The following is a 262,015-nucleotide window of genomic DNA, read 5'->3' on the forward strand; positions in this document are numbered from 1 at the left end:
TTTCTTTGCCTTAGACAGGTTCTGAGGACAGGGCAAGAGCCTCCATCTTGGTTTCTCTTCTTAGCCTGGCAGTAGTGAAATGGCTTAAATTTTCCCCTACCCTAAACTGAGCAGAAGAGAGAAATTATGGTTGATCGAATTATCACATTAAAGTTTAGAGGTACAACTGAGAGGACTGAAATAAAGACACGATTTTGGTACCAGAGATTGACCCAAAGGTGTTTTTGCTATAGCTGCTTTTTTAAATTGTGCATTTTTTTCTCACTGTTGATCAATGAGGGAGCACCTTTGGTGTCATGAGCAAATTTTTGAGGTATTTGTATTTATGTACAGTAATTCTCTGGGTTGAAATCTATATGTATCTGGTTTGGGGGCTTTTTTATTTTAATAATTTAAAATATTGGGCGAACCAAGAGTTAATTGTGGAGTAGAATGCCCAAGGCTCTATTTCAATTTTCTGAGCTTTGTTTGGCTGGTCTTAACCTTAAGCCTGCTTTGATATTTTATGTAACTGAGTCATCTGGATAACTAAATATTGAAATCCACCCAAGGTATTTATTTAGGCAAAGGTGAGGATTATCATTTTTATACATCTGTCATGTTTCTTTAAAAGTAATATATTAAAAAAAAGTAATACATACCATTAAATACGAGGGAACACGTTTAATTTACTCTTACGGATATGCAAATATTGTTTTAGGACTATTCCCATTCTGGCTGTAGTCATTTCCTTCAGTTGAATTACATAATTTAAAAAATATGTTACTTAGTAGGTCACTTCTTTGTAACTCTAAGCATATTGAAATCACAAAGTATTTTGTGATGTCCTAAGAATACACAAAATAGTACTTATAAAACATTTATTGACATTTGTTTCTTTGTATCTATTATGTGCCCCTCCCCATCCCACCAAACAAGCAACTGCTTTTTGGTTAAAATGTATATGCCTAATATATAAAATACGTGGTAAAATAACATGATTTACTGAATTCTCCTCATTTTCACTACTATCTAACGATCAAAATGTTAATGAAAAGTAAATAATCACTGGGAACATATTTCATTTTACACTGGAAAATATTTACAAAAAATTCGTTCAAGTAACCTCTCCTCCTGCATTGTCTGAGCCTTATGCAAATAAGATTAGGCTCCTTCCAATCCCGACTCTTAAGTCCTGATAGAGACCAGTGCAATTCATTTGCATTGACTTTCTATTGTAGAGCTTTGGAACCGAGGGAAGGATCCAAACATAGCTCCATTTTATCCAATCAGAAGAGCCGTTTAGTGCTAAGCTCTGATTCGTCCATTCCTTTCTGCATTCATCCAATCATTAGGCCACTTTAACAGCCAATCAGTGGTCTAGATATTCACCAATCAGGGAACGGGGCCGAAGCACGGCCTTTGTGTCGGGGGATGTCAGCGCGTCTGCGACAGCGTCAGCCAATAGAAAAAGTCGTTGGTGTATGCAAATTAGGGCCCTATGACGCAGAGACGCAGCGTGAAGCGTGGGTATAAAAACGGAGTCATCGGGGGGGCTTGGAGCGCAGAGCGGTTTGGTCGTTCGTTGGAGGAGCTGCTTTTCTTAGCTCAACGACTGCGGCTCTTCATTGGGCAGTAGAAGCGGCGCGGCGGAAGAAGGGGCCTAAAACTTCGGCATTGAGTAAGCGTCCTCGGATTTACCGGGCGACTTGGGGTCCTGCCAGCCTTTGGTGCCGCGGCAGTTGAGAGCTGAGTGTCGGCTGGTGCGGGCTGCTCTGGCCGCTCGCGTCGGCTGTGGGGTCGGGTGGTTTTCCCCTGGGACTTTGTTCCGGAACCGCGTCTCCGCCTCTTCCCTGCTGGTGATTCAGAGATCCCAACGCGGGGTTCCGGCCAGCCCGGCCTCCGCCCGTCGAGGAAGGGAAGTGACTCCTCCCCGCGCCCCCCCCCCCTAGGGAGGTTGCTGCTACTCGCAGCCTGAGTCATTAGGGGAGGGGGAGGAGGCGGGCGGCGGCCCTCGGCCGTCTGCCGCCCGCGGTGGGGCTCGAGGACGCGGTAGGACAGGGACGCCAGGTGTCCCCCTGTATACTCTCCGTCTGACCCCCGGGAGGCGAGTCCCACGGCCCGGGACTCACGGATGTCTTATGCAGGTAAAAGAAAATGGCCCGAACCAAGCAGACTGCTCGTAAGTCCACGGGTGGGAAAGCGCCCCGCAAACAGCTGGCCACTAAAGCTGCCAGAAAAAGCGCTCCCTCTACCGGCGGGGTGAAAAAGCCTCATCGCTACAGGTAGGCAGTGCGGAAGGAAAACAATGACTCGGCGGCGCGTTGCGAGCGGGACGCTTCGTAGTGCTTGCTCGGCGATGTCAGTTAACCGGTGTCCCTTTACGCCTCGCTCCCTGCTCGCTCCAGGCCCGGGACCGTTGCGCTTCGAGAAATCCGTCGTTACCAGAAATCGACCGAGCTTCTGATCCGGAAGCTTCCTTTCCAGAGGTTGGTGAGGGAAATCGCCCAGGATTTCAAAACTGACTTGAGGTTCCAGAGTGCCGCCATTGGTGCGCTCCAGGTAAGGAAGCCAGGGCTGTAGCAGGGGTGGAGGGCTTGTGTGTGGTTCTCCAAAGAGAGTTTAATAGTGTGGCTCTTGTCCTCAACAGGAGGCTAGTGAAGCGTACCTGGTGGGTTTATTTGAAGATACTAATCTGTGTGCCATCCACGCTAAGAGAGTCACCATCATGCCCAAAGACATCCAGTTGGCTCGTCGGATACGGGGAGAGAGAGCTTAAGTGAAGGCAGTTTTTATGGTGTTTTGTAGTAAATTCTGTAAAATACTTTGGTTTAATTTGTGACTTTTTTTTGTAAGAAATTGTTTATAATATGTTGCATTTGTACTTAAGTCATTCCATCTTTCACTCAGGATGAATGCGAAAAGTGACTGTTCACAGACCTCAGCGATGTGAGCACTGTTGCTCAGGAGTGACAAGTTGCTAATATGCAGAAGGGATGGGTGATATTTCTTGCTTCTCATGATGCATGTTTCTGTATGTTAATGACTTGTTGGGTAGCTATTAAGGTACTAGAATTGATAAATGTGTACAGGGTCCTTTTGCAATAAAACTGGTTATGACTTGATCCAAGTGTTTAACAATTGGGGCTGTTAAGTCTGACCATACATCACTGTGATAGAATGTGGGCTTTTTCAAGGGTGAAGATACAAGTCTTAACCACAGTGTAACTTACAGTTTCCTTAAAAAAAAAAAAAAAGTAAACCTGGCAGCTATAGAATACACTATGTGCATTTATAATAGCTATTTTATATATTGTAGTGTCAACATTTTTAAATTAAATGTTTTACATTCACATGTGGTGGGGAGTCTTGTCATTAAGATGTGTGTATTAGAGTCCAGTTGGTTTTCTCCTAACTTGACTGCACTTGTTTTCATAGTAGTAAAATGCTTTGCGCATTGTACCTTGCATAAGTCCTCATTCTACCACGTTAATTAACCCTCTAGCTGATAATGCAAACACTAACAGGGGATTTTATTTATAAGGGCTCTAGAATATAATACGAGTTATTCACACCAGCATCATCTGTTACTAATACAGTAGTTCAGCTTTGTGTTGTGATTGGTTTCATAACTAGGTTGAGTTTTTTTCTGTTAGGAGGGAAATTATACCGAAGTTCTTTTCTTGTGGAGTTTGTATTATAACCCTTAGGGTAAACTTGCTGTGGGGGAGGGACACACAGCTCCAGTTTATGGAACCTCTGCCAGTTAAGATAGTGTCATCTGGTATAAGGTCCTGGGAAAATCACTTCATAGGGATGGCTTTCCAAGTGGTTTTAAACTTTAATCCTTCTATTGAAGTTTTTAGGTCAATTATGTGTGTTGACTAAATTTACAAATAAACTTGTTTATTCAACTAAGTGTGAAAAACCTAAATTGAGTGTGCAAAGCTTTAGTATATTCATCATCTAGGTTCTTGAAGTTTGAGTTTAGCTCATTTCAGATTTTGCTTGGTAGTCAAAGGAAACTTTTATTTACAAAAATACATAACAAAGCATGTAAACAGCCTTCTGCTCTGAAAAAGTCATTACTGCCATATTTGCATTGTAGGTTTAAGACAATTGTATGGTTCACTCCCCCATACTGTCCACGAATAAAAATACTTTTATTCAAGGTGCAGTGTAGGCCAAGGAAAGTAAATTTCTTTTGAAATTCTAAGACTCATACTTGCCAGCTGTTTTCGGACCTTGTTTGTGAGGCACGTTTATAGATCTCTCTATACAGCAAGTTGTTTAAACTCAAGCCCACAGATGTAGAATTCATTGTTAGTCTGAGCCACTTTTTAAGTATGTAACTAGTTTTCTTCACAAGTGTTGGCCACCAGTGAAGCATAGTGTGTGATGTTAGCAAGACAAAGGCACAGGAACCACACCCATCATCAGACCTATCTTCAGACAAAAGTGTTCTGTGTGATGTGAAGTCAGTAGCTGTAGAAAGACATTTATGTTGTAATACTTTTTAATTTGGATTAGTTTCAAACATAAGGGTCAAGGGGCTTACTATTGAGAAGTAAATTAGAAACTGCTTGGGAATCTTGGTAACTTAATGAGCTTTTATGAGGTGTCAAAGGTAGAAACCAGTACAATATAATGAACTGGTTTTCTGCAAGGTCCATCATAACCAGCTCTGGAACAGTCCCCAGTTCTGACAGTTTACTCACACTGCTTGTGAAGGACATTGAAATCCTAGATCGTGAAATAATGTGATGTGCTGTGGAGTCTGGCAGTGTCCGAGCACAAGTGGCGGAACAGCTATGGTGATGAGTCTCCAGTTATCATTCCAGTGGCTGACACTTAAACAACTTTCCCCAGTCAGCCTCCCCAATATAGGAATTTTATTGGGCAGCTTGGAATCTGCTGCTTAAAAACTGCAACTTGAGCTTCCACACTTCGAGCATACTTTTAACCCAGGAGGCAGAAGTATTTTTTAGTTTAGGAAACTGTCCATATATGTGTTGGTGTAGGTGGTGAGACTGTAAGGAGAAAAGCGAAAGTTGGAGCTGATGGAGGTCCGAGCCCTTGATGGATGAGACAAATAAAGTCTTTGAAGTTTAGACTTTCTTGTTAATGGTCTTCATTTGATAATATCATTTAATAATGATGATAACGTATTTTTCATTAAATTTTCTATGGGGAAATGTCAGGAAAGTCTTGCCTTATGACTCGGCTGGGGTTGGGGGAGTGCATTCCTCAGGTCTCCACTGGGGCTCCCCCTGCCTGGCTCCCTGCAAGCAACTGCTTGCCTAGTGTCAGGTGTTGAGGCTGGAGACTGCAGCAGGTGGAAAGCAGACCCCTTCTGGATCACCTTCAGGTAGGGCAGCAGGGGATGGACACAGTCTAGTCTGCCACACGGTCAGCAGGAATCCCCTGGGCTTGGTCTTAAGTTTCTGCAGGAAAGGAAGCCTGTGGTGGGAGCGGTGGCAGCAGGCCAGGGATCCACGCTTCAGGCCCACGGTCAGCCTAGCCTGCCACAGAGAAAGATGCGGTGTAGTTTTCATCGCACCCTTCTGCCACTGTGGTCCACTGGGTACCAGAACTGTGAGCCCCCACCCTGGACATCCTGTCCCCACCCCTATGTCTCCATCCCTTGGGTTGGGAGCACTTAACAATCAGCTCATCCAGGTAATCACAGTGCACTTCCGTCAGCCCCACCCCAGGCACTGATAGGAGAGCTCAGCTGAGCTGGGGGCGCCTTCCCTGAGCTCAACAGCCTCCTCTTTCCCTCACCCCAGTGGTGGTCTCATCTTCCTCGAGGTATTCCTCAGGGATGTCACCAGCCTCAACAGCTCCATCCTGCTGGGCCTGGCTTCTGGCCAGCAACTTCAGCACAAGCAGCCAGGCTTCCAGCTACCTTCCTGAGGGCAAAGCTTGAGGAAGGAAGGAAGGAGGAGCAGGCACTTGCACAGGTTGCTAACCCAAATCCTACAGCACCCCCAGGGAAAAGGCTGATGACCTTCTCGGGCCAGGTGGCTGAACTTTCGGCTCCCTGACCCCTTTGTCAGCAGGCCTGGGAAATGAGCAAGGCTCAGTGAGAGGACCCTCTACCCCTATTCCCCTGCCCCATTGCCCTTCTCATGGAAGAAGCTAAGAGGTTCTGCTGTCATCTCAGCTTCAGTGAGAAGCAAGCGGAGGGGCTTAAGTGAGGCTGCTGGAGGGGCTCTAAGGCCACGTGTAACCTGGAAAAGAGCACAGAAGGGTGTGGTTGGGCAGTCAGAGTCTGGGGTCCTCTCTCTGGAAGCTTCCAGCTCCCTTTCAGGAAGCTGTGGTTCTCGGACTAGACAGTGGAAGGGAGAGTGGGCTGAATGGGAAAAAGGCCATCTTGGGACTCATCGGTACCAGCGACAAGAAGGCCTCTGGGAAAGGGAGGCTGGTGGGCTGCAGGCTTAGGACGAGCTGCCTTTCGCTGAGGGGTGTGTGAGGGACTGCACACGTCCCCACGGAGGTGCTCAGTCTCCATTAACCTCCACTCCCTTCCCATGCCCTCTGTTGGACATACTGGGCCCCGGGACCTTTCCTATAAGCTCTTCACTGCCTAGCACTGAGTCAAGGGGACAGGATAGGGTTGGGTCCAAGGCCCAGGCATCATGTAGTTGAGGATCCTGCTGCAGCCTAAGGGCTTCTCCCTCCCCAGTGCCCTGCCTTTGGCCAGTCTCCTGCCCATCCCCAGTGACCTGGAGGCCTGGGCCAGCTGCAGTGCCTAGTGTGAGATGCAGGAATAGAGCCGCAGCTGCATTCCTGAGTCTGGATTTGCTCCCTGCCTGGCCATCAACAGGGTGGTGGTCAGCCTACAGGGCAGGAACTTCAGGGACACAGTGGGGGTACCAAATAAAGACAAGGCCTACAGCTGGCCCCTCTTAGCAGGGACAAGAAGCTCCTGGCGCTCCGAAGGCAGGGCCTCAGTCTACCTCTGGAGTTGTGCCTGGCCCACAGCAGAGACTCCAGGCAGTGTTTGCTGGCCAACCCAAATGGCCCTGGCAGCCCCACAGCACAGCTGGCTGGATCTGCTCCCAGCACAAGTGGCAAAGAGTCAGTCAGGTTCCCAAGAGCATTGGTTACTAGCCTGGCTTCCAAATTGGGAGCATTCCAGGTAGGAACTGGGGCTCCAGGGGTCTAGGAGAGCAGCTGCCCCTCCTGTTCCCTACTCAGAGGCTGAGCTTTGGATCTTAATACTTTAGTAAGCCGAGGCTGGCAGACTAGAGGCTGAAGCAGGTCAGGGTGCTCCTCGGGTGGTTGCTAAGAGAACAGGCTCAGGGTTAGACAAACCCAGGTTCAAGGCCCAGCTGTCCTACTTGGATGAGTTCCCTAAACCATCTGTGCTGCTTTTCCTCATCTGTAAAATGGGAATAAAACCAGTACCTACCCGATAGGCTTATAAGGATTTAATGAAACAATCTGTGCAATGTCTGGTGCCTTTAAAAATATTTGACAACAGAAGTGAAGAGCAGTGACCAATCAGAATAGGCACTGATAGTAAGCAGGCAGTACTGCCCTACGGGCCGCATCTCAGCTCTGATCCCAGGGCTGCCCACAACCTCAATACTAGTATTATCAGTATTACAGAAGCTATTATCAGCAATGTTACAGAAAGGCCAAGAGGGCCCAAATCAGGAGATAGGCTAACTCTCTGGGACAACAAAAAGATCCTCTCAGGATGCGGGAGAGGTTGGGCCATCTGCTGAGAGCAATCATTGTCAGACACTGTGTCTGTAGATATTAGCCTGGGAGGTGTGGGACCAAGTCCATCTGCAGTGGAGGTGCCAGAGCTGCGTGAAGCACACAGACCTTCATCCTGTGAAGAAAGCCCGGGTCTAGCAGGGACAGCCCAAGGGCTAAGAACTGGGCAGGGAGACAGCTGTGGAGTCTGGAAGAGAAGAGGCGCCTCTGGAACACCTGTCCTCAGTGGTGGGCCAGGTCTTGCCATGGCCTGGACAAACATGCCTTCGTGACTTCTAGGCTTGCCTGGGTCACCGGGCACTCAGCTGGCACAGGTAGTATTCTTGCCACTGGACATTTATCCCTGGGGGTGGATATTACCGGGAATTCTATCATGACAACTCAGTCCTGTGTGAGACTTGGCTCTGGCTACTCTGATACAAGTATTTTGGGCAGCAAAGCAGAGGACAGACCTTGGGTGGCAGTGTCCCCTTTAAGGTGCCACCTTCCCCCTAATCTTGTGACATCTGGCCAGGAAATGGGAGGCAGGGTCAAAAGTCACAGACAGACTTCCTTTCCAACAAATTTCATGTAACATGCTAAATGAGATTCAAACACTGAGAGTAAACAGGTCTCCCAAGTGCAATCAATGTTTCAGAGTCCGGGTGAACGAACAGGAGCATTTGTTCTTGGGTCAAATTAAGTTTCTCAGAGAACAACGGAAACAATACAAAGCATAAAGACAGGTCAAAGGGATGGTCAAAACCAGTATTTTCAATCAAAATAAAACAATGGAAATAAAACACAAGGGCGTGGGCTGCCCAGTGGTCAGAATTCCTCCTCTTTAATCTTATTCTGAAAGCTCTTTACTATTACACTATCATAGCATTTATCTCAGTCGGGGATGGGGAGTCAGATCATGACTGCCTCCCAATCAAAGCTTGAAAGCCCGAGGCTTTTCTCTGGCCAGTTGCCTGCAGGAGAGTCCGGTAATGTTTGTTGTATTAATGAATGATTGATAGTAATAGCAAATATTTATTCTGTGCTTACTGAGTGCCAGGGCTGGGCTGAGCACTCTGAAGATTACCTCATTTGGTTCCTTTTATAATAGTCTGTTGGGAAGGAAACACTAGCCTCATTTTACAGATGAGAAACTGAGGCACAGAGAGGTCTAATCATCTGACTGAGCTCACACAATAGTAGGGGCAGAGATTTGGGCTCAGGGCTGCTGGACACCAAGGCTGAGGAGGGTAAAGGATTCTCAGAGCAAGGGATGCTTCCCACATCACTACCTCATGGGGAGGCATGGTTTGTGAGTTTAATTCCATTTCAGCCAGCCCCAAGGGCCGCTCATTGTTTTGTCCTGAGGAATGCTCAAAAGGAGCAGGGGGGGAGGGTACAGCTCAGTGGTAGAGTGCATGCCTAGCAAGCACAAGGTCCTCAATTCAATCCCCAATATCTCCATCAAAAATAAATAAGCCTAATTGTCTCCCCTCCAAGAAAAAATTAAAAAAAAAAAAAGAAAAAGATCAAAAGGAGCAGTCCATCAATGAAATCTGGAATTGTTTTCATTCCCAGTTTAAAAAAAAAAAAAAAGCTTATTGAGACATAATACACATACCACACAATTCACCCATTTAAAGTGTACAATTCAGTGGTTTTAGTATATTCACATATATGTTTATTTAGAATATTTTCATCACCACAAAGAGAACTTGGTACTCAGCTATCATTTCCCTCAGTCCCAAGTAACCACTAATCTACTTTCTGTCTGTATAGATTTGCCTATTGTGGACATTTCATATGGATGGAATCATACAATTTGTAGTCTTTTGTAACTGCCTTCTTTCATTTACCGTAATGTTTTCAAGGCTCATCCATGTTGTAGCAGGTATCACTATCATTCTCTTTATGGCTGAATAATATTCCACTGTATAAGCCACATTTTGTTTGTCCATTTATCCCTTTGGGTTGTTTCCACCTTTTGGCTAATGCAAATAGTGCTGCTATGAATATTAATATACAAGTTTTTGTGTGGACATATCTTTTCAATTCTCGTGAGTGTATATTTAGAGTGAAATTGCTGGATCCTATGATAACTCTATGGTTAGCATTTTGTGGAACTGCTTAATTGTTTTACATTCCCACCAGAAGTAGATGAGGGTTCTGACTTCATTGCATCTTCACCAACACTTATTTTCTGTTTTGGTTTTTTTTGAACCATCCCAGTGGGTGTGAAGTAGTATCTCACTGTGATTTTGATTTGCATACTGCTAATGACTAATGATGCTGAGCATCTTTTCATGTGCTTATTGGCAATTTGTACATCTTCTTTGGAAAAAAAGTCTGTTCAAATCTTTTGCCTATTTTTTTTCAAGCTTTTAAACCTTTTCTTTATTGATCCCCAGTCCTCAGACTTAGTCTCTCTCTTTTTTTTTTTTTTGCCCATTTAAAATTTTTTTTTTACTGTTGGGTTGTAAGAGTTCTTCATACATCCTTGACACAAGTTCCTTAAATATATGATTTTGCAAATATTTTCTTCCATTCTGTGGCTTGTCTTTTCACCTTGATGGTGTCCTTAGGTGCACAAAAGTATTTTATTTTGATGAAGTACAAGGTCACAGAGGCACACCCCTATGTTTACTTCTAGGAGTTTTCAGAGGTAACTTGATTGCAGTTCTCCACTCTTGGGGCAAACCCCTGAGCAGACCTCAAGCTACAGCTGTGGCCACAAACCTCGACAAAGCCTTCACTCTAAATCCCAGATAGTCTGCTTACATTTCAGCCTTTCTGCTCCAAGGTTTCATATGGGGTGACCAACTGTGAACAGGAATCCAGGCAGGAGTTGAAGGTTTAGGATGCAGGCTGGTGAGAGAGGAAGTGGCTGGTGTCAGACTCTGGACACCAGAATCTGGGACAAAGGCTCTGGGCTGAGAAGGCACCTTGGCAGCTGCAGGAGATCCTCCCAGGAGGGGCTGGACCCACTGCTGTCCATTGTCACCCTCCTTCACTTCATTGCCAGGATCTGGGACAGTGGGTCCACTCTAGAAAAGCCTAAGGAAAGTGACTCCTTGGTCACCACCAAACTTGGTTTTCCTTATCTCTATTTATACTGAGTGCCAGGTCACCCACTGAGAGATCCAAGATCAGGGGCTGGTGATCTCTGATCATACAGGACTTCAGGACACAGGAGATCCCTTTGGGAAACCCAGGTGTGCTGGATGCCCGCTCTACTGCTCTGGCTGTGAGTAGATGGCTGGGTTGGTGGGTGTGGGCACAGAGAGGGGCATGAGGGTCAAGGAAGGCAGCAGATCTTACAGTCCGGGCCAATACCACGCAGGGACACACAGCCCGGTGGGCGCCCAGCCGTCTTTCCCAAAGCCCGCCGGAGCCCGCCCCGCGCGCGCAGCTCGGGGATTGGGCCGAGAGCGTCGTCCGGGGCGGGGCCAGCGCGGCCGGGGCGGGGGCTGCGCGTGCAGCTATGTGAGCCGACGCCGCGCGGCCCCGCCCCCAGCATCCCGCGCCGACCCGTCTGCGCCCGGCGGAGCCGCAGGGTGAGCGTCATGGCCGCTTCGGAACAGCCCCGGGCTGAGGAGCTGCTGGCCAAGGCTCGAAGAGCCTTCCTGGAGGAGTTCGGGGCCGAGCCCAAGCTGGCCGTGTCGGCACCGGGCCGCGTCAACCTCATCGGGGAGCACACGGACTACAACCAGGGCCTGGTGCTGCCCATGGTGAGGGGCTGGGCGGGAGGCGCCATCTCCCCGCGTGCACTGTTGGGCGGGCCGCGCCGAACTTTTACCCTCGCTGGGCTTGGGGGCGAGCACGTGGGAGAGACCCTAGGACTGGGCATTTCCCACGTTGGAAGGGAGGACTCCGGGAATCCGCGAGGAAGTAGGCTGTGGACCCCTGAACCTTGCCATTGCCCTGCGAGTCACCTCAGATTGTGGAGGAATGCGGAAGGTGGCCCAAACGTAGACCGGGGCGAAGTAGCCCTAAGCCTCCTGGTCCAGCCCTTTTAAATTTCCAGAGGAGGGGATTAAGGCTCAGAGAGGGCTAGTGATCTGTTCAGGGTCACACAGCTGGTTCTCTGTGTGGCTCCCTCAGCCTGAGGCTCTTTCCATCCAACCTTGAAGCTTGGCTTGCGAGTGAATACGGTCCCTCTGAGGTCACACCGTAATGAGAAGGCATCAGACGAGCTCCTTTGATTCTGTTTTCCTACTGAGCCCTCTCTCCCCCTCGCCCCACAGTCGGGAGCTCGTGGTCAGGGCAGAGTCCAAATCTGCACTCCTGCTGCACTAGCCCTGCCCCTGAAGACCCGTGGGGGCAGGACCCAAAGCCCTTAAGGCCAGATGAGCCCTGAGGCTCTTCCCTGAGACACTCCCCATTTCCTGGAGGCTACCTCCTTGTCTCTGAGGCCTGCCATCCCTCAGAACCTTGGTATTGGAAGTTTTGCAGACTTTATGTTTCTCCTGCCAGGCTCTGGAGCTTGTGACCGTGCTGGTGGGCAGCCCCCGGGCGGATGGGCTTGTCTCCCTCCTTACCACCTCTGAGGATGCCGATGAGCCTCGGCGGTTGCAGTTTCCACTGCCCACAACCCAGCGGCCACTGGAGCCAGGGACCCCCCACTGGGTCAACTATGTCAAGGGGGTGATTCAGCACTACCCAGGTATGGGGCCCAGGCCTGGGTCAAGTTCGCCCTAGTACCAGGAGTACCAGGCTTTCTCAGCCACAAAGCTCATTAGCTCATCTGATCCACTGTAGGGTAGCCATGCAGGGTGGAGCATCCTTGTTCTACAGGTGAGAAAACTGATGCCCCGAGAGGTTCTAGAACCTTCCTTGGGTTGCCCATTACATGATTGGAGGAGCCGGGATTTGAGCCCCAGCCTGCTGACCCCCAGGGCCCTAAACCAGGAGGACAGCTAGGAGACTGTGTCCCAGGAATCTTGGTAGGAGGATGGAGGGCGGTAGACCCCTTGACCTAGTAGGTTGGTGGCCTCTGACAATTGAAACTCCTGTGCAAGGAGCTGCCAGGCAGCTGTCTCCCTTCATAGCAGAACACATACCCTTCCTGCGCTCATGCTCCCAGATGATCCATCTTACCATCATTCTTTCCCCTGCAGCTGCCCCCCTCCCTGGCTTCAGTGCAGTGGTGGTCAGCTCAGTGCCCCTGGGGGGTGGGCTGTCCAGCTCAGCATCCCTGGAAGTGGCCACGTATACCTTCCTGCAGCAGCTCTGCCCAGGTACCTCCTAGACCCTGGCCCCTAACCCAGCCCTCCTTCCCTGAGGTCTCTTTGTGATCAGAGCTTCCTCCCTCTACTGTGGCTTCCGGGGGTGGGTGGGGAATCTCCCTGGAGGGTCGTTGGAGCTAATGCTGCTCCCACCAGCCTACCCCTACTGCCCCATCTTGGGCCCTAGCCTCCCACCTCACCCTGTGCTGCAGACTCGGGGGCAATAGCTGCCCGGGCCCAGGTGTGTCAGCGGGCCGAGCACAGCTTCGCAGGGGTGCCCTGTGGCATCATGGACCAGCTCATCGCACTGCTGGGGCAGAAAGGCCACGCGCTGCTCATTGACTGCAGGTCAGGGGTTCCCTTCGTATCCTCCCACCTTGGAATCAGGAGCTCCTGGCTGAAGCATGCCCCCTGCCTGGCGCGGCAAGCAGGTGCTTAGCCTTGTCATCTCCCCCATCTCCATCCCAGGTCCCTGGAGACAAGCCTGGTGCCGCTGTCGGACCCCAAGCTGGCTGTGCTCATCACCAACTCCAATGTCCGCCACTCACTGGGCTCCAGTGAATACCCACTGCGGCGACGCCAGTGTGAGGAAGTGGCCCGGGCGCTGGGCAAGGAGAGCCTTCGGGAGGTGCAGCTGGAGGAGCTGGAGGGTGAGAGCTGGCTGAGTGCGTGCTGTCCAGGAGATGGCTGGGCACCCCACGGGGGCTGCCGGGGCCTTGGTGTGGCTTCAACCCTGCTGTACACCCCTCACCTCCAGGGACCTCTGCCAGGCTTTGCCTGCTCCCCCTGACTCTGCTACTCCAGAGCTGCTTGAAGTCTCAATATCGCTTTTTCTAATATGAGAATTAAGTTTCCACCGTGGACAATCTAGAAAAGTACAAAAAGGAAAATAACAAACTCTAAGAGCACTCCCCAGAGGTAGCCACTGCCAGCATTGTAGCTTATGTCCTTCCATGTTTTTCTACGTCTGTGTTTTCAAAGTTGAGTATATACAATTTTGTCACCTGCCCTTTTCTTAACATTATCTCAGAACCTTTCCTGTGCCATGTCATCATGCCTTTCCTATGCCTGTCATCAGCATGACTTTTTTTGTTAAGCAGCAAAAATTAGTTTTTTCACAGTTCTGGAGACTGGCTTCTTAAAGCTACGTAGCATTTCAGCAAACACATGCACTGTGATTTACTTAACCATTTTTGATAATCACACCTAACACTGTGATGAATTTTTTTGTTTTCTCTCTTTTTTTATTGTGATGGGTGTTTTTATACATGTCTTTCTCTGCATTTTCTTAGGAGTAGAAGCACAGAGTTAAAAGATAACATGTATTTTGAAGTATCTTGATACACATGGCCTGGAAGGTAGTTTAACAGTTTAAAGGTCATATAAATATCAACTCATTTAATTCTCTTATAACTCTGTAGAGCAGATATTATTATTACTATTCCCATTTTCTTGATGGGGAATGTCCAGTAAGTGGCAGTGCTGAGACTTGAACACAGGCAGAGGAGTACTCTTAACTGTGGGGCTGCGCTGCTGCAGCCGTGCCCTCCCGGGCAGTGTGCAGGTGCCCATTTCAGGGACTGTCTTGTCCTTTTTGGTGAACCATCACCTTCAGACCTGCCCTGTGCAGGTGACCTTGGCTGAGGTTTTCACACTTGAGCACTTTTGCTGTCCCTCCTCCCCACCTCAGTCCTTCTGTCCCACTCCTGGGGGCCTCCCTGTACCTCAGGGACTCTTGACTTCTAGTCCTGCTCTAGCCACCCCCACCCACTCTCCCGCACTTTCCTTCCTGTTCTCTGCCTGGCTCCTCCCCTTCTGCTTTGAAACAGGCCTGGTTTTCTTACCTCCTAAAATGGAGTCTCCTTCCCATTGCCAACCCTCTTGGAATAATCCCTAATGCTCATGGCTCCCAGTTTCTCATCTCTACTCATATCTTTTTTTTTATTCGCAATACTAAGAGTTGAACCCAGGACCTCATTCATGCTAAGCATCCGCTCTGCCACTCAGCTATACCCTCCCCCTACTCATTTCTTAACCCTCTGAATCTGCCTGCCCATCTACTATGACAGCTCTCCCAGGGGTTCCCCACGGAACCCTCCCCTCCCCCTTGTTCATCATCCTGTTTCTCGGCCCTTGCCTGCCCCAGGCTGTCCCCAGTGCTTAGTGCCGACCGCCACTACCCCACTGAGTTCTCAGACGGGAGCCTGTAGCCCCCTATTTCCTGGAGCCTTCTCCTGACCCCCGATGGACCTCGGCACCCTTCTTCCCCTTGTCTGTTACTTCCTCACCCTTGTCACTCCTGTTGAAACTTCAGAGTCACCTGAGTTCTCTGTTCCATTTCCTACCCTTGCCTCTGGTCTCTTTCCCCTCCTTTCATTCCTCCCCCATCAGGCCCCTCGTGGGCTCTGACTGTTTAGTAGCCGCCGGCTGGGCTCCTGGCACCCGCTTCTCCCAGCATGGCCTGCTGCTCAAGGCAGTCACTTGTCAGCTAGAGCTCAGCTCCGTCCCTCCCCTGCTCCCATACCTCTCTGGCACCCGGCATTAAGTTTCAAAGTCCCTGGGGCTCAGGGCTGTCGTTAGTGACTCAGCTTGCTCTTGCTCTGCCCTCTTCAGCGTTAGCCGGTGGGATAGCCCACTGGGTCCCTGGCATGCCCTGGACACACCTGGGGTGGAGCCCTGGCCCTCAGAGGCTCCACTGTTACTCCAGCATAAACCCCAGCAGAACTTTTCTTCCCTCCTGTGCTGTCTTGGCCTCTTGAAGACAGCATTGTGTCCCACTCAGTGGATCTCCTGACCCCTTTTCCCCCTCAGCTGGCAGAGAGCTGATGAGCAAGGAGGCCTTCCGGCGGGCACGGCACGTGGTGGGTGAGATCCAGCGCACGGCCCAGGCAGCGGCCGCCCTGAGCCGTGGGGACTACAGGGCCTTCGGCCGCCTCATGGTGGAGAGTCACCACTCGCTCAGGTGAGACCCCCTCCTCCGGTGTGCCCAGCACAAGCTGTGTCCCCTGTGCTGGATGGGGCCGGTTCAAGGCCCCCAACTTCCTCTGCAGGGACGACTATGAGGTGAGCTGCTCTGAGCTGGATCAGCTGGTAGAGGCTGCGCTGTCTGCACCCGGGGTTTATGGCAGCCGCATGACGGGTGGTGGCTTCGGTGGCTGCACGGTGACCCTGCTGGAGGCCTCTGCTGCTTCCGCGGTGATGCGGCACATCCAGGTGGGCAGGTGCCGGAGGTGGGGGTTGTGGGGGAGAGATGGGTTCCTAGGACCCTGCTGTGCTTGGATCCCACCCCATCCCTCCCTCCTTCCCACAGGAGCAGTACAGCGGTACTGCCACCTTCTACCTCTCCCAGGCTGCTGATGGCGCCAAGGCTCTGCGCTTGTGAGGCCCTTGCCCAGGACAGCACACAGCAGGCCTGCCCTTCAGTCTGGGTGTTCAATAAACTTGTACCTCTGACTATGATACCTGCCTGCCTCTGGAGGTGGGTGTGTGCTGGCATCAGAAGTGGGTGTCAGAACTGCTCCTCTGCTCTGGGTGGGCCCCAGAAGCATGGGCAGGACAGAGCCAATGGTAGCAAAATCTTTTATTAAGTGCAGAACGAAGCTGGGTCCTTGTCATGCTGGCTCCAGCTCTTTGGTTACAAACGGGCTCGGGTCTGGGGCAGGAGAGCAGCCAGAAGGGCCTTCCAGGACCTCTGCCCACTTCATGCCTCCCAGAGGACACATACCCCTGCTCTGTGGCCAGAGGCACCAGCCCTGCAATCAGCATGTGGGTGGGCTGGGCCACCGGGGGCCCAAGGATGGTGTAGCTGAGGCAGCGCCAAGGAGAGAAGGGGGGCGGGGAGCTCAGGTCTGGAAGAACTGTTGGTCCACCTGGGTGCTGAGGGTTCCACTGGTGGTCAGTGTCCGGCTCACGAACTCCTGAGTCACATGGCGGGTGAGAGAGCCAGTTGCTTCTAGGTGCTGGGACCCCAGGGTCAGTCCATCTGCAAGGGAAGAGGTGTTGAAGGACCCTTCCTGTTTCCCACCCCCTTCCTCAGTTAGCTCTGCTCCCCGGCACAGCCAGGAGCCCCACCCACGGCTCACCCAGCAGGAAGGGCTCGGCGGTGCTGGTGTGGGTGCTGGTGATGGTGCTGTACTCCCCCGGCAGCAGGTGCTGGAAGGGCCCCGCGTGGCTGCCCAGCTGCGGGCAGGGGCCTGGAGTGGGCAGAGGGGGCAGTCAGGATGGTGCCAGGAGAAGGTGGGGGTGGGGGTGGGGTGGGGGTGTAGCAGCCTACCTCCATCCTGGGACTCGATGGTGATGATACCCTCACGCTCCGGCCCGAAGCCTTGGGTGGTCTTGGCCTGGACCTTGAACTTGTAGGGCACGTTCTCGCTGAGGCCCGGCACAGTCAGCCGGCTCTCGGGGCTGTCACCATCCACTAGGAACGTGGTGGCTGGCTCTGGGCAGGGAAGATGCCTTTAGCCTCTGTGGCTCCCTCTCCAACCCTTCCCTGGCCCCCTGACCCTGAGGCGGGCAGCACCTCCTCCGTGGGCCATCTCACAAGTCACCAGGTAGCCGAGGATATCCCCATCAGGCCTGCGAGGCCGCTCCCAGCTCAACTGCAGTGAGTCCGGGCTCAGGGCCGTGAACACCAGTGGGCCAGGGGCACTGGGCGTGCTCAGAGTGAAGGCAGAGCCTGGGGGCAGCAGAGGAAGAGTGTCAGCGGGTGTGCAGGTGGGGTGGGGGCACCTGTCGGGGCAGAGGAGGCAGCTCACCTGGCAGGGGGCAGAGTGGACTCTGCGGGTGCACCTGTGACTCGATGGTGATGACACCCTCACGCTCTGGGCCCCAGCCTTCCTGGCTCTGGGCCCGCACGCGGAACACGTAGGAGTGGTTGGGCAGAAGGTCTTCCACCACCACTGCAGTCTGGCTGGGGCTGGGGATGCTGAGCCGATGCAGCTCACCTGGGGTGCGGGTGGAGGCAGACACCCAACAGCATTATTCCTACCCCTGGCCTGTTTTCGCCCCTTCCCTAAGCTGCTGCCCAGACCTAGTCACCCCTCCCCTCCAGGATGAGCTGTGGTTCGGGTACAGGTGGTATGGCATGGTTGGTCAGGATGTACGCTATACAAGGGATGAGTAGAACCTAAAATCCCAACTGTGTTTGGGTTCTTTATGGGCCTGGGTCGTGCTGCCACAAGTGTGTCTGTTCAAAGAAGTGCTGCTTCCTGGAAAGGCACCTCAGGCCAGCAGAGGCCCTGGGGCCCTCAGCCGACAAGGCCTTGTTAGGTGAAACCTAGCAGTGGGAATGATCTGGAGAGGCTCAGGGAGATGGATGAGGACTCAGAAGAGGGAAGGCAATGAAGGGCAGTGGGGGGCGTGGAAGGGAGGGAGAGACCTTCAGAAAGCGGGGGTGTACATTAGTGTTCAAGGGACTTGGGTGGATTCCTGCCAGCCGGGTGCCCCTGGGTGTCAGCATGGGGCCAGGCTGCACCCGCAGTGCCCAACAGCAGCCGTGCCTCACCGCCGTTCAGCAGTTGGTACTCCACGCTGTAGCCCTGCAGCACCCGATCGCACTGCGGCTCCTGCCAGCTCACTTTCAGAGACGTGGGTCCCAGAGCTGAGAACACCAGGCGGGTGGGTGTGTTGGGCACACCTGCAGCCAAGCGGGAGTCTGGAGACAGGAGACCACAGTCAGCCTGTGTCAGAGGTGTCTGGGCAGAAGTCCTGGTTCTACCCCTGACCTCCCTCAGCTGTAGTAACTGCACTGACTGCTTGCTGGCCAGGTGGCCCACTCACCCTGCAACACCCTGTCCAGGCCACCCAGCACCTCCCGAATGTCCTCAGAGTGGGTATGGGCCCTGCCTGTGCCAAAAGAGGGTGAGCCTGTGAGTCAGCTGGTCCCCCACCCTCCTCAGCTGGCCTCGCCCCTCTCCTGCCCCAGCCCGGCACCCCTGGGATGAGGATGGAGGCTGCGTTAGGCACCAGCACTGATGTAGATGGAATGGAGGGTAAGGTGGCATGGGCAGTGGCTGCGGTGGGTGGATGGGTGACAGATGGAGCAGGACAGCTGTGGAAACAGGATGACCACCCTGTACTACCTGGGCCCCAGGAGGGCGCTGCTGGCTGCCCAGCCAGGATTATAGAGTCTCGTGAGTCCCCAGAGCGAGGGAACCCCTTCATCTGAGCCCGACTCCGGGACCCCAGGGCCCAGGACAGCGGAAGCCTGCTCCTCCCGTCTTCCCAGATGGGAGGGAGGCCTAGGGCAGGACAAAACAAGAGTGAGGGGACGGGAAATGTGTGTGTGTTGGAGGATGGGCAGTAGAGGGCTAGCAGGCCATATCCCGAGTCTTTAGGAGCTGGAAGAGAGGCCGGGTCAGTGGGAGAGGCTGGCTACGTGCAGGCACTCACTCTGGGAGGAGAGGGAGGTGAGGGTGGAATAGTCCCTGGGCAGCGTGGTCGAGTGCGAGTGTTCCGTGCGGGTCAGTGAGTGGTAGTCCCGAGTGAGGGTGGAGGATGTGCTCAGCACGCGGTGGGGCAGATGCGGGCTCAGGTGGGTGCCGTAGGCAGCGTTGCTCACGGTCATCCTGTGCAGGGAGTTGGCACTGCCCGGGAAGGCGAAGTCCATCCGCCCATTCACCAGGTGCTCTGCAGGGGAGAGCAGGGTCAGCTGGATCAGACCCGGAGTCCCTTGGGACAGGCTGCGGCCCTGGGAATTCCCAGGATTACCTACTCTCTGGGGCCCTTGGCATAAATACAACCAGCCTCCCTCAGCCCACCAGGAACAAAGGCCCATGTCCCTGGAGGAGTCCAAGGGCCCTCCTAGGCTTCCACAGCCCAGGTCCTCTGGCCTGGCAGGATGCCACTGTGGATAGTCTGAGCGCTGCTAAGCCCTGCTGGGGGACTCACTGCCCCCGCAGTTAGCTCTGCCCTGGGGAGAGCCCAAATGCCTGCCCTGAGGTCCCTTGGCTCTGGGGTCTGCCCCCAGTTCATGGACAGCCTGGCTGCACAGGCTCCAGCTGGGGCCCCGACGCAGCAAAGGAGTGAGCCTAGGCGGGTGCGGGTTGGGGCGTGCCGGTCACCTCCCTCCCCGCCAGCGCCCCGCGCGCCCCCGGTGCCGTCATTCGGGGGCGCGCGGGGTGGCTCGGCCGCGTCGGAGGAGCCCCGGCTGCTGGCGGAGAGGCGCGGGATGAGCTCCGGGGGCAGCCGCCACGTGATGCGCCGCAGGTCCAGCTCCTCCCCCAGCAGGGGCTCGAACTTCCAGCCGCTGCCTTGGGAACAACGAAGGGCCGCGTTGGCACCGCCAGTGGGCACGGGTGGCTGTGTGGAGGGGCCCCAGGGGGGAGGCTGGCGGCGCTGCGACGACGTGAGCCTGTCCTCCGGCTCTCTGGGATCCGGGTGTGTGTGGGGGGAGCCCAGAGGCAGGCGAGACCCTCAGCCCATGAGGTGGAAGAGCTCTCCAGATGAGCGAGGGCAGGGAGCTGCAGCCAGCGAGGAAGGCCCTCTGGAGCCGAGCCCTGGCTCTGTCTCCAGCTGTGAGGTCCTCCTGCTCTGGGCCTCAGTTTCCCATCTGTATAATGGAGCGTGATCTCTCCCTGCCTGCTTCTCAGGGACAGTTCCAGAAGCCAGAGTGCTTCGCAGGTAGCTGAGTGCAGTGTAGCTGAGCTGGGGCACCTGATTCCTATCAGCTGCTTTCACCTCAGACCCTAAAAACCCTCAAGACCCTTGGCCTTGGGTTCCTTGTAGCCAAGTTCAGCCCGGTGGAGGCAGCAGTATGTTCACGGGAGGCCTGGTATAGGTAAGGATGGAAGAAAATTCAAATCCTGGAGGACTTCCATTCCTATGTGATTGGCATCTCATTTTACAGATCAGAAAACAGGCACAGGGAGGGTAAGTGATTCCTCTGAATTCCTGCCGTGAAGCCAGAGCTAAAACTGAGGACCCAAGAGTCCCCGTTGAGGGCTCTTTGCATGATGACACTGTACAGGAATCGAGGATGGAGGAGGAGCAGGACCAGTGTAGACAGACTGCTCTGTGAGACTGGTCAGGTGGCTACTCTGGGACTCCTGGGCCTGGCCTGCCTCCTCCCTCACAGCCGTGTCCCTGGGAAGTGGCCTGACTCCAGGGCACAGCTGGTGAGCCTTCCAGTCTGAGAACTGTGTTTCCCGTCCCATGTGCACGAGCTTGTGTGCATCTGCTCCCAAGCACGTGTCTGTCTGCCTGTCCCACACACGGACATGCACATGCTTAATGGGGCCACATCAGCTCTGTCCCCTCTGTACCCAGAGCAGCACGGTGCCTGCCAAGTTGTCAGCTTTGCAGATACTTGTCTGGGCCTGAGAGGGGACTTTTAGTCTAGATCTTCATGCCCAGTGGTCACTGACTCCTTTGCTCTCTCTGGACACCAGTGACAGCCCCACCCATTACCCAGGACTCCCACCTTCCTTGCAGGAATCCCAGGCTCACTCACCAGTGTCATCAGAGACGCTGGGCCTCTGGCTGCTGGCCGGGGAGCGGAGCACATCATCACTGTACATGAGGAAGCTTTCGTAGTCTTCCCCACTCTGGGCGTCCACGATGGGGATGTCCGGGATGATGGGGACTGCAGGGTGGGAGTGGGTGAGCCAGGGCCCCAGCCTCGGCCTCCTGTCCTCCCCTGTCTGCCCTGTGCCTCCCCGCCCACCACTCACTGGACATGGGCCGCTTGGGCTGGGTGGCCAGGTTGATGATGGCCTCCCGCTCAGGCCCCCAGCCTGCCCCGTTGCGAGCCTTGACCGTGTAGCGGTATGGCTGTGACTCCCGCAAGTTCTCAATGAGCAGTGTCCGCCTCTTGGGGCCGTCCACCAGCACCTTCTTCATGGGCCCGATGGGTCCTGGGGCAGGGAGAGTGCTTCAGAGGGGTTCTCAAGGTTCTGGCCTGGTCCCTGCCTCTGATGCAGCAGGACCACTGCACAGCCTCTCACCTATACCCAGAAGGTTTGGGGAAGGAGGCCGAGAGCAAGCAGCTACTTAACCCCAGGTGCATGCCAAGCCCTGAGAACCTGGACACGGCTGGCTCAGAGAAGTGTCCCACCAAATCTCCACAGGGCTCATCACTAAGTGTCAGAGACAGACGAGACTCAAGTTGACCCCACGGTCACCTCTACCAATTGGTTAAGGGTCCTGTGTCCAGGCTGACTCCAGAGGTGAGGGCGCCCTTACCACCCGGGCCTCCCTGTCCACAACAAAACCCCAAATGCTCTGTTGAGGAATCAAAGCTGGAGACATTCAGACACCCGCCGCAGCTGTCCATGGTCACATGGGCCAGGACGGGAGAAGAGAGGCAGGCCTGAACCTGCACCTGAGGACAGGCTGAGGCTTGTGGGAGCTAAGGGCACCAAGGCAGAATGGAGGTTACACAAGAGGGCCACTGGGTGTCCCTTAGCAGAGAGCAGAGAGGAAGCAGCTCTCCTCCCCAACACTTAGAAGGGTGGACACACAGCCCTGGGAGAGAGGAGGAAGGGACCCCAGGCTGCTCTGAGTCCTAAGAGAAAGGTGTAAAATTGAGCCACTCTAGTTACCTGGACGGGCAGGTAACCCCATAACACACATAATCTCAGGCCTTCCATCGCCACCTGCTCTGGGGGCTCCTGGGCTTGGCTTGAGAATGCAACTCAAACCTGACCACAAACCTAAGGATGTCTCCGGCAACCAGGCATATGGGGCTATTCCACTGATCCTGGACACCGTGACCTCCCTCCCACCCTCTGCCCCCTCTCCTTCCACAGCTGCCACCCCTGGGGACAGAAGGAGAGATCCAGGTCCTTACGATTGTCCTCGTTGACCAGGCCGTAGCAGACCTCATAGGCTGTGATCTCGCCATTAGTCTCGGCTGGCTCAGCCCAGCTCAGCTGGGTCACGGTGGAGGAGACGACATTGAAGGCCAGACGCCCGGGCTCACTGGGTACTGGGTGGGGGGTGGGTGCAGGAAGAGAGCTGTCAGCAGCGGCGGTGGGGGTAGGGCTGGGCGCGCTGGCTTCAGGGGAGCTGGGGTCAGAAGGCCTCACCTTCCTGGTGGGTGCGGCAGGACACCAGGGAGCTGTAGGGACCCTCGCCCTGTGCCCCGTAGGCACACACCTTCATCTCGTAGTCACAGTACGGGTAGAGGTTGGTGAGCTCCACCGAGGGCACCTTGCTGTCGAGCAGGTGGGCTTCGGACTCTGAATCACCCTGGATCCAGTATTTCACCTGCTCCCAGGGTGGGACTGGTCAGTGGAGAGCCGGGGCCAATTATCCCTCCACTGACCCCTGCTCTCATTGTCCCTTTTGTACACAGACACTGATGTGTTCAGTGACCTGCCAGGTTCACACAGCAGGACTGAGCAGAGCAGGGGTGTCTCCGGGCTGGTGGGGCCACATTCCAGGAACTGGTCTTCCCTCCCCTTGGCACAGATGGGGTCCCCCATCCACTCATGCTAGGCCCACTGAGACCAAGCATACCCTCTCCTGTCCCACAAGGGCCCTCTGGCCTCCAGCAGCCCAACTTCCCAGTGGGTGCCAGACCTCCCTACCCCCTCCATCATCACTTCACCTTACCCTGTACCCTGTCGGCTTGCCAGGAGGGGGCAGCCAGTTGAAGTGGATCTTCCGGGACCCAGTGGCCTTGGCATTGGGGTTCTGGGGGGCACCCAGTTCACCCCGAGGGGGAGGGGGTGATGACAGGGTCTGGCTCATGAAGTTCAGGTCCAGTTCGTCTGTAGTGAGTCAAGCCAGGGCGGGGCAGCCAGCTCAAAGGCCCCTGCTTTGAGGCGGCAGGAACCCACCTTCACCACCAGGGGGCGCCAGAAGCCCAGTTAAATACCAAGACTCCCTCTCCCACAGCGCTCAACTGAGACCTGCCAAAGGGGGTGACTAGCAGGCTAGTGTCCCCATTGGTGAGGCACAGGGCATCTTGCCAAACTCGGTGGAGGGCCCGGGTGGGTCTATGGAGGGATGAGAAGGAGGAGGGAGTTTGCCCCTCCTTCTCCCTTGGCAGCCATGGGAACGTCCCAAGTGAAAACATTTGCTCCGCCCCACCCCCTTCCTCCCTCCCCTACCCCAAGAATCCTCCTCCCCCTCCCATCTCCCTGCAAATCTCCTCTCCGGGTGGGCTCCCAGACACAACCGTACCAGAGGCTAAGGACCCATAAGAACTGTTTCACCCATTCTGGGAACACCTGCATTTTAGCTGGAACTCAGGCTGAAGTCAAAGGGCTAAGGCCTAACAGTGGGATTCACGGCCAGCAGCAGGCTGGTGCCACGTGACCCCAGCCTCTCTGACTGAGAGTAGGATTGCCAGACAAATTCAGGATGCCTAGTTAAACTGGAATTTCTGAGAAACAACAAATAGTTTTTAAGGATAAGTATATCCCAAATAGTGCATGGACGTACTTATACTACTAACATGGGCATTATTGATCTGAGATTCAAATTTAACTGAGTGTCCAGTATTTTTACTTGCTAAGGCTGTCAGCCTTAGTCAAGAGGCCCCCAGCCCTGCCTGCTTAAGCTGACTCCAGGCTTTGCCCACCTCGGTTTCCAATGATGACAGTGGCTGACTGGGGCTGGCCCAGGCGGGCCCCGAACTTGGGATTGCTGAGTTGGATGTAGAAGCGGCGGGTCTGGCGGCCTCGCAGGAGGGAGTCCATCTCCTGCAGCTCCAGGAGCTTCACGTGCAGCTCCTTCTTGGTCTCCCCAGGTTGGAATAGCAGCTCACCCTCTGCGGGTATGTAGTCCTGGGAGTGGGAAGGGGTCCAGGTCAGCTCAGGACTGGGGGATGAGTTGTGGCCACATGCTCCCCCCCAGTCTCACAGATACTGCAGAGACCCTCACACAGACCATCCCACAGGAACACAAAATGGCTCACGTTTACACAGCACCTCTTGTACATCAAGCACTTTACAAATATTAGCTAATTTAATCCTCATGGCAGTGTGAGGTAGAGATATTGTCCCCATTTCACAGGTGAGCAAACAGAGGCAAACAGGTGAAAAATCCTGTCCAAGTTAACACAGACAGTTGTGGTGGATCTGGGATTTGAACCAAGGCACAGAGAGAGAGAGACAGGATGTAGATACGGAGGGTCGCACACAGGCAGGCACTCAGCCCAAGGAGCTAAGACTTGCAGACCCCAACCAGGGAGGGAAGAACTATTCCCTACCCTGTGGCTCTGAAGTCTGGGATCCTGCCGGCCCCCAGCCCTGCCTCCTGGGTGGGGCACTCCCACCAGCTCCAATTTTCTTTTTTCAATGCCCCAGAGCTTTCTTGAGCATCCTGGAATGAGTGTGTACCTGTGGGCACTAGACCAACTGCAACCAGGGTGTGTGTGTGGGAAACCCTTCTCACATGACACCACTAGGTGGCGCTTCAAGCTAACATTCAATTCCAGGCACCGCTAGCCAGGGCTGCTGGGCAGAGGACAAACTAACTCAAAGGCTACAAAACCCAGACAGTGAGAGAGCAACTGTAGGAAAAGCAGGAGTCGCCTGCAAGACCACTGACCTGGGGGGACACTTCAAAAACGTCAAAGGCACAAAAGACAAAGCTGAGGAATTATTTTAAAGGAGCCTAAAGACACATGACAAGTGCACTAGACTCTTCAGTGGTTCCTGGATTGAGGGGGGAGGCTATGAAGGACATTACTGGAACATGTGAATGTGGGAGATCTGAATATAGACCAATTATTAGTTACGAGGACAATGTGACATTTCTTAAGTTTGGTAATTATGTCATAGTTATTATGTAGAATGACCTTGTTAGCAGGTGCCTGTTTAGGGTCTACATGAAGTCTACAACTTACTTTGAATAGTTCAGCAAACAAAAGTAAACATAGCACAATTCTCTCCCCCTCTCTCACTGCAGTTAAGGACACAGGTCTACAGATACATGGATGTGTATATACATGCATGCATGCAGACAATTGCATAGAAGGAGAGAGAGAGCAAGCAACTAGTAGCAATGGGTGAATCTGTGTGAAGGGTAGACAGGTGTTAACTTTTATCAGTCTTTCCATTTTTCTGTAGGCTTGAAGTTTTTTCAAATTAAAAAGTTGGGAAATAATAAAAATGTTTTTAAAACTAGTTCAATACCAAAGCATCCTTATAAAAGCGTAACAGGATAGCCAGGATCTCTATAGTATGATATATTCAGTGAACGTTATGGACATACAAATTCCTCTTTGGAAGTTTTATTGGGAGCATTGGAGCAGTAAGGTGGGTGTAGCTCAGGTGAAGAGTGAGTGCTTAGCATGCATGAGGTCCTTGGTTCAATCCCCAGCACTGCCGTTTAAAAAAAAAAATACTAAAAAAAAAAACCCAAAAATAAATGTTGATAATAAATGCAGAAAAACAAATCTGTAAGCCAAGCCAAGCATGTCCAGCACCTGTATCTGGCTGCTCCCTGGGACTGGGGCTCAGCGATAAGGAAACGCTGGCCCACCACCTGGCCTTCCCTGCCCTGAAGGGCTGCTCCTGCGGTCTGGACCCAGGAGTGACAGCCCTTGGGGATTCTGCCCGGGGACATGGGTACTTCGATCCCACATCACGACGCCCGAAGTTCCTGGACTAGAGTAGACAGGGGAGTCTATTTCTCTGTGAAGGGCCTGGCTGTCCTGGTGGATCCTGGGTTGTTGGAAGGGGGACACGGATGGTCTGGACATGATGGGGCCTCACCCAAGGCACCGCAGGCACTTTTGGTGACCTGGGTGGCAGGAGTGGGTGGACATGTCCCTGGGAGGCCAGCCAGGCCACCACCAGCATCCAGGGACTCAGGCAGCTGCCATGTTCTGCCCCACTAGGCCCCTGGGATGCGCCCATGACCCCGTAGCGGAGCCTTACCCGGTTGCCCTGCGCTGTGTTGTCCTGTGTGCGGTAGGAGACCTGGGACTTGCCATTGTCCTGGATGCGCCGGACCACGGGGATGCGGGCCACGTGCTCCCCGCCGCTGACCAAGTACTCGGGCTGCTCAAAGGACACGATCCCGCTGGCTGCAAGGAGCCAGGCATCGGTCAGGGATCCTGGCCTCAGTCCCTTCTCAGCTCCCACCCTCCCTCTGGCCCAACCCGGCCCAGACTCCAGGAGTCTGCTTGTCACCCCTCTTCCCAGCGCTCTCTGGGAACGGCAGAAAAAGGGGGTGGAAAAGTCTTCCAGAAAAACCTGAGGAGGCTGGAACAGTGTCCAACTGACATACTGGAAGGGTCAGGGCAGAGAAAGGCCAGGCAGGAGCAAGACCAGAGATGAGGTCCTGAGACTGAGGGCTGGGGCAGAGCAGGACTAAGTCCTGGGGTCCATTCCCTTCCTGCTCTGATGTCCTGGCATCCTAGGGAGACTCGCTCAATCTCCTAAATTTAAAGGCCATAGGGAGAGAAGAGCTTGGGGGGGTGCTGTGGGACGGCTCCAGGAGGACACAGCACCCTCTGTGATCCTAAGAGAACTCCCCACACTGAGAGCTTCCTACCAGGCACTGTGCAGAGAGGTTCAGCCACACATCCCTCACAAGAGCCAGAAACCCATTTTACAGATGGGGAAACCAAGCCTCAGAGGTTCAGTGACTTGCCTAGGCCACACGGCTGGGTCCCACTTCCACTGGGCTGCCCGGAGGAACAAGGGGCCCCGGAGCCCCCTTTCTGCCCCCTGCTCCCCAACCCTGACCGACCTTGCTCCTTGATGATGGTGATGTTCACCAGGCGGCGGCCGAGGGTGGCAGTGCCCACAGGCACGTCGATGGCCTCCACCAGCAGCTGCTTCTCATCGTCGTCCTCTGGCCGGATGAAGAGAGGCACCCGCACGTCCACCAGCTCCACACGCTCCTGGAACTCCACCATGCCCCGGGCGTCTGCGCGGGTGTTGGGGAGCATTCAGATGGGGGTCAGGGGGCCGCATGGGGATGGGAGGTGGCAGGGAGCCCTCACACCTACCCTGGTCTGCAGTGAGGGTGTAGTAGCCGGGGGCCACCTTGAGCTCATGGAAGGCCCCCTGCTCCACATGCTTCTCTGTCAGCTTCAGCAGAGCCTGCTTGGCTGAGCGGGGTGCCGTCAGCACCGTGTCCACAATGGTGTGATCCTGCCTGGGGGAGTCAGGTGGGGAGGTGTCAGGCGGGCCAGGAGGATGGCCCTAGTCCCACCCGCCCCTCCTCCCTGTCCTCTTCCCATCTGGGGACAAGATTCCAGGCAGCAAAAAGCAGTCTTTAGAACCAGGCAGTCCTGGAGGCCCACTCTGGCCCCACCACCTCACCCTGAAGCCTTAGTGTCCTCCTCTGTGAAATGAGGCTGCTACCCCTGCCCACCTCACTGGGTGAAGGGCTGGTGATGCAAAGATGCTAAGGGTGTAGACCCTGCAACCAGACGGCCTGGGTTCAAATCCTGGCTCTAGATCTTCATAGCTAGGGAACTTGGGGCATTACTTAGCCTCTCTGGTCCTCAGTTTCCACAACCATAAATGGGAACAGCAACGGTACCTACCTCACCCGGCTGATGAGAGAGGTGGATAAGATAACCACACACACACAGCCCATAGGACGAGGCCTGGCCCACTGGAGGCACTCAGAGTGCTCGTCTAAATGGCTCTTGTTGATGGGTGATGTGCTCAGTGAGAGCTGTATTCTGTCCTGTCCCCTCTGCGTTGAGCCCCTATGCCCTGACTCTTCCCCTGAGGGGCCAGGACTTGGGGTAGGAACTGGGAAAGAGGCGTGTGACCCGCTGGACCACCTTCTCGGCACCCAGTGGGGCCTCTGGGGTCAGGGCCTTTGGCCGTGGAGGAGGGCTGGGGCTGGGGGCTGGGCTATCCCTGGCACTTGGTTGGGGCCTGTCCGCAGTATGGGGGCAGGGCCCGGGTCCACTTGGTTCCCCGCGGTTCGCCTACTCTAGAACAGGGGCTGGATCTTGGTGAGGGCTTCGCGTTGCTATTTGGCCCATGAGGGTCCTACCCGAGGACTGACACAAACAGCCCCACCTTCCTATGGGATGGAGATGGACATGGAGATGAGGCAGGGGGCAGAGAAGGCAGGCACCTAGCGCCGCCCCACCTGTGTCTTCCACTTACTTTTTCCCGGCGTTGGGCTGCTGCCTGTGGGTGACAAAGTGGGGACCATGAGCCCAATGGTCCCTGGGGTGGAGGCACAATCTGCTTGAGGGAAACCCCCCACAGCCGGCTATGTGGGCAGCTCCCCTACCCCATCCCGGGCACCCAGGACCCACCGGAACTTGGTCTGCTGGAGCTTGTGCACGCCTGTGATTTGTCTGTACACCTCGTTCAGCTGCCAGGCAAGGGAGGGCTGTGAGGCTCGGGCCCCGGAGGAGCCTCTCCACCCAGAGCCATCCAGGCCCAGAGGACCTGGCAGGCTTGGCTCGGGGCGTGGTCACAGGCATGCACACTGCCTCTACCCTTCTGGAAGCATTCACAGGGAGCAGATCCCAGGACGATCCCAGGCCAGGCATATGTCCAAGGAAGCCCCTCTTTCCTGCCCAGAAGAATCCAGGTTCCCTCTGCTTTCCTGCCACCTGACTCACACCCAGCCCAAAGATGCCAGTGGCCCAGGATTGGCTCCTTTGGCCCTTACATTCTCTTCCACCTCCTGGCGCAGCTGGTCACATTCTCGGGTGTCAGGCTTCAGCAGGTTCTCAGTGCAAAGGCGGGCAAGGCGCAGGGACAGCCCATAGGGCACTATGGGCAGGCAGGGATGGGGCTGGTCAGCCCCTGCACGTGGCACTGCAGAAATCCCCTCCAGGAGCCATGCTAGGGTGAGGGGCACCTGAAGCCTGCAGCACCATCAGGAAGGGTAGGAGGTGACCAGGCCAGTGCCTCCACCCAACACCCAGAGAAGACAGCAATGATGTGACCCCAGACCCGGGAATAGCGGTCAGCATGCTCTGGGCCCCAAAGGCAGCTCCCAGAGCCGTGGTGCCGAGCCCTGGCCCTCACCCAGCTCCGTGGGGTTGATGCTGGCGGCATGCGAGGCAAAGCCAGGCCGCTGCACGTTGTTGGTGATCTTCCAGCGGACCGTGTCCCGCCCCTTGAGGTTCCCGCTGCGCAGCATGGGCGTGTCCAGGTGGTCCGAGGCCATCAGGTTCTCCCGCAGCATGTAGTGGTCTTCCTTGAAACCCACCATGTGACCTACAGGACAGGATACTCAGCATGGGGCCCCTCCCTAGACCCTTCCCCACCACACCCCTTCAAGTGGGACCCAGGGCCTCCCGCCTCTGTTGCAGGCTGGCCTCCACTTCCCCTCCACCCCATCTGGAGGAGAGAGAAGCCCCACCACCCCCGCCGATGCCGGGGCCGTACCTCGGTTGCAGCAAGGGAGAAGGGCCAGGCAGGCCTAGAAGAGAAGGTGGGTAGAGACGGGAGCTGAGACAGCCGCCTCCGCCCAGGTAAACCCCTCCAGCCACCACTTCCCACCCACACCAATGGTCCAGAGCGGGCAACAGTGCCTGCCCCAGACACTAGGATACCCAGGCACTTGCAGGGATCTAGGTGTGGGGCACACAGGGAGGGTCCAGAGGGTTAAGGGGGCAGAGGGTTCCCAAATTCTGTGCTGTAGGACCCTGGTCCTGCCACATGCTCTGTAAAGTGAAGGTTTTGTGAGCAAAGTCATGTGGGAAGCACTGAATTTGTTCCCCATGCCTCTCTTATAGGTTCATCCTGCATACAACTAGATCAAAGGCTCTGAGAAGTCCTGCAGAGAAGAAACCACTTTCTCAAATGTATCACACACTCATATCCCCAACACTGGGGGTTACTATGAGCGTTGCCTCTGTTTCCTATAATTCAGGATTCCATGCTGTGCCCTGCTCCAAGCTTTCCTGTCTCTTGTCTTTCCTTCCCAGTGAGACTGTCCGCTCCGGGTGGGGGCAGGACCCTTCCTTCCTTGTTGGCTCTTACAGCCATTTGCATGTGGTTGACCCCAGGGCAGGTGCTCCCAGGTATCCAGCCACTGATGATTGGCAGAGGCAAGGGGCCAGGGTGGGGAGGGTGAAACACGTGGTTTTTACCTGGCCTCTGCCACCTACAAGGACTCTGGTGGGAGATGGGGACCCTGGAGGGTGGGGACCCTGGGGAAGCCCCCACCTTGCAGCAGGCACAGTACTTCCAGCAGAGCAGCAGCAGCAGTGCCAGGAGCAGCAGGAGGAAGATGAGCAGGGGGATGAGCCACCAGAAGGTGCCGGGAGGACAGTCTAGGGAGGAAGAAGGAGGAGGAAGGAGGCAGTGCCCACTCCCCCCACTGGGGTCTGACAGGCTACCCACATCCCCGAGGCCGGCCCGCCAGCTCACCCTTCCTCCTCTGCACCAGGACGGTGCTGTTGGGCCCGGGGGCGCCGTCACCCTCCACGGTGTAACTGTAGGTACAGTCGTCATCCTCGTCCCGGAAGGAGCAGTATTCCACCACCTCCTCCGCTGTACCCACAGATGGTCAGCAGGGCTCCCCAGTCCCACCCCAGCGCACCTCAGGGCCTGGTGAGGGCCACTTCTCACCACGGCCCTGCTCGGGGGCCCACCCCACCCATCACCGGATGGGAGACACCTCCCTGGGGAAGAACGTGAGTTTCCGGCAAACTGGGCAGAGGGATGGGGGGGGGCTGCCCTGCTCAAGAGCATCAAAGGCTGCAAATCTGTGCCTGTGCTGGGCATCACTCAGAAACTGGGCTTCTAGAATATTTTTCTGACCTAGAGGAGAGGAGGCCATATGCTCCCATGGCCTAGTTATGTGCCTTTGCTGTGCTCACAGCCCTGCCCAGCTATTTGCCCACTACCCAAGCCAGATGCCCCTTCCCCAGACTCTTTGGTCCCTACCCAGATGTGCCCCCTGCCCAGCTCTATCGCCCTGCCCAGATGAGTGACACCCCCACCCTACTGGATGCCCCCTGCCTAGTCCTCCTTCCCTGCCCCATACCTTTCTTAAGCTCATCCACCATCTTGACCTTGAAGCTGCACTCCTTACACGTGCGCCCCTTCTTCTCACCGGTGCCCCACGCCTGGCACTGCACGCAGGAGCGCAGGTCCTCACAGAGGCCCAGGCGGATCTGGGTGGGGAGGGGCAGACAGGCACTGTGCTGGGCATCCCCTGCCAGGCCCGCTCCTGCAACCTCACTCGCTCGGCCAACTCCTATGGCATAGGCTCAGCCCCTCCTGTCCGCCCTGCCCTGTGCCCAGGGTCCCCATGCCCACACCCAGTGAATCTGGCCTCACCGCTGAGTAGTTGATCTCGCAGGTGGTGTCTGTGTACAGCGACTGTTGGTTGCAGTGGCAGCGGCCACACTCACAGTAGCCTCGCCCGTTACAGATACCCTGAGGCAAGAGGAGGCACCAGTGAGCCAGCTGTGCCCCCATCCCTGCCTGAGAGGGAGGGTGGTCCTGACTGGGACCCCCTCTGCCACCCCACACTGCCTGCTTCATGCCCAGGCCTACCCCGTTGCTATCGATGCAGGTGGCATTACTGAGAGGACAGTCACAGCTCAACCCTGTCCAGCCAGGCTCACACTCACACTGGCCCATGGAGCAGCGTCCCCGATCTGCAGAGAGGAGGGGAGAAAAGAGGCACATTCACACCTGTGGTTCAGGCTGCCCACCTGCTAGGGAGGGCCTGTAGCTGCTGCCTTGGGAGCTAGGATGTCTCCAACCAGGGGCAGAGTCATCTCTTCCTCACTTTTTTGGAACCTCCTTCCTTTTCTCTCTCCTGCTCCATTCCACTCTTCTGCCCTCCACTCTGCAGCCAGAGTGATTATCCCAGAGCACAGATCCAATTAAGTGGCTCCCCTGTTTAAGAACCTCTAATGAGTCCTGGCCAATTCAATAAGGTAAGAAAAAGAAACAAAACATATAAGTATTGAAAAGCAAGAAGTAACACTGTCATTATCTGCAAGTATCAGAAACACATCACAAAATATCAAGAAGCATCTACAGATAAACTGTTAAATTTCATAAGTGAGTTTAGCAAGGCGGCTAGACATAAGGGTAATATACAAAGAATTAGAAAATGAAATTAACACCTTCAATGACTCCCTTTTGCCCAAATGATAAATTCCAATATCCTTACTAGAAGAAGAGTTGATTAACTATGCCCTGCAGGCCAAATCTGGCTCAGCATCTGCTTTTGCAAAGGTGTCATTAGAACACAGCCACAATTATTTGCCTATGTATTGTCTACGGCTGCTTTCTGCTATGATGGCAGAGCTGAGAAGTTGTGAAAGAGACAATAGAGATCACCAAGCTGAAAATGTTTAATGCCTGGCCCATCAGAAAAAGTTTGGACCAGACAGGAATTGGACCCACCATGGACTGGAACCCAAACCCCTCACACTCTGGCCCTGCCTCCTTCCCAACAGCCCTCCCCTCCTCTCTCACAGCTCTGCCTGTGCCAAATGTCTGTCTTTCTCCAGACATCCTGGCTTCTCCTTTCATTTCTCTGAGCACACTCTGGGATGGACAGTTGAAGAGAAGAAATGGCAGACAAATGCAAACACAAAGGAAAGGGTAGAAAAGCAGTGGCTTGACCCCCAGTATACAGTTGGGGTTTAATAAGTACTTGATGAGTGGATTTTCATTCATTCTCCTGCATTCAAGCATTTAACCCTCCCATGTGGCCCCTATCTGGGTTCTGTGACCCTTGCCCAGCTCTGGAAGCCCTGGCCAGCCTGTGTGCCCACAGCCTGGGCCCCACAATGTTAGGTCCTGGGGGGACTACAAAGAATGTGTTACTCCAGGCCCCACCTGCTAGAAATGCAGCATCTTCTGAGAGAGGCAAGATCACCACGCCATATACCACCCGTCACTGAGGGCTGAGCTGGGTGGTACCCACCCTAGTGAGGTGGGAGAGTGGAGAAAGGGGCGGGCACTGACAGGAGGGAGCTGGAGTCTTAAACACACGGGGAATGTCATGCTGCCAGGGGCCTTGTGCATTAAGTTTGTAAAGAGGGAGAGAGGTTCAGGTTGGGGCTGGACTGAGGGGAGGCACTCAGGGAATCTGGAGGAGGGCTGGGCCTGAATGTGTGGATTCTGACTCCTGGGGTGGCTCTCCTGACTTGGGTTCTCAAGGCAGAGCCAGTGGGACAGGGCAGGGGCTGGGCACCCAGGCCGCCCCTGCTGCCCTGCAACCCCCAGCCTGGCCAACCGCTCACCGTTGCAGAGGAAGCCGGAGGTGCGGGGGCACTGGAAGTTGTCGTACTCGCAGAACGGACCCTCGTAGCGGCCTTCGCCGTAGCACACGCAGTGCCCGCACTGGCACTCGCCCCGCCCCGAGCATGGCTTGTCCTCGCCCTCCCGCAGGCAGGGCTCCAGGTCGCTCAGGGAGCCGGTGCGGCAGTTACAGGTCTTGCCGCTCCTGCGAGAGGAGCCAGTCACTTCCCCACGGTCCAGCAGGAGGGCTGGGTTTTCACCATCCCGTTTTACAGATGAGGAGACTGAGGCTCGGAGAGGGCCCTCGTGGGTCCAGGTCATGCAGAGAGCAGTGGCTGCTGGCCACCACTGTCCTGATTCCTACATGTCTTTCTACAGATATCCCATATACCTGAGTATTTCCAAGTGCTTTGAACTGGATCCGCCTGCCAACTTGACAGGCCCCTTTCTTAGCCCCTCCTATGACCAGTTGCCTCCCGCTCAGCCGGCCCACATGGTGTGTCCCCCATCAGGGCCTTGCAGGGGCCCAGCCCCTTCTCTGGGAGCTGCTGGCACCCTGGGTGCCAGCTTCGCCCCCCACACACTCACCAGCCCTCGTTGCACACACACTGTCCGCACATGAAGTCCCCGTGGGAGCTGCAGCGAGGTGATTGTTCCTCTTTTTGCTGGAATGAAATTGTGGAGGGCGGGATGGGGGAGGGGGCAAGGGACACTGGAGGCCTCTGCTGTCACTGCCCCTCAGGGCACCCTGAAAGGGAGATGTGGCCACAGGAGGCTCAGCTTCATTATTCAGGGCCCCAGGGCGGTTGGCTCAGCCTCTCCCTCCTTCCCACCTGGTAGGGCTGCGTCATACCAGCTCACAGGCACACAGGTCACAAATGATGTCCACGTCCATCCTGAGGCCATTGGAGAAGGAGGGTTTCAGATGGATGTTGCCCTTCTGGTCCGCTTCTGGCAGCTGGCACACATGGGTCCCGTCCAAGTCCTCGATAGCCCGCAGCTGCACTTGGTATGTGCCCTGCAGGGACCCCACTGTCAGCTAAGGCAGGCCCAGTCAGACGACCAGGGAGCAGTTGTGCCTGAAGGCTCTTGGTGCTCAAGCTTCAAGAATATGCCTGGGCCCTGACCCCCAGCTCCTTGCGGACACTTGCTCAGGGCTGCCAACTTGCTCTTTCCAGGCACGGTCACCGTAACAGCAGCACCAACTTTAACAAGGACCACCGCCTTCGGCTCAGTCACTCAACTGAGCACCTCTGAGCTCTGTGCTGGTTAATTTCCACCGTGCAGATGAGGACAAGCCAAGGAAGGTGTCGCGCTCACCCAAGGGGCTGACCCAAGGGGCTTCAAACCCAGATCTGTCTGACTCCGGAGGTAATGCCTGGGACCTCTGTTCAGGCAGACCCCACCCCGCAGGGCCCAGTGCCCACCCTCCCCTCCCCTGGGACCCTGATGGAGACATACCACCTCCCCCCGCCGGATGAGAAAGGACCCAGTGTCCGTCTTCTGAAACATCTTGGAGGTGACCTCTGTCCGCAGGCCTCGGGGGCTTTCTAGGGCCCGGATGTCCAGGTTGGAGCGAATGCGCTAAAAGAGGATGGGCAATCAGCCACCTGGGGGAACTGGGGCGCAGCCACCTGGGGGAGCTGGGGGGCACCCACCCTGGCCATGCTGCGCTCCCATCTGCCTGGAGGATTGGGCTGGTTGGGGCTCAAGGCAGCAGAGCCTGGGGCCAGACCCAGGTGGGCTCCTCAGGGACCGCAGGGGACCCTTCCTTCCCCCATCCTATTTCTCAGCTGTGGCTGGAGACATCCTCCACCTTTCATCTTTCTCTCCAGCCCCGCCCCAGTAGGACTCAGACTGCGGAGCCCGCACGGCCCCTCACATTGAAGGCATCCTGCAGCAGCTCCACGATGTTGGACGAGTCCTCCTGCAGCACCCCCAGTGAGGAGACAGGGAAATACGAGGACAGCTTCTGCAGGAGAGAATGCCAGGCCCAGAGCTCAGCCTCTGACAAGTGTCATCTCTCTGAATCCAGACAACAGCTTTGGGGTTAACCCACTTTGCAGATGGGGAAGCTAAGGCCTGGAGCCTGCTTGTAGCTCCCACCTACCAGGGAGTCAGGTGGGGGGTGAGCACACGATCTTCTTTTCCCACCAGGGCCCACTCTTAGTTTTGGGAAGGGAGGAAGGGAGGGAGGGAGGATGGGTATCTGAGAAGGTCCATGAACCACTGCCCACCCCACACCCTCTCCCCAGCGCAGCCCCAGCCCCCACACCTCGTAGTAGCTGTAGGAGTAGTTGGTGACGGCGAAGATGGGGATGATGTTGTGCTGGCCGAGCAGGCGCACCAGGGTGGGCACCGACGGGTAGTCCTGCGCCCTGTACTGGGTGTAGGTGCCCGTGGCGTCCAGGTGGCACTCCTCGTCGTTGCGCTTCATGATGCCGGCCAGCACGTTGGCCCCGTCAGCCTCGTAGTGGAAGGCTGACTCGGTGGAGAACACCAGCAAGTGGGTGCTGTCGGGGCGCCAGCCGATGTCCCCCTGGGGGCAGAAGGAGGGGCTGCCGGTCAAGCTGGCTGCCTGCTGAGGACACGCATCGTAGTGTCGTGCATAGTCACGGCGGAAGTACGTCCCAACATGGGGCTCAGGCAGGACACAGGATTAACAGCGTGCCACCTCCAGGAACGACGCAGGTGACAGCATGTGAGTGATGACGGTGAACAAGAGAAACCAGCGATGGGGAACAGGAAACAGATGCAGGGGCTGTGCCCACAGTGGGCACCCTGAAAGATGTGAGCCAATTTCCTCCAGCTGTCCCCACAGGGTCTTAACCACTCTGCGAGAACCTCTCGACTGCACAGAAAAATGTACACCACGCATGTTCGGTGAAAAAGGTCGGTTAAAATAGGTACAGCAGTGGGGTGGGTATAGCTCAGTGGCAGGGTGTGTGCTTAGTATGCACAAGGTCCTGGGTTCAATCCCCAGTGCCTCCATTAAAAAAAAATTTTTTTTTTTAAATAGGCACAGCAGTGCATGACAATTTATTAGAGAAATATATGGGGTGATTTTGAAAACCGTGTATTACAGAAGAAAACATTTATGATAGCATTAGGTGAAAAAAGGTAGGTTTTAGCACTATACATACACTGATTCCAACTATAAAAAAATAAGGAAAAGGGACAAAACTATGCTGGCAGGAAACCAAGTGACTGGCTGGCTGATGACGGTGAAATTATGGGCAATTTCTGTTCTTTGTTTTCCAAATTGTCTGTAAGAGGAATGCATCATTTTCAAAATGAAAAAATTGATGTGCATATAAAAAGAAGTGGCCTCTTCCAGTACAGCTGGAGACTGGTATTAGCAGGGAGACTGGGTGGGAGGCTGGCTTCAGGACACTGAAGATTCCAGAGTCCTAAGAGCCATGTCTGTCTTGCTGGCCAATACAAAATCAGACTTACTGCTCAGGCCTGGAGACGTCTGAAGTTGGATTGTAACTGAGGGCCCCTCAGAGGGTCTGAGCTTGTCTTAGGGCGTGGAGCACTCAGCCTGGCACCCGAGCAGGCCAGTGGGCAGCTCGTGCCCTCGTATAAAAAAGCAAAGCCCTGGTCCAGGCCGGCAGGACCCTCCCTGCACTCACGGTGCACACGGCCGTCTGCAAGATGGCATCGAAACCTCCTTCGGGGGCGTCCAGGTTGCCCGAGATCCGCTCTTCCTTCAGCTTACTTCGGAACTCCTCCACATCCTCTGTCAGGCTGATGACATTCTTGAAGGAGAAGGGGGGGTCACTGTTGGGCCAGGGCTCCTTCAGCCTGGGCAGAGATGGGAAGGAGAGAGTCAGGGGAGCAGACGCACGCACCCCTGTGCCCACCCTCTCTGGGAACCGCCTCCTCAGCCCATTTCAACCCAAAGACTTAAGTGCCCAAGTAGAGAGGAGGTGGGTGACGTGGACAAACCCCTGCCCGCTTGGTCACTCACTTCTCAGGCCTCATGTCCGTCTGAGGGACGCTGACTTTGTCCACAAACTTGCCAAATCCAATAGTGTAGTCACTGGTGAGCTGCCTCAGGACCTGGGCTGGGCATCAACAGGAAAGAGGGGGCAGCTGAGACCCACATCGACACAGGGGGCGGGGGGTGGGCTCGGGAAGGAGGAAGAATCACCTATTGTCAACACTTTGCATGTTGGACATCAGTTCACGTGCACAATAGCTCTTGTCCCTAATTACAGATGAGGGAACGAGGGCTTGGGGGACCCAGAGCCATGCACAGGGCAAGCTAGAGCGGGGTGGCCGGGAACTGGACCAGCTGTCTGCGGAGCTGGGGCTTAAGCTCAGCCTCACGGCAGCTGGTGCCCTCATGTTAGGACCAGGGACTCTCAGATGTCCTGTCCTTCCTTAAGGAGTGGGTTCAGCTATCCTGAACCCTGGCCTCCTGAGCAGGTGCCCCGTCAGCTGGGTGAGGCTACTCTCTCCTGCCCTGCCCCTCTGTCTTCCACACCGTACCCAGATCCTGCCCCATCTTCTTGAGGTTGTCCAGATCGTCAGACATGGAGTTGGAGAAGTCCATGAGAATATACAGGTCCATGGGGCTCTCCAGGGGCTCGAACACCTGCAGCTCAAAGTGTTGCTCCTCGCCGGGCCGCAGCCGCACCCGCAGCCCCTGGGGGGACACCTGGCTGCGTCGTAGGGTGGTGTCGATCAGGGTTTCCTGCATCCGGGGGAGGGGAACAGCCAGCTGGAGATTCTCTCCAGACCTAATGGGGAACTCTTAGTCCAACCAGGGGACAATGTGGACCCTCATAAATGGCCAGTTTTGAGCTTGGAGGGCCCAACCTCCCTGGACACCGCCCCCGACTCCAGGCACCTCTGTGATCTCAAAGCTGCTCTCCATGACCACCACGCTCTCCTGCCGGCAGCCCGCAGCCAGCAGCTCTGCGTGGGTGTTACAGCGCCGTTCCTTGAACATCTGGCCGGAAGGAGATGGGGTCAGGGGGACAGTGCCTATCCCTCAGCTGACCCTGACCCTGACCCTGGATTTATTCGCCCTGATTCTCCTGACCATTGCCTGTTCTCCCACGCCCACCTGGCTTGAGGCTGGGCTGAGGGTGTGGCAAGTGTGGACTTGGCCAGAACCAAGGGGTGGGGCGTGCGGGTTAGGGAGGTGGTGGCAGCAGCTCACCTCGTCGGCGCAGTAGGCACAGTCCTTGTCCACGCGGATGCACTCGGTGCAGCTCTTCACCTGGGCTTTCTTGCAGCGGTTTGCTGGGGAGCAGAGATGGGCAGACCCACTGAGGTGGACCTCACCCGTGGCCAAGCCCTTCCCATGTGCATCCTGATTTGAAGGAGGTGGGGATTCTCTCCCGATTTACAGAGGACGAAATGGAGGCCAGAGGGTATATGGTCAGCGCAGTAGCACAGCCAAAAACCAGCAGAGCCAGGTCTCACACCTGGACTGTCCACTCAAGTCTGGAGGGAAGGATGGTGGGGGCTGAGACGAACGCGCTGGCCCATTTGCTGGCAGGGATGCCCTAACCGTCCCCCTCACCCACTCCTCCAAGGTAAAAGGGATTCTGTCTGTCTGGTGTATCACTGTGTCCCCAGTGTCTAGCCCAAGCCCTGTACACAGTAAGTCATTAGTAAATGAATGAGGTAAAACTCCAGTTTCCCCAAAGGCTGGGATTCCCTTTGGTTTTGTTCAGTCAAAAATCACAGTAAGGACCTGTTACGTGCACTTGTAGGTGCTCTCCTGGCAACGGTGTGCTGCAATATTTAGCAATGGCTTCATGAGGTAGGGGAAGCCTTGACTTGCAGCATTTGCCAAGTTCCATGGTGTAAATGTTCCCACCCTGGTCTGTTTCAAGCTATCAGCATGGCCTCCAGTGACAGGCAAAATTTCATCAGTAGAAGCCAGGTTCAGCCCTTTGCCAACTGCAGACACTCAGAGAGCAGGTGATGATCACCTTTCTTTCTCTCTTCCAAATTCCTATATAACTTTTCAGCTCGACTTTTGAAGCCTCAGCACATCTTGCAAGTGCCTCCGTTCTCTGAGTGGACCAAGTCTCCTCCCCTGGGTGTTCTTGGGCCACGTGGCTCAGGCTCATTGCTCCCCAGCCCTTGAGGGCGGTTTGTTGAATAGCCAAGTGAGTGTCTGGGCACGACACCTGGTTAGAGGTCCTCCAGGTGAGTGCAGTGCCTTGAAAGTTGAGTCCTCACCAAGAGGGGTGCTGCAGGGACGTGCTCGACTCACCCATGGCCCCGGGGACACTGAGGCTCAGCAGGGCTGCCAGCAGCAGCCTGGTCCACGGGCTGGAATGCAGCCCTGCCATCCTCTTCCTCCTGTATAACAGCAACAATTGACATATGACATCCGACAGCCCTGCTCAGAGCATCAGCTCATTGGGTCCCTGTCAGAGCTCCACCACTCCCATTGCACAGGTGTGGAAACTGAGGCTCTGAGAATTTCAGTGATGTTCCAAGGCCACTCAGCCTGTGAGTGGCAGGGCCCAGGGCTCCTGACTCCTCTTTTCCACTCCCCCTTCCCTGGAATTCCCTGGAGTGGCCAGATGCCCTGCAGGCAGGCACCCTGCCCAGGGAGGCCGCCATCCTCTCCTACTGAAGACTCTGGGCTCTGAGTTCATTCCAGTGCCAGGTCTCTGTGCTGACCTCCCTGAGGGCAGAACAGGGCTTATTCTGCCTTTGCCTTTCAGACCCTGGTGGTCTGGGTCGGGCTCGGCAGGCATAGGACCACCCTAGGAGGCCCCAACTCTACCTTCCCCTTCTTGCCCTACTGTGTCCTGGCCCACTTGCCCCTTGGTTAGGGGGTGCAGCCAGGAGGAGGGGGCCCCTCCCAATCTCTGGAGCCTGGGGAGGGGGTAGGCTGCTTGCTGCACTCAGCTAAGTTCTGCGATGGCTGCCTGGCCCATCAGAGGAGGGGTCCCTGGCCTTACCCTACACCTCTTCCTGCCCCAGAGTTTTCAGGGCCCCTGAGCAGACCACCCTTCCTAAAGTTAGCCCTGAGCTAGATTACAGGCCCCTCCTGCCACACACACACACACACACACTCTGTGCCAGTCACCTCAGGAGACCCATCTGCCTTTGGTTCACTATTAAACCATCTCAGCTCAACTCATTAGTAACCTTTGGGTCAGGCACCGGCATCCCTGAGGCCCTGTAAAAGATGGGCAGCCTGCTGAAGAGACGGGGCTGGCCAGAGCAGCAGGCCTGTCAGGGAAAGGGTTAGGACCCTGGCTTCTTTCTCTACAGCCAGTCCCCCAGTGGCCCAAAACTACACTGTGCCTACTGGCCCTCCGTCCTTGGATCCTTGCTCAGTCCTTGGCTTGTGGGGCATGGACAGCCCCAGGGTCTGGGAGGCTGAGGCCCCCATACTGCTGGGGATACCCACGGGGGCTGCATGAAGGCATTACCTCCCTCCCTCCAAGGCAGGCGGCCCCCAGGAGCCACGAGCAGCTTCAACACATCCAGAGGCACAGCCAGCTGGGGAGGGGCCAGCCTCTAAGAGGGGCCTGGGGTAAGGGAGCCCTGAGCCAGCCGAGGAGGGACTTCTTGGGGAAAATGACTTTCCTGCAGCCTTGGGGCATAGGCACCACACCCACACACTACACAATACAGACTGCAATCTCAGGCTTCCCTGGGGCACCATTACACACGCAGGTACAGGCACTGCAGGGCCGAGCCCAGCTCTTACTCACCCTCCATGCCCACAGGCTGGGCACACAGTGGGCACAGGCCCAGCACTCCATGTACACAATTGCCTTTTAATCTGGACAGGAAGCCAAGAGGAGGATGACGGATTTACCCCCACTTTCCAGATGAGACCCAGGCAGTCCAGAAACCTCCCCCCACATTTAACCTTTGCATTATACTCAGAGGCTGTAAAATGGCAGTGATGGGGCTAGTCAGTTATGAATTTGGGGGTGTTTTCTTTAACGCAACTTGTGCTTTAAAAGTTTTACAAGTAGTTGTTGATGTTAAAAACAAGAAGATCTCACATGACAGGACTGTGGGCTTATTGGAAGATGTGGCCAGGATAGGCTGGGCAGAGCCCTGGAGACACGTTCTCTCTAGGCCACTCTGGGTACCCCCAGGCTGCGGGGCCTTTTTAGGTACCAGCTTGGTCCCGAAAGTATGTGACTGCCACTGAATGTTGTCACATAGCAGCACACCCAGGCCTTCCAGGCACAGCGGACACATGTTGTGACCCACATGAATTTAGGCTCAGAGGTCTCCCCATACCCACCCTCCCTCCCACCCCATGGGACCCCAGCTTAGCACATCCTCTCCTGCCCTCCACAGCTCTCTCCCCTCCTGTTTTCCCATCTCCTGGCTCCTCTGCTGCCATATCACCCAAAGAAATCAAAGCCAATAAGACAGGCACCCCTTCCCCGCTGTCTCTACTGCCCTCCTCTCCCTCCTCTGCCCCCAGCATATACATTCTCATACTTCACTTCCAGCTCTGTCCGAGGGGGCAATAACCGTGTCCATCCTCGGGCTCAGGGTGTGGCAAGGCCATAAGGAAGGGGTGGAGTCCAGCCGCTGCCCTCCGGAGCAATCTAGAGCCCTCTCCCTCCCTCCCCCCACCCCACTTTGGGAGAAGTGGAGAGTCAGGGACTCCCCAGACCCCAGATGAGCTGTGTCACCATAGTTAAACAGGGAGGGCCTCTGCCTCTAGGTGGCTGCTCCCCCCACTTTCTTTGTGAATCCCAGAGTGGCCCGCCCAGTAGGCCTGCCAGCCACCCCCAGGCCTCTGCCCACTTCTCCCACACTCACCCAACGCCCAGGCCTCTTTCCCGGCTGCCCTCCTCCAGCCCAGAGGTCTGAAAGCCAAGAGCCTTCTCCAGCTCTGCCTGTCCCTTTGCCTCCAGCGGTCCCCTGGACACACCCTGGCAGGCTGGGCACCTGCCCTGGGCAGCAGGGTTAGCGGGGCCGGGCAGTCAGCCTTCAGGGAGGGAAGAGGGAGGGGAGGAAACAAAAGCCAACCGGCCCATCAATCAGCTCACCTGCGCAGCTACCCAGGCTGGGATGCGCACTTTCTTCTTCCCTCGGAGGTCCCAGAATGGGCGCCAAGCTCTGGCGGCCCGGGGCACTGGAGGGACGGCGGGGTGCGGTCGGCGACCCCACGACTGCCCTCCCGCGTCCTGCCAGCCGCGCTCCGAGGCTGGACCTACCCTGGCGCGGACTCGCGCCCTCCCCGCGCTGGGCTCCGCTCGGCGGCTCGGGCTGTAGCGCGCGGGCGAGCCGGGACCGTCCGGAGGACGGGCTGCAGGGAGGGCGGGCGGCGGCGGGGAGGGGACCGCTTTATGGGGCGGGCGGCAGGTAGGAAGGAGGCGCTGGTGAGTCAGGCCCGCCGCATTCCTGCGCGCGGCGCGCACCTGTCGGGGCAGGAGTTTAGTGCCGCGGCCGCCAGGCCCGCCCCCCGGAAAAGGCTCCGGCTCCCGCGGCGCCCGGCCCCGCGCCCCGACACACGGCGGCCGGGCCAGGGGAGGAGCCACCCCCCTCGCTCGCGTCCAGCCCCGGGAGCGGCGCCTCCCCCGCCACTTCCCTCAGGCTCCAGACTCACTCGGGTGCCGGGGTGGCCTTTTAGGTCCCATCTTGGACCTCCGCCCTCTCTCCCCCAGTCCCTGGGCCGTGAGCCATTGCCACTGCCTTCGGGAGCCATCTAGGGCCCCTGACCGACCACCGGACGGCAATGAGTGAGCGTACCGCCTCCCTCCTTCCTGCGCCTGCGTGAGCCCAGTGCTTGCCCCCAGCCAGGTCGGCCTTCACTGGGTCTTCCCGGCCTCTCCCACCGCCCAACGCACGCACGTGTGTCCAGAGGGAGATCTAAGCAAGGACTGGTTCCTTGAGAAGGTTTTCAGGCAAGCTACTTAAACCTCATTAAAGTGTAAATAATACCCATCAAGAGGCAGCACCCACCTGATTGGAGGAGGCACTTGAGTTGTTACAGCTGTTCTTGACAAGCTGGTTCACAGATCTGACCCCTTCAATCCTTAAGTGCTACTGGTTAAGTGCGTTCAAGCCGGACCCTCTCAATTTGCCCCATGACCTCATCTTGGTCTGTTTCTTGGGCCCCATCTGCCTACGATGCTGGGCAAAACCCGAATGCTGGCAACTTCCTCGCCCAAACCAAGCAGCTTCAAGACAGCATGCTTTTGCACCTGGTTGTTTTGCACCAGGCTGTTCCCTCTGCTTGGGATCCTCCCACCCCCACTCCAGCCTGGTTTATCCTCCTTATCCTTGAAGGCATTGTGCTGATGTGGCATGCTCCAGGGAGTCTCCTTGACCTCCCTGCACCCTGGACTGGGTTATGTATTCCCCTGGGGCATGGTTTTCTCATGTCATTTGCCACACTGGTTTGAAATAATCTGTTTAGGCGTCTCTCTTCCCCAGTGGACTGTGAACCCAGAGGACAGACATGCTGTAGCTCATCTTTTTATCCCTAGTACAGTGCCTGGCACATAGCAGGTGCTCAGTAAATGTGTGGTGGACCCAAATGGGATTGTCACATCGCCTCCCTGAGCCTCAGCGCTCTCACCTGTAAATAGACTTGTGCATTAACAGCTCTCAGAGTGACTGTGAGAGCAGCTGTAAATAGACTTGTGCATTAACAGCTCTCACAGTGACTGTGAGGATGTGGAAGAGCTGTGACACCCAGTACTCACTGCAACTGTGTGAGCCCCAGTCACCACTTGGCCACCTTGCCCAGTTATCTGAAATCTCTGCACAGGCCAGGGGCTCAGAGAGGCTGTCTGCTGGATTTGGAAGCTCTGTGGCAGGAGCCCCAGTTTGGCTGAGGCACCCAAGGCAGAGTGTGCCTGGCCAGGACAAGTGCCGTGTGGACCTGAGCTACACCAGCAGATGCCCAGTCCACCCCAGGAAATGGGAGTTCAGGGAGCAGCCCACTGCACCATCCATTAGAGGAGGAGATGATATGCACCCCCCTGGAGGTGGGGGGCTCACACACCCTTCTAGAGAAGGAGACCCCACCTCACACCAGTCAGAATGGCCATCATTAAGTTCACAAATGATAAATGCTGGAGAGGGTGTGGAGAAAAGGGAGCCTTCCTACACTGCTGGTGGGAATCTAGTTTGGAATAGCCATTATGGAAAACAATATGAAGATTCTGCAAAAAAACTAAAAATAGACTTACCCTATGATCCAGCAATCCCACTCCTAGGTAAATATCCCTGGAGAACTCTAATACAAAAAGATACATGCACCCCAATGTTCATAGCAACACTATTTACAATAGTCAAGACATGGAAGCAACCTAAATGTTCATCGACAAATGATTGCATAAAGAATATGTGGTATGTATAGATACATATACACACAATGGAATACTACTGAGTCATAAATAAAGAATGAAATAATGCCATTTACAGCAACATGGATGAACCTAGAGATTATCATACTAAGTGAAGTAAATCAGACAGAGAAAGACAGATTCATATAATATCACTTATATGTGGAGTCCAAAAAAAAAGGTTCAAATCTTATTTACAAACCAAAAATAGGCTCACGAACATAGATAGAAAACAAACTATAGTTACCAAAGGGGAAATGTTGGGGGAGAGATAAATTAGGAGTTTGGGATTAACAGATACACACTATAAAATAGATAAACAACAAGGACCTACTGTATAACACAGGGAACTATATTCAATTTCTTACAATAATATATAATGAAAGAAAAGCTGAAAAAAATATATATGTATAATTGAATTGCTTTGCTGTACACCTGAAACTAACATTGTAAATCAACTACACTTCAATAAAAATAAAAATTTAAAGAAGAATAGGTTATGTAACACTCAGCTAATGAAATGCTTTCATACTTTCTTAAAAAAAAGTTGGCGGTGGGGTGTAGGTATTGCTCAGTGGTAGAGCTCATGCTTAGCATGCAGGAGGTCCTGGGTTCAATCCCCAGTCCCTCTATTAAAAAAACAATAATAAATTGAAAGAAGAGTACAAAGATCACCTGCATTTTTTACTGCCTAGACCCAAGTTAACTTTTTGCTGTATTTGCTTTATTTATGTATTTGTTATGTATTTACATATTTTTAAAATTCCAGTTGAAGATATCATGACATTTCAACCTGTAACATCTCCCAAGAACAGTCCCCCACGTAACCACAATGACTTCATCACACCTAAGAAAATGAATGAGAATGCCCTAGTATCCACCATTCTGTCCATATTAAAATTTTAGTTGTCCCAAAATGTCTGTTATAATTATTCCCTTTTGAATTTGGGTTTAATCCACGTCTAATCCGCTACATGGATTGTTTTATCTTTCTTACCCCCAAAACATTCTCCCCTGCAAAAAAAAAACATTGACCTTTTAAAGAGACAGGCCAGTTGACCTGCAGGATATATCCCACTGTCTGGATTTGTCTGATTACTTTCTCATGGTATCATGAGACTTGACTTTTTAGCCTCCTATAAACTGGAAGTTGGGTCTGAAAGTCTGATTAGATTCAGTTTAGACGTTTTTGGCAAGGATGGTCACAGGTGGTGCTGCGTGTTTCATTGGGTGAACGTGATGTCAGCTGCCCCACTAATAGTGATAATTGAGGAGTGACCACCATCTCTCTCCATTGTAAAAATAGGTTTTCACTTTATGATTAAGAAGTAATCTAGAGAGGGTGATGGTGTTTTGTCACCCTGCCTGTTTCCCAACAAACTTTCACAGGTCGGTTTTAGCATCCATTGTTGAACCTTGTTTGAATCAATTATTCTTTGGGGATTGAAGAATAGTGATTTTCCATTTTTATATTTAACAGACGATATCCTTCTGATTAAAAAAAAAAGTTCCCTTCATCAACTAGGGATGAAATACGTGCCTCCAAAATACAGAGTAAATGCTTTTTTTCTTTTTGAGTTACAGAACTTTAAAAAATTACTTCTATTATTACAAAGCAACCCAAAAGAATTTTTTTAATTCTTACTTTTTATTGAAGTGTAGTCGATTTATAATGTTTGTTTCAGGTGTACAGCAAAGCGATTCAGTTATATATATACATGGATGCATATGTATTTTCTCAGTTTCTTTTCCATTACAGCTCATTATAAGAAATTGAATATAGTTCCCTGTGCTATACAGTAGGTCCTTGTTGTTTATCTAGGAAAGACTCTTTTTAGAATTGTGGTAAAAACTAAAAATTACCATCTAAATCATTTTAAAGTGTATAGTTCATTAGTGTGAAGTATATTCACATGGTTGGGCAACACATTTCCAGAACTTTTTCATCTTGCAAACTGAAACTCTAGACCCATTAAATAGCTCCTCATTTCCCCCTTCCCCAGCCCCTGGTTAGCTGCCATTCTATTTTCTGTCTCAACGAATTTAACTACTTAACATACCTCATATACAGCAGGGTCATACAATATGTCTTTTTGTGATTGGCTTATTTCACTTAGCTCAATGCCCCTTAAGGTTTGTCTACATTGTACACATGGCAGGATTTCTTTTCTTTTTAAGGCTGAATAAAGTTTCATTGTACATATAGACCACATTTTGGTTATCCATTCATCTTTCGATGGGCATTGGGTAGCTTCCTCCTCTTGGTTATTGTAAGTAATGCTGCTATGAACTCGGGTGTTCGACAGTATCTTCAACACCCTGATTTCAATTTTATTGGATATAAATGCAAAATGGGATTGATGGATCACGTGGTAGTCTTATTTTTAATTTTTTTGAGACCCACCATACTGTTTTCCATAGCAATTACATCATTTTATAATCCCATCAACAGTGTACAGGAGTTAATTCTTTTAACTATGAATTTCAGAGTAAAGAGTTGATATATTCAGCTCTTACGGTGGCAAATACATTTTTTCCTTCCTTTTTTCAAATACTATGCATGATAGATTTTCACTTATTCAAAGATAATAATTGTGATGTTGTGATATAATAAGAAATATATATATACATATATAAAAGAAATACATATTTGGCCTTTGTCCATGGTTCTTCAAACAGCTCCAGAGCAGTAAAGGTGAAAGGAGAGTCTTTGTTATTCATAACAAGCCCCTTTCAACCACACCAGTTTATGTTAATGAAAAGACTTTTTGGAAGGCCACTGAGGTTGGGGGCACTGGTTGTCAGGGGAACCAGTCACGTGATTGGAGAGCTGGAACTTTCAGCCTCAACACTCCTCCACCCCCACATCACCCCCGCCAACCTCCAGAGAAGGGGGATGGGCTAGAGATTGTGTTCCAGCACCAATGGCCAGTGATTTAAGAATCATGCCTGGTAACGAAGCCGACATGAAAATCTTAACCAAAGTGGGTTCAGATTCCTTCCGGATTGCTGAATGCATGGAGTGCTGGGAGGGTGCGTGCCCAGAGAGAGCTCGGGAGCCCCGCACCCCTTATCCCATCCTGTACCCTGTGCAGCTCTTCCTTCTGGCTGTTCCTGAGTTGTATCCTTTTATAATAAACCAGTAATCTTGTAAGCAAACTGTTTTCCTGAGTTCTGTGGACCGTGCTAGCCAATTATCGAGCCCAAGGAGGGGGTCATTGGAACCCCAATTTATGGCCAGTTGATTAGAAGTAGGGAAGGCCCGGACTCGCAGCTGGCCTCTGAGTAGGGGGCAGTCTTGTGGGACTAAGCCCTTCACCTGTGGGGTCTGTGCTAACTGCCAACGTAGGCAGTTGGTGTCAGAAGTTCTTCGTGTGGGAAGCACGCACATTCGCTGTCAGAAACGTTTTATGAGTGTCGTGAGTCGCAGTGACCAGGAAGCAGTATTTTCCTTTTTCACAGTAATTGGCCAGCGGGAGATCCCTTCAGACTGGCTCCTTTGACCTTTGCAACACTCGTGGTAGGTGGTAGTCCTCAATGCTTTCTGGAACAAACTGGCCCAGTCCCGCTTCGATTTCTGGATCAGCTGTGTCTCTCCGGAGAACCCTGGTTCCTTTTACCGGGAATGGTATTGGGGATGGAGATCTGGGCGCTACGTGTGCTCATTGCTACTGGGAGCCATTGCTTCCGGGTCCTTCCAAAGCATATAGCTAGGACTTTTTTTTTTAATCGTGAGTTCATATTGATATTTCCAATTCAAATTTAACATGAAAGATCTTTCTTAATTTTATTTTATGCTCGTATATCTTTCCTTTATTATTTTTTGTTTTGTTTCCTCCCTTTTTTATAGAAAAGCATAGTCTATGCAACTTGCCGTTTTCATTTTATCTCCCCTGAAGATCACTCCAAATCTGTCCACAGAGGTCTTCCTCATTCCTTTTTATGACTCAACGGCCCTTTACATTTTTGTGACAAGAGATTTTAAACATATATAAAATTAGAGTACCCATCACTGAGCCTTCACGGCTGCCAGCACGTGTACATCAGCATACGGTGGGATGCCGTGAGGTTGGCACAGGGGTTGGGAGTCTCCAGTCTGATGACCAGGAGGGCGGGGACCACGTCCCTTCCATCCCTCCAATCACCTGGGCACTCATCTCATGCCAGGCACTTGGGACGCAGTGTTGTTGGTGCCCTCTCCTCTCACAAGAACCGGGAGACAAGCATAGTCTCACTCAGCCCGCCTACACGTGGACAGAGGTTGCAAGGCAGTAGTGTTATCAGAGATGCAAGAGAGTGGGAGCACTGAGAAAGGAGCAGCTAATGCCCAGGGGAGTTGGGAAGGGATGAAGAAAATCTGAGCTGCATCTTGAAGGTATGGGTGTGCCTGGAGGTGGGGAGTGATAAAAGAGCAAAGGTGAGAAAATGGATGGGAGTGAAGCAGCATAGGGGGCGTGGGCGGGGACAGCGGCGGGAGTGGGAGGCTGAGAGGTGATGAAGATGCTGGCAGCCTTGCATGGCAGGCTGAGGTCGACTCTCCTGTGGACAGCGGGATACCACATAATGTGGCAAGAGCTGGGTGTAGGAAGATGCCAGCCCGATTGGAGCTTGGATGGGAGTGGGAGACTGAGAAAGCCAGCAGATGAGGCCACAGCCATCTGTGAAATGAGTAGTAATAACAGCGACAGGGGAGGGGTTTCTGAAGTGACCTGTCAGATGTGGGGGAGAGCACAGGGTTCCAGGTACGCAGCTGTGGGCCCCGGACAATCACGATGTCATCATTCAAGACTAGGACCATGGGAAGGGGTAAGTAGTGTGTGGGTGGGTGGGAGTAGAGTTCAGCTTGGACAGCCTGTTTGTGAGCAGGGACAAAGCATTTTGGGTCCAAGTGCCTGGGACATCCAGTCTCCACAGAGAAAAGCGGATAACCCGCCCCTGTGGCACCCTCAGTGGGACTAAGGTGGGCAGGCACTAGTCCCATTTTACAGTAGGACAGTAAACTAAAATTCAAGGGGATTAAAGCCCTTCACCCCCCTCATAAGGAGTGGAACAGCTCGGCCCACTGGAGGCTGCCCAAGTCACAGGTCGTGTTCATTCCCCAGGGCCCTGCAGCTGCGGCCCCGCAGGGGGAGGAGCCATTCCGATAGCTGCCCAACTGGACAGCTCAACGGCGGGGCTGGAGGCTGCCTGCAGGACAGTAAAAGGCCATGACCCTGGCCAGTTTTATCATCCCCAGAGTTTGCTTCTATCTTGGTCTAAAACAGGAAGGAATTGGATTGGGCAACAAGCACCGGTAGAGTACTTTATGGTTTATAAAACTTTCACATACATCGTCTCATTGATTCCTCACAAACACCTTAAGAAGCTTTATTACCATGATTTGACAGGAGGCTTACAGAGGTGAGGGCCCAAGACACACACACACACACACACAAAACTAAAACACAACTTGTTTTAAACGGGGACCCAGGGCAGAGGCGCTGACTCCGTCCCCACTGCCCCCCCGTGGGCTCCACGGCGCCCTAATGGAAGGAGAGGGGCCCCTGTTGGAGGCTGCAGGGCAGGAAGCCCCTTCAGAGATCATCTCGGGACTGAGGGGGCAGCGGCTCCTCTCCCCCAGGGGGCAGTCTCCTCAGAGGAGGGGAGGGGGGAACTGACCGCCTCTGGTGCCAAGTGTGTTTGGGGGGGAGGGGGAAGTGCAACTCGCTTGTTATTTTGGGGGCTGCAGGGTCTTCGCGCCCCTCTGGTCACACAACAGTATCAGGCGCCATCTCAGGACACCTTTCTAACCCCCGCCACCCCAGGGAAGCAAGACAGCTCTTCACAGCCCGGCTTCCTTCTGTGACACGCAGCCCTTCCGCTGGACGGGAGAGCTGCCAGATTGCAGGAAAGGCAAACCAGTTCCCTCCGGACTCGGACTAGAGGGCTGGCAGGGGCTGGGAAATCTGTTTTGGCCCCAGAGAGGAGCCCGGAGGCCAGTGGCGATGCCCAGGGGCTGCTGCGGGGCAGAGATAACAGGCACAGGAAGGGCGGGGCAGGATCCTCCCAGGAGCCGGGTTTCACGTAAACAATGAGTGGCTGCCCGCCGGGCAGGAGGTGATTCAGCTCCCCTGACCCCCGGGGAGCCCACTGGCCACGCTCACCAGGCACCAATACCGCGACCCCTCCCTGCGAGGGTCGGGGACCAACCCTGGCCCTTCTGGTAACTGGTGGACTTCGAAAGTCAGGGTGTGTCCAAGAAGTGGTCTGAGGAGGGCTCAGCTGCCCCGAAGAAGGTAGAGGCCTCAGCTCCTGCCTGAGAACTGGCTGGCTTTCAGGCCCTTGGTAGCAGACAGTGGGAACATCGGGTCTCCCCCACTCGGGCCACCCTCTCTGAGCAGTGCCACAGGCTTTGGTCACCCTGCTGTCAACCCTGAGGTGATAATCCCAACTGAGAAGATGGGGAGGACACTTGAGCTTTCACATTTGCCTGAAAACGGACAGTAGAAGAGGTCAGTGCATCTGAGATGCCGAGATGTGAGGACACGGTGCTTTTAATACGGAGGCAGAGACTATGGGGCGTGGGTCGCGGCCCACAGTGCCCCACTCCTCCGCAGCAATGTCTCTTCCGGCTGGAATGCCACATGGGGACTCCTCATGGGGTGGCATCGAGGGAGCAGGTCCCAGTCCTGAAATATACAAAGCGGCACCTCCCAGTGGGCACTGGTCACCGGGCTGCACAGTCCTGTCAAGTCCCAGAGTGGCTCCTCCCGACAGAAGGGAAAATGTCCGAGCCACCCCAAGCTGGTCCCTCAGGTCACTGCTTGGCCTTCTTCACAATGGTGCCCACGGCAGAGATAACGGTGGTCTTGGAGCCACTGGCACTGGTGGTCACTGTGACCACAGCTGGCAGCGTCGCCGTGGTGGTGAGGATGGTGGGCTGGGCTATCGTGGTCACCGGGATAGCTGAGTCCCACTTGCTCTTTCTCTTCTGGGCATCTGGGCACAAAGCAAGAGAGAAGTCAGGACCAACACCAGCCAAAAAGCAACACTCCCTTTCCAGTGGTCAGAGCTGAGGGGACAGAAACTGCTGGGGCCTTTGCCCCAGAAAGCCAAGGGGCAGCCAGTGAACTGGGGACCCCACCCCAGCCCCAAAGCAGGCTCAAAACCTCTGGGCTCAGAGAAAAGCACAGCAAGGCTGGGTCCAGGCCCAGATTCTCATGGTGTCTGTTCCCCAAAATGAGGCAGGGAAACCCTTGCTGCATCTGCAGTGTGGCTGGGAGGCAGAGCCTCTACCTGCAACAGCTGTGCTGGCTGTGGTGGTGGTGGTGGCCGTGGCGTTGGTCGTGGTGCCCTTCTTGGTGCCTGTCACAAACTCAATCTGGAAGGTGAGAGAGATGAGCGTTAAGACCTGAGCAAAACTGTTCATCCACATCCTCTGCCAGCCGTCTGCTCCTGGGGGGTGGGAGTCTGGTACCACACAGAGAAGGCACTGAGAACCAGCTCTGCTGAGACCGTCTAGCAGGAGAGGTGACAGAGCGGCGCCGCAAGGGGATTTTTACTCCTCTGAAGAGAGCTTCCCAAACAGACGTTGGACCCCTCCCGGCATCACCATGTCTCTGCATGTGCTTGGGCACCCCTGCCCGCTGTCCCACCATGTGCCCAGCCCCCTCGCCCTCATACGCTGAGGGAAGGACGGCTCTGGTCTCAGGTGCTGCAGACACATCCCTGCAATGAGCCTGAGGTTTGGAAGGAAGAAGGAAAGAGACAGAAGGGAAATTCAACCAAGGGTCATGACTGTGGAAACCTGATCACCCCTGGAACCAGGTCCCCAAGGGCTGCCCCACAGCCCCTCTGCCCGGGGGATGGAGGGAACATCCCAGAGGCCACAACTGCTGTGGAAGGGTCAGGCCAAACCACAGGTGGGAAGAGCTGGTGTTCTGAGGTCCACTTTCTCTCTCAGAGACTCTGGTTGGAAAGGGCACAGTTCTCAGGACAATGTCTCACAGCCAAATTTCTGTTCCCCGAAGGACCCAGACCACACTGCTTGGGAAGAATCGTGCTCAGGGTCCTAAAATGAGGGGTCACCTGGCCATCAGGCGTGGGACTTACAGGGAAGCGCTGAGTCGGGCTGCTGAGATCAGCTCTGGAGCCCAAGAAAGGCACAGACCAGAGTGCTCTGGGAAGGAAGTACTTGCCTCCATTCAGGCCAAGGAGGGCACTGATGACCCCAGAGAGAAAGCCCCTGAGGCTCTGTGGCTGCAAGGGGGAGGGGAGAGGACATAATGAAGCAAGTACAAGACCCCAAGGAACCAAACGGGGGTAACTGGGAAGCACCTTCAAGCTGATTTAAGGAGGCTTAAATCCAGCACAGGGCACACCTAAGGCTGCCCAGAGCATCCTCAGGCAGCATACTGGCGGGGGGGGGAGAGCAGCCTGGAAGGCCCCTGGGCTCAGCCAGCAGGACCCCTGCACTCCAAACACCTGCCTTTTCATCAGGACGTTCGTCCATCACTTACTTTGGTTCGCTCCTTTTTGGCCTTTTCCAATTTGTCCATTTCAATCTTCTGGGCTTTGGCTAGGAAGACAAGAGAAGCATTACACAAACAGCCCGGGAGCAGCCCCACACGAGGAGATGGTTTAAGCCGAGGGACCCTAGTCCAGCACTTTCCACTTGCCCCGCGTTCTCATTTGATGCACTTGAGTAGCCGGCAGGCCCGTGTGGGCTCAGTGTCCTTCTGTGATGGGCAAAACCCTGTGCCAGCTCTTGGCCAGCATGAAGCAGGGCCTCAAGCGCAAAGGCCCCAGGCTGGGGCTGCGCACCCCTTCAGAGGGGCCAGCTGCTCCCGAGCCTCAGCCAGCTGCTGCCACGTGGGAACGCCGGCCCAGCGAGAATACCTTCCCAGCGACCCAGAGCAGCCGGAATCAGCGATTTTTAAATAAAACGTTGGCAAGGAATTCAAATTAAAGCAAGACAAAGCTTGTGTGGGCCAAACAAAACACACCTACAGGCCGGATCTGAGATCTGGCATCTGAGGGCTTGGGCACTTTGAAATTGCTCCCAGTTTTCCCAGATGGGCCCCTTCAGAAAGTACTACAGTCTCGCTGGCCGCCAGCCGCCTGGCCACCGTATACGCCTGTGTGGCCAGCCCCTCGCGCCTTCAAAGCTCGGCGTGGACAGTTTCCTCGGGGAGGCTGCCCCACCCCCTCAGCCCTGCAACGCCATCGCCCCAGCGCTTGTCACCGTTGGAATCACTCCTGTCATCCTGTCTTCTCTGCGGCTGTTATAAGCCTCCTAAGTCAGGGATGGGGTCTGGATTGCTCAAGGCTGTAAACCCAGCTCCTCAGATGTGGCCAGACACGGAGAAGACCCTGAAATATGTGTTGCCTGATGACTGACTGAGTGACTGGATGGGCAGACAGACAGATGGACAGATGGGTAGGTAAGTAGATGGATGGCTACCCACCTAATGCCTCATAGTAGGAGTCCTCAGACCAGCCGTGGGGGTCAAACATATCCTGAAAAAGAAAGGGTTAAAGCTGCAGTAAGGGCCATCAGATGACAAATGACTTAGAAACCCAAGTGCCTCCCCGCGTCTATCTATGGGTCCTCCTGCCTTCAAAGGCAGAGGAGCTCAGCTGTTACCCCTGATCTCCAGCCAATCCTTCTTAGGATTGAGGGCAGTGATGCATTTGCCCAAGGGCTAGTCCATGGGCATAGTGAGTTCACACTCAGACTCTAACCAAGCAGAGGCCCCGGGGCTCGAACAAGAGCGAAGGGGACTGTCCTCTCCAGCCAACAGTGCTGCCACCTTGTCCCTTCAGTGGCTCCGGGCTGAATCCAGCAGGGTGAGCTCAAGGCCTTGGGTATCCTCCCTCACCCTCATCCCCTGCAGGAGGGAATACCTTTGGGTAGTTGGTGCCGAGCTCATCAATTGCACAAAACTGGATCAGCTTCTCATAGATGCTGAAAGAAGAAAACCACAAAGTGCTGAGCAGGCCCGAGTCACCAGATTTCAAGAGATCAGAACCATTCAGCACCTGGGCTCAGGTGAAGCCTTTAAACCCAGCTGAATCATTCTAAGCTTCCCAACGGGAGGGGAAATGTCCACTGGCCTGACATTAGAAGTCACTTCTCGCACTCCACCCTCCACCCTCACAGGGAGATGGGCTGTTAGCAAGGGGCCAGGACAAGGATCGTGTTGAGAGGAGGGCTGCATTTTTTTGGTCTTATCAGGACACCTGACCTTCAGTCTGTGTGGCTGGATCAAGGCCACCATACCCAGGCCCACAAGGGCCAGGACAGGTCATCCCATCAACACACTGGGCTCTTTCCTGAGTGTGTCACTTACTTGAGCACTGGACAGAGGGAGGCCAAGACAGAGCTGTTTCTAAACCCTCTCCCCTGCATGCAGAATCAATGACTTTTTAGAGGGAGAGGAAGAACCTGGGGTGATGGTCTAGTCCAACCCCCTCATGGTGCGGCTGAGGAGATGGAGGCCTCGAGAGGTAGCGTCTTTAGGAGCAGCGTAGAAATGAGACCCCGGCCGGGCGCCCTACTCCAGACCAGGTCTCTGTTTCTGCTCTACGTACTGCTTAATGTGTTCAGTCTGGATTTTCAACAGTAAACCTCAGCGAGGTTAATGTGGTCTGGGTGATGGCCCCTGTGGGCTCAGGTGGGATCTGAGCTGAGCCTCTCCCTGCCACCTCCATGGGGGCATACCGGTCCCCAGCCGACCCTGCAGGCTCATGGGAAATTCACCTGGGGTTCCGAAATTCCTTCTTCCTTTGGATAATATAGTTCATATCCATTCCCTCCTTTATCTTCCGCTCATAAAGCTTCTGGATCTTGTCCTATGGAAGATTAACAGAAGGATGCTTATGACAGAACCCCACTCCCTCATGATCCCAGTCTGTGGTCACACATGCGGTGTGGATACGTGGACAGAGGAGAGCCACAGAGCCACGAGAAGCCCTGCTCCGGCCACGTGGTCTTCCTCTGCCAGCCTCTGACCAGCCCTGAGCACGGGTAAGACAGATGGAGACCAGTCTGCTTTTCTTTGGCTTTCTCCTGATCCGCTCTGGGTGGTCAGTAGAGGGAGTGATAAGGTCAAGGCAGTGAACCCATGGAGAAGACATGGAACAAGTCCCCACTGGGCTAATCAGTTCCTGAATCATCTGAAGAGAAGTTTCAGGTATTAGTGTTGATGGGCAGAGTCTGCATGCTGGCTTTATTTTTAATTTTTATTGAAGTATAGTTGATTTACAGTGTTCTGTTAGTTTCTGGTGTACAAGTAGTGATTAAGTTATATACATTCCTTTTCATTACAGGTTATTACAAGATCCTGAAAGTAGTTCCCTGTGCTATAGAAGGACCTTATTATTTTGAACGCTGGTTTTAAATTTTAACACAGGGTTAATTTCTAGCAGGAGACCTGGGAAGGTGATGTCCTTTCAGAGGAAGGCAGGAATAGAGGTTTTGGAACCTGGTTTCACAAGTCTTCCAGGGTGTCCTCTGCTGGGAGGCTCACAGGTGGCTGGTCCTCACCACTTTATCAAGAGGCACCACCAGGGGACAAGGGCTCATTTCTCATCAAAACTCCTCTCCAGGCCCCTGCCCTGGCTTTCAATGGGAAACAGGAGAAGCACCCAGCAGGGATCCAGGCCAGTGCCACAGGTGTGCCCAGGCCCAAAGAGATGATGTCTGCAACAAATGGCATCAGGGTGGCCTGGTGCGTGAAGGGGCCCGGAAACCCAAGTCTCAGGGCAGAGCCACCTCTAAGAAGGAGCAGTCTTACCCAGGAAGGCACACGCTGGCCCAGGGCAAGGTATCCCGGCCGCCACCCCCACTAGTGGCAGCTAAACACAGACACTCCAGAAGGAAAACATTTCAGGCTTCACTTGCAGGAGGAGGTGGGCAGGGTGGGAGGTCCTGAGTGAGGGAGGACCTTTGGGAACATCCGGAGAGATGACCCATCCCCTCTACCAGAAGGCAAGACTGGCCAGAGGAAGCACAAATTGCAGAGAGAGGTCAGTAACACATTTACAGGGAAGAGAGAAGCCGGGAGCAACACGCCTCAATGTTAACCTCTTCATAGGTAACGAGGGGAGGCCTGCACAGAAGGCTCGGCAGACAGAAACAGGTCTGCATTTTATAGACGACTTTTCTGTGTCTCCCGGACCATCAGACAGGTTCTCCTATCTCAGGTGAACTAACATGTTTGCTCAATGTCATGGTTTCTACCATTAGGAGGATCTAAAAAGTAGAGATTCGGAACTTGAAGGCTGGGCCAGCTGGATGTCTCTGCCTGGAGGATTGCTGGACTGTCCTTACAGCCTGTGGCTTGTTGCCTGGTGTAAAGCTGATGGAGGTGATGCTATGCTGGGAGGCAGGGGGTAGGTGGTGGTGGTGGGGGGGACAACTCAGCAAAGAGAAGAGACTTCCAGGAAGAGAGGAACCTCCGGCCCCGCCCAGATCGCCCCGTTCCACAGCCCTAGGACCCATTAGTCATCCATCCGTTAGGGTGGTGCCAGGGGCCTGCGGTGTAGCCAGAGGCACTGGTAGAACCTACAGGATCAAAGGCAGAGCAGGTGGACGGGGGCCACTATGGGGCAGCCTTGGGGGTCTGTCCTGTAGTCACAAGGTCTCATTCACAGAGGAAGGCACAGAGGGACGAGGAGACGAGATCACAGGGGCTTCACAAAAGGAGGTGTAAATCCTGCTCCCTAGGGAGTGGCGGCACTAAATGTTCCATCTCCTCGGGGCAGGTCTGTATGAGGTTTTGTCAGACAAGCTGGAGACCTGGCACTTTAGGAATTCGAGGATAAGAGGAGGATAGGAGTTTTATGAGCATAAATGCTTGTGTGTTTGCATTTCTGTAATCTGTTTATTTTACGTTCTGAAGAAAGATCCCTTAGTTTCTTAGCAAAGTTCCACTGAGACTGTCCCACTGGCTCAAGGTTGCCCAGAAAAGGTCTGCTGTTTTATCTGCCGAGGTTCAGGACCTTACAGAGGGCAAGCTAGGGGCCCCAGCGCAAGTGGCAGTGGTGGTGGGTCCAGAGCAGACGCGAGAGCGGGCTCAGGGAGGTCACCAGGACTGCAGGCTCCTTTCCACCTGGGTTGTTTCATTTACAGAAGCCTCTTAAAGTCAGACCAAACCAGACCCCTGCCCCTGGATTCCTGTCTACATGGGCCTCAGCAGCCGTGCCCTGCGCTTACTTGTAAGTGATTTGAACACCTGCCAGGGGGCTCCGGCGGGATCTTGATTTCATCGGGTGACATGTTCCGGACTCTTTCAGAAAAGGAGGCTGTTGAGAGAACAGAGAAGAATTCTGTAGGTAGGAGGGACAGTGAGGGTGAAGGACAGGCATGGACAGTACAGAAACCAAAAACCACACACAAAGTGTTTTCAGAAAGGGACACACGCTCTGCAACAGTACAACAGGGTGTGTGGAGTAGCTCTCTGAGAGGATGCATCTGAGCTGAGATCAAATGACCAGAAGGAGCCGGCAGGTGTCAACTCAGGGGAAGAGAAATTCAGGCAGAGGGCACAGTTTGGCCACACAGCAGCAGTTCACTGAGGAGACGCTGTGTCCTGGGGTGTGCTGGGAAATGTTTACCAACCAGCGGGGAGGTGGGGAGCGGTCTGCCCGTTTCTGGGCTGTAAATCCTCCCGCCAATTTCAAGCTATCAATCTGCAGTCACTGAACTGGCTCATCACGTGAGCCAGCTCCAGCCCCCGACGGGCTCTGCCCCTGAAACACCCTCCCAGGATTCTGGAAACTCAGAGTCTGGCACCATCCTTCTTACCTCAGGCTGTCCTACTCAGGCTACAGGAGAAGCTCAGGGTTCCCTAGGCTTTGAGACTCAAAGCTTTCAAACTGCCTTGTGTATAAATGACATTTGCAAAACTACCTGTTGATTATTGGCTTAGGGCCCTTTAAAAATAAGCCAATCAACCACTTCATTCCTGGGAACAAAAGGTCTGATTCCGATGTGCAGAACCACAACTCCCAGGGGACAACTCACTCAGAGGTTTGCCCCTGCCCACCCAAGCTTCTGGCTCTCTCTCCCCTCCCCTCCCTGCTGCCTCTGGCCACCCCGGGGACTGTAGAGTTGTGCTCTGGATCACCCAGACAATGCACTGTTTGTTGTAAGATTCTGTCTGTGCTTTTAAAAACATTCTCTCATGAAAAGGGCCATACAATGAGCAAATAGAAGGCGGAGTGGGGTGGGGCAGGATGAAGGCAAAGAATGAATAATCCGGCACCCACGACACCCTGCAAGTACTTACTGGGTGCCAGGCCCCAGGCGAGGAGACCCGTTCTCAGTTGCAAGTGGCTGCCTTGACTGTCGGGGACGGCCCAGCACAGCCTTGCCCTTCTCTCCCGAGGCTAGGTTAATGTTTTTTTGGCAGACAAGGTGCTCTGATTTCTGCTTAGAGCTTTGCTAGTCTCAGCTGCTACCAAACAAGCCAGCACACACTGCAAAATACTGCAAATACTGAGGCTGGGGCCCAGGCCCAGGGCCCAGTCTCCTCACACAGCTACCTGTGCTGACCCTCACCGTCGGAAGATTCTCACCGGATGTGCCCCAGGAACAGAGCACTAGACCTGCCCTTTTAGGTGAGGGCAAGAGGACAGAAACTGGGTGACATATCCTGTTGTGGATCCTAAACACCAGTGCAAGCATGGCACTACATGTTGCTCTTTGCCAGCACCTTCCTTCTGTCTCCTGCCTCCTGAAGCAAGGGTGACACCCAGGTCTGGCTGGAGTTCAAGCTCATGCTGACTTCCTCCTTCCTCACAGACCTGGGAGAGGCAGGAGTTCTAAGTCCAAGGCTCAAGCAGGCGGCAGAGGCCAGCTGAGAGTGGAATTAGCTGGGGTATGCTGGTCCTCGTATTTCGTAACAATCAGCAACAAAAGCAAGGGGGGCTCAGGCAGGCTTTGGGCACGAAGCGAGGGCTGAGGCTTCCCTGGGGTGGAGAAGGCATGTGTGCACGTGACAGAGAGACAAAGAATGCCCTTTGGCATTTGCCAGGAAAGCCTTTTGGAAAAACAGGGTGTGACACTGTTGCCACAGCAACTCAACCACATTCAGGCTCAAATGGTATATAGTATGACAGAGAGGGCGAGCCCTCCCCCCTCCAGCTCGCGGGCTAGGAACTGGAGAGTTCCTTGGGAGTCACTGGCAAATGAAGGGACAGTCAGGAAACTAGACTCAAGTTCATCTCACAGATTTCAGGAGAATCTTTCAGTGATTCTCTCTCCTAAGTCTCAGCATGGACGTGAGTACAAGACAGTAGACCCACATACATGGCTATTCAAAACCACTTTCTGGAAACACGCTGAGAAACGCACCCAGGCACGTGGGAGCAGCCCGTGTCTGTGACTGCCCCGGGTCTGCCGGGGCTGTTCTAGGAGGGCATCCGTACTCAGAATCTGAGAATCCTGTGTTGGCGTGATTCACCCCGGGTGCGTGCCCAAGTCACAAAGCAGCGACGGTAACCGTGGCTGCCAGGTGTGAATCGGCACAGAAGCAGCTCCGACGGCTGGGCCTGTGTAACGGCGGGGAGGGAAGGGATGCCCGGCGGGTGCTGTGGGGCCGCAAGCAGGAGGCAGTGGAGCATCTCCAGCTCACCAGAGACACGGAGAACCCAACTAGAATGCCACCCTGGGGCCGTGGTCCCAGGCCTGCCTGCGGGCACCCAGAAGGTTTGTACAGGGCGTGCACTCAGCTCAGCCGAGCAACTACAGAGCTGGAGAGGCCTGAGCCAGCTTCTCCGCCTTCGTGTGCTCCATTAAACGTATGAAAACGCTTCCCACACCAGTGGACCGCTCGGTCCCTACAACCAGAGGCCTGAACGGAAGGGAGCAGAGTTCAGGCAGAGGGGCTGATAACCATGGCGCCCTGAGCGGGGGCCACACTGCACGGGCCAACCGTTACCTCCTCCGTGAGCAGCGGGAAGAGTAATCAAAACCATGAGGCTTAAAGTTCCACCTGTGTCCTTTGTGGGTAAGTGGATTGAGAAACTGCAGTGTAACCCTACAATGAAATAGTATTTGACAATAATAAAAAGCAACTATGGATATGTTCAAGAACATGGATGGATCTCAAAAACATTATGGTAAGTTAAAGGAGACAAAACAAAAAAAAGACTGATTTCATTTGTATCAATGGTTCTCCAACGGGGGCAATTTTGCCCCCTCAGAAAACATTGGGTGATAACTAGATATATTTCTTATTGTCACATCTGGCAGGGGGAGGGGAGTGTTGCTGGCATCGAAGGGGCAGAAACCAAGAATGCTACTAAAACATTTTACAATGCATGGGCCAGGCCCCTACAACAAAGAATTATCCAGCCTAAAATTTCAATAGTGCCAAGGCTGAGAAATTCTGATTTATAAGAAATTCTAAAACAGGCCAAACTCTAGTGAAGAAAGGACATCACTGCTCGCCTGCGGCTGAGGGAGGAACTGCCTGCAAGGGGAGGGGTCCAAGGGCACACTTTAGAGTGATGGAAAAGTTCTACGTAGCAACTGTGGTGGGGATTAACACGACTACGTATCTGTCCACACCCATCAAATGGCACACTTAAAACTGGCAAATCTTACTCTATGTAAGTTATACCTCAATAGAGCTGTTTTCAAAAAGTGACAGAGAAAAAGTGAGAGCTGGTTGTGGAAGAAGTTGGGCTGAGCCGGCCGAAGCCCACACACATTCCACCGCCTGACGAGCGGAGGGCACGGCCTCGCTGGGCTCCGGGGAGGCGGCTCTCTGACCCCAGCTCCTTGGTAGTAAACAGCCGGGACAGCGGGGCAGAGGATCCAGGCCACAGCCGCCCCCATGGGTCACCCACTCGGGGAAGCCCACTGGCTTCCTGGCAAGGCTGTGCTCTGTTCCCTCTGCCTGCAAAGCCAACTGGTCCACCCCTTCACTGCCATTTTCTACAGAGCAAACTTAAGGTTTTGAGAAAACTCAAACTCCATTCATCAGAAAACTCAGGGGTAAATCCTGCTCAGGGTCTGGGCCGCTCAGTGTGGTCACGCTCCTACCCAAGCCTTCCTCAGGAGACAAGCAGAATGAGTAACTTTCAGTTTCTTTAGTCAGGAAAACCAGAACAGGTTCCCGCCTCCCGTCCTCAGTGAAGGGACCAGTCCAGAAAAAGGACAAGTCAGAGGGACTGCAGGGAACAGTGTTTCCAGGCTAAGTCCTGGGCTTCCCAGGGGTGGGGGAAGTGAGCCTCAAAGGCTCTGTTTGGAAGCACAGGAGTGGGCTCTGCAGGGCACCTGCAAAGCAGAGCCACGGGGAGCGGGAGCCCTGCTGTGTGAGGACTGATGGAGTGGGCAGGGAGGCGGCCACAGTCGCCACAGAGAGGGAGGGTCAACCCCTCCGTCAGGTTTGGCCAGGCCTGGGGAGAGCTGTTACAAAGTCCAGGGCCAAACTGAAGGAGCTGAGACACTTTCTAAAAGGATCAAGAAGCTGGGGTTAACACACGACCGGGATGACATGTGTGCTATTTTCCAGAAATGTGACTGCCCTGGCCAGTTACATAAAGGGTCCCAGACTCCAGGGCTGTGAGCATGTCCCCTTCTGGAGACAGAGCAAAGCGCCAGCAGAGGCCACATGTCTGCTCCTTGAGCACATAAATGTGCCAGTGGAGCAGGCAGAGCGGGGACAAGGACAGAGGATGGCCGCAGAGCACGAGGGAACAAGCTCCCAGCTGGACGGGGCCCTGAATCCCTCTTGACAACACTGGCAACTGACCAAAGCCCAGCGAAATGCACTATGAATGTGATTTTCAAAGAAGAATTGTTCCCTGGGTGTCTCACTCAGACATCTTATGAGATGCCAAAGGCCCGGAGAGAGAGGATAAAGAGACAGGCTCGCAGTGGAGCAGCTGCCTTGGCCAAAGCAGAGAGAAGCCACCTGCATGGCCGGAAGCCAGCTGGCTCCGGGCAGGGCTCAGAGACACGCCCCGAGGCCCCCAGGGGTACTCACCAACCAATTCCTGGGGATCTCGCTTTTCTATTTCTGGGTTATCCTGCAAAAGAAAAATAGAAACACAAGGAGGTGAGCCTGGGGTTCCTGACCATAGTTACTCTCCTCACTGACACCACTCCGGGTTTTTAAGGAAGGAAAAGGTGAGAGGACCGCAAAGAACTCTAAGAGTGAGCCAATACCTGGGGCCTTCCGGGACCCCTGGAAATCTGAGTCCCCCTTCTTCCTTCATCAGAGCAGCCGGGATGTTCCAGATGCCTATTTCAGTCTCTCCTCCACGGCCTCCAGCAGTGACCAGCACCCACTAGCGCTGAGGAGAGCAAGCACCAACCAGCCGGCACCTGTACACCCGGAGCCTGCCCATCGCTCTCCAGGGGGCCTGGCCGGCGCCTTTGCCCGGTGCCAAGGAAGCAGGAGGCGGCCACCGTATAACATGAGAACCCCAAGACCAAAACACAAGAGACCGTCTGCTCCCAAGAGATTTTTCTTACTTTCAGTTTAAGCCAAAAAGGGAGACTCTCTCCCAAGGAGGTAGCTCATGGAACCTGGGAGCAGGCAGGTAGCGGGCCTTTAACAAGAGATGGAACCACCCCCAGGAAGGCCCAGCTCAGAGGCAGGGTCTCTCTGGCTCTCACTGGCTCACTTGTCAGATCTCCCTACGTTGGCTTCTAGTCTTTCCACAGGAAAGCTTTCTCTGATCCTCAGTGTAAACCACCGCCCCCAACACCCACTTCCACGCGTCATTCGGTTCCAGCAGAATGCAGAAACCTAGGAGCAGGTGTCTTATCAGATGGCTTTCTGGACTTGCTCTGTATTTCACTGCTCAGAGTAAAGAGTTCATCTCAATCAAATCAACTGGGAGAAGGCAGGTTCTCAGCCCCGTTCTTGCGCCCGGGCACTGCTTCCACTGTTGCCAGTGCCCAACGGCAAGAACATATCTGTTTTCCCCATTTCTGGGGAAACCGAGTCCCTCAAACACAGATCAGGAGCCTCCAGTGCCCTAACGCGCTAATGATCAAAATACCAGAAGCTGTGCTGGTGAAGTCTGGTCTCATTTCCTTTTCTTGGTCGGTGAGGGAGGAGATAAGGCAATAGCAACTCTGGGCGAGACAGGAGCACGGAAACAGCCGTGCAGCTCTGGGTGCTCCACTTACACGAAGCGAGGCTACATCAAGGTAACGTCTCAGGAAGGAGGACCACTGGCCTCCCTCCAACTACGGCTCCAGGCTAAGACCAGAGCAGCAGTCCTTAGTCCTCTTCCCCCAAAAATCCCTCTGGATTCTGGGACAGGCCAAAACCCCCTCATTCTTTGGAACACTGCGCCTATTCATTGGACCTGGATGGGCATAACTTCAGGCCAGGCTGCTTAGCAACTGTCTCCTCCAGCCACCAGCCCCCTGCCAATCAGGTGGGCAAAGAGGAGGGCCTGGAGGGCTGCCGAGCCAAATGCAGGTTGGTCATCAATCAGCTGCCCCACAGAAAGCACCAGTCTCCTGGGGCCACACAACCCTCCCTTTGTAGCAGCGGCTCTGGAGGAACCAATGTTAAAGAGTGTGGCAGTGACAAAACATTGGACTGTAAAAGGCTCTTAAATTTTCCCTCCAGGGGACAGCTTTCTGGGCGCTAATTGTGGGAAAACATCAGTTGGGTCCACCCTGCCTCCCCTCCAGGCCATCTGGCTGGTCGTAAGGGACTGACCCATTAACTCTTCAAAGGCCCCCCAGGGCTCTTTCTCAAAGCGCTGCCCCAGCCGCTTTCTGGCCCAAAACAGCAGAGCAGAGGATGAGGATGCAGGCAAATCTACTTGGGAATTCCACTTCCACGCATCTACCACAGAGGCACAGGAAGTTAGTCACCAAACAGACCAGTGTCTCTTCAAAGGGGAAAGTACTTGTTTACTTCCGGGGCTTCTTGGGGAAGATAAAAAGGTGTGAGGTTCCCTGGGGCTTCTCTCAGCTTTTGTGCCCCCAGCCGTGGGAAGGGGAGGGATGGGAGAGGTGGGGATTCCTGCATTTCACAAGGTCCTGGCCTGGCTTAGCTGAGGTTTGTTTAGCCAAGTCTCGGGGAGAAAGATGACGGGGCAGAATCACAAAGTTTTCCCCACTTCTTTCAGACTTTCCTTTTTTGGCATGGCTCCTCATTTCCCCCTCAATTTATCTCTCTACACATACAAAAACAAAAATAAAAAAATAAACTTGGTAGTTGGTTTCAATTTGCTAACTAGTCCAGTCTTTGCTTTTCTACATTCACAACGTGTGTGTGCACTCATGCGTGTGCGCGCACACACATGCATATGCGTGCGCACACACATGGGGAGTGCTCAGAGTGTACCCCGAGTCCCATGGAGCTATGGCCTCTTATTCAGTCCCAAACCCAGCATTCCCAGGCACAAGCCCCACCCCACCTTCCCAGCAGTGGAATCCAGCTCCATGCTGTCTCCAAGCAAAGTGCCAAGCAATGGACAGTGGACCCCACTCCAAGTGAGAGAAGACTCTCCTGCCTTGAGAGAATTCTATAAGCCACATGTATGAATGAGCCTCCAAAGACTGGAAGCCATACAATTCTGCATAAAAGTCTCCTGGAAAGACTTTGGAATCTGTGGTTGCTCAGATGCCCTATTTGTGTCACAGGCACCCATGGGAATTCTCAGGCCCTGGAAAAGCAAACAATGGGAACCTGGGCCTCCGGGTGGCCACACCTCATTGTGCTTTAGAACGTAATTCTTCGGCCTCTGATGTGAACATGCTGGTTGTGAGCCTGCTAAGCTCCTGGGCATGTGGCGAGATACCCAGGTGCCCCCGAAGAAGAAAGCCAACAACCCAAGTTTTTCTGGATCCTAAAGCAGCTTAACCCCACACTCTGCCCTGAACATCAGGAGGAGAAGGGGTTGACTGTGCTCCACAACAAAGGGCCTGGAGCCACAGAGCTGCATGCAGGACTTCAAGCAATGCTGTAGACAGCCCGACAAGGAAGGAGAGTTGGGGTATCTGGCAAGACCACTGAGGATGGGTGTCAAACCCCAAAGATGTTTTTTAGAACCATTTATGCTCAACTGCCCACTGAGGCAACTTTCATCCAATGAAAGCAGTCTTGGCGGGAGGACAGGGGGTCCACATTCAAGACGAAGACCCACCGAAACAGCCAGGCCTCAGACACCTGGAATTCAGCACAGAAATGAACAAAGCACCCATGACAGTTATCTTGGAAGCCAGCCATGTATCAGAAAAAACATCTGACGAAGTATTTACAAAGACAAAGCTAAGGAGACAGAAGGAAGGCTGACACCACTAAACTGCCAGCAGTTCAAAAAACCGGTTTTACAAAACCTGCTATAGGGAGAGAGTCTATGTCCTTAAAGAGGCAGAAGGTAGCAGCGAAGAGGATACAAGTAAAAAGCAACAAGAAACCACTGTTGCTTTTCTTCCCCTAAAGCAGTGTTTCAGAGTGCACACGGGACACCTGTCTTGACTTGTATGGATCCATCTCCCTGGCCTGCGGGTGGATATTCAGTTGGTCAAAGAAATGAACTCAGCCTGGAGATCTACTTACCAGACAGCTGTCTGTGTCAGCGGGGAGGCACGAAGCCCACAGACCTGGACAGCCCTGGACGTGACAGCACACGCCCTGCCGACGCAGCAGGCTGAGCGCTTTGCGCCCAGATCATGAGGATGGTGGAAACAAAGCATCTTGCCTAGGACAGCGGCTCACAGAGCAGTTCCTAGGAGGAAAGACCAGGGAAACTGCTTCTGCTCTCTGGTTCAAGTCCAATGAAGACATAAGGAAAAATAAGACAAAACAGAAGTCACATCTTGCTAAGAAGCCACGTAAGAATACGGGAATGGGAGGAAAGAGCTCAGAGGCCTTCTCTTCAGTCTGCACCCCTCCAACTTTCCCAGGCTTCCCTCAGGCCCCACCAACCAGGGCACGAGGCGGCAGCTACAGGCCAGGGGACGTCCCTGGAGAACTGTGATGGGGACCTAACAACTTTGGTTTCTTGGCCAATTGTGTCTGAGACTTGTAAGAACGCAACAGCCATGGCAGGGGCCTCGTTCTCAGGAATTCCAGAATCTGAAACATGGTTCCCCCTACAGAGAATACAAAAGTCCAGCCACCAGCAAAGCTACGACTGCAGCAGAGGAAGGAAGTAAAAACAATATCGTTACACGGAGCAGGACAAGCTGCCATTTGAACTGGGAGGATTTACTCAGCAGAGGAGGACCAGGTCCTGCAAGGAGAATGGAGGTTTATCTACAGCCAACAATGCTTCATCAATCCTTCCTGGAACCAGCCCCACAAAGCACACTCAAGGGTCCAGCGTCCAACTTGAGACAAAGCAACGCAGCCTCTGGCAGCTAGGTTCTGCCAAATCTAAAGGTCGCTTTTTCTCCCCAGTTTTGGGAGCATTAGGCCCAGAGAAAGCACTCTGAACAGAGGGCAAAGGGTAGCCTTTCCTCCCTCCAGGGGAAAGAATGCTACGGACTGTATGTTTTCTGTTGGATGATGTGATCCTGCATCTTAAAAGTAGGAGGGCAGCTGAGGAGGCAGATTAGCAAAACACAGCCTTCCAAATCTTCTGTTCTCTCGGACCTGGGACTGACTGCCCCAGTACTTATCAAGTCCTAATGGTGCTTCACTTCCATGAGATGAGAGCAGAGTACCTACTTAAAAATGAATTCTCACTGTGGCCGGAGGCCCAGGGGACTCCCAGCCGATCATTTCAGCCTCCACCCCGCACCCTGCACTAGGGTCCTGGCAAAGCCGCTCCCTGGATTGCCCCCTCCCCACTCTTGCCTAGTGAGCCCCATTCAGACTTCAGACCTCAGTTCAAGGAAGCCTTCCTCCATCCCACCCCCACTCGGCCAAAGAGGACATTGGCCCTATTCTGTGCTCTCACTGTCTTAGTGACCACTGTTCCCCAGCACCTGCACCAGTCAGTGCCCTGCCCACAACAGGTGCTCACTGATGAAACACACACAGAAACACACACACACACACACACAGTCTCTCCTTTCTAACCGGCTAGCAGCCAGTTCTTCAGTTCCGTTCAGGGTTTCATAGCCACTGTCACCTGCAGTGCTTTAACCCCTAAACCTGTTCATGTCCACAATTAGTTTCAATGTGTGGATTCGAGGTCAGAAAGGGAGGCAGCAGGGGAGCTAAAGGGGCTGGCCTTGCAGTAAAGGTTGATATGGGACAGGCAGGAAGGTGTTGGGGGGGGGGGCACCAACACCAAACTAAAAAAAAAATAAATCTAGCTCGTTGCTCCTAATCTCAAAACAAAAAGAATTACTATATAGTTAATTCATTTATTTATCCCACAAATAACTTATCAAGCATTTATTATGTACCAGGCAATGGGCCAAACACTTGGGGTATGAGATGAACAAACTCAACCTATGGGAATAATTTTAGGTACCACGCCAAGCACTTCAGTGAAAGAGCTCTTTTAATTCTCACAACAGACTAATGAAGTCGAGGGCAGAACCGCTGCTTCAGAAGCCCCTGGCTGCCTCGGGGGCCATTCGGAAGGCAGCAAGCTAACGGTCAAATGAGGTTTTCTGAGACACAGGTGAGCCACTTGGGTGGCCAAGAAAGCAGCAATTATGGAACTTTCGTCTAAATACTACCAAGCTCTAGAATAAAGTGATCGTGGTTTGACAGATATGGTTGGGAGCCTGGATGGAGAGCTGTCAGTAACCCCAAGGCTCAGCTGTCACTTAACCGAGTGCCGCCTGGGGATGGCTCCCCCCAGCTCTGTGGCACAGATGCCCGGCGCCGGCTGTTTTACCCAAAGACACAGGAGAGCCCTGGAGAAAGCCCGTCACAGCACGTTTCCTTCAGCTGTATCCTGTTGGTCAGGATTGGGCCACTGCCACTGCAGGCAGAGGATGGAAACACTCATCAGAAAAATGGGCGGAAGTTGGTGGGGCCACTTTAAACGCAACGGACTCGCCTTCACTCCCAGTTTACTGCCAGGAAGGCTCAGCTCCCCAAGCAGAGGTTTCTACAGGAAAGGGTTAAACAGGTGTTTGCCAAGACAAACTAACCAAAGGCAGGAACAGTCTCTTTCTCTGAAAATTCTGTCTACAGTAATGCTGATGCTGTTCAGCGTGGCGCCAATGCCGTCACGTGGAACCAACCAGAGTTCACGTGAAGGCAAAGCTCTGGCCAGAGCACTTCTGAAGGGGAGACTTTGTTATCTGACTATTCCAAGTGAAAACTCAGATTTGATTCAAGACACCTGAAGATTTTGAGTTTCTTGAAAATTGTGGAAGATGTTCCAAAATTGTGGAAGACCATTCTACTTCTCTCTTTCCCCCCCGAGTACCAGGGTGGGCTGTATCTGGGCAGAGAGGTCACCTCATATCAAGGATTTGAGTCAAGCCCTCAGTGGTGGGGCCAAGTTGTGCTTTTTTCTTACAGGGTTTTCACAAAAACAGTGTCTCTATGCTTTTGAGTTGTGATGGGGTGGGGCTTGGAGCCAGACAAGGACAAAGGAGACAGTTTTGTGAGGTTGAGGATAGCAAAGTGAAGTCTTTGAGACACAGCTCAACATGGCCACCAAATTATAAATGCATTATCCTGCCTGAGAGGTCAGCTGCCAAGCTACGGTGTTAGATTAACATTCGGGGCAAATATAAGTGAAGTACCAGAAAGCCAGGTGCGTGGAAACGCAAAGTGGTCCTCGTGTACATACTGGTAGGAAGAGGATCAACCATCTACAGGGCCAGAGGGAATGACAGTATCTTTAAGGTACTGCTGAGGGAAAATGTACCTAACTCCAAAGCAAAGAATGAAAATGAGTAAAATCTGCACAGCAGCATTTCAAAGGACATGGATCAAAACACAGAAGGAAGGTGAGAAGTGCTGGATTCCTAAGGACAGGCAGCCCACTGCTGCATTGTAAATTTCAAAAAGATAAATCCTAACTGGGGAAGGAGTCACCCAGCCACACCTCGGTTAGTAATCTGTGGCATCTGGACCCGAAGGGAAGGAAGTGTGTTGGGGCTTGCACAGCTGATAGGTGGGCGGACTGGGCATGTAGCGGCTCCTTCTCGGATGCAGAACCACGCAGGAGCTGAGTGGGGCTTCTGGGAGACTCGGAGCGAGTGCAGTCAAAGAAGGCCCTCCTGGCACTTGCGGTGGAGCCAAGGTAGGGCGGGAGTGGGGGGTTAGAGGGAGCATAATGGTGGTTCTTCCCCTTTGCAGGAGATCACAACTTCCAGCAATTACGTTTCTCACCACCATGTTTAGCTATAGATGAGGCCAGGCCTTCTCTGGAAGGCGGCAAGACAAAGGATCTACCTTGGGTTTCTTTCAATCTGGACAACAATAGAGCTACTTTCCCAGCCTGCCCTGTCTGTCCTCTGTCTGCTGCTCAGATCAGATCACCCCCGAGACAGATCATAGGCCCCAGCCTGGGATGGGTGGGTTCTCCTCAACATGGAAATTCTATGTCACCTACTCTGCAAGGGCAATCCCAACCTTGTTAAAGACCAGGCCTAAGGAAGGCCATTTGGCCTTTCATCGTGGTGAGAGTGAGGAAATGCCAATGTTAAATTGGCCTGGGCATTTTCAGCAGTTCAAAGGCCAAATTACAACAGTGAGAAGTTAAGATCGGCTGGTTCACAAGCCAGTAATGGTCAAGGGCCATTTCCTTCTCTGGTCCCAGGTGAGTCATGCTGTTATTTTTTCCCCCAGTTCATCAGCACTCAAAGGATCATGGGGTATGGGAGGCAGAATGTGGGGGCAGGTAGGATAATAAAACCAAGATGGAGTGACCAAGCATATACTCTCCCTCTCACACCCTAAACAGACTCACTAAGAGCTAATATACATTATTCAAGTCTCACAATAACACCACGAGGCAGACAATATTATTTCCATTTTACAGATGAGTAAACTGAGGTAAAAATACAACAAAGCAGTTTCTTTCTTTTTTGGGGGTGGGGGTGGGGAGGTAATTAGGTTTATTTATTTACGTATTCATCTTTCATGGAGGTGCTGGGAATCCAACCCAGGACCCTGTGCATGTACTGAGCTATACCTTCCTCCCTAACGAAGCAGTTTCTTGCTGAGTAAATGGTAATGCTGGAATTCACTCCAGCCTGACTCCAAAGCCTAGTATTCCCAACTTCTCACTTCCTCTATCTAGACCAGGAGGCTGCAAAGAGTAACAATTTCTATGAAGCCCTTGGTCCAACCATTAAGGAGCCAACATCGAAGACCAAGGAGGAAAAATTCCTCTCCAGGAATGACTCCACAGCAGGTCACAGGCAAAGTAGGCGTTAAACCCTCGACTTGAGGGAAAGACGACCAGATCTATTACTTTTTAACTATAATTCAGGGGAAACAGCCCAAGAATCCATGGTGCCCCAGTGAGTAATGTCTGAGTTGATTTGAACGGAAGGGTTGGTCCTGAAGACTTAATCATGTAAACAGTGGGTGATGCCGCCTTGTTCTTAGCCTAGAGACTTCCTGGGGGCTTACAGAAGAAATGCTACCAAATTCTGATCCCTCCTCCCTTACTGGGTGAACAATCCTGTGGACTTCCAATGAGAACTCAAATTTTAAAGAATGAGCTATTTCTTTTGACTCATGTGAAGTGCATGGCACATTTCCTGTCCATCAGAGAATCTCTCTGGAAAGAAACTGCCTCTAGCATTTTACTCAGTAACAACTATATAAATACACTCATATTTTGCTACTATGACATACTAATTCTAGATTTTATTCTGGCTATCTGAAAATATGAGAAGGACTAAGGGAAACAATAATGAAAAGGTGTGTTGCTACTGACCGGTATTACTGCTAGAAGAAAATCTAGAATCTCACTCACCCTTTTCTTTATCATTCCCCATCTGGAGGTGTTTAGAAAATAACAAAAAATTTTTCTTACAGCAGTTTTATTGAGCTATGACACATGGTATCATTCTTAAATGTTGATTTTTCATTTGTGTCATGCTATTATAATTACCCAGACTACAGCAAGTGTTGAAGATGTTTATAATATAAACGAGAACAAAACTGAATACAAAACCTCTCTGATATTATGCAGGAAAACCTAGAGATGGGAGAATGAAAATGTGTGTGCTGCTGGGATCATGAAATTAGTTGATTTTTTCTTTTATGAAAATGTACAGTCTTGCTATTGTAATAACCTGACAGTAAGATATGCACAATATAAAAACAAAACAAAATCCTGACAAGATAACCACCAGACAAACAGTTCCATGTGACCCTTTCTATGTCAAAGACACTTGAGAAGGAGCCCAAGTTTAAGCTTTAACAAGGGAATCATTGCTGCTCCATCCTGAAAAATAATTCTCAATAGAACATTCCGTAAGTGAGCGTTCTTCAGAAGCTCACCCGGCACACCACGACTCATTTCCATTGGCTGGAAAGGGACTCCCAGCATCCTTCAGGATGAACCGAACCCTGTGCCGCTTGTTTGTGAAAACCGTAGCACCTCCTTCTCCCATTTCAGAGTCCTGGAGGTACAGCAAACACACCCAAAGCCCAAACAGGGAAATGTTTTGCTCTGCAGTGATCTCGCAGAGGCTGGTGTGTGTTCTGAGTCTCTCTCACGTGGTCAGTAAGGGAACTGCTGGCAGGCCCCTGAGAGTTCTTTCTAAAGTCAGGAGTCAACAGCAAATTCCTGGGAAACAAGCTCCTTGGGCCGTTTCCAGTCTCCAGATCTTTGCTTCTGATACTTTAAAAGATGAGTAATAATGTGGGGTTGGGGCAACGGGCTGGAGAGGAGGGAAGTGTGAGAATTACTGAGTCTAAGCTCTGAGTCAATAACACGTGGTGCCCGAGACCCTTGGCCTTCTGGAGGGAATTCAGGTGTGAATGCAGAGCCACCGAAGGCAGAGGCTGAGTGAGGACTTCACCCAGCCCCACCACTCTGAACTCTAAGCCAGTCTACCAATGCAGCTCCCAAACTGTCCGTGTCCCAAACACCCCACAAAGGTGCCCGTGACATTTAAAACTTTCAAGAGAAACAGGATTACTCAACATCTGTCAGATACCACACAAATTTAGGTATTATTTTTTCAAGTGGCTACTAAATTGTCAGGACAGCAGTGCTGACTGGAGCAAGTTACTTAATAAAGAGACTCGTTAGGTATTTCTTGGCCTAGAAGTCCTGTGACAAGTTCCTGGGACACCAAGGAATTGAAAATATGGGGCAATTTCTGACCGGCAGGATGAGGGTATAATCAGACTCTGTTTCGCTGAAAGGGCCCAGCACAGATCACAACTGCATGTTAGATGGTCAAAGGCCTGTCCGCACTCGTCTCCCACAACTGCCGCGGTCACCGGCGGAAGCGGCTGTCACAGCCCCGACTTCAGATGGGCTGAGTGCACGTTCAGTTACGTGCCTGTTGACCCACAGCTGGAGGGAAGCTGAGCCAGCGCTCCCCCCGTCTTCTGCCTCCAAGTCCACAAGACTGGCTCCAAGTCGTGAGCGCATTTCTGCACTGCTTTTGGGCTCGAAGAATTTTTTTCAGTGTTTTCTTTGAACTGGGGTTGTACACGCCTTTAGAAAAATGCCGGAACAATATTCCTCCCCCACCCAATGCCACTGCCCTCACCAGAGACACTATTTTGTTTTGACAGATGTTCACTCCTTGGGCCGGGAGGATTCCTTCTCCAGGTCAAAGCCTGGACCACGACACCTCGGTGGGCCGGCCCTCCCAGTTAGCTGGCAACAGGCTGCTCCAGCTCCCTCGCGCCAGGTCATCAGTGCCCGTGTTTGTTTGCAGAGGAAGAGTGGGTCAGGGACAGGGAGTGAGTGGAAATACCTCTCCCCACAGGAACTGTGGGAGTGGGGAAAAAATAAACAAAGGGAAAAGTTCCAGGGCAACCGAGGTAAAACAAGGACAAAGGAGAGCGGAGAGGGGAAGCTCATGTGCCAAGGGCAAACAGATGGAGGAAACACTTGAGCCTACAGGCCCCCTGTCCCCGCAGTGAGAAGCTGGACAGACGACTGCCATTCCTAGTCTGTTTCTAGGGCAGCAGTGCCACCGTCTGTTGAGCAACTGGAACATCTGAGTCGGTTTACTGGAGGTCAGACCAGAAAACTTACGTTAGAGGACAAATACGACGCGATGGAAGTGCCAAAGCATTCTGTTCCCTGAGGGATGCTCAGCCACCTCCTCCAAGCTCCTTTTCTCTAGGTGAGGCAAGCTCAGCGACCCCAGAGCCTGATCCCCGCCACCCCGGCTGACGGATCAGGACCAGAAGCCGATGGTGGGTCTGGAGTTCTCACTTCTTACTCAGACTCCCAAACATGGGAATTTGCACTCACTGTAACCCCAAGCATCGGAGTGATAAAAATAGGGCAACTTATAATAAAAATAATAAGGTTAAAAAATAAGGGTAATTTCCACACTTTTGGTACTCTACACTTGTATTTTCTAAAGTCACAGATAATAAAGTTGGAGAACACTCAACTTGGCTTATCCATAAAGCCAAGTCCTTTCCTAAGAAATCTCTTGGGCATTTAGTTCAACTCCCACCCACAAATCTCTTTTAGGACATTTGTGACAAATAGTTTCTTAAAATTTGTCTGAAAAAGGCCCAGAAACAGGGCACTCACTACCTCCTGAAGCAGCTCGACCCACTTTTGGCCAGAGAAGACGGGCAGTTCTTTGTTATGCGAAGGCCAACATCATCCCTGTAATCCTGAGCGCTGCTTCAAATTCTGCATGGGGCCGCCACCTCCCCTCCGTCACCAGACCTTCCAACAGCAGGTGGAACTGCCAGCTCCGCCCAGTCTTCTCTCTTCCAGCCCTTAATTTTTTTCCTACATGACATGCTTTTAAGTCCCCTCACCTTTGCTCTCCTCTGGGCTCACTCCGGACTTAAATGTGAAATTCAGGATCCCCAACACAGGCCCAACGACAGGTGTGGCCAGTCTGGGAAGGCAGCAGAGGGGACACTGGTTGTCATAACTAATGCTACTGAACACAGACATGCCAGATGCTATCAAGCTAAGTGCTTGTTTCATTTCCTTACCTATTTCTCATAAAACGAATGAGGCAGATTTTATTAGGATGCCTGTTTTCCGATGAGCAACACTGAGGTTGAGGGACATCCCCAAGGAGAGCTGGAATTCAAACTCAGGTCTCCGACTCCAGAGCTGTGATTTCTCCCACTGCCGGGGCTGACCGGTCGGATTCTAGATGCTCTCCTGCCCCCAACCCAGCTCAAGGCCCCATGACACTAAAAGCGTTAACGGACACGAACAGAGCAATGAAAGCAATTATCAAACAGCTGTTTAATGTTACGGACACAAGATTTTTGAAGAATAGTGGTTCTTGAAGTTGATCTGTGGACCCCTGGGGGTCTGCAAGATCAAAAACTATTTTCGTTAATACTAAGACATTATATGCCCTTTTGACTGTGTTGACATTTACAGGAGCAAGAGTGGGTAAACTTGTTGGCCCTCAATCAAGGCACCAGCACCAAGTTTTAGCAGCAGACATACTCTTGAGTTTAAAAAAGAAAGCCAACTTTATTTAACAATATCCTTGGTGAGGCAGTAAGAATGATTGATTTTGATCCCTGAGTACGTATTTTTTTTTTTTTTAGCATTTTGTGTGATTGAGTTACAAGCTGAACTAGCTGCTTTCATAGAACACCATTTTTACTTAAAGAATCACTGATAAACTATGTTTATTCAAACTTATGTTGTTGGCAGGCATATTCTTAAAAATGAAGCCCATCACTTCAAGGAAAATTCTCTCACAGCATTTATCAGCAATGAGAAAATTCAAGTTCATAAGTAAAAATCAGGATCTGGGAAAATGTATACTTCCCACTGTAAGCGTGACAGTGAATATTATCACTAACAAATAGGATTTTTTTTGGATACTGTGGAACAAAGTGAGTCAACATTTAGGAGATCTGCATAACTCAGTGAGCTAACATCGTCCAAAACACTGGTGCCTGATGATGTAACATCATGTATGGGCAAAAGAGCCATTTAAAGTGCAAGAGAGACCCACGGATTTTCATGAAGCAGAGTAGGGTAAGTTCCCCGATCAGGCAGGATTCACGGTCTTGTTGCCACTAACCTCTGGGAAGCTACCACTTGTTGAGTTCTGATGAAGTGTCAAAGAAGAACCACCACAAACGCTTGAAGGGCTAGCAGAATACTCTCTTCTTTCCAATGACCTGTCTGCATGAAGCCAGAGTTTCTTCAAATACTTCAACCAAAACAACATATGCCAACCGACTGAATGCAGAAGCAATTATGATAACTGAGCTGCCCATTCAGCTAGACGTTAGACATTAAGGAGATTTGTAAAATGATACAATAATGCCATTATTTGTTCTCATCTTTTTTGTTTGTTTCAGAAACAGTAAATCTTATAAAAACCTTATTTATGTTATTATGTAACAGATTTGTTATTTTAAAATAAACAAATACTCAAGATATCAAGAGGAAAGACCAAAATGGACAAAAGGTCTTTGGGATCCTACTTTTTAATTGTGTAAAGAAACTAAAATGTTTTGAGAACTGCTACAGTAAAAAATTAAAAGCAGAACTTAAAGAGCCAAAGTAGGAGTGCCATCTAGTGGAAAACAGAGTTATGACATCAATCCATTTGCTAACAAATAATGACACCTCCAGTATCCTATTGATAGAAATTTCAAATACTTAAGGCAGAAATATGCAAAATTAAGGGTTTAGAATACAAAAATATTGTCAAATATCAATTGAAATAAAACTTAACATGTCAGAAGAGTTCAGAATAGAGGGAGGGTTGAGAGGGGTTTGAGGTGGAGGCTGAGGCTTGGAAGACAGCGGGATGCCAGCTCAGGCAGGAGACGAAGTCAGGGCCACAACTGAGCACGTGGAACACACAAAACTCATGCTGGGGACTGTTTCTAGTCCTTGGAGATGCCATGAGGACTCACTGTCTTCCTGTTCCCCAGTGGGCCTCTGATAACCACTGGGGACTGGAGGCCATCTGAGCTGGCAAGCTCTGTCTGACCCCCTCCAAGCTCACCCTCCAAAAGAACTACATCAAGTTGCTAGAAAGGCTGGATTTTGTGTTCTGCTTTCTGAGAGCTCCCTAACAGGAACAGAAGTTGTTCCATGAGGACTTTTCATTCCACAGACCGGATATTCAAGTGATTGGATGAAATACAGTAAAGCATGTCAGTCAGTCTCCTTGGGGGACTGCGGAAGGGGAGGCTGAGCACAAAAGACACGACAAACTTCCCAATTCTGCCTCTTTTTTTGGTTGGCTGTTCTTCCTCTCTCAAACAGGCAAGTTATCCCCAGGCGGTTTGCTGTTTGCATCACTGTATTCCAGAAGGGGTGACAGTTAAGGACGCCCACCCTGCTCACCAGCCAACTTCTCCAGGAGGCTCCAGTGGCAGGCAAAGGCTGGCAACTAGACACATAAAGACTCCAGGCCCCAAATATCCTCCTTTCCTTCCACAACTGAAGCCCTGACAATCAGCGGCCCCACAGGCTTGTTTTATGCCCAGGCTCTAAGGCCCACACACCCCAAACACTAAGACAGAAGATGGAGAGCAACACTACTGACCATTTTCTTTCTGCAAGCCCGAGCAGAGCTGTGGCCATCCAGGGCCTACCCTCCTGCTAGCAATGCTTGGATGGGTTCTTAAGTCTGGGTTCCTCACAAGGCACAGGAAGGAGCATGCATTTCAGTCCCCAGGACCCTTTTTTTTTTTCCCTCTTGCAAGCTGGTACCTAAACTTTCTTTCTTGGTAAAATGTTCTCTTATCTGCATTATCTACAGCCCTCATAGGTTTATTTCTATGCCTGCACACAGTTGCACCCAACCATAGAATCAGTTCAAATTTAGAACAGCTCATGCTAGGTTTGAGGATATATCACTGTTTCAGATTATGACTGGGGATAGTTTTCCTAAATTCCACCTGGTCACCTTAAAGGCCTTAGCTGACTTTAAAGCAGTTTTTAGTCACAAAATCTGGTCCCTATACCCCAGGCCCAGAGTGATGGAATTATTCTCTCTTTGCAAAAAATAAGTTCGTCCCCTAAAGAATGCTGCCTCAACAGGTACACTTATACTAATGCCCAGCGCACAGTATGGCAAGCCTACCCACCACGGAGGAAGGGCGTGTGTCTTACCCTTTACCACAATAGGGTCAAGGATACCTGAATTACTCTCAGCTGCTACCGGGATGAACCTATAAGAAGAGATGGCTGCGTTGTTTCAAAGCAAATCATTCTGTATGATTTACCCAAGAGTGGAAGGGCGCAAGCCTGGAAAGACAAGGATTAGGCTCAGCATCCCCAATAGCTGGGAGAGGTCTCATTTTCTCTGGCCATTTAGGGCCCCTCTTCACGTCTAGATGACTAAGAGGACCCACAGCACATGAGGCAGCCCGTGTGGCTTCCTGATTCTACAAACATTCCCACTTCTACTCTACCTGCAGGGGCAGTGACCCCACAAAGCCCACCTGGATTCAGAGCATAGGCGGGTCGCTGCACTCAGCCAAGCCTCTCGCCTTTCTAGTCTGGGGATGTGGCACGACCTGCAAGGCTGGAAATCAAGCTGCCTCAAGACATACCAGAGGGGTCTCCAGGTTTCTTTTAAAACTAGTTTACCCCAGAAAAATTACACATGGTTACATTATGTTAGTGGGACAGATCTTGACCAGACATATGAACTGAGCCATAACGTTAAAATGCCTTGTTCGTATCCAGCCACCCCACCACAGCCAACACCAAATACCTTTGGGTCATCAGCCTCAGGTTTTTCAGTCTCTGAATCGTCATCTTCCTACAAGACAAAGAATTTAGAGGATTAAGCTTAAAGGAGTGGGCCTGCGGTTCTCACATGCATAACTAGGGGTCAGAGCAAATTTACCCAGCCTGGGTCATCCCACCAAGAACCCCTCCCCGACTATATGACCCAGGCTCCAGAGAAAGAGAAGGGGGGAAAGAGATGTTCTGAGAGGAAAAAGAACATCAGCAGCTCAAAGTCGTTACTCCAGCAGTGCCACAGTCTATGTTAATGAAAATGCCTGAGATTAAAAACCACACGCATAAAAATGGAGAAAGATTGTAATATGCTTGAGAAAAGAATAAGACTAGGCCCCCCCGGATAAAACAGACACAGCGTTTCCAACGAAGTAGCAATTATTTCGAACCAGGAATTGCCTTTCAGGTGCACAAATACATCAGACTCAGACCTCCTGTGACACTGTTCACTGCCAGAGCGCCATGACCCCCACACACTCTACCCCAGCACTTCAATCCAGCGGCATCTGCACCAACATGAACAGCAGGAAACTGGGGGTCAAACAACCAGGGCAAGTGACCTGGGAAAGGCAGGACTCAAGGGCAATGCCCAGCCTGTCCTAGGTCCCAGCTGAGTGTGTTCTGCCTCCATCCAAGCTTTCACAGAACTGCCATTGCCCCGTTCTATCCAGCCTCGTTCCTTATCCAAATGGCCTGCTTGACACAAAGCACCATGGAGGCAAGGCCTCTTCCAAAGCATGCCCTGGCCTCACAGGAGCTAGCCCACCACTCCACTGAATGCTAGTGAAGACTGAAAGACAGCTACCCTGTTAGGTAGCTGTATCCATGTCGGTTCCACCACCCAGCACACCCTAATGCACGGGAGCTGTAATTTTACATCCAGGAAAAATTAAGATTTCTCTGAAACTGCTTTTTTTCAGTTGAGCTATACTTTACTGCCCCCCCCCAATTAAACAGCACGCCAGGTCTTAATATAAACATCACCTGAGAGACTTGAACTATACTGATGACTCTGAGACTTAATTGTCTTGCCAGATGTCAGTGAGCCACAGGTTTTAAATGCAATCTCCTTAAAATGAAACCCATCGTGCTAAATAATCAGAGATGTAGCTCAGCCAAACACAACCACATTTTAGAATGTCTACATTGGGATTGGATGAGAGGCTTTTACTAAAATATGAAATAAAGTTTAAATATAATGAAAATTCTAAGCAAAGTAAATGTGGGAAAACACTTCAAAAACACACATCAGGCAGATTTGCTGAAGAAAATAGTTATGGACGTTGAGCCAGTATGTGCACTTAGAAGTCAGGAAAAGAAAACAACTTACAAAGCTTTTCTAGACAATTTCAGTCAATTCTGAATTATCAGCAGTAATGGGGGATGGGGGTCTAAGGGGATAAAAATATTTTCCAAAAGAATAGAAAATACAGAATGCATTTTTGTTTAATTTGTAAAGCATTTTAATGCCAATGTTTAAGTATCAATGGGTAAAAAAAAAATTCAAACAAATAAAGTACATTGTTACTAAAGAGCCAGATTTTATACTGAGATTCAACTTTGTATGTCTTTGTGCTAAGCACCAGCCTGAATCCCTGTTTATCTCCAAACTTTTAAATTCTGGATCATGATGCTCCGGTGACAGTGTATCTAAAGTCTTTCTGGTTACTTAAGACACAAGTTCTCTGTTCTGTCGATCAGCAGGTACTAAACTTTAGGCAAGATTTATAATCAAGAATTCTGATAAAAAGTGCCAAGTAAAAAGTCAAGAAAGGAGTTAAGAAGGATATCCAAAAAAAAAAAAAAAAAAAAAAGTCCTTCCTAGTCTTTTTAATAAACTGAGAGATTTGAATGAGCCCCAACCAAAATTAAAAATAATACAGATCTGATCGCAGATATAAATGATAAACCAATTAGGATGAATGCACTGTTACAAATGGAATAAATGATCTAAACAGGGAAAACCAACACAAAATACCCATTGATGTGTGGATTAAATAAAACTGTCCACTATCTTTCCCCACAAATTCAAATCAAAGGTTAATACAAAATGGTCCAGGTGAAAACAAATTTGATTTTCAAACAGAACTACTGATGTCCATCCCAGTTTCCTCAACTGATACTAAACAAAAAGGTTGGCGGGGGGATGAAATTAGGCATGAAATGTAACACTGTTGGTACAATTTAGAAAGTTTCTGACAAACGAAATGGTGCTTTGAACAGCTCTGGATTTGGGAACAGATTTACTCACCGACTGTTTGCTATTCTCATCTTCTTCTTCTTCATAACCATCCTCATCACCCCCGAGGCGAGAAAAATCATCCTCTCCATAGGCTTCAGATACCAATCCGCCTTTCTCTTCTTAAACATAAAAAATAAAATAAAATAAATGAAATGAGTAACTGGGGAAAAGAATGCAAGAAAAACCTTTGGGTGATTTGAGTGGCCAGGACTATCTCTGAAGATAAAAGGAAAATGTGAATCTCATGTGAGTGACCTTAGGTCCAGATTCTGCTTTTGGGAGTCACAAAATTTAGTGTATGAATTCATTAAAAGAACAGGGAAGAAAAGCAAACAATATTGAATTCTGTTTCTAATGCTTCCAATCCACTTATTAGGCAAACTAAAGCCTTTCTTTCTCCTAGCTATTATACTAAGTTGTTTAAGCACTTCTTTCGTTCTGCATGTCTCACTTGTATCATAGGCACGAATGAACTTCTCATGTAAGACAAGGACTCTGTGTCCTCATTTTTGTGTGTCCTCCCCTAAGAACAGAGGGCACTCTGACAGGTTCTCAATCATACCTACTTAAGAAACAAATCTTTTTCCACGTTTAAAACAAAACAAGAAAGCCCCAAAACAATACAAATTACTGGGAAACCATCAGAGAACCTCCCGACTGATGGAGATCACACAAAACTAAGAGTAGCTAACCTAGTCCAATCCCCCCTTACTTTTCAGATGAGGAAACCAAGGCCCAGATATGTTGGGTCACTTGCCGCCTCCCTATACTCCCATATAAATCTGCTCCCACTTCCTAATGTGATTCTCAACCTCAGTAGGGCAACAAAGTCACTGACGGGCTTTAACAACTGACAAAGTAGTGGAATTACCAAGGAGTCTTGGAGCTCACGAATGCCCAGATCCTTCCCTGGATCTCCAGAATTACTCTCTAGCAGTCGAGATTAGATACATGTATTTTTAAAAGCTCCAAGATAACGTCTAGGGCACATTATTATTTAAAAGTTTCCCTCTCCCCTACCAAACAACAAGCCTAGAGAAAACAGGTAGTGGTTCAGAAGCCTTGTATCCTCTCCACCCTTCGTCCATCCTTCTCCCCAGCACGGAGACTTTCAGTAAGTTTCGGCCAGAATAATCGACTCAACGGAAGAAGACGGTCCATTCTTACTACAAAGCATCTAACGGTGGGTCTAGCCCAAGGCCCTGAGCGCCCTTCGGGGCTTCGGGGCCCGATACTTGGAGCAATGACCATCTCTTTCCCTCCCGCCCTGGTAGGGAAGCAGCATTCTGAGCAGACACCCGATTCTCCCCTTCCAGCTCCCTGCTCGGGCCTCACCAGCCGAGTTGCCTGCCGCTTCGACTCCAGCCTCGCCGTCAGACTCGGGCTCTGAATCTTCCGCGTAAACTGCCAGAGACGACAGAACATTCTTCTTCCCCGCCATCTTATTCCCACAGCCCCGGCGCGGCTCACTCCTATGACTCCAAAAAAGCCGACTTCCGTGCGGAAAGGCGAGTTCTTCCGGATCCCAGGAGACCCCGCACCCGTTCCAGACCGGGAACCAATCAAAGAGGCCGTTTCTGCGCCTGGCTACGCCCCCTCCTGCCAGGGCTAGCGTAACGTCATCACTGTGCGACGGATACAAGCTTGTGTGGGTTTTACCTGACATTGCATTCCCAGGCGTCTGCTTCTCACAGTTGCCTGTGGCAAATGGGGGTCTTCGAGTAGTTCCCGAGCCAGCGGGCAGAAGCGGCCCAACAAGAGCCCTTCTTTCCTGGTGGCCCACAGCCGGCTGTGATATCTTGGGGGTGAAGACGGGGAGGCTTCCGCTGGGAAAGGGAGAAAAGAGCAGGTCGGGGGCTCAGGAGGAAAAGGGAAGAGTTCTCCTCTGGGGGATGGGAAAGGGGGTCGGGGTCCTGGGGGGAAGCATGGTCGTCATGGCTATGCTTAGAGCAGAGGGTGGAGCTTAGAAAAACAATTCCACCTTCTCCAAACTATTCCGAAGACATTTGTGTTTCTTCTCGTGATCTGATTTCTGGCTCTGTGCTATATTAGCTGGGATAGTTCGATGTTTTTATTTTCAATGAGCGTAAAAATGGAGCTGTTAGTTACCCAGGAATGTATTGCTGGAGGCTGTTCACCTGGAGCTATATGACTTGAAAATAATACATTGTTTGAGTGTCATAAAGCAAATTTATACCCAGAAAAATAAGCAGTATTTTAGAAGCAGAACAGAGGGTTCTCGCTGAAACTGTATGATCATCACCTTTGCCTTAACCTTTAGCCACTGTCTGTCGGTAAGATGAGCACCCACCCTTCCTCTCCTTTTGACCCTGAGCGCCGAGTTCGGAGCACGCTGAAGAAGGTCTTTGGGTTTGACTCTTTTAAGACACCTTTACAGGAGAGTGCGACCATGGCTGTAGTGAAAGGTAACATGACCAAACTACCTGTGTTTACATTTGTGCTGGGTATACCAGCCTTCTGACCCTTCCTGCCTCCCCACCCTTGGGCCATATTTGGTTTTAGAGATCTTGTAGATGTGTTACTAAAAACTTGCAGTTTTATTGTCAGGATCACCCAGCTGTTCTGGTTCTTATATTTCATAGCCGGAGCTAAGGTTGTCTTTGAAAACAGTTAATAAATTTCCATTTTTGTTTGTGTTTAGGCAGTAGTGGGGCGTGGCAGGATTAGCCTAAGCCAGTCACTAACCTTCTAGATAATTCCTTCGTTGAAGATTGAGTGGCCTGGGTCCCAAATAGGGAAGGAAGGAGTAATAGTTTTATAAATCTGAGATATGTTGACAAATGGAGGTTGTCAAGAGGGGAGCAGCAGTGTAATGTTAATTACATTATAACAAAACATAACATTATAAACAATTTATAACATTATAACAATTTATAATATTATAAGCAAAAGAACTCTAAGTGATGGTGCCTCCATGTCTACACAGATATGCCCACTCATCTAGAAGTATTCAGCTTTCATGGTTGTGCTGTTCAATCATCTATGTTCCAGCAGACTCAGACTTCTTACCTTCATAGTTGTTATTGCCATTATTGGAAGTGACCTATGTGCGTTGCCAAATCTCCCTGGATCATTACTTTTTTCATAGAAGGGATGGGAAGGGAATTGAGATTATATTAAGACCCTTCCATGTGCCAGACATTCTGCTAGGGGTTTTTCCTACAATCTCATTTAATTTTCAACAGTTTTTTTTTTTAAGCTGTAGTACAGTCAATTACAGTGTGTCAGGTTTTGGTGTACAGCACAATATCCCAGTCATGAATATTTATAAATATATTCATTTTCATTTTTTTTTCATTAAAGGTTATTACAAAATATTGAACATAGTTCCCTGTGCTATGCAGGGGTGACTATTTTTAAAGTTATTTTTACAAATAGTGGCTAGCATTTGTAAATCTCAAACTCCCAAATTTATCCCTTCCCACCCCCCTTCCCTGTAACCGTAAGATTGTTTACTAAGTCTGCAAGTCTTCAACAAGTCTTTTTGGGGGGATAATTAGGTTTATTTATTTATTTTAATGGAAGTCTTGGAGATTGAACCTAGGACCTTGTGCATGCCAAACACCTGCTCTACCACTGAACAATACCCTCCCCCCCAACAGCCTTGATGAAGGAAAGAGATAAAAGGCAGGAAGCTTTAAGACGTTGTCCTCTTGTATTTTTGCAGGTGACAAGGACGTCTTTGTGTGCATGCCCACAGGGGCAGGAAAATCCCTCTGCTATCAGCTTCCTGCTCTGTTGGCCAAAGGCATCACCATTGTAATCTCTCCTCTCATTGCTTTGATTCAGGTGAGGCTCAGGGGAATGAAGATGGCAGCCCAAAAAGTCTAGGGGAAGGTTTTTTTTACAGCTTGAGGTTTTACTTCTCCTTTCTTTGGTCTTTTGCCTCTTTTTGTTCTTTGACTTGCCTGTATCCCTCTCTGTATCGGGTCCCTGAATTGCCCAAATGTGGGTTTCTCCACTAGCGCTTATCACTCTGCTGCGTTATGAATGAGTCTTCTGTGTTTTGATGGCCTGAGGTTGCTCACCCTCCTTTGTAACTTTTTGTCCAGAGAAATACGGAACTAGGTGTATATACACGTACGTACACACTCATATGTACACATGTGCACTCTCAACATTATAGGAGATGCTGTTGGATAGATAGGACATTGATATGTGGGCATCCCTGGTATTCTGCTTTATTCCGGCAAGGGCACAGCTGTGAGACTGAAAAAAAAGATGAGAAACTTGTTAGGATGTTGTTCACATCTGCTCCGTACTTCTGACTATATTTAAGGCCTGCAGATGGGCTGATAGAGTCAGAAAGGAGGAAGTGTGGCCATGTGGTTAAGAGCCATCCACCATGAAGAAAAGGAGAACAAGGGAGAGACAGAGACAGAGAACAGTGATGCTTAGTGAGTGTGCACTAGTCTCAGCCTTTGTGCTAAGTACTCTATGTGCATTAACTTACTCTGAGATGTAAAATATCATTTAGTTCTCACAACAATCCTATTCGGTAGTTTTCTTTTTTTTTTTTTAAGAATAAAGACGGAGAGTGAGAAAATTGAAAGGTTAAGGTTAAGAACCAGCCAAAGAGCATGTGGTGGTTAAGGGAGTGGGGATTAAATCCAGGTCTGTCTGTCCCCACGGCCTGTCCTCTCAACCACTTCACCTTCTGTACTTCTTTTATGCCAAGAGAAGACACATTGGAGGGTGGGAAGGGGACTTTTATGACTGGGAAATACCCCAGGGAGTCATGGTGATGTCTACCACTGAGTCCTGAGGGTCACATATACTCCCCTCTATGTCTTCTCCCCCTTCTGCCATCAGGACCAAGTGGACCACTTGCTGGCCCTGAAGGTACAAGTGAGTTCCTTGAACTCAAAGCTCTCAGCCCAGGAGAAGAAGGAGCTGCTCTCTGACCTGGAGCAAGAAAAGCCCCGGACCAAACTTCTATACATCACGCCGGAGATGGCGGCTTCCGCCTCCTTCCAGCCCACCCTGAACTCCCTGATGTCCCGCCACCTGCTCTCCTACCTGGTGGTGGATGAAGCTCATTGTGTTTCCCAGTGGGGGCACGACTTCCGGCCTGACTACTTGCGTCTGGGTGCCCTGCGCTCCCGCCTGGCACATGCCCCATGTGTGGCTCTGACTGCCACAGCCACCCTGCAGGTCCAAGAGGATGTGTTTGCTGCTCTGCACCTGAAGCAACCAGTTGCTGTCTTCAAGACTCCCTGCTTCCGGGCCAACCTCTTCTATGACGTGCAGTTCAAGGAACTGCTCTCTGATCCCTACGGGAACCTGCGAGACTTCTGCCATAAGGCTCTTGGGCAGAAGGCTGATAAAGGGGTGAGAGCATTGAGGCTTGACGGGGAGCTGAGATGTGTTGGGAGCACTGGGGTGCTATCTGCAGCACAGAAATGGATACTGGTTTTCTAAGACCTTTGTTTCTTCTAGTTTCCTTGGCCTTGAAACTTGTGCCCAGAGTTGTGCCTTTGGTTTCCTGGCATTGTTCCCCTTCATGGGGTTCCCATGTCCTGGAATCCTCCTGTGGGAGGCCTTTGCAGACCTAGCCAAGGTTTATGGGTTGAGGGGAGGCAGAGGAGTTAGAAAGGTTGGGTTTGGAGCTGCTTTGGTCCTGCTTTGCTAGAAAGTGTCAGAGCTGTACTAGGTGGCTTGCATCAGAGGAGACTTTGAGGCTGACGAGAGAGAGTCAGAGTTGCTTTTAAAGCAGGCTGCAGGCTGATGGGCTGACTGTTCTGTTCTTCCCAGTGCTTATTTTCTTCCTGTGTCTCCCCATTCAGCTGTTATCTGGCTGTGGCATTGTCTACTGCAGGACCAGAGAGGCCTGTGAACAGCTGGCAATAGAGCTCAGTTATAGAGGTGTGAACGCCAAGGCGTACCATGCAGGTAAGGGGCACCTGGCTATGTGGCCCTCCTCCCTCTCAGAAGCCTCTTAGTCCATCTCTTGTTCCTTATGGATCCTGGATAATCAAGTAGTCCATCATCTTTTTCCAGATACCCAAGCAGAGCTTAAGTGATTCACTTAAATCCACAAAAAGGAATCTAGACAGAAATGAGATCTAAAATAAGAATTGTTGGGGGAGAGGGTGTAGCTCAGTGGTAGAGCGTGTGCTTAGCATGCACGAGGTCTTGGGTTCAATCCCCAGTACCTCCATTAAAAAAAAGAGAGAGAGTGAATTGTGACTCCTGAATTCTTTTTCTCACTCTGAGCCCACCCAGCAGCGGGTGATGAGTTTTTATAAGCCCAGGTACTGGTGTTGTGGAAAAACCACAGGCTCTGGAGGACAGTGGACTTGGGTTTGAATCGTGACTCTAACATTTATTGAGTGCTCTGTGCCACACACAGGCTAGGGTCTTTGTGTTTATTGGCTCAGGCTCAGTGAGGTTAAGTGCCTGGCCCAAGGTCATACAGCCAGTAAGTGATGGATTTGGGGTATGTGTATAGTGCCCAGCATAGCATCAGACCCAAGGTAGACTCTAAGGGAAAGCCAAGGAAATATGAGCTTCCTTCCCCACCCTTCCCTCCTGTCTAGGGTTGAAGGCTTCTGAAAGAACGCTGGTGCAGAATGAGTGGATGGAGGAGAAGGTCCCTGTAATTGTTGCTACCATTAGTTTTGGGATGGGTGTGGACAAAGCCAATGTCAGGTGAGCCCTGGTTCTTGTCTTACCATCCCACTTGGGGCCTGGGAGCGGGTGGGCTGCCTAGTCCTCTGCCTGGAGGACTGGGTCCATATGCTGCTTCTAGGGCTGGAGGAAAAGGCAGCCCCAGGAGAGAGTCCCTAGTATGTAGTCCAAATGCTGACAGTTCCCATGCAGTCTGCTCCCTTGTGCCCATCCCCAGCACGTTTCTGCTATCCCCCAGGAGAGGGGGCAGCACCACATGCTCAGGCTCATCCATTAACACAGCCCCACTCACTCATGTCTTAGCAGCTAGATCCTGTGAAGGATGGAAGGAACTGTCTCACATTGCACCCTGTGGGAAGCAGAGGCAAAGATCTCATTCTTGTCACACCTTGTTACTGCTTACTGATGGTCCAGAAGGGTCGGATGTGTCCCAGCCTCACACTGGCGACTGTTGGGAAGTCTTTTACCTCCAGCCACACTTGACTTTCCAGAGACATCTTGGGCTATAGCCTGAAGCCCTTTGCTCTGAGTAACACCAGCAGTAATGCCTTGTATGATTTACAGAGCATTTTTGTATGCATGGTCTTGTTAAGCCTCACAGTGACCCTGAGTTGGTCAGGGTAGGAATTAAACTGTGAACCACATTTGAGAGAACATGGCCTTTGGAATCAGGGTTTGAACCTTGGGTCAGCTGTGTCTTGTTAGGGGCCAGTTTTGAAGTCAGATACCCCCAGGCTCAAACCCTAGCTCTGCTGTCCCCTTGCTATGTCACGTTGTACAAATCGACCTCTTTGAATTTCAAGTTCATTGTTTATAAAATGGGGCCACTTCACATGACAGTGACTGTAACAATAAAATGAGACAAATATATACACTGGCTCGTAGTAGGTACCTAGTAAATGTTATCCCTTCTTCGAAGATGTTCTAAAGGACCTATTCAGCTCATTAGGTTCCTAATCTTGTTTCTTTAAGCCCACAATTTTTCACACTGTGCTGTTCCACAGCAGGGAGGCCTGCTGACAGAGTGCAGGAGCTGTAGCCATGCTTAATCTGGGTTCCTGTCTCTGCCTCTCTGCCTGCTGGCCTCCCCATTCCTGGTCTCTGTGGAGACACCTGCTCTGCTGACTCAGCTTTGCCATCACACTTTATGCTGCTTGTCCCTTTGGACCTACAGGTTTGTTGCCCACTGGAACATTGCCAAGTCTATGGCTGGGTACTACCAAGAGTCTGGCCGGGCGGGCAGAGACGGAAAGCCTTCCTGGTGCCGTCTGTATTACTCCAGGAATGACCGGGACCAAGTCAGCTTCCTGATCAAGAAGGAAGTAGCAAAACTTCAGGTAAGCCCCGGGCTGTAGGAGCCCTGTCTGTCCAGAGTCACCACTCTCCAATCTCATGAGGCTTATTTCCAAACCCAGATGGGGCTTCTGTAATCTGGAGAGGTGCTCCTGAGGCTAGAAGGTAGAGCAGGGGGATGGGGAGTGATGTGCTGCTGGATAGGCAGCTTGTAACAAGCTAGGTTAGGCTTTTTTCTTTATGCTTAAGTGATCTTAGTACAATCTGCTGTGTACTTGTTATTTTATGTAGTCAAGATCAGTCCTTTCTTGTTTTAAATTAGCGTTGTTACATTTTACCATATTGTTAGAAGTTCTTTGTTTTTAGTCTTTTTAAAATTTCTTACTGGTCACACATTCTTTGTAGAGAACCTAGAAACAGACTCAAGTATATAAGGGAACTTGGTGTGTGGTAGGTAGCATTATAAATCAACAGGAAAAGGATGAACTGTTGAATAATTGGCGCTGGAAAAAGAGAAAATTAGATCCCTACCTCTCATACTATATACGTGTGAATTACCGATGGATTAAAGACCTCAAAAAACTGTAAAATTGGGGAGAAAATATTTTATGGTCTTGAGGAAGGGAAGAATAGGTCAAGATTTTAAAACCAGAAACCATCAAGGAAGACTCGATCTGTTATTGGACTAAATTCAAGCTAAAAATTTCTGTTGATGAGAGACAGCATAAACAAAAATGGAAAAATGAGCCATTGTTGCGGAAGACATTTGCAACAGACATGATTGCCTGGTTATATATAGAGAACTCCTGCAGGTAAAAGGGTGAAATCAAAGACAAACAGCTACATTGCAGAAAGGATGGACTTCACAGATGAGGAAACCAGGATATCTAATAAGCTTCCGTAGAGATGCTCAGCCTCACTTAGGAATCAGAGAAATGCAAATCAGGCCCCAAGCTATCATTTTACGCTCATCAGACTGGCCAAAGTGTAAAACATCTTTATAGTCACCGTCGGCAGGGCTGTGGGGAAAGGGCAGCTCACAGCGTCGTCAGGAATGTAAGCTGGAGTGACCGCTTTGCAGAGGTACGTGGAGGGTAGACAGGTTGTCAGCGTACAGGGTGGACTGTACGAGAATGGACATGGATGTTCGCTGCAATATAATAGTGAGATCAGACTCCTCCTTTGTAAGATGTTGGGTAAGTAAACAGCGGGCTAGTCACACAGTAGAAGGGTCTAGAGCAGTTACGAATGAAGCAGTAAATCTACATGAATCAAGAAGCATAAATCGTCCCCCTCAAGCATAACGTGTGAAATTGCAAAAGGGTACATGTCAACTTTTCCTCACAAGAAAAATTGAAGACAAGGTCTTATTCGTGATCCCCACCAGAAGGGCAATAAAAAGCCAAAAAGTATATGAACTCAGGGACAAGGCGAACAGGAGAGAAGACACCAGCAGGTAGAAATGGCAACAAATGTCTGCCTAGAAAACCCCAAAGACACCACTGGAAATCTACTAGAATTCATAAGGAAGCCTGGCAAGATGGCTGTCCGTAAGAGAAATAACGTTTCTCCATATTACCATAAATACCTAGGAATGGAAATGAAAAAAAAATTTAATCTGCAAGACTAAAACTTGTAAAATACCTAGAAGTAAATGCTATGGGCTCTTACCAAGAGACTTTAAAAAAAAAATCTCCCCAGTTGCTTTTAATATGCAGCCAGGGATGAGAACCGCCGATATAGATGACGAAAACTAGAATCTTATTGAAAGAAAACAAGCTGTGAACAGGCACACAAAGTGGGAAGAAACGGTTTTTTCTCCTCAAAGTTAAATATTTCACAAAGTTCCTATTGAAGTCCCAGAAGCCTTTTACTGGAAAGTGGAACCTTAGAATTTATACACAAGAATAAATGTGGGGAAAGGGGTGAAAAAAAGATGAAGGGGGCATGCTTAACTCCGTGTCAATCTGCTGTGTGGCCACTTTAGTCAAATCCATGTCATATAGAAACAGGTGAGAGCATTAGAAATAGGTCCCAGGATATGTGATAATTTAACATCTGATGAAGCTGATGGTTCAGTTTAGCGAGAAAAGAATGGATTTTCTAATACATGGTGCTGATATGGTAGGCTATCCTTCTGGAATAAAATTAAAGTGCCCCTTTTGACACTTTATATAAAAGACAGATTAAGGACCTGTATGTAGAAACTAAACAATATTTTGCAAGAAAATTTAGTCCACTGTACCATCCAGGGCTGGAGATACTTTGGTAATGAAAATGAAAAATCCAGAAAGCTATCTTAAAAAAAACAAATAATTTGAGTATATATAAAAAAATCCTAAGTTTCTAAAAATTCTTAGCCTATGGAAGAATTTATATGGTAAAAGGTACCATTAAAAATGTCAATAGATAAACAGTAATCTGGAAAAATACATAATGTAAGAGGCAAACAAAAGGTTGAAGTTGAAAGTAAATAGAGAGCTTTCACCAACTGACAAGAAAAAATACGGGATATGAAAAGAAAGTTCCCAGACAAGCTCATCCAAATGGCATATCCAAAGATGTTCAGATTCAGTAGTAATCAGGTAAATGCAAATTAAAGGAAAATGATTTGACACCCAAGTAAAGGAGCTCTAATTCCTGTTGCTAGTGGCCATGTATAGAAAAGTATGCCTACACTTTGCCAAGAGAAAAATGCAATCTTACAGTCTTTTGAGGGGGAAGCAATCTAGCAATATCTATTAAACTTTAAAACACAGATACACTTTGACCTAGATATCCTATTTCTGGGACCAGAGCACCTGAAATAAAAGTGCCAGGGGATAAGCTCACATGCTCAAGGGCCTGAATGATAGAATGGCTCATGAGGACAGAAAATGGGAAACAAACTAAATATCTAGCAAAGATGAGTAAAGAAATTATAGTACAAGAGAATGTGACAACGTATGTATGTATGTTCATGTAGAACTGAAAAATTGTGCTCTTCACTGGAATTTGACACAGCATTGTAAAATGACTATAACTCAATAAAAAATGTTTATATTAAAAAAAAAGAAATTATAGTATATACAGGTAATAGGGGCCCAGGAAGTCTCCCATCTTGCTTTAAAAAAGTTATATTTATTATAGCTTGACATTATAGATTTGCTTGTTCTGTATCTGCTCTATTGAAGTGTAAGTTCCACCAGAGGAGAGCAGGCGCCTTTTGTTTCCTGTGTAGCTGTAATTAATGCCTGGATTAGTGCTGGGGACATAGTAGGTGCTTAATAAATGTTTACTGAATAAATGAGTGAATGAATGACTAGGGAGAGAAGGTGAATGCAGGTAGGGATTGGGAACCTTTCAAAGGGGCCTTGTGAGGACCAAGAATGGTAATCTGTCATGACCTAAGAGGGCATGATTAACTTGTCTGAAATTCAAATTAGGCAAGGAAAAGATGTTGGTAAGGTGATTGGGTAGAAGATAATTTATTTGAAACCTACTAACACAGTGAATTACAAGAACTCACACTGGGCTCTTCGTTGGGACATTTGAGATCAAGAGATGATCCAGAAAGCTTCCAGAGAGAGGTGACTTACAGAAGACTGGAAGTCAGAAGAGCATCCGTTTTCTGCACTGTAACACCATAAGCAAGAAACATCACCTTCAAACTCGAAATCAGCCATTTCCAAGTTGAATTTCTGACCCAGCCAACCAGTTAGTGTGAAAGTAGGATAAAGACATTTTCAGACAGAAGATTTTAAGAACTTTTCTCCTATGGAGAAGCTATTAGAGGATGTTCTCCACTGCAGAGACAGTGGCCTAGGAAAGGCAGATGGTGATCTGACCCAGCAGCAAGGCAAAAGGAATGTCCTAGGACCAGATCAAAGGGTAGTCTTGGAAAGACAGCTGTGCACCAGGCCCAGAGAGCAGAAGTACAAGTCAAACACAGGGACAGAAGGCACCAGGAAGGATGTTTCCAAAAATAAAAGTGGATCCTGCCACCTTTGGTCCCTGTTGAGATGAATTTTTCAATATGTCAGAACATTTGGGGGTAAATTAGTGATACACTGAAATCTAAGGAAATGAAAAAACTAGGCACCTATTAATTTCAGGAGAAACGAAGTTGTAGAAGAAAGGACATGTGGTCACAGAGAATGCAAAAATGTCATCACGTGATGAGCTCCGAAGAATGTTGACATAGTCATATTAAGGAAAATTGTGATTTAATAAGAAATTATGATTTAAATGTATTGGGAGAATGGAGGTAGAGGAAGCGTGTGTATTTGCGTGCATCTGGGAAATGGGGATGATTCAACTTCCAAAAATGGAGAGGCAATAGATAATGTCTCAGATAGTGTCTGTTATATTTTCCTGGCTTTTCTGTATATTAAAAAATTTCACATTTTTTTGAAAGGAAAATCTGACAAACAGACATGTACAAAAAGGCAATTAAGGCATAATCCCAACACTCAGAGCTAATCACTGTCAACATTTTAGTGTGTGTCCTTCCACACACACAGGTTAATATGTTCCTTCATATCTAAGTACACACACTTGTGCGTATATTTAACTCTTATTAAATTAGGTTATATTGTACAGTGATTTCCAAATGCCAGTCCCTGGGCCCTTTACATGAAACTCATCTGAGTAGCTTTTTGAAAATATAAACTCCCAAAAGCTCCAGAAGTCTTGGGGTGGGCCCCAGGTCACTCTTTTCAAGTTACCCAGCTGATTCTGATGCATGATCAGGTTTGGGAAATCTGTTTTGTAAATGGCTTTATTAGTGTATTTGATATTTTTCTCTGTTATCATTTGTTGGACTACAGGGTAGTCCGGACTTTTGCTAAACGGTCGTTTCTTCTCTCCAGGAAAAGAGAGGGAACAAAGCATCTGATAAAGCTGCTGTCTTGGCCTTTGATTCCCTGGTGGCCTTCTGTGAAGAATCAGGGTGAGTGACTTGTATTGTGTGTGGATCAAAGTGTTAGTGAGGTCTTTTCTCTTCCCTCAACAGCACCACTCGTTAACCAGCTAATGTAGGGCAGCTCTTGGGCCACCAAGGGACCTCTGCCTGCTGAAGGCCATTGTGTGGGATGTTTCCTATCAGGGAGCATGGAAGTTGGTACCCCTCTACTTTTCTGTGGAAGGCCCCAGGAACTCTGGCAGTGTGCGAATTTGTTGAGTATTTTGGGTGGGCATCCACCCACCCTACTCTACTCACTTCTGGAATGGCTGGCCCTGTGAGTGACTCAATCCCAGGTCACGTCACCGGTTCTGAGTCATTGGCATTGTGGTCATCAAGTGTCCCTGACAGACCATTGGCTTCACTTGTGTAGTGGTCACTCTTATCCCAGACCCATACAAGGCATGTGGCCCAGCTCATCTCTTGGCAGGTGGGGGCGGTAACGTGCTTGGAGAAAAGTCAGCTTTTCTAACGTAACACCACCTGCCCCCTTGGAACTCACTTGTTTATTTGATCTGCATCTCCCAGTGATGGGGGCCATGAAAGAACCTGATTGCTGCTCAGTGACAGACAGGCTGTGGCAGGGCAGGTCCTGGGCACGAGCAGCTGTGAGCACAGTGTATGAGGGACATCCACTAGCATTCTGGACAAGCTGGGCCCACTTGCATCTGTGTAGCCCTTTGGTCTAAAAAGTTCTTTGATTCTCTGCTCTCATTGGTCAGATCTCGTTGGACAACCCTGTAAGGTAGACGAGGCAGAATTGATTGCTTCAGACTTAGACATGAACAGACCACAGTCCAGAGAGGTCATGGTCACAGAATTCACAGTAGGACAGATGCCACTAATCCCCCATCTCCCAATTTTCAGTGACATGCACATTTTCATACACTCGTGCCATCTTGGTTTATGCAAGAAAAGATTCTTGAAGCATGGAGCTGATAAAGTGCCTGGTACAGGCGTCCAGCAGATGTTTGGGGGTTTTCCTCTGGAAACCAGAGAGGCACTTATTTGGACCACATATTTCTGATTACCGCCCCCTATTCACCGAGGAGCTGGTGGCTCCTGGGCTGAAGCTGTTCACTTCTCCAAACTCTCCCCTTTGGCCCCTGTAGCAAGACCGCACCCAGCAGAGGTGGTTGGCACCCTTGCCTACAGCCATTGACACCAGAGCCCTTTTCAGACACTAATATAGTGAGTTGTTAAATTAGGCCTTCTTAGGTTCCTTGAGTGAAGTGCTCGTAATGAAAAGGGTAAGTGTCCTTGTAGGTTTCAGTCCCCTTTGTGGAAAATCACCCTGGCTGGATTCTTATGTGGGATGAGTCTGAGGTTCTGTGGGGCTGTCTGGAGGGTTGGTTGTGCCAGGCAAGAGGACGGGTCCTCCCAAGGGCCTCTGCCTTCATTCCTCCTGTCTTATACCAGGGAGCTGGTGCCTCTCAGTGTGGCAGGGGTCTGGGCATCCTGTTATCCCTTGTGCGGCCTCATCTCTCCTATCTCACTTGCTACCTGTGAGGATATCAGATCCCAGGACTTCTAGGCCCTGGGATGGAGTGAACACACAGGTGTGGCTGGATTTGAAATTGCTCTTTGAGTAAAAGGAAATGTTCCTTCATTGCATAAATAGCATACAGTGTGACGGCAAAGTCCCCTCCCCACCAGATATGTGCCCCTTTTCTAAGAATAGCCTAGTTTGAGGCTGACGTTGAAGCAGCTGCTTGCGAAGGGAGGACACCTGGCAGCAAGGGACAGGCCAGTGTCGTGGCTTTGGCAGAGATGGGTACATTTCTACAAAGGCAGCTTTGTAGGGTCTGGGGTGCGTGGGGGCTGTGGGACCCTGTGAGGGATACCTGGACATCATTGGGACCAACAGAAAAGACACTCGGGTCACATGAATGAGGCCAGGGTGGGGCATCCGGTGGATTTCCTCTCCTGTCTGCATACATCTACTTTGTCAGAGCGTGGCTGTGAACAGCATTTGATTATTCATGACAGGACTCTTTATCTCTTTGTGTAAAAAGGAACAGTAATTAGGTTCAAAGCAACCTCCAGCCTAGAGGCCTCTCTGCACCTTGTCTGAGACGGAACAGCCTTGGTTTAGGCCTAGATTGTACTGGGCTCTGTCGTCACCAGGCTGGGGAGCCAACAGCCTAGCATCTCTCCATTTATCCATTCATTTGCTCATTTGTTCATTCATTCATTTATTCAACCAGCAAATAGTGATTGATACTGACTCTGTGTGAGGCCCATCAGATATGGGGGTGCATGGTGAACAGAAAGACCATCCCCTCCTTTTTGGTGCTTGGTCCAGTGGGGAAGACAGGCACTTATCAGATAATCACATAAAAATGTATAATTCCAGACTTAAAAGGGCTTTGAAGAAAAGGTACGAGGCGTTTTGAGAATGTATAACAGTGACCCCCTTCTTGGCCCACAGGAAGTCAGGTCACAGCCCTTCACAATGGTTGTCCCTGTCAGGCGGACATAGTAAACCAAATATAACAGCGAAAGAGATGAGGAACAGGACCATGGTAATAAATAAGATGATCACTACCAGGCCCCCCTGGTCCCAGGGGTTCAGCCAGAAACCATTCCAGGTGTGCTTTGTTAGCAGTTTGTCCATGTGAACCTGGAAAAGTCAGGATAGAGGCCCTGAGTACAGGGGCTGCTCCAAGGCCCCACCCCAGGCCCTGCTTCCCACTTCCCCAACTTCACCCCTGGCGCAATCTCAGAGAACATCCAGCCCACCTCTGCATCTAGTGAACACTGAAGGGTTGTTGGGCTGGATGCCTCCTGAAAGCAAAAATGGGCTTTCCTCCTCCACGGAAGCAGAAGCAGGGACTGGCACCAAGTGGCGGAGGGGTGGGGTCCCCATCCCTGAGACCTGCTCAGCCAGAATCTAAAAAGCACCACTATAGGTCCTTCCTGGTTTTCCTGTCTCAGTTGCCAGACATTTGGGAAGCATTTTGAGAGATCAGCATAGGAGCCAGCGAGGAGTGGACTGACTCAAGCTGAGATCGCAGCAGACGGCCTGAGAGGCAGCTGAAAGCAGAAGGACTAATCTTGAAATAGCTGAGATCGACAGTCTGCGAGCCTGTAGCCTGTTGAAGGGAGTAAAGGTGGAGAAGGAAGGAGTAGTTACCGGGTTCTGCTCTTAACAGTCCTCTGTCCTAAGAGAGGGCGGATCAAGGTAATCCTTCAGGCCCCACGCTTTGGGGGGCCCGAGCTGAGGCCACCAGGTGAAAAGAGTCACACCCCAGGGAAGTAACTCTTAGGAGGAAAAGGTGGTCACATTGCTGACTGGCCCTGACCAGACCTCCTTGCTGTCACCAGAGTAAACAAAGGTGGGCTAGCCGTTGCCTAGCAACCGCATTCCCTTTCAGCCTTTCACACTTACCCCCTTGGCTGTGCTCGGCTCTCCTGTGATGCCGTTTGTGGGGACTGCTCAGAGTGCTTGTGTTGCGGTGTCCTGGATGGGAAGTCAGACTTGGGGTGGGTGGGGGAAGAGACTGGAGCCCGGGCCCTTGCCCCCAGCCACCTGGTCACCTCACCTGTGGCTGGGTCCTGCCCCTCCTCTCAGTCCAGATGACCTGTCCACCGAAGAGCTTGGGAAGTCAGGCCTGGGGCTGTCGCACATGGCTGCTCCCTTCCCGTGGTGCTGGGTGAATGATTAACTCCAGCTGCAGCTGGTACCACCTGGAACTGGCCTCTGGGTGTTTATCACCATTGAGGCCCCAGGTTCCTGTGGAGGCCTAACTTCTCCCTTCGTGTCTTTGCCTCTCAGGCCCGGCCTCAGCAGCTTCATGTGGGTTCCTCCCCGCCCCCCGTGTGATAGGGTGGCTTGGAGTGGGAGTGGGGCCTGTGCCCTGCTGTGTGAAACCCAGTGGCCGCCATTCATTCTTTGAAAGATAGAATTTGAGTGCCCGTGGCAGCCAGGAACTGGGCTTGTCACTGCGTTTCTAGTTGTGAGCAAGAGAGGCAGGCCCTGCCCGCCCAGGGGTTACATTCCAGGGAGCCAGTCCTCAACCCTGCCTGTTAGAATCATCTGGGAGCTTTCCTGAACGCCTGTGCCCAGGCCCCACCTGGTAGCCCAGGATGTGTCAGAGCCCCGTGCTTGGTACAACGCTCTGGGCGATTCTGATGTGCAGCCCAGGCTGGAGGAGACGGGAGCAAGCCCTTCTTACCGTCCTGGCTTAACTGACCCCTGACTTACCTGCCGCTTCGCATTTCCTCGTGTAAAACACACTGACTAATGCCCTTGGCCCGCTGAACCCTCCCAGCCTGCGGGCTGGTCTCTAGTGCACCCTTGTACTTCCTCTCTGTCAGTTTAATTGGATGCTTGTCAAGAGTCAGCTGTTTGTTCCCAAACCTGTTCTGTGGCGGCTGTGCTTGTTATTCTGATTACATAATTGCACTTAATATTACACAGAAACGGAGCAACAGTAAGAGCCAAAACCCCAGTTTTATAGCTGGGAAACAGGCACAGAGAGGTTAAGTAACTTACCCAAGGTCATATAGCTAAGAAGTTACTGCACTGAGGTTTGGGCCCAGCTGTTCAACTCGGCTGTGCAGGCTGAGCTCTGAGGCTCTGTGCTGTACCTCAGAGTGAGTAGAGAGGGCAGATCTCTTCCTATATCTATTTGACCACCTTGGAATCATTTTGGAATCACTCAAATAATATTCCTGTCAAAAATAGTTGTGGACAAGACAACCGCGGACATTTTCTAAAAATCCAGGAGGATTTCACACTCAGGTTTCTTTGCAGATGTCTTTAAGTTCTTGTTCTGCTTGAAAGAAATCAAAGTTAGCAAGGAGACAGTTCAGGAACTCGGGTCAGCAAACGCACACGCAGGGAAAAGACGTTAGCCCTACGTCAGAAAGATTGGCCAAGGCATGTGCGTGTGTATCTCCATTTAAAATGAGAGGCGTGGAGAATATATGTCTCGTGTACACAAACATTGCTTTTATTGACTTTTTCAATTAACTGCTGGCCCTGATTAGAAGATTCTTCTGAAATGATCAAGGAAATGATATGATGGGAAGGGGTGGAGAATGCTGTTGGTGACCCTAACATAGCCTGGCCCAGGGGCTGAGGGGACTCCCCTGAAAGGAGTGATGTTTAAGTTGAGATGTGAGGATGATGTAAGAGTTAGAATTAAGGGACAGGCAACTGGTCCTAAGGACAGTCCCAAGGAAACTTTTTCTAAGGAAAGAATTAATTTGTCCTCAGTTTTCTCTGGTCTGGAATTTGTTATTACCCACAGGCAAATATATCGTGAAGATTTTTATTGTAGATTGCTTTTAAATCTTGATATTTGGGAAAACAGATTTAGGAGAAAACTGTTTTGAATGCTCTCTGCCAAATTGGCTAATGAGATTCTTGCACCAGGTGGCTTCACTGCGGTTTCTGGTAAGCTGTAAGGTATAGACAGTACAGTGCACGGATCTGAAGTGTGGAGTGAAACCCTTGTGAGGAACCAGGAGACCACAGTCGTCAGTGGTGGAGCAGAGGTCACAGTCAGGGGAGGCACGGGGGAGCGGGGGAGATCAATGCTGAGACTAGCTAGGATGCTGCAGCAGTGACCACAGGCAGACTGCTGGTGACTTGGTCCATGGCAGCAGGGTGGCGGAAACGAGAGGTGTGGCAGCCAAGGTCAGCCAGACATTCTCTGGGGCTCAGACAGCCTAGTGGCTGCCCCTTCCATGGCCACCACTTGCCTGTACCTCTCGGTTTATTCTTTCCCACCCTGGGGGAATTGCTGCCTCCCCTCCATGCCTGTCTTCCTGGAGGACCCGGTCAGCATGTGTCAGACTGCTGTCGTGCTGCAGCAGACCTGTTTGGTTAAACTGAGCGTGACTGGAGCCTGGCCTGACAACTATGGGGAAGCCGTCAGTGGCGGGGCTCGGGGTGTACCAGTAAGCCCTCTGAGGGCAGGGACAGAGTCTTATTTGGACTCAGCAGTTAGGAACTGACTGGCCCAGAGGAGGAAAACAGGAATGAACTACCAGTCAGCCTGTCAGTGCCCAGGGCTGCCCATGGTCCCCACATCTTGACAGCTGGATCAGGGAGCCAGCTTCGTTTCTAATAAAAAGGCTCAGCCGTAGCCACCCTCAGGGAGGGTGTTCTTGATGCTGATGAAACTTGCTCAAGGAAGAGTCACACAGGAATCAGGAGCATCTCCTAAACGGAGGACCCTCCAGCCAAGTTGGTGCTGGGACTGGAAAAGGCAGGGCTTCTCTTTCGGTTCCTCCCACCTTCCCTGTGTTTTTCTTCTGGGAGGAAGACCTAGCTGGGCCCCACTCCAGCTCTTAACTCTTAGGCCACACCCACTTATAGGGAGATATTTTGAGATGGAGTTTGGGGTGTGGCTGTTTGGGATTTAGGGTTGGTTGACTGGATGGTGAAATGAGAGCCTTATCAGTACTGCAGCTGGAGGCCTGGGGCCCAGGGTGTGGTGAGCGAGGGCTCTGGAGCCAGACAGGCGGGGCCCAGAGGCTGGCTCTGCCACTTTTTAGCTGATTGAATTTAGACAAGTTTCCTAGCATTGCTAAGGCTCAATTTCCTCATCTTTAAAATGGAGATAATAGTGGGGGTGGGTATAGCTCAGTGGTAGAGTATATATACTGAGCATGCACGAGGTTCTGTGTTCCAGCCCCAGTCCCTCCATTTAAAAAAAAAATGAGTAAATAAATCTAAAAAAAATAATAAAGGGGGGATAATAATGGTACCTATGGCAGTGAGGTTGTTGTGATGATTTAATGAATTTATCTGCATCAAAACGTGTAAGTCAGTGCCAGAGTAAGTCCTCAGGGACCTTTAACTAGCTTTACCATCGCCTTGTTGTCATCATCATCTTTATGCTGAATCCCATTCTTTGGTGGTGGTCAGGTAGAATGGGTAGAACGTATAGACAGATTCTTGAATTTCTTTTGTTTTGTATGGAGGCATTTCCCCTCTGGGTCTTAAACCCAAACCAAACCTGTCAGACAAGACCCTGGATTCCAGGAAGTGAAACCAGCCAGAGAGAGCGCTTCTCCTGCCTGTCGGAGATGGCCGGGAGGCAGGGGCTGGCATCCCTTCCCGAAGACGCGCTGTTTTCTGAGTAGACGGGGCTTTGCCCCCAGGCAGCCAGAACAAAGGCCATGCAGGCCTAGACAGCAGAGGTGTGCGAAACACAGCTGGCTTTGTGGCTCTGGGGGACCGGTACAGTGGGGGGGGACCGGTACGGTGGGGAGGTACCGCGCCAGCCTCTGCCTTCCCCACCCTCATCCCTGGGTTGTAGCTCTACCTGGCGAGTTCTCTGGAAGAGGAAGCAAACTGAAGGGATGGAGGCAGGGCAGTGTTGCACATCAGTGGGCTCGGTCCTTAAAATGCATCCATGTTGCTCTGGATCGGCCTTCTGTTTACAGAGGCGGGTAATGACGGCAGGTCTGCGGAGCTCTTAGGATATGCCCAGCACTGAGTCCAGTGCACGACGTAGGTCATCTCGGTTTATCCTCGCAAGCTTACCCCCGGAGGTGGGTACCAGGATTAGCCCCATTTCACAGGAAAGGAAACATGGCATGGGGAGGTCAAGTCACTACCCTGCGTTCACATAGCTGGTGAGAAGCAGGGTGAGGAGTCGAACCCAGACAGCTCAGCACACACTGGGGAAAGGGCAGAGGGGCCAGGGTACAGGTTATGGATAGTAGTGGGGCCTAACCTCTCTGACTGGAAGTTTGGGAAGACCCAGTGGCCTGAGCCTGCTAGGACGGGGTGTGCTGGCCAGTTAATGGCAGTGGTGACTGCTGAGTGGCATTCCTGAGCCCAGCACCTGCCTGGGGCAGATGCAGCCTCCGTCATGGCAGAGTGGGTGGCTGGAGGCAGAGCTTGTCGGCAGCTAGTGCTTGGCAGGAATTTCCCTTCACCCCTCCCCTGGTTCCGTGGCATTCCTGCCTGCCTGTTTTCTCAGCTTTCGTGGGCACAGGGAGAGCAGAGGCCTGGAAGGGACAGTCCCTGGCCATGCCTCCGGAATTCTGGCACGTCGCCCTCCCGATGCTGAGCCCAGCCCAGGGAGTCTGACACCACAGAAACACATAACCAAAAAGCTTTTATTGGGAAAGAAATGGGCAAATCCTGGAACAGAACACGGACATGTCCCCACTGTGGGGGAAGCTGGGGATCCAGGAGCTCTTGCACGAAGTCCTTCTGGTGGGCCTGCTCCTCTTTGGTGTGGGAGCCCCAAGGCCAGCTCCCCACACGTGCGGGCTGTTCTCCACCCAGGAATGGGGACCCTGCTGCTGTGTTTTGTTAGAAAGTACAGGAAGGCAAAGAATCCTCAGTGGTTTCCTCAGTCTCTGAAATAGTCGACTCCTCCTCGGCACCCAGTGTTCACCGGCAGATGAGGGTTTTGTGGCCGGAACGGTCCTGCTTTCCTTGATGAGGCTCCAGGTATCAGTCAGTGTCCGGGTTCCTGGGCCAGGCCAGAGCTGGGGCCTTGGATCTTTGTCTTGAGGGGTGAGGGCTGTAGGGCCAGGCTGACACCCTGGGTCGTGGCTTTGGCGGTCTCCTCAGTTGTCGCCCGGTCCCTCACCGTGGGGTCATGGGGCCCACCTGGACCTTCCTGCCTCTCCGCGCAGGGCAGCAGCACTGAGTGCAGCAGTAGCTGCCGGCTATCAGCAGCAAGAGCACAACGGTGGCTGGAAAGTTGGGAGAGAGCAGAGCACAGGAAGCACAGAGGTGGGGGAGAAAAAGCGAATGCCCACCCTGCTCCCGAAGAAGCCCCTCTTGGGGTGTGGAGGACCTTTGCCCAAAGGTCTGGCTTAGTGGTCAGAAATACCCGAGGATCTGAGAGGTGCTGACTGTCCCCATGCCGGCCCCCAGGCCCTGACTCCCTGTCCTGCCTCCTCCGCTGCCCAGAGCTCTGCTCCCTTCATCCCCGGGTGGGGGAGCCGGGGGCGCCTCTGGGCCCTGGTTCCCAGCACCACCCCATCCCTAGAGCATCATGTCAGAGGATTAGGGGCAACCCCATGGCTTCCCCCAAGGACGTCTGCTTCTCCTCCTCTGCTCCAGGGGACCACCCAGCCACCTCCCCCAGCCCTCTGGCTAGCACCGTGGTCTCTGCTGGATGCCAGGAAGAGCCATGGGCGCTGAGGAGACCCTGGGAGCCCCAGCTTACCTGTGAAAATGACAATGACCGAGAAGGCCACAATCTCCACGGGCTCGGCCTGGGGCAGCCTCTGCAGCCTGAGCAGCAGCCTCTCCCCGATGGCATGCATCTCCTGCACGAAGTTGGCAGCGGCCATGCTGCGCCAGGCTCCTGCTGGGGTTCCTCCTGAGCTGTGCGAGCAGAGAGAGGACTGAGTCCCCACAGAGCTGGCCCCAGAGAATCCGCCCTCTCATGCACCCCAGCCCGCAAAACAAGTTTGTCAGGTCTCACCCATCACACTCCTGGTGGCTCATGAGGGAGGAAGGAAGCTGGTGGGCCCCCCCCTGCTCGGTGGTGGCCCTCAGCCCCAACCTGGCTGGCGCTGCCCAGGGCGAGGGACGCCTGAGGCCCCGCCACAGGGCTGCTTGGCAGAGCTGGGCACAGGAGGAATCTGTTGGTCAGCCAAGTTTGGCCACGGTTTCTGACCTCACTGATCCTTCCTTTGTCTTAGACACCACTCCTAGGTGTTGCCAGGGTGTCTCGAACAGGCATGGCTCCTCTGGTGGCCCTGGGTCATTCAGGACTTTGGGTGCCTCCCCAGGTTCCCAGGCAAGGAGATGGGGCTCCAGGATCCCAGCCTGGTGTCCTTGCTTTTCCTCACATGTGGGGACAGGAAGGTCAGGTGCTCCTGAGAGCAACCTCATGGGGGCACCTGGCCGGGGGCACCTGGCCAGGGTCAGCTGTAGGTGAGAACTGACTGGGGAGGCATCTTAGGTCCCCAACCTCTCCCACCAGCTCAGTTGCTTTACTTATACGGTGTCCTCCTGTGAGAAGGTGGAGATGACACTGTGTGTTTCTTCAGTTTTTGCTGAGGGGCCCTATGTCAGGACGGGGTCAGGTGTCTCAGGGCGGGTTTAGCTTGGTCCCCACCCCTACCCCTTGCTGGCTCAGACCTGCCCCTCTGGCCTGTCCAAGAGAGTCCCCTCCACCCCACCAACTCCATCCCAGTGGCAACTCAGCTTGCCAGGCCCCACGACCAGGAGCCTCCTTCTGTCATGCCCGAGGGGCCGAAGGTGAAGGTCCGGCTGAGTCAGTGAGTTGGAACATGTTATTCAGACTTTCTTTCTCCTCCTGCCTCCCTGGTGAGCACGAGGGAGCCGGTGCCTCTTCAGAGAGGGACCAGGGACGGCCTCATGCCAACCCCTCCTGAACCTGTTCACCGAGGCAGCTCTAATCCAAGGGCGCGTCGCAGGCGGCCAGAGGCCTGTGCCGGACCTTAGGCTCTAATTACTGCTGCCTCTTCCCTGGTCTCAGCCAGGCAGGTTCTCCCCGAGATGGCTGTGGTCTGTGGAGCTGGTCACCATGGTGCTGCCGCCACGGCATAGCTGCCTTAGAACTGCCTTGAAGGTCATTTGCGGAGTCTTCTACCCCACACTTGGCTCCCTGCCCTCCCTCTTGTGTGCGGCCTTTGCTTGAGGTGGGGAGCCCCACCCCATCCCTTCTCAGGTAGCTCTGATCTCTAGAAGGTGGGACTGCCTAGTGACCTCATAAGTCCCACCCGTGTCACTAAGGACGCTTCCGCCCCCTCCTGCCTCCCAGTCCTCTGGGACCCCTGGCAGCTGGCGTGTGAGCCTCCCGCATCTCCTTCTCCATGAGACAACTGCTCTCGCTTGGCCAGCTGTCCCCCACAGGACAGCGTTTGAATCATCCTGGATTTGAATGCTGCTTGCCTCCTCCTGCATTTGAGACATGGACGAGCCCCTTCGTCTCTCTGAGTCTGTTTCTTCTCCTCATTTTATGTGAAGATGAGATGCCTGTCTTTCAAGGCAGTTGGGAGGGCCGAGCACCTGGCAGCGGAGAGCAGCAGTGGGCACAGGGCCTGGCTCCGGGAGTGCCCAACACATGTGGCTCCCTCCAGGTGGGGTCTGGCCAGCACGGGAGAGTTGAGGTGGCCTTTGGGGACAGTCGCGTCCCATGTACACTGTCGGTGCCATCCCCCAAACACCTTTGGGGAGTTGCGTCTGCATCCTTCGTTCCCAGGCTGTGTGTGGTGTGTGAGGTGAAGGAAGGTGCTGGGTGAAAGCTGGAGATGAGGAGCTGTGATTTTAGGTGGTGTTTAAGGGGTCATAGGCAGATGAGGGCTCCTTGGAATATTAGATGGTTTCCTGTCAAAGGGGGAGTTAGAGCTTCCTGGCTTCTCTCACATCCCACCCTTGGGTTATGGTCTTCCTGCAAAGGAGATCAGGATTCCAGTTTTCAAATGTACTAGGAGGCACAGGATTCTAGAACACCACAGGTCATCCACTCCTGCCTCCTTTCTTTTGCTTATGGGGAAACTGAGACCCGAGAGAGGAAGGGACTTCTCTGAGGTCACACTGCAGGACAGGAGCCTGGCCAGTGCTGCCCTTGCTGTTAGCTGGGCAAGAGAAGTCAGCCCAGGAGCAGCCCGCCGAGGGCCCCGCCTGTGTGGTGGGCTCAGCACAGGGACCAGGGCTTTGTGTGATCAGCCCTGCCCCACACTCCTAAGTCTGGAGCACAGCTTTCATCACTCACCAGACCACACCTGCTCTTCAAGAACCACCTGTGACTTGTCACCAAAGGAACAGTCTTGTGTGTGTCTTGGGTTCATGAACTACTTCTCCAGCACAGGACCCCTCTCCACTAGTCACACCAAACAGACTTACCCCTCCGCCGACCAGGAGAGCAGGCTCGTACAGGGGAGTGGACCCCTCCTTGTTCTGGGGCCTCCGGGCATCCCACTTCCCGGGTTTCCAGCAGGACCAGAGCCCGCCTGCTGCTCTCATTCATGGAGTGGGGGCCAGTGGGCTGACCCAAGCCCTGGGCTGCTTTTGCCCTTCCTTCTTCGGCTACACTTGGTTTGGTTTTTCAACCTGGTTGGCCCGGTGCCTGTGTTGCCTAATGTAGCCATCAGAGACACTCCTTGAAAGAGGAAGCAGTGGAGGGCGGGTGGGCAGAGGGCTTTTACACCTATGTCCATCACTCCCAAAGGCCCAGGAGGGGTTGCAGAGGGGGCGCCTCCACTTGTGAGTGAGAGGTGGCGTGGATGCAGGTCAGTCCGAGGGGCGTGATTTCTGGAGCAGGGAGGAGGAAGGTGGGGCCGAGGCTGAACCGCTGTGCAGGGGAGGTGGGGCTTGTTGATCAGAAGCTTCGCCTCTGAAGTCAGCCATTCTCCAGGGGTTATGAAATCAGAAAGCTGCAGACTCAGGCCTGGGGGACCCGGGCCTCACTGTGGGAAGTGTGTCGGTCCATGAACATGGACGCCATGGGCCTCTGGGGACCTGAATTGGCCAGCTGTGCCCAGCCCTGGGGACTGACCCAGGGCTGCTCACTGGATCCTCTCTGCACCAGGAACAGGAGTGGGGCTGCTGGACATGGCTGTTCGCCCTCAAAGATTGAAGCCGCCTTTGCTTTTCCGTTGCTGTTTTGTCATCGCCAGCTTGGCCTTGAGGAGAGCCTTTGTGGGGACTGTGGTGGGGCTGGAGGGGAGGGCGGAGGCACATTCCAGCAGGTCCCAGGAGGGCTTCCCAGCGGGCTATTTAAAGCGAGGCCAAGGGGTGCTTGATGCCTGGTGCCCGATATAACCGGCAGTCATCAGGTGACCGTGTGGCCTGTGCCCCAGCTGTTGCTCTGTAGGGAGCCCTAAGTGTTCCCAGCTGTGGCCTGGGGAGCATGGGTGCTCTGGGGCCAGCTGCCTCTTGTCCCCTTTACCTTCCCAGGTTTGGAGGGAGGAGGGCAGGGAAGCCTAGTGGGGGTACTGATAATTCTCTATATGTTTCCAGTCTATCTCAGGTCCACCACATTCCTCTCAAACTGTACTTCCTACCTGCGAACCAGGGAAACCAGAGTCCTCCCAACCCCATGCTCAGTAGTGCCTGGGTTAGAAGCAGCCAGAGCAACTGGTGGCTTCTCCTGGCCCGGCTGCCTGCATGGCCCTTCCCGGAGACTTTGGAGGGTGCTCCTCCGCTGGAGTGGCAGCCAGCGGAGGGGGAACATGAGCCGGGCCGAGGGGAAGGCTGGCAGAGCTGGAGGGACTAGAAAACATGCCTTTGCGTGGCATCTCCTGGCACAGAGAACCTTGAGACAGAGCAGGCAGGCATCCGCAGGCTGGACAGCTGCCACTCTGAAGCGTCCCTGTTTCCTCCTTGCAAAGCTGATACTCCAACTGCAGCTGCCTATGGAAGGATGTGTTGTGACTGATAAGAAGCTGTTGATGGCTGAGGGCCCAAGGGCTTCTTGCCCTGCCCCTATCTTGGTGGGTTTTAGCCACCCCAGCCCTCAGGGCAATGTCTTGTTTGAGAAACAAAGAGAATGAGGCATAACTCAAAGTAGTGGGAGATTTGCGGGGTCCGGAGGCCTGACCAGCAAGGCAGAGACGCTCGCTGTGCACTGTGCCGAGCCTTCAGCTGCCCCTTCCTGCCTCGGCCCCCACTTGCAGTGGGAGGTAGACACTTGAACGCTCAGCGGTTCCGCTCCCGCAGCCTCGTAGCTTTCCAGGACAGGAGGAGGCACGTCCTGCTGCTGCTGATTATTCGTGCAGCCCCAGAAGCTGGGCATTACCCTTCTGTCCCCACATGGGCTGTTTGGGGGACCCCGTCCACCTGTGTTCTGTGAGTGCAGGGACTCTGATCCCTGCCTGCCTGCCTGCCTGGGCCATCTTACAGATAAGGGTAGCCATCAGGCCTGACCTCCAACACAGCCCGGCATCTGTCCCCTCTCTTTGCCATCACTGCCCATGGCCACAGGACCTTTAGTCTCCCCAGCCACCAACCCAGGCCAAATCCCACAACTTCTGCTGAACCAAGAGCCAAGAACCAAGAGCCAAGCTTCGGCTGATCCTTGGTTTCTACTTTAACCTGGGGGGTTTTGTTTCTAAGTAGCTACTAGCTTATTTGCTTTGGGGAAAACATCTGGGGGCCGGGGAGGGAGACTTTGACCCTGGCGTGAGGACAGGGAGGCAGGAGGAGTAGGCACCAGCGTTGGTTCCCGGGACCCTGCCCCAGAGGGCCGATCTCATTGCTGCCCGAGGAACCATCTTGGGGTCAGCAGTCCGGTGGTGAGGCAGAGGGCAAGTACTGGGGTGGGGCAGTCCCTCCCCCAGCCTCAGTTCCACTGCTGTTGCCTTCTCCCCGACTCTGGGTTTAGAGTCAGGCCCTCATACTTCTGGTGCAGCATTCAGAGAGATTTGGGGGCTCTCAGGGATCCAAATGGGCCCAGGGAGGAGCACCTGGGCCTAGCCCTGAGCGGAGAACACCTGGCAGTGAATGGGCCCAAGGCCCCCACCGGAGGTAGCAGTCACTGCTCTTGTCCAGGACATAGGTAGGCAGAGCTGCCGCGGGTTCTGCCACATCCTAGGGGGTGTGAACTGGTCGGGCAGACCCTGCCCTGAGCCTCCTCGACTGGGAGAAAGCAGGGACTCAATCAGGGAGAAAGGGAGGCTCAGTGGGCAGGCGACAGCTCTCCCAGGCCAGGCCAGCCAAATCCCTTGTTTAAGCCCCCTGAATAGAAAAAGCTTAAACTGACTTGCAGAGTAAGCAGGCACTCTGAGCCCCTCTGCCATGCCTGCTCAGCAAGCAGGGAGGAACCACCCTGAGCAGAGGGCTGTAGCCTCAGCCTGCGGCCATGCTGGGTCCCAGCAAAAGAAGAGGGAGCCTGGGTTTGAAAAGGAGGCTGTCCAGAGACCAACCAAGTGTGGCCCCCTGGACCCTCCTCTCTGTTCACAGTAGACTGTGGCCCTCTGCCCCCTCCTCACCTGTGGCCCGCACCACTCACCTGGGAGCTCAGGTGCTCGGAGCCCGGCAGCCTCTGAGCGCTTCTCCTCCGCGCCTCTCCACCGCTCACACCGCTTCCTTCCTTTGCTGACGCCTCTTTCCTGACCCACGGCCGCTCCCTGGGTGCCTCTGCCCAGCTCAGCGGAGCTCCTGGCTGCTGACAGCCAGCTGCTGTTACGGCCTGGGTTTTTTTGTTGTTGGTCGTCCGGGAGATTCAAGTGTCAAATTACAAGGGGCGGCCACTGAAGTGGGGAGCCAGTGCCACCGCTGCCCAGCGCAGGCAGGCGAGGGAATCCCTGCTGGGAACTGGTCCTGTGGCTTCAGCTCCCTGCCCTGGGAGGTCTGCACGTTCCTCCTCTTCCTCTCCTCCCTCCTGGCGGGTGTGTGCTAACCCGCCCGCCCGTGGGCTGGGCCTGGGCTGTGAGCTGATGAAAGAGGAGGTCGGCTCTCATGTTCCCTGGCAAAGATGACCCCTGGGAGGTTCCACCTGAGCACGGAGTCAGGAGGGAGGGGGCCCACAGCTCTTCCAGCTCTCTGCCCTCTGCCTGGCCCTCAGGAGGGCCTTTGGGCTCAAGTCCCTTGACCACCCCAACCTGTCCCTCAGGCGACTCCCTGGCAGGTCCCTCCCTCTGCTTCTCCTAGGAAAGAAAGTAAATAGTGGGGAAGCTGCTGGACCACCCAAGCAGTCAGCCCTCTGGGGAGGCATCTTGGGGAAGAACTTGGGAGTCCCGAGTGACTTGGGAGTGGCCTGGGCTTAGCCTGCTAGGGGAGGTGCCTCATGTTCCTTGGCTCAGGAGGAGAGGACACTGCTGATCTTCTTCTTGCCAGAGTGTCTGCTGGGGCTGTCTCCACACTCCTGGCCCAACTGTTGGGGACGGGCTCCAGAGCCCAGTGGCTGGCGGGGCTGTTTGACATTTGGCTGGTCGTGCCACCCCAGCAAACCAGGCTGTGCCCGGAGCAGGACAGGAGGCGACCCCAGCCCGCAGCTGTCAATGGAGCCCTTTGAGTGTGAGCACAAAACCCTAGTGAGTCAGGGCTTGGGGGAGGGTGGGGGGAAGGAAGCCAACCTTGTGGCCACACCACTTGGATGCCAGAGGCTGGACAGGCGGCTACTGTGCCGTTGCACAGACTTGGGCAATGGAATGAGTTACACATCAATTTTAGGTGTGGCAGGAATAGCGCCCTCTGGTGGCCACTGGCCTCCTCCAACTGTTCTCCACTCAGCTGAACAAGGCAGCCAGCCCGCACTCCCTGTGGGCTGTGTCACCATCGGTTCTGGTTCCTGGAGCCTGTCCCTCGGGGTCTCAGCTCCTCAAAGTGTTTCCTGCAGCCCTGGGCAGTGCTCACATTGAGAGGTCTGTCTGGTTAGAGCAGTGACACCAGCTCTTGTCTTTGGGATGTGGTGCCTTTACAGCCCTGCCTCTGCTCCAGCATCTCCCTTGGGCTCTCCCACCCCAGGACACATTTCTGTTGCAGGAATGACTATTTGTAATGGCCGATAGAGATGTGGGCCCCCACCCTGGCCTCTGCAAATGCCTCTGAGCCTTGGGGGGGGGTGGGTGATCACAGGAGGGACAGCTGCAGGCTGGCAACCCAAGGGGGCTGTGGCCGGGTCTCCTTGCTGCCCCCACCAGTGCCTAGCATACAGTGCCAGCCCTGAGCTGCCTGGTTCCTGCTCTCACGCAGGCCCTGGGACCTGGGCTGTGTACACTGGGCTGGGCAGAGGCTTGTTGGGGACAACAAGGAGGAGGTCACCAAGAGACAGAAGCAGAGCCACGTTCCTCCCCTCCCAACCCCTCAGAAAAGAGTGAAGAGTAATAACATCCCTTTTTCTGTGCCAGACTCTGCAAAGCGCTTCAGAGCCTCATCTCAGCCCTCACGCAGCCTTGTACCGTGCTGTAGGCGGGCTCCATAGGCTTCAGGAGGTCAGATAGCTTTCCCCAAAGACACAGCCTCAGCAGCAGTCAGGGTCTGCACCCGGATCCGTGCTCTTCACCCCACTGCCAGAGGACAGAGAGGGAGCTGGGCCCAGAGGAGTACCCCATGGAGAAGCAGGACAGAATGGGGTTCGTGCCCTGGCTCCTCTGGACACGTGTTACATGACTGAGAAATCTCTTTCACCTCACTGTCCTCACCTGTAAAATGGGCACCCCAGTGATGCCTGGTGAGGCTCGCGAGAGATGCCTGCCACGGGGCCGGCCCCGTAGCAGTGCTCAGCCTGTGTTTAGGGACCGGGTGACTGGACGCTGGCCTGCCTGGGCCCCTCACCCTCACCTGTGCTGTGCTGCCTGCTGCAGGTGCCGCCACGCTGCCATTGCCAAGTACTTCGGGGATGCGCCCCCCGCCTGCACCAAAGGATGTGACTACTGCCAGAACCCTGCGGCGGTGCGGAAGCAGCTGGACGCTTTGGAGCAAAAAAGCAGCTGGAGCAAGACCTGCATCGGGCCCTCCCAGGGGAATGGCTTTGACCCTGAGCTGTATGAGGGAGGCCGCAGGGGTTACGGGGGCTTTAGCAGGTGAGGGGCCATGAAGCCAGGGGCCCCCAACCCACTGAAAATAGTCTGGCCTTCTCTCCTTGGTGCCAAGGCCAGACCAGAGGTGACACAATGCCATAGTTCACCCCCCAACTCCACGGGCCACACTGGGGCTAGGACTTTAATGTTGCCCTGAGCTGCCGGGGCCTTAGAGATATCACTGTGCAACGGGAAGGCAAAGCCGAGACCCAGGACTGCTCACACCCAGCCTGTCCACTAGGTACGATGAAGGTTCTGGAGGCAGTGGGGACGAGGGCAGAGATGAGGCCCACAAGCGGGAATGGAATCTCTTCTATCAGAAGCAGATGAGCCTGCGCAAGGTGAAGGGGGCAGGGGCTCAGGGGGTCCCAGGTGGCCCCCCTCTTACCCCCTCTTAGCCCTGTCCCTGGTGCTGGACTGGGAGCTGTCTATCCAAGGGGCAGGATCCCTGACCAGCCCTTCATGTCATCTTCCAGGGCAAAGACCCCAAGGTAGAAGAATTTGTACCCCCAGGTCAGTAAGAAATGTCCCCAGGAGCCTGTGGGCTGTCCCCAGGGTGTGGAAGGAGGATGCCTTATTGGGGGGCAGGGGTTGGGGGGCGCCAGAGAACAGAAAGTGAAGTGGACGGACCTCTCCCCCCAGATGAGGACTGTCCCCTGAAAGAGGCGTCTAGCAGGAGGATCCCCAGGCTCACCGTGAAGGTAAGAGATGGGCAGCTCCTCACACCTGCCCCCCTCACACCTCCGCCAACGTGAGACTCATGTGACCAGTTCCCTCCCCTGTGCAGGCCCGTGAGCACTGCCTGGGGCTTCTGGAGGAGGCTCTGAGCAGCAACTGCCAGGCCGTAGGTTCCACTGATGGGTGAGTGTCATAGGGGCTGAGGAGGGCTCCCCAAGCTCCTGTTCCTTTAGAGACCACAGGAACCCCAGCTCCCTGGCTTATCTGGGTGCCTCTCCCCAAACTGTGACCCATCCTGCTCCCAGGGGGTGCGGGAGGCTTGGCTACAACTGAGGGGCTACCAGGAGCTGCCGAGGGACAGTAAGCCGCAGAGCGCCCAGACAGTCCAGGGTGGGATCCCTGTGCACAAGGCCATTCCCACCAGACCCTGAAGCCACCCCCAGGGTCCCCAAGGAGAATCTGACAGGGAGGGGCCTCAGGCCCACCTGATGCCTTGATCTCATTCCTACCCTCAGACTTGACTTCCAGGCTAAGGCTGTGGAGCTGGAACACGAGATATTTCAAAATGCCAAGGTGGCCAACCTGTACAAGGCCAGCGTGCTGAAGAAGGTGGGCCCTGGGCAGGGGTGGGTGGGACATGCTCCAGGTGGGAGAGGCAGCCCCCCCAACTCATGGGGCCACTTATGTTGGGGGAGCCCAACTTCCCACCTTTGCCTGCTGGAAGTATTTCTAGCCGACCTCATGAGGACTAGAACTTGTCCCGTGTCCAGTTGCCTGTAGCCATGGGCCACAGAGCCCACTTGTGGAAAGCCTGGGCTAGGGGCTAGCAGATGCCACAGCGTTCCCTCCCGTCTCTGCCCAGGTGGCTGAGATCCACAGAGCCTCCAAGGCTGGGCAGCTCTACGTCGTGGGAGGTGGTACCAACAGCCATAGCGCCCAGGCTGAGCCCCCAGAGCCCACCGAGTACGACATCCGGCCGGCCTCCCAGGTGTACTCGGTAAGTAGCGTCCCGGTGTCCACCGCAAGCCTGGGTCCGGGAGAGGCCGCAGCCCCTTGCTGCCTTCCGGCATCACAGCCCCAGCCTTGAGTGCTCTGGGGCGGGCAGGCCCTCGAGCATCACTGCTCTGCTGGCTGTACCTCTGCAGCGCCCACAGCTCTTCTCTCATCAGCCTGACCCCCAAGTGTTGTCCTGCCCAGCTTCTCCCTCCCCCACTCCTGAGAGCCCCACCGGCATGGCCACACCCAGACCCACCAGCAAGTGCCCTTGAGGGGCCTGTGGTCAGAAGCCTCTCTCCTCTTCACAGCTCAAACACAAGCGGGTGGGAGCCGGTTTCCCCAAAGGCTCCTGCCCATTCCAGACGGCCACTGAGCTGATGGAGAAGACGCAGGCCAAGGAGCAAGACCCCCAGCCTGCGCAGGGAGGCAAGCAGGAGCCACCCAGCCGACCCTGTGGCCTCCAGGATGAGGACCGCAGTGAGCCCCTTCCTGGGCCCAGAGGAGAGGTCCCCGGGAGCAGTGCTCATTGTGGGGGGCCCTACCCTGAAAAGAAGGCGAAAGGCCCTTCTCAGGGCAGTCCCTCTGCCAAGGCCCGCGTCACCAAGAAGCAGCAGCTCCTGGCTGCAGCGGCCCTCAAGGACTCTCAGAACATCGCCCGCTTCTTCTGCCAAAGGGCTGAGGGCCAACCTCCAGTCACTTCAGCCCCAGGGGCAGAAGGTGCCAGTCCCTCCTGTGGGGAGGTGCGGGGACCCCTAACAGCCCCAGAGGAGTGCACAGGGGAGGAGGATGGAGCCATGGGACATTTGGCTGCCCACCCCCAGACGAAGGAGTGCACCAGGGAGGAGCCAAGGTAAGGGCATGGGCAGTCCTGGAATCCTCCGGAACCACCTTTGCTAACTGGGCCTCTTAAGCTCAGGGCCTCTTCCTGTGATGGCCTTTGTTGGGCGGCCTGGGCTGAGGGCACAGCTGGTACCTGGAGCTCTGATGCCTGCTTTCCCCTCCGGCCAGTGTCTGCCCACTCAGAGACCAGAGGCCCCCTGAAGGCCAGCCCACCCCAACAAAGGAGACCCAGAGAGGCAAGCGGCTCAGACCCCAGCAGGTACAAGAGGGACGAGGCCATGGGGGAAGAAGATTCCTGCCTACAGGCTGCATCTGCTCCGCTCTGGGTTAGGGGTTTGGGAAAATCATCTTTTCTTCCCACATCCCAGGGGCAGATGGGCTGGGCCAGAGGGAGCCAGTGGGTGCTGAGGCTTAGTCTTCCAGGAGGGGGTGCCAGTAACAGGGAGCCCAAGAGTGACCCTCCACTGTGGCCCTGCCCAGGGGAGCCCAGAGAGCCAGGCTCAGAAGAGGCCACGCTCCGCTGCCAAAGCCTCCATCTTAGCTGAGACTAAGGGCAGCATCTCAGCCAGCGATCAGGGCACCATGAACTCCGCGGCCCAAGGCTCCTGTCAGCTCTCAGCTCCTGGCATCTCCCTGAAGGAGGCTGCGAATGTTGTGGTCAAGTGTCTGACCCCTTTCTACAAGGAGGGCAAGTTTGCATCTAAGGTAGGGAAGGTGGGTGGGCTCCGCTCCCTCCTGGGCTGGGGACACGTGGGTGCGGTGAGGGATAGGGAGGGGGGTGTGAACACCAGGACAAAACAGGGTGTAAGCAGGCCAGCCCTGAGGCCCACAGCCCCTCCCTGGGCTTGCCTTTCTCTTGGATCACGGCTGTGGGTCGCTCGGAGGGCAGGGCAGGGGTCTGTGCTTCCTGCTCCTCTTCACCCTCTGCCTCCAGGAATTGTTTAAAGCCTTTGCCCGCCACCTCTCACACTCACTGACTCAGAATCCCTCTCCAGGAAGGAGCGGTGAGTGCCAGCATCACTGGGTTGGGCGATGCTTGGGGAGGCCCCGCAGGGAGGAAACTGGCTCTCACGCTCCCTTACCCTGAATCTGTAGTGAAGGAAGAGGCCCAGAACGTTATCAAGCTATTGTTCCACGGCCGGGCCCGGTGTGAGAGTGAAGCTGACTGGCACGGCCTGTGTGGCCCACAGAGATGACCGACGGCTGCCCGACAGGGCTGGTGTCCTCCCCGGACTCCACCACGGCCCAGCCTAGCCTCACTCAGGAACGGGGAAGGTGGGCGGCCTGCTGCCACCAGGGGCGTCGTCTGTTCTCAGGCTCCTAAGCCCCTTCCAACCACACCTTGCTTTGGAAATGGGCCTGGACACCTCCCAAATCAAGGTCAGAGGCCAGAGTTCAGCCCACCTTTATTTTTGCTTGCAAAGCCTGAGGTCCTCTTTCTCCCAGCCTCCCTGCCTCTTCTGGCCCTCGTGGCAGGGTTTTCTGGGCCAGATCCCCAGGTTAGAAAGTGGCCGGCGGTGTGGCTGCTGCCAGGGGAACAGAGGGAAAGAAGGTCTCTCCACCTCTTGTACTTAACAGATTTTAAGCTGGGGGCCAGACCCACTGGCCCAAAGCCTTGGGGCCTACTCAGGAAGAGCCCCTGCTGGCCTCAGGTCTCCCTTAGGCCTCCAGTCCTGCCCAGGCGCAGAGCTCATGAGAGGGGCCACAGCCAGGCCCCGCCCAGCTTCTGGTCAGGAAGGCCAGGCCGGACTTAGGCGTTTACCTGAGGAATAAAGCCCTGGCTGTCATGACACACACTCACGCACACACAGCCCGGTTCTCTTGCGGTTTTATTTCCTCAGCAGCTGCTTCTCCCCAGTCTGGGCTTGTGCTGATATTGGGCCAGAGGCCAGGTGGGCATGTCCCCCGGAATGGGCAACATTGACACCTGGGCCAAGTTCCTGCAGCCCCACCCCAGGCCAGGTCCACCCCAGAGGGAGGCTTGCGACTCTTCCCCAGCTGAAGTCACTCTAGCAGCCCCAGCTTCGTGGCCGCCATGTGTGTGGGCCAGCTGGGCGGTGCTGCGGCAGGTTCCAGAACAGCCAAGTGGCAAAGTCCAACCCCAAATGGCCTGAGAGCACCCAAGGGAGACCGTCCGGGTGAGACTTGGGCCAGAGAGGGTTCCCGTCCCCATCTCCGCCCCTCCCCCAGTCCTCTTGGGTAAAGCTGGGCCACTAAACCGAAGGCGGGTCGCCGGCCAGCAGGAAGGTGATGGTGTGCTTCAGCTCCTGGGCCTGCAGGGGCACAGGCAGGTGCGGACAGGGCTACCAGCCAGGCGCCAAGCTCTGCCCCCTCCCCGCCTCCCTGGAGCCGTGGGCATCGGCCTGGCCCCGGGCACACCAGGCCCGGGTGAGGCACTCACCGCCGCCTCAGGGCGTGCACTCACCTGCGGCAGCTCAAACCAGATGGTCTGGGGGCTGTCAGCCGAGCCGTAGTTGAGTTCCAGGCCGGGGGACCCTTCAGCCTCCGCTGGGCTCAGCAGGTGGAGCTGCTGCAGGTCCCTCAGGGCGATGGAGCAGCGCAGCTCCTGGGGGCACAGGGACAGCAGCGCTCGGCCCCCCTGGGGGAGGTGGGGAGGGGCGAGGGGCGGGGCGGCCCTGGGGTGCCCAGGCCCACCTGGGAGCGGGGCTCCATGAGGATGAGGTGCTGGCGGCTCAGCCCCAGGAGGCCGGGTCCGGGCAGGCCCAGCTCGCTCACCCGCAGCACCACGAAGACCGTGTAGCCGAAGAGGGGCAGCACGCTTGCGGCCTCTGGGGACAGAGGGCTAGGGCAGGAGTTCTGACCGCCGGGGTCCTGGGACCTGCCCTCCTTCTCCCCCGGTTAGAGGAGAGGGCAGGGCAGATGGAGAAGCTTCCTCAGCACCCCCAACCCTCACCCCTTCCTTCCTGGGCCTCCCGCCTCAGACCCAGCTGCCCCCTTGCCCCAGACCCACCGATGAAGCTGATTTGTGCTTCCCGGGAGCTACATCCTTGCAGCTGCCTCAGTTCCTGGCCCGTCAGGCTCTTCATGGTGGCCATGTTCACCTGCCATTGCAGCTGCTTTGGCAAGTAAGCCAGTAGGTCTTGCCTAGGACACAACATGGTCAGTCAAGGCTGGGCATACAGCAGGTGCCAAATAAGTGAACAAGTGGCTATTTTGAGACTGGGGATCCAAACACATGAATGAGGCGTGGGCCCTGCCCTTGAGGAGCATGAGGTGGGATGGGGGGCAGGTGTACACAGCCCTCCTTTGAAGGGCCATGAAGGATGCAGGTGGCCATGACCTTGGAGGAGGGAGTCGGGGGTGACAGAAGGTGTGGCCACGTTCACACTCACTCTGAGGGGGGCTCCGAGAGCGCCCTGCTGAGGTGCTGCAAGGCAGCCAGCCTGGCCAGCTGGGTGTCTGCCTGGGCGCTGACCAACAGCCTGCCCTGCAGGTAGTCCTGCAGCACCTGTTGGGGGGCAGTGAGAGTGCAGCTGTGCCCCAAAGCCCCTTCCTGCCGCCGGCCCTTCTCCTGAGGGGAGGGACTCTTCCTCAAGCCACAGCCCAGGCCTGACCGGCCAACGACACAGCAGCGTGGGGCCAGGTGGGCTGACCTGGCCGTAGTGGGTGCTGATGTATGTGGGGTCATCGAAGTGCAGCCGGGTCTCCCAGCTGAGCCGCCAGCTGTGCAGGCTCACGTCTCGATCCACCACCACGTTGCTGAGGTACTCCTGGGGCCACAGGGGCCGCACCAGCTCGCCTGCACCGGGAGCCCAGGTCCACAGCCCGCCCTGCCGCCCAGCGCCAGCCCCGCCCACCCCCGCGTGGGAACTGCCTCACCCACAACCACAGGAGGGGACCTGGCAAGGAAAGTTCCCTCCCTGAGTCCAGCTGGCCTTGCTTCCTCCCCGGGGCAGGTGGCTCACCTTCCCCTTTGATGAGGAAGAGGGCAAATTCCTGCACTTCCTGGGGGTCCCTGATGCCCATCTTCCCGCACAGCTCCTCCAGCACTTCTGCCGCCACCTGGGCATAAGGACAGGGCCGTGATGGGGGGCTGAGGAAGGAAGAAGACTGGGGGGGGTCCCCAGAACTGATGCCCATGGCTTTTCCCTGTCTCTCCCCAGCCCCTCCTCTGTGGCCCCGAGCTCACCGTGAAAGTGTGGCTGTTGGTCTTGTAATCCACACCCCCAGGCAGGTGAATTAGAAGCAGGTGGACTACTTGTCCTTTCTGCCAAGGCAGGTACAGGGTCAGTCCACCAGTGGACAGTGGCCCCAGCTCCCCCCACCCAAAGGGAGTCCCAGAATGCCCAGCCGCCTGCACGCCCAGTACCAGGAAAGCCTTCATTTCACTTGGAGAGGGCAGCTGCCGGCGCCCCCCATATTTGACTGTGCGCTGGAGATGTTCCTGGCTGCTTTGGGCCAGCTCTGCAGAGAGGAGCCAGGCTGGGGTCAGGAGCATCTCCAAACCCCTCCCCAAGCAGCCGAGACCCCAGCCAGGAAGCCGCTCCTACACTCACCTTGGTTCAGGCTGGAATCCTGCAGAAACTTGGTCACATAGGGCATCAGCGTGGTCGACGGGGGAAAGTAACCTGTGAGGAGGCTGAGGAAGCGCCAGCCTCGAGCACAGGGTTTCCTGCAGGGCACAAAGCTGGGGCTTCAGGCCGGCGGGACCACAGCACCGTGTGGCCCCAGAGGGGCCCTCCCTCCACCGCCCCCTGCCCATCCCCCACACTCACGGCCGCGGGTGGCCTGTGACCTGCTTGATGACCTGGCAGTAAATCTCATCCCTGAGGTCCTCCTTCTCCCGGCACAGCTGTGGGGACAGGAAGGGCAGGGGGAAGTATACCGTGTGGTGGAGCGAGGGATGGCATCCAAGAGAATGACTTCTCTGAAGTCAGAAATCCTGCTAGTGGCTCTGGGCTGAGGGCCAAGTCCAGGTGACAGCCCCCGGTCATCTCTCGGTCTTCATCACATTCAGCTTAACAGCATCTGCACAGCTGGTCACTCTCTTAAGTCCCCATCTTGACCGGATTCCAGGCGGCACTTGGCCCTGTCCTTCCTCTGGTCCCTCCGACTTCGTTATCCCTGCTGGCTCCCCTCGTCTCCTTGACCTCTAAGGGCTGTGGGCCCAGGGCCTCTGCGCTTGCGCCCTGGTGATCTGTGTCAGCTGCTCCTGTCTGCTGAGGCCTCCAGCCCAGACTTCTCCCTTGAATCCCAGACCCTCTACTTGGAAGTCTGGCACTTCAGACTTCACATGTCCCAAACAGATTCCTCCACCAAGCCAGGCCAGACCCACTCCTCACTCAGGCTTCCTTTTGGGGGCCCACTGTTGGCCTGGCCAACGCCTCGGTGTCATCCTTGGCCGCGCTCTTGCACAGCCCAAGCGCACATCATAGCAACCCTGCTGCTGGGAGTCTTTCCTCTCCCCTCTGCTGCTACCTCCAGGCCCGGGCCGGCACCGAGTCTCACCTGGGATCATTGCCATAACCCCCTCCTTGTCCCTGAACCCCCAGGATCACAAACAACAGCCAGAGCGACCCCACACCATGTAAGCCACATCTCTTCAAAACCCTCCAGTGGTTTCCCATCTCGAAAAATCAAGGTCCCAACAGTGGCCTACAAGGCCTGCCGCGACTAAGCCCCACTGTCCCCTCCAGTCCTCACCTGCTACTCTCCCCTTTGCTCGCTGGGCTCCAGCCACACAGGCCCTGCTGGTACTGAGGCTCACCCTCTCATCAGGACTGTCGCCCCTGTCCCTTCCTCTGCTCACGTGCCCTGCCTCTGATGCACACGTGTCTCACTTCCTTCAGATTTCCACTCCAGTGTCATCTTGTGACCAAGCCTCCTGCACTGTGGCAGCCCCTCCCCTGCTTTATCACTCTCCACAGCACTCTGCCCCGGACATGTTGCATCTTGGTTTACTGTCTCCTTTCACTGGATTGTAATCTTGGTGGGGATTTCGCCTGCTTGGTTCACCACGATGCCCCCAGCATGTAATAGGTGCTTGATAAATATTTTTGGATGATTTGAATGCCTGGTGACCAAGGGACAGGGGATCCCATTCAGGCCCAAGCAGGAGGGCAGGAAAAGGGCCCTCAGAGCTCACAGTCTGTCTCCCCCCAGCTTCCAGCACACATAGCTCTTACCTTCAGCAGCTCATAGAGGAGATCCAGCTCATCCTTGCCTCGGGGCTTGGACTGGTCCCCCATAAACTGCATCAGAGCTGCGGGCAGGATGAGAGGCAGAGTGAGCTGGGTGGGGGCCTGGCCGTGGCTCCTGCTGACACCATGCAGGGCCCTCCCATGCCATCTTGCGCCTGGCTCTCAAAATGCACGAGGGTTAAGCAGAGCAGCAGTCTCAGCTTTACCAGTGAGGAAATGGGGTTCTGTGGGCTACACAGAGCACATAGCCAGCTGGACCCACCGCTGCCTTCCAGCCTGGACTCCACACAACCCACAACCCCTTGAGCCTGAGTAGAAGTGGGTAAGGGCCATGGGGTTACAGGGACCACCAGGGAACTTCCCTGAGTTGGCAAACTCAAGGAGAAAAGCGACCAGGCCCCTGGGTCCAAGGCGCTGCAGACGGGGAGCTAGGATGCTGTGGCCACTCACCTTGGAAGCTTCCCACAGCCTGCCTGTTCATGTCCTCGTCACTGAAGTTGATGAGTGATGTCTGGATGGGAGCCTGTGGCCGGAGAGGCTGGGCTGCGGGTCTGGGGTCTCGGGGGGGCCAGAGGACAGGTCTACTGGCCTGACTCCCCCCTATCTGTCCCCCTTACCTTGGTGTACTGCACCAGGGTAGCCGTGGCCTTCCTCTCAGTGCCTCTACCTGTCTGGTCCAGCCTGAGGGACAGAGGGGAGGACAGCCCTACTTGCTCCTCCATCCCAGGCTGGGTAGGGAGGGTGCGAAGAGCCTCAGCCTGGTGGCTCTGAGCAGGGAGGCCCACTTCAGGGAGACTGAGGATGGACGGGCATGGGCCCAGGGCACTTACAAGGTTTGGGGCTTCCGGAAGTAGCGCAAGGCAAATTCCTGCATGGTGTAGTCATGGGAGTCCACAGAGGGGGACAGGCTGGTGGCCAAGTTGTCACTGTGTGCCTGGCTCCAGGGGTGAGTGGGGCTCTTAGGAGCACAGGAGACCTGGTGCCACCCGAGTGCCCACTGGCCTGTCCAGAGGCCCTGCCCCAGCCCCCCAACCCCAGCCCAACCCAAGAGGAGCAGGCAGAGCAGCAGCAGTGAGCACACCACCAGAAGCTGGGAAAATCAAGAGCTGTTTATTGAGCATCTTCTAGGTGCTGAACTAAGTACCACGAGGGACACAGGAGAGGTATACAAGGAGCCCACAGTCTTGCTGGGGAGACAGGGCAGGAAATCGGGAGAGGGCAGAGAGGCAGCATCATCAGACCAAGCGCTGCCCACCAGGCGGGGGGTGGTCCTCGGCCGCTCTGCGGCGATGGAGCACTTTGCTTCCTCGACTCCTAGTTAGGCCTCGCCTTGGCCTCTCCCGTCTCCCTCACCTCCGACGCCCTACCCCACTCTCCGTGCTGCAGCTGGCTCTTGTGCTGGCCGCTCCTCTGCTCGGTTGAGAAGGAAATGTCTGGAGCAGCAGCCGGCTGCACTATGTCAGCAGGGAAGAGTCCGGAACGGCCCCCGGTGGAGCCAAACTGCCAGCCTGGGAGACATCCACAGACAGCGCCTCACCCACCTGGCCCTCTGCCCTGGAGGCTCCACTGCATGCTGCCTGCCCTGTGCCCGCCACCCTGCTTGCCCCTGGGGGTACCTGGCTCCAGAGTGGCCCCTGGCAACAGCCTGATGAAGTCTCCCCGTTGGAAACTGAGGAGGCTGTGGTCATCAGTGATGTAACTTCGCAGGGCAATGACGTAGCTGGAGTCCTGTCGGCCGGCAGGCGAGTGATCAACCTGCTTATGATCCCGTCCCGCCCATCCCACCTGCTCCCCTGTTGGCCTCACTCTCCACCGAGCTCCCCAGAGTTCCAGCTCCACCCCAGGCAGCTTGAAGGAGCTTGGCTGAAGCCCCGAGACCAGCCAAACCAGGCAGGCCACCTGCCCACCACTACCACCCCACACACCCCCATCCCCACCGCCCGCACTTGCCTTCTTGAGCTCGCTCAGGAACAGCTCCACCATAGCCCTGATGGTTCTTGCCTGGACCGTGTGCAGCACCAGCTGCTCACTCTTCAGCGACAGCTCCAGGGTGGAGCCAGCTGGGCACTCCACGCCCAGCACCTCAGCAAAGCTGCACAGAGGGAGGGGGCATGAGCTGGGGGCTGTTCCGCCAGCCCACCCTGCACCCCAGCCCAGGCTCACCTGTAGGAGCAGAGAGTCTTCAGCTGGTTGGGGTGGAAGCTGGGGCCCTGGATCACCTTGAGCAGTCTCAGTCCCCGGTGGGACACACCCAGCAGCTGCACATCGCTGCCACTCTCGCCCTGCCCGGAAGGTGGGCGCATCACAGACAGGCTCCAGGCTCCCCACCACTGTCCAAGATGCTCAGGCCAGCGCTGTTCATCCATCCTTCCACTGGGGCTCTGCCCGCCCCCGGCTCATCCCTCTGCAGCAGGCCCAGGCTGGGATGCAGACTGGGGTGCTGCCATACCCAACCTTACTGACCCGGACAGGGAAGATGCGGGAGAAGTAAGTGGCCCAGTTGTCCCTGGCGGCCACCACGATGCGCTTCTTGACACTGTCCTCGGCTGTGTCCAGTGAGCCCAGGCCCACCTCCAGGTCTCCTGCGGGCAGGAGCAGCCCCAGGCTGTCCTCAGGCTCCATCACAGGGGAGACCCAGAGTTTGCTCCCTTCCTCTGGGCAGGCCCAACCCCCAGCACTTCAGCGCCCTGATTCCAGGGTCCCGGGCCCTACCCAGCAGGTCTTTCATTTTGCGCCGCTCATCCTGGGAGATCCGGATGCAGGACTCAGCAAAAGTGTCCCTCAGGATCTGGGGGCAAAGCCAGGCAGTCACCACCAGGTCCCAAGGCCAGAGCGCACTCCAGAAGCATCCACGCATGGAGGAAAAGCCGGAGAGCCCCGTGGGCATAGGTTGAGCAGGGAGGGGTGTAGGGGCTCCCAAGCCCGGGGCCACGACCGCGCGGAGCTCCCACCTGCCTCCCCCAGCTGCCTGCACTAGTCGGGCTGTTGCTCCTCGGTCAGCTGAGATAAGCTTCCCGGAAGGAGCAGAACTTGGGGAAGGAACAGGAGGGGCGGCTACTGCAGAATTTGGGGGAACAGTCATGAGCATCTGGGAGCATCTAGTGGTGGCAAAGGGACAAGCACCAGTGAGCACTGGCTGTGTGCCGGGCCCACGTTGGGTACCGTATACACTTTATTTTTAATCCTTGTTATAAATCAGAAATGGTCCTAATTCTGAGGAGTGTTGTGAGCATTAAATAAACGAAGGAAGGGCTTGAAATCCAGCCGTGAGTGCCTGTGAGTGCCCCACGTGCAGGCGGCAACCTGGCCCAGGTGTGGGGCGGTGTGTCTGCACGCGTCGCAGGTGGGCTGGGCTCTCACCTGCTCACAGAGGAGCCGGAGGCAGTAGGGGTGGCTGAAGTTCTCCCGGGGGTAGAACACCTGGATGAGGGCAGGGAAAGCCAGATGGGTGGGAATGGTCCCCTGCCAGCCCCCTCCTGCCCCACCTCTGCCTCCCAGGCCCAGAGAAAACCAGGCCTGAAGAGGTGGGAGCAGGGAGGCAGCCCCCACTGTTCGTGTGTGGGGAGGAGATGCTGGAGTCCCAGGCTGGCTCCCTGTGCCCCACCCCCCACCCAGAGAGGCCAGGCTGCGGCCCCACCCTGGTGCCCACCTCCTTGCGCAGAAACAACCTCCAGGGCACACTGGTGTAGGAGAAGCACACGCTGCCCGAGGGCGCGAGCAGCTGGGTGGAGATGCCCTGGTCCCCCATGGGCTCCCTCAAGCCTGGCAGATGGGTGCGGGGAGAGCATCAGGTGGGAAGCTGCCTGAGCTGGAATGACGGGGGCAGGGGGAGAAGGCCCTCCCTAGGGCCCGGGTAGCCGGCTCGCTCCACTTCTGCTGCCTCCTTCCTGCCCAGGGTCCCATCTCCTGCCTCCATCTCCTGCCTCCAGTGTTCCCTGCTGTCCCCGATGTGTGTGGGCCCTCCCTGACCACGTCAGCAGGGCCACTAAATTCCCGTCAGAGCTGCCGAGCCTGCGTTGAGGACAACTTCCTGTGTGTGACAGTCCCTCCACGTCAGGCAGGCGCCAGAGGTGCCCCGGCCCGGCCCCGGGCGGGAACGCGGAAGCCGGGGCTCCTTACCCGCGGCTCCAAAGTCCGGAAGCCTGAGCAGCTCACCTAGGCCGTGAGCACTGAGAGGCTGGTGGAAATCCTGCTCCCACCCCCACAAAGCCCATCAGACCGGGACGCAGGGTGCCTTACCGCGGAGCTCAGCTGGAGGGGTCCCTGGGTCCCCAAGCGGAGGCAGCGGGGGCGCTGGTGGAGGTGGGGGTTTCTGGGCAGTGGGTGGGGTCTGGGCAAACAGCTCATGAAGGGGCCCCTGCTTCTCCTTGATGGAGTTGGACGGCACAAGCTGTGGTCGGGCCTTGGGTCGAGGGGCCACAGCTGGTGGGGGACCCTTCCCCGGGCTGAGGGACTGTGTCTGGGGAGGCACAGAGAACACACACTGGCTGTGTCTAGCGGCCAGGTTCACCCCTGAGAGCTTCAGGAGGCCTCCCGAGCGGAGAAGCCATGCCCTGGACCGGACCAGGCCTCACCGAAGGGGGTGAGCAGGCACCGTTGATCCCCAGCTTAGCCAGAGCCTCGTCCTTAGGGTTGCTTTTCTTCAGGAAATTTTTGGGGGGCTTCCTGAGAAAGGGAAGAGGTCATGAGTCCACAGGGTGAGTCTCTGGGCAGCGGGCGGCCCAGCCACCCCCTGGGGTGCACCTGGATGGCTGCACAGGCATAGGCACGGGGCCTGGGCGGCTCTGGTACATGCGGATGATGTTGCGGATCTCCCTGCTCGGCTCCCCCCGCCGGGGCGAGGGGTCTGCGCTGCGCACCACGGCTCTGTCCTGGGCCGGCTCACAGCCACGGTCAGGCCCTGCCTCCATGGCTGGCTCAGCCTCCGCCTCCTGTGCAGCTTTGGCCTCATCTTGTGTCAGTGGCTTCTTCACTACTGGTGGGGGAGGAGGCGACGGCACTGCCCGGACGAAAGCAGAGTGAGACCTTGTGCGGAACCACAGGCCCCAGCCCTCCCCCATCTCCCCACCACCTGCTCTTGTTTCCTCCTCTTCCAGCTCCTCCTGCTCCTCCCCCTGGGGTATCTTCACCTTGGCTGGAGGCTTTATCATCTTCACCTTGATCTGCTGCTGCCCTGTAAATGCCCCCAATGGCCTTGTCTGTTACCTTCCACCTGGCCTGCCCATCTGGGCTCCTAGACAGGCCACACTGACTCAGAGGAGGGCGCCCTGCTGTCCCCCTGGCCAGCCTGGGGCAGTGGCTGAATTTCTGCATGGGATTGCCAACCCAAGTGCCCTCACCCAACTTCTGGAAATACTCTCGTTTCTGCTGGAAGCTCCTGGGCCTCCGGGGCCTATCTTCAACCTCTTGTGAGGTCTCCTGCTGGCAGGAAGGGGAAATGAAGGAACAGCCCTTCCAGCTAAGTTGCCCCTCTCACAGCAAACCCACTCAGATCTGTGGAGCTGGGGCCTGGAAGCATCTTTTCTACATCTTCCTGCACCCCTCATCCTGTCTCATGTCTCCCATCCCTGCAGCCTTGGAACCTGCTGCTCCCACCCCAGGACCTGCCATCTGCCTGGCTTTGGCTCCTCACCCTCAAGTAGGCACCCATCAATTCCGGCTCACGCTCTGGCTCCTTCTGAGGGGTGGGGGGGTTCTCAGGCTTGGGGGTGATGGCTGGGGGTGAAGGTGGGGAGGCAGCTCTAGGGGCCTGGGTCTGACACTGGCGTTGGCGCTGTGTCTGCTGCTCCAGGGACAAGTTCAAGGCCTGGGTAGTCATCTGCTGGGCCTGAAGGAGGAGAGGTGGAGAGCCAGATTAGAGCTGTCCTGGCCTTGCCCACAGACCTGCACCCCCTAGGCGATCCATGGGCCCTGCCCATCCTCACCAGGATCAGCGCCTGCTGGTTGATGAAGTTCTGCTGCTGGGCTGCCAGCTGCCTCACATCCACACTGGGAAGCAGGGGCTGGGGCTGGGGCTGGGGCTGCGGTGGCACCACCACAGCTGGAAATACGGCAGGCAGTCAGGGCTGGGGAGCATCATGGCCAAGTTCACAGCCCCTGCCCACTGTGCCCTCTAGGCCCCTGGCAGGACCCTCCCTCCTACAGTCCCCACCTGAGAAGGGACCTGGTGGCCCCAGCCCAGCCTTACCTGGCATGGCGGGGACAGCCCCCATGGCTGGCATCATAGGCATGGGAGCAGGCATCATGGCTGGCTGGTACCCGGGCATCTGCATCATCCCTGGGTACACTGAGGGAACAGGGCCCTCCCAGGTCGGTTCCTACCTGGGCCCACAGCCAGCCTCCCTCCAGCCCAAGGCAAAGAAAAGAGTATGGGCCACCGGGCTGCCAGCTGGAGCTCTGACTGCAGCCAGGTGTGTGCCCGTGTGGCTGGGCAGGGAGACTCTGGATGGGTGCTCAGCCCCATACTCACCCACGGGGTAGCTGCCTTGCTGCATGGGCCCTACTGAGCCCCCTCCCTTCATGCGGCCACTCAGAGCCCTGCCTTGCTCCAGATCCTGAAGGGACAAAGGTCACAGTTTCCAGGGTCAGGGCTAGAGCCCTGGGAAGGATGGGAGAGGCAGCAGAGGCCCCAGTGAGGTAGGTGCAGGGGTAGGGTGTGTGTGCAGGACACTTACAACATTGTAAAATGATTATAAATCAATAAAAAATGTTAAAAAAAAAAAAAAAAAAAAAGGACACTTACGCTGAGGCCTGGGGAGAGGACTGGCTTGAAGAGGTGGTCCAGGAAGCCATCCAGGCTCCCTGAGTTCCGGGACTCACCTGTGGAGGCTTAGCGTCACCTGCCTGGGGCACGGGCCTTCCTGTACCCCTATTCCCTGTACTCTGTCAACCTCAGTGTGCCCACTCCCAGCCTTACCTGGGCAACCCCTGCTGGGCAGTGCTGGGGCTGGACCTGGAGGAGGACTTGAGGGCAGTGAGGGGGCCTGGATGCTAGGGGCTGGGGGGATGTCCTCGGCTCTGCAAGAGAGAGTGGGCCCAGCTAGGGAGGTGCCTTGGCTAGGGTGGTGCCCAGGCTGAAATGAGGCGTGGAAGCTGCTGTGGAGGGGGAGGAGGCCTGGTGGGGCGACCTAAGCCTGTGGCAGCACTTGTGAACCCCGGGTACTATAGGGTGGCTGAGGGGGTCACCTATGACAGGATAGGGACAGGAGCAGACCAGGGACAGGGGCACTGGGGGTGGCACCTACAAGCCACCGAGAGTGATGGGGTAGCTATGGGGACTGGCCGGGTCCCCCGGGTCCTCAGTCTGGCCGATCAGGTCCAGCACGAAGTCGCAGCCAGCCAAGTCCTGCCAGGAGTCCCTGGAGTACAGTGACACAGACCAGCCACGCGGAGGCGTTTCCAGGCCTCTGGGTGAGACAGGGGTGGGAGGTAGAGGGTGGTCAGCCAGGCAGATGACCATCCCGAAGGGGCAAGGACCTGAGGTCAGGCTGGGGTTGGGGGTTGGTTGTGGAAGGGGCCAGGAAGCAGGGTGAGGCCATGGTTTCCCTCAGACAGCGCTCCTTTATTTGCAGCGCACAGCCCTCTGCCTCTGCATCGGCTCTGGTGCATTTATTTATTCACCTATTTGATCAGAATCTGGACCAGATCTAGAAGACATAATCTCCACTTGCTTTCCATCTTGAATCTGCCGTCTGGACCCTGCCCACCTACCCCCACGCTGCCCCTAGGGGAGCAGGGCTTTGGCCTCAGGCCTGCAGGAGCAGCTGCAGGAGGTGCCCTGCAGGAGAGCCGGCTGAGGGGATGAGGAGGCCATGGAGGAGAAGACAACAGTCAGGGTTGGCCACACTCCCCCATCCCAGGCCCCCCATACCTGCTCTGCAGAATCCACCCAGCAAATTGCTCCCCTGTGGTCCAGGACTCCACCTCGGCCGAGTAGCACTCCTCTGCAGGGATGAGGGGTGGGGGCAAAAGTGAGGGACAGCAGGATCCACCATTGTGGGAAGGGGCTAGGGTCCCCACGGGGGTTCCAAAAGCAGGACAGAAGGGAGGTCAGGGTCACATGGCAGGTGCAGTGGAGAGCTGAGGCAGGAGGGGGTCTAGGGAGGGCGAGAGTGCAGGGCAGGCTACACTGTGGGCCTGAGGAGGCGGGCATCACCATTGAAGGTGAAGACGTCCAGTGCCATGCGGCCCCTCCTCCATCCGGCCGTCCATTCGAGCTGGGTGGGTGGGTGGGCCCGTGCAGACCCAGGGGCCAGCTGTGTCTGCTCCAGGGCACCCAACAGCTTGTGCTGGCACAGTGCAGCCATGCCTCTGGGGGCCTGGTCAGACACAAATCTGCGGGCACAGCACAGGGCTTCTGTAGGGGTGGGGTGGCCCACTGACCCCACCCATGGGGCCCCCACCTGCCAGGCCCCTTACTTGAGCAGTGGCTTCTGCAGCATGGGCATTGGAGGGAAGGCGCTGAGCAGGATGGCCATGAGGGCCCAGCCGCGCTGGCTCTGCTGTTCATCCGGGTTGTGCCAGAGCTGGGCCACGAGCTGGCCGAAGAGCTCGTCACGCAGCCCGGGCCGGCGCTGCCCCTGCCGCACCAGGTACTGGCTCATGGTCTGCTCCTGCCAGGATGGCAGGGACCCGTCCCCCAGGAGCCGCAGCATCTGCAGACACAAAGCAAGGTTTGGCAGGACATGCAGGGCTCCCTGTGCCCGGCCAGCACTCTGTGCCCCAGCCCACCTTGTCTCCTCCCCGATGTGTCACTCACCACCTTGTTGATATCCAGGGCGTGCTGAGGGTCCTCACCGTCCAGCCAGGTCAGTGGCTTGGCCAGCAGCTGCCCGGGATGGGGCAGGGATGGCTCCTGCAAGGAAAGAGGGTGACATGGTGCCAGAGCAGGGGCTGGTCTGTGCTGACCTGCCAGACACAGCCCCAGGGGAGCCCCATGGGAGCATGCACCCTGGGAGAGGAAAAGGGGCTGGTGAGGAAAACCATCTTAAAAATACATCTCAGTTGCTCTTTCTGATTAGAAAATTAAAGCCCATGCATGCAGAAAACGTGGAAAAGATGAAAACTAAAAACCACCATTAACTTTCCTCTGCCAGATACAACCACAGTTAACGTTTTAGCCTCCCTCTTTCTAGTCTTTCTACGCGCAGATACACACATCATCCCCGCCCCACCCCATTGTTGTTGATTTTAACAAAACTGGGATCATACTCTGTGCAGTTTTGAATCCTGCTTTTGTTCCTAACACTGCAGACTGGATGGCCTGCCTTGTCATCACATGTGCTTTAACAACACGGCTTCCACGGCCAGGCAATGCCACAGGGGTGACAAAGGTTGGGGGCACAGGTAAGTAACAATAGCAAGTGCAACATTTAGGTTCAACAGATATTTTCCGAGCAACACAGATGCATCCACAGCCCCTAGGACAGGAGAGTAAGTGGGGGTTGGAGGAAGAAGGATGGACACAGCTTCTGCCTGACAGGGGCTAACATCTGGGGAAAAGTGGGGTCAGCCAGGAAAAGCGGAGGCCTCGGGGCCCACCTGGAAGCTGGTGGAGATGAAGCTGGAGAAGGGAAACCGGTCGATGTCGGGCGGGAGGGTCACGCTGGGCCGCGCCGGAATTTCTGGGGGCATGGACTCGGTAATGTTCTCGGCCAGGGCGTGCTCATGGCCTGTGGTGACACAGGAGGCAGCCCGGAGGCACTCAGGTCGGGCGCCTGGCTCTGGCGCCACCTCCGCCTCTCACCATCAGCCCCCAGCCCTGGTGCAGAGGGAGCTGGGCAGTGGGGTGAGGGGGCACCCAGAGTATCAGAGGCAGGGACCACAGGGACACACAGGAGGGGAGATCACAGAGAGGGCCACACCCATCCAGACTCACCTTCTGCTCTCTTCAGCATGACAGCCAGCTCAGCTGGGATCTCCAAGCGCCCCAGCTCCTAGCAGAGAGGAGCAATTGACTAGGAACTAAAGGAGGGGGCACAGGGACCCAATGTCTCTCCTCACCCCCAGGGCTATAAGTGTCCCCTCTAAAGACCAGGGGTTCTAGTCCTGGACACTCAAACAGGACCCCTGGAGCCCTCATAGGGAAACCCCAGGCCTCTTTTCAGGGGGCACAATGGATGCACCCCAGGGACAGGACCCATAGCGGCACCCCTGGGACCTCACACTCCCCCTTAAGCCATGCTGAGTCCAGTAGACTCACAACCCAGCAGACACCCTCTAGCTTCCAGGCCACCTACCATGCTTGACACCTTCTCAGGAACCCCACTGCTGTGCCAGACACGCCAATGCCCAAGCTGTTGGGAGAGATGCAGAAAGAGCTGATGCCCCCGTGAGGCATCACCACGAGCTCCCTAGAGGCTCCCCCCAACCAGCTTGGCAGTTCAGCTGCCCCCTTCTGCCCCCAGGAGGCCCTGACATCAGCAGAGGAACAGGAGCAGCCCCAGTGGGGCCAGCTGTGTGCCCCTAGCCCTCCAGAGTCCTCACCAGCCTTAGCACTGTGGATGTCGCTGCCTGTCTGCCAGGGCACTGGGAAGAGGGCAGGAAGAAGGGAAGGAATGGTCCCAGGGGACAAAGTCCATCCAGGGAGGGGCCGGAGATGGGCATTATATGAGCAGTGAACTTTGAGCTGCTTTATGGCCCCCAGTTGGAGTCATCAGGCAAAAGAGGGGAGCAACCCAAGGGTGGGCTGGAGGGGACGGGAAGGCACCCTAGGCAGGCAGGAAGAGTCAGGCCCTGGGGGTGGGCAGGCATGAAGGAAGACAGTCACCTCCCAGAGGCCCCAGGCTATCCTGGCCAGGCAGAGAGAAGCGGGAAGTACTCGACCAGCAATGGTTTCTGAGGCCTCGGTCCTTGTGAGGTTGGGCTTGGAGGGTGGATGCTTCAGGAATCGGCCAACTTGGCCAGCAAGGCTGCCTGCCTCTCCCCTGAGCTGCCCCGGGCAGCAGCCCCATCCACACGCTTCACCTGTAATCTCTTTCGTCTCCAGAGCAGGGGCCGGGCCACCAGCAGGATGGTGCTCAGCTGCCCCAGAGCTGCCCGCCGCCGAAGGTACCGCTTCCTGGAAGCCGGGAAGGGGGTGGGGAGGAGTCCAAACTTACACTCAGTACCTGAATCCTCCAAGCCAAGACATGAACATAAAAACTGACCTGGGACCAGTGAAGCCCCCAGCCGCTTCAGAGAAGCAACAGGGAAAGGACAGGATACTTTTCATTTTCATCATCTCTAAAATGAGAATTATTGTAATACCTGCCCCACGATAAGATTAAATGAATTAATGGTGTAACTAGTTAGAATAGAGTCTGGCATGTTATGATTTAAGAAGCAGAATTTCTAGGGGGAGAATATAGCTTAGTGGTAGAGTACCTGCCTAGCATGCACAAAGTCCTGGGTTCAATCCCCAGCACCTCCGTTAAAGATAAATAAATTACAAAACCTAATTACCTGCCCCCTGTCCAAATTTTCTTTTAAATGAATAAACAATAAATAAATAAACACCATTAAAAAAATAAGCAGTATTTCTGAAAACGAAAAAAATAACATTACTGGAAATCTAATAGGAGATCCTGGAAGAGACAGTATCTTTGAGAATTTTCCAGATGTAAAAAGGGACCAGACTCCTCAGTGAAGGAGCCCTGAGCAGATAAACATTTAAAAATTAATCTACAGCTTTTGTACATCACAGGACACTATCAAGAGAGTGAAAAGAGAATTCACAGAATGGGAGACCACTTGCAAATCATATAGTTGATAAGGGTTTAATATCTAGAATATATAGAGAACTCCTACAACTCAATGAGAAAAAAAAGGAAAGAAAAAGCAGGCAGAGGACTTGAAGAGACATTTCTCCAAAGAAGATACACAAATGGCCAAGAAGCACATGAAAAGATGTGCAACATCATTATTCACTGGGGAAATGCAAATCAGCCCTTCACACCCCCTAGGAATCATGGCTTTAACTCAAAAAGCGGAAAATAACAAATATTGACCAGGATGTAGAGAAACCAGAACCTTCACACCTTGCTGGCAGGAATACAAAATGGTGTAACCACTGAGGAAAATAGTTTGGCAATTCCTCAAAAAGGTAAACACAGAATTCCCATATGATCCAGGAATTCCACTCATAAGTAAAAACGCAAATGAATTGAAAGCAGAAACTTGAAGGGGGAAGGGTATAGCTCAGTGGTAGTTTGCCTGCTTAGCATACACAAGGTCCTGGGTTCAATCCCCAGTACCTCCATTAAAAATAAATAAACCTAATTACCCCCTTAAAAAAAAAACAAAAAAAAAGCACTGTACCAGAAATGGACACATTGGAAAAGGAGAGTGGGGGATCCTTGCTGAATGGGTCCAGAGTTCCTGTTGGCGATGAAAATGTTTTGGAAACAGATAGTGGTGATGGGTGCCCCCTCACCAGAGGCTTCCCTGGTGTCCAAGGCACTGCCCTCATTTTGTTCTTGGTCCTTTCACAACCTGCTTTGGGGCGACTGGAGGCTGCTTTACTGTCTGCTCTGAGTCCCCGGCTAGCCTAGGAGGCACCATCGCTGCCTTGGTCCCTGTGTTGCCAGCACCTGGCCCAGGGTAGATGGAGAAGATGGTCAACCAACAGCTGTTGGGTGAATGAGTGAAGATGGGCTGGGAAGGGTGACTGGGGGGAGTTAATGGGTGAGAAGCGTGAGGGCAGCATCGTAGGACCAAGAAGTCCAAAGAGTCTGGAGTGTAAAAGTCTGGCCTAAATTGAGGCTGGAGAGGTAGGCAGGGCCTCACACAACACGATTCACTTGTTTAAAAGAGTATGCTTGCTGCAGAGTGAAGAACAGATGAGAAAAAAGAACAGCCAAGGAGTCAAGACCGCAGGTCTGAGTGGCCTCAGCTGGTAACAAGCTTCTTGTGACTGGAGGTATTCAAGCAGAGACCGCATGGGTATAGGTGGGGTGGAGTCTGTCAAGGAAGAGTCCAGTGCTGATAGGATGCAGGCAGACTTGCCGCGAGGCCCTATGTCTTCCTGAACCTGCCCCACCACCACCGTGAGGAGGCCTGCAGTCTCACCCCACCCTGCAGACCTGGCCTGGAGTCCTCGCACGCGGGCCTGCATCCGTGGCAGGAGGCGGAGGCGCTGGCGGGAGATGCAGACGCGGAGGCCTCGGTGCAGAGTGAGCAGGGCCTGGGAGCGCTGCTGGGCCCTGTGCTGCTCCAGCTGCTGCCATCCTGGCTCCTGCAGCAGGACCTGGGGGCGGAGGTTGGGGCTGGAGGCAAGACAGCTGTGGGTGCCAGAGGGCCGGGGCCCACCCTGCCCTTCTCCCGAGGCCTCCACCTCTTCCCTGCCAGCCAGTCGATTCTTCTGGGGTTCCCCAGGACACCCAGCCCCACCCCATCTCCCCACCATCCAGAGGGACACCAAATCCTGAGTTAGTCCCAGAATGCTCCTCCCCATTTCCAGCCATGCCTGCATCTCTGGGCATACATACCACCCACCTGGGTGGCTCCCAGGTGACAGAGTGGTGACTCAGCCCCAAGCACCTGGTTCAGGATGACGCTACACCTTTCCCGGTCAGAGAGCTCTCCCTGCCCCTCTGTCCCCAGGGCCTGGAACCTGCCCCAAGGATGGAGAAACAAGGTAGGAACAAGCACAGTGAGGACCTCCCTCCATTCATGTGACACCCTGAGCCCCTCGGGGTCTATTTGGTCAATAAGTCATTCAACAATGATTTGGAAAGCGCCTATTTTCCAAAGTAGGAAAGCCAGGCACCCAGGAGAGTTTTGCTGAAAGGAGGAGGGCAGTGAATGCATGAAGGCCTGGAGGGGATGGAGGGTGCAGGGTAGTGAATAGTGGAAGAAGGCAGGGATGGAGGGAGAGGAGAGAGAGAAATGGAAGGAGAGAGGGTTGGACATCAGGCCCAGGGTCCCTTGGATAATGGGTCCATCTCCACTCTGAAGGAACCCCAGATCTGCCAGTCACTCTAGGGGGCCTTCCTAGTGATCTGGCCCAGAGGTGCCTGGGCCCTTGGCTGCCCCCATCCTGGGGCCCTACCTGGCCAGGAAGGCCTGGAAGGGCACGCGAACAGGGAAGTTGGTGCTGCGGGTACATATGGCCTCCAGGATGCCTGCCTGGCGCAGCTGGCCTGCCACGTGACCCACGTCGAAGAGGCCCGGCTTCTGTGGCCGTGGGACAGAGCCAATGAGAGCTAGAGTTGAGGCACTTAAAGCCGTGGGGAATGCGGGGACCGGGCATGAGGAGGAGTGAGGAGGCTGAGAAGGGCCGGGTAGGGGTGAGAGGGCTCTGGGGCCAGGTGCTGGGAGAGCTCACCTTTCCCGGGTTGGGGCTGAGGCACTGGATGAAACAGACATGGCTCCTGGTGGGTGAGAGGGTCACTTGAGCACAGACTGGCCTCCCGATTCAGACTCCCTGGGCTTGGGTGTTAGGGGCACTATTCTCACCTGCCCAGCTGGGCTACGAGGTCCCCCAGGGAACACTGGAAGCGAGAGGCCAGCGTGGGTTTGCCTCGTCCTCTCCTGGACTCGGGCTCTGCTTCCTGGAACAGGCTGCCCACCAGCTGGAGGGCAGGAGGGGGCCGAGCCGGCTCACCTGGGCCTGTCCAGAGCCCAGCCTGCTCTCACCCCCAGGGAGCCAGGGTGGGCCAGCCAAAGGTTCAAGGTGCCAGGGGCATAAGGGCAAGCTCCTTGGGCAAGACTGCAGGTGAGGAGGGCAGAGCTGGGGGACAGAGTGTGGGGCTGGCAGGGGCACCTGGAGCTGGCTCTGGGCAAGCATGTCCACCACGGCAGGGTCAAGATGATCCCGGTTTCTGTTTAGAAACTTGTGAACCTGCAAGAGAGTATGTGGGGGGGGGGGGGGCTGGGAAGCCAAAGAGAGAAGGCTGGGGGGGGGGGTGCAGTCCCTTCGGCAAATAAGCCAGCCTCTCCCCTGAGTTAAAAGGCCACCTTTGAAGTTGGACTCTTGTCTCACAACATATACCAAAATTAAGTCAAAATGAATGGACCAAAGACCTAAACGTAAGACCTGAAACTATAAAACTTAGAAGAAAACAAGGGAGAAAGCTTCATGACATTGGACTTGACAATGATTTTCTGAACATGACACTAAAAGCACAGGCAACAAAAGAAAAGATAAACTGGGTTTCATCAAAATGAAAAACTTCTGTGCATCCAAATACAGTATTAAGAGAGTGAAAAGACAACCCACCAAATGGGAGATAATATCACATATCAGATAAGGGATTAATATCCAGACCATGCAAACAACTCCTATAATTCAATAAGAAAAAACCAAAACAACTCAACTCAAATGGACAAAGGACTTGAATAGACAGTTCTCCAAAGATACACACATGGCCAAGAAGCACATGAAAAGATGCTCAGTATCATTAGTCATTAGAGAAATGCAAATCAAAACCACAATGAGACACCACTTCACGCCCACTAGGATGACTGCAACTTTTTAAAAAAGGAAAATAACAAGTTTTGGCAAGAATGCAGAAAAACCTTAACTCCCATACATAGTGGGAGTTAAGTGGTGGGAATGTAAAGTGGTGCAGGAAAATAGTTTGGTGGCTCCTCAGAAAAGTAGACATGGAATTACCATGTCACCCAGCAAACCTACTCCCAGGTAGATCCATAAAAGAACTGAAAGCAGAGACTCAGTTACTTGTATACCCATGTTTGCAGCAGCATTATCCACAATAGCCAAAACATGGAACAACTCAAGCGTCCATCAACAGATTGATGGATAAACAAAATGTGATCTATCCATATAATGGAATATTAATCAGCCATAAAAAGGAAGGAAATTCTGGAGAAAACTATAATTCGAACAGATACATGCACCCCAGTGTTCATAGCAGCACTATTTATAATAGCCAAGACATGGAAGCAACCTAAATGTCCACTGACAGATGACTGGATAAAGATGTGGTATATATATACAATGGAATACTACTCAGCCATAAAAAACAAATGAAATAATGCCATTTGCAGCAACATGGATGGACCTAGAGATAATCATACTAAGTGAAGTAAACCATAAAGAGAAAGACAAACATCATGTGATGTCACTTACATATGGAATCTAAAATATGACACAAATTGGGGGGTGAGGGAATAGCTCAGTTGTAGAGCCTGTGCTTAGGGTTAGCATGCCCGAGGTCCTGGGTTCAATCCCCAGTACCTCCATTAAAAAAAAAATTAAGGGGTGGGGAGGATATAGCTCAGTGGTAGAGCACATGCTTAGCAAGCACAAGGTCATGGGTTTGATCCCTAGTACCTTCGTTAAGGAAAAAAGTAATGATAATAAATAAATATTATCTCCCCCCCCAAATAAAACTCAAGAATAAAAAATTTAAAAATAAATTTAAAAAATGTTAAAAAGCCAAATGAACTAAAAAAAAGCCCAATTATCTCCCCCACCCCCACAATAAATCATGCCCTGAGCAAGGCCGAGGGCCCAGGTAGGGGACAGATGGCCAAGGCTCAGAAGGGGCCTCCCCACACTTACTCCTATCACCTGTCAGGTGACTCACCAGGGCCACAGTGCCCTCACTGACTCACCCAGGAGTCTGCCCTGATTCACCCTGATACCTGGTAGGTGACAGTCCCGGCATAGTGCCGCACGGTGAAGATGGGGAGGGGCAGCTGGGGCTTGGCGTAGCATGAGTGGTCACCATGGTGGTAGTGGCACTTCTGCAGGAAGGTGTGGTCCGTGGCCTGGCAAGAGGAAGAGCTTCTCAGGCCTTTGCACACACATGCTGTTCCCCTGCCGGGACTGTGCGTCCTCCCCTGGCCCCAGGGACCACAGACAGAAAGTGAGCTTTGGTTTTGTTCCCCAAACTTCTTTTTCAGGAAGAGTCGCTCCGTATCTGGGTCCTTATAAAGGGCGCGGTCTCTCTCCCAGTGACTGTTTTGAACAATCGAGTGCTATCTGAGAAAGACACAGTAGCCTCATGCACAGAAACCTCAGTCAATAGAGATTTGGTGGCTTGGGGGATGCTTGATAAAATCATTTAAAGGAAACGTGGCTTGGGGACTTTAAGGCAGATTTAGCCATCACTCCTGGGAGTCTGGTCTCACAGTGACAGGTGTATCTAAACAAGTCTTTCAAAGTACTTCTAAAAAGTCACCCAGTGAGAGGTTATTGCATGGAGCTGAGGAATTCATAACAACAAATACTTGGGGAAGCCTGCCTTATATATAAACAGGACATGAAGCCGGGCGTAACAATTCCAGGGTCAACACCCAACACCAGCTTGAAAGGTTATTTGAAGCAAATAATGGAGACCTAGGTGGTGTTGCTGAACCAAGCCGGAGGATTCCAGACAAAAGATGCCTGTGACCAGTTTCAATAAAACTTGATGAAAGGTGAACTGGGAAAAGCGATCATTAATGAATTAACACAGTATTTATCGAGTGATAGATTTCAAATACATACGACTGTTAAGAAATATTATATATTAATAGAACATATTTTTACATGCTCATATCCATTATATGTTATATACTTTCATATTCATATTTTATCGATCAATGAACTATTATAATCACATTTGACTATTTTACCGTTATTTTGCCGCTTTCATTTTGAACCTATAATTGGGCAGAGAGGTCATCTCATTTTAGGGGTCATGGTGTATTTCGCTTCTATGGCCTCAGACCCCAGGGAAGGCACAAGCCCCCGCCGAGCTCTCCTGGCCCTCACACCCGCCCGCAGCACCACACAGCTGTGGTTTTGTGTTTGATTCTGTGCATGTGTGTTTTTAATTAACATCTCTCTCCGGTTACATTGCAGGCTCTCAGAGGGGAGGGGTGGTTCTATTTTGCCCGTTTTTTACCCCTAGCACAGCTCCTGGCACATATATACACACACTCATGTATTCAATATTTAAGGAACCCTTAACGTGTGTCAGGCTCTGTGAGTAGAGCTTGAACTCTTTAGACGAAGACCCAGCCCTTACAGAGCTCAGTCTAGCACAGGGCAGAGTCAATGAATAAATAAACCATAATTGCTTGTGGACATGAGTGTCGGAAAACAAAGTAGGGGAGAGGCTGGAGAGGAACAAGGGAGCCATCAGGTAGGAGTGGGTGGAAGGCAGTCAGTATTTATTGGAAGTGTGCACCAGGGCCCTGAGGTTTGCCCCCTACTGGCTTGAGGCCCCCTCACAAGCTCCTCATGAGCCCTGTATAGTCCCCACCACTCTGCCCCTCAGGCACTATTGTCCCCTTCTGTAGCCAGGACTCAAGGAACCTCAGAGATGTGGGCAGCTCACTCAAGATCACCCAGAGATGGGATCTGAACCCAGTTTGGCCCCTGCCTTCCAGGCTGTGCTGAGGGCCTGTGGGCAGGGTCACAGGACTTCATCACCAGATTGCTGCCCTGGGAGGTCCCAGTGGCTCCAGTGTGGCCACCAGGGCTCCCACTCCTTGTACCCTACACTGGGGGCTCACCTGAGACAGCCATGTCTGGGCATCCAGGATACTGAGGAGGCTGTGGGGCTGGTCTACCAGGAGATCCAGGCAGGACTCCTGCGAAGGCTGGGGGATGGGCACCCAGGGCAGCAACTCTCGCTGACACTCCTCCTGGGAATAGCCAGCACTGGTTTATAGAGACCACCTGTGTTTGTGGGGAACCTCATTTGAGCCAGAGCAGGGGTGGCCTTCCCATTTTATAGATGAGTAAACTGAGGCTCAGAAGGACTGAGGTGGCCCATAGCAAGGGGGTTTTGGGGCAGAACTCTCAGTGCCGTGCCCTCTCTTTACCAGGGATGTCCTCTGTCCTGGGAAATAGCTGGGTGTCCCCCTGCCACCTCCATTCCCAGCTCCCCCTACCTCCTCCTGGGCCCGTAGCTTCTGGCTGGAGAAGAGCTGTAGGCGCTCGCTGGCGAGGTTGTTGCACAGCTGTTCCAGCCCATTGACTCGCAACGCCTGGGGGCACGTGGGCAATGAGGGGGCACCCACACGAGGGAGGGTGCACAGGGTAGCTATAAGGGCCAGTGCCCAGGCCAGTATCCTTCATCCCCTCCCACAGCTGCCCACATTCTCCCTGGCTCTAGGCAGGAGTGCTGCCCCAGGGCTGATGCTTCAGCCTCCAGGGTCAACCCCAAAGACCCTCACAGTGTGCTGGCCACCTCGGCCCTGCCCCAGCCACAGTCAGGCCTCCCCCCAGAACCCACACTTCTGCCCTCTGCCTCAGCATGACTGTGAGGCCTCAGGCCTCTGGTCATAGCCATCCTGTGGCCTGGAAGGCAGCTTCTCCTATGACCTAGCTCCCTGACTACCAGAATCCCACATCTGCATAAGCAAGGCTCCAGGATGCTGCCTCCAAGAAGCCTTCCAACATTCCTCCTGTAGGAATGCAGGCTCCTTCCTCTGTCCCCCCCGCCACTAGCACTTTACTAATAAGCCCAGCAGAGACCCCACTTCATGTATCTTTGTACAGACTCCTGACACACTCTAAAACACACATGAAAGTACATACTTGTGTGCATGCACACACACACGCCACGGTCATCACCCTCCTCAGAGAGGGGATGGTCACCAAGGACACACTGGAGAGGAGATAGCAGGGGAGAGTGAACAGTGCCCATCCAGGGGCTGAGGTCGGGGCCACCTCCTCTTGCTCTTGTCCCCTCCTCCCTGCCCTGAGGAGGCAGATCTTCTGGAAAGGGATGAAGGGCTTATGAAAACTCAGGGTGGTCTGGGGAATTCTCTCTCTCCCCTCTCTTGGTACATGGGAGTAAGGCTGTGGGCTGACCCATCCTAGGGTCTTTTGCTGCCTTAGAGGCTCCTGTGAGACTCTGCAAGGCCAAGCAGGATAGAACTTTCCAGAGGTTATGTCAGAACTGGACAGGACAGCTGTCTCACGGACCATCTGATGGTCAGACAGGCCAGCAGTGCACCAGGGTCCCCACAGGAGAGCTGCTGGGGTCCCCAGAAGTAACCAGCATGAAGTGGGCATGCCTTCCTGGGCCCCACCCCAAGGAGGACCTCAAAGCCATAGACGTCCACGACAGTGACAGTGTCCGCGCTGCCTCCCTCCGCGGTGGGTGCCAGCCAGCGTGTTGCTCCTCCTCAGAAGCCAGGTGAAGAGCCGCGAGTACAGGGCCTTGGCCAGGGCGTCCCTGTGGGTGTGCTGGGTGAGCCACGAGCAGCAGGGCTCCAGGCCCACTTACAGCTCTCTCCTGCCCCCAGGACCACCTGGCATCGATGGCACTTTCCACAGGCAGGGATCTCAAGACCTGGCCGTAGGGCGTCTCCTGAGGGCAGAGGAGGTGCAGGTGGTATGTCAGGCCCAAGGCCCACACTGGTGCCCCCCAAGACTTCAGGCAGGCCCGTCAGGTCCCTGCCTCCCCAGGGCCCTCGAGCTCACCACGACCCTCCTGGTGACAGCCCCCTCCAGGCGCTCAGGTGGCACCCGCAGCAGCCGGGCTGCTGTGTGGATCTCGGCCCAGCTGGACACGGCAGCCACCTCCCTGGGACTCCCTCTGGACAGAGGAGGGAGGGAGCAGGGAAAGCCCTGCATGTGGAACAGCCACATCCCACAGGGCAGGGCCAGGGCTATGCTTTGCCTGGCAAGGTGCCCTATTATCCGAAGGTAGATCTGGGAAGGTAGGAGCCAGCTCTGGAGTCTAAGGACCCTGGGTGTGAATCCTGCCTTTACCTCTCACTAGCTGGCCGGCCCTGACAAGTCTCTTTCCCTCTCTGAGCCCCCACTGTCTTACTGGTAAAAGGGGAAACTGTAACCTTCATGTTATGGTGTTGTGTTGTCAGGAGAACTGAATGAGAAAATACATGTGGGGGGCAGGAATAGATTGGGAGTTGGGATTAACAGATACAAACTACTCTATATAAAACAGATCAACAACAGGGTCCTGCTGTACAGCACAGGGAACTACATTCAAGAGCTTGTAATAACCTATAACGGAGAGGAAAATGAAAAAGAATATATCTGTGTGTGATTGAATCACTATGCTGTGCACCAGAAAACTACACATCATCGTAAATCAACTACACTTCAATTAAAAAAAAAGATTTTCTAACAAATCCCACATTCATCACATTTCTTTTGCTTTGAGCTTGTCCAAAAAGGCTATCATTTCTAAAGTATGTCAACTTAACAAGTGTATAATACAATGAAGATTAGTGAGAAACATACAAAAATTGAGACGCAACTCCTTAAAAAAATGTAAAGTGATTTACATGAGTGTCAGGTACATAATATCTGCTCAATTAATGCTAACTAGCCTTCTTAGGATAATTAATGCCAAGTATCCTTGGCAGCTTAGTGGGACAGAACTGGTATAGATGCAGAGGACCCACGTCTCAGTTTTCTCATCTATACAATGGGAGTTCATGTGCTTTCCAGGGCAGTGGTGAGGGCTTTGCTGTCTCTGACACACAAGTGTTTGGTGTCATTATTGCTGCCCTGATTATGCAAATAAGCCACCACCAATCCAGTGCTTCAGAGGAAGCTCACCTCTGAAGAGGAGAAGCAGATGTTGCCCAGTTGCAGGACGGTGGCCAGCACAGCCCAGACTGCAGTCAACTCCTCAGCGCACAAGCCCAGTGCCTGCAGGGCCTTCAACAGTCCTGGGAAGTCCTGGGCATCCTCCTTGCCCTGGAGCCGGCAGGCCCTGCCCTGCAGAGCACAGCAAGGGTGAGAGGTGCGGGGGCAGGGCCTGGCCACCCACAGCCTCCCTCTTCTCAAACGCCTGCCCCAAGACCCATCCTTGGGCAGGTCCTGCCACCCAGCACTACCTGGTTGAGATAGTAGTAGGTCTCCGGCCCCTGTAGGGAGAGCTGCTCCCGTTCCATGGGGTCCAGCCCCGCCAGAAGCTCGTAAAAAACGTGGAAGCTCCGCTCAGCCTGGGCCTAGTGGGGAAGGACTGGCTTAGGGGAAGCAGTGGCTTCCATGTGTCCCAGGGGACCAAGGACAAGTCCTAGGGAAGGCAAGCCCGGGGGCGGAGGGACCACAGTCCTTTACAGTGGCCCCTCCCCTTTTCCCACTCTGGAAGCAGCAGGGAGGGTCTTACCTGAAACACCACTCTTGAGGTCTCAAGCAGGTAATGTGACACAGATGCCCCCAGGACGACCCCGCTGTGGGCACAGGACACTTGGTGAGGGGACCCAAGGTACATGCAACCCGGCGGCCCCACTCAGAATGGGACCTACCGTGGGCTGGACCGAGGGGCAGCAGCCATCAGGTTCCCAATAAAGGGAACAGCTCATGGATGCCCCTGCCCACCTGGACCCCCATCACTCACTGCTGCAGGCGGAGGCAGAAGACCTGGCCAAAGCGACTGGCATTGGCATTGAGGACTGTCTTGGCATGGCCAAAGCTGCTGAGCATGCGCAGCACATCATCCAGCTGGATGGGGAAGGGGCATTCAGGTATCCCCTGTGGCAGCAGAGGTGCCCACTGACCAGGCATCCCAGCTGAGGACACTGTACCCAGGAGTTCTGTTGGTCCATGGCGATGGGGGTGTCAGTCCCCCCAGCCCACCCTGCTCCCACAGGAGACAATGCCTGGGACTGCCCCGAAGAAGCCAGAGGCCTGAAGACCATCTTCCTGGCCCAAAGGAGTAGGATGGTCCCTCTTGGATCCCTGGTAAATGGCCAGCTGCCCCTCACCTGACACCCTCTGTCCCTCGTCTGCTCCTGCTCCAGGCTACTTAGGAACTGCACAATCTTTTTCGCAGCTTCTGTCTTCCCAGAGCCACTGGGCCCACTGCAGGGGGGAGGGGCTGGCAGTGTCTCCAGGAAGGGGCACATAGGATGACCTGAGCCCCAAAGTGGGGCTATGCCCACCTGGAAGTGACACCTACCCTAAATGAGACTCCCAGAAATGCAGAAACAGAGCCAGGACATAGAGACTAAACAGAAAAAAAAAAAAGCCCCCAAGATGCCACATTCAAGGTAGACACGTGGTGACTTCAGCCAGGAGCGCAATCTTAGGAAGTCCAGAGCTGCCACCCAACAGTGTATCAGACTGGCAGTTTCAAATGCAGCCCTCACATCCCCCCTACTCCAGCCCTCAGTGTGGCCTGAGGGTTCAACCGTGCAGGGCGGACACCACTTACCCCAGGAGGATGCATGTGCCCTGCCCAGTGCTCTGAGACAGGATATAGGCTGATGCCGCGATGGCAAAGATGTGTCTGGGGGAGGAGGATGGGCGCAGATGAGAAGGTTACTGGAGGTGGGCATCTGGGGCCCTCTTGGGTGCAGGCAGGTCACGCCCACTGTCCCCAGGTCCTCAATCAGTGGGACATGCTGGGGCTTAGCCACCTGGGGGCTGTTGTGACAAATTCACTTACGGGGTGGTGTTGGGGGCCTTCCTGGGAAGGTAGCTAGCCATGACCTCAGGTGAGAAGAGAGGCAGGGGCCGGTGGGGGTTCAGAGCGAGCAGGAGGGCCCCCCCAAAGGTCTGGGAAGAAAGCAGAAGCTCTCACCAGAACATGGAGGGAGCAGGTGATGCAAATGGAGTGGCCCTTTGATGCCCCCGGCCCCTGCCCTGCCCTGCAGGACCCCAGAGAGGACCTCCTCCAGCCCAGGGAGAAGGAAGGAGGGAGAGGCTCCAGGGGGGCTGGAGGGAAGCCCTCTGATCCCAGGGGAAAGAGAATCCCAGCCTCATACATAGATTCGGCCCAGGTGAAACCTCTTCTTGAGGCAGAGCAGAATGGAGTTGTCACACACCAGCCTGTGGGGAAGCAGGGTAAAGGAGCAGGGTGTTGGGGACAGAAGCACTGGCTGCACAGTTAGGGTCATGTACCATCTGGAAGCTCCTCCCATGACACAGGGGCCTCTGTGGGGGCTACAAGCAGGACCAGGCCACCAACCCAGAGGGAAGCCTTGTGCCAGTTAGGGAAGGAAAGGGCACCTGATTTTCTCCTCTCACCTACCCCTTCCAGCCAAGCGAACTTTTGTGAGGCAAAATCCCTTCTAAGGACACAATTCATAAAAATGGGAGTAGAATGGGATACGGGCAAGTGTGACCCAGGGCACGGTAGATTTGGCACCGCGCCCACTCACCGCAGCCGGGCCAGGTCCTCGGTGTCTTCTAGGCCTTCACCGAGGCCGGAAAATGGTAGCACCTCCAGGCCCGGCCCGATGCTCAGCTCCAGGTCTCTCTCCAGCGCCTCCTCGGCATCATCCTCCGGCTCCCACCAATCCCTCAGGGACCCGCGGGGGCCTGGGCTCCTCTCCCGCCGCTGGCGGGTCTCCAAGGTGAGTCGGGGCAGCAGTGCTTCGGTGCCAAGCCCAGGGTCCTCATGGGCGTCCGAGCTCTGCGCCCAGTGCACTGGAGCCTCGGCTCCCAAGGTCTCCGGCTCCGCCTCGCTGCTGGAGCCGCTATCGTCGAGTGGGGGCTCGTCGGAGAAAGTTGGGCCGAGGAGAGAGCTGTGGAGGGGCTCGGCCACCCCTTCTCCACTCGCCCTGTGCCCCTCACTGTCTCCTGAAGCCCCTGCACAAGGCCAAACGCGCACCTCCCCGGCGGGGGGGTCCGCGGACCCTTCCTCTGAACTACGGCTGCGTGAGGCCCTCCCTGCCGTGTGGATCCTGGGGAAGACGACCGCGAACTTGGGATCTGGAGTCCGGTCCTGGTTCTCGGAAGGGTTGTCAGGGACTGCGCTTTTTGCAACCTGCGGGGAGCTCAGGCCGCCGCCAGGGGGAGCCCATGGTCGCCCCCTGAGCCCCACTACACACGCCAGGCTCAGCACTAGACGGCGTCGCAGCCCAGGCCCGCGGCCCCGCCCCTCACCCACCTGAGCCTCCGCCCCCCGCGCCCCGCCCACCCCGGGCGCCCCGGCTGCCTGTTGCCGGAGCCGCAGCCTAAGCCACCGCAGAAGGCCTAGAACCCGTGCCACGCAGCGGAGCCGCTCCTTGAGGCCGGAGGGGCGAGGGCCCGCCGCCTGGGGACCTGGGCCTGGCGGAGGCCTCGCGGGGAGCTTGCGGAGCGCCACTAGGGCGGCCAGCGGCGCTAGGTCCCTGAACCCGTCTCCTCCTCCAGTTCCCGCTACGCTCTCTCCCGCCGTACCTTGCACCTTCCCCACCACCTTTCCAACCTGGCGGCGTTGACCCCGGGCAGTCGAGGCCTCGGCTCTTACGGGCTCGGCGCCCCGCGGCTCTGCCTCCAGCTGCAGGCCATTGTCCCTTGCGTCTCGGGCCGGCTTTGGGTCTCGAGAAGCCCGCAAGCTCCGGGGGACGCGTGCGCGGCTGCCCTCGAGGGGACTAGAAGCCGTGGCTTTTCCGTCCGGCTCAGCCTTTTCGGCCTCAGTGGCCCGGCTCGCCGTTCCTGGGGCTGCCCATGGGCTCCGTCCAGGCCCGGCCCCCTCCAGATTCGAGTCCGTGTCTGTCCCAGAATCCTCATTCTCTCCCTGGGGCCTCGCCCCCGACGACCCTTCCGGGCTCTGGGGCTCGGTAGAGGGCTGGTAGCTGCCCCTGCCGTCGCTGCTGATGCCATCGCTGCTCGGGCGCTCTCCTGGCGTCTCCAGCGCTGGCTCCAGACCGGTTTGGGTGCCTCCAGAGCCCGTGTCCGTTTGTTCCGAGTTGGGCCGCAGCTCCGGCACCCCGCCGCCCTGGCTGCCGCTCTCCCAGGCCTCTCGGGCTTCGCTGTCCCGGCAGGAACTGCCCCCATCTGCACCCGACGTGTCCCCATCGAGGCCCCGGGTCTCTCGGCGGCCCGGTCGAACCGAGCGGCTGTGCCCTTTTCCTCTCCGCCTGCGGCGGTCGCGCTCGCGTGTCCTCCCTCCTCCTCGGGGGAGACTCTTCTCCTCCAGGCACCCTCCGCAGCCGTCCTCGGGCTTGTGGCTCTCCTTAGGCCCGCATCCCCGACGCCGCTCGCTGCCTTGGCTCCTCTTGGCCTCTGGCTGCGGCCCAGCCTCTGGCAGGCCCCAGTCGCCCTTCTCCTCTACGGTGGACTTCCTGCGCCCACCAGGGTTCTCCTGGCCTCCCGCGGTGGCGGGCTCCAAGACCAGTCTCGCCCCGCGGGCCTTACTGCGGCCCTTGCGGCGGCCCTTTCGGCCCTTTCGGCGTTCCTGGCTGGGCGCGCCGTCTGTGCTGACTGACCCTGATTCCTGCTGCCCCGAGGCTAGCTTTTCGGTTCCCTCCTGGCGCTGGGGCGCTTTGCCCTTCCTCCCACCCATGGCTTCCTGGCGTCTCCCTCCTCTCCTCTTCCCTAGGATCTGACGGCCCCGAGGGCGCCCTCAGCGGCAGGCCACAGGGTTCAGCTCCGGAGGGGGCTAAGGTCTTAATCTACGCCCCGCCCCTGAGTGTCCCGCCTTACGCATGAGCATCAATAATGCACGTGGCTGCGGGGCCTGACCCTTTCAGCCAACAATAGAGTGGAGGCCTCCCAGGAAAGAGGAGAAGCTGCAGCTGTGGACAAAGGCCGTGGACAGGGCAACCTGCTGCCTGGAGTGGCTGCCAGCTAGGCCAGCCTGGCACCGAGCCAAACTGAAGGGGCCCACGCTCTGCTCCCACCTCACTTGCTTCTTCAGCAGGGAAGAACCTGTTTGGGTTGTCCTCCTCGTCCTGGGGGCTCCATGGGCACAGACTCTCCTCCTTGGCCCCCTGGATTGCTCCAGGAGTCTGGGACCCAGCTAACTTTGGCACATAGCCGGTACCCCCTGAGTTTCCTTAGGTTTGCTGTTGTACTTCTTCTAGATTGTGAAATACAATTTAAAGAAAACTGCATAAAACATAAGTGAATCTTGAACTGGTGTAACACAAATGCCTGTTAGTCATGAAACATAACCAGACCCCATATGTTTCTGATTGCCCCAATGTGTGTGTTGTTAGTATATTTAATTTTCTGAACAGGTAATAAATACATTCACATAGTTCAAAATCCACAAGATGAAGTTTTCCATTCCTGACCCTCCACTACCTACCCTGTCCATACAGAGACAGCAAGTATGCTCTTTCCCTTTGAGCACAGGTGGAAGCTTACCTAGCTCATAGTTCTTCGCTTAGCTTTTCCCAATCATACAGATTAACTTGGGGATTTCCTAACAGTACATAAAGATCTTTTTCTTTTCTTTTTACATATGTATATTATTCTAGCAAATGAATATGCCTTGTTAAACCAATTCTTTATTGATAGTGTGAAAATTAATAAAGGAAAACCTCACTGAAATGGAGCCCAGAGGCCAGAAGGGGGAGGGCTCACACATATACCATTTCACCTCATTACAGATCCCAAGAGAAAGAAAATGTACTTTGGATCTTAGGCAGGATATGACTCTGCCACGGACAGCAGGAGAAAGACTTTCTCTTTGCCTGGCAACAACTCAGTCAATGAGAAACTGCCTAACTAAGCCAATGAAAAGCTACTATAATTCAAACTCTCAGTTTCTTCCAATGGACTTTTTGTTTGTAACAGCCCCTCCCAACTTCCCTTTCTCTATACAATTTTCCTCTCCTTTGCTTTACCAGAGTTGTATGTGGTTAGCCATAATTGCTGTCCCAAATTGTAATTCTTTTCTGCTCCCGAGTAAACCTATTTTGCTAGTACAAATAACCGGCTTTCTTTATTGTTTTAGGTTAACAGAGTTTTACATCTGAAATGGATGCTGCTTTCATTTCTTTCGCTTCAATGACAAACTATTGATTTCACTGTATCCAAGCAGAATCAGTTCCTAAAAGTAGAATTGCTGGACTATAGGGTATGTGCATTTTTAATTGGGAGCGTTCCAAATTTTCCATGGAGGTTGTACCAATTTACACTTCCACCAACAAGATAGGAGACCACCCATTTTTCACATAGCACCAAGGCATGGTGTTACCTAACATTTTTGCCACTCTGAAATGTGACAAAATCTCAATGCCTTTTAAATTCATTTCTCTGTGAAAATAATTAGCTCTTCCCCCTCATTCAGCTTTTTTTTTTTTTTTTTTTTCTTTTCTTAGGAGGCCTATCTTTTCCCATCCTTTACCCAACTTTCTGTTGGGTATGGGTCTGTTTCTTGGTGGTCATACAGTAGTTAAACCCAGGCAGGATTCATGAGCCCATTTGGATGGCCCCAGGGCCAGGAAGCTGCTGCAGGGCAGGTTCTGGGGCATCCAAGATGGAGCCAGATGAGATATCCAGCCAGGGCCTGTGACCTGCCCCATAGGACTCCTGTCCCCCTGCTGACCACTCACTCTGGCCTCTCCTCTCCAGCTGCCCCAGCCAGAATCAGAGCCAGAGGAGGGAGTAACATTCCAGGTTGTGGCACTTTCCTTGGAATGCTCTCCAGTTGGCTGGTACCTGCCTTACACCCACCTCTCTGCACATCTCCTGGAGCCAGCCTTGGACCTGGGTGAAGCTGCTGCAAGCAGTCACATTACCCAGGAGGTACACTCACAGCCCAGAGTCCTGGTTTGAGCAAGGAGTTGAAAGTGACTCGGCCTTTGTAGTCTGCATTCCCAAGGAAGCAGCCTTCTAGGGAAGGAAGCAGCTGTCCCAAAGGAGCACAAGCTCTTGGGTAACATCAGTTAGCAAGTAACTCATAAAACCAGAATCTTTGACTGTGAAAGTCCACCACCAATACTGACCAAGACAAAGGGCAATGATATTCAGAGGGCTCATTTCACTTGCAAAAAAGCAGAATGTGGGGTGATGTGTTCACACAGTGGGTGACCACACAGCGTTGATAAGGGCCTACAAGCACCAGCAACATGCATGGGCTGTCTCACAAACGTAATGGTGAGTGAAAGAAGCCAGGCATGGAAGAGTTACTGAATCACTCTGTGATTCTATTTATATAAAGTTCAAAAAGAGGAAATTGAGCTAGTTACAGGATGCTGCTTGGGGTGAGGGTGGCGGGTTGGTAGTGACCAGAATGGTCACAGGGTGATACTATTTGTTCAGTTCGTGGAGATTTCCTGGGTTGTACTCCCATGACTTATGCTATTCTGTATGCATTTTATAGTTTAAAAGATAGAGAAAGAGCTCACTGTTTTACCCTGGACTAATAATAATGACAAGGATGATAATAAAAATAATAATAGCTGACACTTCAGGGCTTATTATGTGCCAGGTACTGTTCTGAGCACTTTACTATGAATTCACTTAATTTTTGGAAGCACTCTACGTGGTGGGTGCCATAAGGATTCCCATTTGATGGATGATAGGACTGAGGCACACAGCTGAGTGTCAGAGCTGGGATGCCCACTCAGGCTGTCTGGCTCCCAAGGCCTGGCAGGAGAACAGGTGTGAGGAGTCACCACCAGCTACAAATGGGATTTCGGTTTCTCCAGCCCATTACAGTGTGTCCTGTGAGCGCTGGGGGCAGAGAGCTCTGTGCCCCCTCTCCAGTCTCTTGTCTTCTGTGCCCTCCTATGCCTCCTGTTGATCCAGGCCAGGGCTTGTATCTCACTCAGCTGGGTGGGCGTGGCAAAGCTTGCCTTATCCCCTGAGCTGCAGGTCCCTTCCCAGGCTTCATTTCATTCAAACCTCCCCAAACCTGAGGAGGGGGATGTGATCTCATTTCTCAGATGGTGAAACAGCTCAGGGAGGATGAGTGGCTTAAGGACCCACGGCCAGTAAATGAGGAATTGGGGACCAAATTCAAGGGTCCCGCTCTTCTGCTCCATGGCACTTCTGTTGGGAATTGGCTTTGGGACCAGACAGGCTCAGTACCCACTACACCCCACTTCTTGGCTGTGTGATTTCCAACAACCTGCTGCTGTCCCCCTGTCCTCTGTGCAGAACAGTCAACCCAGCCAACTCCTGGTCACCTCCCCAGGCACATTTCTCACAGGCCCTGGATTTTCCTCATCCTAACACTTCTTGCAAGCTCTTGTAAGGACCATGGGCCCCACAGCGGCAGGGACCACATTGCCTTGGCCACCTCTGAACCCCAAGTGCCTGGCCTATAGTAGGTGCTCAATAGAGACAGGCAGATAAAGATGTAGCCCAAGTAATCAAGTCTCCAGCTTACAAGAACCTTCACAGCAGTTTAATCCAGCCCCTCACCTGGGGCTGAGATCTTTCACCTCCAGGCACCGCCACCCCACCCCACCCCACCCCCCGCCAGCAGCACCCCACAGTCTTTCCCCGAAGCCCGGAAGAAGCCATCAGGGCTGAGATACTGTGGGCATCTTCCCCTTCTGATGGCAAGGAAAGGCCAGCCAGGGCAGCTCGGGGCCTCCCTCTGCCTCCAGACCCAGGGATGCAGTCAGACAGACTCAAGACGGTTAGCTCATCATTTATTCCCAAAAAGAGAAGGCATATAGTGTTCAGACACAACCAGTTTGATCTGATTCAAGTGGCTTAAAAAACATTCTCCTGAGCACCCTGCCTGGTCCAGGGGACACATCCCAGGGGCAAAGGTAAGGAACCGGCTAACAATCATTTCCATTTATATGGGAAAAATCTCTGCACAATTAAAAATTAAAGCCATTGGGCCAGTCCAGAGAAGAGGTAATAAGGTGTTTATTAAAAACTCATTTTCACCTGGAGGCAGTTAACATTTATAATTTAAAATCCAGCCCACTACAAAAAGGGGAAGAGGAGGTTAAAAACTGTGCAACATTGACAAAAGAACCGAGAGAGTCAAGGCCCGGGGAGGGCCAGCCCCAGGGGCCTGGGGTCCCTCTCCTCCTGAGGCCAGGAGCAGCAGCAGAGTGGAAACTGGGGATGCCCCCAGGCCCTCCACGGCCCAGTGCGCGGGCCTCTCCAGGCAGGGCAGTGCCCCGAGGAAGAGCCCTCAGTAGTGTGTGTTCATCGTGCAGCCTGGACGTGCATCCTGCTCATTCCGCTGCAGGAGGAGATAGAGTGACAGCAGCTTAGGGGCATCCTGGGCAGGACACAGGCCTCAGTCACCCACCTGAGCCCAGACGTGGAGGTTTTCAAGACAAGCAGAGGCATGTGTCAGGGCTGAGATGGACCCAAAGATCCTGAGGGAACAGGACAGGGGCTCATCCCTCCCCAGAAGCGTGCCCTCCTGGCCGCCCCCCACCCACCCCACGGCAGTGCCCAGAGCCCTTACCTCCCCCGTTGCCGAGGCTGTACCCCACAGCCACTCGCTGAGAACGCCAATCACCACAGCTCCTGTGTGGGCAAAGACAGGGCAGTCACCCTCCATGGGGACTCCAGTCAAGGACCCTTATTCCCAGAGCTCTCCTGGCACCTCGAGGTCCATTCCTGCAAGCCCGAGCAGTAACTCACCCTCGGTCTGCCTCTAGCGTGCTCTGGATCTCCTTCAGGACCTCTGCAGGGCAGGGGTGGGGAACAGAGGCCTGGTGAGGCCAGCAGGGGCCGGGCCAAGTCTTTCTCCCCTTTCTACTGATGGGGTGCTGGACAGGTCTGCCCCACTTCAGAGAAATGGCCCTCAGTTTCCCCTGGCCTTCCAGGCACTCCCCCACCCCAAATGTCCCTCCTGCCAGCCCACTGACTCCTGCCCTGACTCACTCTCGTCATTGAGCAGAGCGTGCTCCATCACAGGGCCCGATCTCCTCTCTGGAAGGCAGAGGCCAGGTCAGGTGAGCCTTGGGCCCTTCTCTGCCCCAGCTCCCTCCTTATGGGGGTTGGGGTGCTGGAGCCTAGAGCTCAGGACTGGAAGGGAAGCTGTTTCTACTCCCAGCCCGAACACCAGCTGCTCACCTGGGGTCCCCTTCCCTCCCCTTTCCATCCCCAGGTCTGGGCCCAGATGTGCTCACAACACCTTTGCCCTAGATGGAGGCCTGTCTTACCCTCTCCATCACTCTGGCTCCCTGAGTTCCTGTGGGGGAAGAGACAGTAAGGATTGGGGGCCACTAGGCTCCCCACTCTGGCTTGGAAAGCCTGGCTCCACAAAGAATGAGGTCGACTGACCAGCTTGCACGGGGGAGTGGGGCATACGAAGGGGGACAAAGAGCCTGAGCTGGGAGGGTGGGCGGAGCTCACAGGCGAAGGCGACTCTAGCAAGCCTCCCATGGGTACCCCGGGGAGGAGGAGGAGGCGCTGTAGCAAAGACCACCCGCCCTTTTACCTACCTGGCTTGGCCCGAGGCCTTCTCAGGGCTCGACCTGTTGCAGGGGCGGCTGTAGTTCTTTGTTTCTGCTGAATTCACCAGACACCGGGGCTCAACCAGCCACTTGGTGGAGAGAGAGAAGCGCTCAAACTCGGAGGGTGAGATCAGGTAGAAACCTGGGGGGTGGAGAAGTCTGGTAAGTGAGGCCAGCCTGAGTCTCCTGGGCCTTGTGGCTGCCAACACAGCTTCCCTCCCAGCGGGTATCAGGGGCCAGAGCCTCTCCCAAAGTTGTCTGCCTAAGGAGCCTGGCCTTGGCCACAACACCTGTGGCTGCCCTTCCCAGCAGCCCCCGCAGTGCAGTGGGAGCCCCAAACCCAGCCCTGCTGGCAGAGGTCCCCGAGGCGCCCGCCACCTGCACACCTTGGCCGTATTTGGTGAAGACACAGGAGGCGATGCCGCTGACGTCCTCCCGGCGGATGCAGCTGTAACGCACCTGGGGCTTGAGCAAGGGCAGTGAGACCACCTGGATGTCACCCAGGTTGGTGAGGACGGCCAGGTGATGCTCCCCGTAGTCCTCAGCTCGACAGCTGCCAAAGCGGGCCGCGCTGACCCGCCGCACCCGCGAGCCTTCCAGGGCGGTCAGCTTCAGCTTCAGCCTGGCACTGACCTTAGGCAGCGTGAACACCTGGGGCACAGGGCAGCCGGTCACACCTGAGGCCAGACCAGTTTGCAGCACTTCATCCAGCCAGGCAAGCACTTCTCGCTTTCCTGCCCAATGCTGCCGCCGGGCTCTGCCCTCCGCCGGATGCCACCCACCCAGCTTCCCAGCAAAGCCGGCTGTCTCAGGCTCCCTCCCTCAATGCTCAGACATGGAGTCACTGCAGTTGGACTGCAGGATGTCAGGGCCTCTTATTTCCCCATCTGCATTTTCTGTGTCTTCCATAGACACGGGTCTATGTCTGCCATGTGTCCCCACTGGGGCCCAGGGAATCCACCAAGACCCCTTTCTTTTCCTGTGCCTCTGCAACCCTCACACACTAGCTACAAAGTGTGTGAGTCCTAGCCATTGTCATTTGTGCCCAAGGTCTGGGTGCCCCCAAATGTCCTGGGGGATTCCCGGGGGACCCAGCCTCCTCCAACAAGGCACCTTGAACTGTTCCTCTGACACGACAAGTAGCTGGTGGCTTCCTTGCATGTCTGGGCTCTTTGACAGGTCGTGGGCCACTTCCAAGGGCTCAGGAAGGGGTACGCTGTGTCCGTCCAGCACCAGGATGCCCACCACGGGTGCTCGGTGCATCAGCTGGATCTCCTTGGCTACAGGGACAGATGTAGGTGGTGGGGCTGGTGGTCAGGTGGAGGCAAGGCTGGAGACACCAGCTGGCTCCCAGCCCAGGCAGACCAGGCCCTCTGCTCTCCCCCACTCAGTACTCACCTTGCTCTGCCCGCACTGGCTCATCCATTCTCCGCTCGGCAGGGGGCACACGCAGGGCAAAGGCGTAGACGGTACCACCATTGGTGCCAGCCCACAGCGAGGGGCAGTGGCGGGAGCCTGACAGGAGGCAAAGGTTTACATCTAACCCCTGGCTCTGAGGGTCAGAGGGAGCCAGGGACCTGGGCTTACTTCCTGGCCTTGCCACTCACTACCTGTGTGACTCCAGCATCAAGTCAGCAAATTTCATAAGGCTCAATTTCTTCCTCTGTAAAATGGAGTTGCTGTGGGCCCTGCCTACCTCCTGGGTGTAGACAACCAAGGGTCCCATGTACAGATGATCCCAAACTCAGACAGCTCAGCCCTTGAGATCCAGCAGTGGACAGCCCTCACCCCACCCTTGCCCTGGCAGCAGGGCAGCATGGGGCAAACAGCCAGGGAAGCTTCTATAGGGCCTACTGGGTACCAGCAGGCATACAGCATGTCCCAACCCTCACAGCCACTCTAGGAGGAAGCTATTACCCCATTGCACAGGGGGAGAAGCTGAGACCCAGAAAAGCTAAGTGACATGTCCAAGGTCACATTTCTAGAGAGTGGTGGAGCCTGGATTTGAAGCCAGGGTGACCTGACTCAGAGACCCAGGAGGGGGAGGGAAAGAGGCAGGTGGGGGCTCTGGTCTCCCCTGCTCACAGAGGGAAGCCCCTTTTAGGGTGGCACCAGCCAGCAGGCAGTAGCCTCCAACACACCCTCATGGCAGCGGGCGCCCACCCAGGCCCCCATCTCAGGCTGGCCACTCACTGTCCTTCAGATAGGTGTCAGCAAAGTAGAGGGTCCGGACAAAGCCTGTGAAGGAGTCTTCTGCTGAGCGGGCCTCGATCTTGCGCTGCACGGGCGCCAGCTCCATGTTCTGCAGGCCGGCCCGCTCTGCCCTGGTGCTCCCCTCAGGCACCTGCAGTGGGTTGGGCCGGGCCTGAGGGTGGGCTCTGTCCTTCCCTCCTGGGGGGTGGAGGGCAGTATCACATTGCTCAACAGTGATCTTTCCAGGGGAAGACTGGCCACAGCCCTCACCGCCACTTGCCTGGTGATATTGACCAAGGACTTGACCCTGAGGTGTTACAATGACTGCCTTTTACACCTGGGGAAGCCGAGGCATGGAGCAGCATTGTGACAGATCTGAGGTCACCCAGTTGGTGGGCAGTGGGGCAGGGCATGAACCTGTGCAGTGCAGCTCAGGGCCTATGCTTGTGACCAAGGCAAGTGGGGGAGGGAGGGGCAGTTTGGACCTGCTGCCAGCCTTGGCCTCACCTCTCCTGGAGGGCCCGCAGGACGCCGCTTCCTGCTGGACACTCGGCTGCGACGTATCCGGCGAAAAGACTGGCGCAGAGACTTCTTTAGGGACTTCACACGGGACAGTGGGCCCTCCAAGGCCAGCTGGTCGCTGGGGTGCAGCGTGCACCTGGGGTGACATTGGCCTGTCAGCGATGCTGGGGCCCAAGGGACCTTGCCAATCACAGAGCTGGGCCCCAGCCACCCTGGGCAAGCTGCTCACTTGACAAAGACCTGCCGCCGCTGCTGGTGGTCAAAGAGGCCAAAGCCATGGCTGGTGCCGAAGGCCACGAGCCGCCATTCGGAGTGCAGGGCCAAGGAGGTGACCACGGCCGGGGGCTGGCACTGCACCAACACGAAGGGCTGGAAGCCAGGCTCAAAGCACACAGGGCCCGGACGGGCACACAGGCGCTCATGCCCCTTCCAACGGTAGCCCTCCTGGTCCTGCAGCAGGTCAGCCTCCACCTGCTCCACGGCGTGCTCTGCCTCCTCGTCATTCAGCTCTAGCACCAGCACCTGGGCGGGGCAGCAGACAGGCTGAGCAACCCCCAGCACCAAGGGACCATGGGACCTCAGGGACCTGATGGCCGGGACAGCAAAGGACCTGGGACCCGTGCCAAGGCCCAGGGCCCAATCAGGATCAGAAGTGTCCCACCCTTCGCCCTTAATTCTGGTTTCTAGAGGGGAAACAACCATCCTAAGGCCTCCCTCTAATGGGATCAGGGAACCTCTATTCGCTGGGCAAAGCCAGAGCCACAGGGTGGGTGATGATCCTGGTGACGCCACCAGTGGGCGCTCAGGAGGCTGGCTCCTGTCCCTTCTGCCCCCCCCCCCCAGTCCTGAGACAGAAGCTTATGGGCCTGGATGCCGCCCAAAGTCACCTGATCATTCCTCACCCTTGCTCCCCACACCCAGCCCAGCCTGCTACCTGCCCTGCTGTGCCAGCCACGGTCAGGTAGCCGCTGTACTTGCAGAGGAAAATCTTCTGAATGCCCAGCCGAGGATCGTCACTGTAGGGGTCAAAGGAGCCCACCTGACAAGGGAGAGGAGGCCCGTGAGTGGCCATGAGCACCAGACCCGGCCCATCCCTGCCCTCCCTGGTTCCCAGGTTCCGGGCCTCACTTTGCGGAGGGGTGGCCACTCGTCCTCGCCCTGGGCATTGAGGCTCTCGCTGGGGTCTGTGTCGGTGAGGAACACCCGTACCGTGCTGAGTTTGTAGAGCAGCCGCAAGCAGACGCCCGAGGCATCCCAGAACCGCACCGTGCCATCCTCGTGCCTGTGGGCAGAGCCCGCCTGCCACCCGTGAGAGGCATGCCGGGCCAGGCACGCACTCCTCTGGGCTCCACTCCCACTTTGCTTATCCCACTAGGCAGGAAGAGAGTACCATCAACATCACCTACCCTGTGAGCAGCAGGTCCCTCTGGGGCGGGGCTGGGGCCAGGCTGGTGCCACCATCGATGGGCCAGTCCTGGAGGAAAAGACAGAGAAGTTCATGGTGGGGCCTGGCCCTGGGGTGGGGCTGGGGAAGGGCCTGGACCCACCATGGTGGAGAAGTGTGTGTTCTGCTGGCTGCCGGCAGCGATGATCCGCTCCCACAGCTTCAGAGGGATGTTGGAGATGTGATGGGAGCAGGTGATGGCGGAGCAGTGCAGGGAAGCCAGGTAGGGAGGCTGGACTGGAGGCCAACCAGCTGTCTTCAGGTCAATCACCACCAGCTCCTCCTCGGCCAGCACCACCAGAGCATAGGGGTCATCAAAGGCTGCAGGGACAGGCCAAGGTCAGGGGCTGTGGGAGCCACTAGGAGCAGTTTTCCCAGCCTGGCCCTGTGGAATCTGAAGCTCTGGGGCTGGAGCCAGGGAAAAAGCCTGTATTTAATATCAAGCTCTGAATCCAACAATGCATAAAAAGAATTATATGCCACGACTAAGTGAGATTTATTCCAGATATGCAAGGCCATGTAAACATTTGAAACTCAATGAACGCAATCCATTACATCAATAGGCTGAAAAAAGGAAAATCTCATGATCATATCAATAGATGCAGAAAAAGTATTTGACATTCCCAACACTCATTTATGATAAAACCTCTCAGTGAACTAGGAATCAGGGCAACTTCCTTAACTTGATAAAGAATACCTAGGAAACCCCTACCGCTAACGTAATACGTAACAGTGAGAAACTTGAAGCTTTCCCGCTGAGACCAGGAACAGGGCAAGGTTGCTTCCTCTTGCCACTCCCTTTCAAGTACTAACCAAGGTAGCAAGACAAGAAAAGGAAATAAAAGGTATACAGATTGGAAGGAAGAAATAAAACTATCTTTGTTCACAGATGACACAATCATCAATGTAGAAAATCTGAAAGAACAGACCAAAAATCTGGACCCTGCTCCCAGCATGCTGTCAGCTGTGAAGAGCAAAGAGGCTCAGAAAGGAGGAAGAGCAAGTTCAGAGTCTCCCTCCAAACGGCCACTGGTGAGGCTGGGAGCACACAGCCCAGGGCGTCCCGAGCAGGTCCGCCCCGACCTGGCCTGTCGGTTCAGAGTCATTTGGGGAGTAGGCCCGCCCTCCTGGAGATCTCCCGCTATGCCACCTCTCTGGGTTTCAACACAGGCCCTTTCCGGCCTTGCCTGTCACCCAATTTAGGAAGCTGACTCAGGGCTTTGCTGGCCCGGCTGAGCACCAGGAGGTCGGCTCAGCTGGCCCCACACTGTTCCTGCCCCACCCCATAAGGGGGGCTTCACCATGTCCAAGCCAGGAGCCCCATGCCTCAGCTTGGGTGGGTGTTAAACCCAAGAGTGCAGATCTGCCCGCTTTGGACTAAGTCCCATCTGAGCCAGGGAAGGGCAAAGAGAGCCCGGGGTGGGTGGGAGGTGTGGCCAGGAAGGAGGGAGGGAAGGGGAGAAGCCTCGGGGGCACTAAGAAGAGGTGTGGTGGGGCTAAGGGACTCAGGGAGGAACAGGTCTGGGGACACCTGCAGGCCCTTCCCCTTTGTTTTCCAATGGGGGATGGGCCTGCATCCCCACACCTCCCTAGCCCTCTGAACCCACTCCTGCCTACCAGCCCCAGGGCCCGCCTCGACGAGGACAGTAAAGTCGATGACCCGAGAGGTGAAGTCGAAGGCTGTCTGCTCGCCATTGTGGACCACCGAGATGCAGTGGCGGTCCCCGTAGCTGGCCCGTGGCATGCCACCCTGGAAGATGGTGAAGGGCAACCTGGTAGGGAACAGAAGAGCAGGAGCTCAGGTGGGCTGGGGCTTCCGACACCACTGCTGACAGCCACATCACCCCAGAGAGCCACACCACCCCGTGAGCCAGCCACATGGACTGTTCTGTGACTGGCCTCTGCGGCAGGGCCCGGGAGGCCAGCCAGTCTCAGAGTGAGTTGAGTGTTCACTCAAGGTCCCCAGGAGGGGCTGGGGCAAAGCCTCATCTCTGCTCAACTGCAAGAGCCCAGGAGAGCTTGGGGGCGAGCGGAAGGGCAGGCCGCAGGTTCTGAGACTACCGCCACTCCTGCTCCAGCCAGAGTACCCCCACCACCCTTGGCTGCTTATCCATCAGGTCTCCCTGTATCATTCTGCTTGGTGAAACAGGCCTGCTGCTAAAACAGAGTTGGAAACCTGCTGACCTGAATCACCTCTCCAGGATGACAGAAAGGAAAGAACGGGAATTTTTTTTTCAGGAATTAGCCAGTGAGAGGTACGAATGGCCCCTCTCCCTTCCCTGGAGACCCAGATGTGGGGCCCAAAGGCATTCACGAGGCACCTTCTCCCCTAGGCAGAGGTCTGCAGACTTTCCAGCCCCCCAAGAAGGTTCTGGAAAGGGAAAAGGAAAAGGACAGAGCACTGATACCTACCCCTGCTTAGTGGTCAGCCAGAAGATTTTGGTAATAGCTTTGCAAGGAAAGGGACCTAAAAGAAAAGGAGTCAGCTTGAACAAGTCCTCCCACTCTCAGAGGCACACGGGTTTGTCCCCGTGGAGCAGACCTATGCTTGGGTGTCTTGCTTGGAGCAGTTCCCTGAGCCATCTTGGGTATCAGAAAACCCGCTGCACGGCTTTGGACAAAGCTTTCACCCCTCTGGGCCCCAGGTTTTGCTTCTGTGAGTTGGATGCCTACACCTGACAGCAGGAGAGACCACCTGGAAACAGAGAGGGTGTTGTCCCGCTCACTGGAAGGTGGCCCCAGGTGGTGGGCGGAGCACTGACCGTAAGGCACACAGCTGCGAAGCGGTTCTGGTTGCTGGGTGTCTCGGGACACGGGCCACTGGCAGTAGCTGCCGTCAGAATGGCAGCTGACAATCAGGTGGCCATCCCGCTGCCAGCAGATGTTCTCCAGTTGCTTCACGGTGGGAGAGGAGAGAGCGGACATGTGGGCTGGGATCAGGGTGGCAGTCCCATCGCCCGCACCCCCACACCTCAGCATACAGGGCTTGGGAGAACCACGCGGCACCCACCAGTGTCCCAGGCACCCCCTACCTGGCTGCTGAGGAAATGACAGAGCACGCGGCTGCCCTGCAGGTCCCAGATGACAATGAGGCCCCGGCTGTAGCCAATGAGGATCTGGTTGGGGTCCCGAGGATGCTCCTGCAGAGCCTCCACCATCTCAAACACCCGCCGGTGGCGGGCCTCCTCTGGTAACCTGGGCAAGGGGAGAGCCGTGAGCCCACACTGCCATCCACCAACGGAGTCTGGCCGAGAGTGTGGCACAGCCACACACACACATTCCACAAAGCAGTGGGCACTGAATGTGCCAGCACAGGAAGGCCACTAGGACACACTGCCAAGGGGAGAGAGAAGCAACACAGGACAGGACAGTGATACAGAAAACCCCCAAGGATGCAAACACACGTGGCACAACTATAAAGAAAGGCAAGGAAGTGATTTCCAGAAAAGTGGATGTGGAGGTTACTGCTGGGGGAAGGAGGTGGGGAGCCGTGACTGGGAAGGGAGGTAGGGGGATCCTGGGGATCTGGCAAAGTTCTGTCTTTCCCCAGAGTTGGTGCATGGATGCTTACTTAACAAGAATCCATTATACCATACATTCAAACTTGGTGCATTTCTGTAAGGTGGTGGTATTTCATTAAAAAAAAGTTTTTAAGACCCACAGAACAAAACTCTCTACATCAGTTGGCCTGGCCTTGAGCCTTGACCTCCTCTTCCTTTTCTGGGCCTGGAATGCTGATGTGAAGTCTGGAAGTGCTGCAGCTAACACGAGACTGTGAGGTGGCAGGTACAGAACCAAGAGCCAACACTGAGGATGGCAAGTAGGAAACTGCAACAGCCAGGACCCTGAGGGTATCTCTATGCTCAAACCCAAACCAAATTCTCTATATTTAGAATAAAGATTTAGATCCATTGGAGGTGTTTCCAAGGCACTCAGGCCGGAAAAGCCCAGGCGAAGGGCTCCTCCCAGACTAGACTCCCACCAGCGCAGGTGAAGCAGGTGCCGGCACAGCCACATGCTGAGGAGCAGGTCCTTCTGCTGTCCTGTCCACAGAGCAGGCGCCCCGGCTGAACACCAGCCCTGCCTGTTGTCCTGCAAACAGTCCTGCCCTGACGGTGATCACACTGCCCTGACTCTACCCCATCCAGAGTGGGAAAGACAGAGGTTTGTGCTCAGGGGGACCCATTCCTAAGTGAGAATCTTCCCAACCCAACAACGTCCTGCCCTAGACAGCTGGGCCCTGCTTCACCTTCATCCGGAGACTTGACGGCTGAGTGCCACAAGCCTAGTCCAAAGCCGTCAGGAAGCTTGAGTCTGAAGCAGCTTCACATCCCAGCTGCCTGGCTGCCTCCTTGCCCCTCTTCGCTGCAGAATGTTCCCCTGCCACCATCCCAGCCCCCCCAAGCTCCTGCTGGACTCCTTCATCTCCTCCCCTTTTGGGCCCTGGCCCCCTCTCTCCACACCCAGACCAGATCTGACTCCCTCTCTACCGCAGACACCACCATTAAGGAGCAAAGATACCGAAACGATCTCAAGACACCTACTAGGGCTATGGCTGCCAGGTGTCTGGGGCCAGGGGGCCTGCGTGCAAAGGGAAACGTAGCAGTGACTCCAAAGCACCAGCATCAGCAGAAGCCACCCCAGCTGACAAGGGAGGTTTGGGCCCGGCCCGCCCCTTCGTGGAGCCCCTGGGGCTTTGAAAGAGGCGGTATCAGTGCCAAGAATGCCAGACTGAGAGTTGGTAACATTACACAGTCATTTTGACTCTCATTTTCCTCACCTTTAAATGAGGTGACAAATTACTCCCAAGACTCATTTTTTTGCTAGGATGCTAACACATCTCAGGGTGAGATTCTCAATTTGGGGGACAGGTAGGAAGCTGAGAGTCTGTCCTTCCAACCCCACAGATCTTCCAGGAGAGAAATTATAAGCTCCTGAGACATAACTGGGACTGAAAGGAGAAAGCCATGCCCAACTCAAGGGGACAGGTTCCTAAGGGCAGCAGGGTCTCTGGGCTCAGGGCTCACCGTTGCAGCACGGCAGTCCGAGCTGATGGTCCGGTCCTCCAGGGTGCAGAAGGCCGGCAGCTGCACCGCGAACACGTTGCCGCTCTCAGTGCCCAGGTAGAGCAGCTCTTGGGAGGAATGTGGCAGGACTACGGTGATCTGCGTGGCACTGGGGGCAGCCCTGCAGACAGGAATGATGGCTTGTGAACTGGCTGCTGCCTGGGCAGGCATGACAGGATCCCCTGAACCCCTCACCCTTCCCAGGGAAGGCCACGCCTCGGGGAAGCAGGCATGTGAGATCCTTTAATGGGGTCCACAGCAACTCGGGCCAGGACAAACATGGGTTCTTTTCTGCCAAAACTGATGGCAGAGAGCTTGGGCTAGGAGGCAGAGAAAAATCCCTTGGAGCCTCCTATGTAGGCACTGTGTGGGATGGAGGGAGGCAGGTGGCAGCCTGCCTGCTCCTCCCAGGGCACCCAGAGTTGGGTGCAGGGGTCAAGCCAGCCGGGAAAGCAAGACCAGGTCCTTACCCTGGGGGGCCACGTAGTGTGAAACTCTCATCTTCCTGTAGCTCTGACACCCCACCTTTGACCTTCAGGCTCCACAGGTGCAAGCTGTTGTCATCCAGCAGGGTGACCAGCTGGCACTAGGGAAGAAATGGGACAGGGGCAAGGGCATGTTGTCTCTTTAACTAGGGAGGGACAGTATTCACTGAGACCGCCTAGCCCATGCTGGTCGTTTCAAAGAGACCCCCAGCTACTGTTAGGGTGACTGTGGACCGCGGCTGGGGAAAGGCAGGTGGCCCAAGGCCCTCCCACCAGCACCAAACCCAGGGCACCAAATGCCTGCCTCTTCATACATGCCTTCTGGAAGACATGAGAGCAAGGAGGACAAGGAGAGGGCTCCTCACCTGTCCAGGCAGGAAGTGGATCTGTACAACCGCATTGTTCTCCCGGTGCAGACCCATGAACTCCACCCCTGGGGCACCATAGCTAGGAGGAGCAGGCTCAGGAAAAGCTCCAGAAGGCAGGACACTGCCCCCAGGCCAGGACCTCTGGGCTAGGAGTATAAATACCCAGCAGCAGAGAAGGGCTTGCCCTCGCCCCAGGCAGCAGGACCCCTGCTTGAGTGATTAGGGTGGGAAGGATAGCCGTGGGCCTGGCCAAAGGGCACACAGCCAGTAACCTGACCCCTGAGGGTGAGGCCAGCCAACCAGGGAGAGCTGTCCCAGCAGGCAGGTGGGGGGTGACTCGGTAGAAGGGTGAAGTCTTATCTTGGCAACAGTGAGGCCGCCCTTGCCCCCCACCCCACCCCATAACCTGCTGAACAGACCTATCAGCTACCACATGGGGGCACCTGTGAGAAAACAGAGTGCTGCTGTAGGCCTACCCACAGCAGCCATGGCCACAAGTCTTGGCACCGGGAATCGGTAACCAGGGTATGGCTGTGGCCTGGCAATGATTAACCAGCTAAGGGAGGGCTGAGCTGGTGTGGGACCTGGGCCCCTGCCCTCATGTGTATACACCATCCTCCAGCCTAGCCCAGGACCCCCAGCCTCCCCGCCCATCCTGCAGCAGAGAGAGGGAGGGAATTACAGCTTTGCAGGAGGTGCCGGCTGGGCTGTCCACACCACCCACCTCCCAATTCTCCTAGGTCCCACCCTAGCCCACCCTAGGGGCTCAGGTCAGATTCAGGGGTCCCAGACACAGGCCAGGGGAACCGAGTAGTGATCTCCCATCCGGGAACCGAGTAGTGATCTCCCATCCTGGAACCTGTGGGCTTGCCTCTGAAATGGACTCACTGGACCATGTCCAGCCTCAGGCCAGGGAAGGTCTGTTCCTGCCGACTGGGAGTCCACTCTACTCCTTGGTGTGTATGTGTGCGTGTACATGGCGGGTGTGTATGTATATGGGGGGTGTGCATGGTCGGCAGTAGAATCTGGAAGAGTAGTTGCCCGAACACTGCTCTTCTAATTTGAGGCCACCCTGTCTGCGGTTTGGACAGAGCCCTGGGATCAGACCATTGCCTCTTATGTGCACAGGCGAAGGAAAAACAACACTTCTTGGCCCTTCACCAGCTTCCACTCACTGCATTCAGAGCTGACCCTTAAGAGGGTATTTAGAATATCCCAGAACAAAAGGGGTCATGTGTGACTTGCTTTTCCATGGAGGGTGGGGGTCCTTCCTGAATCTCATCAACAGCAAGGCCCCCGCCCCTTCCAGGGCATCCTTGGGTGAGAGCTCGGAGAACGTAAGGATACAGTTTGATGGCTCCAGAGCGGGTGCCAATGGCCAGAATGCGCAGAGACAGGCTGTAGCCGAGGGCGCTGGGCTGGTGCGGGAATCCATGCTCCACCGTCTGCAAAGAGAAGCAGACAGGCATAGGTTTACAGACACATACCCTCCGCCCCTCCACAGCTGAGAGGGGTCAGTGCTGGACGGAGGAGCCACAACAGAGCCACCCCTAGCAGGAAGGAGGAATTCAGTCATGTTCAGGTCTCTACCCGGACCCATCTGGGCCCCCTGCCTCAGTCCATTTCTGACCCAGTCCTTGGCCACATGGCTCTCCCACAGACATCATGCTGGCCCCTTGTTCTCCGAGAACTCTGACTGAGTTCCTCCACCATCCGTAATGTGGGTGACCCACCCAGCCCTCCCACAGGGGTGCAGGGAAGCTCTGGCAGGGGGGCTGGCACAGTGGAGGCACCAGGTCACTCAGGAAGCCTGGTGGCACCACAGATCCAGGTGGTCCCCTGGGGTCCGACGGAACCCACAGCCGTCCCTCAGCAAGGCTCCTCCAGTGCTGAAGACCTGCTCTGTCTCAGGGGCCTTTGCTGTCACTGTGAGTTCTCCTCCACCATCTTCCCAGAGAGGAAGCTGCTGGAGTGCTGTTGCAGACACAGGCTTCTGTTCATCTCTTATTATAGAAGTAATACACATTGTAGAAAACTTGGAACATATAATGGAGTTTGAAAAAGAAAAATCACCCGTGGTCCCCCAACCGGAGTAACCCTTGCTAACAAGGGTGTGTGTCTGACTGTAGGCGTGTGTGGGTCTTTACTTAAAACCAGAGACCTCAGAGAAACACAAATACTGTACAGTATCACTTATATGTGGAATCTAAAAAATACAACAATCTAGTGACTATAACAAAAAAGCAGACTCGCAGATACAGAGGACAAATTGGTGGTTACCAGTGGGGAGAGGTGAGAAGGGGTAATACATAGGGCTGGGGGAGTGGGAGGTACAAACTACTGGGAATAAGAGAGGCTCAAGACATATTGTATAATGCGGGGAATATAGCCAATATTTGTAATAACTGTAAATGGAAAGTAACCTTTGAAAGTTGCAAAAAAAGTTTAAAATACAAAAAAGTTTTGTTGGGGGGAGGTGATTAGGTTTATTTATTTATAATTTTTTTTTTAATGGAGGTACCGGGGATTGAACCTAGGACTTTGTGCCTGCTAAGCACACACTCTACCACTGAGCTATACCCTCCAGCTAATTAGGTCCCAGAGACCTAATTAGGACCAGGCCACATGGATAAATATGTACATGTATAGCTCTGTAGTCTGTTTTTCCACCTACAGCCAGCCCAGGTTGTTAGAAGCACTAAAAGCACTTTTAAATGCCTGAAGACTATTCCTTAGGTGCAGGTGCCCTAACTTGCCAGGCCTCCATTATTGAACATTTACTTTGTTTTTAGAGGTTTTGCAGTCGCCCGGGGCACTGATGACCATTCTTGGGCTCCTATCTTGGCCTACAACTCAGTATTTCCTTAGGCAGATGTCCCAGGGGTGGAATTACAGGTTAAAAAGGGCCAGGTGTAAAGCACTAGAGATTTAGATCAACAAACCATCTTCGGGAAGGTTCCTGGTAGTTTCTTAATCAGCTAACCCTATCCCCTTAACTCCCACTGCAGGGGATCCTAAACCTGCAGAGCTAGATTAGATCTAGACAAAGGATGCCAGCCGGCTACTTTAAAGATCCCCCCCACCTCAAACCATGAAGACTCTGGCCTGCACCAGAAGGTTGCCCCAGTGAGGCAGCTCTCCTCAGGCCCAAGGCTCTGTGCTCCAGTCTTCACTTGGCCTCAAAGGAGCAGAAGGATATAAGTCCTGGTGACAGCTGGCGTGATAGGTCACAGCAAACTCAAATGCTGCCTGCGTGCTAGTCCAGCCTGGTGGTTCACAGAAGGAGGCCCTGTGCTGGGGTCGGCCCAGGGAGGAGGGCTCCCAAGAGTGCCTATTCTGGGGAGGCAGAGGTGTGGGGGCCCCACAGGCCTGGTTCTTTGCCAGGAACACAGTCTGCCCTGCAAATGGCTATACCTGGGAGGGCAGAAGTGTGCCAGCAGGACCTCCCCCTCCAATCTCCAGTCAGCCCAGGTTCCTGTTCAGCTATGTGAAAAATGCAGAGCCTGGAAAAGCCTTGGGGAGATAGCAGAGTGTCTGGAATGTAAACATTTCCCAGGAAAAGGAGGGCAGGGCATGTGATGGCCTGTGGGACAAGCTTCCCCAGGACCCCCGCTAGGCCTCGGCCAGGTTCCTGGGATGAGAGCATTTTCCCATCACCAAAGCCTCTGGGATTTGGAGGGCCCTGGGGGAAACCACCAGCAGGAGCCTGGTGGCTAGTAGAGGGTCCAGGCCTTGATGCCCAGTACAACAGCCACGAGCTGTGTGGGACACTGAGAACTTGCAGTGTGGCTAGTGCCACCAAGGAACTGAATTTTTAATTTTATTTAATTTTAATTAACCTAAATTTAAGAATGGGTGCTCAATTCAATTACTGGAAAACTTCTCAGGTATGTTCTTGGGTTCCAAAGGAACAAAGGCTAGAGTTAGGCAGACCAAGCTTCTAATCTTTTCCAACTGCCACATATTTCCAAAGAAAATTTAATGTCCAAATTGAGATGTGCCGTAAGTGTAAAATACACGTTTGTATTTAAAACAAACACAAAACCACTAAGCAAAAAAAAAAAAATCTAGTATCTACTGACTGTATATTGAAACAAGAATATTTCAGATATATTGGGTTAAACAGAATATGTTATCAAAATTAATGACATTTGTTTAAAAATTTTTGTAATGAAGCTTTGACAACATTTTAATTGACACATGTGGCTCATTATATTCCTACTGAATCGAGGAGCTGCCCTAGACACTTCTACCTCAGTGCATCAGCAGGAAAGTCAAGCCAAAGAGAAAACAGCCTGCGGTTTTGTCAAGGGTTCAAGCCACACATTATCCTCTCAACTCATCAGCAGGAAGTTCTGCTAACATCTCACCTGAGTCACTGTCAAGTAGCTGTCCTCCCAAGCTCGGGTGCCCCTCCCATTCCCTGGGCGTCCCTCCCTCCAACTCCTAACAGCCTTTGAAGATTTGGTCCACATGGGCAGGAACCCGGTCTTGCCCCCACCCCAGCTTGTTTAGGGTTTAGGCACAGTCCCAGGACCCTGGAGCAAGGAGGGTATGACCTTCCTTAAAGAAAGCAACCCCAGGGCACCAGGGGTGCCCTGCTGTGCGACTGCCACGGCACACAGTAACCCCAATCATCCCTCCACCCAGGACAGTGGGTGGGGTGTGGGCTCTGCCTGGAACAGTAGGTGGGGATTCCAGGGCCGGCCCTCACAGCTGGAGACCCCAGCCATCTCCAGCTCAGGCTCAGGCTAGGAGGTTGACCAAATCATGGCAGCCACTTGGGCCATCCTCCCATATCTCCTGAGCTCAGCATCCAGCTACCTGGCTCAGGTGACCTCTGCCAAGGGAGGAGAGAACAATGAACTCTTTTGACAGGGAGCTGGGAAAGGGAGATTGGTAGGAGCCGCCAAACTGCAACATTAGTCTGGTGTGAGAGAGAAAGCCCGTCTGTCTCAGTCTGGCTCCAGGACCCCATTTCAGGTTCCCGGAAGGGGGAGAGCAAAAGTGGTTTGTCACGGAGCCCGAGGCCCCTTACCCTGCCTCCAGCAAGGGGGCACCCCGCCCAAGACTGAGGGCCAAGGAGTACCTAGCGCTGGTCCCAGGGTGGGAAGGAGGGCTGCCCAGGACCACAGGGGGTGCACAGCAGTGGGGTGGGGGACAGAGAGGCACTGCCCCATACTGGGTGTGGTCAGCCCAGATTCCTGACAGTGGCAGCAACCCAGCCTTCCCTATGTGGCTGTCACCTGACACCGAGGCCCAGCCACGCAAAAGCCAACACAAAACAGCCTGGCCCTGGACAGGGGCAGCTGGTCAGGAACACACTGTTCAGCGCTGGGGGTGGGGGAGGGTGGGCCTGGGTGCCCTTATCAGCCAGCTGGCGGGTTTCACCGGAGGGAGGGCCTCGAGGGATTTAAGGAAGGGGTTTTACTTTAACATGAACTTACATCCCCTGGAGTCATCCCCCCCTCCCCTGCTGTCCCCTCATTTGGTCTTCAGTGGCCCTGCTAGCACTGCCAGCCGACTTCTCTGTCTTCCCAACAGGCCTGAGGAGCCACCACCCAGCACAGGAGAAGAACATTAAGTTGCCAGCCTGTGACCACAGAGCTGGCGGCAGATGGGAGTCCTCATTCCCAGCCAGGGCCCTCCTCGATCTGTTTCCTTGCCTACAGAATAGGACCGCCACCCACCTATGAGTTGTCAAGAGGACGAGGCGAAGACGAGGCCTGACCTTGGCTCAGGACTAGCCATATGTGGGCACCACTCAAAGCAAATTTAACTCACTTAGCACACCAGTCTGGATGTAGGGGTTATTATAATGCCCATTTTACAGAAGAGGAAACTGAGGAGCAGAGAGGTTAAGTCACATGTCTGCAGTCACTCAATGAGGAAGCAGCACAGCTGGCATCTAGACCCAGGCCACCTGGCTCCAGGTCCCCACCCCAAACAATGCACAACCTGGCCCTGGTCCCTCTGCTACTTAGCACAGAAGCCTTGGTGAACTACAGTTGCTCCTTGGACAATCAGTCCTCAGCAGAAGGTTCAGAGAATCTGTCCACAGATACAGTTCCTTCCCAGGTACCAAAGCTGAAACAGGACATCTCTTGGTGTGGGTGCAAGGAGTTTGGCCAGAAAGTGCTGGCGGGAGAGGCCCAGCACTGGTTTAGAAGCCAGGGTCCGTATGTCACTTGTGACTGGTTGATGATGGGGCCACTGTCCCATATCCCCTGCACAGTGCTCTGCAGTCCAGCGCTTCTGGGATGGAGCTCTTGGAACAGTGACCAGACGCTTCCTGCTTCCCCAGATACAAGGCTCAGAGCTCCAGTTCTATATATCCCACTGTCTGCTGGGACCTGCTCTCACCTGAGGGTGCCAAGACTCTCCAAACTCAACCTCAAGCCAGATAACATTCACAGAGATGCGCTGATACTGTAATCAGGGCCCGACTTATATATTAACTCATTTAATACGCACACCAACACTGTGGAGTAGCTTCTATTATCCTCTCCCTTTTAGAGATGAGTAACTTGTCCAAAGTCACCCAGCTGGGTGAACCCTGGTAGCCAGATGCCAGGGTCAGCACCACTAACCGCTGGGCAAAATTGCCTCTCGATAAATCGATGATCATCATTTTTGCTGTTCTGTTCAAACCAAACATATCACTTTCCTCAACCCTGCTCCTCGCCCCTCCTGGGCTCCCATCCCAGGGCGTGGCCCCACCACCCAGCCAGGATGGAGGCCCCCCTCCTGTAGGACATCCACCTCCCTTCCCTTTTATATTCCTTCTATCACCAGATCTCATCAATCTCATGTCCTGAATAGCTCTCAACCAGGGCCATTTTACCTGCCAGGGTACACTGGGCAATGTCCTGAGACATTGCTGGTTGTTAAGTCTTGGAGAGGTGGGGCCAGGGTGCTGCTAAACAGCCTCACAACACAGCAGGCCCCACACGCCCCACATGTCAATAGTGCTGAGGTTGGAAACACGGCTCTACTCCTGCCCTGGGCCCCACCCCCACTATGGGGCCCTCCAGTCATTGCAAAGATCACTTGAGTGCTCTGAGTTTACCTGTTTCTAATTGAAAGATTGAAAAAAAGGAAAACAAAAAGTCCCATGTTAGCATTTCTGAATCATAAATGAGATCCGCTCACGGAAGAGGAGGGGACTGGGGTGGGGCTGGCGTGGGTGGGACCACCCAGGTTCCCAAATCTTCCAGAATCTGGCATCCCAACCCTTCTGACTCCACCATTCACCCAGAGCCTAGATGAAACTAATCTCTTCCCCTCCCCAGTGCCCCCTAAGACTCTCCCCTTCCCCCTTTCTACTCTCAGGAAGTGGAATTTTAGACCATCAGCCCTCTTCCTTCCACCAGACTATAAAAGTCCTGGAGGGCAAGGGTCTTATCATCTAAGATTCTCACAGCCGCAGCCCTGGGCTGTGTATACAGTAGGTACTCAATGCATGTTTCTTGCAAATGAAAGGAAGGAAGGAAGGAAGGAAGGAATTTCAGGAGCCTCCAGACCCCCTCCCCAGCGAGGTCTGGGGGTGGGGCAGCCAGGTTTGAGGAATACGTGTGGGGGAAGTGGGGGGATGATTCCTCAGCCTCAGCCCCGCCCCAGCCCCACCCTGCTGCTGCACAGTTGGAACTTGGGGCGGGGGTTTATCCCTCTTTGCCGAGCCTGTTTATCCGGTTTCCACTAGAATTGGCCACCTTTTTGGGGTGTGAGATCCCAGCGTCATCAGGGGCAATGGAAGGCGACAGGGGTCACCCAGGCCCCGTGGCAGATGCTCAGGGTCTGAGACCCGCACCCAGCACTCATGGGCTGCTCCCTTGGGAGTGAGAATGGCAGGCCCCCAGGGGCCCCAAGATCCCCCAGTCATAACACATGCACCCCCATATCACAAGGCCCAAAAGCCCTGCTCACAGCTTCCTTCTGCCAATGGGAAGAGGCATTCATTTCGGGAAGCCCTGATCCCAGAGGCCAGTGGCCTCACAGTCATAGGTCAAGAAAATCAGAGGAAAACAGCAGAGCACATTGGGACCCTGATTCACCAAAAACAAGCGCCTGGGAGCTCTCTATCGCTGGGAGGCAGGCAGCCCCTGCAAACAGCACCCAATGTTCCTGGACCACTTTGCCTAGCACTTAAATGATCTAATTCCACGTAATCCTCATAACAAGCCTATGCTGTGGGTGATGGGCATGGGGTCACCTAGCTCCTAAGTGGCTAAGCTAGACTTGAACCCTACCCATCAGCATGTCCTGGAGGGGTCCCGGGACCTCTGAGGGGAAGAGCATCTTGATGCTCCCCTTCCTGCAGTCTGCCTTTATGGTGCAGGGAAGCTCAGGCATGGGCCAAAGGCCTAGATCAAAGCAGAGGTGAGGTGCTAATTACCCCCTAACAGCTGCAGATTGCTAGGTGGGCTCTGACCTAATAAACCAAGCTGTGCTCCTTTTCCCTTTATAGGTCACCTTCTCAGGCCCGGCCCCCAAGGGAAAGCCCTGCGAGGCTTCTGGGACCCTCCCTGTGATCTCAAGTGACAGGACACTTTTTTCGGGGGCCTTAGGAGGTGTGTAAGGTTGGGGTGGTCAAATGCCAACCCCGGCACCTTCTTGCAGGCGCCTTTCCACACTCACCCAGGCCTGGAGCCTGTCAGAAGGAATCATGCATCCCACCTGCAGAGAAAGCTGCATTTTCCTTTGGGGGCAATTTGGGGAGGGAGGGAACAGTCATGGCCTGTGGCCCCAGGGCACCAAGGAAACTGGCGTCACAGGAACATTATTACATTTTGCAGGGTTCAACATACTTTCATCTTTCCCAGCCCTGAGCCTCCTCAATAACCTCGTGAGAAGGTAAGCAGGGCAGGTTGTTTTATCCCCATTTTACACATGGGGAAACTGAGGCTGGAAGAGGCAGAGTTGACTTGCAGAGGTCACAGAATCAGTGAGAAACTTGGGACAAGAAGTGCCGACTCCTGGGCATCCTACTGCCCTTCCCCAGGAAAGCCTCTCTAACCAGACCCCATTTCCAAAGTCAGATTCCCACGAGGCATTGCAGGCAGTGGCAAGTAAGTACCTTAATCCAGGTAAGGGCGACTCAAGTGCCCCCAGCCCAGCCTTTGGTGAGAGGGACACCTTCAAACCTGACATAAACACCCTGTTGGTCCCCCGCTTCCCCTTACCTTGTTAAACTGGAAGAGGTCCCGCTTGAGCCTCTCTCTCGCAGGGTCATGTCCCGGCCTCAGGAACCGCCTCATCTTGCTCCTGTGCAGCCCCCTGGGGAAAGGGGAGGAGCTGCTGAGGACCAGGGCAAGGGAGGCACTGGCCTCTCTCCCCTAGCACCGAAGGTAGCCACCCTCTGGGCCAGGAGGGCCAGACCCCTGGAGTGTGGTTCTGGTTCCCGGTTTCAGGAGAGGAAACCAGACAGAGCTCTGTACCTGGAGGCCGGGGCTGCCTAATGCTCTGATGCTTGCTCCTGGACACCTGTGGCCTTATAAAGCCAACGGGAGAAGCCGGGGGAGGAAGCCATTTAGCCTGGCTTTATAGGAACCAGGAGGGCCAGAGGCCCTGAGGTTAATTAAGCTTAATTGTTAACCTGTTTTCTGAAAACCCATAAAACTCTGGTTAAACAGAAAGGGAAACTTCACAAGCCTCTCTCCAGAATGGGTTAGGAGGTGGGAATGCAAAGGCTCTCAGGCCAGAACCCAAATGGGGGAGGGGAGAGGCAGGGACATTTCTAATGGGGCCCAGCAGAACTCTCTCGGGAGTCTGCACACCTGGGCAGACTCCTCCTTCTAACTTCAGGGAAGCCTGCCAAGGGACTCTCAGCTTAGGAGCCGGAGCAGGCGAGGTGCAGAGCACACAGTCAGGGGTGCTGGCCCATCCCACTCCACACCTGGGACCCACAGTGGAGCTGGGTCCACCCCCAGGGCTGATGAGGTCTCTGCAGCCGCAGCCCTAGCCCCAGGCTTCCTGGCTGCCCCCTCCCCAGCCCCCATCTCTGGCTCTCCCAGTTCCAGCTCCCCTGGGGTGCTGGGGTGCGCTGAGAAAGGCTCCGTTTCCCACAGGTCCAAGTGGAAGCAAATTGGGAGAAGAAATGTACTCCCAACAAAGAAACCAGCTTAAGGCTCCAAAACCATCTGCCCACCATAGAATGCACTCCCAATCCAAGGGGAACTATTTCTGGATCATCCTTGGGGGAAGGAGGAAGGATCATGTTTGTTCCCGCTTCTGGCTTCCTCCCACTGACCACAGGACACCAGGATCTGTCCTTGGAAACACAGGGGCCAGGCCCACCCCGGAAATGGCTTCATTCATTCAGCACTAGACTCTGAAAGGAAGGAGGCGGAGCCAGTTCCTACCCCGAGGAGCCTACTCTGGAGCACGGGCAGGTAAAGACAGGGTGGTGCAGTGTGCTAGGTGCTCTGACAGGGAGGCACAGGGGGCACTTGGCCCAGGCTGGGGAGAGGGAGGGGATGTCCTAAGAGAGAAGAATGTAGCTGAGCTGAGACCTGAAGGATGCCCTGAAGTTTCCAGCTTTTTGGGAGGTGATAAAAATTAACCATCAGGCTGAGACACTGCATATGAAAGGACCATGGGAGGCACATATGTGGCAGAGCTGGGGGAACTTTCTGGCAGAGACACACATCCTATGGCAATTCAAACCCACCCCAGCTGGGAAAAGGTAGAGACCAGACCTCAGAGCGCCTCACCTTCTGGGGACACTGGAAAGGCCACCACTAGAGGGAGGTGGGGGAAGGGGTGGGTATGAGAGGTTTGTGCCTTTTTGGGGGGAGCCAGAGCAGGAACCCCACTTCTCCAAGGATCAACAGGTAGTGGGGAGACTCCCAGGTGCCCACTTGACCCGAGGCCCTGCAGCAGGTTCAGGGAACAAACACAGGAAAGTCCCGGAGGCTCCAGGGACTGGGAGTGAAAACAGGCCTGCAGTGACCTCAGCCTCCTGGACAAACAGCTGAGCTGGTGGCCTCACATTCCAGCCGTGGGGGAGGGTGGCGCCAACTCATCAATCGGCCTGGGGCTCCTGGGGGTGCCTGTTCTTGCTCTCTCTCCCCCAACCCAGGTCAGTGGGTCAGAAGTCAGAGGAAGCTGGGAGTGATGCCCTGGAGGAGGACAGGGGCTTGCAGACTCCAGGGAGAGGCCAACCTGGCTCTGCTCTAGGGACTGGCGCAGGTCATGGGGTGGGGACAAGAGGGCACAGGGCTATCTGTGTGCAGGACCCACAGAGGCTCAAGGGTAACATCGCAGTCCCGGGGAAAAATGTGCAGGTGGGAGGGAGGGAGATAGGATGTGGAGCAGGGTGGGAGGCAGCCCACTTGGGAGGGTGGGGCGGGCACTCCACCCACCCAACTGCTCCTCAGAGCACCTGCTACGTACCAGGCACTGAACCAAACCTTTGTGTGTTAGAACAAGGTGCATCTAAACCTCATCCTGAATGTTCATTCACCTTCCAGATCCTCCCTGGGAGATGAATGGAATATCCCTACTTGGCAGACAAAGAAACGAAGACCACAGAGGCTGGGCACCTCATCCAGGTCACTGAGGAAGAACCAGCAGAACACGGATTTGACCCCAGGTCTGGCAAATTCCCAAATCTAAGGGCTCTGGGAGGCAGCAAAGGATGGATATGACAAGACAGAGGATGCCTAATTACACCCCTGCAGTTAAAAGGCACAGACGCACGCAGACACACACTCCCACATGACTTCAACTGGGAGCCAACCAAGCAGTTTGGGGCCAGGGGCCTGGCCGCTGGCGAGGTCTGGCTGGGTAGGAATGAGTGGCCTTGCATGGATCTGCCATTCATTCCATGGGGGCTGGGACCCCATTGCCCTGGGGTGATAGAGCCAGGACCAAGGCAGGGAAGCCACAGCATCTGCTCCTCGCTCCAACTTACCTTCAGTGTAGCCCCCGATACGGAAATAGCTGCCCAGGTCAAGGCATAGAAAGCACCATCCCATCTTGAAGGTGGACAGGGCTGGGACTGGCTGGACTCACCTCCAGGCAAACTCCCAGCCCCACTCACCCCAGACAAGCAGGTTCTCTTAGGAGAAGCTTCCGGAACCTGGGCCTGGAGCCTCCTGGTGCGGAACAGATCCTACCTGCTCAGCCCACTCCCGGGGGGTGGGGCAGGGAGACGTAAGGGACCAACAGCCAAGGCTTAAGCACTACAGCTCAGCTCCTCCAAGCCAAGTGTCCCCCAGGACAGCTCCTCGAGGCCCAGAGAGTTCGTATGCTGGGAGCAGCGGGAGCAGCGCCAAACGCCAGTGCCTGACACAGTGCTTGGCACGGAGCAAACACTGCCCTAGGACTGAGCATACACCTGTGACAGACAGACGAGATCCCCCAGTTCACCAAGCTTACATCCTTGCAGGGGAGAGTGTGATGACTCACAGGTATGCAATCAGTCAGCGGGATAGTTTCAGATAGAGATCAGAGCCAGCAAGAAAATAAGGGAAGACACGTGATCGAGTGACCAGGGTTAGGTGGTCGAGGGACTTGGTGAACCTTCCAGAGCCTGACCTGTGGATTTGAATTCCTTCTGCCTGGGACGCTTTTCTTGCAGATACTCACCTGCCTCCCACCCTTCCCTCTATTCAAACATGCCTCCCCTGACATTCCCTCTCCTCTACTTCCTGGCTTGGCTTTGCTCCCCAGGACTGGTCCTGATGGAACAGTTAACTATTACTAACAGTTTACTACCTGTGCAACCCTCCACAAGGGTCTTCTTCCTACTCAGGGACTCCCGCCCTGTTTCACCCCACACACACTGCTGGATGAATGAAAGCAGGTGGTAATACCTCCACCCAGGCCTGAATGATGACAGGAAGTGGTCAACCATGGCAAGATTCAGGACAGGGTGGGTCAGGCAGCCGGAACAGGCTCACGTGTGCCAGGAGGGGCTGAGTACAGACAACAAGGAGAGATGAAGCGGGTCGGAAGAGGGCCTGGTGTGCCCCAGCAAAGAGCCGCAGTTTGACTCCATGGGAACCCACAGACTGCTCTGGGCAGGGACCTGATGGGGCCCGCCCTCCCCTCCCCTCCCCTCCCCCACGTCCCCTCTGCTTGGCCTCGAGTTGGCCCCTCCATCTGCTCAGCCCCTCTTCAGGCTGCATTCACAATGGACTCTGTGCTTCTGTCTCCACAATTCTGTCTGAAACAACCTTCTTGCCCCTCAAGCAGCGTATCAAAAATCACCTTCCAAAAAGCCTCCCCGTCTGAACCCATCCTGACCACTCTCACCCCCTTCCCTCAGCGTTTGACCGCACCTTGGTTAAAATGGTGCCGAAAACCACCGGACACGTGCACCCATCTGGCTCCTTGGATGTCCTCCTCCCCCATGTCGTGCTGGCCACTAGGGAAAATCAGAAGCAACCTAAGCGGCCAATGACAGGGGACAGGTGAAGGGTGCTCAGCCCCATGGTGGAAGGCATATAGTCATTTAAAGGGCAGGAGACCATGGCCAGGTACAGTCTCCAAGAGTCAGGTAGAATCCATTAAAAATATTTACATAAGTCAACAACACACTGGAAGGGTTATGGGATTACTGGTGATTTTTTTTCTTCTTTTGGTTTATCTGCCTCCCAGGCAGGTAGATAAGAGGATCACACAGAGAAGGGATGAAGGCCCAGGTGGTGGTCAGTTGTGAGGGTGGCCCTAAGCTCACAGTAGGCACTCAGTCCCGTTGGGGGAATCATTCCTACTCCCCCTGCTACGGACATTACACGGGTGCAGAGGCAGGGAGCAGACAGGTGGGTTGGACCAGCTGTGTGACCTCAGGCCTCAGGGTCCTGGGGCCGGAGGTAAAGGATGTTACTATTTCACAGGCTGTGACCAGTGGGGTGGCTGTGAGCTTCAACAGGAAGGGCTGGACGGGGGGTTAGCAAACACTTGAGTACTGTACACCATGAGGGATGTGGGAGAAGAGATGAGTCCAGGAGCCCCCCCAAGCTGAGGAGCTCCTCCCAAGTCTGAAACCAAGAAGGATCTAAGGCAAAGTCACTGGGGCTGGAAGGAGCTCCGAGGATCCTGGCTAGACCCCTGGCAGGGGGTCTTCCTGAGAAGAAACACCTTCTCAATCCCCTGAACTTCTTTGTGTTTTTAGACCCACCCACAGAAGGGGGCCTGGGCTGCTCGCGACAAGACTCCTGGGTGCGGGTCCCTGAACTTCTAAAGATTGCCCAACCCGGGCCTCCGTTCCTGTCCACTGCACACTTTGTCCATGACCAGACCTACCTCTGAGCTGCCTGCTCTGCTCCGCCCTGCTCTCTGTTCCCTTGGGGGCCGGAGCTCAGGCTTTAGGGCCAAGACATGTGATGACCAGTGGCTAATTCTTAACTTATTCTCCCCACAGGTCTGTGCTGCCTGCATGGAGCTAGCCTGAGAGTTCCCCGTGGGCAGCCGACCCCGCGATTTCCTTCCCTCTCACTGCTCCAGTCATCCAACGCTGCTGCCGGCTGGCACAACATACCGGGGCCTAGAATCAGTCTCCTCACACCCTGATGCCCACCCCGGAATAAAAGAGGAGGGCTACCTATCTGGCAACAGGCTAGCCACACCTCACCCTGTCTGCCCTTCCCATCCTCTGCCTGGACCCTGCAGCGGGGTCACATATTGACCCTCCCCCAACCCCTGCATCGCAGGCCCTCAGGACAGAGACCAGTAGCGGCAGAGAAAAAAAATAAATGCATGGCGGGGGACTTGTCTTGGTTCTCTGCTCTAAGTAGCAGGTCTGATTGTGTTGCAGGAAGGAAGAAGGGGGTCCCAGACCAGATTGCTAGTCCCACACTAACACTGTTTGGGATGCCTGGGCTAAACTGTCCTCATGAGATCAAGGCTTGACCAAGCTGAGCCAGCCTGTCTTGGAGGTGGGTGATGGGCCAGCCCCTTAGGGGGTCCTTTTAACAGCCTGGGCATTTCCATTGATCTGCAGGGAGAGGCTACATCCAGAAGCATGACTCTGGGTATCTCGGGCCCAAAGGAAAGAAGGCTCCTGGAGCCACACTAGCACCTGCCCGTGTTCACGATCTCTGGAAGCAAACACAGTGTGAAGTTGAGTCCCAAGCTCTCCTCTCCTCTCTTCTCTGCTTATGCTCCTGCCAGTCTACTGCTGCTGAAACTGCCCTCCCTTCCCCAACATCCTGTGTGAGGCCTGTGTGAGGCCCGTGTGTGGCTTTGGCCTCCATCTGCTGGGTGTGAGTGCACCCCAGCACCTCCCACAAAGGGGAGTGGTAAGGCAGGCCTCTAAGCTGCTGGGGCGGCTGCTGACCCCTCCGTGCCGACTCAGATGCCCACGGCTCCTTTGCAAAGTGCCTGAGTTGCCCTGGGAAACCCAATCTCCCAGAGGCGCCAGGCAGGCCCATGGCCAGCAGCTTAGCAACCAAACCTTAGCTGAAAAGGCACCTCCACGGAGGTGGGACTAGGAAAACACAGACAGAGAGGGGGGCGGGAATCACAGAATTGTTGTCTCTGCTGTTGTTAGGTAATACAAGGGAACTGTGGCTAGATGCTACTTGAAGCACTTAACATGCATCACCTCATGTAATTCTTACAATTACTTGTGAAATAGCCGATTCTGAGAGCCCTCAAGCCCGAGCAGTGAGTAAGAGTCCTAGTCCCAATAACCTGACCGCAGACCATCTGCTCAGTTCAAGCCTCTCTCCCAGGGCAAAGGGCCTTGCCCACAGGAGGCTGCATGGGACCACCTAGGGTCAGCAGCCAGAGCCCTCCCTGCCCTCCCTGTCTGGGTTCAGGTGTCACTGTCCATCCTACAGAGCCACAGGCCACTCCCACAACCCTGGGAGGGTCCTCCTGCCACACCCAGCTTCTTCCTACAAGGAGGGTTTCCCGCCCTAGGCCTGTGAGGATGGGGTAGGAAAGTCAAAATGCACACATCCCCACCACATCTCCATTCTGGGGGCCTAGTCCCCTTCTCCAATCTAACACCAGCCTCTCTCTAGGGAAGTGACGGATTCCATGTGGCCAAGTACCTGGAAAAGCAAAGCCCTTCTGGGGAGAAGGTGGATGATTTGCATGGATGACCTGAATAGACGAATAAACAGCTCAGACCGAACTGGGATCAATTAGGCAAAGGTGCTGTTCTCCAGTCGGGAGCCATGGTCCCCAAAGAGCAGTGGGCTGTAGCCCCACATGGTCCCTCAGGGAACCGCCCCCCACCCCAATCTCAGGTCTCCAGCCAAGGCCAAGGCCAAGGCCAAGGCCATGCTGCATGTCATGCCTGACATCCTGCTGGGGATACCCTTATGGGCCCTGCCTCAGCCCAAGGCTCCAGGACACCCAGCTCCTTGGCAAGGAGATCCAATAATAATATTATTTACTAGAATCAAACAGTCCTGTGTCCAGATGTCCCTCTCATCAAACCCTGGGAACACCGAGTTAGGTGTCTCAAGAAAAGTCTCCGGTCTCTGCTGAATTCTTGAAAGGTAGAGTCAGGAACCTAGCAGCTTCCCTGTCCCCACGCCCAGAGAAGCAGCCTCTCCTAGCTCAAGAATTCACTGTGGTTCCTAGGAAGGGGAAGGAGTGGGGTGACTCTTCAAAGGGCCAGTTTCCTCAGAGAGGCAGGGCGGGGAGGAAGAGGAAGGCCACCCCAAGGGAGCTGGGCAAAGCTTCATGGGGACAGGGCACAGGGAAGGGAGAGTCTCCTGGGGAAACCTAGGGAGCCAGGGCTGGAGAAGGGCAGAGTATGCGTGGCACCCATGGCGGACACTCATCTTCTGTCCCATACCCCACTTCTCCCTGCAAACTACTCCTGGGCAGGAAAAAACAAAGTTGCCAAACAGACCTGGCATGCCTGACTCAGGAGGAGCCCTGATAATGATATCGCCTGTGTGAGATAAGAAGGCCTCTCTGGGCTGAGTACTCAGGATAAGTGAGTCCAGGCAGCCAGGGCTGCTCAAAGCAGCCAACCAGGCGCAGGGACCACAGGCCTCTCCGGCCTCCACCCTGGCCCCTGATTCAGGTGTCTCAAAAGCTGCCTCTGACACATTTGGGAGGATCCTTCAGGAAACACCATGTTACTCCTAGAGACTCTTCTCTTGCCAGGGATGCTCAGTGTCTCCAGTGGGGTACACAGTGGGTCACAGATTGATGGCAGAGGATCCAAACTTTCTGGCTTTGCATACCACTTTCTCTATGGGAGGGGGAGTCCTGGGGCTAGGAAGTCCTGGGAGAAGAGGATACCTGTTTCCTAAAGGAGGCACTATGGAGTTTGCAGAAAATCTCCTTAATGACAACAGAGAAGCACAGGAATGTGCTTCCCTCTACCCACCCACCCATCAGGATGCAGAATATATACAGCTAAGCCTTCCCTTGAGCAGAAAGTAGAGCAGATTAGATTGTACACACACACACACACACACACACACACTCCTCCCAGTAAAGGTCCCACAGCGGGGTCTGGCCATTAGGCCTCACTCCTGGCTCTTCCAAGGAGCAGCAGAATTACCAAGGGCTATTGGAACCTGAGGTGAGGTTAGGAGAGGCCACGGACCTCTACCTCTGCCCTCCCAGGAGCAACATCCTCATTTTAAAAGTTCTGATCTCTAGAGGTTTTCAAAAATCATCATTTCTGGACAGAGAAGTCAAATTCCCTCACAACCATCAGGGAGGTCCAAGAGGCCCAGGCGTCTGCCCAAAGGTGGACAAGTGACCACGCTTTTTCTGCTTGGTGGGGATGCTAAGCAGCCCACCTTTACCTGGTGCATGCTGTGTGCCAGGTCACATGTCTTTATGACATTTTGCATCCTCTCGTCAACTTTTGTCAAAACAAGGCTCGCCGAGGCTTGGCATAGTTAAGTGCCAGAGCCAAGATCATGTAGCAAGAAATCAGCAAGGCACAATTCAAAACTACACTTGAATCTGGAAATACACTAAAAAACTTAATGAACATTATCTGAGGAAAGAATGCAAGGGAAGAGAGAGAAGTTTTTTCCCTCTTATTTTACACTTTCTAAAACACTTCATTTTCCCCATTTGGGTCCTATTACCTTTTTTTTAATACCAACAAGGGTCATCTGAGATTAAGGGTCTTTTTCTTTTTCCTTTTAATGTTTGGACATTAAAACATTACTAAGCGCTAAACTAGTAAAGTTATATTAATTGCTGCTAACGGGGATACTCCATTGCCTCCAGAAAGAGTAGGAATGCACAATGATCCCAGACCTGGGAAACACTGTCCAGTGGCCCCATGGCCACAGAGACGGGCTGAGTCTAACTTCAGAGAACAGGAATCAGCACTGGTCAGAGCCCCCAGAGCTGGGTTTGAGTCCCGACTGACATAAGTGAGCTCTGTGGGCCAATGGTTTAGGAAAACCAAATCTGAATTCCCTGTGTATAAAATGAAGAAGTTGGACCATCTCTTCCAGGATCATCCTCATGCTTCAGTTCACAAAGTTCCAGACCTGTCTTCCTCAAAAGCCACTTCTGACCTTGGCTCCCCCTGTGTTGGTCCAGGGCTCTTCTGTACTGCTGCTGTTCCTCCACCTGGGGTTTCCTGTCTCCCAGACACACTCATTCCCTCCCTCCTCCCCTCCCTGCCCAGAATCCCCTCTACAGCCTGATAGGACCTTGAGTTGTAAACTCTGCAGAGGATCCCTAGAGCCCAAGTTAAGACGCCGTGCATCTGGCACATGGATCCCCATGGGAAGGGGGCTGAGTCTACGCCCCGCCCACCTCATCCAAAGCTCACCTGTCTCAGGTGAGAACCTCATGGGGCCACGCCACGGCTCTCCCAGTTACAGTCAGTTCTCCCCACAGCCAAAGCTTTGTGTGTCTGCGAACCGTCCAGCCCGAGCAAACCAAGAGCAAACTTTGCACACTTTCTCTGGCAAGACAGAATTTTTTCACTCCTCGCCAAATCCCAACATACCACAGCGCAACCTCACCCTCCTCGGTAGTGAAAAAGACATTGGGTCTCCATAACGTTCCCTAAAGGTGTCCAAAGCCGCCTGAGGCGGAGAAAGGCCCCGAGACCCAAGTCCCTCCCGCGGGCTTTCTGCGTCCGGGGATTAGGAGGCACAAAGAGCCGGCAGGGAGAGGGCCCAGATGGCAGAAGCAGGGGCTAAGCCGCCGACGTAACGCGCTCCGGCCCCGGCTAGCGGAGAGAGGGCCACCGGAGACGTGCGGCGCCGGCCTCTCAGGCCAGGCGCCTTGCACGTGGAGCTCGAGGCTCGGGGACCCCATCTCCGCCTGCAGTGACCCCCACACCCAGACGGGCGGAGCACCTGTTTCCCTGTTCCTCAAAGCCAACGCTATCGTGCAAACTCGAAACCTGAATTCTGTAATCGCGGGCAGATCAGGCACAGAAAAGTTCCCAGCGGCACTTTCTACAGGTGTCCTTCTCCCAGACGAGCGGAATGACGGGATCCGGGGCGAGGCGAGCGGACCTGGGCGCAGCCCTCCTCGCCCGGTAGGGCCTGGGGAAGCCAGGGGTCCCGGCCCTCCCCCTCCTCCCCGCCCCGAGTGGCGGGCACCCCGAGGGTGCGGGCCTGGCTATGAGGGTCCGGGCCCGCGCCTCACCTGGAACTCCAGGCTGGCCCCCACCCGAGGCCTCCACGTCCCTCGGAGTCCGCCGCCGGCTCCGCTCACTCTGCGGCGGGCCCACAGGCTGCTAGGCGGCCGTCTCCTTCCTGCTCACCTCAGGCGCGGCGAGCAGGGGGCGGAGCCTATATTTACATAAAGGGCGAGAGCCTGGCCCCCAGGGCCCCGCCCCCCACGAACCTCGTCCCGCCCCTGGTCGTCCTGCGCCGTCGAGGTGGGGGCGCAGCCGGGAGCCTCGCGGGGAGGGAGGCACGCTCGGGCCAATCCGTGGCTCCAGGGAGCGAGGGGGCGGGACTCTGCCCTGCTTGAATATGCACGAGGTGCTGCCTGCCCGCCCCCAGCCTCACCTGCGCGCACCTGGCCGCACAGCGTCCCGCCGCGCCCAGTGTCCCGCCGCCTCCCGGAGGAGGAAATAGTTCCCGGAACTCGTGGCGGACCTCGGCCACCTCCCAGGCCCGACTGCATAGGGGAGCGGTTCCTCCCACAACTCTGTCCCGCGCTCCGCAGAGGGAGGGGCAGAGCCAGGCTGGCTCTTCCTGAAAGCGCCCAACCCGATCAGAGAGGGTAACCAGCGGACACAGGGCCAAGTTTCGGGCCCAAGAGCCAGGTGGCTTGGGAAGAAGGGCGTCGCCGAGAGGCACCTCCTCTCGGGGCGGGCCCCAAGCCTAGACCTTCCTCCGAGTCCCTGCCGCCGGAGGCCCCGAGGGACAGCAACAGCGACCGGAGTTTTTAGCACAACTAGGGAGGGGATTGGAACGACGACGCGGGAGCAGACGGGGCGCGGACGCTCGGCCCGAGGCCCTGGGGGCAATGGCGCGCCCCACTGCACAGCTCGAAACAACTAGGGTTCAAGCCACACCGACATGGCGCTTCTCCGCCGCCCTTTTACCCGGACCCGGCTGCATACACGGAAAGACCAAAGGAATGCCAACTTCCTTCCCCGGACTACCCTTTTGAAAGCCAAGCTAACTAGAGGTCTGTTACTTCCCTGAGAAAGGCGCCGGGGTCGCGTTCCTGCCCTGCTGCGGGCGGGCTGCTCTTAGCTCTTGCACAGAGAAGGCGCTCTTTGTGGGTGGGCAAAGCAGGGGTGAGGGCCTGGGGGCTAGTTCCACGGACAGTGGTATGGCGGGGTGTTGTAATCGTCCAGTATACCCAGTTACAGCAGAAAAGGGGTCTAATTTTTAATGGCTTTGGCTTTATCACATTAAGCAGGCACCCTCTCATTTAAAGGCACAGAGTCCTCTCTTCTGCCCCACCTCCCTGGGTCTCTGAAATCTAATCCTGAGTTCCCAGAGGATCACTGCAAGGCAGCAATCTCTTGGAAGCTTGGATGCATTGCAATAGCCAGGTACGAGGGCAAGGCTCCACTCTCCTGCAAGCATCAGATACCCAGGGCCAAGGCCCAGACTAGTCCCTAAAGTGACAGGTCAGAGTCTGGGTGTAGGAGGCAACTGAGGTAGTCCCTGAGAGTAGACAGTCCAGGTCCCCCAGAGCAGACCCCAGGCCCTGCCAGAGCTGCGTGGTCAGTGTTCCAGATCCCTGGGCAGCGTGAAGTCCCTGAAGCTGTAGAAGGAGATGTCTCCGTGATCCACCAGGGCAAAGATCAGAGGAACATCCCCACTCTGGTAGGACAACCGCTTGAGGGTGCAGAGGTCTGGGACTGGCTCATCAAATCTGCAGGGATCAAGGTTAGACCGAGACCTGAATGGAGCCCACCCATAAGCTTTTGAGAACCCAGCCCTCTGAGTCTCCCAGGGAACGGAGAGTGTAAGACAGGAGTTGGGGATGCAAGAAGTCTGGCCCTGGGGCTCTCCTCTGTCTGCAAACTGCATGGCTCTCATAAGTTCTCCAGGTAAGACCCAGAGCCCTGGTTGGGTAAGGGGACTAGAAAAAGTGAGGTTCTCATCATTCTTAGCCTGAAAATCCCTGATTCACATCCCTTTTGCTGGGTGAGCCTGGGACTAAAGTGGCACAGGAGAGAGACTACCTGAAAATACCAGGAACGAGAGCTGAAGATTGGGAAGCTTGGGTTCCCAGAGCACTAACTGGCTATGTGGCCTACCTCGGGACCTCTGGTTTTCTTCAGGGGTTGACAGACTAGTCAGGGCCATGGAGAGGAGGTCCACCTGGTTTACAAGAGAACTGGGAGCAGCCTGGGGGCAGCGCTCACTGTTTTCGTACCCACTAACACACATCCGGACATAAGGCTTGCCAGGGTTATTCTTTCGGAACGTGGCCACAGCGTCAGCCTGGTAAACATCAAAGCTAATCTCCAAGCCCCCAGACTTCTCCAGCAGCCTGAGGACAGAGTAAGAAACCTTAGGAAACAGGGGCTCTCCTCCCCCGCCTTTTCTTTCCAAACCACCCTTTCCCTCCCCTAGTTCCAGGGAGCAGCCTCCAGGGGCACTGAGGTCCTGCTGTGAGGTGTCACTTGAGGGCCAGAGAAGGCTCTGTTATAATAAATCTACTCTTGTCTCTCACTCCTCCCTCTCCCCTAGACACACATGAATATTAGCCAGGGGAGAGGTCCCTGGAATGATCCCCCAGCTCATGCCCAACTTCAGGAGTCAAATCCCAGCTGCCAACTCCTGCTGGCAGCCAAAGTACTGTGGAGACAGGCACTACGAGGAAACTCACCGGGCACCTCCATCAGCAAGGTGTGTTGTCTGCAGCACAGAGATATACTGAAGGACAGTGGCTACAAGGACAGTGAAAATAAGGCGTTAGTGAGGAGGGTCAGCCATCTAGACTCCTCTGACATTTCCAAATCTGCCTTCTAGTTTAGGTTTGCCAGATTTAGCAGATTTTCAGTACAGGTATGTCCCATGCAATATTCAGAACATACTTATACTAAAAAAATTAGCTGTTGTTTATCTGAAATTCACATTTAGCTTCTGTGGCACCTCTACTCTAGTTACTTACAATTTACCATGTTCCTGTAAGGACTGTAAGTAGTTCTGAATCCGTTAATACCGTTCTTGCCTTATTCTCTATTCTCAACATGCAGGGCATACAGTAAGCCTTCTTTTTATTTGTCCAACATATCACATCCTTGTTCCCCTCTAACAAAGGTAGAAGTACAGGGGACCAACAGCCAGTTGATGGCAGAGCCATCTAAATTGCATCTTGTTTATGATTTTAAGGATGTGGCCGTAGTTTTCATTCCTCCTTGCCTCTCCTTGGGGCACTGACTTGCCATCTCCAAACTTTCCCACCTGGGTCTTTCGGCTGCTTCCCAGAATGGACTATCCTTGTGGGTTCCACTCTACCAACAGCTCTCTCCTCCCCCACCAGTCGTGGTCAATCCATTCCCCTTTCAAAGTCTTGTGATTCCTCAGCTACCAGTGGTCTACTGCAGGGTGAGGGGGTACCTGGGGAGTCTGCCTGACCAGGGCTCAGCAAGGGGGTGATAGGCTGGTCCCACAGGTGTGGAGGGCGGCTCTGGGTCTTCTGCAGGTGCCGCTTCTGCAGCAGCTGCTTGTACTCCTGCCAGCTGGAGCAGCGCCGCACCTCGGGGTCCAAGTTTACATCCTCCCGGAAGTGCTGGGCCTCTGCCTGCTGCTCCCGTTCCCGCCGGGAGAGCTTCTCCTTCCGCTGGTTTAGCTTCTGGCACCAGGACTCAGCGTCTGTCTCCCGCCCAATGATGTTGGCGGGGAGCAGCTCTGGGGCTGGGGCAAGGAGGAGGGTGTGGCGGCTGTCTGAAGCCATGTTGGGGAAGGAGATCTGCTCAAAGTTCCAGCGTGGCTTACAAGCCCCCCTGACTCCATTCTCTACTTTGCTACTCTCCTGACTGCACCACACCCCCTCCCTGGCCAGACCAGGGTAGGGCTCCAGGGACCCCAGAAGCTGAAAGGGGCCCCCTGGGCCCTTTAGGGGACTTGACTCCTGGGGTTTCTCCTCTGGGCACTGGCTGTTCTTGTTTCGGGGAGGTGGGCTGGAGGTTGCCAGTCTCTCAGGTGTCCCATCCACCCCCTGCTGGGGGTTCTCCAAGGCCTTGGGCTTCTTATTAATGGACCTGAGGGATGTGGGGAGGAAATGCAGCATATCTGCTCCTGATTGCGCAGGTGCACGTGACCCACACATGCCCTACTGCCTCCCTGAGCCTCCACGGGAGCCACCCAAGCCCAGTGTTAAGCCCAGGCACTCTCCGAGGTCCCGAACACCAGCACTCCCCCAACAGCTCTCCCTTGGGGGGTGGCCAGGTGGGAGCATTACTGAGAGCTGGAGCTCCTCCTCTTCCTCTTGCCATTCCGATCCTTCAAGTGCTGGGCACTGCCATCCAAGTTCAGCCGCCTCTCGTAAGGGGACAGGACAGAGCTGTGGGATGAGAATGGGGAGGGCAACAGATCCACTTCCTCAGTCTGGTGCTCCCAGTGGAGTGTATGAGGGACTGGCCCAGATTAAGTCAGTGGGCCAGCGTTAGAGCCATACCCAAGGGCTAAGGCCCAGGGCAGACCTGCACATGAGGAATATGGGGGCAGCCACAGGGGCCTGCCCATGTATCTTTGTCCAGGTCTCTGGGTCTCACCAATGGCACCTTTGAACAGAGCCTCCCTGCAACCAGGGCTCCTGCAGAGCTGGCAATAAATGATTAATTACTGGTGAGAAAAGATCAAGGGGACTAGAAAACTTGGAAAATACAGAAAAGTGAAACTAAAACCCATGGATACCACTATAACATTCTGTTTCTTATAAATACACTGGCTGTCTCTCTCTCCATTTTTTTTTTTTCTGTCAAAAAGACACTGTACTATCATACTGCTGGGGGGGGGGTCTCATTTTACACAGCTGAAAGGCTGCACTGTCCAATATGGTAGCCCTAGATACAAGTGGATATTTAAGTTAAATTTAAATCTATTAAAATTAAACAAAATTAAAAATTCAGGCCCATAGTTCCACATATATTGGAAAACAGAATATTTTTATCACTACAGAAAGTTCTATTAGCGCTGCTCTAAGGGATAAACTAATCTGTGTGGCCATGCTCTCCCTGTTGGGCTCACAGGATGTTTCCACCATCACTGATTTTGTAAGGTGATGGTGTTTTATGTAAGCTCTCCACTTAATGCAAGTTCTGTAGGGCAGTGGTTTGCTCTCTGCTAGGTAGGCAGTAAATGTTCAACGAATGAATGAATGAATAAACATTCTCACAGGTGAACTTATGCACACATCTGAGACTGTTTCCTTAGGTTATGTTCCACTTTCAGGAATTAAAGGATGTACTTGTTCTAAAGCACTCTTGACATACTGTGAAACTGCAAAGGCTGTACCAGTTTCAAACTTTCAAGAGTCTGAAAGTCTCTGTGGCTTTTTGCTATGCTGGATTACTAAAGTGATGATCTTTGGAGGCCCCAGAAGGAAGAAACATCTAACCTAGCAAAAGGAACATGCAGCCCTACTCAACTGTTAATTCCTCACTTGGTCCTTCATAATTTCACTCAAGAAATCTACTTGCACACCTACTAAGTGCCAGGAATTGTCCCAGTACCACATCTACATGCTCACAGTGAGCTGTAAGTGCTCAATTGTTATCTGTGCAGTGAATGGGTTGAAGATGGGGCTTAATCTGATAACCCAGGATCAGCTGAAATGACCCAGATTTGTCCCAACATGCGTCTCAATACAGCACTTCCAGCAGAGGTCTCCAGCCCACGTCCAGGGAGCTGCAGCTCTGGCCAAGGATTCCAGATGAGGAGAGGCCACTTTCTACCTTGGGGCTAGTCAGCCAGGTCCCAGGACTAGAACAAATGCAAGGGAAATGGGATAGGGATTTACCTTGGTTGAAATCGTCGAACCACATAGCCCAGTCTCTTCAGGTGGCTGAAGACCTCAAAAAAAAAGTAGAGGTCAGATGTCCACTTTTGAAAACAAATAGTTTCTCCAGACAATGGTCATTCCTCACACCCCCTCCTCTGCCTCTCCTACAACCCCCAGATTCCAAACCCTGAAACTGGTTGGACTATAATCCATTATAAACACCCTCCCCAAACTAAGGTCTCAGATGCAGCCCTCTACTCTGGCCACACCCCCATACAGCCCAATGCGGTTTGAAACACCATCCATGCAGCCATGAATGCCCACATTTATGACTCTAGGCTTATACCCCTCCCCCTCTGTCTTTTTCCTAGCTGTGAAGTCAATTGTCCATTCGCTTGCTTGCTTATATATTACCCAAGTGCCACTAGGATTTAAGCACGATAACAGCAGAGACCTCACCTATCTTGTGGCCTCAGCACACCACTTCATGCCTAGTGCCTTGCAGGTACCTATAAATACTCCTTAGCTCAGTGTGTGGGTGGCTCCACTCCCAGGAGAGGGTGGCAGATACCTGGTACTGCAGGAAAGTCCTGGTGTCCTCGGTCAGCAGCAGTTGGTAGGCCTCTTGGATAGACAGCGGCAGGTCTTGATGGAAGAGCTGGATGGAGCCCTGGAATTGGGACCAACAGCTTGGCTTGTGAACCCTCCCTGCAGTGGCACAGCCAATAGGGCAACTTCCCGGCTCTGATTATCTGCGTGCTATATGCCCCTCTCATCATGGCAAGAATATGGCCAACCAGGAAGAAGGTAGGCGTGGTGGAGAGGCAGCACCACTAATTTAAACCAGAATCCCTGCTCCCTGCATTCTTGTCTCCTGCTCTAAAAATCAGTTTACGAGCTCTCTGAATGCTGTTGTACATACTTTTTCTCTAATAAAAACATGTCCTTCCAGCTCCTTGGTCCCAACCCCTTCCCTACCCGCCCAGGGCCCCACTCACACACTCCAGCAGATACAAGGCCTCTTCCGGGTGAAGCCGCTGCCGGCCCTGCTCTGAGAAGCCCATGGTCTGCCAGAATTTACCCTGCGTGGGACCCAGAGCAAATGTCACATAGGAGCCAGGAGAGCAGAGAGGGCGGGCCCCCTGTCTCTGTGCCCCATCGCTCACCGCAGGAGACTTCAACTCCACGAAGCCCTCTTCCGGTCTCCACTCGGCGGCCACCAAACTGCCCCTGGCGAGGAATAGGAAGGGGTCCGTCTCAGACTACATACAGGATTAGTCTACCGGGTCTGGCCGCCTGGCCCGCCAGCCCTGGCTCCGCCCCCGCCCCGGCCCGCCCCCCTCACAGGCGCTCCACGCGCTCCTCCGCCAGCAGTTGCCAAAGCTCCTCGCGGCACAAGCGCAGCCGCTCAGCCTGCTCCGCTGAGCCGTCGGGAAGGAAGTCCTTGGGGCCATGCGAGCGCTGGGGCAGTTTCTGGGACCGCGAGCGGGCGGCGAAGAGCTCCGGGGCACTGAGGAAAGAAGAGACCGGGGTTAGCGCCACGTAGTCGGAGCCGCTCGGCCCAGGCCGGGATTCCCGTCCAGGGTACCTGTCCCCTTCCCCGCGCCCACCCCGCGGTCCAAGCGCCTCCTCCGGGCCGCGCCGCGCCGTACCTGAGCACGCGCCCGGCAGGAACCTCCACATCGGCGGGTTCAGGTTCGGGCTCCATTGGGCTGCCGTCTGCGGCTGCGCGCGCGCCGCCCATGCCCCGCCCACTGCCGGAACTCCGCACGGCCCTAAAGCCTGTGGATCCGACTTCTACGATTGCAGTCTCCGGAACAAACCACCTGTGCTTTCCACCTTCCTGAGTGTCCTGAATCCTAGCGCCTGATAACAAACATGTGCCTCGATTCTGGGGGCGGAGAGCTTGCAGGTTTTTGGATTTGTAGGAGCTCCCCTCCCCTATCCCCAGCCCTCCTCTGGGCTCCTCTCTAGTAAAACTTGAAAAGCCCGGCATTTGAAGTGAAGTATGAAGAGTCAAATGCGTGACCCTGCCTTCCGCAGCCCTGGGCTGCTTAGTGCCTACCACCCAGCTGGACAGGGAGGGAAGAAGAGGGGATTTAGAGAAGGGAGAGCACTGGGCTCCCAAATTCCAGCTTCGCAAACTGAAGGCCACCGAGGGCTATCAGGTGCGGTCTAGGGAGGTTCGGACTTCTTTCAGGGTCTTCCGTTGAGTCCCTTCCTAAGGGCTCGGAAGCTGGGTTTCTAGAGCCGGGGGGGGGGGGGGGCGGGAGGCGCTGTCCGACCCACGATGGTGCTGAAGCGCCACCCCAGCCCGTCATTAGCACCTCCTCGAGGCTGGGGTCCCCACAGCCGCCACCGTGGACTTTTCCAACAAGGTCCGCTAGGTGGCACCATTACTCCGACTAGTGGCTTTTGGTATGCGACTCTGGCCGCGGGCGGAGGTCGCCGCAGGAATCCCGGGAGGGGCGAGGAGCAAAGAGAAAGAGAGGTTTCCCAAGTGGGAGTCCCAGGTCTCGGTTCCCAGATCCCTTCACATCATGTCTTCTCTCCTACACAGTCACAAACAGGGTGTCTTATCCTTCGTTCTGAACTCTAGAGCCCCAGGTCGTGCCGGCTCCACAACCCGGACGCAGTGGCGCCCACTCTCGCTCCCACTCGCGACGCTTCACCTGGGCGCATGCGCAGACTGGGCCAGCGTCCTGGGTCCAGATCGGGGCGATGGGGGCGGGGCCTGGCGCGGATCGGGGCGGGGCCGCAAGCACTGACTGACAGTCCGACTGCGCGGCCGGGACGGTCCCTCCGCTCCCGATCCGGCGGGAGGGAGGGGGGAGGGGCGGGATTTCCTGCGGGAGGCGCCGAGCCGGCCTTGGAAAAGGAGGAGAAGGAGGAGAAAAGGGCTAAGGGGGCAGTGGGAGCCACCGTCCAAGTGCCAGGGACCAAGCAGGACCAGCTGGACCCCCGGAGGGGCGGCTGGGAGAGGTGAGACTGCGGGGCCTGAGCTGGGGGTCAGCACCCTTGAGGGCAGACACAAACTAACTTTTCTTGCGGGTTCGGCGGGCTCCTTCATCTGTCGGCTTCTTCTGTCCTCCTCGCGCCCCTATTCCGTCCTCCCGCATCAATCCCTCCGGCGCTTGGCCCTCCCGGTCCCTCCTGCTGCTTTGTTCCCGGGTCGGCCTGGATTGGGCTGGATTGGGGGGTTGCGCCGCGCTGGACTGGCATTCCACGGGGCGGGGGAGCCAGCCCGACCCCAGGCACTGCCAGGGGCGCCCTCCCCCAGTGTCTGCCTTGGGCCTTGATCTGGAGTGCCATCTGGGTTGGGCTTGGGACGTTTTGGGAGTAAGGGGACCCCAGCCAGGGCCCCAGGCCTGCATGGCTCTCATGCCACAGGACTCGGGCAACAAATTCGCCGCCACTGAGAAACTGCCTGTAAGCTTTCCTAAAGTGAAGCCGGGGCTCTGGGCCTCAGATTCAAGCTTGGGGAGCCAGGCAGCCCCTTTTACCAGTAATGCCCCGGCTCTTGTCTCTCTTCTCTGCCCACCTGCTTCCCCATCTTGCACAAGGGGTGAGGATGGGTCAGCAACAGGTGCTGTAAAGCCTCCCTGTCCTGCCAGCAGAGCTGCCGCCAGAGATGGGGGGCCGTAGCTCCCCACTCCACCCTCTGAATTCATAAAGAGCCCTGGGGCTAGGGCATCCAGATATTAGAGCAAAGCTTAGATAGGGAGGAGCCTGGGGGCAGGCACCTTCCACAGGGAGTGACCCCTGCCCATCTGCCTATGCCTGACCCTCCCAGGCCCCACCTTCTGGCCCACCAGTTGTCGGTGGGTGTCAGAGCCTTGGGCTGTGGAGAACAGGCTGCTGGCCCCGCCTGCCCCAGTGTGTCCTGCTGCCAGGGCCCCTCCTGCCCCAGGTTGAGGTGCTGCCAGGTGCCCCGGGGCCTCAGTGACTCAGCCTCCCCCTCCCGAAACACCACCTCCCCCCCTCCAAATACTCCTCTCATGCATGGTGGTTCCCTCCCCTCTTTGAGCGGCTCAGCGCCTCCCTTGACTCAGAAGGGCAGCTGGGGTGATTTGGGGGCTCCCTGGAGGCCCTGCTCTGTTCGTTCTCTGAGCCCTGCTTCTGGGACCTTTCCAGGCTCTGGCACAGTCTTCAGCATACCTTCAGTGGACCTTTTCCAGACTCCTGAGACCTGTCCACCACTGCTGCCTGAGGCCTGAGGGAATGCTGGCTGCTCTCCAGGTGGGCACTGGTGCTTCAGAGCCACATTGGGAAGATTGGTATACCCAGTCCCGGCCCATCCCAGGACTGTCAGAAGCTGCAAGCTGATATCCGTCCAGATTTCCACACAGCCTCCACCCCCTCAGAGATCAGCTTTCTGGCTTGTGGCGGCAGCTCACGAAGCACCTTGAAGGAGTACTCGTCAGCACCTAAAAAGAAATCCACTGCCTGGGACACCAGACACGCTTCCCCTGGATGCCTGGCCCTCCAAAGGGCCAAGGGATGGCATCCTGACGCCTCAGCTTAGACCAGTTTCCCGCCTCTACCCTGGATTCCTGAGCCCACAGCCCAGCCCAGGGACCAGGATGGGTCGCGAACAGGACCTGATCCTTGCTGTCAAGAATGGAGATGTGACTGGTGTGCAGAAACTGGTTGCCAAAGTCAAGGCTGCAAAGACAAGTGAGTACTTGGTGGGGTGACTGTCCAGCTGAGACTCTCCCCTGATTGCCAGGATATAGAGAGGTCTGGGACAGGGGTCACTCTGATCTGGAGACTTGGGGTGGGAAGACTGCCTTTTTCTGTATAAGGCATGTCTCTGTGTGGGAGAGCCAGAGAAGAAATTGTGTCTCCTTGCTGTGTCTCCTTAGGCAAATCACTTAACTTCTCTGGGCTTCAGTTTCCCCATCTGTAAAGTCAAAGGATTGAAGAACATCCATTCAAATTTTTTTGAGTGTCTATTGTGTGCCAGGCTCGGTTCTAAGCACTGAGCCACAGCAATCAACAAAACAAACCGAAATTCCTGCCCTCATGGAGTTGTCTTTAGCAGGTGGTTTTTCCGGTGTGTTCTTTGGAGCTAGGGGATTTTTGGCAATGGGTGGGGAAAGACTGAATACGTAGAGTTTCATCCCCATCCCCACCTCCCAGTTCAACCAGCACATCTCTGCTCTTTTGTCAGCTTAATGCAGGTATCTGTAAGATTTCTTTTAAAAGAGAATTCTGCTTAAAACAAAGTTCAACATTATCCAGCCACTTAACTAAAAGTCCCCTTTCCCCCTGACTTATCTGCCTTTGTCCCCTGGAGGGGTGTGGCCAAAGTTAACTTTCTGAAGGTTTCTCCACAGCCTCAGGTCACTAGTCTTGACAGAGTTGTGGGGGCTTCGTGCCCAGGTGGCCAAACCTGAGCCCCATCTCTTGAGCACCTCTGCAGTGAGACCTCCCCCCAGGAGAGTGGACCTCTGGGCTTCAGACAAGCTCTCTGGACTGTCCCAAGAGGACAGTGAACTTGTCCCCTTGAGTTCCTAGACCAGCAGGGGCAGATGGCTCCTGCCACCAAACGGGCTGGAGAAGAGCGAGTCCTTCCAGAGTGCTGGGGTTCTAGACCCAAGACAGACCTTGGCCTTGTGCACAGGAAGGAGTCCCCCAGGCTACCTGAAGACATCTAATTATCCCCACTCACACCTGGGAGTATTGGGTGCCAGAAGGAAGAATTTTAAGGGCCTGGGAGTTGTGCCCATGTGTACCCACTTGCACAGCAGGGCAGGACACCCAGGGTATAACGAGATGGAGCTGTGGGGGGTGCTCTCTGTGTCCTGGGGAAATGGGTGCAGGGTGAGCTCGTTTGGGGAAAGGTGCCAAGGGGGGGTCCAGGAGGGCCCTAGAGGCTCAAGAGTAGGAACCACTACCCCTCCTCCCCCCACCTCTGTGTTGTTTTTGGCAACCTGCCAGTGGAGGCTTGGTTGAGCTGCTTCTGGCCTCAAGGCCTTGGGGCCTCAGAGTGAGGCCCTCAGGAGGGCAAGCGATTGGGGTCTGGAGGCTGGTGGCAGGAACCTTGCAGCCAGGCTCCTAGGCTCCAGGAAGGTCCCCTGTGCCCAAGGGGGAAATGTCTGTGGTGAAGAGGACCCTTACCCCAGCCCCCAGGGGATTTGCGCAGAGTAGAGGCACAGGCACAGAGTGATAGGGTCCTGGGACTCCTTGTGGGGTCCCCAGTCCTCTGAGAAGCTGGGAAAGCTGGTGGCAAAAAGGAGATCACAAGGTGACATTTGCAGCCCCTTCAGTTTATGAAATATTGTAATCCCTTCAATTCCCTGTGAGATGGATATTTCTACATACACTTTACAGATAAGGGAACTGACACTCAGAGAGGGTTAGTGTCTTGCCCAAGATCACACAGCCATTGTGGGGCAGATCAAAGACAACCCCATGCCCTCTGCCCTGTGCTTCCATACTGGGCTGCCCATCAGAATTACCTAGGGCTTGTTCTGAAAGTGCAGGCTCCCTGGTCTCCCGTAGAATTATAGAATCATCACAGAAAGTTCTTCTGGTGATTCTAAAGTAGTTCTCAGAATACTCTGGCTCCATACTCAGAAAGGCAAAGGAAACTGCCGGAAGGGAGGTGTCAGGGCTCCCCTATTCCCCTCTGGGTGGTGGCTAGAGCTTTCTGGCTGTCCAAAGAGAGGTGCTCCCTCAACCTACTCCATCTGATATCTGGTCACAGGGGGCCAGCTTTCCCTGCCTACCTAGTTCTTCTTCAGGAAGCAGGTGGCTGGGAGGAGAGGGGTACAGTTGCCCTGGCCTTGCCTCTGCCCTCCCTCCCTCCCTCCCCTACTCCCTTTTCTGAGCCTTCTCCTTCTCTGGCCAGAGGAAATGGAGTGGACTGGGGGTGGCCCGCTGAGCTCATATCCTCTGCCCGAGCCTAAATCAGGAGCGACCCTTCCACCCCCAGAGCCAGGCCTGGAAAGAAGGTCGAGCTGCAAAGGAAGTGCCTGGAGCCACTGCCAGGAACCAGGACCCTCCACCCTCCCAAGGTCCCCAGCTCAGTCACTCGGAGCCTCTCCCCAACCGCCTTTCCGGCCATTGTTCTGGAAAGAACAGAGCCACCCAGCCCCTGTTCCTGTCCCTCCTGTCACGTTGTCCTGCCACTCCTTTGAGGGGCCGCATCTCACCATCAAGCTGCCCCATCCCAGACTGTCCCAGCAGGTGGAAGGACTTTCTGTGTCTCTTCCCTGCTTGACCTTGTTGTCTTCCCTGAGGCTCAGAAAGGTACCATGGCTGGCCAACGTCACACAGCCAATAAGAGGGAGAAGAATTTGAACCACGCACTTCCTGCTTCTAGGGCCCCAGTTCTTTCCACTGCCCTGAATGGTTCTGTGTGACAAGCACTTTCCAAGGGGGGCTCCAGGAAAGCTGGGAGGCCTGTGTTTCTTTCCCGCAGCCCCCACCCTCTCACCTCTTCCATCACTCCTTGGCTCTGTGTTTTCCTTTTTGATGTAGCGTCATTCGGCTCAGCCCTAAATGTAGCTGTCCCCTCTCTCCCCATCCTAGGCTCCTCACTGCAGGGTTGTTCCCTCCCTATTGGAATGAGGCCCTGTCTTGCTGGGGTATTCAGGGGCCCACGAGGGCCTGGGGGGCAGGCCTGGACCAGCATGCTTGGCACCCTGCCCAGCCGGGTTGAGCCAGGCCTCCTCCTTCCCAGCAGGGGTGGGTTCCAGTAGGAGGCAGGGGCCGCCAGTGATAGGCATTCTCCTTCCCCTCCCCAGCACTCATCAAGGGCCGCCCCCTCCCGTTCCCTGGCTCACGCATGGAGCACACCTGCATGAATCCTGTCCCTGCCCCCGAGAGGGGTATGAACCAGCATCCTACCCATGCTCCTGGCTTTTCTTGCCACCACTCAGCAAGAGTCCCCTGCCCCAGGGTGTGGACCTCTCTGCTAGGAGCCTATGGGTGCAGAGTCAGCAGTTACTCCCCTGACAGGGGCCAGTGGGAGGGTCTGTACCAGCTTTTGCTGGAGGCCAGCATCTTGGTGGTAATGGCTGATGTGTAAGCGTGGATAGCTCCCATCTTTTGCATGCTGACAAGGGTCAGGCATTGTGTACACACCCCTGTGAGCAGGTTCTGGGATCAGCCCATTTTACAGATGAGCACGGAACCTAAGAGAGCACGGAACCAAGTTCCTGACTTGCCCAGGAACACACACCTATTACGTGGCAGAGCCCAGGCACGGTGGAGGTCTGTGTGACACCACCTTCCCCACCATTCTCCCACTCAGGGATGCCCCAGGGCCGGGCAGTGTGCCTTTCAGTCCAGCCCTGGCACTTGCCCTCTACTCTAGAGCATCTGGTCCCCCCTCCTTTCTCTCCCAGCCCACTCGTGTCCCAGCCCCCGTGGGACAATGAGACTTGCTCCTTGGCCCTTCAGGCAGGAATGCTAACCATGTGCTCGTGGGCCTGTCCATTGAGGGCATGGCATGCCAGTCCTCCCCCCCCATCTCCGCCCCCTTTGACTCTATAAACAAGCGGGCCTGGGGGCCTGGGGAAGCCAGGCCACTACTGCAGCAGCTCCCTGCACTTGGTACCCTGGAGCAGCTGGGTCAGGGTCGAGAGCCCTGGGGACAGGCCGGCTAAAGGGCCATGGGGCAGGTGCTTTTCTGCACTCCAAGAGGTCAGCTGGAGTTGGGAGGTGGGTGGGGAGGGTGCATTGGGTTAGGTTTGGGTAAGGGTGGATCATTCGAGGGTGCCCTGATGCTTCCCGCTCTGACCCCCAGAGCTCCTTGGCTCCACGAAGAGACTCAACGTCAACTACCAGGATGCTGACGGGTGAGTGGGAGCTCTTGTCCCTCTAGAGAGAGCAGGGGGGTGGGGGCGGGGAGGGGAAAGACCCGGGGCCTAGAGTCTCTTCCCCTCTCAAACGTGGCCCTTGAAGTGTGTTTGTGGATAGCTCTGGGCCCTGCCCACCCACCTGCCCATGGAGCTCTCCCTTCGTAAGGGGAGTGGGCTCTGGTGCCTCTATGAGGGGCCTCTTGGGTCAGATTCCTGCTGGGCCCCCTTTTCTCCCTGGAGGGTAGGAGCCCTCAGGCTCCTGCTCCCACAGCCCCCTCCCCTGGGCCGGCTGTGGGGGAGGCCAGACAAACAGGCCTCTCAGCCCAGACACTGAGCCCTTTCATGCTGCAGCCCGGCTGCTCTGCGCTCCCACGGCAGGGCTGGCAGAGTGGGGGTACAGGGCACAGTGGGCAAGCAGCTCATCCCTGCCAGCCCCCAGGATGGGTCTGCTTTGGAAGACCAAGATCTGGGGGGTGGGGGCCTCACACCAAGACCCCCCACCTTATATCCAGATTCTCTGCTCTCCACCACGCCGCCCTGGGGGGTAGCCTGGAGCTCATAGCCCTGCTGCTGGAGGCTCAGGCCACCGTTGACATCAAGGACAGCAATGGTGAGGCCCCAGGGCACCCCCTACCCAGACCCTGTGGTCAGTTTGCCCCTGTTACATCGTTGCAGTGCTCATAGATGTTGGCGTAGCTTCTCTGAGCTTGCAAATGCTTTACCGCTTCAGTCTTCACAGCCTCTGGGGTAGTGGGTGGTACTGACATCCCATTATCCAGATGAGGAGGTTGAGGTTACATCACCGTCATGATGTCACCAGATCATTTGTGGCAGGCTCAGTGGGATTCTGGCTTCAGCCTCATACAGCCAGACCTCTACCTGACCAAACCCCGGTGAAGCCAGCATTGTTGGGTCTGTCTCCCCTCCAGCTGGGGTGGCTCCAGACTGCTCAGCTCCCTCCCCTGACCCCACGCCATCCTGGGACCTCCCTCAGAACCCCTTCCCCGCTGCAGGCATGCGCCCGCTGCACTACGCGGCCTGGCAGGGCCGGCTGGAACCCGTGAGGCTGCTGCTGCGGGCCTCTGCGGCCGTGAATGCTGCCTCACTGGATGGACAGATCCCTCTGCACCTGGCTGCCCAGTATGGACACTATGAAGTGGTATGTGCACCTGCCTGCCTACAGGGGCACTGAGACGGGGGCAGGGGCTTGTGCAGGGGGCTGGCCAGGCCAGACCCCTCACTCGGCTGCCCCCACCCCAGTCAGAAATGCTCCTCCAGCATCAGTCCAACCCGTGCTTGGTCAACAAGGCCAAGAAGACGCCCTTGGACCTGGCCTGCGAATTTGGACGGCTAAAGGTGAGGCCTGCTGCCCTTGTGATACTGGGATCTGGGCTTTTGTGGGGTCTTAGGAGGATGCCTTGCCTGAGTGCCAGTTGCCACAGGTGGCCCAGCTGTTACTGAACAGCCACTTATGTGTGGCGCTGCTGGAAGGGGAGGCCAAGGACCCATGTGACCCCAACTATACCACACCCCTGCACTTGGCTGCCAAGAATGGCCACAGAGAGGTCATCAGGTACCCACCGGGGCCCCCCCACTTCCTCATCCTCTTCCTGTGGGACTGGTGATGTCCCTTCAGTGCCCTGCCCTTCTGCCCTCTTCACCCTTGCTCTGGATTGCTCTCCCGGCCCCAAGCAATTGGCTTCCTCTCCTGTCCCCACACCCACCCCAACCCATAACTCACCCTGCCCTCCACAGGCAGCTCCTAAGAGCTGGGATTGAGATCAACCGCCAGACCAAGACAGGCACTGCTCTCCACGAGGCTGCACTATACGGCAAGACCGAGGTGGTGCGGCTCCTCCTGGAGGTGGGTGTGGGCACCTGGTCTCCCCACAGGTGTACACGGATCCCCACCAGATGCCAGGTCCACGCCCAGCTGGAGAGGTGCAGGAGGGGGTCTCCACCACCAGTGTGGTGTTTGGTTTAGGTGGGGCCAAGTGGCTGGAGAGCAGACAGACCTGGTTCGAGCCCCAGTCTACCTCTTACTAGCTGAGTGACCTTGAGCTTGTCCTTAACCCCATCTCTGTGCTTCCATTTCCTCATCTGTAAACTCTGAAAATAGTAGCTTCCTCCTGGGTAGTCCTTAGGATTAGGAGACATGACAAAGCAGGTGTCACATGCTCACACCGCACTGTGCACCCAGGGTGGGGTGGATGTGAACATTCGGAACACGTATAACCAGACGGCACTGGACATCGTGAATCAGTTCACCACCTCCCAGGCCAGCCGGGAAATCAAGCAGCTACTTCGGGGTAAGTGTGCTTGGGAGACCTAGCCCAAGGGGTCTGGAGCCACTCCAGAGGGTACTAGAAGTGGACAAGGAGTGGATGCCACACTCCTGGGCCCACGGCTGGTCGGGGGATGCTGCAGGATGATGAGGCAGGGACCTGGGGGAGGGTCATGAGGGGCCTGGAAGAGTGGAAAGATAATCTAAAGACCCCCAGATGACATCTGTCCTCCTCCTTCTCTTAGAGGCCTCTGGGATCCTGAAGGTCCGAGCACTCAAGGATTTCTGGAACATCCACGATCCCACTGCTCTCAATGTCCGGGCAGGTGACGTCATCACGGTGAGGACCCAGTGCAGGCATTCCTTTGTGAGCTCAAATGATTGCTGTCACTTACTTGGGTACCTACTGTGGATCGAGCTCTGTATTAAGGTCTTTATGTGTGCTGTCTCATTGAATTCTTCCCAACCCATGTAAAATAGGCACTCTCACCATTTCCTTTTTAGAGTTGACAAAATTGAGACTTAGAGAATTAAAGAAATTTGTCTAGAGTCTCAAGCTAGCAAGAGGTGGAGCTAGGATTTGAATCCAGGACTCTTACTTGTATGTATGCCCTGGAGGCACACAGGGGACTGAGCGGGATGCTGGCAGCAGCAGCAGAACTGTGGGCCGGCTTGGGCATCAGAGACCGCCTCCTTGGAGGGAGGAGAGGATCTGGACCACAGGTGCAGGAAGTTACCATTGTCATCATTCCCTGCCTCAAACTGCCACAGGTTCTTGAGCAGCATCCTGACGGCCGCTGGAAGGGCCACATCCACGAGAGCCAGAGGGGCACGGACCGCGTGGGCTACTTTCCCCCGGGCATTGTCGAAGTGGTCAGCAAGCGGGTGGGTGTGCTTGCACCCCGCCTTCCTTTGGCGCCCACCCCTCTGCGCCCAGGCTTCTCCCGGACACCACAGCCCCCTGTTGATGACCCCCTGCACCCTGTTACCTATGGCCAGCTGCCTCGGGTGGGCCTCAGCCCAGACAGCCCAGGTACATCCTCCCCAGGGGCAGTGCTGGGCACCAGGGTGGGCATCTGGCTTTGGCAAGCTGCCAGTCAGCTGTTCGGGTAGGGCCAGCTGAGGCTCTGACCCCTTTGCTTCTGCCCCCTGCAGCAGGTGACAGGAACAGTGTGGGCAGTGAGGGCAGTGTGGGCAGCATCCGCAGTGCCGGCAGTGGGCAAAGTTCCGAGGGCACCAATGGCCACAGCACCAGCCTCCTTATTGAGAACGCCCAGGTAGGAGGGAGGGGGCGTTGGGGCCAGGGCCAGTCCCTCCCTGCTTCTGCAGTCCCTCAAACGCTGAGTCAGCTCCTTCCTTGTCTCCAGCCGCTGCCCTCTGCCGGAGAGGACCAGGTGCTGCCAGGACTGCACCCTCCATCCCTGGCAGGTAGGAAGGGTGACTGGGACCTGGGTGGGCTAAGAGAAGTGCAGGTGGGGAGGCTGAAGGCTCAGCAGCCCTTTATTCTGCCACCCTGATTCTATTTCTCTTTCTCCTTGAAGACAGTCTGAACCACCGCCCTCTGGCCAACTATCGCTCTGGGGAGCAGCTCTTCACCCAGGATGTGAGGCCAGAGCAGCTGCTGGAGGGGAAGGTGTGACCTCTACTAGGGAGTGGGCTATAGGCCCATGGTAGGGGGTGGGGTGGTCCTCAGTGTGAACTTAAGTCCCTGCTCAGACCAGGTCCCTGGGGAGGCTGGGGTTGATGTCTGCGCTGTGATCTTGGCCTCCCCAAGCAGACTCAGCTCTGTTAACTTCACCCCCTCCCCCCATGCCACAGGATGCTCAGGCCATTCATAACTGGCTGAGTGAGTTCCAGCTGGAGGGCTACACTGCCCACTTTCTGCAGGCCGGCTACGACGTGCCAACTATCAGCCGCATGACACCCGAGGTAGGAGCCGCGACGGGAGGGCAGTTCGGAAACCAACGGGCAGAGAAGGGGGCCTGATGGCACAACTCTGTGTGGCAGGACCTGACAGCCATCGGGGTGACCAAGCCTGGGCACAGGAAGAAGATCGCCTCAGAGATCGCCCAGCTCAGCATTGCCGAGTGGCTGCCCAACTACATCCCAGTGAGTAGGCGGCCAGCACGGGCTCCTACCCTCACCTGGGGCTTTGCGGTGCCTTCTTGGCTTTGGGGCTGAGGCTGCCCGGGGAGCCAGCTCCGATGGTGCTGCTCTTCCAGGCGGACTTGCTGGAGTGGCTGTGCGCGCTGGGGCTGCCCCAGTACCACAAGCAGCTGGTGAGCAGCGGCTATGACTCCATGGGACTGGTGGCCGACCTCACCTGGGAGGAGCTGCAGGAGATCGGTGTCAACAAGCTGGGTGAGGACTGCCCTGGGCCTTCCGGCTGGGCCCCCACGTGCTCCCCAGGGTCTCCAAAATGTTTTCGGGGTCCAGGAGGGACTAGAGTGACCCTTTCCAGCACCAGCTAACCTTGCTGCCTCTCCCCACCCCACTCAGGTCATCAGAAGAAGCTTATGCTGGGGGTGAAGCGGCTGGCTGAGCTTCGGCGGGGCCTACTGCAGGGCGAGGTCCCAGGGGAAGGCGGCCGCCGGCTGGCCAAGGGCCCGGAACTGATGGCCATCGAGGGGATGGAGAATGGGGACAGTCCAGCTGCAGCTGGCCCACGCCTCCTCACCTTTCAGGGCAGCGAGCTGAGCCCGGAGCTACAGGCAGCCATGGCAGGGGGTGGCCCTGAGCCACTCCCCCTGCCCCCTGCCCGTTCCCCTAGCCAGGAGAGCATTGGAGCACGCTCACGAGGGTCCGGTCATTCACAGGAACAGCCTGCCCCCCAACCCAGTGGTGGAGACACCAACACCCCACAGGAGAGGAATCTTCCAGAGGGCACAGAGCGGCCCTCTAAGCTTTGTTCCCCACTTCCTGGCCAAGGAGCCCCCTCTTATGTTTTTATGTACCCCCAGGGCTCGCTCTCCAACCCAGCCCCAGGGCCGCCACCTGGTGCACCTCGGGCCTTCTCCTACTTGGCCGGGCCCCCTGCCACTCCTCCAGACCCCCCTCGGCCCAAGCGCCGGTCCCAGAGCCTGAGCCGCCCCAGTGCGGCCGAGGGGGAAGCAGAGGGGGAGGCTGAAGGGCCAGTGGATAGTGCCTTGGGCAGTTATGCCACCCTGACCCGGCGACCAGGACGCAGCGCCCTAGCCCGGACCAGCCCCAGCCCGACCCCAACCCGAGGGGCTCCCCGCAGCCAGTCCTTTGCCCTTAGAGCCCGCCGCAAAGGACCCCCACCCCCACCCCCCAAGCGCCTCAGCTCTGTCTCTGGCCCTACTCCGGAGCCGCCTCCACTAGATGGAAGCCCTGGGCCCAAGGAGGGGGCTGCTGGGCCCCGGAGACGAACACTGAGTGAACCTACTGGCCCCTCAGAGCCCCCTGGCCCGCCAGCCCCAGCTGGCCCTGCATCGGACACGGAGGAGGAGGAGCCAGGGCCTGAGGGGACACCCCCGTCCCGGGGCAGCTCAGGGGAAGGGCTCCCATTTGCAGAGGAGGGAAACCTGACTATCAAACAGCGGCCCAAGCCGGCAGGCCCCCCACCCCGGGAGACACCCGTGCCACCCGGCCTCGATTTCAACCTCACAGAGTCAGACACTGTTAAGCGGAGGCCCAAATGCCGGGAGAGGGAGCCGCTGCAGACGGCACTCCTGGCCTTTGGGGTGGCTGGTGCCACGCCCAGCCCCCCTGCTCCCCTGCCCTCCCAGGCCCCCAGTGAGTCCCCCTCAGCTTCTCCTAGCCCTTCCCGGTCTGACCCTAGCAGCCTTCCAACTCCAGGAGCTCCAGCCCCTCCTTGTTCCAGTCCCCCGACCCAGGCCCCGGTGCCTCCCTGCCCTGGCCCGGCTCCGGAAAACTCGGCAGGCAATTGGCATGGGGAGATGGAGCCCCCGGCTCCCCCCGCTGCCCTCATCAAGGTGCCCGGAGCAGGTATGAGGCTGGGTCTGCAGGGAGAGGGGGTGGTTTGCAGGGGTTGTGTCTAGCCCAGCTGAGTCACAAGCCACCCTTTTTGTCTCCACAGGAACAGCCCCCAAGCCTGTGTCTGTGGCCTGTACCCAGCTGGCATTTTCTGGCCCTAAGCTGGCTTCCCGGCTTGGCCCCCGCCCGGTGCCTCCTCCAAGGCCAGAGAGCACTGGGGCTGCGGGCCCAGGCCGGGCCCAGCAGAGACTGGAGCAGACCAGTTCATCCTTGGCAGCTGCATTGCGGGCCGCAGAGAAGAGCATCGGCACTGAGGAGCGAGATGGGTGAGGGGTGCTGGGGGCTGGGCCGGGAGGTGGAGAAGGCGGCATAAGAGCAGTTCCTCCTGAATCCTTTTCCCAGGGTTCCAGGAATGTTGGGAGGGGGACATCGCTGTCATGTTGCAGGCAGATCCTCAGGCTGGGGAGGCCCCTATTGGGATGGGAGGAGCCCAGGTTCTGGAGCCTCCCAGACTTGACCTGCAGGGAATCCTGGTGCCTCTTAGAGGCATGTGAGTTTGGGCAAGTCACTTATCTCTCTGAGCCCCAGTGTGTTTGTGCAAGGAAGGGAACAGTAACTCCTACTGCTTCAGGAAGCTGTGAGAATTAGAAGATGTACACCAAGTGCTTGCACCAACCAGGCTCTCGGTAGTAGCCCCCTTGCCCAGGGCTGGCAGGATGCAGACCACTGGCTGATCTGACCCAGTCCTTCCCCTGCTGCAGCCCTCCTGGGACCTCCACCAAGCACATTCTGGATGACATCAGCACCATGTTCGACGCCCTGGCTAACCAGCTGGATGCCATGCTGGACTGAGCTGGACCTGCTGGTAGCCTTCAGCAGTGCACACCATGACCTGCAGCGACCAATGCCTTTCCCCCAGCACGGAAGCAGCTCCTGCTGCCGTAGCAGGGTCCCTTAGGCTGCTCCAGGCCAGCAGCTGTCAGCACCACCGCTCCAGGAGGCAGCACCCTTGCCCCCTGCTCCTGCCCCAGGGAGCTGAGGGGACCTGTCAGAAACTGACATCTTAGCAAAGCCCCCTCCAGTGTGTAATCTGATGGGATGGTCCTGCCTTTTGTACAGGGACCTGGTAAGAGCTTCCTCCCCAGGAAGAAAGAAGTGGTAGCAGGGCTTCTTGGGGTGCTTTCTCTGTCCCCCGTGTCTTGAGTCCCTGTTTTGAGGGCCTCTTGCCACCCACCTTGCCATCCTAGCTCCCGGCAGGCTGGAGGAGGCTGAGTGTCTGGCCTGGTCCCCCGCAGGTGTACATAGGACATGTAAATAAGCAGCCAGGGGCCTGCTCGCAGCGGCGGTGGCAGTGCCCAGACCAGCCTCTGCTCCCGCCCCTGCCTGCCCTCAGTGAGACAAAGCTGGCAGGGGTGGGGGCAGTGGAATTAACAGATCCCCAAAGTCCAAACTCTTTCAACTGTAAATGTAATTTTTTAAGCAGAGAGAAAGCATATATTTTAAATGGAATTTATTCTATCTATAACTGCCTGAGAGGACGCAGTGGGGGAGGGGCTTCGGACCACAGCAGGAGCGCCCACTGCCCACCTCAGGTCTGGAAGCCTGACCTGGTTGGCCCGGGCCTCGGTTCTGTAACCATTAACCTCTTCCCAAAACTAACACCAATGAAAGTGTCATTCCACGTGATCACACTGTGTGTTTGGATCTGTGCCGTGGACCTCTGAGCCCAGGGTCGCACCTGAGCTGGACCTGAGCACTCCCGCCAATGTGGGAAGGAGGAAGGTGTGGGCCGTCTCCCCTCCTCACCATTGGGGCTCCCTCACTGGCCCAAGCCTTGAGTGGGCCCCTTAGTGGCTGCCTCATGGACCAGCCACAGGTTTTTCTTAAGCAATTTATAAGTTTTAATACAAATCAGTCTACATTCGTTCCTAAAAGGCTCATTTCCAGTAAAAAATATACACCAGTAAAAACATCCTCACAGGAGAACTAGGGCAGGGAGCTAACAGGAGCCCTGGGCCGTATCCCCAAGACGGACTCGCGGCCAGCCAGGGGAGGCACAGGAAGAGGTTCCAGGGCGAGGCTGGGGCTCTGTTCCATCGTCGGGTCTGAGCATGAGGCTCCCCCACAAAGGGAGGGAGGGAAGGTCCTCAGGGCCAAATCCAGGCCCCTGCCCCAGAAAGACAGGATGAGAGGAGCACAGAGGACGACCACCATCCCTGCCTTCAACAGTGGCTGAGGGAGTTGTTCAGACCCCCCCAGGGCTGCTGCCACTGCTCTTCCACAAAAGGTTGGAGCTCAGACCCAAGAGCAGAGGGCACTGTGTTAGGGGACCCTGACGGGGGGGGCGGCTCACAGGCGGAGGAGGCTGAGGGCCCCTCTATTAAGCACACAAGGTCATACATTCAGGGGTCCAGGGGCTCCCCCCTGGCAAGGCCCAAGGAAGAGCCAGACTGTCCTGGCGCCGAGGCCACAGGTCAGCATCCTCTGTAAGCCCCAAGGGTCAGGACAACAGCTGGGTCTGACACCGGGAGTGGGGCCGCCAATGCCATGGGGCACAAGAGCAAACTCTGAAACATTCATGATATCAAACTCCAGATTCAAAAATTGGCCTGGTTTTAGCCTCAGGAATCAAGGCAACTATGGCCACCATGGTCAGTGGCTCAGAAGGGAGAGTTCATGCCCAGCTTAGTTTCAAACTGCAGCTTCTGTCGCTTCTGGTACCGGACCCGGACCCTGGTGGGGCGGGAGATTATAAAGTTCAGGGTAGCCCAGACCCCCCAGGCCAGGGGACAGGCAGGACACCCAAGGAGAAGGGAGGCATGGGCAGTGGGAAGGTGGGGGAGCGGTGCCCAGGAGGTGATGGGCTCAGGGAACATGCCTGAGCCTGGAGGGGGCACCAGGCAGGTGGCTTACCGAATCTCATGCAGCTTCACAATCTCATTGGTGACCACCACGAGGACCAGGGAGAGGCAGCCCAGGAGCCACGTCAGCAGAGGCACATCCTCCAGGCCAAAGTGGACGTGGCTATCTGTGTGTGTCCACAGCTGCAGGTCCACTGCCGTCTGGACTACCTGCCCCAGCAGCCTGTAGGAGGTGGCATTCCGGCGTCAGCCAGGGTCTCTTGCTTCCTTCCATTTCCTTCCAGCAGGAGTAGCTCATGCAGGGCACCCTTCAACCTCTGGCCCAAGCCCCGCCTCAAATTACAGGCCTGCTGCAGCCCCTCCCTGCTCCTGCCCTCCTTCCCAGCGAGACTCACACCACGGGCACCGTCACGGCCCACCAGAGGTTCGTCAAGGGGCTCTTTCTCCACAGGGGCTTGGTGCGATGCACGTGGGTGATGGAGATGAAGACTGGAGAAAATGGGGTCGGTGGCAGGTGTCAGACTTCCCACCACCCGGGGCCTTGTCCCTGGGGTGCCCCACCTGCCCCCATCGGCCCCTCGCAGGGAGCCCCTCACCAGTGTGTAGGACAGTAAGGGCGGCGGCGAGCTTCTGAGCCGGCAGCAGCCCGTTGGCGAAGTCGTCAAACCAGGCTGGAGCCGTGTTGGCATGGCTGCCAAAGCAAAGTGTGGGCTCAGCCTCCTCTGGGCCCCAGCCAGGGAAGTGGACTGGGGCGGAGGGGGTCGGCGGGGAGACCCACCTGGGCAGCATGATGGAGGAGCAGTTGGTGAGGTTGCGGGCCCGGGAGCTGTCGCAGAAGCTCTGCAGGGTGAAGCCAAAGCAGATGAGGCACGAGCTGATGGTGAGGCTGAACTTGAGCAAGAAGCAGAGCAGGAAGTAGTGCTGGGTCTGCGGGAAGGAGGAGGCCATCACTCCCATGGTGGCCATGATTCAACGGGGTCCTTAGTCAGTGGGCAGGCCCGGGGGATAAGCAGCAAGGATCTTTCCCAGCTCTGTGCCACCACCTCCCCTTTGGTCTGGGGACGTTCTGATGAAATCCTCCCATCGCCCTCTGCACTCACATTCCTCAGGAAAGGCCCAGGCTCACAGGGCCCCGCCCCATGCATACCTTCTTAGGAATGGACTGAAGGTTCTTCCCCGTTGCCATAGACATGATGGAGCTATGGGGTGGCTTCCCCAGCAGAGAGATGCTGAAAAGCAGAGACTCAGTGAAGGGTGGCAACTGTGACCCTCTGTCCCCCAGTTCTTATGTGGAAAAGCTTCTGACAGTCTTGAGAGTGAGCTCAAGTCTGCTGGGCAAATGGGATAAGACAAGAGGGAGAGACTCCCCCAGGGCCTCCTGTGCCAGAGGAGGTAAGCACTGAGCATGGCTTCCTGAACTGGGCTCCAGGGGGATGCTCGGTGACATTCCAACCCTGCCTGCCCGGGCTTGGAGGGGTGGCCTGGCCTCTCACCTGAGCAGAGGGTAGCAAAAGGAGGACAGCCACAGGATATCGGTGGTACTCAGGATTGGCGGCAGCTGGACGAGGCAAGAGAGGAACTGGACCAGGAGGAGCCAGGAAGCTCGATTAGATTCTGGCAAATAGTCAGATGCTGGGAGCCCCAGGGCTGCCTTGCCCTGCGCCCAGACAGAGACTCACGCCCTGGCTGAGAGCATAGAGCTGGAGGGGACACTACTCTGCCAATGGAGTCATCTCCAAAAGCCCAAGGGTTTCACAGATGCTCTGGAGGCCCCCCTAGGCTGTGATACAGCCTCCTAGACTCTCAGTGGGCCCTTGAGTGAAGAAGCCAGCATGGAGGGGCAACACCCATGCTGCCTCCACCTCACCTGGATGACCACGAGAGTCAACTGGCACTGCAGCAAGAAGAGGAAGCATTTTCGAATGCCGTAGGTGGCGTGCCGAGCCTAGGGACCAGGAGGGACAGATTGTGGCCTCTCTCAGGCCCTACAGCTGACAAGCTTCAGCCAAGGGCCAGGTGCCCCAGATGCTCCTGCTAGGAAGGGGTGGAGGCAAACTAAACTGCCTGGGAGGGCATCCCCTGGAGATGAACCACCCTTGGGAGCCCAGGTGGATCCTGGGTTGCAACTCCCCACCCCAAGCAGACTCTGACCCCCGCCCCCTCGCCCGCCTGAGCCCCCACCTGCTCGATGAGCCGGATGATGCTGATGGTCTCCTCCTGGCGAAAGGTCAGGGAGCAGGGCAGGCTGTTAAGCTGCCCCGAGAGCTGCAGAGGAGCAAGGCCGTCCGAGGCCTGGGCCATGCTGGTGCTGGTGGCATAGCCAAAGGTCTCCCAGGAGCAGCGGGATGGGTACAGGGGATCCAGGGCAATGCTGCTCAGCGTAGGGGGGCAAATGGACCCATCAGCTGCACTCTGCCAAGACCCCGTCTCCCACAGGACTGAGCAAGTACCTGCCCCCTCTTCTCCCCACCATGCCCAGATCCCTTGGTCCCAACCAGGGCAAGACTGGTTGTGGAATACACCCCCAGGGCTATGCCAGCCCAACTCTGGGGTCTCTGGGAGGTAGAGGCTGGCCCCTGGCTGCAGGGTGTCACCCTGACCTGATGTCACTCTGGAGGAAAAGGCAGCTGTTCCGCAGGTTGGCAGAGCTGCCCAGGCAGCAAGTCACCTCCCCGTACTCCTGCATGATCTTGATCATCTCACACATGGCTAAGGGAGCAGAGGGGGGAGCACAAGAGTCAGGGAGGCAGAGCCCCAGCTGGGATGCTGGGCAGAGACAAGACAGAGAAAGAGACAAGGGGAAACGGGCCCCTCTTTGGGACCATCCTGTCCCCAATTTCATGAACATCGTATGAATATTGTCACTTCTGACCCTCTAGAATGGGCCACCTACAGCTCCAGCCCACCAGACTCCCCAGCTCTTCCCGAGCCAGGTTCCTTCGCTCCCTGCGTGGGAAGCCAACATCCCCTCCAGGGCCCACCGGGTGCCCAGGCGCTGGCAGTGCTCGGCAGAAGGGCTGGTCTGGCTGAGTAGCCATGGCCACAGTACTCACTCTCAGGGGTACAGTCGGTGAAGAGGGGCACTAGCAGGGGCACGTTGTCAATGTTCTGCAGGTGGGGCCGTACTTGGTGGATGCCCCGGGGCAGCTTGGCCTGGAGAAAGCAGAGATGCCAGTGGCCTCAGGGTCCCTCTCCCTCCCTCCTTGGCCCTGGACCAGCCATGCACCACCCCCGGGACTCTCGGGGCATGGACCCTGCCTCCGTACCCGGTTGCAGTCCTCCAGGAAGCTGGGGAGGTCGCTGTCCGTAGGCTGGAAGCTAATGAGATCTGAGTGACCTTCCTCCTCCATCAGGAGGAGACCTTCTGCATCATCTCGGGACACTGTGGGGACAAAGCCTGTCCCTCACCTTAGGGTCAGCCTTCTGGGGGCCTTTCCTTGCCCCGCAGATGGCATATAACCTCCTGCCTCCAGGTCTCCTCTCCCCCACCTGTCGACTGCTGCTACCACAGGGAGATTGGAGCCATTTTCCAAGGGAAGGTATGTATTGGGAAGGAATCCATGGAAGCTCTTTCTAGCTATGGCTCCAAGGATGGGGAACAGCCCACCCCCACCTCATTCCCACACCAAATCTTTGCCCTCACCCTGATTCAGGTCATCATGCAGGGAGCCAGCATGGCTGGGGCTGGATGGGGGGATCTCCGAGCCAGGCACATCACCATTGGGCGTGAGGGAGATGTGGCAATTCCAGCCTGTCTCCAGGCCCATCTTTTCTGCAAACACCTGCACAAAGCAGATGGCAATGAACAGATGGGCCCAAAAGCCCGTGGGGCAAAGGGTCAGTGGCCGCAGAGGAGGCAGCTCCCCCACCTTGCTTTTGAGCTCATCCTCCAAAGAGAAGTAGACAAAGCGGATGCAGGCATTGACCAGCCCATCAATGAGGCGCACAATGTCCAGCCGGGCCTGGTACTGGGAGGACACCATGCCCATGAAGATCTGGCCGCTCAGGGCCTGCATGCAGTCTTCCTTCTCCAGCACCTCCCCGATCCCTTCTTCAGGGGGCACAAGGCACAGAGCCCGGCCAGGTCACAGCCCAGGCAGGACACCCAGGAACCGACAGATTCCAGGAGGCAGCCCAGGGCCACACACAGAGATGCCACACCCAAATCAATGAGCACACGGGCCCCGGGGGACCACATACATACAGCCACACACACATACACACAGCCAAGACATAAAGGAGCCAACGGACACGACACGGGAGAAAAGACAACGAAAGGTACTCATCAGTCAGGTGACAATCCCTGGTCCAGGGCTAGGGGGCAGGGCCCACCCTCAGCAACAGCTTCAGTTCATGGTCTCTTGGGTCATAAGACCCCATAAGGCTGTGTGTTTGACCGAGTGGGGAGGGGTGGGTGGAGCTCTGAGTCTCTCTGTTCCAGCAGGTGTGTGAGCCAGTCTTTTGTCTGATTTGAATACAGCTACTGCTCTATACATGCTGCTGCTTTATCACTGTCCAAGAAAAGGCTCACCTCTATGTCATCCCACCGGAGTGGCACAATAAACCCGTGAGCACCTGGTTATAGATGAGAAGACTAAGGGACTCGTCCACATCACTGGACCGTAAGAGCCACTATGGTGTTCCAGGTCCACTGCTATGCCTGCTGTCCCCTCTGCTACAATGGAGTCCAGGCCCCCAGAAGCCCTCCCTGCCCCCGGCCCCCAGGGATGGCATGCGTGGTACCGTCAGAGCTCCAGCTGCCACGGCGGGCGCTCAGCTTGATGGGGACGGTGCTGGGCAGCTCGCACATGGTGAAGATGCTGCTCTGGCCGGGCGCCTGAACTAACTCAATGCACTTGCCGTTGAGCTGGGAGGATAGCGCACAGCTCATGGGCTTGTAGGCGAAGGCAGAGCAGTAACCAGACAGGCAGGCTCGCTGATAGAAATCCAGCACTTTCTTTCTGCCAGGAAAGCAGGGCAGAAGTGAGGTGAGTGGTCCTGGGATGACCCCATGCCTGGGAGCCAGGCAGGCAGACCTCCAGAGCTGACTGCCCTCACCACCAGCTTGTGCTTCCTTCCTTACCTGTCCGAACCCGAGAGAGGGTAGATGTCGGCTCCATCCCAGAAGTCCGTGCAGGCCTCCAAGACCACGTCAGCTGTGCCATGGGACAGCATCTGTTCTGTGCCTGCGGGTGGTGGGGGGAGAGGCAGGCCAAGCTGTGAGCACCCCAAACCACCCCACCCCTCACTCTGACTTCCAGTGACACACTGCCATCCTTGAGAAGGGTGCTAAGGAATTCTCAGGGTGGGTGGGAACTCCCCAGGCCTCATGCAGCAAACCTGCAGGGAACATCGCTGGGTACCTAACACAGGCACTGAGCTGCCCACCCTCCAGACAGTCTCATCATGTGTGGCCACCACTGTCCCAGCTGTGGTGCCCAAATCCAATCCCTGCCATGTGTGAGGTCTCAGGGAACAGTCTAATGCTTGTCAGTCCAGCTGTCCCTGAAAAGGGATGCCCTAAAAAGAGCCCTGCCCCGCCCAGCTCCTGGGAAGTTTGGCCTGATGCAGGTGGAGCCCCGGGAGGCTCACTGGTGGTGGTGTCCTTGATGAAGAGGCTGATCATGTGGCTGAGTGGGGGGCGCCGCTTAGTGACACAGGAGAGCCTCCCCAGCGAGGTCTCCTTCATGGTCTCGGCACTGGGGAGGCGGTAGAGGGCAAGGTGGTTCCCCTGCTTGAAGAGATCCTTGGCCCCAGGAGTGAAGCCTGTAGGAGGAGGGACGGCAACTCAGGAAGTAAGCCCACACCCCTGCACCTCCCTCCCTGGTAGGGAGAGAAACCTAGGCAGGCTGGGCTGCATCCGTCCGCCTGTCCATCCCACAGTTACATTCCCAGATGAGGAAATGCTGTCCAGCGGCAGTTAAAGGGAATGATCAGGAGCTCTAAGGGTTGGTGGTGCCCTTGACCAATGCCATGCCCAGGCCCGATGTGTTTGGAGTCGGTGGCCAGCCTCTGGGAAGAGGCCGGTGGCCACATACCGATGAGACGGGCAAGCTCGCAGAGGCCCCAGGGCACGTGCACGGGCAGCACCGCGCTGTGGCTCTCCTGCAGGGCGATGTTGCACAGGTGGTCTGAGAACCGGCAGAGCCGCTCAGTGACGCCAGCGCTGCACAGGTTGAGCAGCACGTTGAGGCCCAGGGGCTTGAGGGAGGTGAGGTGGAGCTGCCAGTTGGAGTCATCAAACTGGATGCAGGAGGGGTTCTGCTGGTCCTGAGACAGGCTCAGCATCTCCAGGTGGTAGTCACACACAAAGTCCTCAGCTTCGTAGGGCTCGCCCTCCAGCCCGCGCGGGGTCTGGAGGACACATGGAGGGGAAGGGGACCTCAGACAGGAAGGGGCGCAGGGGGAATGCCCCGAGAGAAGGCAGCCCTTCCCCTCAGGGCACACTCACACTCACGCTCTCCCGTTCCTCCTGAAACCCTCTCCCCATCCTTCCTGGCTCCTGGCTGCTTCTAGAATCTATGCCCAACAACACAGGCGCTACCTGAAAAGAGGTTGACCAGACCAAGCAAGAAAAAGCCAAGGACCTTTCTTAGCCAGGGAAAATATTTTTAGAGGGAGCCACTGGCTTTCTGTCTTTAGAAGGTTGTGATTAGGAAGAAGGGTTTTGCCCCAACCAATTATAACCATCAGTGAGACCCCCAGAAAGGGGGGAAGAGCCTACTTCATAGAAGAGTCCCAGGCAAGGCCTCAGAAGGCCCAAGAACAGAGGCCAAGACATCTGTGCTCCAGGCTGGGCTGCACCCCTGTGGCCCCTTGGGCAGGGAGACCAGGACACCCTGAGGCTGAGCAAGATGGCTGCTCCCCATCCTCTCCCCTCACCTTGCCGGGGTCTTCTTCACCGCCCTCTGTGTCTTTGCTGAAGCTCACATTGGAGCCAGACAGGTGCTTGCTGCGGCCGTGTGCTTTGTGGTGAGAGTAGGGTTCAGGGACCTTGGGACCGTCACCTGGCCAGTCGCCACGCTCCTGCTCATTGGAAAGGTGCAGGGCAGTGTTCAGGGAGCCGGCCAGGAGGGCATCTCGTTCGTGGGGCTGAGGAGGACAAGGAGCACAGGCCTTGGACCGGGGTCCTGTCGGCTGCCGCGGGCCAGGGAGGCAGGGTAGGTGAGTCCCCTCTGTGCCTCATCTAGTGGCTCGGCCTGAAGTGCTCAGAAGCAGATCCTGATAGTGCCTGAGCCCTCCTCCTCCCTCCTAGCCCCACCCTCCCTAAGGCCACCAGCCGGGCCCAGAGCTGGGCCCACGGGCGCTGGCCATACCTCCTCCTCCACCTCAGGATGGCAGAAGGAGCGGGTGGACAGGTCATCTGTTAGGTCCTCGTGGCTGCTGTGCGGGGGCTCCACCTTCCCACTGAAGAACAGCACCGTCTCTGGGCTGGGGTTTGGCCAAGACAGGATCCCCTGTTTGTCCACACAGCACAGGACCTGCAGGGAGACATGGGGTCGGGAAGGGGGCTTGGCATTCCCCAAGTTGCCAGGGGCCCTGAAGTGCCCCCAACATGGCCAGACAACAGGCCTGCGGAGGTCAGGTCCTCCGGCGGGGCTGCCCTCACCGTGACAGAGCCCAAGCTGTGCAGGAGGCTGGAGCTGTGGCTCAGCGTTGGTGATGTTCCCTGGATCACCCGCAGGAAGTGGCCCCAAATGCAACGCAGCATTTCCTGGTGGCAGAGACAAAGCCCGCAAGGCCATCTGGGGCTCGGCCATATTTCCCTGGAGATGGTCCCTGGGGCCAATAGAGGAAACAGTCTGGGGGGCACTGGGCAATTGGGTGGAGAGGCATTTGACCAGCGGGGCAGTGACACATTGCCCATGTAGGATGGGTGGACTGAGGGCTCCAAGAGCCTGCTGGAGGCTCAAAGGCCATAAAGTGGGGGGAGCCCTAGGGTTCTGGAAGGGGCTTGAGGGAGCTCAGGCCGGTGGTACAACGCCTGGGGCAGAATCCATCCCAGGAGCATACCTGAGAGGAGACGGCTTCCGTATAGCTGCTGAGAGTGTCCTCCGAGAACTTGGCCAGCTGCACAGCAAAGAGGGCGTGAGTCTCAGGGAAGAAACTGCCACCCTCTCACAAGCCTCCAAGCTGGCAGGGTGGGGGCCTCACGCCAGCCAAGCTCCTAACGCCTTTGATAAAGGACACCCAGGGAGCCCCTGAATCTTCCGTCTGCTGAGAGCCAGGGTGGACGCTCAGCCACTCTCAGGGCCTGGCCTGGAGGCCCTTGTGGATGGAGAGGGCAAACCCTTTGGCTAGCTGCCCAGGGCCTGCCAGCACACTGGCCCATAGTGGGGCTGGACTTCTGCCCCTGTTTGCTGGGGCACAACCCCCCCTCTCTCTTTGTTCCTGTTTTTGGTTCTTTTTGCACTGTCCCCTGGATACCTTGGAACAACCTACCAGGGAGCTGGGGGAGGCTTTGCTCATCTGGGCCAGGACGCGGGCTTCTCCACAGGCGGTTGCCAGAACCCAGAGGACTGGGAAGAGCAGGGGCAGGATGGGCAGGACGCCATTCACCTGGGAAGAGCGAAGAGCCCCCAAAGAGCTGCTGGCAAGACAGAGGGACAGAGGGAGGGAGGGAAGGGCTTCCCTGGCCCTGGGGACATTCCCTGAGTAAAAGGGGACAGCTGGGGACAGGGGGCAGGAAGGGAGGAAGGGAAGCATGCACTCTTAAGCTCAAAGCCTGAGAGACTCCTTGTAGTCAGGGCACCACAGGGAGACCCAGACTCAAGGGAAAGAGAAAAGCAAGGCAGAGAGGAGAGGGCAGTCGTTACCTGCAGCTGGAGGAGGGTGTACTGCCAGGTCGTGACACCAGGCGCATTCAGCAGGAAGCGCAGGGCATTGGTGATGAGGAAGCTGGCCTGTTGCGTACAGGAGAGATGCTGCCTTAATCTACCCTCCCCACTAGAAAGGAGCCAGATTCAAAAGCTCCCCTTCTTCTGTCCACTCACGCCCATGCCCGGCACTGGCCAGCTCGTGCTGGGACCCTTCAGTCTTCACTCGCACGCTCACCTGAGTCTGGCCTTGAGCTTCCCCGGTCTCCTGGTCCCTCCCCCACCCTACGCAGCCCCGTCTCACATACCAGTACCACGGGCACAGCGTAGCGCAGCATCACTGACTGCACAGTGAACCTCTCGTTGTCCAGGGCGGTGACTGGGCGGGACAGCGCCATGTCCAGGCACCATCTGCAGGAAGAGGTGACCCTATACTCAGGCGAGCCCTGCTCAGGGGAGGAGCCAGAAGCCTGCACCTTCACTGAGCATCACCAGGTCCTACAATCCCCTCCTATTTCCCGGCCCCGGCCAAGTGGCCTCTCGGACAGTGGCCCCTGGCAGCCTCCGGAGCTGCCCCCTCAGAGTTCAGATTGTTGAGCGGGGGTCAATCACCCAGTCTGAGAATTCTCACAAGATGCTAAAGAGAAGGGCCTCTGGAGACGCCTGCCCTAAGGGGCCTTGGTATGAACGAGGCTCCTTCCTGTCACCCTACCCCCTGCTCATAGGAGGCTCCGGGGCAGAGAAGTCGGGGGACGGGAGGAAGGCAGGGCAGCACCCCTACCTGATGTTGTCAATCACGGGGGTCTCCAGGACACGGAAGAGCCGGTGCTGCTGGGGGTTCTGTGGCCCTTTCTTCACTTCTCCCCGGGGGGAGGGGGGCGGAGAGAAAGGGGGAAACAGGTCTCCTGGCTCCAAAACGATGTGCTCATCATCCTGCCAGCAATGAAGGGGAGGAGGGCGAGGGTAATTCATGCGTTCTGTGGAAGCCACTCTTCCTGGACAGCTGCAGCTAACTGGAGGAATCTCACTGGGTTAGGGACCATCCGTTAGCAAAGAGGCAGCAGGGGTGGGGCCTGGGGACCGGATTCCTAGCAGCTTGAGGATCAAAGAGAAGAAAGAATGGGACAAGGGGAGAGATGGTCCAGCTTCTCTCCATTCTCCTAGAGCCCTTGCCAAGAAGCCTAGGAGCTGGCTGGGAAGCATCCAGGATTAAACCCCCGGACCCTCCCACCATTGTCGGTGGACATTCCCATAGGATTTCCAGGGAAGGAGAAAAGCTTCTAGCTACCTTGATCCCCCTCAGAGAAGCAAACGATTCTTGGCCGGGCCTCAGAGCTATGATGTCTCCTTCTACCAACAGGCTAACTGGCAGGTTGACCAGATGTCCATCTCTGTAGGCCCAGTGCAGGGACCAGGATGGTGCAAAGGGCATGTGGAGGTCTGGGTACATGGCATCTGGCCACTTGATCTCCTTGCCATCCCTGAGGGCATCTGATGAGAATGGAAAGCGGGAAACAGCCTCACCCACGGCCCCGCACACCAGCCAGACCCAGCACACGCCTACGGAGCCATGTCTGCTCTATTTCCCCAGAAGGGCCGCTCATTCCAACACTTTCCCTCTAAGGCTGCCTCCCAATCATGCCAGCCTGGGCACTTCCACCTCCCCTGAACACCTGAACCTCCTATTGTTTGTGCCCCAGTTCCATTCAAACACATTTCACTAAATACTTTTCACTAACTTTGCTGCGGGCTTTGAGAGGTGTGCTGAGCCCCAAAAGGAGTACAAAAGTCAAATGTTGAGACAATTCAGAGTCACAACCAAAAGAGGAGATGAGACGTATGGGCAGATAACATCAAACAAGGCAAACACATGCTAAGAGTGCTGGGAAAGATCCCAGAGCCACAGGGGCACAGAAGAGCTGGGGTGACCAGAGATGGCTCCATGGAAAAGGGAGCATTTAAGATGGGTCTTGAAGAATGGGCAAGATTTTGTCAGTTTGAGATGAGCGATGGAGAAGCACTCAAGGCAGAGGGACAGTAGGATGAAGGCAAAGAGGCAGGGGAGTCTGCAGTGGGTGAAGACTGGTGGGTTGTTTTAACGTGAGGATGAGTAAGAAGAGAAGAAGCTGGAGAGGAAGGCTGGAGCCTGAGCCAGAGGTTCTGGGAAGCCATGTGGGATGGCTTTGATAAGCAAGAGGGAGCCATCGATGGTTCCTGAGCAAGAGACTAAGCTCCCAGAGAGCAGCCCTCTAGTCACTGTTGTACCCCCAGTGCCTGGCACGTGGTCATAATTAATCAATCATTTCAGAATGAACCAATACATCCTCGCTTAACATTTACACCCCCATGGCCCAGCACTGTTAGAGAGAAGTCTCATGAGAGCTGCTTCTCTTACAAGGCCATTCGTGTCTGGGAAAGCAGGAGCCAGCGTTTCTCAAAAGAGCCTAATGTGATCCTCCATCCACAGCTGGGGCTTAATAAATACTAGTTGAAAGGAAGGATGAGCAGAAACCTGACTGACCAACACCTTTCTTTAGGAACTGAGCTGCTCTGCCTTGGCCTCCAGCTCCCTGCTCCCAACCCTGATGCTCACGGGTATCTCAGACTTCTCTGGTCCACCTTCCCACCTCCCCTGGCCCAGGACCACTAGACAAGACAGACTTGGAAGAGAAAAATCTCAACTGTCCTCCTGCCAAGAGAGGGTCTTTTCTGTTAGTCTCCTGATCAACTGGGCAAGGCTGCAAGTCTACAGTGCTGCCATTAGCCTTCCTGCCCGCCCAGGCCCCTGCCAGGTGCCCACGGTGGTCCCACGGCTCTCACTGCAATGCTCATAAGAGGGCAGCGCATCCTTCCAACCCTCTCGATGACAAGAGCCCCCAGAATGCTGACCACAGGCGACACCGTGCTGGGGCACCCAGCTGGGTCTCTGGAGGGGAGCTCAAGGGCTCTGACATGTCCAGGGCATCTTTTCCCACCCGACACACCTGCCCCTTGCCCTCACCTTGGATTTGGTCAATGATCCCTCGGAGTCTCCGTTCTACCTCCTGACGCTTCAGCTGATCTTGCCGCCCAATGAGGACGAGGTTGAGGAGCAGCAAGAGGAACAGCGCAGAGGTGTTCACCAGCTCCACGCCGTGGCTGGCAGGAAAAGGTGAGGTGGTACAGGCAGGGAGTCGGGGGGCCCTCCAGCCCAGCCAACCCCGGGCCCTAGACTCTCCTCCCCACTCCCTTCTGAAGAGTCTCTCATTCTGGTCCTGACATCAGCCAGCCAAGGGACTGAGGATTCCCATACAACCCAGGGGCAGGAGCCCCTCTCCCCGGGACATCCTAGGTGGGTGCTGAGGCAGGAGAGGGACAAGCCCAGACCCCATGCTGTGTGAGGCGGGAGGAAGCCTGTCCCAGGGCCGCGGCTGTGTACCTGCCGGCCGGCTGGCTCCCGTGACAGCCCAGCAGCAGCAGCACAGCCAGGAGCATGAGCGAGGCGCCCGGCCAGTGGAAGCAGGAGCAGCGGTTACTGTGGTGCAGGAAGCTGCTTCTCCACGTCTCCTGGGGGGGGGGGGGGCAGGAGGCCGGGGAGTGAGAGGCCGGGGGACGAGGAGGGAGCGGGGAGCTGAGATCCTCCGTCCTGCTAGAATCTGGCCACCTTTCTCCCACACCCACCCGACCCAGGCCCCGTGGCCACCTTTGTCTTCTCACTTTGGTCCCAGCTGGGGTCAGGACATCACTCTGAAAGGAACCCAGGTGTCCTTCTGAGTTTTAGTGATGCCTCAAACAGGTCGCACTGCCCAGGGTGACAGGGCAAGTCAGAACCCAGGAACGAGCCTCCCAAGCTCTTCTCCGTCCTAACTAGGCCCTGGGCTCCCTGTGACGATGCTTCACCTTCCACGTGAGACATTGCTTCCGCTCTTTCAGGTGTCCTTCTAGCACGGCCTCCAGCTGCTCCTTCAGGATGCTGAGGGCCTTCCGGGTGGACAGGCCCAGGGCCAAGGGTGGCTCGCCCTGGAGGCAAGCGGGAGGTACTCAGCATCTCCCCGGAGGCCCAGGTCCCTGCCACGATGGGGCCTTCCCCTCCCACACCCCTAGAACCTTCCTCCCTCCTCCCGAATCCCTGCCCTCCCCGCCTCCACTAGCCCCAGTCCCTCTGGGCGTGAGCATGCTCAAATCTCCACCAACTTAAAAGACGTTAGAGCACACAGTCCTCTGCTCTTCAAAGCCAAGTTTATGACCAAACCAGAAACAAAACTTTCTATACTCAATGTTTCCTAACTCATCTCTCACTCAACTCTCAACCCACTGCCATCAGCACCCTCCGGCCCCACTCAGACCATGCTCACCACTGGCCTCCCAACTTAGCTTACTGCTGCCATCTTTCAGATTTCCTGGGCCAGAAAATACATATTGTTTAAGTGGGGAGAAAAAAACTAACCTAGAGATGCTAGCATTACTTTGTTCCTAGTAAGAACGTTAAGGAAAAACCCCACCAACTTCTGTTACCACCATTTCATAAAAGGGAGGCTATTGTGACACCACAACATTGGGAAGGACACGATCTCAGAAACAAGACAGCCGCTCCCAGAAAAGGACCGGCACCGACTGTACTGCACCCTCATCTCACCGAGGGTGGTGGATGGACGGGGGTGGCTCCTGGCACATTGTCCCGTGTGACCCCACGGCCTGACCACTCCCGCTGAGATCCCATGCTCCTGGGCTTCTCTCCTGTTTTTTTCCTGTCCGTCTACCCCACAGTCCATCTTACGATATCTTCTTGAAAACTTCATGTACGTTTCCAGGGCAACGTCGGCCACGTGGATTCACCCACCACCGATAAGCTTACAACTCCTATATTGTACCTCTAGCCTAACCACTACCCTGAATTCTGACTTGTTTACTGAACTGCCCCACAGCTGCTTCACAGGTACGTACAAGCTGATATGTCCAAAACCCCGAAATTGCCCCCTGGACCTCCCCGCCAGAGTCAGCACCCTTCCTGCAGTTACCACCTCACCCAGGCAGCCCAGCCCCTTACCCTTACCCTAACCCCTCCTGCTCCCTCCAAACCCCCAAGTCCCTACCTTTTCCAAACCAACTGCCACACCCCAGCCAGTGAGTGCAGCTGACCCCAGTTACCTTTAAAATCTAGCCCAGACTCCTGAGCGTGACCTGGGATCTGCCAGCCTCTCCAGCCTCCTTTCCCGCTGCTCCTGCTGCACGTGCCCTGCTCCCCCAGCTCACATGCAAATAGTTTTCTGTATTTTCCTAGCCGAGAACACACTCCCTGCCCCAGACAACTCTTACGTCTCCTTCAAGACTCAGTTCAAGCATCGCCCGCTCTGGGAAAATTTCCCAAAACCCAGGGCTGCATTTACAGGGGGAGGCTTGTATTCCAACAGCACCCCGGGCAACCTGGCCCCAGTCGGCATCGAGGAGGACTGTCATTATAGATTTACTTGTCTGGCTCTCCAGCCAGACTGCCAATTCCTTGAAAACAGGTACTGAATTCTTCCATCTCTACACCCCTCCCACCAACCGCTAAGACAGTGCCTGGCACAGGGCAGCAGCTCAGTGAATACCTGCTGAATGAAGGAAGGAAGGAGTGTACATGTGGCTTTGCCGGTCCCAATGACACCCTAATCAGGGTTGTCAACCCAGGATTTGTAACAGAAACACCTGGAGCTTTTACATATGTGGATGTCCAGGCCCCACCCCAGATGTACTGAATCAAAACTTTTGGAGGCGAGGCTCAGCCCGGGTTGGATCTGATGCACAGATCCTGTCGGGGGACCTGGGTAGAAGAATGCCCACAGGGAAGGCTGTGCCTGGGGGAGGAGTGAGTCTTCCCCAGGGGCTACTGGAAGGGCACCTATGTGGGCTTCCACCAGGAGAAGTTCCTGAGCAAGAGGAGCGAAGCCCTAGGCCTGGGGCACCAACAGAGGGCCAGGGCTTATCTACTGAGTCCTGACCAAGGGTCGCTGAGCCAGAGTCACCCTGGCCGCCTGGGCTCGTGGCCCTCCCCCTTCTCTCCTATCTCCTGTCCATCTGCCTTCCCCAGGGTCCTGCCCTGGCTCTGCACACTCAGGTTCTGGATTTCCTCCTCCCTGCCGGCCTCCACATCCAGCCCCCTCCTCAGCAGCCTTGCCTCTCATTGGACACACATCTCCACGACTAGCTGTTGACGGACTGGGGGCAGCATCCCATGGCTGCAGACCTGGCACGGTGAGATGCACCTGAGTGGAGCACCCCATGCTGGCCCATCGCCAGCTCCCTCAGCCTGATGGATGAGGACGGGCCAGGCCCAAAGACTCCCCAGATCCCTTGCCTAAATCTCACCAAATCCCCGCTCTCCACGGTGGCTTTGGGGGATTATGAGGATGAGAGCTGCTTCTTCCCAGAGGGGATAACTGGTTATTTCAGCTCAGGAAGAAACGGCCCTCCAGCCAAGGAGCCAGCATCCCAGAAAGGGTAAACACTATACCCCAAAGTGCTCATCTCCTTCTGGCAGGGATCCTGGGGCCTCCCTGAGAGGCCACGGTCCAGGACAAAGGAATGTCACATAAGGCGAGGTCTGGACCTCTGCCTCCTCGACTCCTGGCACGAGAGAAGAAAGCCTCTAGTGGCTGGAAGGAGGCAGGGGAAAGACAGGGGGACCACAGGCCTTCTCGTGTCCAGGGGGGTGGCCCAGAGGGCCTGCCCCTCCCAAAAGAGCCCAAGAAAAAGACAGTTTGGGAGGCTGGATCCCTGCCCCTTTCTCCCTCAGGCTCAACCTTCTGAGCTCCCTCCCTGCCGTGGGATGTGGGAGTTCTCAGGATGGACTTGCACAGGCCAGGCCTCCAGAAGCAATAAAGTGAGCAAACCTCCTGGAGGCGGGGAAGGCTGGCCTGCAAAGGGGGAAAGGCTGCGTGCAGGCAAGAAAAGGGAAGGGTCGACGCGTCCTAGGGGGCTGCAGGATCACCTGGGACACTGCTCCCTCTGGAATGAGTGCCAGGCTTATGAAGGCAGAGAAAGGCTAACGGAGCAGATGGAGAGCTGGGGCGGTGTCCTTCCTCGGGCCTGGCCTTTGGACCATGGATGCTCAGGAACTGCCCTCCACCTGCCCTGTGGCCGCCCTGCATCTGCTGCCTTCTTCCAGGCATGGCCTCCCTCAACCTCCTCGTCCCCTTGCCCAGCAATTGTTTCACTCCTGCCTCCAGCTTTCTAGAACCTGCACTCTGCTCCTCTCCGGGTGTGGGAGGCAAGGGCCAGAGGGTGGCAGGTGCTCCCAGGGCAGGGCCCACAGAGGCGGGAGGGTGGCTGCAGAGCTGCCGGAGTGTCTGCCCCCGCATGTTGTGTCTGGCTTGAAGCACCAACTCCAGACTGGCGATTAAAGCCAGCATGGCAGTGGAAAAATAAGCCATTCTGTAATTATATGCCTCCCGAAGAAAGTGCCTGCCCACACAGGCTGGCCCCGGGGCAAGGACACAGGCTTCCAGGCCAGCTGACTCTCCACAGTCCCCCAACCCCTCTTATCCAACTGCCACGGCTGCCCACCGAGCCCAGTGCCAACTCTCCACCCTGTCTCCAGCAGGAGGGTCCCGGTTATGGGTAAAATCACTGTTTCTCTCATGCTGTGGCTCTTCCCCGACGCGGTGTAAGAGCTGACGCCCAGGAAATGGCGAAAAGACCTTCACACTTTCCAAAGGAAATTCAGAAAGGGCTCACTGGTGAGCAGGCTCTGCCGGCCTTTCTCACAGCAGGGAGTGAGGCTGGGCACCCCCACATGGTGGGGAGACCAGGCGAGGATGGGGTTGGTTTGAGAAATAAGAAGTCGAACACATGCCATCTGAGTTCTGCTCTTCTCATCCACCAGGGCCAAGAAGGGCGAGGAAAATCTGCCCCAGCCTTCAGTACCCAAAGGCAGTAAGAGATTCTTCCTGCTTCCCAGATGCTCAGAAACTCCCACACCCCGGGATGTCCCTGAGGCGAGGAGCAATAGCTAAGCTCGGCTTCTACACCAGAGGGGAGGCGAGGCCCTGCCTCTCCCCTGACACTGACGCTTTTCAGGTAGAAACAGTCCCGTCCCACTGTTAACTGCTCAGGCTCAACTGGACCCAGCAAAGGAACCAGAGGCTCTAGGAAGTGTGGGCTCAGGAGAGGCCACCAGCAGATGCCCCTCAGGCCCTGGACTTCCTGTTCCATCATCAAAGGGGAACAGGGGCAGGGCATGGGGATTGGGGAGCTACAGGTGGTGAAAGAACTCTCCGTCAAGTCAGAACTGCAAGGAATCCGCTACAGAACAGGACCAGGCCCTCAGGGCCTGGAGCATCTGGGTCAGTCTAACGAGCCTTCAAGAGCCAACCCACCTGAGTCACCCGGGCCACCTGGGTCAGGTTTCTCAGGCAGCCCAGAACCAGAAGCCCCCAGCCCCTGTCCTTTCAGGACTCCTCAGAAGTTCCCTCAGCACAGCAGCTGCTCCACCTATTTCGGGAGAAAGTGGAATCAAGGTCTCCCAGGCTCAGGTAGACAGATTATGAATCTGTCTTCGCCTTTGGCCTTGACAACAGCAGATAACCACTAGGTCCCCACTGTCACAGCCTTCTTGGCCAGTGCAGGTGGGAGGGGACCCAAAGCTGGACTCCCTGGGGTCTGAATAACTGAAGCAGAGATTTGGCCACGACACACCAGGGTCCTTTAGAGCAGTCACCATAAATCTCTTCTGGGTCTGGCCGGACACAAATCGACTGCAGACCTGGCAACTCAAAGCCTCAGGCAGAGGCAGCCTCCTCTTCCTCACACTTCCAGGCTCATGCTGACCTTGGCTTTTTCACCCATCTTCTTCCTCACCTCCAAGACCCAGGAAGAAATTGCCCCGGCCCTGGTGGCTCCTGTCTCAGTGACCCACGCGGTCTAGCAAGAAAAGCCCCCGTCCTGGCCCTGAGGAGGGACTGGCATCCACGCCTTGTGCGTTGGAGACCCAGGTCCCAGCACACCTTGACAGGATGCCCCACTAGGAAACCTGGGCCCCAGGCCTGTTTTGGGTGACTCGGGAGCCTGGCTGGCAGGTAGCACACTGGTCGTCTGGCCCCGACTCCCAGTCTCCTTCCACGGTCCTCGCTACCTCGTAATCCAAGCTGCCTCCGGTTCAACATCCATCTCTGAGACTCATGCCAACTGTTAACCCGAAGCCTCCGGCACAAAGCGGGGAACAAGGCATTTGGAATGGGCAGGTCAAGCCGGGTTGGCATACTCACTTTGTTTCGTTTGCCCTGATGGGCCATCCATAGCTCCGCCTGCTTAAAGAGCATGGGGTAGCGCCTGGGCCACAACGAGGCAGCCACAGAACCTCCAACACCACCCTTGGAGACAGAGAAAGACAGGGACAGAGAGGGGAGAGGGGAGAGCTGGAGAGCCTGTGAGTGAGGAGCCCCTGCAGCAGAGAACCCAGCGGCAGCAGAGTGGAGCTTCAATCTGCTGATTAATTCAGCCTACTTCCAGTCACGCTGCAGATTTAGGGAGGGAGGAGGAGGCAGCAGCGCTGCAACGGGGAGGCAGGGAGGGAGGGGCAAGACAGAGGGAGGGAGGGGGAGGGGTTGAGAGGAGAAAGTTTGGAGGTGTTCTGCCAGATGTCCAGGGGCTTGGCCCCTTCCTCAGAGGAGGCCACCATAGGGTGTGGTGTGCAGCCCAGGGGGTACGGACACGCCAACGGTGGGGAAAAGAAGCTGTGTGGGAAATGGCTGCTGCCCCGGAGCCCCGAGGGCAACTGCTGGTCTCAAAGGAGTACCTGCCTCTCTCCCCAGACTCCCTTTCCTGGGTCCCAAGTCACTGAGCAAGGTTCAGAGCCCCACTCTGCTGAGCCTGCCGTCCACAAGAGCCCCCCAGATCACTCTGAGACCCCCAGCGCAGAGCCATGCCAACAATAGCTCTTCCCACAGTTAGAGCTGCAGGAAGGAGGGGAGAGGGGACCTGGGAGTTATTAATAGCAGCACATCCTACGTGGAGGGGGAAGGACTGGCAATTGAGAAAACTGGAGCAGTGACTTCTAGGAGGGCAGAGCAGCAGGAGAATCCAGCAGGAGAGGGGAGAGCCAGTTGAAAGGAAGGGCCCCTGGGGATCCCAACACCTAAGACCCAACAGCCACTAATCTGAGAGTGCAGAGCTCGGCCAGCTGCTAATAACCACCCAGGCGCATTGAGACACACCTGCTGAAGTACTACTGGGACCAGGACACTGCCTGCAGACATGAGGCCTCATCCCAGGAAGAAGGAGGAAGACTGTGACCTAGGGCTCCCATCTCAGCACCTCCCAGGGCTTCAAGCAGAGCCTGGGCATCACTCTGGGACCCCGAGTTGGACGTACAGGAAGCTCTCAGCACGGACCCTCCCGGGTGATGCAGGGGGCAAAAGACCCTGGAAGTGGACAGGAGATGTCTCTGCCTCTATCCAGGCCACCCTGAGGATATGGCTGGAAAACCTCAAGGGAGCAGAAACAGCCTAACAGGTCCAAAAACCAGAGCGCAGTCTGGAGCCCAAGTACACTACTCCAGGGCCCTGTTTCCTAGACGACACCATCTCATCTGCAGGGAAGGGAAGAAAGAGCCTAGCAGAGTTCCAGCCAGCCTCTCCCCTCCCCCTTCTCTAGCACAGCTCCCTGTGGGGCCCCACCAAACCCAGAGCTGAATGGGAACAGAGAAGGAGGGGCCCTGGCAGTCCAGAGGTTAAGGACAGGAAGTCTCTATGAGGTGCAGGCCAGGGGAGGGGGGGCCAGCTTCCGAACCAGCCGCTCAGGATGGCTGCTGCCTGTGCGGTCGGGCTGTAGCCTCAGCAAACTGCCAAGGAGAGACTCCTGTCCCCCAGTGCCCCAGTCCCAGGTCACACTCCCCCTTTAGCTTTCTACCAAGGCACTGCTCTACAGGCAGCACAACTAAACAAACACTCCCTCCTGTGCACCAGGCCCTAGAAGAATAGTGCGTAGGGTCTAACCCAGGTGCTCCACGGGGCCCCCAGCGCAGCCCTCTGGCGTCCTGCCCCCTTCCAACACTGCCCACTTCAGCAAGTGAGAGGCAGAGCTCTGCATCTGAGAAGGAGAAACCCAGACCATCATTGCCACAGCATATCCACCATGAGCTGGGGGACTGGAGATGGGAGAAGAGTCTCTGCAGGGGACACTGAGGAAAGGTCACAAGAGAAAGGGGATGAGGTGCAAAAAACCAACCAGCAACAGCCAAACTGATCCTGGGCTGTAGCAAGGTGATGACAGGCCACCTTACCATCCACTACCACCACACCAGCTCTCCCACTCCTTAGTCTCCAAGAAGCCTTCGACTGTGGGAGGCCACAGAGATCAACTATAGAAACCCATTTACACAACACGCAAGGTACTTCAGGTAGCAATGCCATCATATCTGTTGCTTAGCTGCTTGTGCTATTAATTCCTCAACTACACCGTAAGCCTCTCCAAGCCAGAGGCCATCCCCCAGTGCCTAGAGTTCTATCAACCCAAGGGAAGCATTCCATAAAGATGGCTCATGATGATGGTGATGACTCTTCCTACAGCGGGACTTGTCTATTCAGAAAGAAAAAGAATAAAAAGAAAAACCCTCCCGGACAAAAGTCCCCTGAGAGTTACCCACCTTGGGCTCACAAGTGTTCTTCTTGAGAAAGAAGCCAGCCCCCTGGACCACGGAACTTTGTTTCCTCAATTCACTAGGAATGGGGGTTTCAGCAATAGGCTGGAACCACAGAACAACTCTGGGGACAGTCAGCCTCACCCAGGCAGGCCACCATATGCACAACATCATAGCCTCAGCCGGGGTGCTCCCTGGAATTGAGTAGTGCACAGCCCTTGCAACCGTATGCAGCAGCCTTGCACCAGGGTAAAGGAGAGGCAAGGGTGGCTTTCCCTGCGTGCCAGTCACTGCTAGGATGGACACATGCAGAGCAGCCAGGGGCATCTGTAAACAGTGGGCTAAACACACCTGCTTCAAATTCAGGTCCATGAGCCTCTTCCACAGCTGATCCAGAGGCACGTGAAGCCTGGAGCTGAACACGTCAGCAGTCAGCCAGGCACCAGTGTGTGGACCCACAGCTCCTTCTCCAGACCTCCCAAGATCTCTTTGGCAGGAAGATCACTATCCATAAGTTCAAGTCAATAAATATTTACTAAGCCCTTGCTACATGCCAGGTTCTACGCTAGGAGCCAGAACACTGAGATAAACAGACAGGTGATATCAAGACAGCAGAGCAGTATGATGGTGGAGGTGCTATGAATACTGAAAGGAGCAACTCTGGAGAGTGAAGGAGGCTGTATCTGGATAAAATTATGGGTCTTTTTTGTTTGTTTTGGGTTTCTTTTAATTTGTTTGTTTCCTTTTTAAATTAAAAAAATTTTTCATTGGGGGGAAGTAATTTTAGGTTTATTTATCTGTTTATTTTTTTTAAACAGAGGTAGGGGGAATTGAACCCAGAACTTCGTGCATGCTAGACATATACTATACCACTGAGCTATACCCTCCCCAACTAAATTGGATTTTGAAGAAAGAATAGTAGGAGTTTGGAAGGAAGAAGGGTGAGTTTAAAAAAAAATTAATTAAAAAAATTTTTTTAATTTAAAAATGTTATAAAATAAAATAACTTTAAAATTTTTTAAAAATCAAAAAATAAGGGAGGAGAGTGTAGCTCAGTGATAGAACACATGCTTAGCACGCATGAGGTCCTGGGTTCAATCCCCAGAACTTCCATTAAATTAAAAAAAATTAAATTAAAAAAATTTTTAATTTAAAATAAAATTAAATACAATTTTTAAAGTTTAAAAGGGTGGGGAGAATTTTAGGGTGACAGCCTAAATGTGGAATGTGTGCCCAAACTCTGAAGTGTTCAGAATTAACAGCGGTAAAGGCAGAGGCAGGGGAGGCTAGGGACGCTGGGTGGGTGGGCAGGAGTGGGATTCTGGAGGGCTCTGTACCCCACACTAAAGGTTTCAGCAGGCAATGTGATAACTTTTAAGCAGGGGCAACAAAGGTTCAGCTCTGCATTTTGGATGGCTTTCCCTGACAGCCGAGTGATGGAAGATCAGAGACAGACGGGCCTATGAGGAAGGTGTGACCGAAGTCCAGGAGGAAGGACCTCCTCTCCTCTAGGACAATCCTCGTCCCAGGAGAGGAATGCTCTGATCCATGACAAATCTACCTGTGCGCAAAGACGGCATACCTGGAGGCCGGGGTGCCTGCGTCAGGCTTGGGGAGGACACCTGGACATCTGGGATGCCCACCCCCAGCTGATCCCACAGCTGTGTTTGGAGTCTGACCAGGTAGCTCTTCCCTAACCACAGAGAGGGTGCCCAGCAGTACTCAACACGGCCCAGCAGGTTGGGGAAGAGCCCTAGCAAAGAGCCAACAAATGAAATTACACAGCCCTAGGCAAAGAGTGGAAGACTGGCTCCGAGCCAAACCAAATCAGAAACCAGCTCCCATGCGGCTATGTTGACTGGTCCACCCTTCGACCTTGAGTCACAGTTCCCTGAGCCTGTGCGTCCCAGCTGAGCAGTAATATCTCTCAGAGGGATCACAATTACATATCCCAAGCCTCAGAGCCGTGCCCCCTCCCTTACTTTTGGTGTAAAGCCCCCAGATGAGGACCTCCCAGGCAAACACAGGTAGGGAGAGCCCAACAGAGACACACAGGCAACACCCATGAGGGAACCGACCGTGGCCTACCGTATGCTTCTCCTTCAGGTCCATGGGCCCAGAGTACTGCAGGCATGCCCAGAGGAAGGTGGTCACCCCCGAAAGGAAGGCTCCTCCCCAACATGTACAAACCCCAGGGACTCTGTCACAGGCACAGCATCTGGGGAAAAAGGAAGAAAGAGGTCCCCTAAGTCCAGGCTGTTGGAACGGGCAGCGATTGTGAAACGCAACAGTATCATCTAAACAACAGAGCAGTGCGTGGAGAGGCTGGTGCCACTGACTACCAGGGCCCCGGTCTGTCCTGGAGGCAGTGAACTTGAAGTCCACTCTCTGAGGCCAGGAGGGAGAGGGCCATGGAGAAGAAGCTGCAGGGCTGCCAGCCTTCCCCCTTTCAACCCTAATTTTCGGGGGCACATATGTTTTGCTCCCTGTGTACTCTTTCACTCGCTGACTTCCAAGGGGCAGGGAAAGCCTTGGCTTTTCAGTGCTTTAAAAGTGAATGTTATCATTAAGGTAAACTGGAATCTAGATACAACCCGAATAAGTGGGCGAGTGGTGGGGAGAGCAGCAGGGATGCTAAAAGCAGAGACGAGCTCACTCCACTGCCAGCAGGCGTATAGCATCCTTCTACTCCCTCGGGCTGGGAAACACACACCACACGTGCCAACACAGATGTGCCCATGGACAGCGGGCCTCTCGGGCGGTATGTGGACAGGGTGGTGCTCAACAGGCACCTGGGCGGGTGACCACGAGGATGGGGGATGCAATCGGACAACAATCAGGAAAACGAAGATTAGCCTTACCTCCCTACCCGCCACCCCCTCCCCACACAACCCCAGACCCTCACCCATCCATCCCGGCGGCCAACTCACTTTAGTCATTTCAGACCAGGGTGTGTTGGGGTAAAGAGTGCCACTGAGTAATCTGGTTTAGTGCCAGGTGACTGCTTGTGGAGAAAGCACTAACCTGCTGACTGGGACAGTTCTTTTGGGGCCTGCAGCAAAGCCTTGTTAAGAAGGGCTGGTCAGAAGCCCAGGAGAACTGATCCATAAAAGAGCTGTCTAGAATCAATTAAAAAAAAAGCTGTGTCCAGAGGCCCCTAGCCGGGAGATCCAGGCTCTGCAGGCGCCACCTCCGCTCCACAATCCCATCCAATTCCTTGCAAGGGGCACTGGTGTCACTGGGCTGCCAAGTCTCCCCACTCCTGCCTTTCCAGCCACAGCTCTCAAAGCGGAGCTGGCCCCAAAGGGTCAGAGACAGCAGCGGTGCTGGGAGCAGCCTCACAATGTGGTGACACTCAGTCTTTGGCAGACGACTGAAATGGGATCCTGAGAGGCCGAGTGCACTTCTCCCCAAGGCCGCTCTGACTCAGGCACCCAGGGCCTGTTTATGAGTACAGCTCAAGATCCCCATGACACCCCCTCCCAGCAGGGGCTGGATGAGGTAGTCACCACACAGGGAAAGGCACCAAGAGCCAGATGGGGATTCTGCTTAACTCCTTCTGCCAACACTCCAAGAGTGAAATAACTGTGGCCGGCTGGAACCACGGCAGTTCAGAAAGGGCAGCCAGGAGCGTGACATTTTTCTAAGAGTCTGTTTTCCCATCGCTCCATACATGGGATTCTGGGAGAGAGCTGTCCTTAAGCATCTAATCCGAAACCAGCAGCTGTATCCTTAAAGGGCCAGGTCTACTCTCTGGCCATAGTGAAAAAAAAAAAAAACCCCACAGGCTTCAAAGCCAAACACTCTTGGGTTCAAATCTTGGCTCCATCATGTATCAAGTGCCAAGTGACCTTGGCAAATCACATGTCTCTCTAAGCCTCAGTATCCCTGGTCACTGAATGGAAGTGATAATACCTATTCCACAGATATACAACAAGAATTTTGTAAAATATGATATACAACTCATTTATAAAATAGAAACAGACCCACAGACATAGTAAACAATCTTACAGTTACCGGGGGGAAGCGGGGGGGAGGGATAAATTTGGGAGTTCGAGATTTGCAAATATTAACTACTATATATAAAAATAGATAAAAAACAAATTTCTTCTGTATAGTGCAGGGAACTATATTCAATATTTTGTAATAACCTTTAATGAAAAAGAATATGAAAATGAATATATGTAAATATATGTATGACTGGGACATTATGGTGTACACCAGAGATTGACATGCTGCAACTGACTAGACTTCAATAAAAAATAAAATAAAAAACATATATGATATGCAGAGGGTCTAGCACAGTATTTGGCACATTGTAAGTCTTAATAAATAGTTACCATTACTATCACTAACAAACAAGAAATACGAACAAAGAGCCACCTAGATCAAAATGAGAACTCAAAAGTAAGGAGAAGGAAAAGAAGTGAAAGGCATAAAGATTGTAAAGAAATAAGTAAAACTGTATTTGTAGAAGACTAGCTCATATATGTAGAAAATCCTAAGGAATCTACAAATAAGGCGTTAGAACAAATAAATGTGCAAGGTTGCATGATATAAGGTCAAAATACAAAAGGCAAATATAAATTTCTATATGCTATAATGAAATATAGGAAAATAAAAATGTGTAAATGTCACTTACAGTACAAAAAAGCATGAAATACTTAGGGATGATTTGAACAAAAATACACATAAGACCTATATACTGCTGAGAAAAATGAAGACGACCTAAATAAACTGTGAGCTATACCATGTTCATGGATTGGAACACTCAATATTAAAATATTTTGATACTTAATTTTCATATTAACACATTTATATTTACCAATATTAATATTAATATACACCCATTAGAATGACCAAAATGAAAAAGACTGACAGTACCTAGTGTTGGGGAGGATATGAACTCATAAATCGCTGGTCAGAATATAACAAGGTATAACCACTAAGAAAACATTTTGGCAGTTTCTAATAAAGTACGGGTGACTCTTGAACAAAGCGGAGGTTAGAAGCATTGACTCCCAACATCCCTACCCCTGACCCCTGAGTGCAGTGGAAAATCCACATATAACAGTTGGCCCTCCATATCTACAGTTCTGTATCCGTGGATTCAACCAACCATGGATCGTGTAGCACTCTGGTACATATTTAGTGAAAGAAATCCACATATAAGTGTATCCATGCAGCTGGAGGGTCAACTATGTACACTTACTGTATGATCCAGTAATGAAAACATGTCCTCAAAAAGAATTGCATAAAAAATGTTCATAACAGTTTTATTCAAAATAGCGAAAAACTGGAAAGAATCCAAATGTCCACTCACAGGTGAATGGATGAATGCATTGTGGTAAACCCATTCAGTGGAATTCTATCCAGTAACAAAACAGATGAAGTCCTGATACACACAACAATGTGGCTGAATCTCAAAAACATTTGATGAGTGAAAGAACCACACAGAAAAGAGTACCTACTCTCTCTCTGATTCCATTTACATAAAATTTAGACCACGCAAAACTAATCAATAGTGGCAGCAAAGAGGTCAGGGGCTGCCTGGGGGTGAGGAGGGGAAGGAAATGACTACATAGGGCACAGGGAGCGTTTGTTTAATATCTTGATTGTGGGCGGTAGTTACAGGGATGCAAATGCTTGTCAAAATCCCTTAAACAATGTACTTAAATAGGTGCATTTCATTATGTGGAAAGAGTTGCCTCTATTCCAAAATCATAGAGTTGATTTTTTAAGGTAGGGTAAGGAAAAAAAATTAATAACAGAATTAGGGTAGAATCTGAGCTCCAACTAAATCAACTCAACCAACCTCTAAAATGCCACAACATACAAGGTTTGGCAGATATACAAGAGAAGGGACAATGAAGCAAACATTTATCAAGTTCCTACAGTGTGTTACAGTTGTAGACATTTAATAAGTATAAGGAACAGGCCTGTTTTCAAAGATGCATAAGATACAGTCTTCCCTAGAGGGATTTATAATATTGTGGTCCAGGCTATTATGAAAAAAGATAACTAAAATTCAAGACAGCACTGAAATACTAAATGAGAATTACAAACAGGGGCTTGGGAGTAAAAAGAGGAAGAGCTACCCAAGCAAGAGCCAGAAATCCCATCCAAGGCACCAAGGAAGAAACGCAGGAGCCTTTCTGAAAGATGGTGATCTGACTGTTCGGTAAGACTGGTCTCACCTGAGTAGGCAAGAGTGAAGAAATAACTGAAGGACCACATAGGACAGGGAATCAGGGGCCGTATTGCAGGGTCCCTTGAAACAAAGAGACCCTGAGGAGTCACTGAAGGTTTCTGAGTAGGTCCCAGTATTTTAACAAGGTAGAGAATGGATCAGAGGGTAAAGGAAAAGAAATCACAGGTAGAAGAGTTAGAAGAAAGTTACAATAACCCTGGTTTACCCTGACAAGTATCTAAAAAAAGGTGGTAATGAGAACGAAGGAGCGATGCTTCCTGCTGCCAAGCTCAGAACCTGCATCAAAAAGAGCTAAGTGGATGCCCAGGGTTCAGGTTGAGGGCAGGCTGAGAAACTGGCTGTCCTTATTATCTCTTCCGACACAATCTTCATTAGCTGTGCTGGCACTCTAGCCACATCCAACACACCAAAAACACAATTTGGCGGACTTGTGTTCAGCTGAACAGCTGTGCCCAAAGTGTATTAACTGGTGGATTGGTGTTCAGCTGGAGGGAGGTTTTCAATAGCAAGGCTCAGGGTTCTATGCTTGGTGGCACCCTAGTCAATATATTTATCAATGACTTGGGAGAGGAAACAGATGGTATGCTAATCACATTCTTGGTTAGCATAAACCTGGAAAGGGGAGCAAAGTCAAGCTCCAAGAAGATCTCAACAGGCAGAAATGATGGGCCAGAATTGACTCAATTTAACTGTAAGAGATTCAGTATTAACTCCTGCAGCTTGGGTTCAAAAACTATCATATAAAACTACTACCAATGGCTTAGTTAAATATAGTTTCAATATAAATGACATGGCCACCCAAAGTTCATTCATATTTAGGCTGCATTAAGAGACATGCCATGTCCCCAAAAATAGAGGGGTAAGACTGATTCCTGCGCATTTCAGAACATCTCTGAAATATTTTGTTAATTCGTGCATCACCTACTTTAAGCAGGGCACTGACAAACAAAACTGGAAGGATTCCAGAGACCAGCAACCAGGTTGGAGAAACTATCACATGAGAAATGGTAGAGGAAACCGAAGACATGTAGCCAGAGCACCAAAAACACATAAGGTTAGAGCAGGGCTGGAAAGGGCATGGTGGCTGACAGGTGGAAGAACGGCCAGGTTTACTCTGAGAGGCTCCAAAAACAGGGACTAAATTAGGGGAAAGGAGCTATAGGGAGGCAGATTGGTACTGACTATGAGCAGTATCTTTTACATAATTAAAACTGTATGAAAAATGGAAGAGGCTACCCTGAGAGGGAACGAGCTCCCCATCACTAAAGGGTGGAGGAGGTGGGAAATTATGGAGATAATAAATACAGCAGGTAGCAAATAAGAAAGAGATGATTTTTTATGGTCTCTTCTAACCCAGAGAGACCATGAAATCAAGAAATCCAGTAGCATCTACATATTGAAAAGATGCTCAACTCCACTCACAAGAAGAGATGTTCAAATTAGACTACCCTAAGCAAATAAAGGAGGAAGAGTTTCACTACCTGACTTCAAGGCTTATAAAGCTACAGTAATCAATGCAGTGTGGTATTGGCCTGGTAACAGAGTCTAGAAATAGATCCAGACATATGTGGTCAATTGATTTTCAAGAAAGGTACAAAGGCAGTGCAGCAGAGAAAAGACAGTATTTCAACAAACTGTGCTGGAATAATTGAACGTTCAGACGAAAAACTAAAAAAGAACTCAGAAATATAGCTTGCACCATACACAAGAATTAACTAAAAAATGGATCATAGACCTAAATGAAAAAGTAAAACTACGTAATTTCTACAAGAAATAACAGGAGATAATCTTTGTAACTTTGGGTTGGATTTCTTAGATGCAATACCAAAAGCACTACCTACAAAAGAAGGTATTAATAAACTGGAACTGAGTAGCTAAGGATAGGAGTGGGAAGGAGAATTTTCACCGTATATACTTTTGTTCCTTTTGATTTTCAAACCATGTGAATGTATCTTAAAAATTCAGCAACTTCACTGGGGGTGGGTACAGCTCAGTGGTAGAGCATGCACAAGGTCCTGGGTTCAATCCATTTAAATAAAAAATCAGCAACCGCTCATTTCTAGATATATACCCAGAAGAACTGAAAACAGGGACTCAAATAGATATTTGTATACTCATACGCATATCAGAATTATTCACAACAGCAAAGGTCGAAGCAACCCAAGTGTCCATCGACAGATGAATGACAGATGAATGGATAAACGAAATATGGTATATGCATACAACGGAGTTTTATTCAACTTTAAAAAGGAAGAAAATTCTGACACATGCCACAACATCGATGAACTTTGAAAACCTTACGCTAAGAGAAATAACCAGTCACAAAATGACAAATATTGTATGATTCCTCTTATCTGAGGTTCCTAGAGTGGTCAAACTCCTAGAGACAGAAAGCAGAACGGTGGTTGCCAGCGACTGGAGGAGGAGGGAATGGGGAATTAGTGTCTAATGGAGACAGAGTTTCAGTTTAGGAAAATGAAAAAGTTCTGGAGATGGATGGTGATGATGGTTGTATAGCAACGTGAACATACTTAATGCTACATAACTGGTTAAAATGGTGAGTTTTGTGTTATGTATGTTTTACCACAATAAAAAATAATTCAGCAACTTCTGATTCTGCAATTGGCTCTGGCTGAAATTACTAAGCAATATTCCCTCAGTGCACTCCATGTCAACTTTAGGGATGTTTATGCCCTTTTATTTTTCTCAGTTGAAGTACAGTTGATTTACAATGTGTTAGTTTCTGGTATATTGCATAGTGATTCAGTTATACATTTATATACATATATATTCTTTCTCATATTCTTTTTTATTATAGGTTATTACAAGTTATTGGATATAGTTCCCTGTGCTATACAGTAAGACTTTGTTGTTTATTTATGCACTTTTAAGTACACCTTTGAGGGGAGGGTATAGGTCAAGTGGCAGAGTGCATGCTTAACATGCAGGATGTCCTGGGGTTCAGTCCCCAGGACCTACTCTAAAAATAAATAAATAACTAAACCTAATTATCCCCAGCCAAAAAAACTAAAAAGAAAAGAAAAAAAGTACACCTTTGAGTCTCTCTCCAGTATATACTTTTTCCCAAGTGTTTCTCAATATTGTTCTGTTCACCTCCCTACTAAGGAAGACTGCTATCAGGAATCGCTTTTTCAAGAAAATTCTGAAATTAAGAAAACTGGGTTCACATACTCTTTCTGGTTTCCCAAAGGCCCATGTGAGCCCTGGAAGGGTTTCCTTCCTTTGGGCACCCCTCTCTGCCCCACTCTCTAGGCCTCTGCAGGCAGGCATCATGCCAGGTCTAAATCTGGCCCTAAGCCTACGAGCCCTGCCACGTGACCCTGTTTACTACTGTCTCGGTAGCCACAGGCAAACCTTATTATTACACGAACTCCTGGTCACCAAACCACACCTTCTGGCTGGCTGGTCCGTTTGGAAGAAAAAGATTCCTGCTGCAGCCACAGCTTAGCCTTTAGTTCACCTGTGTACTGTAAACATACCTAGGCCTGCTCAGAAATCTCAGTCTAAACAGTATTTTTAAAGGAATCTATCTTTTACGTAAAGAAAGACGCTCTTGTGAAAGCAACACTGACACAATAACCAGACAAAAAAGTATTAACAGCTGACCAGTGGAGAAGTGCCAACCATGACCTGGAACCTTCTCATTTGAAGACCAGGAATGGTTCCGGGAAAGGCAGTTGTCAGAGCTCCAACTTGACTCACCAGGTGAGGCTCAGTCAAGCCTTGGGTGGAGGTAATCTTTCCGATGGTGCTCCTCCCTCTCCCTATAGAAATTGTTTCGCAAGCCCAACAAGAGGGAAAGAGCAGTGGGAGGAACCCCTGGACAGCAACCTTGGTTTCTCGTTAGTTCTGCAGGAGTTAAGCTTTCCAAAAGGCTGATTCTCAACACTTGGAGCTGGCACTCCCTAGCAACTTCTCAAAATAGAAATGTGAAGGGCTTTCTGTTTTCTTCCATCTCACCGCCCAGCCCTGGCTCTCCCAGACTAATCTTCTGATGTCGGGTCACCACCAACAAGGGGTGGGAGTGGGGGTGGGGTGGGGGTTCAAGGGCAGTTAACTCTCAATTATTTGGTGGCTGATTGTCCAGGGGATGGTTTGTACTCCACCTCCCTAGTCACTGCACTTCCCCATGGTCTCCACCGGTTTCCCTACTTGTCATTCTGACACAAACCAGTGAGCAAGGAATTTAAAGCTAACATGGCAGCTGAAATAAGCCTTTGCGGAGTATTTGCGGATTTTACGTGAACATGCTATCTCCAATTCTAGGCTCAATTACAGTCTACGTTCTGATGTCTTCTGATCTCTACAGTGGTTTTCAAATTGTTTTATTCTATGGATCACTTTTACTGGACTCTTTAGATAATAAACCTTACTTGTGCCACTTTTTAAAAATTAAAACTATCTGGAGTGGAGGGTATCACTCAGCAGTAGAGGAGCGCATGCTTAGAATGCACGAGGTCCTGGGTTAAATCTGCAGTACCTCCATTGAAAAATAAATAAACAAAAATAAATAAACCTAATGATCTGCCCCCCCAAAATTAAATTACAACTATCTAATTGGAATACATAAGATCAGCTCTTTATTTTGCCAAGAGTACCATAAAGACATACCACCATAGTATTTCTTCTTAAGGTTCTCAACATTTTTCTGCTTCCATGTGTACACAATCACACTCTCATTAAACACCTCTAATGACACTATAATGGTTCCTCAAAACAGGGGAAGAGCTACCTTGCTCTGACTCCGCCCCTCCCAGCCTCCCCTGTGAATCACTGCAATAATTTACACACACAAATATAAAGAGAGACCTCAATAAATGTTAATACAAGAAATCAGCCAGTGAACTACTTGTTGGTTACTTAAAACTAATGACTGCAAAAAAATGGATTAAGAACCTAGTAGGTGCTAGACCCCGTGCAAGGGATCCCATCTATACCATCTCATTTAATGCTCACAGCCACGCTGCAAGAGGCTCAGCGAAGTCAGGGAACTTGATTTCCTCACTTGATCACACCTAGAAACCAACCAGCTCTAGTGCATAAAGAACTCAAGAATCTGGACTTTAGAGTTCCAGTCCTGGCCCTTGGTGAACCTGGACCTGTCTCTCTGCCTCTCCCAACAGTAAGTCTCCCCATCTGTAAAATAAAACGTTAAAACTCCCTCCTGACTTCCATCTTATCCGAGTACCTAGGCTTAACTGAACTATGTCACTACAGCTGAGGCAAGTGTCTTGATTAAGCAAAAGAAAACTATCATATTCCCCAAGGCACAAAAATCACATACTAGAAGGAAAACGGATTCAATGCAGAGCTCCCTCCTTTTTCCCCTAAGAGCCACATACACAAAAAGAGGGTGGGATGAAGCAGCACGTGACCAAATCAATGAACGTGCCAAAGTGCAGCCCGTGGTTACACACCAATGAAAGAGCCGGGTTTCCCTCGTATCTGGCACCGGGCAGGGGCTCCCACGAGGGACTGTAGGAACTGGACTTCAGCAGTGTGCAACAGAGGAATGAGAGCACTGCACAGAGATCAGGTTATGGGGTGGCAGTAATGTCCCTCTGGTTGCTTCTAAGGAGTCTTTTAAACATTCTAGAAAGGCGGAAGTGGGGTGGGGGAAGGCAGGGCATCTCCAAACTGCAACGTCGTCTCTCAGGTTTGAGAAGCCCCTCTGGCTCCATTCACCTGGACATAGGGCAGGTGGTCAGCACCAGGGCCCCGGCGGCGGATGAGAGCGCACGCAGGGGAGACAACCGTCTGAATTGGGACGGGTACGGGGACTCCCAGAGACCTATAAAGGCACTGAACAGCAGCGTTGGTAGCCCTCTGGGCCAGGGCCCAGCAAGAGCAAACCTGCAGCAGGAAGCCTTTGTTGGCGGGAGGCTTCGATTTCTGACGCGGGACCCCTAAGGGGCCAAGCCAGGGCCGAAGGCAAGTGTGAGCACCTGGGGAAAGGAAATGGCCAAGACCTGAAGGCAAGAGTCAGTCCCTTGACTGCCCCACCGAAGGGATCCCCCAAGGCCATTCCCTGGGTGCAGACCCCAGACTCCCCTCGCCTCGCCCTAGAATCTCGAGGACACGGAAGGCCGAACCCCACACCCCTTTGCTCCCCTTGCTTCGGGCCACCGGCCTTCCCGTACTTACCGGGGCCCAGGGACCAGTCTTCCTCGCCCGGGTCCTCTCCCCTCCCTGCCCCCTCCTCACTTCACGTCCCCTCCTCCAGGGGCCGCAGCCATGTCCGTTACTGGCAACTCCAAGGGGATTTGCCTCCCTTCTCTGACAACGAAGGCGCCTGGCTAGCAATCTAAAGTCCTGGGCGACGATTGGTCAAAATACGAGACAGGCGGGACTTTCTGGCTTCTTATTGGCTGGGGGGCACGCTAGGCTGTAGCTGCAACCGCCCCCTCTGGGAGCCTGGCGGAATTAAGTGCAGTGATGCCGGCGGGAGAGCGCGCAACCACTGTCCATCCTTGAGCGTCGAGCCCAGGCGTCTTCTGATCCTGAAGTCCTGGCCAGAGGAGAGGCACGGCTTTTACCTCGATTAGTTTTACTACGGAATTATCCTTAAAAAAATAGACAGGACCCTACCACCCCTCGTCATTCTTTCTTTCTTTTTAAAATAAGCCCTTTGCAGAGCGCCTGTGTCTCCTACTCCTAAGCTCTTTCCTTGTTGCTGGGAACAAATGCCTAGAGACACCTTGCTCAGACACCTTAGAGGGAGTCCCTCAGGGACCAATACTGCGTCTAAAGCAAAGCTGGAGAATCTAAGGCAATACTGCAGTTTTCCCCCCAGCTCGGCTGAACTCTAAAGGGAAAAACAAGTTAAATTTTTTTTCCCCTAGATAATTAGAGAAATCGCCTGGGAGACCTCTCTTGGGAAAACAAAGCAAGTCTGTGTCAGTATTTACTTCTATTTTCCCAGGGATCTAAGTCTGGAGACTTGGTTTTTTTTGTTTGTTTGTTTTTTGTTTTTTGTGTTTTTTTTTTTTTTTTTTTTTTTGGTCTGTTTATAAAATTGGAAGAGAGTCATGGCTGGCCCTGGGAAGCAAGAGACACTTCTCCCTATTAATGAATTTAATTATGTAATTAAAATCTCTCTTCTCAGCTGGACAAGAAGGTTCCATTTCAGTTCTTAATCTTGTATGTTTGAACTGTTTTAGCTGTTGTCTAAAACTGGTAAAATCAGGTCACTTTCCTGCTTACAAAAATCTTTTGCAGTTTATCTTAGCAAATAGACAGAGTCCAAATCTCTCTCCCTGACATTCAAAGCCCCTCATAAGTTGACTCAGACATACATTTCCAGGCTTAACTCCCCAGAAGCTAAACTGCTCTTGCAGCTACATGGATTTACCACCATCCCCTAAATTCCTCGGGAATCCTCCCACCTCTGCTCCTTTGCCCAAAAGATCCCCTATGCTTTGAAGGTTCCCTCCTACCAATAAAGCCAATGTTCAAATACACACCCATCCTAAAAGTCTACCTCAAATACTACCTGCCTAAAAACCTTCCCTAACTTTTAGTCATTGAAACTCTCTCTGTAGTACTGTGCTTTTTCTTTGTGTCTCCATTGCCGCCTTTACAAAAGTATGCTTGCACAGAATTATTTTTGTAAGGCCTCAAGCTCCCTGAAGATAGCTGGTTTATCTTGGCAGCCCCCACAGTACCTTACTCAGAGCCTGGTCCCCAGCAAATATTTGCTGAATTGAACTAATCAATTGCCTGTATCTTACATCTTTTCACTTCATCCCAGAAGGTTTACATGGTGACATTTGGTTAACAAATGTAACACAGTCATCCTGCCCTGCCCCACTTTGTACTCCATCCCCTCTGGCCATACTTGTTTCTCTGTTCTGTGAGGTTTTATGAATATCACTCAACAAATTTGAACCAAGTGCCTACCAGTTTCAGGGACTGTGCTACAATTCTTCACACTCTGACCATCCCTTCTGATAATCGCCCCAGCCATAAAACTTTGCTGAAGAAGTAAATCAAATCACTTGGTTCAAAACATACCAATACACCCTCTCTAAATTCACCCTGGCTAGCCTTTTTTGTGTCTCTGGGGTCCCTACGGCGATGTCTTGTTGGTTGCCTAGAAAGTGCAGTCAACTGTACCAAACTGTCTTCATTTTTCTGGAGCATCCTCTGTCTCTCCGTAGCAAAATGACCTTGATGAGAAGACCAAGTCCTGCCAGTGGAGCTGTCTCATCCACTTCATCTACTTCTATTTCCCTTTCATCATTCCTCCAAGGATGAGATACTCCTCTGCCTTTCCCCATCTGTATCGTCAGTCCTTTCCCTGACCCCAGCCTATTTCCCATCTCTAGGCTTAGCTTATGCTGTTTGCTGTGCCTGAAATGCCTTTCTCCTTTCTTCCTAACTCCCTGCCATCCTTTAAGATCAGGTTGGCTTGTCCCTGCTCTGTTTTCTCATAATTCCCTGAAGATGAATGTGTCATTTCACTTACCACATTGTTTTACATATTTGACAGGAAAATAATATTAATAATTCATTAGCATCCAAGGTCTCTTTCTCTCCTCCTGCCTGATAAGGAGGACTCTGTTCCTGTTAGGTTGCCAGCTTATTGCACAGGATCAGAATAATAGGGAAAAGGTAGGACCGATAAGACCAAACCTTGAGTGATTTGGCTTACTTTGGATAGGATGCCGAATTACTGGCAGGTGAGAGCAGATGGGTTTTTAAAAGAGGGCAGGAGGGAGGGGAGGGTATGGCTTAAGTGGTAGAGCAGATGCTTAGCATGCATGATGTCCTGGGTTCAATCCCCAAGTACCTCCTCTAAAAATAAATAAACCTAACAACCACCCCCCCAAAAAATTAAATAAATAAAAGAGAGCAGGAGAAAGTGAAGTGAGAGGGTATGGATTAGGGAGGAGATGGAGGAATTTTGGAGAGAGGGCAAAAGGGAAGCTTGAGAGCAGAGTGAGAAATGCCTTAGGTGAATAGGTGGAATGCTTTTCCCTGTTATTCTGATACTGTATGATGACCTGGGAGACTGGACGTAGCCATCCGCCAAGCTTGATGTAGTTAAGAACACTGTCTCTTTATGTGTCCTTTCTCTTCCTGTGAGCCCCTTGAGTTCAAAGACTATGTCTTATTCATCTTTGTGTCACTGCTGATTAACAAAGTACCTGGCACACAGCAGGTGTCTGATAAATGTTTCTTGACTAAATGATGTTGGTGCTCAATTATCCCCTCTAGCATCTTTAGCTGCTTCCATTGGATCCTTTCCCCTAATTCTATGAACACTCATAGTTCTCATCTCTCCTTAAAACAAAAGAAGGAGGGGGGATAGTAGAGGGACAAGAGGAGAAGGGAAAAGGAAGAAAGAGAGGAAGAGGAGAAGGCCCTCAGGAAAGGGGAAGAGCAGAGTGATGAGCCACCAAGCCAGAGGAGTCAGGCAGCAGCTCATGCGGGGTCTTCTACAGCCTTAAGGGTTTTGAGCTTTATTTTGAAGACATCGAAAAGCTACTGGAGGGTTTTAAGTGAAAGAGTGCCACAACCTGATTAGCATTTATAAAAATACTCAGGTTGGCTGCTGAATAGAGAATGGATTGAAGAAGCAAGAGCAGTTTTGAGAAGCCCAGAGAGGAGGCTTGGCAGTAATCTGAGCAACACAGCCCCTGTGCTAAGGGGGTAACAGCCCAGGTAGCAAGAAGTAGGGGTGCTCGAGAGACCTTTAGCAGGTAGGTTAGGCGAAACTTAGTGATTGATCAGGCTTACAGTTTGGGGAGAAAGTGGGAGGGATGACTCCTAGGTTTCTCCACCCTGGACCTCATAGGGTGTCGGATGTAGACAACGTACCTCTGCTCAGCTCCAGGTGCCTCAAAAAAGGCTAATTTAGAGCAAAGAACTGAACAGAACATCATCCAGAAAACATTCCTGTTTCTTTATGACTTCACTTCATCTAGATGGAGATATGAGAGGTGAGTTAGAAAACGTGAGTAACTTCGGCAGGACTGATTCAGGATTTTGAACAAGGAGTGACATGCTGAATCACATTCACACGGAAACAAGCTCCTCCCGCCTCACACCAGAGCATCCTTCATGTCGCACCATCCTTTCAGCCTAACCAGGTGTTTCAAGGTGATAGGATGACATGGTGATTGTTTAAGATTCCTGGGCTTAATTTTTTTTTTAACACAACTGAACTGAACACCATCATCGGAATTAGAGTCCCTTGCCAGAAGTCACCATTTCAGGATCCACATTCTTCAAATGACTGAGAAGTATTGATTGTTGCTGCAGCCAATAGTTTCAGACCGACTTCCTACTTCCAGGCTCTCTGAAAGGATGCACCACATGATCGAAGAACGTGAGCAGACAGTTTACACAGGAAGAAACCAAGTATCAAGAATTGTTATTTGGGGAGAAAGGTTCTTATTAATAAGCAAAGAACATTCAATTAAAAAGGATCACAGAGGTGCCATTTCTCTCCTTTTCTGTTAGATAAAATAATAAAATTTAATAATGTGGAAACTGTAATGAGACTGGTAGCTTTAAACATTACTTCTTTATATATATATGTACATATATATTTAAAGTATAGTCAGTTACAATGTGTCAGTTTCTAGTGTACAGCATAATGTCTATCATGCATATGTATACATATATATATTCATTTTCACATCCTTTTTCATTAAAGGTTATTACAAAATATTGAATATAGTTCCCTGTGTGATACAGAAGAAATTTGGTTTATCTGTTTTTACATATAGTGGTTAAACTTTGCAAATCTCAAACTCATGAATTTATCCCTTCCCATCCTCTTTCCCCCAGTAACCATAAAATTTAAACATTACTTCTTTTTTTTTTTATTTTTGGGGGGAGAAGGTAATTAGGTTTATTTATTTATTTATTCATTTATTTTCAGAGGAGGTACTTGAACCCAGGACCTTGTGCATGCTAAGAATGCTCTCTACCACTTGAGCTATACCCTTCCCCCCTAAACATTACTTCTTGATTGCAATCTACATTGTTATAATATCTGCTGGGCAATCTGACAGCAGGTGATAAAGAACCATAAGAAAATCAACTCTTTTGTCTTGATTATCTCTTTCTATGGCAGTACACCTTTAGGAAATCATTCCAAAGCTGTGTAGAGGTGGGTGGGTGGCAGATACAGCAGTGAACAAGTAGATAAAAATCCCTGCTTTCACTGAGCTCCCATTGTAGTTGGGGGGGGTAGTTGCCAACAGATTAAAAAAACAAGGAAGTAAAATTGTCTGTCAGATGACGGTAAATGATATACAGAAAAATAGTTGGGGGAGGTGAACAGAGGACAATGAAGGGTTGGGGTATTTGAGATGGGTGACCAGAGACAACTTCACTGAGAACATGTACTTGAGCAAACATTTGATTTAGTGCATTTTGTATTTACTGTCTCACTGATGAGGGTCTTTCTTGAGCCCTTTGATTTGCCAGAGAGGTCCTATGGGAGAACTTTGTTGTAAATACTGAGAAGGAGTAATTCTGACATTTTTTTGTCCTTTCAAAGAGCAATCCTGAAACAAGGGCACAATTTCACAATATGAGCATCTGGCTGCATTCCCTTTTTCTGAAATTTAAGTCTCTGCATATGATGACTGTCCACACAAAGACTTGGTTCATAACAGCCCCAAATGGGAACCAACTCAAATGTCCATCAGCAGAAGAATGGATGCACAAATGGTGGTATAGCCATACAAGGGAACACCATGTAGCAGCAAAATGAATGAACCAACGATACACATCACGGTATGAGTGAATCTCACAGAAATTACACTGAAGGCAGGAAGCCGGACGTAGATTACACACCAGATGATTCCATTTATATGACTTTGTAGAAGATGAACTTCAAAGAGGAGCCAATGGAGATGGAAAGCCATTGGAGGTGGTCCAGGTGCCAGCAGACAAGGCAGCCATCCTTACTCCCCACCCCAACCCCAGGAATCTCTCCAGCACTTTATTTCCCAAACACCAACTCCAGACTTCTCTGTCTGGCATTCTGAATTCGTTTTTGCACTGCTTCTTAGCACTTGAGGTGTAAATATCACTTCATTAACTTTTAAGCTCTCCAAGAGCATGGACAGTGCCCTACTGCGTTTTAATTCCTCACACATTATCAGAGTGACTGTTTACATATACAGGTCACGTCCTTACAGTAACACCAAAAGTCCTGAAAAGGGAGGAAACACTCTTTGTTTAGGAAATACTTGATAAAAGTTTTAAGGAAAGATGAGACCCATAAGGCCTAGGTCTGCAAACATCAAAGCAATAAGAGAAGGAGCCCAAATGTTCTGCATTAAAAAACGAACCAAAAAATTGAAATTAGATGGAATAAGAAAGGGAAGAGCAGAGAGGAAGGCTGAGCCATGTGAAGGGAAGTTGGAGCCTGAACTGTGGAAAAGGCAAAGGACTTTTAGGGAAAAATACCCTGGTATGAATTTAAAGTTACTTGTGTTTCTACAGTGTAAATCCCTGCATCTCCCTAACCTAACCCTTCAGTAGAGACATCTACATGTACAGATGGCTGTGTGAGTGGTTGGTTTAGTGAAAATTACTGAGCAGCTGTATAGATAAGGAACTACACCAGTGGGATTGTGGGAGAATCCCTGAAGTAAACCAATTCACCTGGGAACCAGAAGCAATCATAAGAACATAAGACTGTGCAGAGAATTCTTTCGACTGGGGTTTAAGTTAGTATTGTCTAGATCACAAAGGACCAAGGAAGCCCCCTGCTGATACCTAAACTACATTGACATACAGGGGTCTTCTAACCTGGTAGATATGCTAACGGAGGGAGCAGCCGGCTTCCTTTTAGTGCAAGAGAACACTGGCTTATCTACAGAGGGGGATGTCAAACAGGATGGAGAGCATTAAAGCAACAGTAACACATCCTGCAGAGGAGTGCTCTTTGTCAGTGCACAGCCGGGTCTGTATAGGATAACAGACATGCTTCCTGGAATATAAACAGCTGCTCTTGGCCCGCCCCTCTTGCTCGTAGAAATACATTCTTCTGCTGGCTTCTGGGTCACTGGTTTACCTCCTGCCTCACTGGTTACTCCTTCTCAGTCCCTCTTACTAGCTCCACCGCTAATCAGCCCCTAGGTATTGGAGTGAGGAGGGCCTCTTCTAGGGGGCTGAATTCAATCTTATGGTTCTAAATACCATATACATGCTGATGACTCCCACATTTCTATCAGTCTTTTTTTTCTTTAATTAAAAAAAATTTTTTTAATGGAGATACTGGGGACTGAACCCAGGACCTCATGCATATTAAACACACTCTCTACCCACTGAGCTATACCCTCCCCACTGTCAGTCTTAATCTCTCCTCTTTTTTGTTTTTAATTCTTATTTTTTCTTGACATGTAGTTGATGTACAATGATAATTTCAGATGTACAGCAAAGCGATTCAGTTATATACATACATATGTATTTTTTCAGTTTCTTTTCCATTATGGCTCATTACAAGAAGTTGAATATAGTTCTCTGTGCTATACAGTGGGTCCTTGTGGTTTATCTATTTTATATATAGTAATACGTATCTGTTAATCCCAAACTCCTAATCTGTCCCTTCCCTCACCTTCTTCCCCCTTGGTAACCACAGTTTATTTTCTATGTCCGTGAGTCTATTTCTAGTTTGAATAAAATTTGTTTTTGTTTTTTTTTTTTGGATTCCACATACAAGCAACATTATATGATATTTGTCTTTGTCTGACTTACTTCACTTAATATGTTAATCTCTCCTCTTAATTCCAGATTCACTTACTTAGTTGCTTACTTAACACCGCCACTTGGGTGTCTAACTGGTATCTCAAATTAAAAAAATTCAAAGCCAAGCTCATAGCCTCTTCCCTGCAACAGCTTTCTTATTCCAGTCCTCCCCTTTGCAGTAAGCGGCACTAGCAAATACCCTAGCTGCTCCAGCCAAAACCTCTCATCTTTGATTTATTCCATTTTCTCACTTTCTCTATTCAATTAGCAAGTTCTATGGGCTCTAACTACAAACTACACCCTACTCTGTCTACTTCTCTCATTTCCAACTCTACCACCCTGGTCCAGGCTGCTATCAACACCTGCTGGACTATTGCAGCAGCTCCTAATTAGGGCCCTGTTTCTTCTTGCCACCTCCCCCAAACACACACACACAATTCAGTCTCAGCACAGTTGCCAGATGGATCTTTTCACAACATAAGTCACATCGTGTCACTCCCCTGCTTGAATTCCTTGAATGGCTTCTTCATACTCAGACTAAAAATCTCAAGTCCTTACTGTGATGTATTAGTCATCTATTGCTGCCTAACAAATTGCCCCCAAGTTTTGTATTTTAAAAACCATATGCATCTATTATCTCAGACAGCTTCTCTGGGTCTAGAATCTGAGAGTAACTTGGCTGGATGATTCGGACTCTGGGGTCTCTCATGAGGTTGCAAATCAGGATGCTGGCCAGTCACCTGAAGGCTCCATCGGGGCTGCAAGACCCAGGGTGCCTTGACTCACGTGCCAGGAGAGTTAACACTGTTTGTTGGCAGGAGGCCTCAGATCCTCATCACAGGGGCTCCAGAGCACTGTATGAGTAGCCGCAGGACATGGCAGCTGGCTTCCCACAGAGTGAATGATCTAAGGGAGAAGAAGGCAGAAGCCCCAATGTCTTTTGTGACCTATCCTTAGAAGTCATGCTCCTTCATTGCTACAGTAGACTTCTGGTTACACAAGACATCCCTATTCAACGTGGTGCACATGTGGTGCGGGAGGGGAACCACACAGGAAATTAATCCCAAGAGGCAGGGATCACTGGGGCCCACCTTAGAGGCTGGCTGTCACACATGGCCTATGAGACCCCACATAATCTTAACCCTACTTAGATTTCCAGTTTCCTTCCTACCACTGCCCCCTTGTTGCTCAGCAGGCTCCAGGCACACTGGCCCTCTTTCTTTTTCTCCAACACACCTTGTATGTTCCTGCTTCAGGACCTTTGCACATGCTATTCCCACAGCCAGAATGCCCTTCCTTGGGAGGTTTTCATAATCGAATGTCGCCTTCCAAGAGGACGCCCCTGACCCCTCAACCTAAAATGCCCCCCATCACTAGATTATTTATTTATTTATTTATTTATTTATTTATTTATTTATTATTATTTATTTATTATTATTTATTTATTTTAGAGTGCTGATCTCTATCTGCTATATTTTCTTGTTTATTTGTTCATTGTCAGTCTCCTTCACTACAATACAAGCCTCATATGAACAGGAAATTGTATCTATTTTGGTCATTGCTGCCTTCCCAGCACTTAGGACAGTACCTGGCACACCCTCATGACTTTGACAAATGAGCGAAGGAAGGGCTTTCCAAGGTCTGATGAAATATCCCACAGGAACATTCCACCTGCTTCTGACTTCATGCTTTCTAAGCATCCTTCTGACAGCTCCTTGAGTGTCAAAAGCAGTGAAGGCATGTCCTGGGAGACACATGTGACTAATAATATTATCAGTAATAGTTAACTTTTACATAGGATTTACTATGTACTATGCATTATTTGAAGTGCTTTCCATAATAATGCATGATAACCCACAAGGATGGATATATTATCATTCACATTTCAGAGATGAGAAAAATGAGGTCCAGAGGGTCCAAGTAACTTGCCACTAGATCACACAGCTACTGAGTAGTAAGCAGGATTCAAGCCAGGTAGCCTGGCTTCAGTAGCCAGGTTCTTTGTTTTTTTAACCATACAGCTTTGTTGAGATATAATTCATATGCCATATAATTCACCCATTTACAGAGTATCATTCAATGGCTTTTAGTATATACACAGAGTTCTGCAGCCATGACCACACTGATTAGAGAACATTTTCAGCATCCCAAAAAGAAACCCTGTACCACCAGGCACTCAATTCCATTTGTCCCCAACCTCCTCCTCCAGTCTCAGCTGACCCCTAATCCACTTTCCATCTTTATAGATTTATCTCTTCAGGACTTTTCATATAAGTGGACTCACACAGCACATGATCTTTTGTGACTGGTTTATTTCACTTCACACAATGTTTTCAAGGTTCATCCATGTTGTGACATATACCAGCCCTCCATTCCTTTTCATTACTGAGTAATATTCTAGTACATGGATAGACCACATTTTGTTTATCTTTTATCTATTCATCAGTTGGTGGCCACTTGAGTTATCTCCACTCTTTGGCTATTATGAATAATGCTGCAAGAATATGTGTGTTCGTTTTTGTGTAGATATGTGTTTTCATTTCTTTCCGGTAGATAGATACCCAGGAGTGAAACTGCTGGGTCGTTTGGATACAGAGACCAGGCTCTTAAAGGCTTCACTCTGCAGCCTCCTGTAGTGAATGAATACCATGAATCAAGAGTCATATTGGCTTAAACTACATTAGTCTAAGGGTCTTAGCACAACTGACACCTGCCTGACCCGAGGGGCTGATCACTTCCAGGTGACCTAAAACCCAAGAGGTGAGGTGCTGCCCTGAGAATGACAAAAATGCCCCCAGAGAAAAACTATTGCCAGTTGCAGACTCCTTGCGTAAGGTCTGTGCCCCTAAGGTTGATGCCACTTTCTTTTCTTTTTTTCTTTTTGCCACTTTCTTTTTTAAGGGGAGAAATGAGTTTGCATCAGTTCGCCTGCATCTTCTCATCCATGGCCTTCTCTGATCACACTTGTAAGATGATTGGTTAGTGTCTGGAGGTGCTGTCAATACCTGGAAATAGAATATTGCTGTTCCAAATAATTGGTCATTTTAGGGATCAAGTGGAACTGAGGTCTTGCAATACTTTTCCCTGCCCTTCAGCTCAGGCTCACATGGCCCTATCAGCCCCTTAGGACCAAGGCTGCATCCACTCACAGTGATGGGTCTTTCTCCCCACATAGCTCATCAGGATGTGCAGACAAAAGGAAGTTAGCTATGAGACACCAAGGCCCTACTGTAGAGCACAGGGAACTATATTCAAGGCCTTGGAATAGCCTATAATGAAAAAGAATACAGGGGTGTGAGTACAGCTCAGTGGTGGAGTATGTGCTTAGCATCCACTAGGTCCTGGGTTCAATCCCCAGTAACTCCATTAAAAAAAAAAAATAGTCTCTTAAAACAAAACTTTTTCAAAAAATAAAGAGAAAGAATATGAAAGGGAATATAAATATGTATGTATAATTGAATCACTAGGCTGTACACTAGAAACTAACACAACATTGTAAATCGACCACACTCCAGTAAAAATAAATATATAAAAGAACAAACAAACGAAAAGGAAGTCAGCTACAGAATCCACAAGAGCCACAAGCCTCAAAGAAGGGGCCTGACAGCTTGGAGGGGACTGGTGCTTTGGGATTTGCCTGAGGGCACCACCTGAGACTTTCCCTTTCAGGTCTCTCTGCTGAGCTCTGGATAATCCCTTGGCAGGTTGGCAGTATCACATGCCTCAGCGGTCACTGCTACCTTGCCCACCTGAGGGGGCCCGCCTCAGGGGCCTGCTGGCTCAGTAAGGACTGTGTGATCAGTGCCAGCTCATAAGCGCAGGTGCCCTCCCCGGGAAAGCATTCTGGGGCTCAGGAGCAGACAGCCCCACGCCGAGCAGTTTCATCTGGGTCATAAAGGCCAACAAATATCCGTTGTTGCCTTGGTTTTGTTTTGATTTTATCATGGGTGTGGTGAGCGCGTAGGTCAGAACCAAACGAACTTTAGTATCCCCTGAATGTCTTTATTGGACTGAAGTTCATGTCTGTTTGCAGTTCTCATAATAAAGCCCTTGAATTCACTCGCTGTCTTTCCTTTAGGTTCTCATGGATAACCTAAAACATCCCTTAGAAATGGGCTGCAGTCAGTAACAACCTATGGTACCCGTATTCTAGAAGGCAGAAACGGTGGGACCACTGGGCTAAGTGGCTTTGCTCAGGACCACATAGTAAATGAGCTGTGGCTTGAAGCTGAAAATAAGCCTCGTCTTGTCATTCATCACACCCTTCCCACAGCCGGACAGCTTAAGCCTCCTCTCGCCGCCAGCTGAGTTTGCGAGGGGAGGGGGCACGTGAAGTAGCGAGAAGATGCCTGCTGCGCGCGCACCCTCGCCCCGCTCCGCCCCATCCCTGCCGATTTGAACGTGCCCTTCCAGCTTCTAGACTGGGAGGGAAAATCCGAGCTTAACTGGAAGGTACAGTGTGTGGCTTTCTTTGTTTTCTTTATCCCTGCTAAACAGCCAGGTGATTCTGGGGTCGCAGAGGAACAGCTTGGCCCAAGCTGTCAATCTGTAGGCTGCAGATTTAAAAACTGAAAGTGATTAAGTCCAAATTTACCTAATGGAGGGAAAAAAAAAAAAAAAGCAGGGGAGAGTTGGGGGGTGAGGAGGGACTTTAAATAAAAAATACACAACAATTTTCCTATTCAGCATTGTAATACCAGTTGCTTGATATAACTCATAATTTCCAAGTAAAGAGTGATGTATGGGGCCATCTAGAAAGGAATATTATGTTCCTAAAAGATAAACATTTGAATTTCCTCTACGAAATGAATTCCCAGTGGGGGCAGTATTGCCCCAAAGGGGGAAAAAAGAAAGTCGGTTCTTGGAAGACGAAAAAAATCTGGGATCTTATAAGAGTTTGTGGTCTTCCAAAGCTCAACTCTACCCCACAGAATCTTATTTCTTAGTATTTAATTTCCCTCATGAAGGAGAATTTCAATTCAATTTACTTTTTCTCTTGGGGAGGGGGAATGATAAAAATTTTGAAAAACTTTAAAACACTGCTCTAGAAGAAGGTCTGCTTTCTCATGGAAAGACTGCATCAGCACAGAACATCTTTAGCTCTGATTTTTTTTCTAGAAGTCTTAATTCTTAATTGGGAGTCAAACACCCAGGGTCACATCATTGGAATGATGGCAGTCAGTCCTGCATAATCTGGAGGGCAGCATCCTGCCAGGATTTGTTGGGCAGAGATGGGTGAGCACGGGGAAAGAAGAGGGTCTTCTGGCTCAGGCTGTCTCCAGCCCCGCACCCCCCCCCCAGTCACATGACTCACGCAGGTGGTTGCTCTCCTTTGCAAGAGGTTAATTTCAAGAGTGTCAGGAATGCAAACTCTGAGAAGGAAGGTAGGAGAATCTCTTAAATTTTGTGCTAGTGCCAACACGGAATTACTGTGCCATTATTAGTTAAAAATGAAGTCTGTGTCCCAAAATACTGCCCCTTGGACAGAGCCCACAGACCTAGCAGCTTGCTTGCTGCTGCTTCCCAGGGTCTGCTGTTCCAAGCCCACCCAACATGGTTGCTTGTTGAGGGGGGGATGGGGAGAGGGAGGTAGTTGGACATCGGGTCTGGAAGAGGACAAAGACCCTCACTTGATCAAATGAAATAATGTGTGTGAAGATACTGGTCAGATGAGATAATGCATGCTTTTGCACTGCAAAGTGTATTCAGTATTTTATAAATCCTCCCCCTAACGGTGTGAAAAAGCTACATGAAGGAAGACAGGTTTATTTAAAGGCGATGACCAGATCCCTGCCTTGATTTCACCACAGAAACTTGGGATAATTGATGGCTGTTTATAAAACTTCTTTTCTATCTTTGGGTGACAGGGGCTTGGTGAGAGTGTGGGATATATTATCAGCTGTTACTCCACCTGGCCTTCTGCAACCTCGTCTCAGATTGCTGGCTGCTTAGTTATTTTTCATTGCAATCCTGTCCTTTCTTCCTGTGTCCATAGAAACTGCCAGTAATGCAGGGACTCGTTCTTTCATGGGGCCTCTAAGATTCTCACAGCTTTGCTCTGAGCCCGAGAACTTTCCCCATTAAGCCAGAAATAGGGCTGGTGTATCTATTGGTGATGTCTTCTAATTTAAACCAAAAGTGTCCCCTTTTCAGGGGAGAGGTTATAGCTCAGTGGCAGAGCATGTGCTTAGCATGCACAAGGTCCTGGGTTCAATCCCCAGTACCTCTATTTAAATAAATAAACCTAATTACCAACCCCCCAAACAAACAAAAAGTGTCCCCTTTTCCATTTGAATGCTGCTTAAGATATACCCCACTGAGAGAGTCCTTGCTCAGGATTTGGTTGTGAGGAATCAGAGTCTTCATACTTAAAAAGCCGATGATCAGTCATTTTGTAGAATAATCAGTGCCCGACCCCTGCAACGTGAAAAAGCACATGTACTGAAAACCTAGCTTTGCTATCAGGCAGAGAATGTGCATTAAATGTGTTTCATCACTTTTGTGTCTCTTAAGGGTTTGGTTGACATAGGAATTTGGGAGCAAGTTCCTAATATGCTTGATGCACTTAACCCTGTCAGTGTTCTTCCAGCTCCTGAGGCAGTAGGCTGTGAGGGTTACAAGTGGAGCCTAGTCAGGTAAACCCAAGTTTGAATTCCAGAGCTGATACTTCCTGGCTCTGAGACCTTTCTCAAAGCCTCAGTTTCCTCATCTGGAAAATTTCGATAACAAGAGAACTTTCTCACTGGCTTGTTAAATGAGATCAGGAACAGAAGACGATAAACCCAGTGCCTGGCACAGTGAGTGTTCACTATGCAGTGGTTGTGATTATTAGTGAAATGGGTTGCTGAATGAGACAGAGCAGGGGAAATCTGATTTGGGAGAAAAGCAGCTAAGTTAAATCTCACACAGAATTTTACAAACCCTATGTTATGTATGTATGTTAAAAAAAAAGTATTCTATTTTGTAATAGGTAATCCATGCACATAAATAGTTCAAAAGAAACAAAGAAGTATGAAACATAGGTCTCCCTCCCACCCCTGACCCTGACCTCCCAGTTCCCCTCCCCGAGGCAATTAATAAACCAGTTTCCTGAGAATCGTCCAGGAAATTTTCAGTATTGAAAAATTCCTACCGAGGGAAAGAGTTTTGAAGGGCAGAAGAGTTTGATTATAAAGACAGCTGCCTGTGTGTCGTGTTGGACCCCAAGTGTACCAAGTATTTTGAAAGCATATTTAGTTCTCTGCAGCCTGAGCCAGACTGGATGAAGTCTTTCTAGCTATAATAAGACACTTGGGCTCAGAAAAGCAATATGATTCAGAAGCAGGATTCACAGCTCCCAAAGCAGAGCCCCTCATGTTTGGCGGGGGATGTCAGGGCAGGGCAAAGCAAAACTGTGAGATCTGAACTCTGGACTGTGGGCTCATTCCCGACATTCCCTGTTTGCCAAGCCCGCATTGCCGACATTCCCCTGGGGCTTAGGTTCTCCGCTCTCCCCCTGGACAGGGATACTCGGGGTCACATAGTTTTGCCTTCAGCTGCTGGAGGGGCTGGAGGACAGGTTGGAGGAGACAGTGATCCAAAGCCAAGTGAAATAAGCAAGGATCCCTTCCTGCATTCTCCCCTGACCTGCTGGAGTCCAGTTTCTATTCTGTAAAATGCACAGATCTTATATTTATCCAGGATCCACTGGGTAAATTTAAACCTGCTCAAGTCCCAAGAAGCACCTGTTTATTGGCCAAACAGGGCTATTTGTTGCCCTACTGTTAACAGGGTAACTGCGTGTAAATATGGAGCCAAGAGGGCTCACTCACTGGCCTCCCAGCTTCTGTCAAACAAACAGGTATTGAGTCACCCAACTGAATGGGATTTTGCAACCTTGGTAACACATTCCTGGTACTTAACTCTACATCAAAAAGTTCCCACTTAAATCTAACCTGAATTCACCAAGCTGGAATTTGTCTGGTATCCAGTTATTAAGGAAAATGGTGGTGACCATCTCTTGTGCGCTTGAAGACATTCATTAGTCTTTGTCCCTTTAATACGAAATGAAAGCCCATCCAAGTTCTTTCATCTTCCACCTAGATTCAATTTCTAACCCCTCAGATGCTCCTGTGACTGTCTTTGTGCTCTCTTTTCCCAGCCTCCAAACCAGGCCCCATGCAGAATATCAGGGAAGACCCCTGACATAGCATCTTTGTGTGTGTGTGTGTGCGCGCGCGCGCGTGTGGATGTTCATTGCCTTTTCAGTCACAATAGCCAAACACTGGAAACAATCCAAATGTCCACTAATTGGAGAATGGATAAACAAAATGTGGTATATCTAAAACTGAGGAGTCCCACTTAGTAATAAAAAGTGACGAATTACTGATGTGCACAACCAGGTGGATGAATCTCAAAATTCTTACACTGAGTCAAAAAAAGCCAGATCCAGAAATGTTTATGATGTCTGGTTCCATTAATTTTTTATTTTGTAACTTTTTTGGGGGGGCGAGGTAATTAGGTTTATTTGTTTATTTATTCTTTAAATGGAAGTACCAGGGAATTGAACCCAGGACCTCATGCATGCCAAGCATGCACTGTCATTGAGCTATACCTTCTCCCCGAAATGATTCCATTTTAGTAAAATTCAAGAAAATGCAAAGTGTGTTATAGTGACACAAACCACATCAGTAGTGTCTCCTCCAGTAACTGCCTGGGGCCAGGGATGGAGGAACAGATCAACTGCAAAGGGCCACAAGGAAACACCTGAGGTGGTTGGAAGTCGTCTGTATCTTGCTTGTGATGATGGTTTCACTATACACACACACACACATTTACATACACACACAGATATATACACATACACACAAACTCATTGATGTGTACATGGACATAGCATCTTTTACTCTATTTTCTGCTTCCCTTGCATCCTCCAAGCCTTTGGAGCTGCTTGCCTGATTCATCTTAAGCCTGCGTGTATATCAGCTCAGCTATATAAAGCTCAAGATTTTCTCCATCTGATATTCCTAAATGTCAGAGTGGACGAGTGATGATCCTCCTTTCTGGCCTCTAGGCAGTTCTGCTATTTATATTGATCTGAGTTCATGATGGTGCTTGTAGAGATTTAATTTTCCTAAAGCCCAAGCCCTCACGTTAACTTGGGAGAGGGTGGAGATTTGATTTCCTGAGCCGAGCCAAAGACTCAGGAACGGAGTTGATTCCTAGCCTCAGAAGGGCTGCCGGCAATACTGTGAAGCCAGTTGCTTTATTTCTTTGGCGCTCAGAGCAGAAGAACAGAGATAACGTTAGTAAACTTCCCCCAGGGGTTTTGTGACTGGCTAAGGTCTCAAATGGACTGAAAAAAAAAAAAGAAGAAGAAAAAGAAGGAATTGGAAAATCACAAAGCATTAGAATTGATTTTCAAGCAATTCTATCCTATTTTCAAGTAAAATGAGCCTTAAGAAAGCAAGTATAATACATTACCGATTACATCACACAACAGCCTACACTTATTATGACTAAGGGCCCTGAAGCCCAGTTAGATGAGATAAATTATGCCAAGTGCCTTGGACAGCGCCCTAAAACAGGGATGGAACTCAGGACAAGTTAGTTCTCTTCCTAATTGTATTGCTGTTAACCAGAAAGGTTAAAGGAGTAATGGAGTCAACGTTCTGCTGGATGCTAATTAAACCGTCAGCTATGTTGTCTATAAAACACAGCCAGTACATGGTGTCTATAGCCAAAACAACCAGGGAGGGCTGTTCCCGGTGACAGCCTGGTTTAGGTTGTCTGGCCACCTCGGGAGGGGCCTTGAGATGCCACTGAGTCCCTGAGAGGACTTATTTTCAGTCCTGACAATTATCTTAGTGTCATGGTCCAGACACCATAATAACAGTAATAATACTAACAATGAACATTTTTTTTAGAGCTTACCGAGGGCCAGGCTCTGACTTAAACACACTTCTTGCATTATTTCATTAAGGATTCTAAGACAAATGTTCAGACACTGAGGATCCTTGCCAGAAAGTGGGACACCAGAAACCTTTCCACTGAGCTATCTAAATTAGAAAAAGGTTGAGAAAGAGAGAATAAATTCCATAACGTTCTGCCCTTGGGTCATAAAACCAAAAGAATAGTCTAGCAGCCGAAATATGTTTCACACAAGAAGGCAGGGAAAATGCAGCTTTGGGGTTTATTAAGTAAATGGGGAAATATTACTTCTGTTCTTTGGTAACCACAAAGAATTGAAACTTGTGGTTAAAGATTAAGGGGTTAGGGAGAGTGAGAGGGGAGGATTGTCTTGTTCCTTCCTGATGCCTTTTCTGGTTCCAGGGACTTAGGGTTTCCATTGCATAGGGTGCAACTGGATATTTCCTCCACACTTCATTGCTGGGACCTGGCAAGTGGCATTTCCTGGCACTCAGGAGCAGCGAGTTCCTGACAGCAGCAAGGTCGAATCCATTTTTGGAGCTAAACACCCACATTCCTTTACGGTGAGTTCTGCAACCTCGAGGCAGGCTTCACTAGAGTGCCCTCTAGTGGTAACCACAGGGAGTTGCCCAATTTTCCAGCCTATGGATGATGAATCACCCCAGAAATGTTAGACTCCTTGTGGCAACAGAAGCCTCTTGGTTTGTTCCGTCACTAATTGCCCTGTGGTTGGTGATGACAAATGCGGCTGACAACATGAGCAAGTTGACGTTATTCCACTTGCTAATTAAAACCATGAAGTACACTTTCATGTGAAACACGAAAGCCCTGAAGATGCTTGTATATGTCCAACCTCCCACCTGCGGCAGTGATTGCTCTGAACTGGAATGAGACACTTGTCCACCAGTGATGCAACTTCTCTATAAGGTGGCAATGGGCTGTCTCCTCTCTAGAGGGGCCTTAAGACTGTAGAGGAAAAATAATGGTGATAATCTACAAACTGTTTAGAGATTGTTGGTTGGCTGGAAGTATAGGTGTGTATACTTGAGACAGCTAAAAGATATGGCCTGATAAGTTTTTAATAACTATGGGAAATGAATCCATATGGGGTCATTAAAATGAAGACAGGGAAAATTGAGATGTGAGAGTCTAAGGTTATGACTAAGAAACATTTTACAGCACTTTTATGATGCATTATCTTATTTTGTTTCATTTTCACAACTCTGTCTTGAGATGTATTTTTTCCTCATTTTTCCACATGAGGAAATTAAGTCACAAGCAGCTAATATCACATGTCAGAGATTACAATCATTTAGCGGAAGGGCTAGGAGTGGAACCACCTCTCCTGCCTTCAATACTGTGTTTATTTCACTGGGTCTCTTGGGTCAGTCCTCCGATCCTCAGGCTGGAAAAGGGGGAGTCATCCTTCATTTCTCACTCTCCCTCACCTCTCACGTTCAGTCCACCAGCAAGTGGAAATCACAGGTCTCCACGCTCTGTTGCTGCAACCTGAGGTTTCCCCCTGCAATGAAGAGCTCAGGTCTGCCCATCCCCATGCCCCTTCTGTCCACCTCCAACACATCTTCCCAGTCCAGACTCCCTTAGACGGTTGACACAGGCTTCTGAAAATTGTTAAATATTTACTTGTTCAGCAGATGACTGGTTAAAGAAGATGTGGTAAGTATATATCTACAATGGAATACTACTCACCCATAAAAAATAATGTGATAATGCCATTTGCAGCAACATGGATGGACCTAGAGGTGATCATATTAAGTGAAGTAAGTCAGACAGAGAAAGACAAATACCATATGATATCACTTACATGTGGAATCTAAAATGTGATACAAGTGAACTTATTTACAAAACAGAAACAGACTCACTGACATAAAAAAACAAGCTTAAGGTTACCAAAGGGGAAAGAGAGGGGAGGGATAAATTAGAAGTTTGGGATTTGAAGATACAAACTACTAAATATAAAACAGGTAAACATAAGGGTCCTACTGTTAGCACAGGGAACTATGTTCAATTTATTATAATAACTTATTATGAAAAAGAATATATATAAATGTATAACTGAATCCCTATGCTAGTGCACCAGAAACTAACACATTGTAAATCAACTATACTTTAATTTAGAAAAAACATAAAATATTTGTTGACTGATTTGTTGTTCACCTTTCCATATAGGATTGTCAACTCCACGAGACAGGAGCCTTGTCCTTAAATTTACCAGTGTGCCCCCTATGCCAATCTCATAATGTGCATTCGATGTGTTCATGAAATGAATGAGGGAAAAAACACACTAACTCAGCAATTTCAGTCTTTTAAAATACTCATGTCCAGACCCTCAACTCCAGAGAGTCTAATTTATCTGGGATGGGACCAGGTATCGATCTGGTATTTTTAAATTTTCGACGTATTTTAAAATTTGTTATTGTGGTAATATATCCATAACATAGCATTTACCCTTTTAACCATTTAAAGTGTACCGTTCAGTGGCATTAAGTACATTCACGATGTTGCGCCGTCACCACTGTCCATCTCCAGAACATTTTCCATCTTCCCAAAATGAAATTCTGCCCCCAACAAAAGCTTACTCCCCTCCCCACTTTCTTTTCTGCCTGGCTTAGACTTCCACACCCCATCGCTGCGTCTAGTGCCTTGCATGCACCCTCAGCACCCTGACCCCTTCCTCCTTTGGTGGAGTTTGCCTGGCAAAACCCCAACCAGGCTCAACCAGGTTCTTCAGCTGTCCTGTGTCTGCAACCAGGCAGCTGAATGTAACTGGTTAAACACAGGTAAGCAGGCTGAGTGGCCTCTTTTAAATCTACAATTCCAAATCCAGGTGGGACCTTAGCACCACCTGTGGTGTTTCCTACATCGATTTGCTCCCCCTTAGTCCAGAAGTTCAGTTTCATACCTTCCAATTAAAACAAATCTCCTAGGGGGAGGGTGTAGCTCAGTGGTAGAGGACATCCTTAGCATGCATGAGGTCCCAAGTTCAATCCCCAGCACCTCCACTAAAAACCGAAAACAAATAAAAAACCTCCTGCACTCTTCTCCCCTCCTCCACATCAGGTGTTCACCCCACTCATTTAACTAAGGGAACAGAAGCCATCAGTATAGAAGGATTGCATCTTCCCACCACCATTGCCACCCACCGACCCACATCTGTTTTGACATATGCCACACCTTGTCCATGAAAATGGGTAAATTGCAAGGACTCTGCTCCCAATTCCCTTCTCTGTCCTGTATCCTAAAGTTTCCCTCTCTACCAGATAGTTCCCTTCAGCACACAAAACATGCCCTAATAGGTCCTCTATTTAAAATCCCTTCCTCAGCCTATCCAAATCTCTCTGCTCTGCTTTATAGCAAAACTCTTACAGAGTCACCTTTCCTGGCTGCTTGCACTTTCTTATGTCCCATCCTTTCTTTCCACCAGTTCTTTCTCCAATCTCCTGCAATCAGACTCTCACCCACCTCCTATGAAGACTGTTCTTGTCAATATCACTAACAATCTCCATCTCTCCAGATTCGCTGGTGGATTCCAAGCCTTCATCTTGCCTCCCATTCTATTTAGCAATATTGGACACAGCAGACTCTCCCCTCTTTTTGGAAACACTTAATTTCCCCATCCGTAAAATGGGCATAGTCATAATGTCTACCATGTAAGGTTATTGTGACAGCTAAAGGTGGTAATGCACATAAAGCCCTTAGACTTTTCCTGGCCCCAAATTCATGCTCAATCCCTGTCAGCTAGTCTTAAATATAACATTTTCATCTTTCACGGGAGGATGGGTTCATGTAATACTTGTCTAATCAAAACTTAGTTTGCAAAAAAAATTAAAAAGCAAAAGGGCAGCAGAGGGCTCAATTTTTTTTTAAGTGGGAAATTTTAAGGGAGAAGAAGATAGAGTCTCATAGGTAGAATACTGAATTATTTTTATAAGGTTAATATAACCAATTGCTAATGCTTCTCTCTCATAAGCATGGGAACAGTGGGGAAATTTCCACTCTTTGGATACACCACTTGCAATTTAGCTCACAGCCAAAATGGAATTGACTTCATCACTGTAATGAACAGAATGTGTTCTAATGAGAGAGCAACTTGGAAACCAAAACAGAAGGAACGGAGAAGGGCCAGCCTCCTCTGAACTTGACTCTGGCAGGGCTACAGAGAGCTGTCGGGATCAGAGTCCATTTGCTTATCTGGGCTTTTATTTTTTTAATTTATTTACAATGTGGTGCCTGAGAAGTGCCACCCGCCCAGACCTTGACCACACCAATGGGCTTTACTGGCATTTATCAGCTGCAGGCAGCTTAAGACTAGAGGAGTACTCTAGGGGATGAGTCCCAAGTTCTCTCCTCCCCAAAGCAACTCACATTCTGATTCCTGTAATCTAGGGCATGTCAGCAAGATCCCAGAGTCCCCAGGACTCAATTATTCAGTACACACTGTCTCTCAAAGTCTGGTCTAAAGATGACCAGCCTAAGAATTACCTGCAACTGCTTATTTAAAATGCATATTTCTGAGCCTTTCTCAGACCTAATGAGCTGAATATCTCTGGGTCACTGGAGCTCGTATTTTTAACAGGTCCCCAGGCAATTCTCTTATGTATTAAAATGTGAGAGCTGCTACTTTGGAGAAGAATTGTCGACCCTTTTCTCCATTTAAAAAACTTGCTATTTGTTCTAGAGGGGCCTCCACTTGATTCTACCTATTAGAATGTTAGCTGTTCTTCAAGACAACTCAGATAATGCCTTTTCCATGAAGCCTTCCTGGACTCCCTGTCCCCAAGTTCTCTCTCTCTCCTGGCCTCCCTTAACCCTGAGTCCCAGTCCTCCTAGAGCACTTGTCCTGTTGTATTACATCATCTGGAGTCAGGCTTTCTCACCACTGTAGTTTATAAAATTCTTAGGAACCCTGACTTGTAAAAATTCATTTTTTTCCTGTCCACCACGGTCCCTAGTTTCCAATCTTGCACACAGTGTTCAATAAAAGTTAGTTGAATAAATGAATATTGTGTGATAAAACTGATTTGGGGAATGACCAAAGAGGAAAGAAGAGTGAGGGACAAGAATAGTGGAAAGAAGAAGATAGATAAGAAAGAAATTACAAAATTATAGCTGGCTACTTTACTATGACTTACATCAATGCATACAAAAAAATGGAGAGTGATCAATATTTTAGGAAAATCAAATTCTAATGCTTTGACATTAATGGCTCTTAGTAATAACTGAGGAAGGTAAGGGAACTCTAATGCTCCCCATCAGACGTACCCCCTTTTCTCTCTACTTCTTTCCTTCTTTCCCTTCTCCTATTCCTCTTCCCAGACTTTCTTATCTACTCTTTCTCTCCCTTATTTCCATTTACCTTTTTTGAAGGCTCCTTCTAGCATGCCTTACTGCCAGCCTATCATTTGGTTGCTAAACATTAATTACCAGGCATTAGGCCAGGTGTGAGGAGCCAAAAAAATAAGACATGGTCCCCGTCCTTGAGGAACGTGTGGACTAAAGGGGAGTACAAGAAAGTAAATGGCTCACATATGGCTTTATGAAAACGCAGTGATGCTGTGGCTGAGGGTGCTATGAGAACATGTTGGAGGGACCAGAGCATCATGGAAGGCTTCCTGGTGGAGGTGGCACTGAGTTGAGATTTGGAGCACAGACAGGAGCCAGGTGATGACAGGGAAGGCAGGGAGAAGAGGCACTCCAGCCCAAAGGAGCAGTTTGCACAAAACCTAGGTCATAAGAGAATGGTAGAGTCATTCAGGAAACTGCAAGTCATTTGAAACAGTAGAGACAGATGGGTTCAAAGGATGAAGCTGGAGTTACTGGCAGGGCCAGCCACGAGGGTCATGTGGGGCTCGTAAGGACCTTATCTGTGACCCCCTGATTGGATTTGTATTTCAGAAAGCCCGCTCCGGCTGCAGTGTAGATAATGACTTGGAAGGGGGCAGGGTGATCAGTGAACAGGCCAGAGCAGCCCCCCAGGAAAGACGGTGGTGTGGACCAGGTCGGGTGATGGAATTGGAGTCAGGAGGTCAAGGAAGGGAAGTCACAGGACTTGGTGTCCCAGTGGTAGACATAGCATCAGAGGCCACCCTCAAAGCCCAAGAGGTGTGTATCTCAGC

General features: G+C 53.5%; 12 protein-coding genes, 2 long non-coding RNA genes and 1 other non-coding gene across 35 annotated transcripts; 7 read left to right on the forward strand and 8 right to left on the reverse strand.

The window, feature by feature from the left end:
• Positions 1-1,506: 1,506 nt before the first annotated feature.
• Positions 1,507-3,907, forward strand: LOC102513132 (histone H3.3A). Its single transcript, XM_006176462.3, has 4 exons — positions 1,507-1,660; positions 2,127-2,264; positions 2,388-2,541; positions 2,630-3,907. Exons 2-4 carry the CDS (start codon positions 2,137-2,139, stop codon positions 2,756-2,758), a joined length of 411 nt encoding a protein of 136 aa, XP_006176524.1. The 5' UTR covers positions 1,507-1,660; positions 2,127-2,136; the 3' UTR covers positions 2,759-3,907.
• A 7,283-nt stretch (positions 3,908-11,190) lies between these two features.
• On the forward strand, positions 11,191-16,373 carry GALK1 (galactokinase 1). The gene is made up of 8 exons (XM_032456827.1): positions 11,191-11,417; positions 12,163-12,352; positions 12,807-12,926; positions 13,127-13,262; positions 13,383-13,564; positions 15,726-15,876; positions 15,965-16,127; positions 16,225-16,373. The coding sequence occupies exons 1-8, from the start codon at positions 11,253-11,255 to the stop codon at positions 16,294-16,296; spliced, it is 1,179 nt and encodes a 392-aa protein (XP_032312718.1). The 5' UTR covers positions 11,191-11,252; the 3' UTR covers positions 16,297-16,373.
• Positions 16,374-16,479: 106 nt separating this feature from the next.
• Positions 16,480-43,964, reverse strand: ITGB4 (integrin subunit beta 4). Of its 9 annotated transcripts, none has more exons than XM_032456817.1 (42): positions 43,946-43,964; positions 40,260-40,348; positions 39,192-39,274; positions 38,877-38,978; positions 38,516-38,720; positions 37,992-38,088; positions 37,654-37,825; positions 36,294-36,557; positions 35,901-35,990; positions 35,480-35,602; positions 34,872-35,036; positions 34,607-34,683; positions 34,021-34,223; positions 32,312-32,415; positions 32,093-32,191; positions 31,797-31,926; positions 31,178-31,300; positions 30,974-31,080; positions 30,191-30,224; positions 29,828-30,019; positions 29,466-29,569; positions 29,104-29,162; positions 28,949-28,972; positions 27,826-27,974; positions 27,564-27,743; positions 26,747-26,895; positions 24,442-24,646; positions 23,469-23,626; positions 22,940-23,120; positions 22,702-22,839; positions 21,584-21,766; positions 21,364-21,495; positions 19,976-20,164; positions 19,305-19,541; positions 18,995-19,153; positions 18,693-18,758; positions 18,418-18,567; positions 17,669-17,857; positions 17,434-17,589; positions 17,188-17,352; positions 16,997-17,107; positions 16,480-16,896 (listed from the first exon to the last, which is right to left on the reverse strand). In XM_032456817.1, exons 2-42 carry the CDS (start codon positions 40,336-40,338, stop codon positions 16,757-16,759), a joined length of 5,673 nt encoding a protein of 1,890 aa, XP_032312708.1. In that variant the 5' UTR covers positions 40,339-40,348; positions 43,946-43,964; the 3' UTR covers positions 16,480-16,756. The 9 variants fall into 9 exon arrangements, with proteins under 9 accessions (XP_032312708.1, XP_032312706.1, XP_032312707.1 ...); XM_032456815.1 differs by lacking the exon at positions 43,946-43,964 and adding an exon at positions 43,030-43,569; XM_032456816.1 differs by lacking the exon at positions 43,946-43,964 and adding an exon at positions 42,800-42,817.
• Positions 36,938-37,009, forward strand: TRNAT-AGU. Its single transcript has one exon. It is a non-coding gene; the product is annotated as a tRNA-Thr (tRNA).
• Positions 43,965-51,851: 7,887 nt separating the features above from the next.
• SAP30BP (SAP30 binding protein) lies at positions 51,852-82,853 on the reverse strand. Of its 2 annotated transcripts, XM_006176465.3 has the most exons (11): positions 82,667-82,842; positions 81,341-81,450; positions 79,061-79,108; positions 63,318-63,360; positions 58,535-58,623; positions 56,078-56,169; positions 55,222-55,282; positions 54,783-54,834; positions 53,835-53,893; positions 52,612-52,696; positions 51,852-52,314 (listed from the first exon to the last, which is right to left on the reverse strand). In XM_006176465.3, the coding sequence occupies exons 1-11, from the start codon at positions 82,770-82,772 to the stop codon at positions 52,133-52,135; spliced, it is 927 nt and encodes a 308-aa protein (XP_006176527.1). In that variant the 5' UTR covers positions 82,773-82,842; the 3' UTR covers positions 51,852-52,132. The 2 variants fall into 2 exon arrangements, with proteins under 2 accessions (XP_006176527.1, XP_032312724.1); XM_032456833.1 differs by lacking the exon at positions 79,061-79,108 and having other exon boundaries at positions 82,667-82,853.
• Positions 57,379-58,526, forward strand: LOC116656734. Its single transcript, XR_004311649.1, has 3 exons — positions 57,379-57,458; positions 57,566-57,686; positions 58,451-58,526. It is a non-coding gene; the product is annotated as an uncharacterized LOC116656734 (long non-coding RNA).
• A 131-nt stretch (positions 82,854-82,984) lies between the features above and the next one.
• RECQL5 (RecQ like helicase 5) lies at positions 82,985-115,965 on the forward strand. 4 transcript variants are annotated; one of them, XM_014552146.2, is made up of 20 exons: positions 82,985-83,180; positions 83,613-83,757; positions 85,020-85,141; positions 86,165-86,683; positions 87,139-87,244; positions 87,892-88,003; positions 89,157-89,319; positions 94,126-94,205; positions 111,426-111,644; positions 111,883-111,982; positions 112,118-112,154; positions 112,284-112,342; positions 112,429-112,502; positions 112,835-112,928; positions 113,182-113,316; positions 113,624-114,165; positions 114,324-114,414; positions 114,636-114,860; positions 115,090-115,159; positions 115,251-115,965. In XM_014552146.2, exons 2-20 carry the CDS (start codon positions 83,631-83,633, stop codon positions 115,349-115,351), a joined length of 2,976 nt encoding a protein of 991 aa, XP_014407632.1. In that variant the 5' UTR covers positions 82,985-83,180; positions 83,613-83,630; the 3' UTR covers positions 115,352-115,965. The 4 variants fall into 4 exon arrangements, with proteins under 4 accessions (XP_014407632.1, XP_014407634.1, XP_014407633.1 ...); XM_014552148.2 differs by having other exon boundaries at positions 115,151-115,159; XM_014552147.2 differs by having other exon boundaries at positions 82,985-83,136.
• SMIM6 (small integral membrane protein 6) lies at positions 96,396-97,821 on the reverse strand. Its single transcript, XM_014552151.2, has 3 exons — positions 97,763-97,821; positions 97,609-97,680; positions 96,396-96,840 (listed from the first exon to the last, which is right to left on the reverse strand). The coding sequence occupies exon 3, from the start codon at positions 96,832-96,834 to the stop codon at positions 96,658-96,660; it is 177 nt and encodes a 58-aa protein (XP_014407637.1). The 5' UTR covers positions 96,835-96,840; positions 97,609-97,680; positions 97,763-97,821; the 3' UTR covers positions 96,396-96,657.
• Positions 102,283-109,532, reverse strand: SMIM5 (small integral membrane protein 5). Of its 3 annotated transcripts, none has more exons than XM_006176494.3 (3): positions 109,130-109,532; positions 103,370-103,525; positions 102,283-102,890 (listed from the first exon to the last, which is right to left on the reverse strand). In XM_006176494.3, the coding sequence occupies exons 2-3, from the start codon at positions 103,494-103,496 to the stop codon at positions 102,781-102,783; spliced, it is 237 nt and encodes a 78-aa protein (XP_006176556.1). In that variant the 5' UTR covers positions 103,497-103,525; positions 109,130-109,532; the 3' UTR covers positions 102,283-102,780. The 3 variants fall into 3 exon arrangements, with proteins under 3 accessions (XP_006176556.1, XP_032312726.1, XP_032312725.1); XM_032456835.1 differs by having other exon boundaries at positions 103,370-103,530; positions 109,130-109,523; XM_032456834.1 differs by lacking the exon at positions 109,130-109,532 and adding an exon at positions 106,024-107,384 and having other exon boundaries at positions 103,370-103,530.
• A 2-nt stretch (positions 115,966-115,967) lies between the features above and the next one.
• MYO15B (myosin XVB) lies at positions 115,968-140,866 on the reverse strand. The gene is given in 56 exon segments (XM_032456831.1): positions 115,968-116,428; positions 116,581-116,721; positions 116,811-116,944; positions 117,127-117,260; positions 117,509-117,624; positions 117,770-117,915; positions 118,082-118,178; positions 118,306-118,383; positions 118,486-118,580; positions 118,673-118,788; positions 118,892-118,968; positions 120,302-120,378; positions 120,767-120,839; positions 120,934-120,997; positions 121,147-121,250; positions 121,670-121,824; positions 121,933-122,044; positions 122,267-122,408; positions 122,480-122,598; positions 122,780-122,898; positions 123,029-123,104; positions 123,677-123,736; positions 123,966-124,078; positions 124,556-124,775; positions 124,891-124,981; positions 125,060-125,315; positions 125,388-125,489; positions 125,656-125,734; positions 125,949-126,143; positions 126,241-126,356; positions 126,504-126,602; positions 126,786-126,870; positions 127,059-127,135; positions 127,233-127,333; positions 127,561-127,722; positions 128,187-128,259; positions 128,472-128,650; positions 128,735-128,970; positions 129,075-129,170; positions 129,857-129,987; positions 130,194-130,251; positions 130,555-130,611; positions 131,282-131,375; positions 133,378-133,541; positions 133,790-133,907; positions 134,346-134,470; positions 134,622-134,667; positions 134,753-134,868; positions 135,060-135,137; positions 136,907-137,032; positions 138,767-138,898; positions 139,148-139,243; positions 140,306-140,371; positions 140,373-140,439; positions 140,516-140,574; positions 140,688-140,866. Coding segments are annotated over 56 exon segments (6,276 nt in total). The 5' UTR covers positions 140,856-140,866; the 3' UTR covers positions 115,968-116,368.
• Positions 140,867-142,441: 1,575 nt separating this feature from the next.
• LOC116669240 (5E5 antigen-like) lies at positions 142,442-146,457 on the reverse strand. The gene is made up of 6 exons (XM_032498241.1): positions 144,347-146,457; positions 143,951-144,014; positions 143,632-143,741; positions 143,398-143,472; positions 142,949-143,045; positions 142,442-142,685 (listed from the first exon to the last, which is right to left on the reverse strand). The coding sequence occupies exons 1-6, from the start codon at positions 146,455-146,457 to the stop codon at positions 142,578-142,580; spliced, it is 2,565 nt and encodes an 854-aa protein (XP_032354132.1). The 3' UTR covers positions 142,442-142,577.
• A 4,035-nt stretch (positions 146,458-150,492) lies between these two features.
• On the reverse strand, positions 150,493-189,511 carry LLGL2 (LLGL scribble cell polarity complex component 2). The gene is given in 36 exon segments (XM_032456837.1): positions 150,493-151,056; positions 151,288-151,349; positions 151,467-151,509; positions 151,710-151,757; positions 151,991-152,019; positions 152,273-152,426; positions 152,671-152,935; positions 153,398-153,564; positions 153,683-153,799; positions 154,478-154,628; positions 154,985-155,135; positions 155,229-155,521; positions 155,934-156,038; positions 156,128-156,281; positions 156,406-156,473; positions 156,547-156,764; positions 158,061-158,215; positions 158,856-158,910; positions 159,206-159,338; positions 159,476-159,638; positions 161,471-161,484; positions 161,486-161,630; positions 161,980-162,095; positions 162,360-162,441; positions 163,710-163,807; positions 171,545-171,638; positions 184,119-184,235; positions 184,575-184,635; positions 185,309-185,952; positions 186,153-186,254; positions 187,713-187,765; positions 188,266-188,364; positions 188,693-188,776; positions 188,861-188,924; positions 189,040-189,204; positions 189,347-189,511. Coding segments are annotated over 36 exon segments (4,569 nt in total). The 5' UTR covers positions 189,439-189,511; the 3' UTR covers positions 150,493-151,048.
• On the forward strand, positions 172,642-176,850 carry LOC116656735. The gene is made up of 3 exons (XR_004311651.1): positions 172,642-172,753; positions 173,834-173,955; positions 176,734-176,850. It is a non-coding gene; the product is annotated as an uncharacterized LOC116656735 (long non-coding RNA).
• Positions 189,512-190,520: 1,009 nt separating the features above from the next.
• Positions 190,521-204,434, forward strand: CASKIN2 (CASK interacting protein 2). Of its 2 annotated transcripts, none has more exons than XM_032456844.1 (20): positions 190,521-190,676; positions 191,829-192,371; positions 196,453-196,504; positions 197,020-197,117; positions 197,521-197,666; positions 197,768-197,863; positions 197,950-198,080; positions 198,263-198,371; positions 198,708-198,816; positions 199,037-199,131; positions 199,563-199,824; positions 199,947-200,068; positions 200,141-200,219; positions 200,333-200,424; positions 200,610-200,720; positions 200,799-200,900; positions 201,014-201,152; positions 201,291-202,760; positions 202,852-203,074; positions 203,510-204,434. In XM_032456844.1, the coding sequence occupies exons 2-20, from the start codon at positions 192,278-192,280 to the stop codon at positions 203,598-203,600; spliced, it is 3,621 nt and encodes a 1,206-aa protein (XP_032312735.1). In that variant the 5' UTR covers positions 190,521-190,676; positions 191,829-192,277; the 3' UTR covers positions 203,601-204,434. The 2 variants fall into 2 exon arrangements, with proteins under 2 accessions (XP_032312735.1, XP_032312736.1); XM_032456845.1 differs by having other exon boundaries at positions 200,159-200,219.
• TMEM94 (transmembrane protein 94) lies at positions 204,252-228,133 on the reverse strand. Of its 6 annotated transcripts, none has more exons than XM_032456841.1 (31): positions 228,110-228,133; positions 218,305-218,424; positions 217,844-217,971; positions 217,427-217,563; positions 215,714-215,916; positions 215,207-215,358; positions 214,734-214,836; positions 214,426-214,512; positions 214,052-214,168; positions 213,623-213,679; positions 213,219-213,323; positions 212,926-213,090; positions 212,492-212,701; positions 211,648-211,963; positions 211,202-211,375; positions 210,693-210,795; positions 210,353-210,570; positions 209,479-209,660; positions 209,253-209,391; positions 208,876-208,991; positions 208,663-208,762; positions 208,210-208,318; positions 207,791-207,980; positions 207,477-207,554; positions 207,103-207,188; positions 206,757-206,838; positions 206,388-206,536; positions 206,206-206,300; positions 206,005-206,098; positions 205,662-205,832; positions 204,252-205,481 (listed from the first exon to the last, which is right to left on the reverse strand). In XM_032456841.1, the coding sequence occupies exons 1-31, from the start codon at positions 228,131-228,133 to the stop codon at positions 205,409-205,411; spliced, it is 4,083 nt and encodes a 1,360-aa protein (XP_032312732.1). In that variant the 3' UTR covers positions 204,252-205,408. The 6 variants fall into 6 exon arrangements, with proteins under 6 accessions (XP_032312732.1, XP_032312734.1, XP_032312733.1 ...); XM_032456843.1 differs by lacking the exon at positions 228,110-228,133 and adding an exon at positions 223,650-223,718 and having other exon boundaries at positions 209,479-209,657; XM_032456842.1 differs by lacking the exon at positions 228,110-228,133 and adding an exon at positions 223,650-223,718.
• Between the last annotated feature and the right edge of the window lie 33,882 nt (positions 228,134-262,015).

The sequence above is a fragment of the Camelus ferus genome, chromosome 16 (assembly GCF_009834535.1).
Source record: "Camelus ferus isolate YT-003-E chromosome 16, BCGSAC_Cfer_1.0, whole genome shotgun sequence".
NCBI lineage: Eukaryota > Metazoa > Chordata > Mammalia > Artiodactyla > Camelidae > Camelus > Camelus ferus.

Excerpts from the sequence above, each read along its gene's own strand:
- LOC102513132 (XM_006176462.3), top strand. The coding sequence starts at position 2,137 with ATGGCCCGAACCAAGCAGACTGCTCGTAAGTCCACGGGTGGGAAAGCG. Across the intron at positions 2,265-2,387 it reads AAAAAGCCTCATCGCTACAG|GCCCGGGACCGTTGCGCTTC; the intron begins GTAGGCAGTGCG and ends TGCTCGCTCCAG. Across the intron at positions 2,542-2,629 it reads CCGCCATTGGTGCGCTCCAG|GAGGCTAGTGAAGCGTACCT; the intron begins GTAAGGAAGCCA and ends TGTCCTCAACAG.
- GALK1 (XM_032456827.1), top strand. The coding sequence starts at position 11,253 with ATGGCCGCTTCGGAACAGCCCCGGGCTGAGGAGCTGCTGGCCAAGGCT. Across the intron at positions 11,418-12,162 it reads AGGGCCTGGTGCTGCCCATG|GCTCTGGAGCTTGTGACCGT; the intron begins GTGAGGGGCTGG and ends TTCTCCTGCCAG. Across the intron at positions 12,353-12,806 it reads GGTGATTCAGCACTACCCAG|CTGCCCCCCTCCCTGGCTTC; the intron begins GTATGGGGCCCA and ends TTTCCCCTGCAG.
- ITGB4 (XM_032456817.1), bottom strand. The coding sequence starts at position 40,338 with ATGGCAGGGCTGCATTCCAGCCCGTGGACCAGGCTGCTGCTGGCAGCC. Across the intron at positions 38,721-38,876 it reads GCAGCTTTGAGATCACAGAG|GAAACCCTGATCGACACCAC; the intron begins GTGCCTGGAGTC and ends CCCCGGATGCAG. Across the intron at positions 17,353-17,433 it reads TGAGATGGCCCACGGAGGAG|AGCCAGCCACCACGTTCCTA; the intron begins GTGCTGCCCGCC and ends TTCCCTGCCCAG.
- SAP30BP (XM_006176465.3), bottom strand. The coding sequence starts at position 82,772 with ATGGCGGGGAAGAAGAATGTTCTGTCGTCTCTGGCAGTTTACGCGGAA. Across the intron at positions 79,109-81,340 it reads ATGAGAATAGCAAACAGTCG|GAAGATGACGATTCAGAGAC; the intron begins GTGAGTAAATCT and ends TTTGTCTTGTAG. Across the intron at positions 58,624-63,317 it reads AGATCCCCAGGAATTGGTTG|CCTCCTTTTCTGAAAGAGTC; the intron begins GTGAGTACCCCT and ends TTCTCTCAACAG.
- RECQL5 (XM_014552146.2), top strand. The coding sequence starts at position 83,631 with ATGAGCACCCACCCTTCCTCTCCTTTTGACCCTGAGCGCCGAGTTCGG. Across the intron at positions 112,155-112,283 it reads AGAAGAATTTGTACCCCCAG|ATGAGGACTGTCCCCTGAAA; the intron begins GTCAGTAAGAAA and ends CTCTCCCCCCAG. Across the intron at positions 112,503-112,834 it reads GCCGTAGGTTCCACTGATGG|ACTTGACTTCCAGGCTAAGG; the intron begins GTGAGTGTCATA and ends TCCTACCCTCAG.
- SMIM6 (XM_014552151.2), bottom strand. The coding sequence starts at position 96,834 with ATGGACAAACTGCTAACAAAGCACACCTGGAATGGTTTCTGGCTGAAC.
- SMIM5 (XM_032456834.1), bottom strand. The coding sequence starts at position 106,094 with ATGCCCGGAGGCCCCAGAACAAGGAGGGGTCCACTCCCCTGTACGAGC. Across the intron at positions 103,531-106,023 it reads CTCTCCTGGTCGGCGGAGGG|CTCAGGAGGAACCCCAGCAG; the intron begins GTAAGTCTGTTT and ends CTGCTCGCACAG. Across the intron at positions 102,891-103,369 it reads GGTCATTGTCATTTTCACAG|CCACCGTTGTGCTCTTGCTG; the intron begins GTAAGCTGGGGC and ends CCAACTTTCCAG.
- LOC116669240 (XM_032498241.1), bottom strand. The coding sequence starts at position 146,457 with ATGGGTGGGAGGAAGGGCAAAGCGCCCCAGCGCCAGGAGGGAACCGAA. Across the intron at positions 143,473-143,631 it reads AAGGCCCCCAACACCACCCC|ACACATCTTTGCCATCGCGG; the intron begins GTAAGTGAATTT and ends CTCCTCCCCCAG. Across the intron at positions 142,686-142,948 it reads CGAGGGACAGAGGGTGTCAG|CTGGATGATGTGCTGCGCAT; the intron begins GTGAGGGGCAGC and ends TTCCCCATCCAG.
- CASKIN2 (XM_032456844.1), top strand. The coding sequence starts at position 192,278 with ATGGGTCGCGAACAGGACCTGATCCTTGCTGTCAAGAATGGAGATGTG. Across the intron at positions 200,220-200,332 it reads GCACCCTCCATCCCTGGCAG|ACAGTCTGAACCACCGCCCT; the intron begins GTAGGAAGGGTG and ends TTCTCCTTGAAG. Across the intron at positions 200,901-201,013 it reads GGCTGCCCAACTACATCCCA|GCGGACTTGCTGGAGTGGCT; the intron begins GTGAGTAGGCGG and ends CTGCTCTTCCAG.
- TMEM94 (XM_032456838.1), bottom strand. The coding sequence starts at position 223,703 with ATGCTCTTTAAGCAGGCGGAGCTATGGATGGCCCATCAGGGCAAACGA. Across the intron at positions 212,702-212,925 it reads ATCCTGAGGTGGAGGAGGAG|CCCCACGAACGAGATGCCCT; the intron begins GTATGGCCAGCG and ends TGTCCTCCTCAG. Across the intron at positions 206,839-207,102 it reads TTTTGCTACCCTCTGCTCAG|CATCTCTCTGCTGGGGAAGC; the intron begins GTGAGAGGCCAG and ends TCTGCTTTTCAG.